Source organism: Arvicola amphibius, chromosome 10 (genome assembly GCF_903992535.2).
Source record: "Arvicola amphibius chromosome 10, mArvAmp1.2, whole genome shotgun sequence".
NCBI classification, from domain to species: Eukaryota; Metazoa; Chordata; class Mammalia; order Rodentia; family Cricetidae; genus Arvicola; species Arvicola amphibius.
The window spans coordinates 45,095,485-45,312,485 of record NC_052056.1 but is presented as its reverse complement, the minus strand read 5'-3'; the positions used below and the strand labels follow the sequence as shown (position 1 = coordinate 45,312,485).

General features: G+C 42.8%; 4 protein-coding genes and 1 non-coding gene across 12 annotated transcripts; 4 read left to right on the top strand and 1 right to left on the bottom strand.

Moving 5' to 3' along the window:
* The first annotated feature begins 14,831 nt into the window (after positions 1-14,831).
* Positions 14,832-99,790, top strand: Gramd1c (GRAM domain containing 1C). 3 transcript variants are annotated; one of them, XM_038345920.2, is made up of 18 exons: positions 14,832-14,993; positions 19,296-19,445; positions 34,414-34,498; positions 47,805-47,908; positions 48,444-48,539; positions 50,042-50,122; positions 64,226-64,344; positions 70,752-70,884; positions 74,138-74,300; positions 82,306-82,443; positions 88,350-88,468; positions 89,544-89,686; positions 90,632-90,735; positions 92,066-92,242; positions 93,388-93,445; positions 96,162-96,272; positions 96,543-96,648; positions 97,965-99,790. In XM_038345920.2, exons 1-18 carry the CDS (start codon positions 14,967-14,969, stop codon positions 98,043-98,045), a joined length of 1,995 nt encoding a protein of 664 aa, XP_038201848.1. In that variant the 5' UTR covers positions 14,832-14,966; the 3' UTR covers positions 98,046-99,790. The 3 variants fall into 3 exon arrangements, with proteins under 3 accessions (XP_038201848.1, XP_038201849.1, XP_038201850.1); XM_038345921.2 differs by lacking the exon at positions 14,832-14,993 and adding an exon at positions 33,772-33,883 and having other exon boundaries at positions 19,308-19,445; XM_038345922.2 differs by lacking the exons at positions 14,832-14,993; positions 19,296-19,445; positions 34,414-34,498; ... (1 more) ...; positions 48,444-48,539; positions 50,042-50,122 and adding an exon at positions 60,280-60,612.
* Positions 99,791-100,365: 575 nt separating this feature from the next.
* Positions 100,366-113,713, top strand: Zdhhc23 (zinc finger DHHC-type palmitoyltransferase 23). Of its 2 annotated transcripts, none has more exons than XM_038345771.1 (5): positions 100,366-100,490; positions 100,932-101,194; positions 106,525-107,235; positions 109,037-109,204; positions 111,450-113,713. In XM_038345771.1, the coding sequence occupies exons 2-5, from the start codon at positions 101,052-101,054 to the stop codon at positions 111,715-111,717; spliced, it is 1,290 nt and encodes a 429-aa protein (XP_038201699.1). In that variant the 5' UTR covers positions 100,366-100,490; positions 100,932-101,051; the 3' UTR covers positions 111,718-113,713. The 2 variants fall into 2 exon arrangements, with proteins under 2 accessions (XP_038201699.1, XP_038201698.1); XM_038345770.1 differs by lacking the exon at positions 100,366-100,490 and adding an exon at positions 100,525-100,651.
* A 4,042-nt stretch (positions 113,714-117,755) lies between these two features.
* Positions 117,756-184,547, bottom strand: Ccdc191 (coiled-coil domain containing 191). Its single transcript, XM_038344392.2, has 17 exons — positions 184,296-184,547; positions 182,150-182,188; positions 175,167-175,308; positions 169,939-170,076; positions 168,486-168,664; positions 166,933-167,156; positions 162,030-162,177; positions 149,179-149,369; positions 140,936-141,185; positions 136,540-137,000; positions 135,738-135,841; positions 133,652-133,734; positions 132,880-132,981; positions 123,605-123,748; positions 121,299-121,451; positions 120,484-120,629; positions 117,756-118,187 (listed from the first exon to the last, which is right to left on the bottom strand). Exons 1-17 carry the CDS (start codon positions 184,545-184,547, stop codon positions 118,043-118,045), a joined length of 2,901 nt encoding a protein of 966 aa, XP_038200320.2. The 3' UTR covers positions 117,756-118,042.
* A 94-nt stretch (positions 184,548-184,641) lies between these two features.
* Qtrt2 (queuine tRNA-ribosyltransferase accessory subunit 2) lies at positions 184,642-212,328 on the top strand. Of its 5 annotated transcripts, XM_038345342.1 has the most exons (10): positions 184,679-184,759; positions 189,047-189,216; positions 194,301-194,521; positions 194,977-195,032; positions 198,182-198,258; positions 199,689-199,901; positions 204,306-204,505; positions 206,995-207,146; positions 208,647-208,764; positions 210,434-212,328. In XM_038345342.1, exons 3-10 carry the CDS (start codon positions 194,322-194,324, stop codon positions 210,663-210,665), a joined length of 1,248 nt encoding a protein of 415 aa, XP_038201270.1. In that variant the 5' UTR covers positions 184,679-184,759; positions 189,047-189,216; positions 194,301-194,321; the 3' UTR covers positions 210,666-212,328. The 5 variants fall into 5 exon arrangements, with proteins under 5 accessions (XP_038201269.1, XP_038201270.1, XP_038201272.1 ...); XM_038345341.1 differs by lacking the exon at positions 189,047-189,216 and having other exon boundaries at positions 184,642-184,759; XM_038345344.1 differs by lacking the exons at positions 184,679-184,759; positions 189,047-189,216 and adding an exon at positions 184,884-184,996.
* Positions 188,039-188,171, top strand: LOC119825840. Its single transcript, XR_005287305.1, has one exon. It is a non-coding gene; the product is annotated as a small nucleolar RNA SNORA84 (small nucleolar RNA).
* Positions 212,329-217,001: the final 4,673 nt, after the last annotated feature.

Below are 217,001 nucleotides of genomic sequence, written 5' to 3'. Positions count from 1 at the left end.
ATAGTCTAAAAATGACTGTCATACTGGATATACCTAGAATATGGTAGCTGCTCAGTCCACAGTCTGTTGCTGAAGGTCCAGATGATTGCTCAAGAGCTAGCTACTAGTCCTCAGTCACGTTGGAAGCCAAGGAGACTGAATTCTGATGTCAGTTAAGAATGGTAGCCACGCCGGGCGGTGGTGGCGCACGCCTTTAATCCCAGCACTCGGGAGGCAGAGGCAGGCGGATCTCTGTGAGTTCGAGGCCAGCCTGGTCTACAAGAGCTAGTTCCAGGACAGGCTCTAAAAAAAGCTGCAGAGAAACCCTGTCTCGAAAAAACAAAAACAAACAAAAACAAGAATGGTAGCCACAGTAGCGGTGGCAGCAGCAGAGTAGATGAATTTACCTGCACAACATGAATGTTTTAATTTATAGATTACTTGCATGGAAAAAAGGCAAACATCTTTTTTCCCTTGGGCCTCCTCATTCCTGGGTCAACACTGGAAGGTACTGCCCAGATCAGTTCATATAATACAGAAAATCTCTCATTGAGTGTGTTCAGATACCTGACTCTTGTTGATCCACGATCTAGTTAGACTGGTAACCAAGGTTAACCATCCGTGAAGGTGTTAATGAGTTCTCTAGAGAAACAACTGATAGCATATATATGTGGGACTTGCAGGCTCTGGTCCAGCTATTCCAACAGTGGCTCTCCCAATGGAAAGTCCAATGGAAAGTCCAAGAATCCAGCAGTTTGTTCAGTCCACGAGGCTGGGTGTTTCAGCTGGTGTTAAGTCTACACCAGAGTCCCAAAGAAGTAGGCTCTACTACCAGTGAAGGAGTGAACCTGAGACTGAGCAAGCAGGCAAAGAGCAAGGACTTCCTTCAACTATGCCCTTTCAGTAGGCTGCCACCAGAAGGTAGCCCTGAAAGGAGATAAGTCTTAACACCTCAAATGATCAAATCAAGAAAAATCTGCCACAGGTGTACCCAGCCACTTAGGTTTTGGTTAATTCCAGATGTAGTCAAGTTGATAACTAAGAATAGCCATCATGTTAGGATATATTTTATTTCTTGAACACAGTAGTTTTTAACAATTTCCAAAGGAATGAAGCAACATGGGTTGGCTAACATGGAATTGCTACTGATTGCCATGTTTACAAAGAGAAATGCTTAGAAATTCATGGGCAGACTTCATTCGAATGGGCTATTTTTAGCCTGCTAGGTAATATCTCAGTGTCTTTGGTGTATTGACTCAATATGTTGCAACAATTACAAGCGTACAAATGAGGGAGCCAGTTTTCTCAGGAGTGCTGAAATGATACTGAAGTTGGCCTGAGAGTTAGTTTCCCTTGCAAGTTGGCTCTGAAACAAGTGTTTGAGTTAAGCTTCTCCAGGAAACACCAGTAGGGGGTGGGCCCTAAATGAGGACAGAATTGGAAAGAAACCGATAAAAATCATTGTCAAGCAAGTTAACAAACCTCAGCCTATACGGACACAGTGCTGCTAGGAAATTCTGGGAACTAGAGGAGGATACACATCCCGGGTATCCACCAAGTGTGCAAGGAGGCAGGTGACGGCCAGCCCCTGCCAGTTCTACTGAAAGTTGTCCCCACAAAGACAAACGCTGCCTAGAACATGCACTTGTGTATAATCAAGCAGTGAGACTGGACACGACAGGATGGTTCTCACAACCATGGTATTTAAAGACGCCAAGCCAAAAAAAAAAGTACCCAATTTATGTAAAATCTAAAACTAAATTTGAAGTCAGGATAGCAGCTGCACATCCTGAGAAAAGAGGGAAATAGCAGAAATGTCTCCAAGAGGGTTTCAGGGTATTAGTGGTATCAGGGTCCTGCCAGCATATGTGTGTTAACTTAGTAAATACTCATGTATTGCATGTGCCGAGACTTAGCAGGGTACCCCATTTCTGTGGATAGTTTTTATGATTAAATATCATTGACATACATACAAATAACATTATAGACAGACTGAGCAGGTTGTATTTATGTAGTTAGGAATATATATGTATATACATATATGTATGGAATAATTAATAAAGAGGCCATAAATTTGAAATGGCAAGAAGGGGGCATTTAAAGGGATGAAAGGGAAGGGAGAAATGATGTAATTATAACCTCAAAAAATAATTTTAAAAACATTTTTAAAAACTGATGTGACTCAAGTCTTCATGTATGTATATTATATATACTTCAGTAAGTTTGCTTTTATAAGTCATAACCAAAGAATTTCAAATATTTAAATTTATTTTGGCCTGTGAAAAATGGTTTAAAATATTTATTAGATGGCTTAGCAGTTAAGAGTACCTTTTGCTCTGGCAGAGGGCATTGATACCCAGCATTCACATAGTAAGTCGTGACCATCTGCAATTCCAGTTCCAGAGAATCCAGTACTCTCTTCTGACAATCTGGATTTGATCCAGAGTCACATAAAGGTGGAAAGACAACTGACTTCATAAAACTGCTGACCTCATACACTCAATGTAGCATGCCCACACCTACACACACTGACAATAAAGACTAATAATTTTAAAATATTATTGTTTACCTAATAAAATGGTTTTATTTTTGTTTGGCCTTTTACTTTGCTCTTTTCCACCAGAAGTAGAATTTAATTTTATTAGATTTGAAGTATTTACTTATGTGGGTGGCGGGGATGAAACTTGGTGCCTTGGCACATTGGGAAGTGCTCTGTCGCCAGGCTGCCCTCTAGACCCCAAACGTCTCCATTTAGGAATCTTCTGTTTTCTTTCCAACCGGTAGCTTGTTTCGTCAGGTAGCTGTTCAGACTTTGAGAATTTATTCGTGGGACAGAGTGAAGCCGGCCAGACCACGCAGCTGTGGCGTGCTAAGTTATCTTATCTGCAGTAGTACAGGCAATTGTGTTCAAGTTGCTTATGAATGTGTCCTTAGTACTCAAAGTAACAATGGATTGTTAAAAACAGGGTTAGTGTCTTAAGTATATGCTCTCATTAGATGTGTTCCTAGTCGTCCAAAGATAAGAGGCATATAGTATTGCATTAACAACCTAGGCCTTACTCTAAACCAGCTGGGCCGGGGGTGTCTTTCAGCTCCAGAAGGAATAGAAGAATCTATCTTAATACACCTCCCTGGTAATTCTTACAGGGGGGCAAGTCTGGGGAGGATGCGTAGCTTCAATACTTAGCTATAAAGGCGAACACAAGAGACTTAAATGGAAATAAATATGCTCTCAAATGTTCGCTAGTTTTAACACAGTCTCAGTATCGTACAATTTTTGCCATTTATCTTGACATTCGTTGGTACGCGCGCCCAACAGTTCTGTGCTGAGTCACATGGGTTGGCTCAGATACAAAACAGTCTGGCAATGGGACAGAGCTTTCCTAAATCATGAAAGTTGAGCAGTGTTGTTATACCTATGGATTTCAAATGATTCCGTGATTGTTTCGGGAATACACTTATGGACGAGCAGTTCCTCTTCTGCACACGTCTCTAGAAGCAGGAGATTTTAAAAGCGATCAAAGGATGCAATTCTGAAGGCTTAGTTCATGAATATAATTACACGGGGTATAATTTAATCCCATTTTAAAAATTTGTCCGGGATTTAAAATTCCTTTTTTTTACTCTATCGTGATGATTTTTAGTTCAGATTTTAACCATCATCTGAATCGCTCTTCTGTTTTTATGGGTCCCAAATAACTAGTACATTTAGCATTTACTTGATGACTTAAAATTGCACTAAGAGTTTTGGGACACCTTGTGTAAAAGCTCTAAATTGCCTTCAATCACATAAAACCATACTCACAGCCTTTATTTTCAAATTGTGCACTTTATTTTAAAGTCGTTATGGACCCCCTTTGTTGCAGTCCCTTAAAAAGTGATTTAGTGCTGTGTTTCCCACGCGTTACATTGCAGGCTGGCTCTTTGGTGCAAATACTAAAATGGAAATTGGGGTACAAGTTGCTCAATTGGAATCAACAATTCAGAAAGGAAGGGGCGCGGAGGCAGGATGAGAAGAGAACTCTGCGAGCATTAGCAGCCTGACTAAACTGTGGCTGGTTTCCGTGGCAGCTCTGGGGTAAAATATTGCCAGAGTGGGAGGTTCATCCTGAAGTGGCCAGCTCTGTTTTTTCCGTATCTCTTACTTCCCAGATCACGGAAATCATAAGAGAATAAATAGGCCCAGAGTCGTGAAAGGAGGCCACAAACAGGAATTAAAGCAACAGTACGTGTAAACTAAAAGCCAGACTAACTACATCAGCATCAGTTAAGATATAAGATAGCACTGAGTAGGAATTTAAAAGACTGTCAGGTGAATACTGACCCGAGTTTCAGATGTGGCATTGGAGAAATGTCTTAACAGTTAAGAGCCCTTGCTGCTCTTGCAGACCAGAATTTGGTTCCAAGCACCCAGGTCCAACAGCTCACAATAGCCTGTGTCTCCAGCTCCAGGGATCCAGTGCCCTCTTCTGGCTTCTGTAGGAACAGTGTGTGCATACACACACAAATAAAAATCTTAAAAACTACAGATGTAGCTATGTCCTGGCTAGTTTTATGTCAACTTGACACGAGCTAGAGTAACCCGAAAGAAGGGAGCCTCAATTGAGAAAATGTCTTCACAAGATCCTGCTATAAGGCCCTTTCTTAATCACTGATCGATATGGGGCGAGTTCAGCCCATTGTGGGTGGTGCCAAACCTTGACTGGTGGCTCTGGATTCTATAGGACAGCAGGCTAAGCAGGCCATGGGAAGCAAGCCAGTAAGCAGCGCCCTTGCATGGTCTCTGCATCAATTCCTGTTTCCAGGTTCCTGACCTGTTTGAGTTCCTGTCCTGACTTCCATGATGGACTACAATGTGGATGTGCAAGCCCAATAAACCCTGTGTCCCCAACTTGCTTTTGGGTCATGGTGTTTCTCTGTAGCAATTGTAACCCTCAGACAGGGTACTTCAAAGCTAAGGTTGTCTTTCTTGGTATTTGAATCATGTGATTGTTAGTCAAAGTGATAAAATTTTATCACTAAGTAAGCGTTGAGCATCATTCACAGTCTCAGGAAAATTTTAAATTAGGATTGAACAGATCCCCAGAATGTAGAGGTCCTTAGTAGAAACTAACAAATGCAGCTACAAACGCACCCCTGCCCCAGCTGCTCCTGCTCTGCCCAAAAGAAGTATGACATGAACCCTATTGCCTGAATTAAGTCGTACTCACTCCAGATTCAGTGACAGTCTACTTGAACTCTTGTGTCATGTCGGTTATCCCCGCACTTGGGAGTGAAGGCAGAAGGTGATATTCAACATTCTACTAAGCTATAGAAGTAGTTCAAGTCAGCCTGCACAATCTGAGACCCTTTCACGCACAAAAAGGAATACTAATCCCTAGTTGGTAGAACTGCATGGGAAGGATTAGGGTGTGTGGCCTTTTGGAGATGTGTTACCAGGGGCAGTTTTGAGGTTTCAAAAGTCCTTGCCATTCCCAGTTAGCTCTCTCTGCCTAGTGACGTAGAATTAGGATGTAAGCACTCAGCTAGTGCCCCTGCACCATGCTCACCTGCCTGCTGCCATGTCCGCTACCATGGTGATCATGGATTGCCACCCTCAAAACTTGAGTCCCAATAAACATTTGCACTTATAAGTTGCTTTGGTCATGATGTCATCACAGCAAGAAATGCTTGCACATTTACATATTTAATTACATATCTCATAACACTTTTCTATTTGAGCTAAATGTTACCTTTTATTTATAAAACATGTGCCCTAATTGTCAGTTTTATTTCTGGATAATAAAGAGGAAAATGATCAAGCTGGTTGTGGTGGCACATGTTGGTAATCCCCACACTCTGGAGGCTGAGAAAGGAGAATCACAAGTTCAAGAGCAGTCTTGCTCCTTGGTAAGTCTGTCTAAAAATAACAACAACCAAAATCTACAGATATTTAACAAATCAGGTGTTGGAGTGCTGTGGGAACTTCTTCAGCCAATAGCCTTTAAGATACTGGCTGCTTTGGGCGTGGTCTCATGTATTATAATGCAGATGAAAAGCGTGTGGGCCTCTTGGCTGCTAGATTCAGTTCAGTTCCCAATGCACGCAGAGGACTGTGTATTGCTACCCTTTCTGTGAGTTCAACCCCAATTAAATACACCTTTATTATACTCCGTTCTGGGCTAGTGTGGGACCATTTTATTTTAAACTGAAACATTAGAGGGCTGGGGATTTAGTTCATTCTCAGAGTTCCTGGTCACTTTGTAAGAGGACCTGGGTTCCATCCTACACACATACAGATGCACACACACAGAGAGACATATACACAAACGGATACACATTAACACACAACACACAGAAACACATGCACACATGCATAGACATAAACCCACACATACATATACACAAATAGGCAAATAGGGACATACACAGAGAGAGACAAACATGCACACACACACACACACACACACACACACACACACAAACACTGCCGTCATTGAGTAGCATGTCCGGGAGTTCCATTTGATATGCAATAAAATCATAGTGTGAAGGGGAGAATGAATATTTAAGGGTCACCCATTCTCCCTTCTATGCTGTTACATGGCAAGTTCATGGTTGTCTAGTGCTACAGAGTAAGAACATACCTCAAAATGAAGCAGACATGAGGATACCCTGAACAGAGTTCCAGGGCCTATGGGACAGCTAATGCCCCACAACCAAGTTAATGAGCCCTGAATAGATTTTGTCTCCACACACACTTTACAGAAAAGCCCTGTTAGCAAAAACACCTACAAACTGTACATACATTGAAAACATTTGCTTACTTTTATTGAAAATAGTTTAATCTTTTAATTTTGCTTTTGAGAAGTATTTTAAATAGCAATGACCCAAGATTCTAAATAAAGAGACATTTAAATAATCAGAAGTCGGGTTTATTTTTAATTTATTAATGAATAGTATTAAAAATAGTTGAGTCAAAATATAAACCCAAGTAAATGGTAAAGAGTTAGGGCAAAAGGAAAGAGAGAAACCAACCCACAAAATATGATGGGCAGTAGTCTCTGTTGGAGAGCTAGCCTTGGCCCCTCACTGGGCCAGCTGGAAGTGGACAGCTAGAGACTCACAACACTGAAGTGGGCCCTTGGCCCATGGGAGCCACCACACTGGGCAATAAGAGGAAGCCTCTGTGCCTCCAGGATACCAACCCTCCTGCCTCAGGGTGACAGCTTGTGGTGGTCTTCAGGCTCCAGACCTCCCGTGGGATCCGGCTGAGGCTTAACTTTGGGTATGCCACTATTCTCTCTTGTGTCCCCTGAGCAGGCTCTTCCTGATGTCACTTCACAGCCCTTTCTGTTGGAGGCCCGGCTCTGGCTGACAAAACTGAGGCTGCTCTGTCCCCCATAGATATTGTCGCTGTAAGGTCGCCCAGTTCTGTGGCCTGGGGTCAGAACTTTCCCCTTCAGTTTAAATTTATGTGTGGGGGCATCTTCCTTGCATGCATGTCTGTGCACCACATAAGTGCAGGCCTTGCAGAGGCCAAAGAGGGCATTGGACCCTCCCTCCCGGAACTGAAGATACAGATGGTTGTGAGCCACACTTTGAGTGATGGGATTTGAACCTAGTCCTCTTTTGATAATGAAGGTTTCTCTGTCCCACCCCGCCCCGCAGCTGCTTTTAAATAATTACAGAATGTTTCACCTATAGTTCAGGCTTATTACTAACTAGCTCTTAGATTTAAATAAACCCATTTCTATTAATCTATGTATTGCCTCATGGCCAAAGCTTTACCAGTCTGTTAGCATCTTGTTTCTTGGGGGTTTCCCTCCCCGCCCCCCACTCTGCCCTTCTTTCACTCTGTATCTTCAGTTTGGCTTGCCTGCCTGACTTTATTCTGCCTGGCTATATGCCAAAGCACCTTCTACATTAACCCATGAGAGGAATACATAGTCACAGCATACAAAAGGATTATCCCACAGCACTCTCTCTTTTTTTTTTTTTGTTTTTCTGAGACAAGATTTCTATGTAGTTCTGGCTGTCCTGGAACTCACTCTGTAGACCAGGCTGGCCTCAGACACACAGAGATCTGCCTGCCTCTGCCTCCTGAGTGCTGAGATTAAAGGTGTGCACCACCAGGCCCAGCTAATCATTTTTCTATCCAATGCTATCCAGTTTCTATTCTGTTCTAGAATTTAACTCACAGGTAGATTCTGTTTTCTAGGTTGTGTTTATTTTTAGATGTACCCAAGTAAGATTCTCATAGGCATTTGTATTCTCTTCTCCCTTTTTGACAAACATAGCTACCCTAAATTAACATGATTTCATATTTAATGTTTCAGCACAGGTTTACAATCATACTGAATACAATTTCTCTCTCATGTGTTTTTGTGAGTGAGTTTGTGGGGGGGTATATGTGTGTGTGTGTGTCTGTTTCTATGTGTGAGTGTGTATGTGTGTGTGCATGTGTGGGTGTCTCTGTAGATGTATGTGTCTGTTTCTATGTGTAAGTGTGTATGTGTGTGTGCATGTGTGGGTGTGTCTGTGGGTGTGTGTCTGTTTCTATGTGTGTTTGTGCGTGTGTGTGCATTGTGGGGGTGTGCATGTGTGGGTGTGTCTGTGGGTGTATGTGTCTGTGTCTATGTGTGAGTGTGTATGTGTGTGTGGGATGCATGTATGGGTGTGTCTGTGGGTTCATGTGTCTGTTTCTATGTGTATGTGGGGGGTATGTGCATGTGTGGGTGTGTCTGTTTCTATGTGTAAGTGTGTATGTGTGTGTGTCTCTGTGGATGTATGTGTCTGTTTTTATGTGTAAGTGTGTATGTGTATGCATGTGTGGGTGTGTCTGTTTCTATGTGTGAGTGTGTAGGTGTGTCTGTGGGTGCATGTGTCTATGCATGAGGCTATGGAGGACAGAGCTGTTAACACCAGCTATCTTCCTCCGTTATTCTCCATCTTAATTGTTGAGCCAGGATCTTCCAAGGGACTGAAGCTCACTCACTCAGCTGGACCTGCTAAGCGGCAAGCCCGAAGCTCTTCCTGTTCCATCCCTGTGCTGGGACTCCAGGCAGGTATTGCTGCATCTTAGGTGGGTTTAGGTCCTCAAGTTTGTACAACAAGCACTTTACCCACAAAGCCATCTTCCTACTCTTGTGGACACAATTTCCATTCTTCCTTAGGCAGAATTAGCATTTACCCATGAATTAACTGCTAAATTGCTAATGGTCTCTCTAGAGATTTTTACTAAGTACTACCCATTAGAGCCAATGAAATAGATCGCATAGCTTCTGAAGATGGCTACTCTCTAGGAAGAGTGTCGAATAAAGGAGTTATTTGCAGCTGCTGGCTGCTGGAGAAGGAAGAGTCACTTTCCTTTGGGGATGTGGCCACTGGTTGGTTCCCCACAGCCCAGTGGATGAGCCCACACCCATGTGAATATAGGCAGCACTAATTGTACTCAGTGAGCTGAAATAAATAGGACATGAAGTTAGAAGGGGGATGTGATGGGTAGGGGGAAGGGCATCCTGGAGGACACTGGAAGCTGGAAGGAGGGGTGGATATGCTCAAGATACATTGTACACATGTATGAAATTTTCAAAGAATAAATAAAATTAGAAAAAAACATTATCAACACTGTAATTATACCATTGATAGTTTATCGGGAAACATTATATCTTTGCAATAGTAAAGCAGTTCTTAAAAGCTTCATCGAAACCTCTGAGGCGATAGGATCGGAGAGAGCTGGAAGAAGCGGCGGGTCAAGTCAGCTGCGCCTGTGTATTTAGTAGCAGATGTCATAGTGTGGCATTAGATAGCATAAGGCATCTCAGTTTAGAAACTGGCTCGGGATGGGTTTAAATAATTCACAGTTTAATGAAACTTAGATCGAGGAACCTGGAGCAAGTGACCTAGGAACTCTACGGCTTGCGTTTGTTTGTTTGTTTGTTTGTTTCTTTGTTTTTTCCTTTCTCTTCTTATTCGAATGCTAACTTGGGCTTCACGCCACCTTATCTCAGCATTCTAAATTCTGTCCAGTGGTGCTGACGCCTCTGCCCCAGGAAAACTTGCTTCATTGTCTACCCAACCTCTCTCAAACCTCCTTTCTTCCTTGGCCCTTTCCTATCAGGTTATGAATAAGTTCTGGCTAATTCCATTTTACAAAATCTATCCAAATCATAATAAAACTTTGTCAGTCGACATCCAACAAGCACTGTCTAGCCCAAGGATGATGGTGCACTCCTTTAGTTCTAGCACTTGGGAGACAGAGGTCTGTGAATCACAATTGGAAGACAGCTTGGTCTACATAGAAAGTTTTAGGCCAGTCAGAGCTACATGGTGAAACTCTGCCTCAAAACAAATGAACAAAAAGAAAACAAAACAGCTCTAAGCAATATTTAAATTGAAAGACCATTGCTTTTGTTGTTTACTTTATTTAATATATGATATATATCATGCAAAGTAGAAAAAATATGATATTTACACAAATATTTTTTTAAAAAACAGCATAGGAACCCATTACTCAGTTTGAGAAATAGAACATTGGTATAACAATTGTTTCCTATCCAATTGCTTTTGTTTTCTTTCCCCAAAATATAAACATCACTTTTGTATTAGTCAGTAGTTGTGTTAAAGCTATATCATCCACACATATACCTCTAAATATACTCATGTTTAAAAAAAGGAAAAGAACGATATAGCGAGCACCAATATTACTGTCTAAAAAAGGCGGATGTCACCACTATCATAGAAAGGTTTTCAAAGAAAATACAAGACCCAGTGCCTGAGGGTCGGATTTAACTTCAGTTGCTTGAGGGTTCGTGAGTGTCTTTCCAAGAAAGTCTGATGTGGGATGCCCCTCTGTATGCTGTGAATCTGTTTTATTACCATTGGCCTGTGGGCAGCATAGAATATAGTTCAGTGGGAAATCCAAGACAAGAGACAGGGAGAAAGAAGGCAGAGTTGGGGAGATGCCAGTAGCCACTGGACATGTAAGCATTACCAGTAAGCCACATGGCACATGGTGATACACAGATCACTAGAAATCGATCGCTTTATATGTAAAGCTAGCCAGTAAGAAGCCCAAGCCATCAGCCAGGCAATTATAATTAATATTAAGCCTCAGAATGATTATTTAAGAAGTGGCTGAGGAGACCAGCGGGCAGGAGAGAAACTGGTCCAGTGGGTTTGGGTGAGACAAAGAACAGCTTCCAGCTACAAACGTCAGTGTGAAGGGCCCGAGGTTGTCCTGGAAGGCCCAAGGTCCTGGTATCATGAGACTGAGAAAAAGGTGCATATTTGGCAAAAATACGGTCCAAGGATGGACTGTCTAATGTTTGCTGCTTCTAAAGCTTATATGGCTATCTGCAGCTTTCAGGAGCAACCAAGGAAGCAATCTGTGGGGCGAAGCAGAATGTGAAAGCAATAGAAAAGAAAGGATCCCATCCTGGCTCATGGGAGAAGTCTGTCCTCTGTGAAAAGGAAGGGAAGAGACAATGGGAGCTGGGAGATCTGCTCATCTGAATTCTCTCTTGGGTGGGCCTGCTCCTGTCGGAACTGGTCACCTTCCATAACCAATCCACATTGGCCGATCTGGAAACTGGCTTCCGCATCCCCTTGGCAACTCTCTTCATCGTTCTGCCTCTATTTTCCGTTGTCTGCCTTCCACATGCTGTTTTTATTTGTTTCGGAATAAACAGTTTCTCAAGGCTTTGTTTCTCAAGGAGGGTAATTAGTGATTTAAGGAGACATTGTACATATGAAAAGTAGAGTTCACCAGGAGCCTGGAGAGAGCAGACCACCTGGGATATACTCTTCTCATTTGTCTCAAGTTTTCAAGGATGTTAGCGTAGCTGTTTCTCAGGCTTTTGAGGACTCTGGTGCAAATCAGCTGGGCCCTCTGCTTTCCCCCTGCTCAGTTTGGGACTTGGCTTTCTCAGTTGTATGGATCCATCGCTGCTTGTCTCATTGCTTCACAGCTTACAAAATCCCCTTGCTTTTTACCTTTTCTTGTCCTTCAGTTTTGGCACATTTTAGGAATAAGATTAAACAATGTACAGACTGCATTTTCTCACTTTTAAAAAGTGATTCATCTTCATGTATGTGAATGTTTTGCCCTCATGCATGTATGTGCACCACATATGTGCCTGGTGCCCTCAGAGACCAGAGGAGGGTGTCGGATGCCCTGGAATTGGGATTAGAGACCACTGGAAGCTACCACATTCATGTACTAACTTGTAAATGATCCCTCCAGCCCCATGTATTTACTCACTTTTGATGAGGTAGGTAGCAGAACTAAAAATATATGACTAAAATTATTGGTGATATTTCTTGAGAACTTTGGACCAAGCTAATCACATTGACTATTAAGGAGTTTTGAAGCCAGGTATGGTGGTGCACACCTGTAATCCCAGCGCTTGGTAGGGAGAGACAGAAAGATTTCCAGGACTTCTGGGGCCCTGTATCATAAAAACAAATAAAAAATGTAAATGTTTAAACTCCTTAAAACTAGTCACAAAATGAAATAGAAGCTAGAAAGCACACGTCAGGGAACTGTCACTTAGATTAAGAGTGAAATTACAGCGTGTAGAGTATCAGCTCGGCCAGTGGGTCTCTGGGAGACGGTAAGTGGGAAGTCTCATGATGGTGTGTGGTCCCAGCAGTGCACACATGTTCTTCCAACTCATGTCTTTACATTCCTGCTCCCAATCCCAACCTCTGTCCTTAGTGTTCTATAGAACTCAAGATGAGACAATAACACAATTCCCTTAATTCCAAGTTCTCTGTATCTCCTATGACAATTCTCTGAACTCCCTGAGCCTGGCTTTCCTCTGAGATCTTGTTCTCTCAGCAGGCCACTCAAGTTGTTTTCTCCCCGTGTCACCGAGGCAGCTGGCTCATATCCAGTCACCCTGTCACCCTGATGGTGACACGAAGCCCGACTAGAATGCAGGGCAACAACGTGCAACTTCTAAAGTTAGGTCATTGTCACTTCCACCTGTGTCTCTCAGATCATACACCCTGAGGAAAACTACAGCCACAACATGAGGACTCAAGCTGTCCTGTGGAGAAGTCCCAGCGGAGAGGAACCGAGGCTCCGGACCAATAGCCAGTACCAGGCTGCCAGTACTGTAAGGCTCTTTGGACATGAATGCCCCAAGCTCGGCCAGGCGGTCTGAGGACTGGAGTGTCACGTGATCACCTAGAGCAGTCTTGTGATAGACCATGAGCCAGAACTTTCCACTTGTGCTATTTCTATGTCTCTGACCAATGGAAGCCATGAGAGATAGTGATTGACTATTCTCGCTCTCAGAGTCTAAGGTTTTGGGTGACGTGTCATGCAGTGATAGTCTCCAGAGTAGCGCCAAAGCCATGGGAAGGGCAGTTCTCTTTCTTTCCTTCGTTCTTTCTCAAAAGCCCAGCTTTGAATTCCGTGCCTGAAAACTACCTGAGACCGCTTCTCCTGTGACAGCTGTCTTCCAGCCCACAGTTCATGTTCCTCTTTTCTTTTGCTCTTTTGAATCAGAGTTTCATGTAGCTGGACTGACCTCAAACTCATTCTGTAGCAAAGCTCAGCTGAGGCTCGCCTTGAACTCCCAATCTTGCTACCTTTACCTCCTTAGTGCTATGATTGCTGGCATGTGCCACCGTGCCTGGCTGAGACTGAAGAACTCTGGTCCCCGCTTGTGCTCCCCTCCCTCTTCGCTTCTTATTTTTCTCTTTCAGTAACTAAGACAAGACTTTCAAGTCCTGTTGGCGGAGGTTTCTGTCCCACCTGGTCTGACAATAACTACACAGAAACTATATTACTTGCAATACTGTTTGGCCAATAGCTTAAGCATATTTTTTAGCTAGCTCTTATATCCTAAACTAACCTATCTCCATTAATCTGTGTATCCCCACCTGGCTGTGGTTTTCCAGGTAAAGTTCCATCCCTGGCATCTGTCTCTGGTGGGGTTCCATGACTTCTCACTGACTCTGCCTACTCTCTTTATATCTCTTCCTGCCTGGCTATATTCTGTAAAGCCATTGGCCAAAAGCAGCTTCTTTATTAACCAATAAAAGTAACATGTATACAGAAGGACTTCCCACACCAACTTTTCATTGTTTCATTTTTTTACATTGATTTTTAAAGTGATTTTGTGTGTGTGTGTGTGTGTGTGTGCACGCACTCAGACCTATACACTTGAGTGCAGTGCTGGTAGAAGCCAGAAGATGCTATGGAGCTTGAGTTACAGGAGGCTGTGAATTGCCTGATGAGGGTTCTGGGAAATGAACTCTGATTCGCTCAAGGACTGAACTACCTTCCAACCCTCTGGTGCTTTGCATATAATGTGGCTAAGCTAGAAGTCAGGCTGTGCCACTCCACAGGGCTCAACCTATCTAGTTCTGGCTCTTCTAGTACTGATTGGTGCTTGCTTGATGCGTTTTATAAAAGAGAAACATAAAATTTTACCAGAGGCTTTTTAGTTTTTTGTTTGTTTTCTCTTCTTGTGAGGCCAGGTCTGACATGGCCTTGAACTTCAATGCAGCGCAAGCTACTCTCCAATTCATGGCCTTCCTGCCTCCCCACTGCTTGGTTGAGAGGCGTGTGTATGGTGTCCCGCTTAGAGTGTTACTTTTTTAATACAGTGATGTAGAGTACATTCATATTGGAGAACAATCATTCTATCTGCAGGACACTCTCTCCTTCCCAAACTGAAATTCCAGTCCCAACAAAGAGTAACACCCCTCTGCCGTTCACGGCAGATGCAGGAGTCTGTGCCAGGAGTTGAGGTTCATTGCTGATCCCTACTAAAGTGTGGTTGACATCCTGGCTAGCAATAACTGTTAAGGACTTCGCCAGAGGCAATAGTCACTAATTGCCACCAGAGGACGCAAAGCACTCGGACTGAAGAGCTCTAGGTGGGATTCCGAGGGCTGGAGCCGGGAGCGCGCGCCGGGCACGCGCCTAGCCGCCTCTCTCTGGGCGGGGGCTCGCAGGAACGCGCGTGCGGGTTCCGCGGGAGCGTGCGGCTATGGAAGGCGCTCTGACTGCCCGCCAGGTAAGCGGCCTCGAGGGGCAGGTTCCCGAGAGGTGGCTTTGCCGACAGTTTCCGCTGCATGGCTGTTTGAACCCACTCCGATTATGATAATTAATTCCTCTCTTTCCCTCCGCCGCCCCCCACCCCGTACTCTTTGGCGTAATTAGAAAAGTTGTTACCAAGGCAACGGTTTTCTGTGTCTCCCGCGAGCCTGTTCCCTGCTGGGCGTCGGGAGGGAACCGAGTGTTAAGAGCTTGAATTTGGTCCCCGAAATGTTCCAATCCAGATGCCTCAGCACCAGACCCTAGTGAGTCTGGTTCCATTGCGATTTTGACTTGGGATCCCTTTTGCCAACTTCCCTTCTCTATCCGCCCTCGGTTAAAACGACTCACAAAGTTCAAATCCCAGGCTCTCAGCCAACTTTTTGGTTTCGACTAGCACTGCCGTTTGTTTACTACCTTCTCTGACATATGGAAGAAGCTGATTATTGGTCTTTAAGGTGAAAGCCTTCTGTTGCAGGGTAAAATGTCCTCGGGTTGCTCGACATTGTCCTCAGAGCATTATGGGGGTTGTGTGTAAATGCTTTACTTTTAGAGAAGTATTTCAGCGCACCTAAGGGGACCGTTCACAAACATTACTATGAAATAGGACGCAGATGAACTCTGTTCTGTCAGCTGTCAGAATAAGATAGTGAACCTACTGGCCGAGTGTGGGGGGGAAGAATATGACACCTTCTGTGAAGTTAAGGAGGCAAGGTTGAGCGTGAGGGCATGAGGCCATGCTCGAGCTTTACGGGTGTGAAATGATGTGTCTATTACCGAGGTAATTGCGGTCTCTGGGGAAAGGCCTTCCCAGAACAAGGTGAAGAGTGGCTTCACTACTGAGTTGACAGAAAGGGATTGCAGCGACGGTGTCTGTAGTTGAGTAGGGGTGCTTTGTGTGACATCCCACACCCCAGGAATGGGCACAGGCCTTCTTTATCGAGTTCCATTGACGACTTGACTTGCTCAAGAGTTCAGAGTCCTATTTTGATGAGCAAAGCCTTGGGCGCGATGGGTAAATCTAGAACTCTGAAGAGGGTCAGGAGTGATTGGAGAGGCCTTGTCTTTATAGGTTTAGTATACACAGACATGTGTGTGACCTTGCTTTATACTTTGGGGATCAGTGAAACTGCTCACTCCAGAAAGGCCACACTCAGGCAATGGCCTGAGACTCTGTAAAATGTACAGATGCAGTCAGCTGCTAGCCAGAGCATTTCGGCATTAGTGTTAAGACCACTTCCTGGTCTTAGTCAGCTGGGCAAACCCTTAGGGCCTGCCCTTTATCAAGGGCCCATCTGGTTAAGGGAGGGAGCGGTAGTCCTCCACAGAGATCCAGCTCTTAGGGTAATGTTGCCTGATGCTGTTTGGATAGTGGCCTGCTGCCACCCCCTCAGTTGGACCCAAGTTATTTCTCTGGAAGACAGAAGGTCCAAGAGAGGAGTGACTTTTTCCAGTACTGTATGGCCTCTATGTGAGCAGTGAGGGCAGAGGAGGCCAGGGCCTCTTATAGTAGTTGTGCCATAACGACTAGATTTGGCTCTGTTGGATCTTGCCTTGAGAGTCTGCGTTTGATGGTTTTATGGCCAATACTGAACATCGACTTGACCAGATTTAAAATGCCAAATAGACAAGGTTCTAGGTGTGTCCGTGAACAGTTAGACTGGACGAGACCCATAAAGAATTGAAAGAAGGCGCTATTTGTTTATTCGCTGTGTGTGAGCATGCTCTTGCTATGGTGCATGCGTGGCAGAGGACAACTTGAACAGTTGCTTCTCTCCTGCCACCACATGGGCTCTGGGTATCGAACTGAAGTCCTTAGGTTTAGCAACGAAATGTCCTTACCTGCGGAACCACTCACCAGCCCAGAGCAGTGATTTTGATGACCAAAGTCAAAAGGAAGCTCGCCCAATAACCTTTGTTGTTTGTTTTGTGTTGAGTAACTCCCCAAACATCGTGAGGGAAACCTAGTTGATATTGATTAAAGGCACAAAGATTTGCCAGTGGGTGTATTTCAGTAGATGGTGAAGTTAATTCTGAACAAAGTTAATTCTGAGGCAAAAAAGTCAACCTTTTTGTCAAGTTATTTTAAGGAGAGAGCCAGAGAGATGGCTCAGTGGTTAAGAGCACTTGCTGCTCTTAGAGAGGACAGGGGTTCGATTCTCAGCACCCACACGGGGGCTAGCACACATCTGTAACCCAGTCCTAGGACATCTGAGGGCACGAGGCGTGCACACAGTGCACAGACACATGTGTGGACTAAACAAATAGATAAATTTGTTTAAATTTAAAAAAAGGAAAGAAACTGAACAAACGGAAAGTTCGGGAGAAGATGGAATCATATAAAAGCTGTTTTAATAAATACTGTATTTCTATACGTCAAATTATGGCCTTTTGTTTGTTTCTTCTCCCCGTATTTAGGTTTGTCTGTCCCTTCTCTTTGTGGCAGATGTATTTAATGTAAATGTCTCTCTTACCTTATTGTGGCTTATGAATCTCTTCCTCCAGAGAACCACAGATCAGTATCACCAGGGTGAGGGCCTTCCATGGTGACATGATAGGGTTTGAAATCCCAAGCTTAAATTGAGTTGACTTTCTCCTCTGATCCACTGTCTGGTGCCCTGTGTGCTTTTCCCCATAACCCCAAGGAACAGTCTTGTTATAGCAGAGGCAAAGATAGCAGCAAACAGTGGTGATGTTCTCGGGGCCTGGCGTGCGATGTTCACAGGGCCTGGCTTGTCACGATCTCTCTAGTGCCTGCTGACCATCATCTTTCCCACCTCCCTCTAATTGCAGCTTTTTCATGAGCAACCACCCAGCGGTGCCATTTCCTCCACAAAACATAAATCATTTCTTTGAGTCCTCTAAACTGAAGCCTCGAGCCTGCTCAAGAGACAGGATTCATTAATTTTAACATCAATTTTTTTTTATAAATCCAACTTTTCTCTAATTTCTCTATCAATGGTGATGAGGTTTCTACTCTGTTATCATTAAAGGCATCCTTGGTTTCATGTGCATATTAAGTTGCTGGGTTGTAGTCTATTCCTAAAATTAGACCCTCCTGGGCTTTACGGATATTTCTCCAAAGTTTTCTAAACTTTCATTGTCTTCTAAAACTGTTTCCTTATTGTTCCCCAGACCATGAACCTCGGGAGGCTAAGATCTTTGTTTTTCTTATTTTCCTGTTTCTAGTACCAACTAACCTACCTAGCAAATGGCAGTGGCTGGAAGATATTTGCTACATGTATGAACGATGAATGGTGGAAGCAGAACATTAGTTTCTGTCTTTGTGTGCACACATGTGTTCGTGGTGTGTGTATACGTGTAAGCATCCATGTGGCGTGTCTGCCTTGGTCACTTCCCATGTTATTTTTTTATAAAGCTCTCTCATTGAACACAGAGCTCACCAATTCAACAAGGTTTACTGGCTACTGAGCCCCATTCACCGTTGCACCCCTTCCCGGCACCAGGCACATGCCCAACTTCTATGTAGGTGCTGGGGGTTTGAGCCCGGGTCCTCATTCTTGTTCAGGAAGCACTGTGTCAACTAAGCTATCTCTTCAGCCCTGATTTCCGTCTTCTAAGTGCTTAGTATTTTTTTCTTTAGAAATTTACTTAGGGAACTGGTGGGATGATTTAGTGGGTAAAGGTGCTTACCCCCAAGCCTGGCCACGTGAGTTCAATCCCTGGGACACACATGATGGAAGCAGAGAACTGACCCTTGGGAGTTGTTTTCTAACTCGACTTGCTCTGATGGCGCACACTTACACACACACACATGCACACTTACACACACACACACACATGCATACACACATGCGCACACACACACAAATATTTTTAAACAGAGCCGGGCGGTGGTGGCGCACGCCTTTAATCCCAGCACTCGGGAGGCAGAGGCAGGCGGATCTCTGAGTTCGAGGCCAGCCTGGTCTACAAGAGCTAGCTCCAGGACAGGCTCTAGAAACTATAGGGAAACCCTGTCTCGAAAAACCAAAAAAAAAAAAAAATATTTTTAAACAGAAAGCTTAAATTAAATGAACTTTAGCTGGGCAGTGTTGGCACATACCTTTAAACACAACATTTAGGAGGCAAAGGCAGGCTGAACTCTGTGAGTTCCAGGACAGCCAGAACTGTTATGTAGAGAAATCCTATCTTGAAACAACAGCAACAACAACAAAAAATAAAATAAATAAATGAATTTTAAAAGTAACTTATGTATTTGGAACATGTTTTTCTTTCAAAATCATTTGTCAATAAATAAATTGTTGTCATTTATTTGCAGGTAGTAAATGAAGGAGATTCAAGCCTTGCCACGGAGCTACAGGAAGAGACTGAGGAAAATCCTAGCCCTGCTGTGGATGAGAATAATATAGTATCGACCAAAAAGCAGGGACCAAGCACACATAATTGGAGCGGTGACTGGAGCTTCTGGGTAGTGTCTTTAATCTTGAATACAAATTCTCTTTAATTCTCCAACAGTTTATATAATCCTTCATGATTAGCTCCTAGATCTTAGATGTTGTGACTTTAGAGACCCAAGGACATTTCTCGTTTTTTCATATGGCCACTAAAAGGCGCTGTTGCCTGATTGATGGCGTGCGATGGTTCGTTTCGGTTTCCTTGAGAAAACACTGCCACACAATTGGATTGTACTTAGTGTTATCAGCCGCATTGGCAAGAAGCTAGCATTGCATAAACTATGTTTCTAAGTCTTACTGAGAAACAAGCTATTTTCTGTAATTTTCATTTAAGGACTCAGTTCCTGTGGCAAGGCGGCTGAACAATGAGCGCTCGGCAGCGAGTAACGGCTAGAAGATGGGTTTTGAAGCTGGGGCTTCAGATCCATTTTAAGTGCAACACGTTATCTTTCCAGTTTCCCCACATAAAAAGAGACTACGACTTCCCTGCAGGCGCACTGAGACTGTAGAGTCTTCGAGAAGTACATGTCTGTCACTGTGTGGCTGCTAACATTTGTTATGGTAATGGCCCCCCTTCTAAAGCCGGCAATTCCTGTGAGGATTCTGGTATTCGATAGAAATATAATGCCTTAAAACTATAAGTTTACCAGGCGCTGCACGGCACCTGTAGTTCCAGCCTTGGTTTATCGGAAACCCGACTTCTTGGATGTTCTGTATCCTTGAGAATAGACTTAAAAAGGACATGGTGTTTTAACAGGTTCTGAAGATGGGTACACAGGCTGTCATCCTCTTTGTAATTAACGGCCAGCACATGGGTGGTGTTGACTCTTCACACAGCCAGCAAGCTGTTACTTCCTACTAAGACACTTAACAACATATGGTTATTTTTAATTTTTGTTGAGGTATAACCTAAGGAAAATATGTAATTGCTAAGAAATACACTAAAATAGCAGCAACTAAACATGTCACTTAGATCAGTTGTATCATTCTTGGTCACTTAGAAAAAACACATATCATTTAAAACCTTTTATTTACCTTTTATTTTTTTGAAGAGATAGCATCCTGTAGAGCCTAGGCTAGCCTCCTATTTACTATGCAGCGAGGGCTAGCCTTGGACGTCTGTTTTTTCCCTCCTATTTCTCTTCCCTCTTATTGAAAACGGATTTTTCTCATATACTATATCCGGATTATGGCTTCCTCTCCTTCCACTCTTTCTAGTTTCTCTCCCCTCTCCTCCCATCTGGATCCACTTCCCTTCTTTCTCTCATTAGAAAAGAGCGGCTTCTAAGGGATGATAATAAAATAGAACAAAATAAAATGTAATAGGATAAAGCAACAATGATCACAGCAATGTTGGACAAGACAACTAACAGAAGGAAAAGAGCCCAAGAGAAGGCATGAGAGTCAGAGACCCGCTTGTTCGCACACTCACGAGTCCCATAAGAACACTAAACTAGAAGCCACAATAGATACACAGAGGACCTGGTGCAGACCCACGTAGGGCCTGTGCAGCTGCTTCAGTCTCTGTGAGTTCATATGCACTTTGTTCAGGGTGATTTATGGGTCTTGTTTTCTTCTTGTGCTCCAACCCCTCTGGTTCTTACATACTTTCTGCCTTCCCTTCTTCAGGGTTCATAGCTCTCCCCTGATCTCTGAGGGGAGGAATTTGATGGAGACCTCCCAATTATTCCAAGGTCTCTCACTCTCTGTATAATGTCCACCTAAGCCTTATTTTTATGGTTTATGTTATGGATTATGTTAAGAATTCATAGCTATCTCCAGAGTTAGACAGCCATGGTGACTCTTGGATGACTTAAAGCAAGAGAAAGAATAACAATGGAATATCAAAAGAGCAACAGAATAAAAAGGGACTGAAGAGATGCCTCAGTGGTCAAGAGTACTGGTCGCTCTTCCAGAGCATCCAGGTTCATTTCCCAGCACCCACATGGTGGCTCAAAACTGTCTGGAACTCCAGTTCCAGGGGATTTGACACCCTCACACAGACTATATGCAGGCAAAACACAAATCACATGAAACAATAAATTATTTTTTAAGAAAAAGGAGTCTAGAAATAAAGGGGGAAATGTGTGCAGTGGATGCTTGCTGCTTAACCTGTGTGGAGGGACAGCAGAACAGGCACTACTGTGTGCAGAAAATGTAGCATCTTGGGTCCAATCACTGGACTGAAATCTTTATTTTCATGAGTTGTCCAGATCATTTACAGATTTAAAAGTCTGAAAAGCACAGGTTTGAAGTATTAAAGGTCTTCACTGGCTCAGGTTATGTTCTTAAGCTAATTATTCACGGTTTTAGGAATTTTTATATAAATTCTTGTAGAATGAACTTAAAGATCAAAATAACATCTTGGGGATTTTAGAGACTTTTCCAGAGATTCCTTACCTAGACACCAGAACATTCCAGAACAGAGAAACAAACATAAAAGCCCCTATCCAGGTTAACCGGAGTTTGGGTTGGCATAGCTAGGAATATGATAATTCTTCACATCTTCAGCTGAAGGTTTTTCAATGTGCTCTGGCCACATTTTAATAAGCTTGCATAAGTTGACTAGATCATTGAAGGTGTGGTAACTATTTGATAATAATATCGAGCAGCAAGGAACGCCAGCAAACACGCAAGTAGCATAGTCACTTGGTCTGCCTAATTCAAAGGCCACGGTCTGTGTAACAAATGACTCTTCAGTACTGACCCACATTCTGAGAAAAGCAATGGTAGCTGACTTCCTCACTGTGCAGCCAGCATGAAGTGACCTAACATAGACCCACATGATGTAGCGTCCTTTCCCGATCAATTATGATGCACCGTCCACAGATATGCATGCCATATCTTCATACAGCGGGCAGTTCAGCAGGCCTGTTTGCAGTAGTAGCATTGCCACAGAGAGGCGGGCAGGGTATTGCACTGTGGCATTAAGACTGCTGTAATATTACCAGGAGATGGGAATTTTTAGCTCCCTGTATTCTCATGAAACCACTGCAGTGTATATAGTCTACAAATAATCCACTCTTTTTTTGTTGTTTTTTTGAGACAGGGGTTTTTTGTAGTTTTGGAGTCTGTCCTGGAACTAGCTCTTGTAGACCAGGCTGGCCTTGAACTCACAGAGATCCTCCTGCCTCTGCCTCCCGAGTGCTGGGATTAAAGGCGTGCACCACCACCGCCCAACCCTCAAATAATCCACTCTTGAGGAAACTTGTGCAGGGCACAACTGTACCATAACCAAGAGAAAGGACGTTTAAAGAAGCCAGAAAGAAAATTTATTCCCAGCCATCTTAAATCCCTCTGTTTCTACCACGGACTCTGTCATGTTGGTTTCTTTTCTGTTCTTCATTCTGTTGAGAAAGTCAGAATTAATATAATACTGTAAGAAGGCAGAGCCCACAGAATTTAAACTCAACATGAGAAGGCCTCACAAGGCATGTGACCTGGTATTTAACCAAAATCAAGAATGTCAGGGTCATTTCAGACTCAAAGAATCCGGATCTGTGTCTTTTTACTTTACAAAAGTTACATTTGTCTCTCTTTAAAAATACACCTCTAGCCGGGCAGTGGTAGCACCTTTAATCCCAGCACTCGGGAGGCAGAGGCAGGAGGATCTCTGTGAGTTTGAGGCCAGCCCACTGGTCTACAAGAGCTAGTTCCAGGACAGGCTCCAAAGCTACAGAGAAACCCTGTCTAAAGGAAAAAAAAAGAAAACCTTTAATAAGTTTATTTTATTTATTTAATTTCTTTCAGGGATGGAAGTAAAACCTAGGTTAGGTCAGTGATCTACCACTGAGTGCCATACCTCGAACCAACAGGATTGCTTAATTAATAAAGGAATGGATGTATTGTAAAGGAACCAAACATAGGGCCGAGGAGTATGGGATAGAAAATACAAATGTATTCTGGTTTGCTATTGGCTTTCTAAGCACAGTGAACTAGTACAAGAGACTGCTCTGGAAAACACACAATGAAGGTTCAAAGATGTCTCCCCCCAGCAAGACTAGATTTTTTTTAGTCTCTTGATCCCTCCCTCATTTCCTCCTTTATTTATTTATTTATTTATTTATTTATTTATTTATTTATTTATTTATTTAGAGTGCTCTGTCTGCCTGTATATCTGCATGCCAGAAGAGGGCATCAGATCCCCATTACAGATGGTTGTGAGCCACCATGTGGTTGCTGGGAATTGAACTCAGGATCTCTGGAAGAGCAGCCAGTGCTCTTAAACACTGAGCCGTTTTCTCCAGCTCCCTCACTTCCTCCTTTTAAATCTAACCCAGGGACTTTCAAATGCTAAGTAAATGCTCTCCTGCTGTGCTACATACCCTCCCACATCCCTCCCTCAGCCTGCTCTGTGCTCTCAGTGTCCAAGACTGTACTGTGTCTCCAGCCCTGGAGAAGTGGACTGAGCCCTGCAGCAAAGCTTCCCCTCATCTACAGTTCTGATCCCACCCCTTGGGCCCACAGGGGATGCAGCACTACAGCTGATCTCCAGGGAGACAGGCTAGCTGGCATCCTTCATGCCCATGGGAGGACCTGCTTTCATTACCCTGGCAGCTCCAAGAAGGTGTCTGGTAAACAGGTCCCAAACTTCTTACAGTTTGATGTTTCAACAGCTAAGGAAAATCAGAAATATAGAATAATTCATGCAGGCGATTGTCCTACAGTACTGAACTAAGAGGGCATGTGATATATGTGTGATGTAAGATTAATTAGATTGAAAGGACATTGGAGATAGACTGTAGGTGCTCTGGGATGTAGACCTGGGATGTTGTAAACAGATATTGAGTCATAACTGACAACACCGGGGTGTCTTAGGTCAGTCGGAGGCACACAGCTAAACAGAGGGGCTAATGGTTGTCTTTTCTTGTTCCGACGCAGGGTACCAGTGTGATTAAGTCTCCATAGTCGACAGCGAGAGCCACAGCTCCAGATTTCCCACTTAACTCTAGCTATGAAAGCTAAGACTCTTATATGTATTTACTTATTTGTTCTTGGAAATCGCAATGTTTAATCCTAGAATAAGAGAAATGACTTTTATTGTTGACTTTTATACCCTATGAAACCAAAAATGATAATGAGATTGAAAATGAAGTTAATGGGCAAATAAATATTTATGCTTTTTTGTCTTTTACCTGTTAGGAAAAGGTATATGGCAAAAGAAATGAAATAGCTTTACTTTTCCTACGAACTAAAATAATGATGTATCCTATGTGGGTTAGAAATCGCAGAGGGCAAGCAGACAGATCTGCGGCAGGTCTGTTTGTTTAGTTAGCTCCTAGTGCTGTGCAGTTCTAGCCACTAGTGGGAGTAGGAAGGGGCCTCTGGGATTTTGTGCTGTGTGCTTGGGAGATGATATAACCGGTTGTTAGATACACTAGTTCTTGGATATGGTGTTGATCCTTGACCATACTTTCTTACTTTGATATTTCATTAAGTTCCTCTTTGAAAATGTTTCTCACCTGTGTATACTCATTTTCTTATTAGCTGGTCTAATTGGTGGTTTTATTTTAAAAATGAAAAAAAATATTTTCTGAAATATGTAACTAAAATTAAAGCCTATATATTTTCTTTAAACAACTGTGATTTTAATAATCCTAACTAATATACATAGAATAGAGGAGATGTAAATACTGGGTATTTGATTTAGAAAGAGAAAGGGGAAAAAGATGAAGCAGGAGAATTTAAAAAAGTGCTTAGAATTCAAATTATGTCTTTCTTTTTTGCTCTAAAACATTTAAGAATAAAAACATTTGCATCTTGAAACACTGTATTCAGATGATAACTAGCATAGAAGAAGCTTGAAAGCAGCTTCTAGGTCGCAGTCCAGTGCAGTCTTGATTGTCCCAGGAGCCAAAAGACTCAGTTCTGGCCTGCCTGACTTGTGGTTGTGCTCAGAATTTTCACAGCTAACTTCTGCTACTTAAAAGTGGGGCTGAGTCTTAGCGCAGCTCTGGTGTATTTGGCACACATAGGAGTAGCTAATGGTGTGCTACATATTTTGTCAAAAGTGGCCCCACAGGATTAATTAGTGTGTTTGTGATGTACTTTGGTGAGTTTGGGGGAAAGCTGCCCTTCAGTCACATTGTGTCCTAGGGCAAGCACAGCCCACACTCAAACCTATAAAGTCTATGCTATGTTTTACTCAATGGCCTAAACACAGAATGAAGTTGCCTATCAGTTTCATAGTTTTTAAGAAACTTAATTCTAAACCTGGTGCTGGTGGCACATGCCTTTAATCCCAGCACTGGGGAGGCAGAGACAGGTGGCTCTCAGTGAGTTCAAGGCCAGCCTGGTCTACAAAGAGAGTTCCAGAACAACCAGAGCTGTCACACAGAGAAACCCTGTCTTGAAAAACCAAAACAAGAAGAAAGGGGGGGGGGGAGAAAGTTAATTCTATTTGAAAATTTATATATATATATATATGCACACACAGAGCACTATTTTATAAATTGAGGTATCTTCTAATATTTTCACATTTAACAGGAGTTAATATTTCTTGCAATAGGAGAAGGGGGCTGTTTAACTTAAATGAACATTTTAGTAACACTGTCTAGAAATGCTGGATACAGTGTTGTAAACTGTGTGTGAACGTGTGTGTTTGGTATGTGAATATGTGTGTGGGTGTACACACTTGGTTATATAGGTATGAAGGCCATGGGTTGATGTTGGGTGGTTTCCTTAGCTGTTTTCTATGTTAGTATATGTTTTTAGATTTAAACTACATTTTTGGAGATTTATTTATTATTATTTTTTAAATGATGGTTTGAATTTTTGTTTGTTTTGTTGGTTTTGGTTTTTTTGTTTTTGTTTTTGTTTTTTGAGACAGGGTTTCACTGTAGCTTTGGAGGCTGTCCTGGAACTAGCTCTTGTAGACCAGGCTGACCTTGAGCTCACAGAGATCCACCTGACTCTGCCTCCTGAGTGCTGGGATTAAAGGTGTGCACCACCACTGCCCGGCTAAATGGTGGTTCTTTATGCATGTAAAATTATATAAATGAAAATGGCTAGGATAAAATAAAATGAGGTCTCTTGGTATGCCAATATATGGAACTGATGGCTGCGCAAGGTGAGTATACTTAATGCCACTAGACTTTTCTTTCCTCTTTTTAAAATTAAGTCTACTTATCAGCCACAGTTCCTCCTCCCTCCCTTATTTTTTTATGTGTGTGAGTGTTTTGCCTGCATGCATGTCTGTGTACCATGTTTATGCAGTGCCCGAGAGGACAGAAGAGGGCATCAGATGGAACTGGAGTTGTAGAGGGTTGTTTGTGCCACCATGAGGGTACTGGGACTCAAGCCCTGGTTCCCTAGAAAACCAGCCAGTGCTCTTAATTGCTGAGCCACCTTTCTGGCCCAGATTTAAGTTTTAAAATTTCATTTATTTTGCACATGCATACATGTATATTTGTGGGCACGTGTGCCGTAGTGTGTGTAGTCAAAGGATAACTTGCATGAGTCTCTTCTATTTTTGTGGGACTTAGGAATCAAACTCAGATCATTAGACTCAGTGGCAAGTGCTTTACCCCCGAGCCATCTTGCTGGCCCTCTACCTTATGTTTTGAGCCAGGGTCTCTCTCTCTGGACCTGGAGCTCACTATTTTTGTTAGATGGCCCCAGGACGCCCCATGACGCCCCAGGACCTGCAGTTCTCTTCCCTAACTCCCTAAGGTTGGGGTTACACGTGCGTGCTGTTGCACCTGGCTGCGTATACCCGGATGTGGGTGATCTGAAGGCCTCAAGCTTACGCAGCACACGGTCCCTCTGAGACATTTCCCTGGCCTCGTTACAACATGTTCATGTTTCTCTGGGGTTACAAAATAGAAGAAGAAGTACTGAAGGGCTAAAATAAAGAATGAAAGCATCACTAGACTTGTAGGCATGTGGGCTAGTGCCACGGCAGCCCTGAACGGTGTGCTGATCTAACGCCACGGTAGCCCCGAGCAGTGTGCTGATCTAATGGTGACGCGGGCTTGGAGATGATCCCTTGACCTTCCATCGGTGAGGTCCGAGAATGCTTCAGAAGGGCATGACACCGGAAGGAAGAGTCGTCTCTTCTGTGAAACGTTGGCAAGGAAGGAAATCTACGTCTTCAAACTGAAAACAAAGAAACTTGTCTAGCTAAGCCTGGGTGGGAGTGAGTTTCACCCAAGAGTTTGGGAATTGAATGTAATACTCCACGAGTGAGCAGAAGGAAAATTGATAAATGACGTACTGGGGTTTCAAAACTTATAGGCTACAGCTATGGAGTGGTGGAGGAGATTGTAGCTCGGTGGGGAGCATTAGATTTGCTATGCAGACCTGAAAAAAAATGAATCTCCAAGTAAGGACTTAACAGAAATAGATAAAAACATAAATGGGTAATATATTTTCAAGCACTAGTCAGATTTGAAAACCAACAAATCCGAGGGCTAGATGGAAAACACATGTTCATTGAAATAAGGATTAAATGGTGAAGTGGGAAATCGAAGCTGAAGAAAGAGTTGAACTGTGTGCATCACTCAGATTGTATCACTGACAAAGAGAGCAGCTGTAGACATTAGGGGACAATGGACATGAACTAGACATTAAAGGGAGTTTCAGAAGATGGGATGGACATGGAAGATAACAAGGGATTTGAGAATCAGGAGGCTCAACGAACCTTCCAAAGAGCAACTTAAAGAGTATGTGAGCAGAGTCGTTATGCCATGAGTGGCTAATGTACACAGCAAATGAATGACGGCAAAGATGCTCTTGTTCATTCAATCGAGTGTCTTTGATATGTATCATGCTCTAAGTGAACCAGATGGTACCCCAAGCACCCTAGAGGTTACAGTTGGAGAGCAAGATGGCTATTTTACAGATAAACAAATGCGTCATGTTATGTCAGGCAGTGATAAAGCTATGCAAACAATAAAAGAAATCAACAAACACAGAAAATCAAAGGGAAGGAGAAGTAACACTAGCTAAGAGGCCCAAGCAGCTGCACTGAGAAGGCCCTAATGGTGGAGGCAGGAGACAGTGAACAGAATCATTTGAGGAGCAAAGGGGATGGTTTTCCAGCTTCAGGAAATCCATTGGTACCTACACTTAGGTATACATACTCCTCTTCCAATAATTAAAAATAAGTTGCTAGGTGTGGTGGCTCATGCCTTTAATCCCAGTACTCAAGAGGCAGAGGCAGGCAGACTTCTGTGAGTTCGAGGCCAGCCTGGTCTACAGAGTGAGTTCCAGGACAGCCAGAGCTGGGTAGAAACCTCTTCCCTGCAAATTTAGTGGCAGAAACCTGACTGGCACACTGGCTTTTAGATTTTGGTTCTGATCTTCCAGTGTTAAATTTGACATGTAGTTGTCCAAAGAAATAAAGGACCGGGAGAGGAAAAATTCATAACTTATTAAAACCTTATCTCTTTAAGGATGCCCATGTTACCATTAAAAAATATCTTTTGAGGGCTTGGAAAGGAAAAAAAAATCAGTTGTCACCAATGGAGTGTCATTGCGCATTTCAACCACACTCCAGAGCAGGCCCTGTGCCCAGGTGTAGTCGGCCCCACAAAACTGTTGTGGAGTACCCACCAGAGAAGACTACTCAGACAGGGTTTCCTTAGGGTGTCGGGGATCCCAGTGTGTCTCCAAGCCTTCCTTAGGGTGTCGGGGATCCCAGTGTGTCTCGAGCCTTCCCTAGGGTGTCAGGGATCCCAGTGTCTCCGAGCCTTCCTTAGGGTGAGCTTCTAAGCGTAAACACCCTGTCCTGGGTTGACACACTTCAGTTAGCAAGCACAGTCAGCTAGAAGCCGACCTACAGAAGCCAGAAGGCAAGGGTAGTCATTTAGAGACTGCCCCAGAACTGTGGACTTTGGTGGATTAGGTCTTTGTTTTTATTTTGGCAGGTGGTGCTGTCTGCATGCTGAGTTTTATGGCTTGTATGACATACTTCCATCATGGAGTCAGTTATGCTAAGTAAGGTCTGGGGGTTCTGATACAAAAAAACTGACTCCGTTTTTTTGTGCTCTTTTTGTTTTATTTAGTTTCGTTTTGGTACTTGTTTGCCTGTTTTGTTTTTTGTTTCTTTGTTTGACTTTCTTTTAGGTTTGTTTGTTTTTTGAGAGAGAGAAAACATGAAGTTGGGTGAGTAGGAAAGTAGAAAGGATTAAAAAAAGAGTTGGGGAGGGGAAAGAATAAGATCAAAATAATTCTATAAAAATCTTTTGGGTAGAAACTTGGCTAATGAGAAATCATCATAAGAAAAAAGTTTACTTTGTGTAGCTATACTGAGACCATGGACAAGCTCATTTATGAAGAAGATAAAGAAAAGAGTAAGTCTCAGTTCCAGAAGCTAGCAGGGTCTGCAGGCTGAGGGTCCCCGGCCAGTGAGACCACAGTGTGGGGTCCTGCTTGTTTATCCTGTATCTGTGGCCAAGCAGAAGGACAGGGGAGCAAATGAGTTTTGTAAGAACTCAACTGTCTTGTAATTAACCCACTCAATGACAACAGTACCAGAACACTCGGGAGTGTTCTCTCTTGCACTATTGTGCTGGAGAGTGTGTGTGTGGGGGGGGGTGTTTGTTTGTTTAGTGCTGGGCATTGAACCAGGTCATTACATAAACTAAGCAAATGCTGTATCATGAAACGATATCCCCAGCCCTGGAAATTAACTTGCCTCTGTGTGTGTGTGTGTGTGTGTGTGTGTGCTCGCGCACGCACCAACACCCCAGAACACTTCGTAAAGCCTTGATGGTTTCACTGAGAAATCTTAAAATATTTAAAAATTAAGTACTAGTTCTGCATAATCTTTTCCAACATTTTAGATTTAAAAAGAACAAATCTCAATTCATTGTGTGAATCAAGTTTTTCTACCCTTACAGTGTTTTATCTCAAGTTGAGGAAGTTCCTTTGTGTTGACGCCTTGGGGTGCGTTGGCTTGTTGTAAGGACAAGCTGGCACTGGACTGTGTCACATATTAGCTCCGCATCAAGTGAAAGCCATGATGTTTTTCTTCTTTTTAGCTGATCAATACCGTGGATCACATTGATAAACTTTTGCCTATTAAGACAGTCATGGGTCCCTGGGTCATGCTGTATTACTCATTTTTTTTCATATTGCCGAAGGGTATTTGTTCACACTTTAAGGGTTTTTGCATCTTTACTCCTGAGGCTATTTTTCTATCATTTTCTGTCTTTGTAATATTTCTTATCAGTTTTGATATTAGAGTAATACTTGCTTCACACAAGGAATTGAGATTTGCTCTTTTCTAATTTAATATTTGGAAAGGATTGTGCAGAACTGGAACTGAGTTTTTAAACATTGATGATTTCTCCAGTGAAACCATCTAGGACTAGAGATTTCTGTTTTGGGAAATTTGAAATTATATATTAAATTTCCTTGTAGGTTGTGGGCCAACTTAAATGAACTATTTCATAATAAGTAAGCTGTAGTAGTTGGCATATTTTGGGGAACCAGGGAGTTCCTCCAAGGTGATATATTTATATCTTATAGGGGTATGTGGATTTCCCCTTATTTCCTTTGAGCTCTGTAGTGTCTACAGTGTTATCCTCTTTTTAATAATTAATAATTCATATATTCTCTCTCTTTGCTTTTCTTTATCAGTCTTGATAGAAGTCTGCCCACTTAGTTGGGTATATTAAAAGAATGATGTCTTTCTCATTTATATGTCCTATTGTTTTTTTGTGTGTGTGTATGTGTTTCAATAAAAAATTATTCTTTTCTTTACTATATTTTTTAACTTAAAAATGTATTTTTCCTCTTCAGAGTTCTTGAGCATGGCATTTAGATCATTCTAGGCCTTTGCTTTTCCCCCTTTCATCCTAACCTCTGTTATGTAGTCTGATTATACTAATACATAGGATACAGTTAGACTTAAAACAGATATTTTATTGTCTGTTGCTCATGTTTCATATTATATTTGCTCCTCTACGCTCCATTTTTTATTTGTTTGTCAAATATTTTATGATGGAGGATTCTTATTGGTTAATAAAGAAACTGCCTTGGCTTTTTGATAGGGCAGGATTTAGATAGGTGGCATAGACAGAACAGAATGCTGGGAAGAAGGGAAGTGAGGCAGATGCCTCAAGCAGTCGCCATGAAGCCAGCCACCAGGTCAGACATGCTGAATCTTTCCCAGTAGGACACCACCTTGTGGTGCTACACACATTACTAAATATGGGTTAAAGCAAGATGTGAGAATTAGCTAATAAGAGGCTGAAACTAATGGGCCAGGCAGTGTTTAAATGAATACAGTTTGTGTGTTGTTATTTCGGGGCATAAGCTAGTCAGGTGGTCAGGAGCCGGGTGGGAATGCAGCTCGCCTCATCACTACAACTTTAGGCTTTTATTTTAATTTTGATTTTAATTTTAAAATTACACACACACTTAAATATTTTAAGTTGTACATGTGTGTGCATGAGCATGTGTGTGTGTGTGTGTGTGTGTGTGTGTGTGTGTGTGTAAGCTTGTATGTGGAGGCCAGAGGACTATGGGACTCTGTTTTCTCCTTCCACCTTTTGGGTCCTGGATATTGAGCGCAGGTCATTAAAATTAGAGATAAGTACCTTTACCCTGCTCTTGTGTTCTGTAGCTGTGACACCACCATGACCAAAAATGGCTTTGGGACAAAAGGTTTTATTTGACTTCTACTTCCAGGTAACAGTTCATCATTGAGGTCAGGAACTCAAGCAGGAGCTCAACGCAGAAACCATGAAAAGCAGTTTGCTGCCCTGCCCACTGGCTCAGGCTCAGCTTAGCTTTCTTAAAACCACGGGGCCACCTGATTGGGAGCAGCGCTGCCCACAGTGGATTGGGCTCTCCAGCATCAATTCATAATCAAGCTAGTCCTTCACAGACAGACGTGCCCGCAGGCCAGTTTAGTCTAGGCAATACCTCAATTGAGGCTTTCATCTCAGGCGGCTCTAAACTGTCAAGTTGGCAGTTGAAGCTAGGAAAACCCCTAAATTCATCAAGCATGGTTTTCGTTAGTTCTTTGAACAGTTGGCTGATCATTTCTTTGATGTCCTAAACTCTTAAATCCAATGCCCAGAACCATCAAAGGTTGTTTTTATTGCCTGATGACTTTCTCTTTCCTGCTGCTCCTCCTGTTTTATAATCTTTATTGCCAGTTGGATAATTCTGATAGTGTTAGTGATACTGGAGATAAGAGGGTTGTCTCCAGTGGGCTCAGTTCTTGAGGCCTGCTACAAAGAATTCACCAGAGACAGGTAGATAGTAGCAAGCAAAGTAAGAAAATGGAGCAGGAGGAGGGAGAACATGAGAAAGAAAGTCAGGGCTGTGAGGAAACCTTCATCTGGCGATGGATGGAGGTAGAGACAGAGCCACACATTGGTGCATTGAACTAAGTGCCCAAGGTCCAAATGAGGAGCAGAAGGAGGGAAAACATGAGCAAGGAAGTCTAGACTGCGAGGGGTCCGCCCATCCACTGAGATGGTGGGGCTGATCTATTCGGAGCTTACCAAGCCCAGCTGGACTGGGACTGAAAAAGCATGAGATAAAACCAGTCTCCCTGAACATGGCGGACAATGAGGGCTGCTGAGAAGCCAAGGACAATGGCATGGGATTTGGACCCTACTACACATACTGGCTTTGGGGGGCCTGGCCTGTTTGGATGCTCACCTTCCTAGACCTGGATGGAGGGGGGAGGAACTTGGACTTCCCACATGGCAGGGAACCCTTACTGCTCTCTGGACAGGAGAGGGAGGGGAAGTGGAGGAGGGAGGGGGTAAATGGGAGGTGGGGAGGAGGCAGAAATTTTTACTAAATAAAAAAAAAAGAAAGAAAGAAAAATGAGCTTCAGAGGAGAAGGCAGGTTTGAAGGTGCTGTTTCACGAAAGAGCCGCGCTTTTCTGTGTATAATTTGTCCGCTGCGTGTAGTTCTACATAGAATTTCATGTGGTGTGTGTTATAATATATATGTATGTGTGTACATGTATATATGTATATACACCCACCATTTGGGGTGAGATTTAGTAGCAGTACGAGCCCTGGATTGTCTGCGGAGACTCTGGAGGCCTCTGCACTGTGCTTGTATGGGTGGCGTGAACCACTTGGGGTCCGCCTCAGCTGGGGAGCCCAGCATTCCTCTTTTCCAGAGCGCCTTTTCCACATCAGTTTTGTAAGGCTGTGTGTGAGGCCTTCCGGGCCTTGCTCTCTGCCCTATTCACCTGCCTCATAAGCATTCTGGATTCTGATTGCATTCTCCCTGCCCAAAGGCTTGTCATTGTTGATTGTATTAGTTTACTTAAGAACTCAGCGTAAACCTGGATTTGTCCGATGGTATATGGGAACGAATATCTCTGCGGTATTTATCAATGTTTTTCTTTTCTTTTTAAGGCTGACTTTCTAGGAGTCACCCTATATATTGGTCAGTGCTTACTAAATGGTGAGCTCAAATGCAAAGGTCCAGAAAGTCTTTTCTTCTACTGACAGACCCGTGTGTAATTAGGTAATGTGGCCAAAGTTCAAGCTCCTCTCAATTGTCCCAGTTTCTATGGCTTCTCATATCTCTCATGTCACTAGGCAGGAATATGTGGGCAGCTCAGGCCATCTCTGGTATCTGCTTGCTCACAGATCTGCAGCTCTGTTTGGTCAGGACAGTGTCAAGACCACATGGCCTCATTTCCTTCTAGATCTTTCCACCAAGGCCCTTGCTAATCTCCACTTGGCTCGTTCCAGTTGGGATCATATCCTCAGTCTGCCCAGATGACTTTAGGGTTTTCCCTTTTACTTCAAACACAGCTTTTCTGCTTTCTCCACGTCAGCCACACCTCCTCTGTCAACACAGCTGCCAGCTTGCATGGCCTGTCCTGCATTCACAGAACTATTGCACTGATGGCTTTGGAAATGTTTGTGTTCCTTTCATATAAGGATACAATGTTGACAGAAAGTAAACGATTTTTAAGTTTCATCTTGAATGTGTTTTCTAAGCAATTTCAAGTGGAAGTAAACAGAAATCTAATCTTTTTATTGTTTCAGATCTCGAGTTCCACCTATAAAGACAGGAATGAAGAGTACAAACAACAGTTCACACACCTGCCCGACTCCGAGAAACTGATAGCAGGTACTCAGAGTCCCCCAGATGCAGAAAAGCGCAACAAACGACAATACGGAGGGACAGCTTGGGCTTTGTGCGGGAGGGACTACCTTAAGGAAAAGTCCCACCACTACTTACAGTTTTGTAAGGAAAGCCGCGTCCTGTTTACAGTTAGACAAGCTAAGCCAAGTCTAGGTAGGGGAGCAGTGATTTCTGACCTCTGAGATACTATGTACGAAGAAGAAGTGTGCCCTTATGGTTTCTCCCGGTACTTCCATATACGACTTGTAAGGAATATTTAGATTTGATACTCATCATATAGTAACTCTGCTGAGAAAAAATATACTCTTCAACAAGTGTACTGACAGAGCGATTTAATAAGGATGTTCTAGGAATACATTTAGGAATAAGCCATTATTCATGTTATGGTTCATGTTGAGTTTTTGTATATAGTAGACTTTGGGGTAGCAAGTTTAGTCATTTCCGCTACAGAAATGCTTTATTGTTTGTATTTGTGTATGTACATACAAATATGTAAGTACATTGGCATATAGGTGTACATGTGTGTGGAAGCCAGGGCCAATGTTGAATGTCTTCAAATCAGTTCACCCTGTGTTTTGAGACTGGGTCTTTTTTTAAACCTGAAGCTCATCAGTTGATTACATTCCTTCTGTCTTCTTCCCCGTCGCTAAGATCCCAAGTACATCACCATACTCAACTTCAAATTTTAAAAATTGAACTTAACTTTATTACTTTTGTGTGTATAGGCATTTGCCTGCATGTGTATCTTGTGCTGTGCTGTGTGTGTGTGTGTGTGTGTGTGTGTGTGTGTGCACGTGCATGCCATCTGAGGCCAAAAGAGGGCATTGTATCCCTTAGAACTGGAGTTACAGATGAATATGAGTCACCATGTAGGTGCTAGGGATCGAACCTGGGTCCTCAGGAAGAGTAGCCAGTTCTCTTAACCTCAGAGCCCTTGCTCCGGACCTCACATCCAGATTTGTATGACTTCTGGGGAATGAAATCAGGTCTGAGGTACCTAGGTTGGTTTCAAACTCAGTATGTATCTGAGTATGATTTTGAATGCCACACCTTCCAAGTGCTGTGACCAAAGACAATTGTCACCACACCCAGCAGAAGAAATATATTCTTATGATAAAAAATTTAAAAACGAAATTGACAGAAAAGTGGTGGTAGGGTATGGAAGGGTTTAGAGGGAACAGAGAGGTAGTTGTCTCTTCATTATAATGGAATGTTAATTGTTAAAGACAATTTTAACTCTTTTGCTGTGTTTCCAATGTTTCCTGCTAGCCTCCCACTTAAAACCAAATGCTTTTCATAGAAATAATTCTAAAATGTGTCCTTTTCATTCTGACCTTGCTTTATTTTGTTGAGGCAGGGTGTTGCTATGTACTCCTAGTTGGCCTGGAACAGCTGGCCTTAAACTTGGAGATATCCTCCTGCCTCTACCTCCCCAGTACTAGGATTACAGGTGTGTTACCACCATGCATGGTGATTTGTACCTTTTTGAAAGATATTAATTTTATTGTGTAGTGAATACTCATTGTAAAACTGGAAAGCCACCTAGGAAAATGCAGAGAAAAAGAGTGACCCTTCTATCTGTATAATTTGGCTACTAGTGTTTTGTCTTTTATGCATTTTTTTCAGTGTGTGTTTTTTTTAAAGTTACATATTTGCATTTTTTCTGACTGGTACAATAAACATGTTTACTGTAGATATTTCAGAAACTGATACAAAGGGGAGAGTGGTTGACCCAGGAACTTTTGTGGTGTTGGGATGGTTCTGTATGGAGTTTGGGTGGTGGTTACATGAGTGTTCATGGATCACAAGGCATCAGGGTGGTGGTTACATGAGTGTTCATTGGTTACATGGTATCAGGGTGGTGGTTACATGAGTGTTCATTGGTTACATGGTATCAGGGTGGTGGTTACATGAATGTTCCTGGGTCACATCTTTGTTGAGGAACTTGGTTGCTTAACATTTTTAATAATACCAATGTATCAGGGACATGTCAGTATAGAATGCTAATCATGACGATGAAACTGAGTCTTTAATGGTGCAATGATTCCATCAAGAGGGGGTTGGCATATGTAGTTGCCTGTTGTGTGATGTTTTACTCTTTTAGCTTTTTGGGGGGCCTGCAACCCAGCTCCCAAACAAATCACATGGAGGCTTATTCTTAGTTATAAACATCTGGCTTTGGCTTGGCTTGTTTCTTGTCAGCTTTTCTTAACTTGTATTAGCCCCTCTGCCTTTTGGCTCTGGGTTTTTCCCATTCTCTTACTTCTGTAAATTTTACTCTTACTCCCAAGTATATTTAGGTAATTTCTATGCTCACTAAAAATTTAAGTTTCAGAAGGTTAGGGGCTGGAGGGATGGCTCTGTTGATGAAGCATTTGCTGAAGAAATGCAAGGACCTGAGTCTGAAACCTAGAACCCATCCACATAAAAGCCATGTGTGGTGATTGCCCTCCCTTCTGTGACCCCAGCAAGGGGGGCAGGGACAGACAAAGCAGTGAAGCTCATGGCCAGTTTTCCTAGATCAATCGATGAACCCCAGGTTCAGTGAGAGACCCTATTTCAAAAAATAAAACAGCTCAGTATTTAAGAGCATGGGCTGCTCTTTCAGAGGATCCAGGGTTCAACTTCCAGCACCCACATAGCTACTCAGAACTGTCTCCAGGACATCTGACCCCCTCCTACAGACATGCATGCAGGTAAAACACCAACGCACATACAATAAAAATAAAAAATACAGGGGCTGGAAATTAGTCATTTGGATTTGATGAAAGTCATTAGTGACTGAAGAAGAAGAAGGGGCAGCAACAGTGGCAGCAGCTATGATCTAGGGAGCCGAGTAGTAAAGTTACGGTCTACTCAGCTCTTACTCTCCATACTAATGCCAGAAGAGAGTTTTTGAAATATTTTAACTGACCCCTGATTATTGATAAAACTAACTTAGCCAACGTTATTCCCTGCCTAGCATCTAATACTGATGGGTAAAGTACTAGCGTCACCGATGAGAACATTTCCAGATGTGTACATGCTAATTAACCAACATTTGGTGTTGGACACTGGTAACCCTATTTTAAGGGCTTATGACCTGCTTTGATAGATGTAGTTCTTGTGTTTAGATTGTTAGTCTATTTATCTTAAACATAAGTGCGAGATTACAGCTATTCTAACTATCCTGTAGAAAAATCTTCCCGTCCAAGTACTAACTGGGTCCAGCCCTGCTTAGCTGTGCAATCAAGTGCATTTGTGGTGGCATGGCCATAAACTTCTTTGAAACTTTTCAAACGTCTGCATTAACATGACTTTTTTTTTTTTACTCTTCATATTCATTTGAGTCTTCTCTTTTTCTCTACTAATCTCGAGCTAAGAAATCTTTATTAAAATCTATAACTACATTTGAGCCAGTAATTCCACCTGTAGGAAAATGATACAATGAGACACATCAATACCCTTGATGCTTCCAGCTCACCATGAACATAGCTAGAGGGGGCGGGGCTAGGGTGTGGGAAAGGGAACCAGATGTTGTAGTGCACACCTTTAATCCTGGCATTTAGGAGGCAGAGGCTGGTGGATTTCTGTGAGTTTGAAGACAGCCTGGGATACACAGACCAAAAAAAGAAAATAAAAAGATAAAAGGGAATTGGGCATGTATTGGAACTTATTGAAACCTATGTTTTATGTGCATGTGTGTTTTATCTGCATGTATGTCACCATGTGTGTGCAGAGGTCAAAAAAGGGTTTCATATCTGTTTGGTGTTATACTCTTTTTTGGGGGGGTTCCCACCACCCAGCTCCCAAATAAATCACACTCAGAGGCTTATCCTTAGAATTGAATGCCTGGCCTTAGCGTGTCTTGTTTCTTGCCACTTAAATAATCCCGACTACCTCTTGCCTCTGGGCTTTTATCTTTCTGTATTTCTGAATACTTTTCTTCTTTCTCTGTGGTTTGCTGTGTAGATGGGTGACTGGCCTCTGGTGTCCTCCTCTCCCTGTTCTCTTCTTCCACCTCTTCCTTGTTTTTTATTCTATTTATATTCTCTGCCTGCCAGCCCTGCCTATCCTTGCTCCTGCCACGTTATTGGCTGTTCAGCTCTTTATTAGACCATCAGGTGTTTTAGACAGGCAAAGAATCACAGCTTCACAGAGTTAAACAAATGCAGCATAAAAGCAACACCCCTTAAAATAACATTTCCTTAAAAAATCCTCTCAAATTGGGGTTAATTGCTTTCTGGGTACTGGGAACAGAACCCAGGTCCTCTGCAAGAACAACGAGTACTCGTAACCCCTGAGCCATCTCTCCAGCCCCATGCCCCTTAGCTTTTATTAGTCAGAAGTGTATCCAGTCTGCCCACATGTTTTCACAGGTAGTTGTAGTCAACTTTGAAGTAACAGATGACCCAAATTACACATTGGAAAAACTTATTTTCTTTCTTTTCATATTTTAAAAGTTGTTTTACAATGATGACAACTTATGCTGGAGAGGTTGTGGGGAAAAGGGAACACTTCTGCATTGCTGGTGGGAATGCAAGCTGGTACAACCCCTTTGGATGTCAGTGTGGGGATTTCTCAGAAAATTAGGAAACAACCTTCCTCAAGACCGAGCAATACCACTTTTGGGTATATATCCAAAGGATGCTCAATTGTGCCACAAGGACATGTGCTCAACTATGTTCATAGCAGCATTGTTTGTCATAGCCAGAACCTGGAAACAACCTAAATGCCCCTCTATCGAAGAATGGATAAGTAAAATGTGGTACATTACACAATGGAGTACTACACAGCAGAAAAAAATAACGATAGCTTGAATTTTGCAGGAAAATGGATGGAGTTAGAAAACATTATTTTGAGTGAGGTAACCCAGACACAGAAAGACAATTATCACATGTACTCACTCATAGGTGGTTTTTAAACATAAAGCAAAGAAAGCCAGCCTAAAAACCACAATCTCAGAGAACTTAGACAACAATGTGGACTAAGAGAGACTTACATAGATCTAATCTACATGGGAAGTAGAAAGTAGAAAAAGACAAGATCTCCTGAGTAAATTGGGAGCATGGCAACCTGAGGGAGGACTGAAGGGGGGAGGGGAGAGACAGGGAGGGGAGCAGAGAAAAACATAGAGCTCAATAAATATCAATAAAATTTTTTTAAAAAAAGTTGTTTTAGCCTTGGAATGATGTGGGTCGGAGTGTCAGGATAAGGCTAGGCTGGTGTGAGGGAGACTGTACATGGGATGAATATGAACTATGTAGTCTATGGCCAAGAATGCAGGACAAGACTGAACAGTTGGAATGGTTTCCCTCTCGAGGCATCTACCCAGTTTACCCAAGAGCACGCTTGTGTGTGGGCAAGTGGAAAGAGGCATGTTGATGGACCTGTCTCACAGGTCACCCTCTAGCCAATGACAAAACACCAAGATAATCAGCTTGGAAGAGAATGGAAGAATTAGCTTTGACTCCTGGTTTCAGATGTTCCCATCTGTGGTTCACGTCGCCACTGCTTTGGGGCTTGTGTTGAAGCAGTTAATTATTGCAGGGTCTGTGTAGTGGGGTAGTGGATGAAGCCGCCACATCACAGTGACCCGATTTCATCCCAATAGACTGCTCCCCTCCCCCAGTTCACGGGTTCTGTCACCTCTAAGTAGTGCTGCAGGTCCGGAACTGAGTCTTGAACATACGGCCTTTGGATGACACCATCCTCCCATTCTTGCTTGCTGAAAGGAGACTTCTACACTGTGACACTAACACACACCAGAGGCTGCACTATTTCATGTGGCCCCAACATTTCTGTTTCTCTTATATTAAAGCTGGGGGGCTGGTGCTGCAAGGGTTTGGAGAGGAGGTGAGGGTGGCTAAGGTCTGCCTCAGGAGCCTGTCAGTTACTGCATGCCTGTCCCTGTTGCAAACTCATCTCTGTGCACGGGTAGGGAATGAGAATGCCCTCTGCTGCAGCCTTCTCTTATCCATTTTGGAGCCCAGGCTCCATTCATTTATTTTATATGAGGGTTTATTCCTTGGCATCTGCTTCCTGTCTTCTTAAACAGTACACAATCTTTGAGTCCGCTAATGTACCTCCCTACCCTACCCTCAGCCCTCCCTTAAATTTAATTGATTAAATGTCGTCTTTGTCATCTCAAAAGATGTTTGTAGAAGGGGAAGGAAATAAGCACATGTCTAGCTAATATCCCTTCCAACTTACACCACTTATATGCATTGCTTTTTTTTTTTTAAAAGAATGGTATGCATACTTTTACTCTTTAAAAGACTTGTTTGGGAGACTTCTTTTTTGTTGATGTTATTGCTCAAAATTTATCTTGAGTGCTCTGATTATCTAGGTGAACAGGACTGAGGTATAAACAGGATAATGTTGTATTGAGGACATATAATTCAGTACAAAGTCTGTTGCCAATTCAGAATACCTCTCCACAAAGGCAGGATAATACATTTTTAAAACAACAATTTGTTATTGATTAAAGATAAACTAAAATGTGAGCCAGCCATGGTGATCCATGTGTGCAAGTCTAGCATTTGGAGGCAGAGGACACCAAGTTTCAGGCTGGCCTATGACACATAATGGGTGCGCCACAAATTTGAGCCACTTAGACCCTGTCTGAAAACGACAACAAAACTCAGGAAGTGGTGTGTGTGAGATCACAGAACTGATAGTCAGGCAGATACAATTGGTTAGAAATTGCTTCCAAAGTTTAGATATAGCTGCATGCTGAAGATGCCTTCAGTGGGTAGAGTGCTCACCTCATGGGTTCTGTCCTCAGTACCAGATAAACTGGGTGTGGCCGTACCACACCAGTGATTCCAGCACTGGAGGGGTGGAGGCAGGGGATTAGGGTTCAAGGTCATCGTGAGTTTGAGGTCAGTTTAGCTAGGCTATATGAGAACCTGTGTGAAATGAAGGAAGAAAGGGAAGGAGAAAAGGAGGGAATGAGGGAGGGGGGAAAGGAGAGAGAAAAAAGAAGAAAGGATGACCAGTCCCGAAATAAACCACCATGTGTCACATTTAATTCATCTCAACTTTACCTAGTAATTAGGGAAGCCAGCAGGGACAGCGAGTGGGTAAGATCCACTGGAAGGGTAAACACACCTTCTGACGGGTGGTTTAGTGACAGGAAGCCAGTGAAGTTAGGCTCTCGGCTTCCTGGATGACTCCTGGGTCCCAGAAGAAACTTCCCCGGGCTGTGAAGCTGGCAAGAAGCCTGTTTAGCTTTTTGAAAAGATTCAAATCACCTTCAAGGATCAGGAAAAGAACTGACAAGTTATAAGAAGAAAATGGTCTAAGAAAAACCAGAGGAATGTCCATCTCCCTGTCCTCCCAGAGAGAAGCAGATTATTTTCTTTTTCAATTTATATTTATTCTTTAGATGCTACAAGTAAAAAGCCAACAAAATAAAAAAGAAGAGGTTTTTTATTGTAATTTAAATACCAAATCTAAAAGCAATCTTTAAAATTTGTTTTAAGGAATCTTTTTTTACGTCTTACTAGACTAGGTCTGCATTACTGTGTGTTTAGGGACCGTTGTGGCAAAATGGAATATTTGGAACCCTGTATTTCCTGACATTATATGTTTTTTTTGTTTGTTTTATTTTTATAACCTGGGAATTGTGGTACACTCCTTTAGTATGAACACTTAGAAGGAATAGGAAGCAGATCTCTGTGAGTTCCAGGCCAGCTTGGTCTACAGACTGAGTTTCAGGCCAGCCAGAGCTACATAGTGAGACCCTGTCTCTAAAACAAACATGCAAGAAAAAGCAAAGGAAGAATAAAAGAAAAAGAAAAGGCACATTATCCTAATTACTGCCTCTCATATGGACAGTGTGCCTAAGTTCTAAGTAGTAGGACAGAGAATACATTTAACTTATTTAAATATGTATATACTATTCAATGTATATGATAGTGACTCACTCTTGGATTCCCTTACTGCTTCATTCTATATCATTTGTTTTATTGTTGTTACTAAAATAAATCTTTAGACGTCAGAGCCACTTGACAGTGCTGTAATTGATCCTGTTACCGCTAGCAGATCGAATCTAGATGTGTCAAAGGGACCTAAGGAGCTCGGTTAATTTCTTCATCATTACTAACAGCTTTCTAGCAAACCATTTATAAAGTTACAAAGTCCCCAACAACCATCTTTGATAAGCATTATTTTCTAATTCCCTCTGAGGTGAATCCTACTGTTAACTGACCAGGTAGACCGTTACTTTCCAAAATGATGATTACTTTTATAGTAGATATTCATTTGAAAGAAACTAAGTTGGGAGTACAAAAAAAAATGTTTAATTTTTGCTTTTTAAAAGAAAAATGCTTTATCTCTTGTGTGTGATCTAATGTAATGCCTTTGCTATTCTTTATATATTTATTTTCTTTGGCACAATTTGAAGCAATTTTACTGTGGTCTCCATTTATCATGATAGCACACATTTCAGGGAAGCCACATTTAAAAGTTACTGAAAAGTCTGTCAGTGCACACCAAATATTCTTCCGTTAAAATATTTCAGGTATGTAGCTTTCATGTACTTAGTATAAATAGTGCAGGGTGATCTACAGCGCAGCAGGGCCAGCACCACCTGACAGCAGCGAGGTAATCCCCTTGACCTTGCTCCAGGCCTGTTTAAACACAGCTGTGGTGAAAGGCTGGCGCTGTGTGTTAATCACATTCAGGTATTTCTGAAGTCCAAGAACCACTGGATGATAAAAAATATCTCTGTGGTTAAGATAACAATGTCGTGAAGACAACCTTCAACCCAGTCTAACTGGGCTACACCTGCTACCGAGTGAGCAACCCAATCTGCTCAGTGATTCACTGGGAGTTTTTGTTTGGTGGCTTCTCCAGGTTTTGTTTTTGTTCCTTGTTTGTTTTTACTTTTCCCGAAGGAAGCATTATGAAAGGTTGACTACCTTGTTCAGTTTTTAGTTTTCAGTGTTTGTTTAGAATTTTAGCACAACTGAGGTTAAATAGTTTGAGAATAGTTTGAGGCTTATTCAATTTTTGTTGAATTTTGTTTGTTTTGTCTAAAGCAGAATCTCATGATGTAACCCTGGCTGTCCTGTAACTCCTTATGTTAGGCTGGCCTCGAACTCACAGAGATCCATCTGCCTCTGCCTCCTGAGTGCTAGGATTAAAGGTGTGTGCCACTGTGCCTGACAACTTTCATTTTAAAATAAAAAATTACCTTTGCAGTTTTAAAATGTAGCAGTTATCGTAATCACCTTATAGAAACTCTTCGTATCTTGTCTTGTCAGCAGTTTGGCCCTATAGTTCAAATGAGGCACGGAGCAGGATCTGAACTATAGGTGTTATCTGTGCTTGTTGGTTTTTGCCAACTCAGCATAAACTGAGTCACCTGGGAGAGGGGCCCTAGTCTCTGTCACACTGGCGTGTGGAAATGTCTATGGGCATTTTCTTGATTCATGATTGAGGTGACAGTGTTTAGCTCCCTGTGAGCGGTGCTAACCCTGGGCAGGTGGTTCTGGGTTGGCTAAGAAAGCAAACTGAGCAAACCATGGGAAGTGAGCCGGTGAAGAGTGCTCTTGCATGGTTTCTGCTCCAGGTCCCGCCGTGATGATAGCCATTGACAGGGAAGTGCAGCCAAACAAGCCCCTTCTCTTCTCCCAAGTTTCTTGGCACTATAGTGTTTATCCCAACCAGAAGCAAACTAGTCCTTGTTTCCTCTTCAGTTGCTAAGACAAAATATCCTGATGAAAGCAACCAAAGAAAAAGGATTGGTTTGAGTTCACAGTTCCGGTTGTTATCCATCATGATGAGGGAGCTGTTTACAACACATCTGTAGTCAGGACCAAGAGTGATGAATGCATGCTTGCTTTTGCTCAGTACTCTCTCTCACACACGGTCTAGTCTTCCCACCTTAATTATTAATGTAAGCAAGATATTTCTCTAAAACCTGACCACAGGCCAATCCAGTCTCTCATTGAGACTCTTAGGTAATTCTAGACTGTAAGTTGTCAATTAAAACTATCACAACTTTTTATTATTAACTTGTTTGGTAGGCAATAACATATTTTCTTCCTCCTTCTCCTCTTTCTTCTGTCTTAATGGAAGACTTGATTTTATAAGATTTTAGTGTTGATGTAGACAGGATCATCCTTGAAACTGAATTAAATTATATACAGGAGTGTGTGTGTGTGTGTGTGTGTGTGTGTGTGTGTTTTGCTGGGGATGTAATCCAGGGCTTTGTGGGTGCTAAACACACATGTTAGTATATATCTCTAGCTTCATTCAGTTTTCTGATCATTCTCTTATTCTTATCCAACTTCTAATCAATTCTATCATGAATTCCCTATTAGTACTATTTCCTAAATGTCTCTCAATCTTAATCTTTCTGGTCTGAGTCATCCTCAACTTTCCCCAAGACTTGTAGTTGATTTACCAGAATCTGGGGCAGAAGCCCAGAGTAAATGTGTGTGTTGACGTGAGCATAGCCATCTCAAGGACCCCAGTGCTTCATGAATCTCATGATTCATGAGAATGGCAAAGTCTTCCCCTGGTCCAAGAAGAGTGTTGATGAAAGATTGGCCTTTAGCTAAAACAGTGTATGCAGAAAATATCAGCCACAGCTGCTTCTTTCCCAATGACTGCTCCCCTACAGAAACCCACCAAGATTAAAAACTAGTATCCTTGTTCAGCTGCACATAATAACCCTGCCTCACAATTCAGATGCATAAAATAAAAGAGATGTTTCCAGGCTGGTGCATCTCCATCAAAGTGTGTGACCTGCCCAACCCCAACTTTTCCGTATGTGTTGTTTCTTTATTCCCTTTTACCCCAGTTAGCTCCATCTCTAAGGTTGTGCAAGGACACAGCAGAAACTCATTTTTACAGCCTGCATAGAGTGGCGCTTAAAAACATAGATTTCACAATGTTCCTTCCACCTGAAGCTCATGAGTAGCGTCTCCTGGTTCATTTTTCATTCTATAATGAATTACGAGACCTTTCAGGACCCATCTTCCCCAGATTCTTTTAGTACCCTGCCCCTCCCCCTTCCTTTCTCTTTTGAGTCAGGGTCACCTTATATATCCCTGGCTATCCCGGAACTCACAGGGATCTGTCTGTCCTGCCTTCTGAGTGCTGGGATTAAAGGTATTTGTCACCATACCTAGCTAGTCTTTCTTAGCACTTGTTGGCAGAGGCTGCTCATTCATTTCCAGCTGCTCAGAGCTGAAATAATCACACAGAAATTTGTACTAATTGCACTACTGTTTGGCCAATAGCTTAAGTGTATTTCTGGGTAACTCTTATATCTTAAACCAACCCATTTCCATTAATCTATGTATTGCCACGTGGCTGTGACTTACCAGCAATATTCCGATGAGCTCCAATGGAGGCATCTGTCTCCTGCAGGCGGCTACATGGTTTTTCTCTAACTCCATCTACTCTCTCTCTCTCTCTCTCTCTCTCTCTCTCTCTCTCTCCATACATACATAATATATATATATATATATATATATATATATTTTATATGTGTGAGTGTGTGTATATTTAACCTGGCTATATTCTGTTAAGTTATTGGCTGAAAACAGCTTATTTATTCACTAACCAAAAAAAGCAACACATATACAGAAGGACTTCCCACGCCATTTCTCCTTTGTAATGATTCAGCCACACAACATGGCTGACACTTTTGGGAGTCATGGCACCAATGAAATTACCTGGTGTGAGTGAGAAGGAAACACGGAACACGCAACAAACCCACTTAGGAGTTTGTGGTGGGGGGGGGAGCAGTGTAGAAGCCTGGTGAAGGTTGGTGAAGGTGGTGAAGCAGAGAGAGAGAGAGAGGACTGAAAATGGTGCCTCCATCTTTTAAGGGCTGCCTATCGCATGCACACAGGGGGATGGTGCGGTTATGTCATAAGCAGATGATAGAGTTCACGCATGTGTGCAAGGGCTCATGCAGCTGTGTCATACATAGATGATGCAACCATGCTGCTGCACGTGGGTCATGCGGGGTCCTTTAAGATTCCCAGGGCATTAGGCACTTCTTCCTGATGGCTTGTCTGTACATGTGAGGCCCTGGAACCTGGAAGTGTTAGCCATGTTGTGTGGCTGAATCATTATATCCATTTCTTTTTTAATAAAAAGGAAGGTTTTAATTTAATTTAGTTATTATTATTATTATTATTATTATTATTATTATTTTTTCGAGACAGGGTTTCTCTGTAGCTTTGGAGCCTGTCCTGGAACTAGCTCTTGTAGACCAGGCTGGTCACGAACCCACAGAGATCTGCCTGCCTCTGCCTCCCAGGTGCTGGGATTAAAGGCATATGCCACCACCACCCGGCTTGGATTCTTTTCTTAAGAACACTCACTTAGTGTTCTTATTTAGGGAACACTTATTTAGGGAAGTCATTCCTTATAATGTCCTTTCCGTACCTTCCCCCAATGTGCATGATTCTTGTTCTGTGTTTTTGTCATTTTCTCTGTGCTTTAGTCATTAAAGTAGTTTTTGTATTTGCTGATGGTTGATCTTCATTGTCGACCTGACTGGATTTGGAATCTCCTAGGAGGCACATCTCTGGGTAGGTTTGTGAGCGAAATTCCAGGAGCTTTAACTGGGTTGGAAAATCCTGAATGTGGATCCCACCCATGAGCTGCACCCTGTGCTAAACAAGAAGGGGGGAGAGCAGCTAGGCACTGGCATTCCCCCTTCTCTGCTTCTCCATCACTGGCCAATCTGCTCCCACCCCTGGCCTTCCCTACAGCTAGGGGCTCCCTAACATGAGGGACTGCTTTCCTGTGGCTGCTGTAAAAAGCCATGACGAAAGCAACTGGGAAGAGAACAGCTTCATTTTGACTCAAGGGTCCATGATGGTGAGGAAGTCGCTGTGGCAGGATTTGAGGTGGCTTGTTATATTGCACTAACAATCAGAAAGAGAGAGTTTTCTCCATTTTATGCAGTCTGGGACCCCAGCCCATGGAGTGGTACTGCCCACATTCATTCGGGGTGGGCCTTTCTTCTTCAGTTAATCTGACTGAGGCAATCCCTCACAGGCACACCTCACAGGACAGAGGCCTACCTCCTGGATGATTCCAGATTCTACCAGGTTGACAATATTAACCATCCCACCTACCTTTCATTACAAAGTTCCATGAGGGTAAGAAATATTTCTAGTGAGCTTAGTGCATAACAAAGTAACTAGTATAGAGCATTTGAATAAATGAATAAGTGAACGAGTGAACAGAGATGACTGTCCACAAGCAGAAGTAGTATAATGTTTATTCAGTTTTCAGATTTTTGTGAATAACCTTCTCATTTTTGTCTGTATAGATTATGCTTGTGCCCTTCAGAGGGATATTTTGCTTCAGGGACGGCTGTACCTTTCAGAAAACTGGCTGTGTTTCTATAGCAACATCTTCAGATGGGAAACTACAGTAAGATATGTTTGCATTTGATTTGTTGATAGAAATAATTGCATAGTCAGAAATACACACAGTACTCTTAAAAGTAGGATAATTCAAAAGTAAAATCATATGTATTTGTGTATCTATGTTTATGTAAGTATAATGTGTTTATACATGCGTAAATGTGTAAAGTATTTTTCTAATTTCAATACATCAGCCCCATTTGTACTTTCTACAGTTTGGCTGGAAGGAATTGACTGCCAAAATCATGGTTTCTTGACAGACTGTCTACATTGTTCTCAGAGTTTAATGTGGAGCCTGAACTCCCACTGTCTTTCACACCCAGTCCTGATGTTAGATCGTGGGTTTGATGGGCAGAATATGGAAGGGAGCATGTCTGAATGCTGACCTTGGTTTTCATAGAGAACGTGTGTGTGTGTGTGTGTGTGTGTGTGTGTGAACTCCTAAAGCAAGCCTTTCAGCCAAATATGGATTAGACTGATGTAACACTTGGTATTTGAAAATATGAATTTCAGTTTTAAAAAGTATTTTTATGTGTGTTTAGATTTCTATTGCTTTAAAGAATATAACCTTTATGACCAAGGAGAAAACTGCTCGACTCATCCCAAATGCTATCCAGATCATCACAGAGGGCGAAAAGGTGAGGGACTTCTCTATCTTTGTCACATCAATAACAGAGAGAAGCGGTCTCACACTGATAAGCACCAGGAGTTAGGTCGTCCTTGAAGCTACAGTGTCTTGTGGAGGCACGGGATGTTCAATAACAGATTCTTGTATGTTTAAACCGTTACTATTTGTGAGGAGAAAGAGGGCAGTAGGGTGTTGGAAAGGACAATGGGAGGTGACTAAGACGAAAGATGATTATAATTATGTCACAATTAAATCCATTTCTTTGTGTACTAATTAAAATAAAGAAATCCAGAAGGACCCAGTAACAGTAGTAATCATTAAGTCACAAGTTGTGTGTGCAATACTGTCTGGAGATTGTAGAATGTATCCTCTACAAAGAATATCTATCAATAACTGTGCATGGTGGCCCATGCCCATAATCCTAGCACTCTGGGGACAGAGGCAGAAGGATCTCTGAGTTCAAGGCCAGCTGGTTTACAGAGTGAGTTCTAGGACAGCCAGGACTCCCAGAGAAACCCTGTCTTGACATTCCCCTCCCCTCAAAAAAGAACATATACCGAGAAGTTTAAGCTTAATGAATTGAAAAATCTGCCTGTGAAAACATTAATTACCAAATCATTGTATGAAATTTTCTTAGTTGCTCCAGCACAGAACTAGCTTTCTTCCTCCCTGCAGATAAGCACTCTGTGGTAGGCAGGTGGTCACTGGCTGGGCCAATGGAAGGGATGACCCATGGGAGGCTCCCTTCAAGGATGCTTCTTGCTGCACTTTCTCGTTGAAGTCAACTTTAAACCTGACTTTACAAAAGATAGCTAAATGCAGAAAAATATATAGGGCTGCAAACAGACTCAGGATTACAGGTGAAGAATTCTACTGCTTTCTCTAGCATCAGAAGCCTCGGAGTTTAACTTGAGTGTTTTGTGTGCAGAGAGCCAATATTTTTGGAGTATTTTTAACACTTGAAAAAATTTCAAAACTTAAAATTCCTATCAATAATATATACATCTGAAATCCACTTATATTCTTAGTTTATATGTGACTCAATTGAGAGGAATCATATTGCAAAGTTCAGAATAAAACATGTGCATCTTTCTATACACTTATTTAGATGAGTTTGAGAAAATTATGAAGAATATAAACAGCTGCCTAGTTTAGCTCACTTCCCTAGAAAATAAGAACAATGCTGTGTTTGAAAATTATATTTGTTATATTACTGTTATACGGCAGGGCTTATAAAGAAATATCATTTATGCAGCAATTATTTATTTTCTTAACATAAAGGTAAGTGACAGTAGTGTGGTCAGCAGTTGGCTTTGGTCAGCGGGACCCCACAGACCTTCATGACAGAGCTGTGATGCAGAAGCATAAGCCAAACAAACGCTGTCCTCCCCAAGCTGCTTTGGTCATGGCTCACAATAGAAAACCTAAGACATTAAGTGTATTGTGTTTATCAAATGTGTGTGTGTCCTCTAAATTTTCAGGGTGCTTAATTTGTCTCATTTTTCTTTGTAGTTTTTCTTTACATCTTTCGGTGCCAGAGACAGAAGTTACCTAAGCATATTTAGGTTGTGGCAGAATGTATTATTAGATAAGGTAAGTGTTCATTCCAGGGGCATGCTGTAAGCAGGCATGCTAGGGCTGCTGTGCACCTAAGAAGAACTTATGCAGAGCCTTTCTTATGTGCATGAATCTAATTCTGATGACAATTCAACAATTCAAATTCAAATTCTTTTTGTTTGTTTGTTTGTTTGTTTTTTCAAGACAGGGTTTCTCTGTGTTAACAGTGCTGCTTTCCTAGTTCTGTAGTCCAGGCTGGCCTCAACTCCAAGAGATCCTCCTGCCTCTGCCTCCCAAGTGCTGGGATAAAGGGTGTGTGCCACCACTGCGTGGCTAACAATTCAAATTCTTAAGCAAAAGATCTATAGTTATTTCTTAAATTAAAATAAATAATTGAAGAGTTGGGTATGGTGGCACATACCTTTAATTCCAGCACTCAGGTGACAGAGGCAGAAAGATCTCTGTGAGTTTGAGGCCAGCCTGGTCTGTAGATCAATTTCTAGGACAGCCAGAACTACATAGTGAGACTCTATCAAAAAAATCCTATCCCTCACCCAATAAAAAGAAAAGAAAGAAAGAAGAAAATTAAAAAAAAAAATAACTTAAGGGCTGAGCATTTGCCAACAAGCCTGATCACCTGAAATTTTTTTTAAAAAGTAATAAAAATGTAAATTAACAAGTTTTTATTAAAAAGGGTTTGTGGTGAGTGCATGAATATAAACATGTGGAGATGCACATGTGTGCAGAGGCCTGAGGGAAGTCTGATGTCTTCCTTGGCTACTTTCCATCTTACCGCTTTGAGACAGAGTCTCACGGCTCTAGAAGTTCACTGTTCTGGTTAGGCTGGCTGGCCGGCAAGCCCAGGAGCTGTCTGTCTCCATCTCCCAGGGCTGGAGTTGTGCAGACATTTCTGGCATTTTATGAGGGTGTTTGGGATTCAAGCTTTGGTTCTCACACTTGTCCAGCATGTATTTTTACCTGACTTCCCAGCCCCCTAGTTGTGGTTGTTCTGGTGGCTGACTCCAGAGCCTTCTGTATGTTCCACTGAGCTCCGTCCTCACTCCGTAGTTATGTTACTGTGCTAATTATAATCTCCATGATACTAAGAAAAAAGATAGTAAAAGAAACATTAATGATAACTAGAAATAAATACATATACAACACATAAGAAGCCAATATTAGAAACATAAAGGGACACACACGTTTAATAAACAAAATGCACTTAGTATCTTAGGGTTTCTAGGGCTGTGATAAAACACCATGACCAAAACAACTTGGGGAGGAACAGGCTTATTCAGCTGTGCTTCCACATCACAATTATAAAAGAAAGTTGGAACAGGAACTCAAGCGGGGCAGGAACCTGTGCAGAACCAATGCACAGGCCATGGAGGGGTGCTGCTTACTGGCTTGCTCCACCTGCTTTCTTGTACAACCCAGGACCACCAGCTCAGGGATGGCACCACCCACAATGGGCTGGGCACTCTCCCCATTGATCACTATATAAGAAAATGCCCTACTGGCTTGTCTACAGCTGGATCTTATGGAGACATTTTTTTCCATTGAGCTCCCTCCTCTCTGATAACTCTAGCTTGTGTTAAGTGGGCATAAAATTGGTCAGTATGCTTCCTAAAATGATCTTTGACTAGATATTACAGAAATCCTCATATAACTTCTTATGTGTTATATATGTATTTATTTTCTAGTTATCATTAACGTTTCTTTTACTATCTTTTTTCTTAGTATCATGGGGATTATAATTAGCACAGTAACATAACTACAGAATGAGGACGGAGCTCAGTGGGACATACAGGAGGCTCTGGAGTCAGCCACCAGACAACCACAACTAGGGGGCTGGGAGGTCAGCTCAGTAGGTAAAAATACATGCTGGACAAGTGTGAGAACCAAATAAATGCACCAGACAGTGCAATCAAGAGCCAAAGACTGATGGAATAAGAAATATACAGTCCGGCCATATTGTATTTGAGACAGAGTAGATTCAAAGAGCAAATATCCTGGAAGTGAAACAAGGAAATCATATTACATGCAAACGGAGAGCAGTGTTGGCAAGCCATTCCTGGCAAGGTCGTCTTCAAAACTGAAATGGACAGACAAGGAGTGTACTTGTATTGGTAGACAGGCCAAGTTATCTGGAATTCATTAAGTTATAAGTCCATAAGTACCTAGTAACAGAGCCCTAAGTATATAAAGAAAAACTGAACAGAATTGAAGGGAGGGATAAAGAATTTTGCAGTATAAGCTGAGTGAATACCCCCACTTTCAGTGATGGGAACAGCTGGACAGAGTTCCACAGTAAACAGAAGAACAACACTACAAGCTAATTAGGACCAAACGATACCTATGGAAGGTTTTATCCAACGACAACAGATAGACGTTTTTCTCAAGGGCATGTGGATATTCTCTAGAACAGACCATAATACTAGATTATAAAACAAGCCTGAATACAGTCAAAAGGATTAAAGTAATGTAAAATGTATTCTCTGATCACAGTGGGATGAAATTAGGAAGCAGAGGTTCACTAGAAAGTGAAAGCTAAATAGAACATTCCTAAAGAGCCACTGGGGAAAAGAAGAAGTCACAAGGGAAATTTAAAAAGTCCGTTCACAAGCTAAATGAAAACAAAATTACACTAAATCTCAAGGGGCACAGCTAAAGCAGCGTTTAGAGGGGAGATTATAATGTAAACACTTGTTATATATTTAAAAGGCTGATCTTGGATCAACACCTTACCTTTTGGATTTAGGAAATAAGAAAAAGAAGAGCAAATAAACTTCATATAGGCAGAATCAAAGAAATATAAACACTGCAGCAGAAATGCATGAAACAGAATATAAATGGGAATCATATAGAATGAAAAGTTTTCTTGGGAAAAATTAAAAATCAACAGACTTTACCAAGATCTATCAAGAGTAAAGGAGAGGAGATGAAAAGTGGTGTGTGGCTATGATTCTGAATCTGAGGAGGCTGGAGCAGGAGATTCCAGAGTTCAAGGCCAGCCTGGGATGTGTTATGAAGACCCTGTCTCAACAAACCAAAGAAAGAGAAAGAAAGCAAAACAAAACCAGTGCTAAGACTAGAGTGACTGAACTTACAAGTGAAACACCATTTAAAAATTTAACATTGTTTATTGTGCATGTGTCTGTTTATATGTGTGTGCTTATGCAGATGTGTGTATGTATGTATGTATGTATGTATGTGTGTGTATGTGTGAATGATGACTTCTGTGTTCTTTGTTCACATGTGTGGAGGACTACCATCTTTATATAGTACCTGAGTTTGTCAAACCTTTGTCTTTAGCACTAGACACGTAATGCCATGTCAAGTAGGCATTACCTTTTGGTTAATAATAATAAGGGTCATTTCTGCTCTGTAATGAGACAAGAAACAATGTTTAAACTTATATTTTAAATATTACCTAAAAGTGTCCTAACTAAAATCTTTTTAAAATGTTATTTTAAGCATATGGGTGTTTTGCCTGCACATATGTCTGTATACCACATGCATGCCCGGTGCCCTTGGAGGCTAGCAGAGGCCATCAGATGCCCTGGAACTGGAGTTACAGATGGGTGTGAGCTGCCATGTGGGTGCTGAGAATTGACCTGGGTCCTCTGCAAGAACAGCCAATCCTCTTAACTGCTGAGCCATTTCTCTAGCAAATATGTGGGTAGGTTTTCTTGATTAAGGATTGATTTGGGAAGTCCCAGCACATAGGGGACAGTGCCATCCCTGGACAGGTGGGTCCTTGGATGTGTAAGAAAGCATACTGAGCAGGCTAGTGGGAGCAAGCCAGTGAGCAGGGTTCCTATGGTCTCTGCTTCAGGTCCTGCTTCCAGGCTCCTCTGTTAAGTTTCTTCCCTGACAGACCTCAGGGACTGTAAGATGAAATCAACTCTTTCCTTCCCAAGTTGATTTGGTCATGTTCACATTATCACAATGATAGAAACCCTAACTTAAACATTGGAACTTGCTTTCAGTTTTTTATTTTTGTTTTTGGATCGATAAAAGGCACATTAGTTAGATTTTTTTTTCTTTTAATTGACATAGAGACATACTACATAGCTTTGTCTGGCTTGGAACTCACTATATAGAACAAGTTGGCCTAGAACTCACAGAGATCCTCCTACCTCTGCCTCCCAAGTACTGATAAAGGTGTGTGCCATGACACCTGGCTCTTGATTTTTTGATCTTGTGTGATATTCTACAAAACCAAAAAGTACTAAATAAAAATTTGTAAATTTTGATTACTTCTTGAATGAGAAAACTGTAAAAGCAAATTGATTTAGAAGAAAGATTTTGTTCTTTGTTTTTGCTTTGTCTTGTTTTGAGACAGGGTCTAATACATAACCTGGCTGTCCTGGAACACACTATGTAGACCAGACTGGCCTCAAACTCACAGATATACACCTGCCTCTGCCTCATGACTGCTGGGATTAAAGGCTTGCACCACCTTACCTGACATAGAATAACATTTTTATTTGACCAAGTTATGTTTTAAGCAGTAAGCTTTTGCATTTGTTTCATTTATTTTTCCGGTCAAATCTACAGAAGAGAGAAAGAGCTAGACCCGTACTTGTGCCTTTGAAAAAGAATGCCTGTAGAGCTGAGGTGTAGCTCAGTTAGTAGTTTCCGGGTATGCACAATATACTTGAGTCACTGTAATCCCAGCACTGGGGACATATATATGGGGGCATCAGAAGTTCGTGGTCCTCCTAAGCTACATAGGAAATTCTAGGTCAACCTAGAGTACATGAGATCTCATTGAAAGATGAAAAAATGTTTTTAATAGAACTATTTCTTTTTCCAACTCAAGACTTACTACACTACTTCTGAAAGGATGGTGTATTTCCAATATTAACTCATGACAAGCATCTTCAACGTCTAGATACATGTTTATCTGTCAATCCGCTTGCCTTTGAAGTGATTTATAGCATTTTGGTTTCTACAGCCTTTGCACTTATCCCTGCTTGGCACGTCTAAACAGCACACTGAGTTTCTGGGACTCAGGGGCCAGATGATGTGAAATAGTCCTTGCTTTCTCAGGCTTTTGTCAGGACTCATGCAGCTATAGCTCGGGATAAGGCCCAGGCTCTTCTCCACTCCGTTGTCAGCTCATTTGCCTGTTTAAACCATCCCATCTCCCTTACTGGAGCCAGCGAGTCAGTCCTATCTCGTGTGCTTTTTTGGTTTGATTTTTGAGACAAAAAGCTCATGTTGGCCTTGAACTTGTAATCTTCCTGCCTTTGCCTCCCAAATGCCACTATGCCCAGTTAATTTACATTTTTAATGGCTAAACACACACACACACACACACACACACACACACACACCCTACAAAAGAATAAGACTTCTTGATACTTGTCAGTCATGTGAAATTCTGAGTTCGGTGCCCATAAATAAAGTTTTATTGGAACGCAGCCATTCTCATTTGTTTATGTTTTCACATGACACTAGCAGAGTTGAGCATTTGCAAGAGAAACCATATGGCTCACCAAGCATACATTTACTATATGGCCCTTCCCAGACAGTTTGTCCAATTCTCAACAATACTACAGCCAAAGTTGTGTTTTTAAAATACATGCCTGAGACTGGCTTGTTTCTTGTTACTTTTTATTTTATTTTATTTTGTGACAATGGGGACTTATTTTAGCTTCTTGTTTAATAACTATTGCCCAAAAAATTACTGCATAATTTGGGCCCAGTCCACCTCTCCAGCTATGGCTCCAATGTTTCAATATCTTCTCTTAAATGCTCTGCTTTTTTTGAGTGTGCAATAGTCTTCAAACCTGCTCTGCCTGCAACTTGCACTCCCTAATTTCCTATCCCTTGTCCTGGGTCTCCTAAATAAATCTGAAGTAGTCTTCATCTTTCTTTCCATTTTGTGTTTCTCCTTTATAATACCTGCTGCAATTCCAACTCTTGGATTTCATTCTTCTTGCTTGGGCTGTAAATACCTAGAGGGCAAAGGCCATGCCTATCTTGTTCTCTGTCATGTACTCAGTGACAAAGCTCAGTGTTACCACACAGCTGGTGACATCAGTCTCCACTACTGCACACAGTCTCCACCTGTCAGGCATGACGTTTTGGTCAGAGTCAATAGCAACCGCGTGTCCTTCCTGTCTATAGCTTGCCAGCTTGGGTAGGAAGCTGGATGTGACATGTATCAGATGTTCAATAAACACAGTCTAAGTGCCTCAATTTATCAGAGTTGTAAGGATTTAGTGTCTAAATAAGAAGTATCCCTAATTTATAAAATATTACAATTCCTTTTGTTCAAGGGAAAAGCCAAAGGTGGGGAAAAATTGTTTCAGAACCCCTCAGGGTTCAGCGTAAATTAAGTATGTATTTAATTCATTTCCTCCCTTTTCTTGTTGTTTAATTTTGAGATGGCACTTTAATCTCAACATTTCTCCCTTCCCTTCCCTTCCTCCCAGTCCTTCCAAGAATCCTCCCCACTCTTCTCCATAGATGGCTTCATTATTAATCAGTTGTTACTGTATACATATATGTGTTTGCATATACTTAGAAGTCCCATATAAAACCTGTTGAGTCCGTAGAGAGTATTACTTGTATGTATGCTTTCAGGGTTGACCGTCTGGCACTGGGCGACCAATGTGTTCTTCCCTTGTTCTCCCCCTCTCAGCTTTACTCAGCCGCCTGTAGCTCTTTGTGTAGGAGGCCTGATAGGCTCCCCTTCTAGCAGTTCAGCATGGCCATGGGTGTCACACGTTTGGACTGTCGTGTTAGGGAAACTTTACTGGTATGGCTTCCTATATTATCAGCAGACACCCTCTCACAACAAATGCCCTGATCCTCTAATTCTTGCAATCTTTCTGTCCCCTCTTCCGCAATGTTCCCTGAGCCTTGGGTGAGAGTGTTTTGTAGATGTAGTCATTGGGACTGGGCTCCACAGCTTTGCATGTTGGTTGGTTGTGGTTTTCTGTAGTGGTTCCCATCTATGGCAAAGAGAAGCTTTCTTGATGAAGCGTGAAGACTACACTCACAGTTTCAGAGGCTTAGCCTATCATGGTCATGGCAGGGAACATGGCGGCACAGAGGAAGGCGCGGCCCTGGTGCTGAGAACTTTACATCCTTATCTACAGGCAGCAGCGAGTTTAGTTCATTTTTAAACTACAGGAAACTTATTTTAAAATAATGTATAAAGAAACTCTATTTAAATAATTGAATTAATAAACCAGGAGCACTTATGTGTGTAAGCATACACATATGGTTCTCAGTAATAACAAGGATTAAAAATCAAAAGGTTTTGTTGTTAAAACTCAGTTGAGTTTTTATATCTTTTATACTTTGTCATTGGATTTAGGATTACTACTGGTTAGGCCGGATTCACACATAATCAAGCCTTCTTTTGTACTGTCTTTCTCAGTGTCTGTGGGCTCCAGGATGCCAGCTCTCCTTAGAATTTAAGAGTGCTTGAGCTGGAGAAAGGTATCAGTGGATAAAATGCTTTGCTCCTGCTCTTTACTGAGTACCTGAGATTGGGTCCTCAGAGCTCACCGAAGGAGGACGCAGAAGTGTCTGTCCAGAACGCAGTAGTACCAGTCTGTGATCCTACAGTGTCAATCACAGTATAAGAGATGGAGACAGGGAATTCCTGGAAGCTCGCAGGCCAGATAGCCCAGCATACACAGCAAGCAACCAGAGACCTTGCCTCAACCAGAGTATAAGGCAAGGTTTCACACCTGAGATTGTCTTCAGACCTCTACACACATGCAGTAGTACATACACACACACACTCACACACACACAACTGAGCACACACATCACACACAAGAAGATAAAAAATTCAAAAGTGCACCCTGAGAGTGGAATTTTTTTTTCCAGACAAGTTTTCTCTGTGTAACAGTCCTAGTTCTGCAGAGGTGGTCATGTGGTGCTTGAGTTACTTTCATGGTAGTCTAAATCTTATAAATGCAGCACTTAAACCTGCCTTATTAAAAAACAGCAAAATTTCAATTTTAATTATATTTGCTACATGATATAGCCTAAAGGGTAAAAACGTACATGGTGGGTTGAATAAGTATGGCCCCCATAGACTCGTGCTTTAAATTCTTGTCCCTTAGGGAGTGGGGCTATTAGAGGGGGTGGCCTTGTTGGAAGACATGTGTCACTGTGGTGGTGGGCTTTGAGGTCTCATATACTCAACATATGCCCAGTGTAGCACATAGTGTCTACTTCTGCTGCCTGTGGCTCAACATGTAGAACTCTGAGCTCCTTCTCCAACACCATGTCTGTCTGCATGCCACCATTTCCCACCATGGTGATAGTTGACTAAACCTCGGAAACTGTAAGCCACCCCCAATTAAATGTTTTCCTTTGTAAGATTTGCCATAGTAACGGTGTCTCTTTACAGCAATAGAAACCCTAACTAAGACAATATGGATTCCTATATTGTTCCCCTTTTATTATTATTATTATATTGGTCTTTTTGGTTGGCAGAACTGCTCACCTATTTTCAGCTCAGTCATCCAAACCTGAACCTTGGACAAATCCTTGTTTCTTACATCTTCTTTGCCGGTCATGTCTACTGTCATCGAAGTCCTTACCCTTCGCCCACAGGGCTTCTAACACTCTAATCTGTCCTTGGGGTTGTGGAGCGGATTTTAAAAGTGTCTTTTGGGAGCACAGCTCAAACTCCATTTCTTTTCTGCACGAAGCCATGAGGCGATGCCTCACAGTGTGGTCGTGTGGCTTAGCCTGGCGCACTGAGATCTCCATGACCTGGCTACTCCTTCAGCCTCAGAGTACACACACTTTTGTCATAGTGACCCGAGTGCCAGGCGGCACCAAGGTCGGATGCTGGCATTCACCACACATTGCTAGTCACCTGCTCATCTTACTCCTCAGCAGTGATTGGCTCCTTTGTCTACTTCACCATGAGGAAGGATGTCAGTTTTTCTGGGTTTTTCTCTTCACTCTGTTATTTCCCTGAACCTCTTTGATGTCCACGCCTCTTCTACTTACCCATTGTATCCTGGGTTTCCTTAAGCATCCAACTTTTTTGGGGGTGGGGGTGGGGGTCTATTTTTCCTTTAAGCATACTAAATTTAGTTATGTTCTATTTACCAGTAAGTTTATTTTTCTCTAAGAAGTTTTGTAGTTAGTGGAAGAGGTACACGTATATCAGTTACAGATAAACTTTCTCACAGTTATTTAGTGAGCAGAGGAAGTATGTATACCTACAGTTTCAACCAGTGAGAACCTAGGACAACACACAAGTTTCACAGTGGAAGCTGGCTCCCAGTGTCCCTCCTTCACAGAAGGGAGTGGAATTATTTTATTTTTTAGATAGGATCTTTCTGTTAAGTAGCTCTGGCTGTCCTGGAGCTCACCATATTCTATGCAGAATGGGAGAGCTACCTGCTTCTGCTTCTCGAATGCTGGAATTAAAAGCGTGTACCACCACATCAGACTCACAGCAGTGAGTGGGTAGACTGCTTTAGCGCCATCCTGGTGAAGACTTCCGTGTTCTGAAAAGCTGCTCTCTGTAGTTCATCAAGCGACATTTGGCCTGTCTGTACACTTGACTAAATTAAGGGAGTGAATTGGTAGGAATTAGGGCAAGTCATGATTTTTTATTTCAAATATTTCTTCTTGGGAGAAATTTGAATTGGTAGATGAGACTCTGTCCTATTTATTATAGACCAGAACTCTGCCAGGAGATTATTCTGAATGAACTAAAGCCAGAAATATTTTCAGGGGAAGAATTGAGTAAGCAAGAGGTCACCTGAGACTGGTCAGTGACGAAAGACAGGCTCAGTGCTCCACCCGAATAGTACTTCCTGTCCCTCCCTGACGTTCCTCCTGTGGCTCAGGAGTGTAGGGTCTGTGCTAGTTGTCAAGGCAAGAGTCTGGTGGAAATACAGGTCAGAAAGTGATATAGGAACAGATATTAATGATTTTCTAGAGTTACATCGAAAAGTGTTGTCATGGGGAAGCTGAAGTTTTAGCATAGTTTTAGCATAGCTAATATCAAGTGGGACTAAAATAACATTGCAGTAGGTTTTTCCATCAGCGCACACCTGAGATCTTTTCATTTGCAGCTGGTTCTCCAGTCTGTGTGTCGGACAGGAGAAATTAGGAACTGTCCCTTTAATAAAACACTGTTTACCTAGCCTCTTCTAGTAGGCGTGGCTTAGGAACCTGTGGAGTGAGGTGTGACTTGAGCTGACATTCCGACCAGCTCCCAGGAAAGAGGGCTGGGGCTCGCAACCGGAAGCAACAGCCGAGGCTTCCCACTGTACTCAGCTGAACTTTTCCATGGCAAAGCGCCTCCTAACAGAATAGAAAATTGAAGTAGTGATTTTGCTTAGCTGTTATCAAATTTTTGAAGCTCCACCGTGGATAAAGATTTCACAGAATACTTAGAATACAAAGCTTTCTGGGCCAGAAATTGATCTGCTGACTCTGAGTCCTATCCGATTACTGCCTGGTTCATCTTTATTTTGCTCAAGTATCTGCAGGCTGAGCCCGGAGCCGAGTTTTTGCAGGTACGTGGTCAGCTTCCGTGTAACATTTAGGTCATTTTTTCCCCCTCAAGGTTCAGCTGCTAAACACTGAAAAAGTTGCGACTATGGGGCATGTTTGAACAGTGTGATTGTCAATAGCAACGCTTCCGTGACAGCTGGACAACCTTGCGAAAACAGACCTTTTTAACAAACCAGCAAATTACAACACCCTGAATTGAATGAATCTTGTTTTGTTTTCCATTAACCAATATGTATTTACATACATACATGATGGATCTAAATGTATGTCGAAGTTATCTTGCTAATTAACTCAAACAGCATTTTGTTCTTGGCATTTTACCTGCAAGTTGCGTTTCTTTGACAATTAGGAAGCCGCGTGTTCACCATCGATTTGTTGTATGCTTTAGTTTTTATCTTTAGAAATGTCTGTTATTTCAAAAAAAGTTTTGTGACAGGTTAATAATGGAACAGAGGTGTGCTGTCTTCTTTCGGTAATATGCTAACCACCCTTTTATGATGCTCTTTCAAAGATGGTGTCTTTGGAAACTTAGTTAATTTAAAGTATGAATTATTGCTATGGAGACAGAGTCCACCCATGAATCTCTGGGGTAGAAGTCAAGTTCCTTTAGGACCAAGGACAGTAGTTCCTTAACTGTCACTCATGGGCCTTTGTCTAAGTCTTCCCTGGATATTCTGCTTCAGACGACTCCATCCAGTAAAAAGATCATTCTAGTGAATAGTCAACATTTCACATGTTCCATTTTCTGGATGTGTCATTTCAGGTAGAGTTCGCCAAACTGAGATTCCCACTCTGGCTTGATATGATCAGCTCCAAACAAAGAGGCTCGTCCTTTGGTTGCTGTTGTCTCTTAGCTCGACTCCTTTACTGTAGTTATTGGATGAATATTTCTTGACATTTCGAAATGTAGATGATGACATCTGAATGGCTATAAAGTGTTCTCGTGGCCGACTGGTCACCTGGGCTCAGCAGGCAGCAGTTGAAAGCACAGTTTTCCTCTTAAGAGCCCGCTCCATGAAATGTAATGAAGTTCAGCCAGTGAAATGGGGATGGAGGCACAGCTGCGGGCAGGTGGGAAAGGGCCGGGAAGAGGGGAAGGAAGTGGTGTTGGCTGTAGGGACTCTCTCAAGGCTGCATTCAGGGCATTTATATATTTGACCCCGTTAAATATTTTTATAATCTGCCTCCTAGCTTTAAAATGTTTCTCCAAACAGCTGACAGAGGACTTTCTGGCTTTCTAACAGACCTTACTCCCCATCTTTTCTCAGTTCTCCTTCCCCACATCCATCTTTCCTTCCTCTTACCCAGAAGCCCCCTCTCCACTGTGGAGCATCATCTGGCCACGCTGATTCTCAGTAATATTTTCTTCCTTTTCTTTTCCCTATCCCATTGAGTCTACTAGTCCATTAGCACATGAATATATGTGTCTTATTTAATAGTATGCTATATCACTTCAAATATAAGTGCTTGATGCAGAGATTCTTTTATGCCCTTAGAATCTAGTATCATAGCACACATTTCATTCCCCATAAATAGCTGTGGAATGAATGAAAGATCTTGTTGACAGTTGCTTCAAGTAGCATGCTGGCTTTCTCTTGTCTTGCTTAATCATATAATTAACTGTAATACTTCTAGAATCCAGACTGTTAGTTACTAGAATATGATGTTTTTATTTTGCTATACAGCTTAGAGATTTTTATAATTGGTGACTAAGTTTTGTTTTGTTTTGTTTTTCTTGAGACGGGGGTTCTCTGTGTAGTTCCAGCTGCCCTGGAACTCACTCTGTAGATCAGGCTGGCCTCAAACTCACAGAGATCACCTGCCTCTGCCTCTGCTGGGATTAAAGGCATATGCCACCACTGCATGGCATGATTAAGAATTTTTTTTTAGTGTGTGTGTGTGTGGGGGGGTGATGTCCATGGAGTTCAGAAGGGAGGTCAGATCCTTTGGAGTGAGAATTACAGGTGTTTTTGAGCTACCTAATTCGGAGCGAGGGTCTGAACTTTGGTCCACTGACACAGCAGTCAGCACTCTGGTCCACGAGGCCGTCTTTGCTGTATTTGGTGATGTTAACTCTGAGGTGCCATATGTATGCAAGCTGGACTTTATTAAAAGTAAATTAGTACTCTGAAGATGGTTTTCTTGCATTTTCTATTTGGAGGAAATAAAATTTAGAGCTCAGTGGTGTATAGAGTTCTAAAAATGCTTAAAATATGCAGATACAATGGTGACTTAGAAGTTTTGATTCTGAGTTGACATCTAGAACTCTGTGTGGTGATCGTAGGTTGTGTGGATTTTAGATAAGTAATTGCCAGAAGTGATAAATAGCTTAACTTTTCTAAAAAGAACACTTTCAGCACTTTAGTTCACATGGGATTAAACTACTCTATTTTCCCACCATTTTCTAAGTGGCATGTGCCCTTTAGTTCTGACTGCTTTGGAGAATAGCTTGAGCCCAAGATCAGCCTGACAACACAGTTAAACCCCATCTCGGTGTTGTAAGGAGCTGCAGGCAGGTCTGTTTTTCATCCTGCCCGGCTCCTGGCCACCTGGCTAGCTTATGCCCCGAAATAACAACACACAAACTGTATTCATTTAAACACTGCCTGGCCCATTAGTTCCAGCCTCTTATTGTCTAATTCTCACATCTTGATTAACCCATTTCTAATAATCTGTGTAGCACCACGAGGGGGGAAGATTCTAGCCTGTATCCATCTCAGAGAGGAGAGTCATGGCGACTGTCTCAGCCATCTGCCTCACTTCCTTCTTCCTGTTCTGTCTACTCCACCCACCTATGTTCTAACCTATCAGGCCAAGCAGTTTCTTTATTAATTAACCAATGAAACAGCAGATAGATAGAAACACTCCTACATCATCTCGGGAGGAACATTGCTTATCTTTGTGTATCCATTTCTTGTATCAACTCTTTACTTACTAAATTTTTGCCTCCATGTAGGCCTGTGCACCACTTGTTTGCCTGAGATGGCCAGAAGGTTCCCTGGAACTGGAGTTGTAGATGGTTGTGAGCCACCACATGGGTGCTGGGAGTCAAACCCAGGTCTTCCAGCAGAGCAACCAGTGCCCTTGTCCATGGAGCCCTCTCTCCAGCTTTCCTCTAGCAACTCTCAGCAGATGGGCAGAATTAACTTTTCTTTTCTTTCTTTCTTTCTTTCTTTCTTTCTTTCTTTCTTTCTTTCTTTCTTTCTTTCTGTTTTGAAGACAAGGTTTATCTGTTTAACAGCCCTGGCTATCCTGAAACTCACTCTGTAGACCAGGCTGGCCTTGAACTCACAGAGATCTGCCTGTCTCTGCCTCCCAGAGTGCTGGGATTAAAGGTATGCCACTCCACTGCAATTAATTTTTCCTTTGCAGCACTGGGGATTGAGCTCAGAGACTTGTGGATGCTACGCAGTTCTGTATCACTAAGTTATATGCCCAACTCTCATTAACCTATTTTTATAGAAAACAGAAAATATGGGGACAAATAGGCCAAAAATTTACCACAGCCACACTTTGAATGTTCATGTCATCCTTACTTTGACCTTTGTGCTTTAAATTACTATTATGTTATCTGTTGTATTTTCCAATATCCATGCAATGTTTCTCTTATCTTAGAGCCTGACCAGACAGGAGTTCTGGCAACTGCTCCAGCAGAACTATGGCACAGAGTTGGGCTTAAATGCTGAAGAAATGGAAAACTTGTCATTATCAATAGAAGAAAATGTGCAGCCAAGGTACAGTGAGGTGACTTAAAATGTCAAGGTGCATTATGAACCATTAAAGTGGAATTATTTTAGGTTCTTCTAATTCTGAGTTTCTATTAATTTATCATTTGGTGCAGTGTGCCTTATTGGCAGAGTTAGGTTTAAGTTGGGAGAGAGGAGAATCATTTGTTATATTGGTGAGCAAAAGTAGACACGAAGGCATTTTGATGAAGCTGTGACTTTTAGGATTGACTTAATCTTAGAAATCTTTTTTATTAAGGATCTGGAGTAGGAGCTGGTGAGGTCTTGGAGCTTCCAGGAGACACTAGAGTAGTGTGAGGGATGGGATCGTTTCATGACTTCTCCTTGAGGACTTGCTAGCATGGTGACATGTGCTTGGCACTCAGTAAACATTGACCACATTAGTGGAAGGAGCTGACGGTGCCGTGGAGACAGAGCAGTGATAATGCAGGGGCCATGTGGTGCTACAGTGTGAGAAAGAAATTAGTAGGGAAAGATCATTTTGACATATATTCATTAAGAAGTGTGAACATTATATAAACTATACAAATAAAAAAGTGCCATATCCAATGTTAATTGAGACCATAGCAAAAAGATTTAAAAAAAATAGAAAAGAAAAACCCAAGGGTAATACATTAAAATTTCATAGCAAACATTCTACTTAGTGAGAGAAGCCGAGACTGAAAGACCAGTTCTTGATGCTTTGGTTCTGAGTCTAACTGTTAACGGCTGAGCCGTGTCTCCAGCCCTCCACATCTGATAATGTAGATGTGTTGAAAGTCTTAATACATGCATAAATGCTTTCCCTCCCTGGGCGGTCTTCTCTTCTGCTGCTAGAACCTGTATCGTCTCAACTTACATCAATTTTTTATAGTCTTTTTTCACATGATTGCACATGCATATTTTATTACTTTTCCATAAAGTTCATTTTTTCCCATTGCACTGATGTCATCATAAAGTTTACTAGTCTTGGGTGTTAAAACTGTGTCGAACCAGGCGGTGGTGGTGTACCACGCCTTTAACCCCAGCACTCGGGAGGCAGAGGCAGGCGGATCTCCAAGTTCGAGGCCAGCCTGGTCTACAAGAGCTAGATCCAGGACAGGCTCTAGAAACTACAGGGAAACCCTGTCTCGAAAAACCAAAAAAAAAAAAAAGAACTGTGTCGAAAATCAGCTTATTAATGCAGAGACCTTGGATTGTAGTCGATAGGATCTGGATTGTGGTTTGTAGCTGAGATATCTCAGGCAGATCTTTGGACATTTCTGATGCTCAGTTCAATCATCTATCAGTTAGAGTCAGTGGGTTTTCAGTCTCTATCAACTTGTGAACTTTGTAGTATCTGAATCAGGAAAGAATAAGAATTTTGAGCAGGTATTTCACACACATTTGAGGTCACCAGTAAAGCTGTGTTCTCTTCTCCTGGTTTCTGTTTTCCAGGAAAACATGTAGCAGGATCCTCATGCCCAGTTCCCTCTTGCTTGCTCTTCTTCTGAAAACAGCAAGTCTGTTTCAGGCCTTTATTTCCTCAGCTCTCCATATATTTTTTTAAGTCTCATTATTTTTTTCCCTATGTTCCTTTCCTTTCTCTTTTCTTACTTTCATCCTCCTTAGATTTTTGAGATTTCTATACTCACATGGAAGGTTATTTCAAGGATCCATATTTTTTTCTCTCAATGGTGTCCCCCCATTCTGCCTATCCAGGAGTGAGCTGGTAGCAGGTCTACTAACCATTGTTTGGGCAGAATTAAATAAGGCTTGTACTGGATAGTTTTATGTAAACTTGACACAAGCTAAAGTCATCTGAGAAGAGGTATCTTAGTTAGGGTTTCTATTGCTGTGAAGAGACACCATGACCACAGCAACTTTTATAAAGAAAAACATTTAATTAGGACTAGCTTGCAGTCTCAGAGATTAAAGTCCATTATCATCAAGGTTGGGAGCATGGCATCATGCAGGCAGATGTGGTGCTGGAGCAGCTGAGAGTACTACATCTTATAGGCAACAGGAAGTTGACTGATTGTCACACTGAAGGAAACTTGAGCAAAAGAGACCTCAAAGCCTGCCCCCACAGTGACATACTTCCTCCAAGACCACACCTCCTAATAATGGCACTCCCTTTGGGAACCAATTTTTTTTTTATGTCACCACATTCCACTTCCTGGCCCCTGAAAACTTATAGCCCTATTGTCAATGCAAACATGTATTCAGTTCAACTTCAAAAGTCTCCATAGTCTATAACAGTCTCAAACTTGTTTCAAGTTCAAAGTCCAAAGACTTTTCTGAGCTGCATGGCAACCTCTTAACTGTAATCCCCTGTAAAATCTCTTTTTTATTTTAAAAGAGATCGCATACTTCCAACATATAATACACAGGACATATATTACCATCCCAAAGTGTAGGGAAAGGAGCATAGTGAGGAAATCCTGGACCATAGCAAGACTAAAAAACCAGCCGGGCAAACTCCAAACTGCATCTCCATGTCTGATGTCAAAACACTCTTCAGATCCCCAACTCTGTTTAACTTTGTTGACTGTAACATACTTCTTTCTCTTGGGCTGGTTCCACTCCCTGTTATCATCTCTCCTCGCCAGGTATCCCACACCTCTGGCATCTCTAACATCTTGGGTTCTCTAAGGCAGTCCAGACTTCAATTTCAGACTTCACGCAATGGCCTTTGTAGGCCTCCATTCAGGGACACCCCTGACACATGCCTGGCCTCAGCATCTTTACTTAAATGCAAGGGCAAATTCCATAGTCCATTTCTTCTATCCTTAATTCCAAAGCCAAAGCTGTCAAGTTCTACTGCTTACTGGGACTGGAGCATGGCCCCACGTTAAATTACATCTTCACTAGTTTTTTGTCCTTTTCTGCCTAAGCTTGGCTGTCCCAAAACTTGCTCTCTAGACCAGGCTGGCTTCAAACTCGGAGATCTGCCAATCTCTGCCTTCTCAGTGCTAGGATTAAAGGTATGTCCTCCAATACCCAGTCTTAAACTTTTCTTGAGATCTTTTTTACAAAGTTGGAAATTTTAGGTGGGTGGGATCTTGCCCTGAGGTGACTACTGCCTTTATTCCATTTCTTAATCTATTTAACTCTTTGAACACAGAATTTAGGTCTATTATACCTCCTGGTACTCTTTTTATCCCCAAAATTTTTATTACAAATCTTTATTAGTATTAACACTAGTAACCACAAAACAGAATCTATATTCTTCCTTTGCCAATGGAATTAATTCAAAATTCTTTACTTTAGCCTCAGGCAGACTTTTTGGACAAGGGCAGAAACAGCCACTTTCTTCACCAAAATATCACAAGAATGATCTCGAGGCAACATACTAAAATTCTTCTCCTCGGGGGCTGGAGAGATGGCTCAGTGGTTAAGAGCATTGCTGGCTCTTCCAAAGGTCCTGAGTTCAATTCCTGGCAACCACATGGTGGCTCACAACCATCTGTAATGAGGTCTGGTGCACTCTTCTGGCCTGTAGACATATACACAGACAGAATATTATATACATAATAAATAAATAAATAAATAAATAAATAAATATTCTTCTCCTCTGAAACCTCTTGAGTGAGCCACTCATAGTTCAAACTACTCTGAGAACTACTGTTTTCCATGTTCCTACTAGTATAGCCCATTAAATAGCGCTTAAAGCATTCCACTGCTTGATGCTGTGGAATAATCCTTCTGTACGTTGTGAATATCTATTACTCTTATTGGTTAATAAAGAACTGATGGGCTAGGAGTCAAGCACAAAGTATAGGCAGGACAGCCAAACAGAATGCTGGCAGGAGAAAGGGTAGAATGTGAAGTTGCCAGGAGACACAGGGGAAGCAAGACATGCTAGAGGACAGGTAAAGCCACGATCCACGTGATAGCACATATACTAATAGAAATGGGTTAATTTAAGTTGTAAGAGCTAGTTAGTAATATGTCTGAGCTATTGACTGATAATTTGTAATTAACATAAGCCTCTGTGTAGTTACTTGGAATTGGCAGCTGGGAAAGAAAATTCAACCTACACCAAAGTACAAGTTCCTCCAAACAAATACATGGTCAGGCCTATCACAGCAGTACCCCAGTCAAACTGGTACCAACTTCTGTCTTAGTTAGGGATTTTATTGCTGTGAAGAGACACTATGACTACGACATCTCTTATTTAAAAAAATAAAATAAAATAAAACAACAACCAAAACCATTTAATTGATGCGACTTGCTTACAGGTTCAGAGGTTCAGTCCATTTTCATCATGACAGGAAGCATGGCAGCATCAGGCAGATGTGGTGCAGGGGCAGCTGAGAGTTCTACATCTTACAGAAATAAGAAGTTGACTGTCACACTGAGGAAAACTTGAGCAAAAGAGACCTCAAAGCCTGCCCCCACAGTGACACACTTCCTCCAACAAGGCCCCTATTCCTAAAAGTGCCACTTCCTGTGGGGACCATTTTCTTTCAAACCACCACAGGAGGGAACCATAAGATAGTGCTGTAGGCAAGCTTATAGGGTATTTTCTTAATAGTGATTGATGGTGGAGGGCCCAGTGACATTGTGACCAGTACCATCCATGGATTGGTGGTACTAGGTTCTAGAAGAAAGCAGTGTGAACCACATATGGAGCCATGTGGAGTAAGCCAGTAAGCAGCACCCCTCCATGGGCTCAGTATCAGCTCCTGCCTCCAGGTTCCTGCCCCTTTTTGAGTTCCTATTTGGACTTCCTTCGGTGATAAACTATAATGTAGAAGTGTAAGCCTAATAAACCCTTGCCAAGTTGCTTTGGTCGTAAAGTTTTATCACAACAATAAAAATCCTAACTAGAACAGGAATGCCATACCTTTCCGTTTTTAAAATTTATCTCTTGGGATGACATTGCATCAGACTGATACTTTTATTTAACTCTGTGTGTACATAATAATTATTACATGGGAATGGTATTTGATGGTAGATTACAGGAAGTTAGATTCATTATGTTCCTTATATATACTAGCTGACCGTGAAAGAACAAAAGCAGCTCTTAGAACATTTGCTGTAGTCTTGGCTCTACAACCCTTGGGAAGCTGCACTTTACAACTTATTCCTGGGGTTAAGTAGCCTTGTCCGTAACAATGGGGGCATTCAGCAGCCAGTAGCCTGAGGAGCACCCCATAGTACCCTTAGGGATGTCAACTCAGGTCAAGCTGGATCCTCAACACAGAAAAGAATTTTAGGACAAACCAGAGTAAAAACAAGTTTATTAAGTAGATAAGATGATAGGAACTAGTACTTTCTTAGATTTAAGCATGGGAGTGGAGGAGGGGCAAAAAGACCTACCTTTTAGGAAAATAGAACACATCTAAAACATAGGGATGGGGCTTCTCAAGAGAGCCATGCTTAGTTTTCTTTACAGTGGCTATGCGTATTCATGGTGCTGCCATTTAAAAAGTTTTAGTGTTTAAAGGGTATAGTTCATTACAAAGCTTAAACATGAACAAAGTTTAAAAGTGAAGTTTTTGAGATATTTTACTTAATTTTCTTTTGGAATAGTATAGTATGACTTTATGTTTGTATTGTTTATATTTGGGAATGAGAGGAATCAGCCCAGTTAACTCTCGGGCCATAAACATTCTCATCCTCACTACCGTAGATGGGTTTGTTTGAGCATCCTTGTTTGAGATGTCTTTAGAACTATACTGTCTTTGCAGGGAGTGTTTTTGTTGGTATTTTGAGACAGGATTTGTGTAGCCCTGGCTGTCCTGGAATTCAGCAGTTCTGTTGACCAGACTGACCCTAAATTCATAGAGATCCTTCTTCCTCTGCCCCCTGAGCACTGGAATTAAAGGTGTGTGCCACCACACCTGGCTCTTTGCCAGTAGTTTTGATTTTGTCATTTGTATTGAAGTTTCCTGACTCTCAGCTGCAAGGAAATGCAAACTAGATCTCAGAGGGAGGGACCCATTTCCCTTCCCACATTCCTTCATTTTTTCCCCCTGACTGAAGGGCATTCTATTCAACTGTGAGCAGCTTCTGCCTCCTAGAGGGCCTGGCTACCTCCACAGAGACTCCCTCAGAAGCAAGACTTGTAAGACTGTCTTCGGGTACCAAAACCATCTTTTTTCCTAAGCCTTTGAAGCTCTGGTTTTACAACTTGACCTTAAACAAACACATGCTACTGACCAGCTAGGCTGGGGCTACTTGTACTTCATTATACTTTTAGTGGTTTCTGAATTGTATGAATTTACATAGGAGCATTTGTTTTATTTTCAAGAATAAAGTCAGCTGGTGTCTCTAAGAGGATGGCTTGTCATAACTGGAGCTGGTTACAGCGTAACAACCTATTCTTTGTTGAGTTGATTTAGGCCAGCCAGGACCTCAGGGAGAAGCACCAAGGCCTGTGTGGCTGGACATGACCTTCTGCTTCTGTAATGCTGTGTTTCCTACAGAAGTCCAGGAAGAAGCAGTGTGGATGACTCTGGGGAGAGGGATGAAAAGTTCTCCAAGGCCATCGGCTTTCCACAGGAGTCAGTTAGCCGCGTCTCAGAGACGGAGTCCCTGGATGGAAACTCGCCGAAAAGGGTCAGTATATGCTGTTCCCAAAAAACTACACCCAAGACTGATATGTGGTAATCATAACAGGAGAGCCAGTAAAACATGCAATGCATTTAAAGTGTTGGGAAGCTTGGGATGTCCGGCTGCTGCTCTATAGTAGGAAGAGTGTACGCTTCTAAGAAGCAGAGGTTATTGGGAAAGTATGCGGTGTTCTTCAAAGATGGCTAAGGCGCAGAGCACCCAGCAGGTCCCTGCCAACATAGATTAAGACAGTAGTACTGTTAAAAACATAACTAGACACAGCAATCTGTAGCCAGCAGAACTTCCCCATGGTGAAGGAGTGCTCATGGTGGAGAAAGTCTGGTTCAGATGGGGAGAGATGGACCTTTGAGCACAGTCGGGTCACAGAGAACCCTTCCTTTTTTCTTTTTAGTAGAAACTCCTTAGGTAGCACGTTGAAGATGGCAGTCCAACTAAAGACTGGGCTTCTCAGTTAGCTGGGGGCCTCATTGTTTCTCAAGTATCCCAAGTGTATTAGTTTTAAATTGTATTGAGTTTCCATCACCTGCAGTCACGATTATTACTTTGACTCTTTAAGACAGGCTCTTGCCATGTATCTTAGACTGGCATCAATCTGCGAGTCCCCTTCCTCGCTCTCTACAGAGCTAGGGCTGTAGGCACTGCCACCCCACCTGGCTCATTATTGCTCTTGTTATTGGATACTCCGTGTGGCCAGTGCCAGTGATGGCCCCTTCAGAGGGCTGCTGTCTTTTCTATATGGCCAGTAATCTCTTATGTTTTTTGTTTGTTCGTTCGTTTTCCTGGCATAACTGTATGTCCCATACACATTTGTGCGTTTTCTGCCACAGACGTTATTTATGTGATGAACCATTTACTTAGTGGAGAACATGGTGTTTAGAGACCACCTTCTAAGCGTTGAGTGCTTCAACACAGCTTTTCTTGTTTGGGCCTGCAGCTGGGTGACAGGTTTTTAGAGCAGCATTGGGGCCTCAGAGACGGCTGCTGTCACTTGCTAATGGCACAGTACTAAGTAAGCTAATTAAACTTCGCCTTTGTTGTCTCAATTATAAAGTGAGGGTAGAGACTCGTAGGATTTCTAAAATAATGATAAATGAAGCTGGGTGGTGCTGGCACTTGCCTTTTATCCCAACACCCCGGGGGCAGAGGCAGGTGGATCTCTACGAGTTCAAGGCCAGCCTGGTCTACAGAGCTAGTTCTATAACAGCCAAGGCTATACAAAGAAACCCTGTCTCGAGAACCCCCCCCAAAAGAAAAAAAATGAATTGGTAGCTACGAAGGTACTGAGAACAATTCCTAGCATTCATTAAGTAAGCCTGAATGTGGTTAGCAATGGTTCTTTTTTTTTTTTTCTCAGACCCCTTAGGGTGCACCTAGCATCTCCTCTGGGAAATTGTTGGGAAAACACTGACATAGAATTTATTCACATGGAAAGCCCCTGAGTTCTATGCTTGTTTTAGAAGACCATCCTGCATCATACATCTACATCAGCCTACTTTTATAAAACTTTTCCAGGAACAGACAGACATTCAGAGATCTGCTCATGCAAGAGGGATGCCATTCTGGGCGTTATCTTTGCATGTGAAACACTCAGTCAGGGGAGGTAACAAGCTGGGGGCTTCCTGCAGTCCCCTTAGCCATTTGTCAAAGGCCAGCTTTGAGGAGAGGGTTCTCAGGACTCTAGCCTGTCTTTCAGTCCTTCCTGCGTCCCCTGTCTTCTGTGGCTCCTCTTAGAATACTTAGCCTGCCAGTTCTTGCCTCCAGTTCTGTCCCTAAAAGAAGCTGCCTGTTCTCTTCATAGCGAACAGAACGTAGGAGTGCAATAGACTCTTGTTGATGTTCAGGACAGAGGTTTTCAAGCCCTGGAAGCCGGGTCTTTTTTCCAAGGTGCATGATGGTGAGATTCTCAGGTCTCAGAAGTCAGCAAATGTCTGCATTTCACTTTGTCTGCTGTTTTTACTTTCATACATTGAAAATAACAAAAGTCAGAAACAGCTGTTTTCCAAGTGGAAACATGCTCATTATAAAATTAACATTCCTTATAAAATACAAGAAACTATCTGGAAAGATAAAAACAATGCAAATGCCAACATTTCTTACATTTCATGCAGGTATCTATGGTCCTATAGGAGGAACTATAACTTAGCTAACAGAGGAGAAATACGTGTGTGGAGCTTCGCTCACCGTTTGAGCGGCCCTGGCTCTGCTGAGTAGCCAGATGGCTTTCTCCTGTGGAACTCCCAAACAGTCCCCTCTTGATTTTAGCTGTACTCTCTGCTTGAAGAGCCAGTTCTCTTGGTAGGGTAGTCTAACTCGTTAGTGAGTTGTGTCCTGGGTCCCAGTTGCCATGTAGCTTCCCGGATGGCCAATGAAAACCCGTATCCTCCCTGGAGCTGAGTCTGTTAAAGTAAGCATCTCCTAGTGCAGAAAGGAAAAGGGCTGGACATATGTTTTGTGTGCTCTTTCGTCTGTATACACACAGTCCAAAAAGAAATTTTTCTGTATAGTTAATACATATTCTTATTTTACTAATTATAGTTAGTTCTATTTGAGTGATAACACAATACTAGCATTTATATTGAATGTTTATCATTTAATTACTATCAAAATGACTTGTCCTTATTAAACATGCCCAGAAAGTATATGTTTCATATTTTGGTATATATTTTAATTTCTTATCTCTTAGTCTCTCAATAGTAGGACCAGTTTGTTATGAAGTCACTCGTTCCTCCCCCACCACACTCCTAGGTGACTTCTTTATCTTTTCTTTTTTCTTTTGGTTTTTCGAGACAGGGTTTCTCTGCAGCTTTAGAGCCTGTCCTGGAACTAGCTCTGTAGACCAGGCTGGCCTCGAACTCACAGAGATCCGCCTGCCTCTGCCTCCCAAGTGCTGGGATTAAAGGCGTGCGCCACCACCACCCAAAAGACCTGATTGTTCCTTATTTTTGTTCCCTTTCCCTCTGCTTCAGCCACTCAAATGCTGCCAACTTTTTCTGAATTCCTTCTATATGTTATTCTTCATAAATCTGTCATTCATTACTGCATGAGAACACTTGAGGAAGACATTTATTACTAACATGTCAAGGGTAGCAGTCAGTCTCAACAAAGTGCTGTAAATATTTTTCAAAAAGCAGCATTTCAAGCCTTTACTTTTAGTATTTAATACTAAAGTTCTTACTGTAAGACCTAATCTTCAAATAAGTTTTTTATTTTTTTTTTAACCAAATTGTTTGTCTTTTAGGGATTAGGAAAAGAAGAGCCCCAGAGTGAGAAACATTTGAAAAAAAGCCCTTCCCTAGCTTCGGGAAAGAGGTTAAGTAGAGCGCCCTCCAAATCTCTGGACTTGAATAAAAATGAGTACCTTTCTCTGGACAAAAGCAGCACTTCAGATTCTGTTGATGAAGGTAAAGAATTCAAATCTCAACAAAATTCCAGGCATGTCTTCTAATGTTTACCCTTGTGTTAGGTGTGTGCAGAGTGGGAATTTGATTGTGGCAGCCTCGCATTAAAGAGACCCAGGAAAGGAATGAGTGTGTAGAGAACACAGGAGAACCACTTGCCAGTCTGGCCCATCTTCATTTCTCTCAAAGCCTGGAATTTGAAAGTCTCCACTAGGTTGAATTATAATTCCACGCTCTCGTGACTAGCGAGTCGGAGAACAATGAGATATCTCAGTGCAAGCAATGTTGCCTTCAACCCCCAGTGTCCACAAGACAGACCCAGCTTTGGTGACCACGGTGGTGAGGGTCTGTACTCCCAACAATAAAGAGGTGGAGACAGGCAGATCTTTGGTCTCACCGCCAGAAAACCTAGCCTAATCAGCAAGCTCCGGGTCCCAGTGAGAGATGAGACCTTGTCTCAAAAAATAAAGGTGGATATCTCCTGAGGAACCACACAGAAAGTTGTCCTCTGGACCTCACAGATACTTACACACATGTGAACACACACAAACATACATGAACACACACACAATAAACTTTTATGCAGTATCAACAGTGAAAAGCAAATCTGTTAACAGAAAGTCTCTATGCCACTCCTGCAGACTGACTGGGGTGAGATGTTCCCATTGTCAGTGTGTTTAATCTACCTCTGCTTACCCACAGAGAAAGAAGGAATCGAGAGTTTTGGTTAAAACACATATAGCTAGTTAACTGCACAGAGGTTGGACTGAGGACAAGACCTTTGAGTCCTGTGTTCTTTTCACTTAACTAAAGTACTTCCAAATTTATTACTATTATAATTGTTATTGGAGAAGGTTCTCGCTGTGTAGTCTTGGGTGGCGGGCCTATAACTTATTCCTTAATGCTGCTAAAGTCAGAGATCCTCCTGCCTCTGCTACTGCTGGGCTTAAAGTCGCGAGCACTGCATCCAGGATTTCCCAAATTCTTCTTTCTCTTTCTTCTTTGTAAAAGAATACCTGCTGGATGCGGTGGTACACAACTGAATCCCAGAACTTGGGAAGTGGAGGCAGGAGAGTGTGTTTGTAGCTAGATTGGTCTACGTAATGAGTTCCAGCCACATAGTGACACTCTGCTTCAAACAAATGTACATCTTAACAAAGGCTCTGCAACCCTGACTTTATACTTCTACACACACATACACATACACAGACATACACACATGTGTATATAAAAGCAAGTAGTCATGGTGGCAGGTACATATTCTGAGATGAATATTAAATTACTGCGTGACTTCCAGTAGGAAATAAAATGTCTAGAAGCAATTATTTTTATTTAAAAGATTACTTAGATGATCATTATTTCAATTTGTATCGGTGAAATTGCATGCTTTTGACTATTGTTAAATTTTAGATTATTTTTGAGAAATATTTTAAAATAACTTTGGAGGCAGACACATGATCACATCCTCATAATTGCTTCTGAACTATCTCTGTAGAATAAATCTCCATTGAATTCTTAATTTTGTTTTGTTTTATTTTTTAAGAAAGGGTTCTCTGTGTAACCCTGGCTGTCCTGGAACTAGTTCTCTATGCCAGGCTGACCTTGAACTCACAGAGATACACTTGCCTCTGCCTCCCAAGTACTGGGATTAAAGGCTTGGGTCAACACCACAAGGTTCAAATCACTTTTAAAGAACATTCTGTAGTAGATATTTTTTAACAAAGTAAACTGCTAATAATATACTACATGGTTTTTAAAAATAACCTAATGGAGCCAGTGATGTGGCTCTGTGGGCAAAGGAACTTGTCACTAAACCAAATAAGCTGAGTTCAATCCTTGGAATCCACACAATGCAAAGAGAAAACAGGACTCCTGCAGGTTGTCCTTTGACCCTAAGGTGTGCAATGGCCCATGTGCCCTCCCACAATAAAGAAATGAAATGTGAAAAATAAGCCATTTGGTGTTAGAAGACCAGTAGATTTAGCTAGACTCTTATGATGTTCAGTAACCAGAATCTTTACTGAAAGAAAGGCCTTCTGGGTAGCAAGTGTGTTGTACTCTGGCTGTATTTTTATTGTATTCTTTAAATTGTTGCATGAGCTCAAGAAATAGCATCCTTCCTGATATTCTTACAGTAATAAAATTGGGAAAAGACACAAAGAACAAGTCAGAGAGACCATTAACACTGATGGTGGCCAAGTTAGAGGATAATCCACTTACGTGTGCCAGAGGTAACAAGGCTGCTGAACGAGCTGGAAAGGAGGATGAGGGGAGATGAGCCATGGAGCAGCAGAAGCTGCAAAGGGTACCTAGGCTTCGTAAGATAGGACAGACGTGTGCTGAGTCTGCCTGGTATGCCCCTTCCATGCTTACACATTATATTAGGCAGCATAGGCTGCCATGACAGATACTTCAGTTCCTGTGGCTCAGAGAACAATGTAATTCCTTACAGTTCTTAGGGCAAAAGTCACAGGTCAGGCCCAGCAGAGTTGCATTCTGGTGAGGCCACTCTAACTGGCTGTGGATAGCTACCTTCTTGCTCTTTCCACAGAGTATGCTCAGGAGGTGGGGCAGGAGGAAGAAGGAGGCAGGGAATAGTTGAGAATAAAATAACAACAATAAAAAGATGTTTTATGGCCGGGCGGTGGTGGCGCACGCCTTTAATCCCAGTACGCGGGAGGCAGAGGCAGGCGGATCTCTGTGAGTTCGAGACCAGCCTGGTCTACAAGAGCTAGCTCCAGGACAGGCTCTAAAGCTGCAGAGAAGCCCTGTCTTGAAAAACCAAAAAAAAAAAAAAAGATGTTTTATGGCAAACTTACCGGCAAACCACGCTCCCTACTCTACATGCTCATAACCTGTGGTGTGTCATATTATCCAGTAGTTTTTATGAGAAGTCTTTCTTGAAAATATGAAGATCTTTGTCATCAGTACAGTAGGCATGACAGGAATGATGAGTAGCATGGCCTTACTAGACCTCGTGCTACTGCGCTTTAGAATGTGTGGGCACGAATTAGTCATGCGCTGCCTGACTGAACTTGGGCCTCTAGGAAGATCTAGTCTGGCACCCAGTGGCCAAACAGGTCAGTGACACCAAAGCAAGGAATCATTTTCTCTGTCATTAAATCTGCTCTTAAGAATTGTCCTTAAAACATCGCTTTGCTATTGAGTTTCTAGAAAAACAACATTAAAACTCGAAAGCTGCGCATCCATCTAGGAATAACAGAAAGGTAATAGTGTGTGGTTACTGCACATGGGCCCTGGCCACTCTGTGCTGCTTTTGTTGACTCTTTCGAAAGTGCTTGGTTTGGCAGCGAGCGTTTCCATGGTGTTTCCCCTAAAGTGTCCTTAAGGTGTGGGGGTGAGTTTTGCCTACTAGATTATCATTAGATACTAATTTGGGGGATCCCACTATTTTCCCTAGATGGGTTTCAGATCTCAGGCTCATCAGATCTTTCAAGTGAGCCTTATGATAGCTCTATGTCTCTTTTCTCGAGGTTGTAAAATAATGAGGCATTGGCAGGAGGTGAACTAGGGAGAAGTGGGGAAGTTGAAGGAGACCAACCCAGGAGGTTGGGGCATTGATGGAGGCTGCCTGGGTGGAACTCTCTTTAAACAAACGTCAGTTAGGTTTGTTGTCATTTGTTGACATGGCCTTCTTGTGTCCTAAAACGGCTGACACGGCTGTCCTAAAACTGGTCATAGAGCCCAGGCTAGTCTGGGGCTTCCAGGACCCTCCTGCCCCATCCTGAGTGCTGGGATTATGCTTGCACCACCACGCTGGCTAAAAGGAGCACTTCGGTCTGTTTTTGGGCAGACAGAAAAATGAGAAAATCCAGCCCCGCCTTTCGTATCACATTTATGCTGTGATTTAGGGGAAAGAACGCAAGATTATTTTGGCATAGACATTCTCTCTAGAATCATCCATTCCAGACAAACCAATTAAAACAGAGCATCACGGTATTGTCTCATGGACAGAATCTGTCTGCCCTCTCCAGCTCAAACCTTACCTAGTAGGACCTGGCTATACATTCTCAAAACAGCCGGCAGTGTGTGTTGTGAGTTTCGGGTCACCATATTTCCCCAGTATTTATCTGCCTCATTCCAAATCATTTCTACTGCTACCTTCAAACTGATATTGTAAAAAAAAAATGTGTATTTGTGTTTATCTTTGTGTGCAACTGCTGGTGTCCACAGAGGTAGGGGGTCCTTGGATCTCCTGGAGCTGGTTGTGAGTTGCCCAATGTGGGTACTAGGATCAAAACTTAGATCCTCTGAAAGAGCAACCACCTCTCCAGTCCCTGCTCCTGAGTTAAGCAGTGTCTTTTCTTCATTTAAAGAACACCACCTGTCAACTTACTGTGCTACAGCAGTATTATTGGTATTGTTCTTTTGGAGGGAATTGAAATGTCAAGAATCTCATAAATGAGCCGGGCAGTGGTGGTGCACACCTTTAATCCCAGCCCTTGGGAGGCAGAGAGAGGTGGATCTATTGAGTTTGAGGCCAGCCTGGTCTACAAGAGCAAGTTCCAGGACAGGTTCCAAAGGTACAGAGAAACCCTGTCTCAAAAAAAAAAAAAGGAATCTCGTAAATGAGTAACCCAAAGCAGAAACTATTTTATGTACTTATTTCCTTGAGCAAATTTCCATGCAGAATATATTATTAATTTCTGATACTGCTATAGTACATTGTACTTTTATCAGTCATAATTCAGATCCTAAAACCTAATGTTGTTTAGGAGAAACATGAAAATACTGTATAGAAGAGTGTGCATAAGTGTAATCTTTCTGTTTTCAATCTGAATAAGAGACTCACTTTTCAAAGTTATAAAATTGGGCCCCTTAAGAGAAATGACTATTTCTAGGTGTAAAGAAAATATTAGCTGTGCATTCAACTTTAAAAACTTTGTACAGCAAAAGAAAATCGATAGAGTGATAAGACATTCATACAGAGTAGGGAGAAGTCTTTTCCATATCCAACAGTGATTAACATCCAGAAAATGTTGAAAAACTAAATAGCCAGAGAGCAAGTGATTCAGTTAATAAATGAACAAATGAACCAAAAACAACCTTTCAAATAAAAAAGTACAAATGGCCAATAAATACATGTGAAAATCTTCAATGCCTCTTGGGGAAGGCTGCATTGATGGGTTAGAGAGTGGATCTCTTTTGCCAGAGGGCTTGCCTATCACATCCCCGAAGCCCTGGATTTGGTCCCAGCATTGCACAGTGACACAGGCCTGCAGTCCCACAAATAGGGAGTCAGATGCCAAAAGGTCAGAAGTTCAAGGTCATCCTCAACCACAGTAAGTTTGAAGCCAGCTTGTGCTATATGAAACTCTGCCTCAAACAAACAAACAAACAAAAACCAGACAAACACCACCCCCACCTCAAAGCCAAGCAACCTAAAATAAGTACATTGAGATTCTGTCTCACCCCAGTTAGGATGGCTATCATCAAGCAAACAAGGAAACAACCCAGCAGATTTTAATGGGGATGTGGGCGATCTAGAAGGCTTAGGCACATAGAATTAGTCTTTTCCAGGGTATGTGCCCCTCAGATAAAAGCCAGAGCTGCTTCTAGCATCCCTTGTTATAACTGCGTTATTCACAGGAGCCAAGAACATTCACACTTTCAGTATGCTTCCAAAGCCCACTACTCTAGTGTTTCCAGGGAGGACACCAGCAAGCCCAGACTGAAGGTCATTATGTGAAGTAACCTGGCTAGTGCTCTTCCAGGGTTCAAGGACGTAGCAAAGAAGCCTAATCCTGAAAAGGCTTGATTAGAGGCTGAGATTAGAGCTGGCTAAAATAACTAAGTGCAATGTAGCATTTTGGGCTGGATCCTTGTCTAGAAGGACTCTTCTGAAGAAATCCCATTGAATTTTTGTTTGCTTCCATTGTGAATATTCGAGTTATTTTCATCATGGACACATAATACTTCTGTGTCAGCGAAAGCTCAAGAGCCTAGCAGGGAGGCTATCTTCTGGAACTTTAGCAAATTGCCTAACTTCAGGGATAATTTCTACACCCAAGGAGCTCTTTGAAATTTCAGTGAATTGTTCTGCCAATAAATAGTGTTTTTACGAGAGGAGGGTAAATTGGTATCTACATGGCGTTTGTAAATTCTTTACACACAAATCAATAGTGAGGGCGCAAACAATAGTGGTAGGGGCAGGCTTAGATGTTTTTCTGGTTTGTGCACCATGCCTTTTGTTGAACCACACTGGTTCCTGTAGGTTAATATTGACAGATTCTTCACACAGATAACCCTTGGAGCTTGATTTCTGATGTTTGGAGCTCTTGCCATGGTTTTAGATTGTGTATTGGCGGAGGGTAAGGCTTGAGATAATGACCAGTCACTGTCCTCAGAGATAATGATCAGTAAAATTTTGTGTGTGTTTCCACTATTTTCATTGTGTACCAGGCTTCGATTCCTGCTCTTTTCCTTTCCATTTTTTCCCCATTCTTTTAAAATAATTTTTTCAGTTAGACTCTCTCTGGCTATATAAAACACAGGGCACTTTTTTGTGTGCTGGAGTGGATTCAAATTTCAGAGCAGTCATTCCTGACCTTGCCATCTTGACAGCTGTCTCTCCACCACACCTTCCTCCTCCATAGAGGAAGAGGTCTTCCAGAGGACTGCATAAGGCTGAGGAGCATCCATGCTGGAAGGTGGTTGGCACAGTGTCTGACATGGACATGAACATGGGAACATTGACATAGATATGATCACATATGTGAATACTGACATAGAGATGACCACAGGAACACTGACAGAGAGATGACCACGGAACACTGACATAGAGATGACCACGGGAACACTGACATAGAGATGACCACGGAAACACTGACATAGAGATGACCACGGGAACACTGACATAGAGATGACCACGGGAACACTGATATAGAGGTGACCCCGGGAACACTGACATAGAGGTGACCACGGGAACACTGACATAGAGATGACCACGGGAACACTGACATAGAGGTGACCACGGGAACACTGACATAGAGGTGACCACGGGAACACTGACATAGAGGTGACCACGGGAACACTGACATAGAGGTGACCACGGGAAAACTGACATAGAGGTGACCACGGGAACACTGACATAGAGATGACCACGGGAACAATGACATAGAGATGACCACGGGAACACTGACTATAGTCATATAGTCATAGAGTGAGAGTCGGCTATAGGAACATCAGAAGAGGTGAACAGGCATTGCTTCATTTGCTGTAGTAATTTTCAGCAGATACTTAACTATCAAGTTCAGCTTTGGTGAATACTTTTTTAGGAGGAATTGTTATTCCCATTGTAATGTAGAGCAATGAGAATACTGTCGGGGATCAACCTCGACAAAAATATCTCTTCCTGTTGACAATAACCTTGAGAGAGCAGAACTCCTGTTCAACTACTAGGTGGGACCTTTGAGGTGGAAGCACAATAACCTTGAAGGAACTAGAGGTAAGTTCCAACTCCCTGACTTTTGCTCAACATGGAAATAGTCTCACATTTTCAAGCCTCCACAGAATACACTATGAATATAGTGATACCTGTCTGGGGCAGCCAGCAGTAAACCAAGTGAGATCATTGGACCAATGTGTTAGTGCACGCAGCAAATAGAATCACTGGCTACTTACTATTTACCGAATATATTTGGTGGTATGACTTGAAATGGCTTTGATAATTACTATTTCTTTTATCACATATTAAGCATTCATATGCATGGTATCTTATAGAAGGAGTTCAATATTATTCTAGTTAAGTATTTTGTATTTTGTATTTTAATTATTGGAGATGGTGGTCTTATTTAGTCAAGTACATATGCTTATGATATATATATATATATATATACTTCCAATTTGTAGTATTTTTATTATTCTGAAGCAGAATAATCATATCTAAAAATTTTTTGTATCAATACCAAAATAAAACAGTTCTCCCTCAAATATTGAAATTGTCTTTCCTTAATTTCTTCTCCTCTGGTTTGTTTTGTTTTTCTAGAAAATATTCCTGAGAAAGATCTTCAAGGAAGACTCTATATCGACCGCGTTTTTCACATGAGTGCCGAGAGAATGTTTGAACTGCTCTTCATGAGCTCACACTTTATGCAGAGATTCACTAATTCCAGAAATATAATAGGTCGGTCTTCTGTTCTCACCTGACAATGAGTTTGGAGGATCATCCTTAGAGGGTTGGAACTGATTTGGGGAAACATTAGATACACTTTGATTTTAAGGTGTTGATTTTATTTATTTTTAAAATAGTTTATTTTTATTTTATATGCATTGGTATTTTGCCTACATGTATATCTGTGTGAGGGTGTCGGTACCTAGGAACTGAAGTTACAGACAGTTGTAAGCTGTCATGAGGGTTCTGGGAATTGAACCCAGGTCTTCTGGTAGAGCAGTCAGTGCTCTTAACTGTTCTTAACTGCCATCTCTTCAACCCCTAAGGTGTTGATTTTATTTTTTTTTTTTTTTGATTTTTCGAGACAGGGTTTCTCTGTGGTTTTGGAGCCTGTCCTGGAACTAGCTCTTGTAGACCAGGCTGGTCTCGAACTCACAGAGATCCGCCTGCCTCTGCCTCCTGAGTGCTAGGATTAAAGGCGTGCGCCACCACCGCCCGGCAGGTGTTGATTTTAAAACTATGATTTAAATGTTTAGTTAAATTCATGCAAACAATATAATTGTTTAATTAGGTAAGTGCTACTTAAGGTTATATTTATACCCTTTAAAAATTGCAGTTATTCATCAATGTACCCATTCAGTGGAATCGGACCTTATTGGAAAGGGTTCCATTCTGTGACAACTGGATGCCTGTGGAGTATACACTGAAGCAATCACTTGGTCAAATGGCCTGTAATGTCTATTACAGCTCTTAATTACTGCACTCTGTCCTTCCATCTGAAGAATACCTTCACCAGAATTGGGTGTGTGTATTCTGACAATTACTGGGATTATGGCAACATCATTTATGATCTCAAACACCCATCAGTAATAGAGTCACAAAATTATATTAAAGTTTCCACTAAAGAATTCCATATACCATTGCAAGCAACAGTAACTCTGTCGTGAAACACCTTTTTGGGGTGACTTCTGCCGCAATCCTAGCCTCAGGATTTGTATGTTCCAGGGTAGGGGTATGAGGATTAGAAATGTTAGGTAGGGAGGAATCGAGATAAGAAAGAAACACTGAGATAGTACCAGGAGGCCAACTCAGTGGATCCTGAATGCTGAAATTTGCCTGCATTTATTTACCATACACTTTTATTCCCCAACACAGAAAGGGGAGGTAAGAAGGTAAAAGACTGCTTTAACATGGCACAAAGGACAACCAAAGTAGTTACTTGCTTTGAGACACATTTGAGACATCAGATCATTAATTCCTGAGCAAAGCATTAGGTGTTTAGGGCAGTGAAGACACCCTAGATCAAGTATCCTGCAGGCAGCCACTCCCAAGGTCAAACCTCCATTTCAAAAGAAGGAGCAGAAGCACGCTTGAATTCTCTGACCTTTGGTCAGGGTGGAGCAGATCTACCTCTGTGGGCCATCTTAATGTCCAGAACACTGAGTAACCACACCCTAGGTCAGGATATCTTGTTTTGTAGCCACACTTGTCAACAACTTTGAAAGAACTATAATAAGCTCAGACTTTTTGACCTTCAGACAAGGTAGAATAGGCTCACATTTTTGGGTTCCCACAGAACTCCCACCTACAACTGTGAGTGAGCCTCACAGATACAGTGTCAAGCAAAAGAAACTAGATGCAAAGCATGCATGATGTGTAATTTCTTGACCGAGACATGGAAGTCAGTGTGCTCATGGTTCCTGTGATGAGGGGTAGATGGGTAAAGCCTGGGAGGCTGCTTTCGCATGCAGACAAGAAGTTTCACATATTAGTTGGAGTAATAGTGTCTCTGTGTGTTTCCTATGTGAAAATGATGGAGCTGTGTCCCTTTGATCACAGCACCTATGATATAATGAAAATATATAGTTTTATAGAGCTGATAACACTCTCAGGAGAATTTCACTGCTCGTGTGATAAAAGTTCTACTTCATTAAATAGGTCAAATAAGTTTATGGTAAGTTTAAAAATGAATTTATATCAATTGTTCCAAATATTTTTTTAATGCTACAAGTCAACCACATAAAATTAGAACACCATAGCAGTAGACGTTTGTACAAGGTAAGCCATTTGACATGGTCAGTGAATCAATTCTATAACCTAAGGATTTTTGTTAACCATTAGGTTATTTGAATCTTTTACAAAAGCACAAGTACATATTCATAGGTAAGATCAATGATAGAGAATCCAGGACCAAAAATGAATGCTCTTCTCCACAGTAGAGTAGCAAAGGGATTCTGTTGATATGGAACTTTGTGATTATATCCTGCATTTCATGACTTTGAGAATATATATTCTATTTTCCATTAAAAACATGCAATGTCTTGGAGGTGTAAGTTATCCTCTGCCCAGTGGCTCATATTTAACTTAACAGTATGTAGATGGAGCGGCAGGGCTGCATCCCACCAGCCGGCTAGCTTTACACCTGAAATAATTACACGGAAACTGTATTCATTTAAACACGACCTGGCCCATTAGCTTCAGCCTCTTACTGGCTAACTCTCACATTTTGATTAACCCATATTTAGTAATGTGTGTAGCACCACGAGGGGTGGCTTACCGGGAAGATTCTAGCCTACGTCCATCTTGGGTAGTAGCTTCATTGCATCTGACTCACTTCCCTTCTTCCCAGCATTCTGTTCTGTCTACTCCACCCACCTATGTTCTGACCTATCAGGCCAAGCAGTTTTCTTTATTAATTAACCAGTGAAATCAACAGATTGATAGAAGACCCTCCTCCATCAACTGTATCTCTTTTGAATCCATTTTGTATTTTACTATTCACTTCCATTTGGAGGACTTGATACTTGCGAAGAGTCAGGAATGGTTCATCCCATAGTTGCTAAGCAATGGCTGTTGCTGGGATGCTGCCCTCTTTTTATGTCCAGGAAGCACCGCTGGTCAGTAAAGTTGGTATGGAGCAGAGTTTGCTTCTTGAAGCCCAACTGCATTTGTTGTCTAGTGTCTATCTGGCTTCATCATGGATGACTATGCCCACTCTCTGGTGTCATGAATAGCTTTGGAATCAAAGGTTTCCGGCTTCCTCAAAGACTGGCAGTTATAGGCACTCTACAGGGTAGTCCTGGAATGAGTCAAGAGGCTTTTCTCCAAAGAATAATTTTCTTGTCACTAAAATCCATAGTTATTCTTAGAATCTGCTACCTGGCAATTAAAGTTGTCTTTCTTTCTTTTTCTTCTAGTTTTTCACAATATGCATGCATATGTGTGTGTGTGTGTGTATGTGTGCTAGTGCGTGTGTGTGTATGTGTGTGTGTGTGTGTCAGAGGACAACTTGTAGGAGAGAGTTTTCTCTTTCCACCACGGGGGTTCAGAAAATCAAACTTGGGTTAGCAGGGTTGATGCCAAGTACCTTTACCTGTTATAATGGTTTGAATGAGAAATGTCCCCCACTGGCAGTTGAATACCAGGTCTCCAGTTGGTGGCGCTGTTTGCAGAGGCTGTAGAATTTTAGGGGGTGTAGTCTTCTTGCTGGAGGAAGTATGTTATTGGGGGCTTTGGGTCATGGTATTTTATCATGGTGAAAAAATAATATCTCCTGAGCCATTTCACCAGCCCCATAGATCCAATTTATTTTAATAAGAAACTTTTAAATTGGCAGTCTCTTTAATTTCTATTTACAGTTGCATAGCATCATTCTAATTAAAAAGTCAATTTAAAATATTTTTCATTTAGATAAATGTAAATCTTCAGAGAAGCTGCATGACTAGTATAATAACATCCATATTTACCTTACCTGGGTTCAGACTTTAAAGTTGTGGGGAAATGCACATGATATGAAGCTTGCTGTTTCTCAGCATACAGTTCAGAGGCGTTCCGTACATTCATTGTGTGACCATCACCAATTCAGCTCTAGACTTTTGCCGTCATTCTAAATAGAAACTCTGAACCTATAAGCAACAACTCTCGGTTTGTCCTTCCCCAGTTCCTGAGGAACCCCTGTTCCATCTTTTATATTTGTGAATTTAACTACTCAGGCTACTTCATATAAATGAAAGTTTCTAACATTTGCCTTTTACTGAGAAGTTTTACACATAACATAATGTCTTCAAATCTAACCATTCATGAGGGGACATGTAGCAGAATCCCACCTCTTTTAAAGGCAGAATTATGTTCCATATATATATATATATATGCATATATAATACCATATTCTGTGTGTTCATTCATCCATTAGTGACACTTTGTGTTTATAACTGTTAGCTACTCTGAAAGAAACACTGCTGTCGCCATTAATATGGAAATACCTACTTAAGTCCTCACTTTGAATTCTGCTCTTTGTATATTAGTTGTCTAGAGGCAGATTGTTACATCCACGGGTAACTTTATTTTTTTTTGAGGCTCAGCAGTGTTGTATTCTATAACTGTACCATTTTACAGTCCTACTGCTATGCCACAGAGTCATCAACACTCCTTACTTCTAGTATTACATGATAGCCACCCTAATGGGTGTGAAATTTCACCAATTTAAATTGTGTTTATCAAAAACAAATGATTCTTAAAGTATTCAGCAATTTCTGTCTTTTTAATTTTTACATTAGCTCCATAAAAATGACACAATGTATTCTTTTGTCTATTGCTCTTATAATTTCATTCCCTTTTTTTCAAGGCTTATTTATTCATTTATTTATTATGTATACAGTGTTCTGTCTGCATGTTTGACTGCACACCAGAAGGGGGCAACAGATCTCATCATAGGTGGTTGTGAGCCACCATGTGGTTGTTGGGAATTGAGCTCAGGACCTCTGGAAGAACTGTCAGTGCTCTTAACCTCTAAGCCATCTCTCCAGCCCAAAATTTCATTCTTGATGTTTTATCTGATAAAGAACTTTACTTCAGCATTGAGGACTATCTCTTCCAATATGATGCTAATCAGAGGATATTCTGGCAAATAATGATTCAGTAGGCATTGTTGGTAGCATGCTAAAGATCCAAGTGTAACATGCATGGGAAAACAGATCTTGATGGTTGCTTTATTTCAATAGTATGGACTTTCAATACCAGGATTCAATGATCACTGCCGACCCTATTTCTGATTAGCAGTAGATTATTTGTTTCCTTGGAATAGGCTGATATATGACCAGATAATCTGAAAAAGTTCTTTGAAATTAAGTGTACATTTTTAAAGAAGAAATGCCTTCTTTTTTTATTATTGATTTTATTTAGCTATACATTTGTCTCTGTTCCCCTCCCTTCCTCTCCCTTTCCTTTCAACAGTCTCCCATAGTCCCCATGCTCCCAATTTACTCAGGAGATGTTGTCTTTTTCTACTTCCCATGTAGATTAGATCCATGTATTTCTCTCTTAGGGTCCTCATTGTTGTCTAGGTTCTCTGGGATTGTGAATTGTAGGCTGGCTTTCTTTGCTTTAGTGTACATATGTTTTTGAATGAATGCCTAAATGTCCTGCCCAGTCCCAAGCCATTCAGTCCCAAAGAAACACACAGAGGTCTACATTAATTAAAACTGAGCCTATTAGCTCAGGCTTTTTATTAACTAATTCTTACTTCTTGTCTGTGTTAGCCATGTGGCTTGGTACCTTTTATCAGTAAGGCCTTCTCATCTTGCTTCCTCCATGTCTGGGTAACAAATGCAGATTGAGCCTTTCCTCTTCCCAGAATTCTCCTGCCCTGGTTGCCCCATCTATACTTCCTGCCTGGCTACTGGCCAATCAGCGTTTTATTAAAATAGCACAACTGACAAATCTTTACAAAGTACAAGACCATTGTCCCACAGCACCTAAACCTGTTATATTTATAGCATGTCCTGAATGACTCTTAGGTGTGTGATGCTTCCTTTTCTAATGTGGTTGTAAAACTTGGACAGATTCTGCTTGCAAACGTTTATATAATTCTCCAACTGCACCCTGGGTTCAACTTAAAGTCTCTCATTTGCTCTGATTAGATGTGGTATCTACACCCTGGACAGTTGAGTCTGGAGGCGATCAGCTGAGAACCTTGACCTACACTATAGTCCTCAGTAATCCACTTACGGGGAAATGCACTGCTGCCACAGAGAAGCAGGTAAGCAACTCTCTCAGGGTTCTGGAGGGGCTATGCCTGCAGCAGGAGGGATGTTGCCTGTCACAGGCAATAGTTTATGAGACACTTTGACCCAACACCTGGCAAGGAATGATGAACCATCACAGGTTAGAAAGGGCTTCAAAGCCTAGAAAGCACACCCTCCCACCGCTGGTCAAATAGATCACCTGCCTAGAGCTTGCTATGTAGGCCAGGCTCGCCATGAACTCACAGAGATCCACCTGCTTCCACCTCCCAAGGGCTGGGATTAAAGGCATGTGCCACCACCACTTTACCATAATAGAAGATTTTAAAACAAACACGTCTAAAATCTAATTTATAGGATCATGTCAGGGAGGAAGCCAAAGAGCTAGGTAGCTGCAGTGACACACGGGAAAACATAGGGGTTTTAAAAACTAAGTACAAGCCGGTAGTCTTCTCCAGGACTAGTACGGTACTGGCCCAGAGCAGAGCGTGTTTGGCCAATCTGAGCAGCAGGCTTGTGATATGAAGTGTATGAACTCCTGAAGGCGGGGCGCGGCTGCAGCTTTCTCCATGGGGCAAAGAGAATGTGACTTCCTATTCTTCGTGCCATTTTAAAAGATTGTCACAGATATGAAAAGATCAGTTGTTTGGCATAGGAGAATCTTCCATAGGTTTAGCAGTCAGTCCTTCCTCCTTCAAGATAGGTGGTAGAGCGGTTAAGATGAGAAAGGTTCGCCTGACAGCTGCTCCCCATGTCCAGTTCAGGGAAAGTGATGTTTGGTCTAGTTGCTCCATTTCTTTGCTTTGTCCCCCTTTGTTGACATTTGGTTCTGTTAAACTTCAGTGAATGTGGGAGTTGTGGCTCTTGCATTATTCAATTGATTTTGAATTGTCAATTTAATTTTTAACTTAAAATTCATTATAGCCAATGAACACAGAAAGACTCTGCAACTTATTTCTCCTTCAGTCCTAGCTTGTCATTAAGATTTTTGATGTCTTTCGTATTTGTGAGAAGGAACTTCAGTATATTTGTTCTAAATAGCTGAGAATATAAAAAATATTGAAAATATGCATTTGCATCTTATTTCGGCAGACACTGTATAAGGAAAGCCGGGAAGCACAATTTTATTTAGTAGATTCAGAAGTCCTGACACATGATGTTCCCTACCACGACTACTTCTATACCCTGAATAGATACTGTATCGTCCGATCTGCAAAGCAGAGATGCAGGCTAAGGTGAGTAATCGCAAGTATATGTTTTAAAGTAGTCCACAGTATGCTGCATTAACATTAGCCTTGAATTCTTAGTCAAGCACAACAAAACTTTGCTTCTTACCTAATTTACATGTCCATCAGTGATCAGAAGTGTAGACGTCCTCACTAAGACTGAAACTGATAAAGGCTTTGAGATTCTGGGGCTACACAGTCTAGAACAAGAGTTCTTCAGTTGCCACAAGAAGAAACAAGTTACATGACCGAGTCTAAGGGTCGCAGGGGCCAGGAGTTCCACAGGAAGCGTGGTGAGCAGTAAGAGACTCAGCTGCAGTGGACAGTAAAGAATGCCGCAGCCTTCACAGGCCTTGGCCATCATAGGCTTTGCTCGCAGTTAAGGAATAGAACTACTTCCGACTAATGTGTGATCACTAGAGATCTGACTAATGTGTGATCTGATGCCCCCTCCCCAGGCATTTAGAAATTTATTTAATTCTCTCTCCCTCCCCCTTCTCCTCTCTCTCCCTCTCTTTCTCTCTCTCTCTCTCTCCCTCTCTCCTTCCTTCCTTTTTGTGTTTCAAGGCAGGGTTTCTCTGTGTAGCCCTGGCTGTCCTAGAACTTGCTCTGTAGACCTAGCTGGTCTCAAACTCATAGAGATCCACCTGCCTCTGCCTCTCAAGTGCTGGGATTAAAGGCATATGCTATTACTGCCAACTTAATTTCCTAGTATTTATTGAAGCCTTCATTGCTATTTCTGTGAGGGTAGAATATTATAATTTGATGAGGTTAGTAGCAGCTCACAATGGTTTTAAAAGAAGAACAAATTTTTGTTTTATAATAGTAATGACATTTCATTCTTTTGGCTTTCCACAGAATGTAACCTTACGTTTTGTTGCAGTAGGATAGCTAAAGTAGTCTATGGCCATACTCCCCTGAACTCACCTGGTCTGTCTCTTCTCATCCTATTAGAGTTTCCACAGACGTGAGGTACAGGAAACAACCATGGGGCATTATCAAGTCTTTAATTGAGAAGAATTCCTGGAGTTCACTGGAGAGCTACTTCAAACAGCTTGGTCTGTAAAGTTTTGCTGCATCTCTTTGCATCCAGGTTGCATTTACTAGCAAATGTGTTGTCCTTCCTTAGGACATGTAGAGGCCAGGTGACGAGGCTGGAGTGATGCTCACGGAAGTGCCTTCTGCTCCTCGCCTGCTCTGTCAATTGTGGGGTTTTAAAATCTCAGTTATTGTTGCTAAGGATGCTTATTTAATGCTTATGTCATGTCCATCACAGAATTAAAATGTATATCATAGTGTGAACATTTCATACTCACAACAGCCCTGGGAAGTGTAGCTGTGATTGATGTTTCCCATTTGACAACAGAGGAAATCAAAGTATGGTTAAGTGACTTGTCCGAGATCACACACTGCTTGTCTTTGCAAGGAGGCGGGAGGCTGACCACAGTTTGGGATTACAAAATTGGTTATGGAGTCACTCACCCTCTCTCACGTCTGCAGAGCCCTGGGCCCACAGCTGCCTTCTTGACCGCAGCTTTCCTAGGCTTATGTAGGCCCACTTGGCAATGGCACTATTTATATGGATTTAGTGGAGGGGGTACTGGTAGATGACCATGAGAAGCGATGTGGCTGTTGTGCTGGGATATTCTTAATAAATCCATGGGGGAACACCGCACAAATGTGAACATAATTTTACTGAAGGAAAAGCTGAGGCCAATCAGCTTGAGCAACTTAGGCTGCATGGTTTATTTTGTTGGTCATTTGTCCTCCAGCTCTTCTCCCTTTGACTGTTTCATTATTAAACTTCTCATCAGCAACAGAAATAATGAAGCTTAAACATGAGCTTGGCTATTGGATAATGAGATTTGGATGAAAAACTGAGAAAGGAAAGGGTTGAAATAAATGACAAAAAATATGGGATTTTTAGGTTGTTTGAAGATTCCCCTTGCCAGAATGTTCCTTTGCAAACCTTAGAAGGTCTACATGTTTCTCTTCGCTTTAGGGTTAGGAAACACTGGGCTCTATTTTGGAACGCTTTCTAATGACCTCATGGAAGTATGTGGAGCTGTTGTTTCCATAACTGAAGCCCTTATGTTAATATTTAATATAGTACGTAGCGAATTTCCACTGATGATCCCATCATTTATTGATAAACATTCTTCCTAGAATAATGAAGCCTCATTATAGGGTCATTGTAGTCTCCAAAGCTTTTAATTAAGAATAAAGTTTGAATCTAGTCTGTAAAACCTAACAAATGATTAGAAACGATTATCAAGGCTCAAACAAGCAAACCTGTGCATGCACACATGCGTGGACACACACACGGCCTAGGTCTTATAGCTGAGAAGGCTTCCTCCTTATCCTATTGTTTTAAAATTTTTACCTTAGAATCAGATTTATTAATGGAAGAGTCTGTGTTAAGTCAATCCATTGAAGACCCTGGAAAACTCAGTAGCCTACGGCGGAGAAGGCGGACCTTGAATCGAACGGCAGAAACAGTTCCTAAGCTGCCTGCCCAGCGCTCTTCTATAGATGTGGGCTTCGAGGCCAAAGGGGATGTTACAGGTATCTGTTTCTGTTAAACAGACAAACGATTTTAGCCTTAGGATGCACGAGGTGCCTCTTGTTCATGAAGAATGTCATTTAATGAAGTCTACCTTCCTCTCCTTTTGGATAATATTTAATATGCTCTGAGTTTCTTAATGACGGCTACATAGAAGCCTAAAGGAAGAGTTGGGACATGGCAGGCATGTGGCCAGTAGAGTATTTTGTTTGGTTCACAGAGCATTTAAAAGTTTCAGGCTGACTGTACTGGTACACGCCTTTAGTTCCAGCACTCAGATGGAGGCAGGCAGAGCTCGGTGAGTGTGAGGCCAGCTGGTCTACCTCGTGAGTTCCAGGGCAGCCAGAATTACATACTGAAATGCTGCCTCAAAAAGGAAAAAAAAAAGGATATTTAAATAAAATCTCAAGTCTGATGGCACCGTACCAAATCCCTTCATAACAGCAGTTGGTTGGGGCTGCTTAGAGCTGTCCCTCCAGCTGTCTGTGCTGTCCAGCTGGCTACTGTCACCAATGAGTCACTAAATCCAAGCTCTGGGCAGCTTACTTATTTCCTGCTTGACATGTATAGATACCTGATGTTTAGCTCTGAGTGTGCTGTCGGGGCTAGCCTAGGCAAACTGCAGAGGTGGAACGTGACTTTTGGTTTCACAGACTCTTTCCTATACTGACATTCCTTCTGCAGCTCTAACGCTGTCAACCCCTCTTGTCCCCTTATATTACCATGTCCCCATTAGACTTTTAACTTTGTGTAACTATGTCTAACCACTGATTAAGATCAATAGCTTTTTAATTTTGAAACATAAATTTTTGGGTCACAGTGATTGGTCATTTTTTTAAGGAGAATAACGTTATATATTAGATAAGCTCAATGTTCTTAGCATTACATCATGTGCTATGTATTATTTAATTTCATAGTAAATTAATTTGTAACATGTCTCAAATTTGAAGAACTGCCATGGCTTATCTCCTTTTAGGTTTGTTTCACATTTTACCTAGGGTATCACGAGTCTTAAAAAATAAAAAAGTGCAGAGACTTCACCCTAAATCATTTTGTCTTTACAAATGACATATTTTTTCCGGTTAATTTGGGATGATTGTTAACTCTCAGCAGTGGTCACGGTCCTCACTGTCACTTTCACCTACAGGGAAGAGAAAGACCGTGGACAGCTGTGACACCGCTCTGATTGTGGTGATGAGCGTTTTGTGAGTATGCATTGCACTTACTTAGTTTTAATTTTTTTTATTATATATACAGTGTTCTGCCTGCATGCATGTCTGCAGGCCAGAAGAGGGCACCAGATCTCATTACAGATGGTTGTGAGCCACCATGTGGTTGCTGGGAATTGACCTCTGGATGAGCAGCCAGTGCTCTTACCTCTGAGCCATCGCTCCAGCCCATTACTTGGTTTATATCTTTTGTTTTTAAACAGTTCCTGAAAGAATTGGAAGACATTTGTTTCTCTCTCTCTCTCTCTCTCTCTCTCTCTCTCTCTCTCTCTCTCTCTCTCTCTCTCGGATTTATTCTTATTTCATGTCTATTAGTGTTTTCCCTCTGTGTCTCTGTGTGCAGTGCCTTTGGAGGACAGAAGAGGGCATGGATCCCTTGGAACTGGAGCTACAGACGGTTGTGAGCTGTTCTGTGGGTGCTGGGAACCAAAGCCTGGTGCTCCACAGAGCAGTCAGTGTCCTTAGGCACTGTGTCATCTCGACAGCTCCTGCATTTGTGTTTTACTGGGTAGAAATGGTCACTATTGACTGTTGCTGACTCATAAAAACAGTCTTACAGGTTTTGGTGTGATAGTTTTTGATGTATCATTTTTCAGAATTGTAAAATTTAAGGGACTATAAAATATACACTAAGCATTTTAAAAAAAACAATTTGACTCATTTCTATGAACTCTGTGGGTTTTTATGGGAAGTTCCATGAATTTAAAGGAAATACATGTTGGTCATATTCCCATAAAATCCTCTACTTTGCTTAAATAGGTCAGTGGTTCCCATGTTTATGTGAATAGGAATTAGTTAGGAGTGGGCTAAAATGCAGATTTTCAGCCCTAATTTCAAAGGTCAATTTAGTAGACTTTGAATAGTGATCAGGAGTTTTTTTTAAAAACATTTAACATTTTTTTTAAATTTATGTTTATGTGTATGGGTGTTTGCCTGTGTGTCCTTCTGTGCATCACGTGCATGCCTGGTGACTAAGGAGGCCAGAAGAGGGTGCTGGATCCCCTGGGCCTGGAGTTACAGAGAATTGTGAGCAGCCATGTGGGTGCTAGACACCAAACCCCTGGACGAGCAGCTGATGATGAATCTTAAAGCACACACCCTAGATATAAATGATCTCAGCATCACAGCATGAAAAATATTAGGCAATTAGTCTGGACTTTGGAGTACACTATAGGAGCCTACCCATGAAGTCACACCTAAGATCTCTAACTGAACATGGCTGCGTGGGGACCTTGGGGGAACCCCTGATGGTGTAAATGGTTCTGACTCACTGACAGACTGGGTAATAACTTTTGGAATGAGGCTCTTAGCTATTTTCCTTACTACAGATCTCAGAGCAAGCAGGAAATACTTTGTTATCCTCATTAGTGTGTTTTTTGTTACTATGAAGTCTAGGCTACCCTTGAACTATCTCGTGATCGTCCTGCCTCAGCCTCCTTTGTGCTGGGATAGCCTGCATACACCCCTGCTCTCCGATTTCCTTTTGAGTTTTAGGAAAGGTTTTCAGATTCTAATTAAATCAGTTTATTTTTGAATGACACATACTATTATATTACTTTGTAGAAAAATGTATTTATATTCAAATCTGGAAATATGTATGTATGTGTGTCCACATCCATCACTTCATTGCCATGATAATTTCACAGATTTGATTCTCCTGTTACTTTTAGGTTTTCACTCATCATATGTATCTATATACTTTTTAATTTTCTGTGCTCCCTGAAATAAAACCCAGGGTTCTGTTCGTGCTACATAAGGACTCTACCACTGAGCTATACCCTCAGACCCTATATGTCCAATTTGAGGCATGTAAATCTTTTAACAAAACAAAATAAGTAAGGACATATGATACTACTTGGCAGTTTATATACACGTGTAATGAGGTCTGTATTAATTTGAAAGTCTTCTGTTAAAAACAAAATATTACATTTGCATATGAAATTTTATATTTATCATTATTAATATATATTAGGATTTATCTGGTACTTTCTTTATTCAAGATTAACAAGAAGTAAGTCTTACTGGATATACATATATATATACACATATATACTTGCTGAATATACATATATATTCAGCACATACACATATATGTATATATACATATATATGCACATTTTTGCTTCTACTGGGAATAAAAGATAACATTGTGATGTCCCTAAAATCAGCAGCATATTGATCTTCATTTCACTTCTAAAATGCAGTATTATGGGTGTGTAATTGCTTAAGCCAACATAACCCAAAAATAGACCCTAAAAGCTTACCTGGTAGATTCTAAACCCATAGCTGCGCAGCACTGGCTGGGTTCCAGCAGAGAAGAGAGATCGGGGGTCAGAGGCGACCTGTGAGCTGGGATTCCTGAAGGGCTGTTCTCATCACTCCAGTCATTTCCCATCACTCTCTTTGATATCCATGTAATACTTGAAGATAATTATTTTATATAACGAAATGGGGACAGTTTATTTAAATAACTAGAAAGTCGCCTAGGTCATGTATATTGGCATACACATTGTTTGTTTTCTTCATTTGGGGAGGTGGAGTAGAAGGCGGGGTCTGGCTTTGTAGCCCAGGTTGTCTTGTGGTCCTGAATCACAGTAGAACCTCCTGCCTCTACCACCTGGGTGCCCGGCCACCCCTGCAGCCTGCAGTGCCGCTCAGTGCGGGTTAACGAGCTGTCATTTGTTCTGCACAGTTTGCTGTTGCTAGTTCTGCTGAATGTGACGCTGTTTCTGAAGTTGTCAAAGATAGAACACGCCGCTCAGTCCTTCTACCGGCTTCACCTCCACGAGGAGAGATCTTTAAAGTACGTTCCCCACCCCAGCCCTGCCTGTTGTCGCCACCTGTTTCTTTGTCACCGGAAATTTAATTTTAGAAATTCTGGTCTGCTCTATCTTATAGTCATACATGCTTAGTTTTGTTTTACTTTTTTTTGCAGTAAAATAAAAGTTACTTTTATTTTTTGTGGTGGTGGCAGGGTTTGATGTGCTTTGTTTGCAATCCATGGGACACAATAATTTCTATAAATAAAGTCAGCAGCTATTTTCATGATTTTTAGAATTTTTTTCTCTTCCAGTTTAGTCTCTGATAGGTTCTCAAGAACAGAAAATATTCAAAAGAACAAAGATCAGGCTCACCGTTTAAAAGGAGTGCTCCAAGATTCCATAGTGATGTTGGAACAGGTAGGCCAGTCTGTTCCTCAGGGGTGTGAATGGGCAGGTCCTCAGCTGGGCTGTCTTTAGATGGACCTTCGCACGGTTGCTTAGTAACTCTCCCCTCATCATTCTCACTTCTTCTCATGCTTTCCTCTCTGGATGACCGTGCCTTGTAAAAATGAGAAATCTTCCCTCTTTCTCCAATAACCCCATCTATAAATCGTGCTATGCTGGAACCCCTGTGCTCTTCGTGGCTAGGTCTAGGAACATTTTGACTCAGCATTGTGCACTCCACACTTAGCATTGTGTCCAGCATGAAACATATGCCGGGTTTGTTGAATGACCACATGGGCGAATACAGTAAGGAATAAGATATGTTTCTTGGTCTCATGTTGCTTTCAATTTTATCAGAGAAGTCAATTGTCCAATAGGTTTTCAAATCTGTTTTTAAAAGTAGGATAGAAATCTGAGGTAGGATAGTGATCCCGGAGTTCAGAGACAGGGTCTTCGGGAAACTTCTATGGGGTCGGTGGTATAGGGAAGTTTTAGGACTGTGGAGAGGATGCTAGATGGCTTAGCCGCAGGGCTCGAGGTGTTCAGGGGAGTGTGAAGAGACCACTGAGCCTTGAGAAACCTCTAAGAAACCAAGGCGTTCCCTTTAGATAGTAAGACAGACTTTCTGGAAAGTACTGCCCTCTTGTTATGGAAAATTATTTTAAGGTGTGTTTCTTTTGTTTATGATGCATTTGTTTGACTCTGTGAAGCTCTGATTCTTCGCCTGTCTAAAACACCTGATGGTTTAATAAAGAGATGAATGGCCGATAGTGAGGCAGGAGAAAGGGTAGGCGGGGTTGGCAGGCAGAGAATAAATAGGAGGAGACACCTGGGAAGAAAGAAGGCACAACAAGAGCACAAGGAGTAGGAGGAGGACATCAGGGGCCAGTCACCCAGCCATACAGGCAGCCATGCAGTAAGAGTGAAAATTAAGATACACAGAAGAAAAGGAAAAAGGCCAGAGGCAAAACGTAGCCTGGGATAATTTAAGAAAAACTGGTAAGAAACAAGTCAAGCGAAGGCCAGGCACTCAAAACTAGGACTAAGCCTCTGTGTGGGATTTATTTGGGAGCTGGGTGGTGGGACCCCCCCAAAAGTCAGACCAAAAAGAGCCAAAAGAGTAAGAGCAAATACACCCAATGAGACCCTCTGGCACCTGTTCATACAGCAGAATCAGGTACTGGATAGTCAATGTTCTTTCTATTTGGGCATCAACATAAAGAAAAAAACCTTTGGAGTAAAGCAGCCAGTAAAAATTGCAGTCTGATTTTTGGTCATGTTGTTTGCAGCTGAAGAGCTCACTCGTTTTGCTTCAGAAGACCTTCGATTTACTAAACAAGAACAAGACTGGGGCGGCTGTAGAGAGCTAGCGCCTAGCTGTGGAAGTCGGACACCTGGACCTAGAGACAACAGCTGGAAGGGCGCCGAGGATGGAGACTGTCACTGTCACAAGCACATTTCTGATATTTTTATTTCTGGATTTCTACTAGGAAAGCCTTATTTAAATAACATTTACCAAGTGATTGCTCTCCAATAGCCTTAAGACTCTATCTTTTCACTTCTTAGAGATATTTTTAAGCTGTGAATTTCTCCAGTGAACCATGAAATATATTTTGGAATTGAAATTCTGTGACACAAGAGGGAAGGGAGACACCCTGGGCACGGTGGCATCTTCTCTATGCTGCAGCTTGGAACTTGACCTTTTAAATTTATCTCTTAGCACAGAAGCCCTGTGTGCCCAGTGGCCTGTGTTTTGTATTCATCACTGAGTTTAAGAGCCCAAAAAGCTACAGAAGAAACCCCTCCATCGTTTCTTTCCTTAAAGAAACATTTTTTTAGGCACAAACATTCCAAGTTTGTATCTTTAAATGCTACACTCTCTTCATTGATTTGGCATGCAGGGTCAGTGGTCAAACCCTTTGAAACTCTGTGTTGTCTGAAAGATTCATGGGCCATGTTGTATCTTAATGAAGGAACACACACACACACACACACACACACACACACACACACACACACACAATCTTTTATGTACCTGAGGTGAGGTGTAAGGTACCTCACCTCAGAGTGAGCTATTTTTAGTTTTAGAAGCCAGAAGATTATAAAATCTGGGCATTTCATGAAAGAGCAAATGGATCCATGAACTATGCTTGGATTCAGCCTAGCAAGGCCTCATGATGGAAGTGACCCACCTGGTTGAAAATAATCCATCCTTTTTCAGTAGCTGCTATATAGTTTCATTCTCTACACACGTGTGTAGGTTGTGTCGTTGGCAAGTTACATGCTGGGCTACAATAAAGACTGTGGGGTCCTTGCACACTGGCTGAAGAGGCACAAACTCGGGATTTCAGGAAAGCTGCGCAGGCATTTGCCTCAGCACAAGGGGTTTGTGAAAATTAGGGCGTTGTGACCTGGCATCAGCTCCGACCCCCAGGATTTAGGAAAAGTCTAGGACATAATTGTTTTGTTCTCTAGAGGCCTTTTTTGGAACAAGCACACACAGTACATATATATTCTTTCTTTTTTTTATTAAAAGGCAGGGCTTCTCAACAGCTCTGGTTGTCCTAGAACTCACTATTGTAGACCAGGCTGGCCTCGAACTCACAGAGATCTACCTGCCTTTACCTCCCAAGTACTGGGATTAAAGGTGTGAGCCTCCACTGCTGGGCATATATTCTTATTATTGAACAACCATTACCTTTAGTGCAATATGTCACCAAGTCAAATGGCATTGCTGACAACAATTTTTGAGATGCCTGTAAAAAAAGAAGATACTGACTGGAGGGAAGTGGGTTTCTCTGGATGAACCCCAACAAATCTACCTGGAGGGGGTGCAGAGTAGTAACTCCCGTTCGTTTTGTTCGCTTTTGTTAAGAACATATAAAGCTTCTCGCTGAGAGCAGAAGTGACTGGATTAGAAATCTGAAATGGTTAAATTTAGAAAAATGTTAACCGTCGAAGTGAATGTTTTTTTGTCGTTTCTCTCAAACTACTTTATAATATACCTCAAAAGATTACCAACGTTGCTTTGTAGATAAAAGACTAAATATGTATGCAGACTTAATAAAATCTGAATGTTATGTAGTCTGACTTCAATAAAATCCCAAATATCTAAGTTGTAATTTTTTCCTCTGCTTCTGCTTAAAAACCAAACCTAGAAAGCCTGAGGTAGGCCCACAGTTCTTACTGATTTGTGCAGCTATAAAACCCAGAGAGGACTCTCTAGGCAATTTCATTGCAAATATGTACACTACTGAAGCAAAAGTACCAGAGAGGCCTGACTGGAATGCAGACCCAACCTCCAGGACTCAAGAGCCTGAGCAAGTTGGATAAGGCGGGACTTGGGAGCAGCAGCTAGCCTAAAGGGAAGGTGGGCGACTAGTGGGGTGACACCCCAGAACACGGCTGCGGCGATCGAACCCAACGCCTGTTGCGGGCGCAGGAGGACGGCTGGTGGCCGGCCAACTCCCGCAGCGCGCAAATGTCTGGGTCCCATCCCTGAGCCCGGCAGCACCCCGAGGGCCCGGCGCAGGTGCGGGTGGCCCGGAGCGCGGCGGGGGAGGGGCCTCGTGGGCAGGCGGCGCACGTGCGGGCGGCGGGATCCCGGCGCCGGGGGCGGGGCACCCGGAAGCGCGCCGACCTGCGGAGCGGCGGCCGGGGGCGACAGGATCGCTAGGCAGGCGTGCGCACACCGGCAGTGCAGACAGGTGGGCGACTCCGCCCTGCACGCCCGAGCCGGCGGAGCTGGGTCCCAGACGCAGCCGCGCCCAGAAGAGCCGGTCCTCCTCCCGGTCCCCGCCTCCGTCGGAGGGCAGGTAACTTCTCAGCCAAGGTCATTCTCCAGGCCCGCCCACGCCCTCGGAGCGGCTGGCTCAGAGTGGGCTGGACGGAGACCTCGGGGCTGCCGGGGACTCCTGGCAGCCCGGGGCGGGTGGATGGTTGAAGCGCCGGGGCGTCGCTGCCAGCACCTGCGAGGGTGAGTTTCCACTGCACGCAGCCTCGGGGTGGGGACCGCCCGGCTCTACCCAGCCGGCACCCGCAGGTGAACTGGGCCGCCCTAGCCCTGCTGTCCCGGGCCGCGTGGTCGGCTGTCGCCATGGGAACGGTTGGTACCCAGATGCTTCTAGGCTGGGAAGGGAGGTAGAGATACTCTGAGCCCCACGAGTCAAGGAGCCCCCTTTCAGGCCACGCGGAGCCGGGAAACCCTGATGGAAACAGGACCCCTCCCCCCTTTCTTTTCATTTTTTATTGCTCAGGCGTTGGCGTTAATCACAAGCGAGGATGTGTTTACAGGATGTGAGTTGAGTTGTTGCCACCTTTGCCTTCTGAGAGCTTCTGATGCCTCATGGTGACAGGTGCAAACACTGAAGGGCAATATGAAGCCAGTAAAAAAAAAGAAAAGCGAAGAACCTGAGTTGGAGCCCCTGTGCTGCTGTGAGTATATAGATCGAAATGGGGAAAAGAACCACGTGGCTGCTTGTTTGTGTGATTGTCAAGACCTCGATGAAGGCTGTGACAGGTAAGCGTACAGTTTTCAGATGCTGACCCAACTGCTGCTGTTGATACGTACCGTATATTCTTTCAGGTTTGCCTTCCAGAGTGCTAGAATTTGCTCTTGGTTCTATTCCAAAGGATCTAAAATAGAGAATTGTTTTTGATGTCGTGTGAGGATTTTGTAAAAATGAGGTAGGTAGCCGTCTACGGCTGTCCAGTTCAGTTCTTGAGGACTTGAACAGTTTTCTTCTTACAGGATGAGCATGGGGAGAACACGCAGAACAAGGGATAGTAGGCAAACTAAATGTGTTAAATAAAGAGCACAAACCAGCTCAAACTGCAAGTTTAAATGAACGATCCAGGAAGTTGTTACATTTCCAGTGATCTTAATGGAGCCCATGAAAGGCATCGTTCCCACTAGGTCACATGGGTCTTGGAGGTTGAAAGATGGTTTTCTGCTCTTGGCTCACCCCTTGTTTCCAGGGAGAAAGGTCATGTATGCCCCACAGAGAGGACTGTTTTATGTAAGCAACAATACCATCTTGACTGTACTATTGTCTTATCTTTGGCCTTTACTTTCACCAGGATCTCAACGATGGAACTTGCTATCCAGAGGGAGACTTTTTAGCATTAGTGAAAACCATTTTGTATCAAGCGACAATGAACTGGTTTTCCCCATCTTTTTCTAAATCTGTATTTTTAAACATCTACTTATGGAAAGCATGATATGCGAGGAAGAGGGGTGTTGGGGACACGCTTTTCCCAGAAGCAGCCCCTTTTGGTTACAGAGTCACTGTAGGTTATTAGTCTAGCCATGAAAACACTCTCCCAGGGGACCACTGCACTCTCCTGTCAAGATTCACTCTTAAGCCCATAACCTCTTTATAATTGTTCCTTGTCTTTTTCTATAGTCTTTTTTAATAGGTAGCCTTAAATATAGCTTCTTTCGACTTAGTCTGAAATCCATACTGAGAAAATAGAGCACTTTGCACTAATGACTGGAGAGACTGTGCTGTTTCCATAATGGCTGTCACTCAGGACCGCGGCTTCTCCATTAACTTTGCCGACTCTTCGCCTCTCCTGGCCCTCGAGGCCTGGAGACAGGCTTCCCGCATCCCCCCTGACCCTGCTGCTCTGTGACTCCAGGCCATCGTCTCCCACTCACTTTACGGTTTAGACCTGCTCAAAAGAACTGTCTAAAGTTATTTTTCTGTAACCTACCTTAACGTTCTTGCCTGTCTTAGTCCACTTAGGCTGCTGCGACCAAATCCTCCAGAGTGGGTACAGAGTGGTAGAAGTGGAAGCCTACAGTTCTGGAGGTGGAGAAATCCAAAGTCAGAGGTGCTGGCAGATTTAGTATCTGGTGTGAACCCTCTTCCTCATAGATGGCATCATCTTGCTACATCCCCACATGGCAAAAGGGTGGATGACCCTCCTGCCTTGATCTTTTTTTGTGTGGATGTTAATCTCATTCATGCTCCACCCTGTTGACTTCATCACTTCCTAAAAGCCCTACCTCTTAATAAGCTCGTATAATAAGATGTGGATTAGGTTTGAACTAAATGAACTTTAGTGGGCCACAAATATTTAAATCTTAGCAGTCTACCTCTGGTCCCACCAATGAGTATCTTCACAATCAAAATACGTTCCTTACATCCCAACAACCTCACTTATTTAAGTTAAGTCTGGACAGTGGTCTGAGTGGCACTGTCTAGCTCATACAGTGTCCTTCAGCTTCGGGCCTGTGGATAACAGGCTGTGGGCAGAAGGGAGGCAAAGAGCACTTCCTGCTGCTGAAAGGACCAAGGTTCAGTTCCCACTATCCACATGACAGCTTACAGCTGCCTGTAATTCCCAAGGGATCCAACACCACCCACCCCCTCTGACCTCAGTAGTCAAGAGGCACACATGATACACATATATACATGCAGGCAAAACACACGTACACATAGCAAACAGAGAAGAGATAACAGTTGTGTACTTTGAAAACACAATAGTGAGACATTCATTGAAAAGACATTCCCATGGCAAAAAAAAAAAAAAAAATGAGAAATGGGAAATGGGAAAGAAAAAGGGGAGGACAGGTCCCATTCCCACAGGGCAAATGACAAGTCTTTTTCGTTTTTTGGAGACAGGGTTTTTCTGTGTAACAACGCAAGTCTTAACTATATGCCTACCTTCCAGACACACTGAGCTGGAAGTTGGGCTCCTGAGGGTGCAGCTCACGACGCAGCTCTCATGGGTCAGAGTCTTGTTCCTGCACAGGGGCGGTGTGCTGCTAGGTCCACCATGCCGGGGTCTTGGTCAGTTATTGCCCTGCAGCTTTACCAGGCATTGCCCATGAGTACACAAGACAACACCCTAGTGAGGACTCTGTGGGGTGACTCAACTCTACAGCACTTCTTAGCCTTGGCCTTGATGTTCTCTGGAACATTCTTTGACACGTGCATATAACCATGTCCCCCCAACTCCTGTATTCTGTGGGGCTGTAGAATTGGGAACATACGATGCCACCCAAGTTTACTATTGATGTCCTTGAGTGTAGTGGCCCCTGCAATCTCCACTGTACCTGGCTTTTCAGGAACCACACTATACCAGACTGTAGGAAGCAGAGACTTGATGTGGTACTAGCAGTGAGCCCTGAGATTTCAGGGGTGTTCTGAGCCACTTCCTCTCAAACCATGGTGCCATTCAGGCCCAAGCATTCTAAGCTTGTGATAGGAATGCAGCCGCAGTCTCCGAACTGCTTTAAGGGTCATCCTCCCATTGTCTTGATTCATAGCACAGGGCTGAGCCGTTGTCATCTGATGATGGACTCTTTCACACAGGCTTTCCCAGTTGTTATTGTGAGCTGCCATGTGGGTGCTGGGAACTGAACCAGGGTCCTCCAGAAGAACATTCAGTGTTCCTAACCACTGAGCCATCTTTCCAGCCCCCACAGTTGTTATTGTGTAAACAAGCTAAGAAGTCTGAGAACTTTCCAGATCTTGAGGTGCTGTTTCCCCTTTGGTTTTACATATGTCTTTTGCTTTGGTTTTGTCTGTCTGTTGGTTTTCCGAGACATTTCCAAGGCAGTGTCTCTCTGTGTAGCCTTGGCTGTCTTGGAACTTGCTCTGTAGATCAGGCTGGCCTCGAACTCACAGAGATCATCCTGCCTCTGCATGTGCCACTACTGCCTGGTTGTATACATTATGTTTTTAAGGTCAGTGTATGTGTGTCATATGTGATGTATGTGTATGTACACGTGTGGGCTCCTTGTGGACAGTGGTTGGTATTATGTGTCTTTCTGAGTTGTTTTTTTCTGCCGTATGTTTTCAGACAGTGCCTCTCACTGAGCCAAGGCTTCCTCAGTTGGCCAGACTAGCTGACCAGTAATCTTCAGGAATCTCCTGTCTGCGGCTGCCTGCCCTGCAGCACTAGGAATATAAGCTCACACCACCATGCCTCTCTGTTTTTATAATGCATGTGCCTGTATATCCATGTATGTCCCATGGTTTTTATGCATAGGTCAAAGGACAACCTGCCAGAGTTGGTTCTCTCCTTCTACCCTGTGGAACCTTGTAGTATGGAGGTCGCTAGTGTTTTTCCCGGCTGCCCAGATTCCCAAAATAATTTCATAGAAACTGTATTAATTAAATCACTATTTGGCCTATTAGATCTAACTTCTTATTGGCTAGCTTCTACATCTTAATTTAACCCATTTCCATTATTTTATATTTTACCACAATGCTTGTGGCTTACCGGCAAGGTTCCACCAGCATGTCTGTCTCTGGCAGTGGCTCCATGGCCTCTTTCAACTCTGCCTTCCTTCTCCCAGCATTCAGTTTAGTTTCCCCTGCCTAGCTCTGCTCTACCCTATCACAGGCCCCAAACCAATGGTATTCACAGCATACAGAGGAGGATCCCACATCAGACCCTGAGAATGAACTCAAGTCATCAGCCGTGATGGCAGGCACCCTTATCTTCTGAGTCATCTTGCTAACCCCTGTCCAGATTTTCACATGGGTGTTGGGGATCCAGCTCAACCCTCTTGCTGTTGTGCAAATACTTTGTCAACTGACCCATCATCCTAGCCCCTAAAGTCACCATTATTATTATTAATTATTGTTTGTGTATGTATTTATGTGTAGCTGAAAGGGGTGTCAGATGTCTTATGCTATAAATCCACCACCCTAATTTTTGAAACAAGTTCTCTTCACTGAATCTGGAGTTCACTGACTGGTAGAGTGTGTAGCCAGTCAGCTCTGGCGGTCCACCTCCTTAGTGCTGGGGTTACAAATGCATACCATCACGCCTGTTTTTTTACATGGGTACCGGGAATCTAAACTCGTGTCCTCAAGTTTGTACGGCACGTGCTTTGCCTACTGAGTCACCTCCCAGCCTCTCATGCAAACATAAGCATCCAAGAGAAACTGTGCAGAAACCCTGGACACTTTGATTAGAGGCTTCTATCAATATTCAGTCCCATTACCCTTCCACAAAACACTAGGACATGAAGCCATCTGCTTCATACATGGTGCTTTCCTGTCACGTCTTCATGTGGTGAAATTAATAGGCTCCTTTGGCCTCTTTTATAATGGGTCTAACCCCATTCATGAGGACTCCTGTCATGACCAAATCACCTCTTACAAGACCACCCCCCTGAAGGTCTCACCGTATTGTTGACTATGACCTTAAGTTGCTGGGATCAGTAATCCTCCTGCCTCAGGCCTTCATGCAGCTGTAAATAGGTGAGTGCCACCATGCTCACCAGCCTTATTACCTCATGCTCATGTGTGAGGATTAGGTTTTCAAACTGGAGCACTTACACAGCAGCCCGTCTCGCTGTGCAGAGTCAGCAGACACTGTTCTTTTTAGTCCCTGCTTGTGTGGACGCCTGTCTATCACAGCCTGGCTCACTCCTCTGGAGCTGTACCCGTTTCTCTTGGCTGCAACACCGCCTGCCTTCTTCACCAGCTGACCAGGCTAAGTACAGACCACACTGTTCTGCTAAGCCCCTTTGGTGTCCGTCCCCTGAGCTTTTCCGAGTTCATTGGAAGAGCACTGCCACTTATGTAATACTTTTTGAATTTTCACTGCCAACTTTTACAAAAAGATTCATTTGAGTGTCTACCCACCCATTCGGGTCTAGACATTTGTATGGAATATGTGCATATACCTGTGTATTTAAGGAAGAAAGCTGATTGTTACAGTTATAAACATTATCTTCCTGTTCTAAAAAAAATGATAGTTGAATCTGAAAAGCTTGGTTTTGCAGCGAGGGAATGAAATGTTGGCTTTTGTTGTCCTATCATTTATGCTGCTGTTTGACATCTGGGGCCCTGTGAAGCACATTGTTCTGCTCTTTCTAAATAGATGGCTTACCTGTAAATCAATGCGGCCAGAGACTTGCGAAAGAATCACAGATACAATTTCTGATCGCCTCCGGATTCCTTGGCTTCGAGGAGCCAGAAAAGTTAATATTAGCATCGTCCCTCCACTCGTGCTTTTGCCAGTTTTCCTTCACGTGGCTTCCTGGCATTTCCTGCTGGGGGTAGTGGTTCTGACCTCCCTTCCCGTGCTGGCACTCTGGTACTACTACCTCACTCACAGAAGGAAAGAACAGACGCTGTTTTTCCTCAGCCTTGGACTGTTCTCACTGGGTTACATGTACTATGTGTTCCTGCGGGAAGTGGTCCCCAGAGGGCAGGTAGGGCCCACCCAGCTGGCTCTCCTTACCTTCGGGTTATTCCTGATACTCTTAGCCTTGTACCGAGCCAAGAAGGATCCAGGCTACCTCAGCAATCCAGCTTGCAGTGACAAATGCCCCAGCAACAGCCAAATCGAATGCCCGATCAAAAAAGGGCAAGAGAAGACCAAAGGGTTCCCTGGAACAGATCCCTCAGGGAGCCTCAACAACCGCACGATGAAGGATGATATTAAGGGCTCCTCCAGGGTGGCACTTGACAGCCCTGCCAAGGTGAAGGAGGACTGGTGTGCCAAGTGCCAGCTAGTACGGCCTGCCCGGGCATGGCATTGCCGGATATGTGGCATCTGTGTAAGGAGAATGGATCATCATTGTGTCTGGTATGTTGGAAAAATCTGGAAGCCCAGAAAATAAGTTCATAGGCTACCCATATTTGCTTTTCCTCTGTGCTGTCCTGAAACGTCTCTTTCCCCAGTTTTACACCTTGTAGATATTTGTAGGCTGTGAGGATGTTCCCGCTTAGTCACCAGGTTCCCGGGTTTCACAGATTTAGTCCCTTCAATTTCCTGAAGGAGATGAGCAGAAAAACTTTGGGAGAGGCTCCCTGCCCCCCTTTTCCTTCCAGTTTTTCTTTGGTGGGTTGAAAAAAAGAAGAATAATTTATCAGGGACTGTGGAGATGGCTAAGTTGGTAGAATCCTTGCTATGCAAGCATGAGGACCCGGGGTCCCTCAGCATCTGTATACAAAGCCCACGTGCTTTTGATCCCAGCACTGGGAAGGCAGAGGCAGGAAGACCACTGGGGCTTGCTAGCCATCCCATCTAGCTGGATTAGCAAGTTGTTGGTTCCATGAGAGACCCTGACTCAAAAAATATGGTGGAGAATATTCTCTGTTCCCACATGCAAATGTACACACGTGCATGCTTGCCTACGAGCACACGTGGTTCCTGTTTCCAGGTGACTACTGTTTTCTGGCTGTACATCCTTAATCATTTTATGTAAACAGGGATTTCCACACACCATTGTAGTTGAGGTCTTATCAGATATCCCTTAATTGGTTTTCTGCCCGGAGATAGACTTTGTTTTGTACCTTCAAGCTGGCTGGTGGCAGCATCCCCTCACATCCAAGTGCGGCAGCTAAAATTCTGCTGGGTGATGCTGAGCTGAAGGGAGCGAGCAGGACTCGGCTCTGAATGCTGTCAGCAGCAGGTGTGCCTGAGCTTCTCTCAGGGGCTCTGTCTAAGGAACTACACCTTAGGCCTGCAGAGAACGGATAGAGTGAGTGCAGGAAATGCGCGTGGGGGGGCAGTTGAAATGGCCAAGTGCATGGCCCTAGGATAGGGACACCTCTTTTCTGGGACTTGTCTTTAGGTGTAAAGGGTTGTTTTTAGTTTAACGCATGCACTTTTCATTTATCCCCAATGGGTGCTTGTGCATGCAAGTGTGTTGGCCCATTTCTGGATCCTTGTTTGTAGAATCTGATAGTTTGTCCTGTAGGAAACCTCTGGCCACTGAGCACCCTGGGATGATTGGGCAGAAGAGAGCTGACCTGTGTACCCTGCCTTCACAGAGGCCATTTTTTTAACCTGACCTGCTTCCTAATATCTTGTTCTCTACGCTGCACTACAGTTTTAACTGCACTGAGTCCATTTGTTGCTCTCATGCACAGCGAACATATTTTCCAATTTTGTGCAGTATTTCTGACTGTACTTTTAAAGTTTTCATACTGCTTAATTTCAACTTTCCTCATAGCTGGATGAGGGACTTATTAATATTTAGGATCAGGGCTTAAGGGGTTTAGCCCAATGGTAGAATGTTTGCATAACATGCACAGTGAACCAGGTTCAACACCCAGTACTACATAAAAGCCCATATGTGCCTATGTATGTATGTTTATGTATGTATAAGCTCTATATTTAGATGGGTAGATTTGCCAGCTGGGTTCTGCTTTTTTGATTAGTCATGGCTTCAAACTAAGGGATAATGGTTCTACTTTTCCGTAGAGAATATAAGACTTTGTCACACAGTAGACAGGGTTTTGTTTCCCTAAAACTGAAACCTAAGATGACTTAGGGTTTCATAACTGAACGTCCTACTGTCTCTATTTTAAAGGCTTTCTTGTATATCGTGTGGGTTATATGAGACATTTTCAAATGTGTTTTCCCCCTCTGCTGTTTTGAGGATAAACAGCTGCGTTGGAGAATCAAATCATCAAGCATTTATACTTGCCCTTTTGATCTTCTTGCTCACTTCGGTGTACGGGATATCGCTGACCTTGAACACCATTTGTAGGGACAGAAGCCTCTTCACAGCCCTCTTCTACTGTCCTGGAGTTTACACAAATTACAGGTAAGTTATGGAGCCCTCTGTTAAGAGAGCCAGTGAGGAAGAAATAATTGTTGCCAGAAACAGACCGTTATATGCTCTTAAGTTAGCTGTTTTCAGTCAAGCATAGGGCAGGCTTTGGAGATGCTGGACATCCCTAAAATTGCCAACAAAGCTGTGCGGTGGTGATGGGTGTGTTCTAGGGTGATATTCACAAAGCTGTGCAGTGGTGTTGGGCGTGTTCTAGGATGATATCCACAAAGCTGTGTGGTGGTGTTGGGTGTGTTCTAGGTGATCAACAAAGCTGTGCAGTGGTGTTGGGTGTGTTCTAAGATGATATCCACAAAGCCGTGCAGTGGTGTTGGGTGTATTCTAGGGTGATCAACAAAGCTGTGCAGTGGTGATGGGTGTGTTCTAGGGTGATATCGACAAAGCTGTGCAGTGGTGTTGGGTGTGTTCTAGGGTGATCAGAAAAGCTGTGCAGTGGTGATGGGTATGTTCTGGGATGATGTCAGAAGCATCATTGATGGCACACACCTTTAATCCGAGCACTTGGGGGTGCTGAAGCAGGTGCATATCTCAGAGTTTTGTTTTACAAATCACATTCCAAGACAGCCAGGGCTACATAGAGAGACCCTGTCTCAACAGGCAAACAAATAGGCTTTGGCTTTACCAGGAACTCCTGCGGCTGAGACGTTCCTATGTGCCTGAGGTCGCAGTGGGATCCTTTTGAGAGTTGCTCATATCTCTGTAACCTTTCTTTTCTCTCTAACCTCTCATGGTTTGTTCTGCTCTAATTTTTTTTAATTTCACCACTCATGATTACTGTGTTATCTAGGTCAAGAGTCCTCAGGCATCATTAGGTGGGAACCCATTTATAAACTGTACAGATTTCCGTGCAGTGGTGTAATTGGGATTCTCATGTGTGTCCTGCTCCTCGCACCCCTACAGATGAAGGGTGCTCTTGTCCCCCCCACACACACCAAGAATGCTCTTGTCACTCCCACCCCCACACACCAAGGGTGCTCCTTGCCCATACTGTTTGTCCCTTCCCCCTTCCCTCAGCATGGGTGCTCCGTGGCCTCTGGTTTGGTTCTTTTCTTTCTCCCTACTCCTTGTTCTCAGAGCAGCTTCTGCTTCTGCTACCCTGACACCCTGTGTGTTGTTAGTTCTTGTTAGTCTCTGCAGAGCTCCGAGCTCCGAGCTCCCCTACTCTAGGTTTGGACATTGCAGGTATTTTAGAGAGATTATTGACCCTCTCTTCTTGTGGTAACTGTCTACTTTAGACATATGGATAGTCACTGTGACATTCCTGGCCAGCACGGGTGACAAGAGTAATGCAAAGTGTCTGTGTGCTTCGTGGGGTGAGGGGGGCCCAGTCCCACCATTACGTCTCACCCCACTTTATGTGGTGATTGCTGTCACCTCAGCTGATGGTGGAGTTTTGGATTTGTAATCTGTGAGGTCCTGTTTAACTTCACACATGAAGAGTCTGTGTGGTTTCTTCCCAGCTAACTCTTCACCGTGCATGTGTAAATGAACATGGCCTGATCTTTGATTATTCTAAGAGACAGCCCCAGCCCATAGTTCATGAATGAGCCTTGAAGATGTTTTCCTGCCCTGCCCCTGTGTGATTTAGTTTGAAATACTACGTTCCTACAGCTCTTTTTTTATTTTTGAAATTTTTTATTTAATTTACATATGCCAAGTGTGTGTGGCTGCTTACACAGGCCCGAAGGGGGCGTCCGAGTCCCTGGAACCAGAGTCACAGGTGGTTGTGAGCTAACTTACTAGGGTGCTGGGAACTGATCTCATGTTTTGTGGAAGCGCAGCAAGCACCCTGAAACCCTGTGCCATTGCTCCAGCCTGGCTCCTACATATACATAAAGGGCTGTTAATGTGGAGAGTTGTCCTTGTAGTACTCAGTTAGCACTAGACTGTAGACAGAACATAGCCCTGTTCTTAGATTTTTGTCTTCAACTTCCTAGAGCACGGCAGTAATGACCTCCTGGAACCTCTGTTTCCTCCTGAGTTAGACACAGCTTAGGAATTGCTCATTTATTCAACAGGTGCTACGAAGTATAATGAAACAGCCTTTGCTAAATATAACATGCTGGGAAACTATGTACTGAGAATCCAAAGGAAAATTTAAAACCATTTGGACATTGACATTCTGAAGCTACTGTGATATCCTCTAATCAGGGGAGAGGATGCTCAGGTCCTTACTAAAGAGTACAAATGTTCAGAAAGGTTCCTTTCTCCAACACAGCTCGGCTCTGTCCTTCACCTGTGTGTGGTACTCCGTGATCATCACCGCGGGCATGGCCTACATCTTCCTCATCCAGTTGATAAACATCAGCTACAATGTGACCGAGAGGGAAGTCCAGCAGGCCCTTAGGCAGAAGACGGGCCGCCGGCTCCTCTGTGGGCTCATCGTGGACACGGGCCAGTACAACAGGGGCTTCCTGCGCAATTGGCATCAGTTCTCCACCCTGGGCACACACACTGCCCACGCCCCTGCTGAGGACATTGTCTGAAGTGCCTTCCGTGCAGCTCAGAGGGACACTCCTTTCTCTGTCCTGTCCATTTCACACTTCGGTATCCACGAAGGGTTCATCTTCATCACCGTCTTCTCAGAGGTGTAGGGCCATGCTCAGGTTTGAAGACAGGACCGAAGAAAAGGTCATTTTCCTTCTGCTGTCATAACTTAAGGGATTTTGATACTAAAGCTGCAGGCATAGAGCCATTCCTTTCCAGTCACCTTGCTGACTCAGTCACCAGAAGCTGCCAGGGATGTGCGTTACACAGGCATAGGCCAGTAGGAGTTTCTGCCCGTTCATCTGAGGAGGAGTGTTAATAGGATAGTTCCTAGTCCTCCTTTCAGTTCTTAAGAGCCATATGACCCCTTGGTAGAGTGGCTTTCCCGAGTCTCAGGTTCATCTGCGTGGGGGCCTCTGCTGCCTAGCTACCTCATGGAGCAGCCATGAGGGCCATCTGAGGAAGGACGTGGAAAGTACTCTGGTCCAACTCAAGCGCTCGGCGGGATCCCTAGGACTGAAGCAGCCTGCAGACCAGAACATCGAAGCCAATATTATTAAGACAATCGGTGTGTACAGTTATAGAAGTTCTTAGTGACAGACCTTGTCCTCACGGACCCGAGGTGACAAGAGGCTTGATGCTGGCCATCTCGTCTTGAGATGCTGTGTGCAGTGGGCAGTAATTTAAGTGGCGAGTGTTTGCTGATGGATCATTTTAGATTTACTCTAATGCTAACAAACATTAATTTCTTTCCTCCTTCCCAGTTCACGTGGTGAGGTGCTAGCACACTGGTGGGTGATGGTGGCTGGACAGGAGGAGACTGTCCTGGGAGAACATTCCACCACCTCCTGCCTAGGGAGGCTGATTAATATCAAGGGCTTGATTTTTTTTTTTATTATTGTTCGTGTATCTAGTGCTGTAGGTTTATAGAACACAATGGGAACATGCGCCTGGCATGAGCTCTCGGGGTGACTGACAGCTTCCCACATTCACATTGCTGCTTGCTCCCCCTTCCCTACTGAAAGTCTCTAGGAGAGAAGAACTGGGTATGTATGCTTTTCAACAGTGGACACCTGACTGCTCTTCCTAACTCTCGATGCTGAGCTGCTCCATTGTGTCCCAGAGCTGGAATGTAGGAAAGACTGTGTGTTCCTGCAGAATGCACCATCTTTCTGTTCCTTTTTGACGTGTTTGGTTTTTACACATGTACTTTTCTGGAATCCCAGATCAAAGATAATTTTTGAGACCTTAAATTTGCCTTGGCCTTGTTACTCAGAGATGGGAAACAGTGCTGCATTTTCCCTTTTGTGCCTGCTTGTAAGCTTTGAGAGGAAATACCACCGCCTCTGAATCAGCCCTGTCCATTGCAGCAGGGGCACCCTTAGACTCGCCACTAACCAGGGCTCTCCTGAAGACAGGCGCCACATTTTCATCCAGGGCTGTCATTGCTCTCCCCAGAGATCTATTGTTTAACAAACACTAGACTCCATATTCTACTGGGGTTCGCTAGAGAGAGCCTGGGGGTGTTTGCAGTTTCTTCAGCGATGCCTGTCCCTGGCATAGAGTCAGACACTCATTTAGAATGAAAGTTGGCTTGGATACAACTAATTTCTGTGTGGGTTTTAGGTAAGAGAGATGGTAGTAATGTCAGACAGTGTATGTGGGCAGAAATTGGTAGTTTTCATGTCTCTTGAATGCCAGGTATATAGCCAACTCTGAATGTCTGGCTGCTGCCAGCATTTATAGAAATCATATAGTCAGTATTTGTAGCCTGCCTCGTCTCCAGCAGCTGTGCAGATGTGATGTGATGGTGAGCGCTGCAGCAAGACCCGTCACTGGGAGAATGAGGGATGACCACTGCCTTCCTCAGAGTTTGCCATTAAGGGTCAGTTCTCCTCCCGCCATTGGGAGGACTCATTCTCGGCTCTGCAGCTCACTGGAATGAAACGAAGACGCTTAGGTTTCTTTTCTTTTTAGATTTTCTTTGTGTGTGTGTGTGTGTGTGTGTGTGTATGAAGGCCAGAAGAGCTCTCTTGGAGCTGGAGTTACAGGCATCTGTGAGCTACCTGCTGTGGGTGCTGAGAACTAAACTTGGGTCCTCCGGAAGAGCAGCCTGTGCTCCTAACTGCTGAGTCATCTCTCTAGCCCCGGAGTTTAAGTTCCTAGAGAACTGATGGGAGGGTTTCAGAAAGTCAAACCTGTGAGAAGATCCTTGTTTTGTGGATCTTTCAGCCTTCCCATTCACTCTTCCCCACTGAAAGTGTCTAGGAGAGAAGAACCGGTATGTACGCTTTCCAACAGTGGACACCTGACTGCTCTTCCTAACTCTCGATGCTGAGCTGCTCCATTGCGTCCCAGAGCTGGAACAGGAAAGACTGTGTGTTCCTGCAGAATGTGCCGTCTTTCTGCCACAGAGATGGGAGAGTAATATGAGGAAAACTCCCTCTTGAGGTGTTTGGTTTTTACACATGTACTGTTTTGGGATCCCAAAGATCAAAGGTCATTTGTGAGACCTTAAATTTGCCTTGGCCTTGTTGCTTCATAGAGGGGAAGTGGGAAATAAATACTCAGCCTCCTGAAGGGCTTGTTTCTAGGAGACAGTAAACCAGGGGCTGTCCACAAGCAGCCTCCGCTAGGCCCCAGGGTAGCTTTGGCATATATTCCTAGACTTTTGAGCTTTCTTATGATGGTCACATGTTGGTGGGATTCTGTTGTAGGCCTTGGTATTCTCCAGGTGGTAAAAAAATTTAACTGGCCGGTTGTGGTGGCGCACGCCGGTAGGATTTGCTGAAGGAGGCAGAGGCAGGAGGATCACGAGTTCGAGGCCAGCCTGGGCTACACATTTAAAAAGAAAAAAAAAATTTAACTGGAGCTTTTAAAAGGTCAAGGCCTTGCTGGTGGTAGTGGTGTGGCACGCCTTTAATCCCAAGCACTCTGGAGGCAGAGGCAGGTGGATCTCTGCGTTCAAGGCCAGCCAAGACTACACAGAGAAACCCTGTCTTAAAGAAAACCAAAAACAAACAACCCCCTCCCAAAAAACAACCAAAAGCCAACCACTAACAACAAAGAGCCAGGCCTTTCTCAAACATCCAGTGTGGGTAAGTCCCAGTCCCTTGGCTGTGGAGCCTTTCTCAAACATCCAATGTGGGTAAGTCCCAGTCCCTTGGCTGTGGAGCAAGTGCTCCCAGAGATGTGCCTCCAGACAGCAATTCTCTCTTGGCCTGCATCTGAGCTTCATAAAGACCCCTGATGTTTCTATCGCACCATCATGCACATTCCCAGCAAAGAGCAGTGGGCCTGCTTGAAAGAGAAGATCAAGACTGAAGGAAGGAGAACCCCTTCGCTGGTAGACATATTTCTTAGGAACTTGCAACGTGCTGTGTGGTCGTCCTCACAGCCTTTTGGCAGGCTACTCTGAACACCACTAAAATGAAGCCCTAGATGTATTTTAGGGACAGTGCTGTCTGTTTCTTCAGCCACGTGGCTGTCTAGGAGATTGTAAACCTCTGCTGTCCGAGTGGCGCTTTCCTTTGGTGAACGCATTGCTTGCCGTCTACTGTACCATCTGCCTAGAAGGAAGATGGCTGAAAACTTCTCTTATGCAATAGTCCTCAATACTTCTAATATTTTTAGCAAGAGAAAACTTTGTATATCAGAACCTTCCACTGCCAGAAAACACAACGCCAGTAAGATCCTGTGTAATGCTGATATCTGCTCAACAGGCTTATTTCCTTTGGTAGGACATCTGCTTTTTATAGAAAGGTCAACTGACAGAAGCAAAAAACTGTAGACACACAGCTTCACCCTCAAAGTTTAGGAAGAATGTTCTGTGCACTCGCCCCTCTCTTTAAACTAGCTGAGTGGGCTTCTATGACTTCACTCTCTGTTAGCCATATTTTGGTACCCTGCTTTTTAAAAATGAGACTTTCTTCCAGACAAGTAGAGGATGTGACTTGCGCTGGAGGCACCTGCTTGGAATCTGGTTTGCTTAGCAGCAGTTTAAACATGCAGAGGTCATGTGGGCAAGAATGAAAACCATGTTAACTGAGCACCACATGGAACTCACGATGAGTCCTGCTGCTGGTGGACCGCCATCTACACTGGAGCTGCTCTGAGCATCCACTGTGGGGACAGTGGGGAATGGTGAGCGAAGCAACCTTGCTCCACGCTGGGCTTGAGCCTTCCTGGGGCACTGTTCACCTTTAGAAATTCTTATTTAAAAGGCAAAGCTTTAAAACCAGAGATGGTTTGTTTCTAATGATACAAGTAGAACTTGGATTAGTTTCAGGCAAAGCCACTGACAGGACGCCATGTAAGAGCAGCAAGCTCCATTCATGGTGCCAGGGTCTGGGTGATTCGATGATTTTTTAGGGCTCAGGGACCTTTGCATCTGATCTAATTTCAGGATCTGGTGTTAAGACTAACAGAAACCCAGGAGTGAATTTAACGTTAAATTCAATATTTAATATGGATGGCCCATCAACAGGAAGTGGGATTCCTCAAGCCAGGCCGGAGGCTGAGGGGACAGTTGCACTTCTGTGTCTGTGCCCACATCCTGCCACCTCAGCTCAGAAGCAAGGCCTTTTAAATGGAGATTTTACAAAACACTGCCATTTGTGCAAAACAAAGTCCTGTGACAAGTTGTTTAAAAGGAAATAAAGTGCTTTCTTTACAGAAACAGTTGGTGATTCTTGGTGTGTCCTGAAATGGTTTGCCTTAAGAAAACCCCGTGACCTCCTGACAACTTGGTCCCCGCCAGTGGTCCTTCGCTGACCCTGAACTTCACCTTCCTCTTTTCCTCCCTGGTTTTGTAGATCAGATACTGTTTATAAAGGCACCAGTTAGCAGTCATGTTTCAGACCATATCTTTACCATGGCCCATCAGGAGTCTGATCCTTGCAGAAGGGTCTATAAGCTGGTACTGTGGCCCTAGTCAAAATATGTGTCCCAGAGAAGCAATTTCTGATTGGTGCTTGGGGTGAAGCAAGATAAAGTTTAAGATAGAAAACTTAATTTTATATGACTTATTTAGGACATGTTTATTGAAGGAACTCACCCTTTTCTGCAGGCTTGTCACTAAATTAATATTTGTGTGTGGTTTTGATTTGTTTTTAGTTGTTACTGGCCAATATTTTCATGATTGTGCTATAATTATAAACAGTGGTTTAGATGGAATGAGATTAAATATGACTTTAGTCCCATTTTTCTTGTGGCCATTGGTCTTCAAAGCACGCGTGTTTTTGGATGATGGCCATATGGTGATGTTAAAGAAGAAGGTGTGTGGCTGGGTTGCAGTTCTGCCGTTCTGTTGTCTCAGCCCACCCTCCACATCTTCCATGACAAAAGGACCAGAGTCTGCACTGCGCGAGTACGGCTAGGTGGCTTCAGGACGATGCTGAATCAAGCACGCTCACTAGTCTACCAGTTCAGATGTCCTGGGCACCACCATCTTTCTCATTTTACTGTGTGCATTTGTAGACTGTTTGAATTTGTCATAATAAAGATATGTTTTATAATGGGAAAAATTCCTAGCAGATGATTCTGTGTAAAAGTTCACAGAAGGGAACATTTGATCAATCTTTATAGAATCCTAAGTATTAGAACATTCTTTGAATTCAGTATAAGTTGCCAGGCCAAGCAGACAAAGCAGATGGATTACTTAGAAGCTGCAGTTGGGAGCATGGCTAGGCATTTTGATGAGGGCTGGGTGGTCCTCGCTGGAGCTGTTATTAGCTTTTGGAGTTTCCGTCATGCTCCGCAAGGTGCTTGGGCGTCCTAGATGCTCTGAAATCAGGATGGGCCGCTGTCCTGTGCTGCAGCTGTGTAGAATGCCTTTTAACTGTGCTTGCCATTGGGTAGGATGGGCCCTGTTGGGCACATGTCCCTCATGCTGTGGTCATAGGACGTAGGCTGCCCCTCCATTCTTTTCTAGGTACTCACTGCTGTCTGTTTCCACCCAGTCTCACACTTGACCAGCATCTCACGGGAAGTGGTAAGGATACATCTCTCTTCACAAGTCCAGGCAGGCAAACCCTCGTCCTTTTTAAACTTTATTATGCTAAAAATATATAAAATACACAGAACAGTGGTGCTCTAGACTGCTCCCTTGGATGACCCCACTGTGATAGACAGCTGCCTAACCACCCAGGAAAGATCAAGAAGGAAGAAAGAACAAATTCCCAAGGTAATCAATCCCACTGGCTTGTACATTCTAGAAAGTAAACCAGGTTCAGGTAGGTGTGTGGGTGCGTGGAGATAACCTTCATGGATCCCGGCACCAAAGACTTCCTTGAGGACAAGCACGCAGCTACTGGTGCGCAGCTGTCACAATGGTGTCAGCATCTGGAAGTCCGGAAGGATGTCAGCGACCTTCCGACGAAGTTGGTCTCGCCGTTCCTCTTTCACCCTTTCTTCTTTTGTAAATTTTACAAATGCCTTCCATGTCTGAAGCGTGACACTGAGAAGCTTCCTTTAAGGAGAAAAGGGGAGAGGTGGAAATCAATGGGAATTCCAGTAGTACACAGTGTATTAAAGGGGAGAGGTGGAAATCAATGGGAATTCCAACAGTACACAGTGTATTAAAGGAGAATGGACGGGGATAACTGTGATCAGTTGCCGTTTGCACAGACAACCCCGTGCTGACAGTACAGGCTTTGGGACTTCTTGGTTCATCTGCTCACAGCCTGTCACTGACCAACCCGGACCAGGAGTTGTGATGGGTGGGCAGACAGCCATCAAGGTAAAAATTATATCTGGAAGAGCTAACTTAGGGCACTGAGGCCTAATTTAAAGCTTGACTGGTAAGCGCACCCCCATCTACAACAGAAAGCATCTCTAATTCAGTTGAGAAAAAATATGCTAAATACCAAGTATGGGAAGATGGTGATGGGGGGGGGCACATGCTGAAACAGTGCTGTCCTTGGGAAGCGTGTGTGCCTTTTGGGGACTGACCAGTGCCCACACCAGCTCTGCACTGGGCATGCTGGGGTGAGGCCTAATGTCTGCCCACTTAAGCAGCTAGCCTATCAGAGTCAGCGCTGTGGGGAGGGACAGTGAGGGAGGAACACCGGAGGTGTTGAAAGGCACTGCCTCTGAACTGGAGAGGGCAGGCCCTGAGTGAAGGCGAGGAGTCGCACACTTACAGTTGGAACACAGGCAAGGGTTGCCGAGGCGGTTTGTAAAGCTTGAGGCAGTGATATTTGCTCTGGTCTCTTGGCCAGCTAACGAAGCCCCAGAATGGACCTCAGTCATTAATTCTATGGCTGTTGGTTGGCTGATATTTTAGATAATGTTGGCTTTTGTTGGCAAAAACATTACTTTTAAAACGAGGAGGTCCCAATGAGCAGATCTGCTTCCCTGCATTCAATTTCTACCTACTCAGCCCACTGGAGAGATTCCTGGGCTGGACTTGACCCCACCTCCCTCCCTCCCTCACCTGCTGTTTACAGCTCCTCTCCCTAACTGCACTCCGGGGTTTCTGACTCTTAGACTTTGTCTCTTCCTATTCTACTCTCCTGAAGTCTCCTTTTCAGGGTCTGGCATGTGAAGACTATGCAGTCAACAGGAAATGAAGCTCGCCTGCTATGACTGTGTCTCTTTCCCACTTTGTTCCTTGTTCCTGGCTCCTCTGTTTCTGCCCCACTGGCCGCTTACTCTGCCCCTCAGAGGCACAAGCCCACCTCTGCCCAGCAGCCCGCCTCAGCATGTCTACCATTTCTGTGCTCTGTTTATTTCCCTAGAGCAAGCAGAGACTTCAGGAGAGTAGAATAGGAAGAGACAAAGTCTAAGAGTCAGAAACCCCGGAGTGCAGTTAGGGAGAGGAGCTGTAAACAGCAGGTGAGGGAGGGAGACGGCGACTCCACACCTCACAAGCCTCCATGTCGCAGAGGGGCTGCTGCAAATGCCCACTGCACTAACTGCTTCCCAGGAGTGACCCTTGACCATCAGAAAGGGTTTTCCTGTCCAATCTCAGAACATTTCTGTACAAATGCCCAGGGAAGTTCTAGTCAGAGAACACATACACACTTGTTTATATTTGTGTGGATTACATTATTTCTCCACAAATAAGACTTAATTGTATTTTAAACATTAACTAATAATACATTTACACACAGAATTCAAAACAAGGAGAAGCTACCCTGTTAGAGTCGAAGGCTACATGCGAAGGAAGGGAACAAATCTGTCACTGTACAAAAGTCCTTAGCTGTAGCAGGGACTTGTGAGGAGGAGGGGCCTGTGGGACAGTGATGTTCGACTCTGACCTCAGTTGTGACACGGGTGTCTGGTAATTACTGCCTTTGTATGGATTACACACTTAAATTTGTGCTGTATTTCAGTGTTTAAAAGGTCAAACTAAAATACAAAACTCTGTTAAGGGTACTTGTTGCTCTTGTAGAGGGCCCGAACTTGGTTTCTAGCACCCACATGTTGGCTCATAACACTCTAGATCCGATGCCCTCTTCTGACCTCCGTGGCCACCATGCATGCATGTGGTACTCACACATTTGTATCATACACATTAAAACAATCCCTAGAAAATGAAACTGTGTGACTAATAAGGAACACATTTACTCAGATACGTCCCATGAAGCTCACATTCGATCCCTGCCAGCCCTGGGCGGCTAGGACAGGCGTCCTCGTAATTTTATGGTTGATTTCCAGTGCTGCTCTTGCCTGTGAGCAGCCCCCACCTCAGCTTTTCACGGCAGCAGCAGGACATGGGAGAGGCGGCTGCAGAGTCGGGGAGCGCAAGTGCCAAGCCTTACCTGTCACAATGTTCGGCTGCCATCTCAAGTTTCCTCTGGGATTTGATCTTCAGATCCCTGACCATGGTCAACCAGGCCCTGAAAACCTTCTTCTGCAGTAAGTGGGCACAGAGTTTTCTTACTTCTTTCTCCAGATCAGTGACATACTAGTGGGTGAAGACACAATTAAAAATGAGAGGAATATAATATCAGTGGACGAGTAGAGTAAGTAAAAAAACAAATGGGAGAGAACCAAAACAACATACAAAGCAAAATTTAAAAAAAGATGCAGAAGGCTGAAAGATAATAAGGCAGCCAAAATAATATCTTCTGCAACGTACTATAGCAACAGCAGCAATTCAGGAGTACAAACAGGTGTAAGATTGATTGGAGGTTTCAAAATCAACCTAAGTACTGTGTGACCAAAACAAAACAAACAAACAACCCAAGGACTATAAAACACAAAAGATGAAGTAAGGATTCATTATAATATAAACACATAGACTTTATGGGAAAAGCATCGTGTGCTTGGGATTTAATACTAACCAAAGTTGACAACATTTTAAAGGAATGAACTGGATTCATGACTCTTTTTGAAAATCCAAAGTGACTGGCATTATGAAGGCGATTTAGTTTTTTTTATTGGGGAATTGAGCAGGGAGATGTATTTACTTAGTTTTGGTTTTCTGAGGCAAGGTCTTACTATATACTCTAGACTAAGCCCTGAATTAATGGCGGTCCTCCTGCCTCAGCTTCCCAAGTGCTGAGATCATAAGCATGTATCATCTGACATGGCTCAAGGAGATGCATTTAAAGTTCTTTCCCTGTGTCCGTACCTGGAACCAGCTTCGGAGGACTCTTCTACACAGTAGGTGGGAATACAGCTGATCAGCCTGGGCTGTTCTCACAGCCAGAGCTTCCTGGCTATACCGGAACCAAGTGAGCAGGCATTTTCTTTGAAGAGCCAAAGAGTAATGTTCTTCTGCTACCTGGAAAATGTTTGAATGAAAAGAGGAACACCATTCCTTAAATTTTAAATCACTTAAGGGAACATACACAGCTAAGGAAATGATAGTACATAGCAGGTTTAGATAGTTATGTGGATTATATACAAGAATCTTGAGTTGCCTATAGTCTGTGTCCAGAAAGACACTGGCTATTGGCCTTGTTCTGTGGAGGTCACAGATTCACATGGTGTTGACTCTCTGGAGGTCGCAGGCATTCGCTGGTTATGGAAATAGAATAAGCAGCTTCCACGACATCATTCCAAGTCCACTAACGCTGGCCTGGGGGCTGGCAGTGCTCTTAGTTTGCTCTCCTGGAACCTGGACAGCAATTCCACAACAAACGGCTCTTTATTATGTACTTAACCATGTCTAATTGAGGAAATGCCAATGCTTTCAATTAGTTTTATAGAATGAACTGTCACCATGATTGAAATTTAGACATTATCAATAAACCACAAACCATTGATTCAAAAATAACATGATGAATATTTTAATGTCTTACCAATTTAAGTGGCCGGGAGTATCATCCCAAATAAATACAACTTAGCTTTTATGTGTAAAAGAGAGACTGTTATGTTCCCTTGACAGGAGAAAAGACCTCTCTAGACAGCGACACATTTCCCAGGTTTCATCTAGTTACCCAGCACTGTGAACCTGTTTCATCCAAGCAGATCTCCTCGAAGTCGTATTTACTGGCCAGAACGGTCATCACAGGGGACTCTATATGACACATGCAACCCTGGCAGCCAAGTGCAGACTAACATTCCATCTGTTTTGAACTTCTTGATCACTGACTTGAATGCCCTGTTCTAAGTACTGGGCAGATTTGTCAGGGGAATTTGAGACATTTCATTGGTGTTGGATTTCAAGGATCCCTGTGGCAGAGAAGATTGCTGTTCTCTGTAATAGCATTATGTACTCTTTGCAATGTAATTTTACAGAACCTCCCAATGGAGTAGATGGAGCTTCGTTCCTTCTTAGTGACCTTGAGCCTGGTTGTGTGATTGTGCTCTGTTCAATGAAATCCTAGCGGGCAGTGTTAGGTAGCTAGTTAAATTAGCAGCCTGGAGGACACAGGGAATGAACCTTCACGTCATAATGAGCAGTTTATAAATCCATGGCCTAGAGCTATGGGGCTGATTATCACTCAAAAGAATGAAGAATGGGACCTGAACATATCTTCTGCCCTGGAAAGAGACATGACATTCCAAATGAGCAGACTGTCACTCATAAAAAAGTTATCTATTATTTATTTTATTTTCATTATGTATCTGTGTATTTGGGTATTTTTTTTACAGCCTTAGAAATCGAATACCTGCCTTAAACTGTGAACTGGGACAGTGTGGCCTCAGGTCACTGTAGACCGCCACCCCTGGGAGGGTGTCCTCTATTTTATTCTGCAATAAATTTTACTCATGATCGACTGTATAGTCTGTATTCAGTCATGATGGAGGTCACGAGGACCTTGAAAGCAAGGACTCCAGAGCAAAGTCCTGGTGATGGACAGCAGGGGTTCACAACAGGGCTTGGTCCATCTGCTAGTTAATTGCTAGGCGGAAAGCACAACCCAGGTAGCTCCATATCCAGTGCGCAGGACTAGGGAGAGACTAGGACCGAAGCTATACTGGCCTGCAGACTCCTGAGAAAGGAGCATGAATTGTAACCGACTTGAGATTTCGGGGTTGTCTATGGACTTTATCATAGGGATCCAGCCACTTCCCACTTTCTGCTGTAAACCATGCTAAAACTGAGTCGCCTCTATTCCTCCTGCAGTGGTGATCTCTAATAAAACCACTCTAGTTTCTAAAACCCCTTAAATTACAAGTATTTAGATAACCAAATCTAAACTCTTACTCAAACCAGTTATCTTTCTGCTTTTTGTTTCGTTTTGTTTTTGTGAGACAGGGTTTCTCTGTGGAGCTTTGGAGCCTGTCCTGGAAATCGCTCTGTAGATGAGGCTGGCCTCAAATTCACAGAGATTGGCCTGTTTCTGCCTCCTAATGCTGGGACTAAAGGTGCACCACCCACCACCTGGCATTTTTCTGGCTTTTTAAAAGCACTAAACACTCTCTAAGCTAAAGCATGTATCCGCGAAAGGCCTACTTTCTAATCTGGGGTTTGATATGATGGCATACCTCAATGCTTTCCTTGCTTTGCATTCTCAGTCTCTTCCAGGGCTCCAGACCTTTCTTCCTTAGCAAGACTTTTTCATAATGATCTTTGGCTACTGCTTCCAACTCTTGATTTCTCTTCATTCTCTTCAGTTTCTCTAGTTCTTTCTGGGGGGAAAAAAAGAAGCGAAAAATTCCATGAGTAAAAAAACCTGAAGAATTTCATTTAAATAAAAAGCCAATGAGTTTAACACATAACCACTAATAAAATAGTGTGCTGGTTATTATAATAGAACTCTGGAACACACACACACACATGCATGGGTGCACGCACGTGCGCGTGCCCAAACACACACACACACACACACACACACACACACACACAAAGAACATTGCTAAAAGAGTTAGAAAAAGTTGGTTGTGCCCTCTATCTCAATCTAAGCTATGTATTCTTAGGTTTATTCAATAATGTTCATAGAAATGAGCTTTACTCCCCTCATTACTAAAAAGTCAAGAGAAAAATCAGGAACTTTCCCTTATTACTACAGAAAACCCAGCAATGTACACCTTTACTAGAGTTATGACGTAGAGCCTTGTATATAAATAATGACGGTCAAATGACAACCCCACTGGAAGTCTAGAAGAATATTCTTAGCACCGAGTTGTTTTTCCTTCCTAAGCGAACAGTAAGTCCAGATATAAGCTAAAGTATTTCTCCTCATCAAACAGCCTTCTGTCCTGAGTAGACAGATTAACTACCCATGCTGGTTCCGAGACAAAAGACACCGTGTGCTTCTCACAGAAGGCTACACTTGTGAGTGGTGTGCCGGAGAAGGATGACAGGAATGCAATGGTCTACCCTACAGACACCATTGTCTATTTATTTCCTCTGAGTAAAAGCAGTCTGAGGTGGAGGCGGAAGAGAAAAGTGGACTGAGCTGTACATGGCAGAGCTCTGCGGGCAGACTGCAGACGGCTCTCAGAGCCGTCCCTCGTGGGGCAGAAACACGACAGCATTCGGGTTCCTTTTTCATTCTCTGACTTCATGTCATGAAAAGGACAGTGGTAAAAAGGTTGATTCAACAAGCTACTTTGTGTGCCTGAGCCTTCTACAAGAAGCAGCAGGGAGGGAAGGGGAAGAGGGAGGGAAAGAGAGAAACAGAATCAGAATATTTCTAAGAGGGAACGGGGAGTGTTCTCATCTTCCAATTCAGTCACACATCTGCAAGCTCCTGAAAACAAAATGTCCACATTCTTTAGGACATTACATCAAAATAACCTTTATAGTCTTTATTTCAGACACTCAAGATCCTTCTTGAATGGAAGGCAGATATCAAAGCCATAGACAAGCATGTCTTCATGAGTAGTAAAAGGAGGTAAAGAATAAACGAGGAGACAGAAATGGGGTGTTTCCACATGGAGGGAGCTGTCCCTACACCAATGGTGGCTTGCAGACAGACACCAGAGCCGGATTCTCACCCTCTGGAGAAGCGCTCGGGCTCAGGCTAAAGAGCCCACTTGCACGCACTCACATTTATTTTCCACCTCTTTGTACAGGAAGTGAATGGCAGCTGTATGCACTCTGCTGAGACACTGACATGGTACAATTCTGCTTTGAGAAAGCATTTATATTGGGGATCTACACAGAAGGGTTTTAAAGAGCACATAGTTCCCTCGGGTTAAGAAGCAATATTAAATACAAGTTTCTCTCTGATTTAAATTATATTTTGCATAAATACCAATGACGCGCAAAAACAATGTCTCATCTAAATGTTTATCTGTATCATCCACTATGTCTTGAGAGAAAGATCAAAGATCACAAGTATGGTACAGGAAGTATAGGGCGCTCAACACCGCTCTCACACTAATTTCTTCACACTGGATCATGGAAATCAAAATAGAAACATGCTGAATTATGCCAATTTAAATAAAAGCAAATAGAACCAAAATATAAGCACTAACAAAAGTCCCTTTGACCCATGGGATTCAATGCATCCTCTATTCCTCACCTCGCCTCACTTCACTGGAAAAGCCCAAGTCCCCCAGAGGCACTCTTGTCCAGGCCATGAACGATGCCTGTGTTTCCAAATTAAAGAGTTACTTGTCTCCTTCAGAACTGCGCTCAGTCACACTTCATTGGGTCCCCTACTCCTCCCCTAACCCAAACACATCTCTCACTGTTGTGACTGTAGATTCTCCTGGGTTCTCTGGAAAAATATTCACACATCCTAGGCTGTGGCCCTGAGCTTTCATCTCTGTCCAGACAATGTCCCTGCCAGGTTGATTCTAGTCACTTCCAGAGTGTTAAAAACACTGACATACTTAAAATTTCTAGATTCCATATTCTCATCCTGATGGTCAAGCTTCTCTGTCAGCTGTGTGTGCCTAACAGGTATCTGGCATGCATTCGTGTGTCTTGCGGAGGCCTCCTCTGTATCCAGCAGCTCAAATACCATCTGCTCAGAAGAGTTTTCCCATCTTGTTTCCCGCACGACTCTCCCCTGCCTACTTCTTTAGGTGTTGACCCCATTACCTCTTTTCCAAATGGGAATAGGTGGTTTCTAAAGGCAGGGATGATGTCTGTCCTTACTGCTCTGTTCCAACACCCAGAACAAAGACTAGCACATAAGAAGATATTTCACAGGTACTTCACTTTATCATGGTCTTTTCCCTGAAGACTTCCCTTGTCCTAAAGCTTAACATTACATGTTGTCTTGATCAGTCTTTTGCCACCTTGACACTAGCTAGAGATATCTGGGAAGAGGACCCTCAGCTGAGAAAACGTCTTGGTCAGATTGTCTGTAGGCAAGTCAATGGCGCATTGTCTTGAATAGAGGTGCGAGAGTACCAGGCTTTTTCTTTTCGGTCACCAACCAGCTCCCAAATCATGACACAATGCTCGGCCTTCGCTTAGCTCTCATCTGGCTAGTTCTTTTAACTTAAATTAACCCATTTCTCTTTCTGTCTTGCTTTCACTGCTGCTGGCATCTGCTGGCTGTGGATGCCTGGCTTCTTGCCCTGGGGAGTTCCTTTGTTCTCTCTTCCTCCTCTCATTTCTCTTTTTCTTTCTAGATTTCTCTTCCTATTTACTCTCTCTGCCCACCAGCCTCACCTATCCCTCTTCTGCGTAGCTATTGTCATTCAGCTCTTTATTAGACCAATCAGGTGCCTTAGGCAGTCAAGGTGAAACAAATGCAGCGTAAATAAAAGTAACACACCTTTATACAGTTAAAGTAATATTTTGCAGAATAAACAAATGTAACACAGATTTGCCTAGTTAAAAATAATATTCCACAACATGGGAGGGCCCAGCTCACTGTGGGCAGTGCCACCCCTGGGCAAGTGGTCCTGGGTGCTACATAAGAAAGCAGGGTGAGCATGCCATGAGGAGCAAGTCAGTGAGCGGCAATCCTCCATTATCTCTGCTCTGGTTCCTGCCTTGGCTTCCCTAGTAATGGTCTGTAACCCATGAGTCAAACAAACTCTTCTTCCCCAAGCTGCTTTTGGTTATGTTCTTTATCATAGCAATACAAAACCAAACTAAGGCACATGTCCTTTCCACACACAGAACTGGGTTTATCTTATAGTCTGTATGCAGAGAAATATATGTGACTGTCCCTGAAACAATCTGTCATAGCAATAGTAGGACTGCTCATCTTACTAGAAAATATGGTACCTCTGCCGGACAGTCTGCTGATGAATTCAGTGAGCAGAAAAACCCTGCCAACTAAAAGAAGTTAAACCAGATTTCCCTCAAGGACAGCCAGCCACATGCAACTGACAGAGAAGTCACAGCAGGTACTGGTTCAGGAATGCCACCACGTTTTTGTTGCCCACAGGAATAGCATCACCATGGCTTTGGAGGCTGTGTATCTGGGTCAGCTATAGGAAGTCTACAAGGAAGCCAGGAGCTGTTGTGCAGAAGATGATGCCTCAAAAGCAGTAAGACCATGTGACAAACAAGTGGAAAAGCACACTGTGCACAGCATGCTCACACAGAAGGCAAAGGAGACACCGGACACATGCACTCTAGAGCTGAAATCACTCTCACGTCGATCACAGCCACTCTGCGAATGCACCGATCTCAGATTTAGGTGGTTCCGGAGTGAATGGAAGCTGGTCTACATGAAAAGGCTTTGTGTCTGTTGCTATGGGCTGGCATTTCTAAAAAGGAAAGGTTTGGGCTTGGTAGAGTGAGATAAAACACTCTTCTGGCTAGTAAATTTTTTTTCGACCATTTTTTCATCTGTTCAAGCATTTTGCTTCCAACAAAAATAAAGCTGGACAGAGAACAGAGCTAATGCCTTTTTGTGAATTGATCTCAGGCATGTAATTGTCCCCCAATGGAGGGACAGTCACTGTTAAGGAGACATCGAAGCGTCTGCTTACCTGAGAATGCAGAAACTACCAGGTATTGAGTTGCTAGAGTTGAAATTTTGGTGAAGTGCTTGGTTTGAGGGTGAGCACTGTGCAAAGGGTAATGCTCCTGAGAGTGGTCCCACTCTTCTGTACACTTTTCCCCTCTGAACCCCAAATGCTTTCACATTTCACATAGTCTGGCTGGGAGAGAGGAGAGAGGAGCAACAGGCCAAAATCTGCCAGAGCATTCTTTGTTTTTTACTTTATTTATTTTTATTTTTATGTGCATTGGTGTTTTGCCTGCAAGTGAGGGCGCTGGATTTCCTGGAACTGAAGTTACAGACAGTTGTGAGCTGCCATGTGGATGCTGGAATTGAACCCTGGGTCCTCTGGAAGAGCAGTCAGTGATTTTTACTGCACAGCAGCCCAGAGCATTCTTCCTCTGAGAATGAAACTCTATCTGTAGGGAGCACCTGAGAACAGTGGGGAGCCTACACTGTGGCTAGGGAGGGCACTTTGGGAAGGTTGCCAGATGAGATCCCTTCCCACCAACCAACTGCTGCCTCTGCTGGGGAAGGGGGAAGGGCTTCAGTCACAGAGCAAGGAGGGAAGTGAGGTGACAACAACAGCTCAACCTGTACAGCAGAGAGGTCCTGCCTCCCCCACCCCACCTCATCACCTACTTACAAACACTATGTTAGGAAACGGGAGGACCTGGAAAGGACATGGCCTCTGCAGAGCAGCACCAAGTGAAGACCAAAAATCAAAGTCACTGAAAAAGTGAAGCCTCTGGTGTCCATAGCAACAACAAAAGCCAATGGTAGTAACCACAGCAACAATAAACATCAAACAAAGCCCGATTCCTGCCTAGATGAACACAGATCTCCACAATAAAGCCCTACATACTTCAATTTCTGTTGCTCTAAGCAAATGTCTGGCTTTCAACAACAATATGCTAAAAGATGAGAATAATTTCTGTAAAGATAAAACAATCACCAGAACAAGACACGGATATGACAAAGACGATGATGCGATCAAAATTTTAAATAACGCGTGAAGTGTTAGAGACGCCAGTGGAAAGGGTGGACATCATTCAGAGTCAGACAGGAAGGTGCAGTAGACATGAAAACCATAAGCCTCAAAACAAAAGTTAACAACGAGGTAACAGAAATGAAGAGGGCCTTTGGTGTAGCGATTACTGGAAGAAATAGCTGAAGAAAAAACCAGGCGACCTGAAACCAAGAGCAAGGAAGTCAGAGGAACTGCAAAGTCGCAAAGTGAAAAACTGGTACAGCTGAAAAATCCACTTGCATGACTTGGAATCCGGAAGGAGAATCAAGAGAGGCAGCTGGAGTAACTGGAAGAACAATGGGTAAAAGCATTTTTAAATTTTTTGAGAAAACACAAAACTATATCGAAGAAGTTTAAAACTACTAAGCAAGGCTGAAACCCTAATTCTAATGCGCCAGTCCATGACCTAGGCCAGTTGATGAGTTATGTAAGAAGCAGGGAGGAGTAGATAACCCGACAGGAAAAGTGTCCTCCTAAGATACTCCAGAGAGCTTTCTGCTCTCTCCTCATGAGCCTGCACCAGAGAAAAGGTCCTGTAAGGACACAGGACTGGGGCTCTCGGAAAGGATGGAGGCAGGTTAGACGCTGAAGGACTCTGCCGCCAGAAGCCCTGCCCCACAGAACTTTTACAGTTCATAAATATATGACAGAGATTAAGAATTTAGATCTGTACAAAGAAATAAAGAACACTAGACATGGAAAGCAAAACCCAACAGTCCTATTACTAATACCACAAAGAGACAAGTGTGTAAGTCAGTTCAGCAAGGCACTAGTATCAGCAGAATACTAGAAAATACGACACATACGACAGCAGTAACCTGGCGGGAGAAACACCATGAAATCCAAGGATGTCTCGGATGATACGGGAAGCACGTGATTTGCAGGTGGATGGAGATTATTAAACTCTAGATAACACTAAAAATAATCTTAAAAGGAAAGTAAGTCCCTCAGTAGAGGAGATAAGGTAGGATCATAAAGATGCTTATTAAAATCAGAGAAGAAAGGAAAAGAGAGAAAGGGAGGACAAGTACCACAGTTGGAGACAGAATATTTTAATTCAATTATGCCAATGTCACTCTTATGTTAATAGCTTTAAAATAACAAAAATGTTTGCTAGCAGACAGATTCCACACCGGATACTTATAGTTTGCTTTCTGTTCTGATAAACACCATGACCAACTTTCTTCCAGAATGCTGAAGAGGAAAAAACACTTTCAAACTCATTTTGTGAGGCCAGCCTTAGTCTAAACCAAATCAAAGGTGATGCAAGAGCAGAAAATATTGTCAAAATTCCCAATGAATATCACCTTTAAATCTCCAACGAAACAGTAGCGGACCAAGTTCAAGGGAGCATCATGTACCACAGCCAAGGAACATTCACTCCAGGGGCGGAAGGACAGGTCAGTCTGTACACATCAGCAATTATTATTACTAGTATTCCATGATCATCTCAATGGATGGACAACAATTAGATAAAATTCAACATCCTCTTATAGTAAAAATCCTCAGAGAACTGAATATATAAGGAAGACTCAAGGATGACAGCATATAATGAGCCACAGGAAACACAACACCCACAGCTTAAAGGTCCCAAATGAATGAATAGACCTGAAACAGATTTTGAGACAGAGTTTAGGCTAACCCTGAACTCATTATAACGAATCATATACATTTGAACAGACTGGAGTTAAGGTTCAAATTGTCAGCGAGGACATTTGCAAGCAAACAAGATGGATGGCTATAATAAACCCTCTGGTCCTGGATTAGAGCTGGAGACATCTGTATGAGTTCACTTTAATTATATATGAGGGAATGGTTATAGTCAGTTGTATATGCATGGCATTATGTATGTATGTATGTATGTATGTATGTATGTATGTATGTATGTATGCATGCATGCATGCATTATGTATATCATCTGTCCCTGTCTTCCAACATTCCAGAATCAGGAACATTCCAGGAGTAACTTAGTGCTCAGTACCCAGACCTTCTTTTCCAGATACCATATAGAACTAAGGCATCTTAGAAAAAAATGTCTGATTCTAGGGCTTAACAGTGAAAATATGAGAGGAAAAGAGAGTAAGGTATCCAGAAAGCACAGAGGAATGGAGGCATACCTAACCAGGAGGCAGCCTCAAAGAGCTCCCAAAGCCAATCAAACCATAATTTAAACAATAAAGTTAATAACAGTATTTTTCATCATCCAAAGTACAAAATAAATATACATGAATCCATAGTTATATACATGATGACTGAATAAATAAATGAAGGAAGCAGCTAGTTTTATTTACAGAGTTCCTAGTACTCGCTGTAGGTTCTCCTCTAGGGAGCAGATGGAACTGAACTGTTCCCTCTCTCTGCCTTTAACAAATCTCTTTCAGAGGACAGAGTGGGAAGAGGAACAACTGGGAACTCAGTGTTGAAACCTGTCGGGCACTGGCTAACTCAAGTCATTAAGTAGCCATCAGAAGATATGCATCATCTGGGTCTCGTGTACAACACTGCCACATGTTTAAGAAGGACCATGTGTCACCACAGAAAGCCACTAGTGAAGAGTAATTGTCAGAAAAACACCATACACACATGGAGGGACGTTTCTGAAATCTTCAGAAAAATCAGGACAAATGAGGAAAGACAGAAACTGTCACAGCCCAGAGCACACTAAGGGGACAAGACAGGGATGTGGCATCCCAAAGTAGTTCTTGAATACTCTTGGAAAAGCAATGTCTGCAGTAATGTGTTCACTCTGACTGCTAATGAGTGCCTCATGGTGATATTGGGTAGCATTAGACAAGAGAGACATACAACACTATACTATCCTTACAATTCTTCTGTAAATCTGCATTAATCCAAAATAAAGATTTTTAAAAGAACATCATTGTATAAATTAGGAAGCCCCAAAGATTTCTGAATATATTTATGGTAGAGTCTAAAGAAGAAAAAGCTATCTAATACCTACAGGCAGACAATGATCAGTCTATTAACAGAGATGCACACAGAAAAAGGCCCAGTGTAGAGATGCCAAGATGCTAAAATAAAGAGGAGTAAATTCTTAGTGCTGAGCTCAGATATTTTTTCTCTTCTTTGTATTTCTCAGGTTTTCCACAGTGAGCAGCTATGAGAGACACATTTGTTACACAGTATGGTTTTTTACAGTTATTTTGTTGTTTTACAGTCGTATGGCCTCAAATTGTTTCACGGTATGTTACAGGGTGCTTTATAAAAAGTGGTCTGTAGTCAGATATGTATATTGACTTTGGCATATTGTGTCTCTTTTCTGGAGACTCATGTCTGGTAGGATGTCAAAAGTTTTAGGAAGTCAACTAATTAAGGAACTTTGTTTATCTTAAACAGCATTTTCCAAAACCATTTGACTACTTTCTCAGTGCGGCTTGCTATTTCAGGAGCGACTGGGGTGACATGGAGTATGACATGTTGGGGAATGTGTTTTAGAATAGCTCACCAGTTTTTAAGGGAAGAAACAGCTGCTTTTAGAGATTTCTTATGTTGATTTAGCAAGGAATGAAAATGCTTCTACTGTCTCAAAAATCTCTGTGGAGTTTGCCTCATGTGCCTTCTTGACTCTTTTTGTTCTGTGTACCGCCCAACACAGCAAATACTCTGCTGTGTTTCCTCCAGTGGGTAAGGTCACGTCTTCTCAGCTAGCATTTAACAACTTGCTTTCCAAGTCCCCTGAAGCACATTTTCTTCTAATCGCTCATTGCTCTATTCTCTCACCACATCTACTGAGCGCATCCTATGCCTAGGTACCCCGATGGCCAGCACAAGTGAGGAGACGGAGCCACCAGGTCACTAGCAGTCAGCCCCAACAGAGGCAGCTGTCTACAGACTCCAGAAAGACTACTAACCATCTTCTTCAGCCTCTTTTCCTCTCGTTTTCTCTCCAGCTGAGCTTGCTTTTCTTCTGCATCCTTCTTCTGGCGTTCTTCTTCTTGGGCCTTTAACTGAGCCTGAATGAGATAAGAAAACCGAGAACCCTTCCTCTGAGTGGGAAAGGAAATCTGTGGGGAGGCAGTCAAGTACCTACCAGGAGCCAGGCCTGCCCCTGGACTATGCGTTTGTGGCAGGAGGGGAATACTTAATATGCCCTGTAACTTAGGGGTCTCTCTAAAAGGGACCTTCTGCCTGGGAAGGGGACACTGCACATGAATACGGCCACTCTGCTTTCAGGATATAATGACTATTTTCAGTTCTTACTTTCACTTGTGAAACAGAAGTACGGTGTGGTGACGTATGCTTAGCCCACTCAAAACAGAATTGTTAAGTTTTTCTTGTAGATGCAGACTTTCCTTCCGACAGCAGGTCAGACTTCGGAAGATACTGTTTTTCACAAAGTCAGTGGGTCAGACATCTATCTATCTACAGTGTACTAATTGTGGTTATCTGTGACCCTCCCAGTCTGGTAGCTGTCATTCACCTTTGTAACATTTCCGTTCTGTTCTGCTAAGGATGCTGAGTACAACCTCCATGGTTTTCTAACACTGAATTCAGAGGGGCAGGCCTTCAGCCTCCTGAAGTTCTAACACTACTATCTTAGGAGGTGTGGACAAGCAAGGTCCCAGTTTTTGAAATCTGAACAAATCACTTTTCTTGCCTCAGTTTGCATCCTGAATTTATTACCAATTTGTCTTCTTCTTGTTTTTTCTTCTTTTCTGCCAAGATCCGCCTACGTTCAGCTCGTTGAATTGCTCTCTCTTCCATGGCTGAAAAATAGTAACATCGTCCCAGTATAAAAAAATTATGAAGCACTCTGTAAAATGTCTCCATATTCTAGTCCCATTCAGAGTTATCATTGGAGCTTTCTTGTAATTGAACATCTTGACATATGGAGCTGATTTAACTCAACAGGTTAGAGATCTAACATCAGCAATGATGAACAAGTCACACATTCATTACATTTTTGTTTTCATATTTCTTTAGAATATATTTCTATTGGTTGAAATAAGACAATATCCCTGGATGGTGGACTTTTAGTATATGAAACTCAGAAGTCATAATTTTAATATCTCACTGATGAACAAAGAAAAATGTAACTACAGCTAACAAGTACTTAGAGAGTTGAGAAATCCCTTAACTCTCACTTGAAGTGAGGCTCGCATTGTTCTGAAGCCGCTGTGTATGTGTGTGCACAATAACAAGAAAACCTAAAGTTGGGGTCAGGGCGAATACATTTCAGTGTAGTTTTAAGACCCAGGCACCCAGATGGGCCGGAAATGGAAGTGAACCAGGCATTTGGAGAACTGGCATCAGAATGAATTTGAGTGTCAGACTCCTGTTCTTGACAGTTTATTAAATATCGATCCAAAAGAAACAAATGTGCAAGATGGTCTGATAATATGACTATAATCAGCCGGGGCTGGCGCAGGCGGGGGCATGGGCAGCAGGAGCACTGAGTTCTGCACGCAAAGCCAGCCAATGGTTACTTCCAGTTCCTTGGGCCGTGTTACAGAGAAGAAAATTTAAGCCAAGTTTTAAGAATTAATAAACAAAAACTCACCAAGCTATTTCTTACGGATATTAAGTGTCTGCTTTGCCACAAAGGACTAATGGTGGTGGCACAGATGGCGGAGTGAGACTGTCCTTAAGGAGGCAGAAATAGACTGGAGGATTAAAGTAAAGAGCCGAGAAGCAGCGTCTCGGCAGTACATCGCCCCCATCTTTTCTAGATTGAATCATTAAAGTCTACTTGAAAAACAGACTGGGATTCTAAAATAGCTAAGTCATTGATCAAACAATAATTTCAAAAACGTATCACAATGAACTGGACATCTCCAGATCAGGCTTAGTAGTGGGCAGCCAGCAACATCTGTTGCCCTGCAGACAGATAGCTGATATGCCGCCAGCCAGTCTCTTCACTGACAGGAACTGACTACTACGTTTCTCAGATGCCGTTACTTCTTGCTAGTGTGGCAATTTTGCCATAGCTTTAAAAAACTCAATGTAATTGTCAAAATACTCCCCACTTTGTGTGTGTGTGTGTGTGTATGTGTGTGTGTGTGTGTGTGTGTGAGAGAGAGAGAGAGAGAGAGAGAGAGAGAGAGAGAGAGAAAGAGAGAGAGAGAGAAGTGCAGCTATGTGACAAATCAATTAGCAGAACTACTAGGTGGGTCCTGAGGAATGCCTCTACTCCCAAAGCACTATTTAGTTTTTAAACAAAGAGTTCCATGTGCACCTAAAATGCTATCAAATTAAACTATCTGGTTTATATATCTCATTACCAAAATGCTACCATTAAGATAATGCACCATAAAATGACAGCATAACTTGACTTGAATTGCTATGAACTCTTCAGTATTTTGGCACTGATGGAGTGTAATGGCAGATGAACTTTATTGATGTTTAGCCTTAGTTGCTGCTCAGAGTTTTCAATTGAGTAATCCCCCCCATTTTCCACAATACAAATCTCAAATTAGAGAAAAATGGTGTGCCTTCCATAACTCTGTGCGTATGTTTATGTGTGTGAGCACGTGCGCGTGCACACACACATGCATGTGTTAGCTGGGGAAGCCACCAGGGTTGGCAAAAGGAAAAGGGAGGAGAGTAGTGGAGGCTCCTTGTGCATTCCATTTCTCCCATGTGATAGAGCTTAGGTTTTCGGAAGGCTTTACCACATCTCAAAGCCTATGAGCTGGAGGCTTGCAGTCCCAGACAAATGCTACTCCAGCGGAAAAGGCCACCATCGTGAAAACCACCAGGACTGCCTTGCCTTTCAGTAAGGGATGGGGTGCCGTCAGGTTCCTTTTGGATGCAAAAAGAGAATTTCTGGAATCAGTCCTACTGTCTTCACACCTTGGGGAGAGAACAGATGAACTGGAAGAAAATATGGAAAAAAAGAAAAGAAAAACAATTTAAATCGATAATTGGCTTCCTTCAAAGTCTTTGCACCCAAGGACCCCAAAGCGCTATACAAAGTTCACCTGAACTCTGACTTAAGGATGAATTGATATACCCAGACTAGAGTCGGCATAAGAAAGACCCCACCCTCATCTTCTGATGGTTTCTAACGACCTTCATCACACACCAAGTATGTCTCAGGCACATCTGAAATTGTCTAAAGAGACTTTGAGGCAATGTAGAACTCCTATTCCAAGCCTGGAAATACAAAATTTTACTTCGAACAAGCGAGGAAATTATCCAGCTTTGTGGCTGGTCCATGGGGTCCATGTTGTCTGCCCTGGCTTCTCAGCACTAAACATAATCAGAAACTCAATAATCTAGTTAGAACAAGCATTTTTCTCTTTCCCCACACAATTACAAAGTTCCTCTCCCAAAGGCAGCTACTTCCCAGTGCTCACTATACAGTGGTCTCCATCTAGGCAGCCTGCTTTAAATACCTATGGACACCTCACACGGCAAGTCAGAATCCATGAGGCTTCTTGGCTTTCTGAGTGGACAGACCACATACAGATATAGGAGAGTAAGAGCCAAGCAAAGATATTCAGCAGCCTCTCTTTCTCAAAGGAAACCCCTCCAACAAGTTCAGGGGTGCTCTGAGACTGCCGACCTACTTCAGAAGCTTCTGGCAGGTTCCTGGCGGCTCCTCCGCTCCTCTGGGACAGGACAGAAGGCGACTCTGTGCTTCTGTGATTGCTGCGGCACGCTCAGCTGCCCACTGGGCCTCGGCCAACCGCTGGTCTTCCTTCAGCTGTTGAATGAGCTTCTTCTGCTCCTTGAGTTTCTTCTTTTGCTTCTCAATCAGCTGTTGCTGGTAGACATGGCGACGGTGGGAAGGCCCCTCACAAACAGGCTCCGCTTCCTGGCTAGTGGTCCCAGGCTTTTCATGGCTACTGGGCTGTTTAGCGGTCTTAGCATTTGGAGTCTTGGGCTGCTGTGTGCCAGGTGTGCTCCCACAGACATCTGGGAGGGGACCCTGAATATCACCCTCTGTTGTTCTTCCTGGGGAATGGTTCAGCATACAACCACTGCTCACCACGGGTGGCTTTTCCCACCAAGTGGGCATGATGGTGACCTGAGGAGAACAGTAATATTCTAACTCAGTACTGATGAGCTGAGATCCTGGCTTGGTCTCATGAGTGTTGTTCTGTTCAATGGCACAAGTGTGCTACACCTCAGGTAAAGATGCCCTGCTCTCTATTTCCAGGTATCTCAGACACCACAAGCTCAGTGCTATAAGCCACTGAGAATGTACGCTGGGCTCCCCAATCACTAGTGGAATGTGGGCAGAGCTGTGGGAGCTGTTGTCATGGGCCAAGACATCTGCAATGAGCTGGAAGGACTGCTTTTATGAGAGAGTACTTCGCGTAGCTCAGGCTGGCCTTGAGCTAATGAGCCTCTTGCTAAAGTGCTTTACTATATGGGCATGCTCCGCCATGCCCAACCTCCTCTTAGGATTTTTCTCAACTTCATTTTGTAACTAGACAAGTTTATTTCTTACAATATATAACTTTTTAAATGTAAAATTGACACTAAAATTTACAGAAATCTGACCTTTTTGTGGCACAGGATATATTTTTTCCTCAAGTGTTTGAAAACTTTCTTTTTCACTTCAGATCCTTAGAGGCTTTCTCTTAGGTCTAAACATGTTTGTATATATGTATGTATGTCGTAAGTCTAAACATATGTATGTATGTATATATGTATGTCTTAATTCTAAATTTATGTATGTAAGTCTATTATATTGCAATTTTTTTGTTTTGCACAGAAAAAATACTTTTTGCTGACCCTTTTCATTTAAAGGTAATAACAGTAAGAACTTGGTAAGAAAAAAAGGTTACTTTCAGTTAGTTCTTAAGATGCAACAGATCTGTTCTTTCAAGGCCTGTTCCATCTCTACTAAATTCATCCTTAAATAGAGTACAAATTTCAACCCCAGTTCTGATTTTGAGGCTAATCTCCAGCTCTTTCTCAACTATCTGTTTGGGGGAGGTTTGTGGAAAGCCAGGGCTAAGCAAATATCTGCTCTACATAAGAACAGCTTTATCTAAATACCTTGTATTAGCATATAACGTAATACCTTTCAAAGATGTAAACTTCATTTATAGACAGGATTCATGCTCAATGACATTATCCAGGGGGAAGGAAAGAATCATTCCTAACAGCAAAACTTATTCTGGCCAAAATTCATGTCAAGTTAGAATGTTTGAGTCCGTGATGTGATCAGCTACTCATTATGCCATGCGCAATGGCAGGGAAAGCCATGGGCTGTCCCATGTTAGAAGCCTTCAGCACTAACGGGTACCGTCCTCAGGGACTCAGAATCACTGCTCGTGATGATGGAAATGCTCTCTACGACTTAGCTGACGTGAGAGATGTGATCCATGGAAACCCTGACATGCTAAACACTTTTAAAAATAACCTTTTATTTTAGAAATGTCAGCGGACATTTATTCATGAGAACCCTGCTTATGTAATTTAGCATCAAGCAGGGTAGATGTTTTAGGTGCTTTTAAACCTTGTGGTAATGACCCCTCATTAGCCCAGCAAGACTGCATAAAAGCCTTGAGCACAGCAACAAAGCTTCTTTTGGATCATGGTAACTTCTGAAGGTAACAACAGGAGAATGAGACAAAAGCCTAATGGTACAGTTTGTACCTCCTGGAGAAGAACTGCACAGCCCGGTCTGCTCAGAGGAAATCACCTACCAGCTAACAGATAGTTTCGAAATCTTTTAAGGCATTTAATTTGCTCGTGTTTTACTGTACATCCCAGAAAAAAATGGAGTTTATTTCGTGAACTATAAGGCCTATTTTAGTCCCTTGTTTTCTTTTGTTCTATTTTTTTCCACAAAATTATTTGCTTGATAAAACTTTTCCTTCTTTAGTTTGGAACTTGGAGGCTTTTTCTGAAATATATATATATGCACATATATATTTACTTATATAGAAATATATGTATATTATACAGCATTTTTTTTTGTTTTACACAGGAAAGGTATTTTTTGCTGACTTTTTTTCATTTAAAGTTACCAACAGTAGAACTTGGTAAGAAAAAAAGGTTCCATTCAGCTATTTCTTAAGATATAAATCTTTTCTGGGTCTCAACAGAGATGAAATTATCTAGCTAATGTGAAGGTAGACAAAATAAAATGCCTGGGGGAAGGGCCCAGAATGTTACATAAGCCCCAATAAGCATTCTTGGGCTCTTTCTTTGCGGAGAGTACCTTAAATGGAAGCCATCCTGCTTGCTCAGAGTAATCAGGGTACAAAGCAAGGCTGAGACCCTCAGGTGCCCAATTTAATTATATGTGCCCGAGTTAAGCACTTAGCAGCACTCGGCGCAGGGTGGAGGCAGAGGAGCCTCTCCTAAGGCTTTCTAACAAGGCAAGTGCAACAGAGGAAGACAAACTGCCAGGAGTGACCGCATGAGAAATGAACAGCTGGGCACAGCACCAAACCCGAACCAAACCAGAAAGGCACATGACCAGAACAACCGTCTGCAGCACACATAATAACCAAAGTATCAATATTCCTAAAAGTTTAAAGAACTCCTATGAATAAAGAGATACGTACACTAGTAGAAAAAGGAACAAAGGTGATTTACTTATGCCTATCTGTCTATATCCATATCTTTCTGTATATATGGCAATATAAAAATGCTTAACTTCACTAGCAATAAAAATGCAAATGATAAAAAAACATAAGATAAAAATAGAACATACATTCTGTCTTAAAATACTTACCCTAAGTAAAGCATTATGTATATATGTAAAGACTAGTTACTAACGGGATGTTCAGTGAAACACTGTTTGAAACAACGACAAACTGAAAACAAGTTAAATTTCAGTCACCCACGAGTTAAACTACTTCTAGCTTAGGTTCCCCATAGAATGTCATGTATGCATTACAAAATGATGGCAGAGAGCTGCAGTCCATAACCAGGGTAGGTACTAAGTTCACCTGCAGAACTGAAATTACTGGTGCCCCATTCCCAGAAATTCAGATTAGTAGGTCTAGATCTGAGAGCTACTTTTAAAGAAGAACTACGGCTAAGATATATTTAGTAATATAAAATGTCCATGTTCTATTTAGCAAAGTCAAAAGATGTTTATAAGAAAATAAAATAGTTACATTCATATTAAAAACCAAACCAAATAAATCCCACAGAACAATCTTGCATAATACCAACACTTGGGAAGCAGAGGTAGGATCAGGAGTTCAAGGCCAACATTTGCTGAGTGCATTTTAGGCTAGTCTATACTATATGAGACCAGGTCTCACAAACAAACAAAAACAACAAGCCTTCCTTTTCCCAATTATGGCAGGCTAGATTTCTTCAGTGACCTAGTTGAGGGAAATTTAAAGCTAAATAAAATATTAACAATAAGAAATTTATATATGCCTCAATAGAGAAAAGAATAGATAACTGTACTTCCTGTTACCTCCAGATAATGGAATAATAGACGTAGTTGTTTATTGAGACTGGCCTTGAACTCACTATACAGCCCAGACTGACTTGGAGATTGCAGTCACAGGTACATACCATCACCACTTGATTTTAGAAAAATAAAATTCTTGGTGATTTTTCTCCTACAAAATTGTCACAATTAGTATGAACAACTTTCTTATTAGAAAAACAAAAGTTAAGAATACATTATAGCACAAGCTTATCCGAAAGGGAAATGTGTGAAGATCAAATGGGGGTCAAGAGTTGTCAGCGAGCTTTACCCCTCTTTCCAAAGGCCTTTCATTCAGCTGTTCCGAATTCCTTCTCTATCGTGTCCTCAGCAACTTCCGGCTAGCCCAACATTGACGTATGACTATTAAAAAAATATTCCGGTCAAGAAAATAATCACAGCCTGCATGGCTGTGCATAAGCTTTGTGCACGGTAGCAGCCCTAACCTCTGCATAGCTCAGACAGGGCACTCTCATGCCAGCTGCCATGAGAGTGCAAAGCTCAGATGCAAATCCAACAAACGTGAAGCCCAAACAAAGGGAACAATGTACCTCTCCACTTCCCACTGGCAGGTCCACCTCGGCTATTGTCTCTGCAAGACGATGGATACCCGATGACCCATTGGAACTGAGCTTCCCGAGGGAGGCTGCCTTCAGCAGCTCATCCATTTTCTTCCTAGTTTGTTCCTTGGCTAGCGCCAGCTCCCTCTTTATAACTTCTGAACCATGCCAACGCTGCCATTCAGCAAAGCAGTATCGAAGAAGTTGTTTCCGGTTAAACTCGGTAGCCCGCTGCTGTTTTCTAAGAGACAAAGTACGTCCGTTAAAAAAAAAAAAAGAAGAATAAGAAGCCATGTATAGTGTTAGCTGGTAATACAAATGAAACATAAGACCAAAGAAGTTCCTGAAATGCTCCATCTTGTCATGTTATAGTAAACTAAATGGAATTACTTTACATTCCTCAGAGCAGACTCTAATCAAAGGCATCAATAGCTCAGCATATATATTTAAGAAGAAAAAGTGGTTGTACTATTTATTCCAACTTCCCAATAAGACATACTGCTTTATATTATATATACATGTAACCTGAAAAGAAGGATGCATTAGGGAAACGGATGTTCAGACAGGTGGAAATCTAAGGAGGTAGGTTAGGAGAAAACTCAGTAGACTAGTCATATCACTTAATGAGGTCAATAATTAGAATTTATCACTGGGCGTGGTGGTGCATGTCTTTAATCCTAATACTTGGAAGGCAGAGGGAGGTGGATCTCTGTGAGTTTGAGGCTAGCCAGGTATACAGAACAAGTTCCAGGACAGCCAGGGAAAAAAAACCAAAAAAAAAAAAAAAAACCCAACCAAATAAACAAACAGCAGAAAAGACTTATCAAAGTCTATGTCAAACCCTGAAGATGATCTTGTTAAGGACCTGCACGGGGAGAGAATCACGGCCAAGCTCGCATTCGCCAAAGCCCTGAAGCACTAGCCGCATGTGAGGGCACAAGCCAGGCTCCAGCTCTCAGGGAGCTCATTCATCACCTAAGAAAGATTTCCTTTGGGCTCCTGTGACCTTTGTAAACATTAGTGACCCTGGCTGGTTGGGTTGGGAGTAGACATTATTGATTTCGCCATGGGAGTCAATCCCAGGAGACATCATGGTGGAAGTTGGTCAAGAGTTCAAGTCTAGGGGCTGAGGAGAAGGCTTGGCAGGTAAAGCATTGGCTACACAAGTGTGTGGACAGGAGTTCAGGTCCCCAGAGGCCGTGCAGACACCAGATAGGTGCGGCGGCCTGTCTGTAATCTTAAAACACAAGAAATGGAAAAGCGGAATCCTTAGAGCAAACCGGTGAGCCAGACTAGAAGAGTGCCAGCTTCAGAAAGAGACCCTGACTTCATACAGAAGACACTGAAGCAACCTTGGGCCTCCATCTGCACACATGTAAACACCACATCTGCATGTACAACACACACACACATGCACGCGGGACTCAAGCCTAGAGATTTCTTGTATTGATGTATTGGGAGATGGGCATCACTGTGACTTTAGAACTTATTATATGATTGATTATGTGGCATCAAGTGTCCATTTGGAGACTTAAAATCCAATATTGCTTATTTGCCTTATTGATTTTAGCTTGTAAACATAACTGAGTTCTCCATAGCACTGTTTGCATAGCTCTTTCTATTAAACATTATATATACACTCTGGAGTCCTATCAAGAAAATCATAATGATTTAAGTCCGTGCATGAGGAGAACATTTCTAGATTTCTAGAGATAAAAAAATAAGACTTGTTTACTTCTGTTTTTACTTTTTACTTTTTTTTTATTATTTATTTTTTATTTTTTTGATTTTCGAGACAGGGTTTCTCTGTAGTTTTTGGTGCCTGTCCTGGAACTAGCTCTTGTAGACCAGGCTGGCCTCGAACTTACAGAGATCCGCCTGCCTCTGGCTCCCGAGTGCTGGGATTAAAGATGTGTGCCACCACTTCCCGGCAATGACTTGTTTACTTTTGTATATGACTGTTTTGTCTGCATGTAAATACATATTTGGACCATATGCATGCATGCAGTACCCACAGATGCCAGAAGAGGGTGTCAGATCCCTCTGGAACTGTAGTTAGAGAAGGATGTGACCCCCGCCCCTCACACGAGGGTACCTCAAACTGAATCCAGGTCCTTTGCAAGAGCATTAAGTACTTTTAACTGCTGAGTCATCTCTCCAGCCCCATTTCTATAGTTTTTAAAAATGTTTATATGACCTTCTTTGGTTACCTACAGTGAAAAATGTTACACTGTAACAATATTGAAATTTATATGTAAACTCAAATGAAATACACACACACACACACACACACACACACACACACACATATTGTTTCTGATTATCTATATCGGAAACAAAGTTTCTCCAAATAGTATTCCCCTTGCGACCAGAAATGCATGGCTATTTCTATTCTAAACCAGCCCTGAGATACAAGCACCTCAGCTGCTATGGTTTCAACACACCTAAGAATGTGGAGTCTGAACTCCTACTTTAACAACAGGAAGAGGCGGGCCCTTGGAAAGTTAACTAAGGAGCTGGGGGCCGTAGCCCAGTGCTCTAGTGTTCTACCAGTCACAACCTGAAAACCACCCATCAGGTCACAAAGCCTGTGCCCCTAGGAGCAGACTGATGCTGTTGTTATGGAGACGGGTTACCAATGAAAAGGGCGAAACCCCCACCTCCTGCCTGTCCAGTGTGTGCTTGCTTGCCCTTGTCATGCCAGTACTGTGTGTGCTCTGAGCTTCTAAGTCCCCAGAACTAGGAACCAAATAAACTTCTATAGTTCTGAAGTTATTCGGCCTATGTTACTCTGCAGCAGCAGGAGAGTGCCCAGGACATTTTCCGACAGCATATATCATTATATTTAATTGATCTTTATAATGGCTAACTATTAAGTTGATGATGGCTGACAAATACTTGGTGACTGGCAGATAGTTTCTATAATAAAAGCATATTATAAGTCATAATAAATATGTATGCATTTTACTATAATGGAAATAAATTAAGTCTCTAACAAGACTGACTTGAAACAATTTTTAGAAGAGGCAGTAAGCTAAATTGCAGGGAAAGCTGCAAAGACTAAGTAGGGAGAAAAACACAAACCTATAGCTTTCTCCAGGGAGTAAAATTCATAATTTTTAGGGCAGGAGATGCTTGCTGCTGAGGCTGACTTACATCAATCTTCTCAAGAAGCATGGGTGTGAGAGGCACCTGGTGTGCTAACATTATTTTTACAGTAGAAACAGCCCAAAGCAGCACTGGGCCCTTGGCTGTCAGTTCAATTCTTTAGATACTACAAAAGCCACAGGGAAACCATCGCTAGAACTCCACCGAGACCAAGAAGGTGGGAAAGCGAGAAGAAAGGCACGCTTGTTCCCGTGCTGAGAGCCGTCTATGATGGCTGCACAGGAGATCTGGCGTGCGGCAGGACTTCCGTATTTGTCAGCTAAGGTGGAAGGGCAGAAAACAGATACGGAAACCAGAGAGTTTGTTTCCACGCCTGCTGCTCTGCACTTCATTCTGGCATAGTGACAATGTCCCATATGAACCGACTTCCATATTTTTTTAAAAGATTGCACTAAAAATATAGCTAGTTCTGAAAGGGAGGTGGTCGCCTCCCTTTCTTATGAAATCACCTTGTTTTCCCAAAACCGTAGTGAGACGCAATCGCTTAGGTAAATGTACCTGAAGAAAAGGCTTGAGACACAGTTCCCAGGAACGATAAGGAAGGACAGAGTGCCTTACGGAAAACAGCCTGTCCCAATATGCTCATGAGCTAAATCAGAACATTTCTAGCAAGAACATATAAATTGATCATCATAATTACATAACTGCCTGCAAAGAAAGGCTGTCTCTGCAGGCCCTAAGAGCACAAAACAGGAACGATTTAAATAGGAATTCAAGTGTGAACCGTGTTGCTCAGGATCAGCACCTCTAATAGTGCTTTTAGTGAGAGGCGTGTAACATAGAACCTCAAAGTCGGGAGAACTTCAAGCAGACCTGGGATAGTGGGCAAGTGTTGATGGTCTCTGAGCTGCCGATTCGTCCTCAGGAATGGCGCTGAGAACACTGCCCTGCCTACCTCTTCAAATGTGTTTTTCTTTTGTTACCTTAAATAAATAAAACATAGAATGAAGTCCATAGATAAGAGTAATAATGCTTTCTCACAGCAAGACTACTGGATATCTAAACTGTGTCTTAATGTTTGCATTCTTTTCTTGCTGGGGGTTCCACAGTGAGCGTGTGGAGGTCAGAGGAAAACTCAGCAGGAGTCAGTTCTCCTTCCATCGTGTGGGTTCTGGGGATGGACCTCAGGTCACCAGGCTGGATGGCAAGTGCCTTTACTGCCCGGGCCATTTCCGTGGTCCCATGTCTTGAATTTTTCAAAAGGGAATGGGAGAGGATAAATAACCGCACGCCAGTGATCTAAGTGCCGAGACCTGATGCGGAACATAACAGCAGTGACAGGAGCCGCTGCATTTGGGATGAGCAGCTTCAGCAGGAACAGGCAAGAGCACGCTAATGCATTCAATAATGCACTAGGTGGCCCCCAGAGAAACGGGATAGAAGACAATTTGGTTTAAGGGAGTTTTTCAAGTGAGCCAGGCAGTGCAAGTCTGGTCCTCTGACAGATCCTGTTAGGGGCTTCCCCAGATACAGATGCCATTCACCAGGGAACCCGGGCAAGCACAGAGGGGAAGGTGACTGAACACGATTGACAGAACTGCTCTGTATAGGACTGCCCACAGAAGGCTGAACTCAGAAATGAAGACTTGCGGATGATCAAGGGCTATAGGAGAAAAGAAGTGGGGGCTTGAGAGCTGACAGGAGAGATTAAGGCTGTGAAGATGGCAGCCCAGGACACGTGGACGGTGGCTGGGACAGCCTCAGGCAGGCAGTGCTTCCTAGGAAAGTCCAGAGAGCGCAGCAGAACAGGACCGAAGAGCTAGCAGACAACACCGAACTCAAACCCTGCTTATTCCCCTTTTCCTGTAGAGCTGCCTGGAAATTCCAGGAAGAAGGGAGAGGAGTAGTGAACGTGGGAACCAACCTGTAAAAGTGCAGATGCTACGGAAATTGACACTGTTAAAATGTCGCTGCCACCACATCAAAGGTGTCTCTAATGGAGTTCTATGGCATTGCCTAGCAAATGAGTCCAGAAATGTTTGTGATGCTGAAACTATCGGTATTGTATGGAAATTCAGTGAAACTATTGGTCACAATAATCTTTTTTCTTTCATTTTATTGTTTTTTTTTTTGGGGGGGGGGACTAGGTCTCATGTAACCCAGGTTGGCCTCAAACTGGCTCTATGCTAAGGGCGACTTCCAACTCCACATCACCCTCCCTTCCCCCCCCCCAAATGCTAGGATTACAGGCATGTACCATCACACCCAACACCATCACTACTTCTGAAAGAAAAGATGGAGATAGAAATAGAAAGACCACAATTCCTATTAGGAAAAGCAAGATGCATTTGTAGGCTAAGTGGATGAACCCTTAGAGTGGAGGTGAGATTGTGCATAGGCTTAGGAAGATGGAGGTTACTAAATTATGAATGAGAACAGAGGGATTTGCTGTTACTTTAGAGAGGAGTGGGAAGAACAGAAGAAAGCCTGGGTCCTGCAGGGGAGCAGACCATGAGGAGAAACCTCAGGGAACAAAACCACTGTGGGTGCAGAAACCAGGGATGGGGATTCGGCTCACATGGGAATACCAGACAAGTGCTTTCAACAGCATCCTGCAAGGAGCCAAAGCATCACGTGTCCCGTCCCACGTGAGTAACCACTCTACCGCTGGCTCTCACCTATCCATGCGGCTCACCGGAGCGTGAAGACTCCCTCCAGTTGCAGGAAAGTAAGCAACCGAGCCGCCCTTCACTAACTGGCTCATTCATTATTGGAGTCGGTGTCTGCCGAGGCATGTGGAGAAACCTCGCTGGGCACGATGAAGATAGTCCACGGTCTAAATTTCCTAAAACAGTTTCTAGGGCAGTATTCACCACGCAGAGTGCTGGGGCCTCAGGACGGTCTGCAGGAGCAGCTCCTGTCTCACTCCTTTCTGCCATTTGCTAAGCGCCACTCCTAGTTTTCACACCACAATCCACAATAAATCGCAACACAGCAGAAACTCATGGCTAGCCCGGCAAGCCACAACTAAGATGCCGTTTGTCTTAACCGGGAGGCAGTACTGTCTGGCGAAGGCATCCGAGACAGGACCCCAGGGGCAAGGCTCTCGTCCCACACTCGCTCCACCTGGCTCTGTGGCCGTCACTTCTACTCTCAGGGCTTTCTTTTCCTCATTCACGAAATGAGGGCTGGATCAGACGATCCTAAGGTGTCATCCTGCCCTAGGATATGTTTTTTTCTAAAGCTTTATAGTAAAAAAAAGTATTGTAAGTTAAATATTTTCTAACTTCAGCAGTGAAACAAATTTTAGTACCCATTCTGAACATTTAAAAATAGATACCTGAAAATAATTCAGATACCAGACTAAAGGTTCTGAGATCTTAAAAAAAGGCACATTATACTATTATAAAATATCCATTTAGTGTCTTTCTATTTGAACTGTTTAACTGGAATGGAATCCTGCGTTCTCCAGATTTTTCTTCTGGCATATAAGTCTTACCGGCGGCTTTAACTTTAACACTGCGCTCCACCCTGTGCCTCACACGGTCTCCAGTTTGCATTCTTTACCCAGCAAACCCCCATCATTCGTTTCCCAGTCGGCTGTCATCCCAGCTCCTTACACCAAGCACGAGGCCCTGGGAGTCTGGAAACATTAAAGCGGAGTCTTCTCCACTGGCCCTTTCACTGGAGATTCACCCCACTGTATGATCCAAACGGGTCATCCTCCTGCTTGAAAAGCTTAGAAATTCACCTTACAACCAACTAACACTTAAACTCCTTGTGCCAGCATATAAAGCTTTTCATGGGGACAAGAGGGGGTCAGAGATAAGAGCACTTGCTGCCCTTTCAGAGGGTCCAAGTTCAGTTCCCAGAACTGGCATGGAGGCTCACAATCATCTGTAGCTCCAGTTGCAGGGGATCTGAAGGCCTCTTATGACTTCTACGGCTTCTGCATACATGTGCCACATGTGTACTCCTGTGGGCTCACACACAAGCACACAGAGTAAAAACAAAGGACTATGGAGAGAGAACAAGCACGTAAGCAAGCAAGGTCCAGATGGTTCCACTTCCATCCTGACGAAGCCTGATCTACACAATCTGAGGCATCTACCCGGACAGCAACATTTCGCTCTGTTGCATTCCTCTCAGCAGAAGGGAACACATTCCTCGCTGTACAGTATGCTGAAAACCTGCACTGTCTTTAGATGCTGCTTTTCTCACATAGCTGAGCTCTCTGAGGACAGCGGACCATGTGCTAGATGCCTGTATGCCCTCCCAGGGTCTGATACCACCTATCAGCGGGTGGCACAGCTATGCTTTCAATGGAACAACTCTTCCACAAACCATTCACTGAAGTTCTCATCCTTGAATGAATGACAGAGTTGTCAGTAATGATTACACATAAGAACATAACGGTTCCTTCTACTCAGTGACATTGATTCTAGAACAAAAAGGAGATGGGCTGAGGGTGTGGAGCCCAGTAGAAAAATATGCAAAGCCCTGGGTTCACCAGCCAGCATTACCAAGCAACAACAAAACCAAAATAACACACACACACACACACACACACACACCATGCACGGTTAAACCTGGAAGTGAAACAGAAAATGTATTTAATTTTAAGATAATAAAATTAAAAAAGCTTTGACAATGAAGTCTGTGTGACACAGCACCAGCAAAGAGGGACTTGATATAAAAGCGCCAGAAACCTCTAAATAAGGTGTGGAACAAAAGGCAGCACTGTGGGAGGAATCACTCTTGGCAGGTTAGCCCTCCCAGATGGATGTTCCCTGCGTCCTTAATTAGCACTCTACGCGCAGACAGCAACTCTATCAATGAGGATTATTGGCATATAAACCCACTCCCGCCTCAGAACTGTGAGGTGGAACAAGGTGCAGTGCTGTTCCTCAGCAATGGAAGCCCAGTCTTTCCTCTATGAAAGTGCATTTGCATCCCACACCTGCTCTGCTTCTAATTCTCAGTGAAGTCTTTCCAGCTGAGGTAGCACGGGAGAACAGATCACTGTATCATAGCTGGTTCTTGTGGGCAGCCTTTCTGGAGTTGGCTTCCAGGCTCTTCTGAGGGAAGATGCCCTAGGTAAGCACGCCAGGGTCTATATAATGTACCTGTTCTCTTCCCTAAGGTCATTTTCCAAGGCTTGCGTCTCCCGCTTCAGCTTCTGAGATCGCGCATGGTCTCTCCAGGCTCGCAGGACCTTCAGTTGAAGCTTCCAGTCAGACAGGGTCCCAGCTTTCCCCAGCTTTATCCTATGATCCAGAATCAGCTTGTGCCAGGCAGAGAAATACCGTTTTTGACACTGAAGTGGAAACATTTGGAAAACCACCACCAATCAGCTTTTGTGTTCCAAATATGCAACATTGACAGCCCTGTCCTCAGATTTTCCCACCACACTTCTTTGAACAAATCTGCTACCTGTGATTCGGGTGGAACGGAACAAAGCTCAGCTTTTTCTTGCTTAAAGGAATGATAATATCTAAGCAGGCATCAGAGGCACCCGAAGCTTCATGACTTAACTAAATACTTAATTCTCACTACAAGGCACTAGTCCTGTGGTAAACTGGATAGCAGGTCAGATCTTAGACATGAACTAGAGGCCTTGAGGAACTTGACAGAGCTGATTCCAACATGACCTGCCCCACTAGGATGTCTTGGAGCTTCAAATAGTAAGTCAGCCTTTAGTTCACTCCTGTCTTGAGCGCCAATCACATCCTTCCTGAGTTCTCAGTGGAACAGATTGGGGCCTCTGTTCCTTGAAAACAAGACAGCTAAAAATGACAACCCTACCTGGGCTACCCCTAATCATGTGATTGGAGTTTTGAGGAGAAGGCCTAGAGATGCCCAGGCTACCATGTACCTATGCAGCCAATAGCAAATTATGCCCTAACCAAGTCCCCAGGGCATACTTTACTCGTGATCCAGGTCTAAGGAGAAAACCACTGCACTCAGTCCTTGTATACTCTATCTTCATAAAAACATTCTGTTCTTTCCAGGTCAGTCTCCTGCCACCTCGCAGTCTCAGTATGAACCACACTGTCCTCTGTCCACTTTAGTACTTACTTCCCAGAGACAGTCCTATGGCTAACTCTAGGTGCTCCTCCCACTGTATCCCAGGCAAACTTTGCATTCTTCCACCAAGGCGCTCACTACAGGTTATCAGAATCTCAAGTTTACCTATTCCCACAAGACGGTGGCACTCCCGAGAGAAGGGAACAGTACCCCTACCTGGGAACGACAAACCTGACAGGAGACCTAAGCGTGAGATCAAACAGAAAGCAACATCACAGGATGTGGCTTTTATGAGAAGGATGGATTTCAAAGACTTTAGCCTAACTCATTGCTTCCTTATTTGTAAAAATACTCAAGGGATACTATTTCAACATTTACTAAACACCTGCCACTGTGTTTCAGTTGGGAACTCTAAACAAAGTTGTTGAAGAAACAATCTCTACTTTTGGAAGGTTATAGGGAAACAGGAAACAGAAGTAAAAGCCTGGGGCTAGTGAGATGCCTCAGCTGGTTGTCCTTGCACAAGCTTGACAACCTGAGTCCCTCTAGAACCCCCAGAGGAGAGAACTGACTTCACGAGATTGTTTGCAGTGCTAGTTTGTTCTCTGTTGCTGTGACAGATGCCAAGACTGAAAGCAGCTTAGGGGAAGGAAGGGCTTATTTGGTTTACGAGTTACAGTCCATCCCTGAGGGAAGCCAGCGCAGGAACTTAATGCAGGATCCTGGAGGTAGAACTGAAGCAGAGAATACGGAGGGATGCTACCCACTGGCTTCCATCCAGATTCCCACCCAGCTGCCTTTCTTATACCACCCAGGCACACTTACCTAGGGATGGTACCACCCATAGTAGGGTGGGCCTTCCTACATCTGTCAGCAATCAAGAAAACGTCTCAGAGACATGCCCACAGGCCGTGTGATGGAGGCAATTCTTCAACTGTGCCAGACTGACAGCAAGCTAAACAGGACTTTTACATGTATGCCCACCTAAATATATCACGTACACACACAATAACTAAAAAGTTTTAAAGACCAATAAAAATATAAAGAAACATATGCTAGACTTCTTGGAAATATGCTACTTGGCCAGAACCATTTTTTCTATATAGGATATAGTTACATTCCCATTTAGATGAACATATAGTATTATAATATTTCATCAAGAGAAACCACAAACAACCTACACAAAGCCCTTAGTCCCTTTTTTATCACTTCAAATGAGGGCACATTTTGTAGAATCTCAACTCAAATACACTGGGGAGGCACAAGATGAGGAAAGAAAGGAGGCAGAAGAGGGAAAGGAGGGGCTTGCTGGATACAAGATTCGCCTTCGCCTGTGATGGGGTGCACTGAGCTGCCAGGATGGGGGGTTGCTTTTCTTTTTCCCATTGTCATTTCCTTCTCTAGCTTACAGAGTACAGCATCTTAAAATGCCTTTCTAAATTTATTTATTCAATTTTTCTGTTTATGAGTGTTTTGCCTGCATGTATGTATGTGCATAACGAGGGTGCCTGGTGTGCACAGAGCTCAGAAGTAGAACATGGATTCCCTGGAACAGGATTTAAGGATCATGGAGAGCCATCATGTGGATACTGGGAACAAATGCGGATCCTCTGAAAGTACAAGTTCAATGTGCGTGGATGTTTTGCCTGTGTACCCCTTGAGTGCCTGGTGTCCTTGGAGGCCAGAGGGGGGTACTGGACCTCCTGGAACTGGAGTTACAGATGGTTGTGAGCCACCATGTGGGTGCTACAGTCTAACCTGGGTCCTGTGGAAGAGCAGCCCGTGCTCTTAACTGCTGACCATCTCTCCAGCTCGTGTCCTTGCATTTTTATCTCTCTTATCATAAAGTTCACAGTAACTTCTGTGTATCATCACACTTTTAACTGTTCATCTACTCATTTATTTTTTGACTCTGTGCACATAAGCAAACGATATACAACTAGGCTGCACTACTAGTCCTTTATTGTTCTACACATTATATTTATTAATTCTTAGATTATCATAAAATCAAAATTGTAAGTATTCTTATGAGTCACCTCATCAAATTAAAACCTTAAGTAGACTAATGCTGGATGATTAAATTCACAATGTAAAGCATTAGTGTTAATTCTAAGGCCAAAACTCAAACATTCTGCATCCTGGTGACTCTAATCTATTAGGTAATTAGTCTGGCCCAACAGTGGAAGGCACATTGTCTGCTTTGAATTGAAAGCAAGCAACACATAGCTTACACAGTACAACAGCATTTGTTAGAAACTTACCTGAATCTAGGAGAGCAAAGCTGGAGTTTATAGACTCTACAGTCAGTATGCTCCTTTAAAGTCCCAGGGTTAAGACCCCAGGAGCAAAGGGTGGGTTTTAAGGGTCTGGAGTGGGCCAGATTATGCAGAAGTTAACAATAGCCCGGTGACAGACTCCTGGAACACTGCTTTATTGAAATAAATTTGCTGCTGGGTTTTTTCCCCTGCTTGCTCAAAAGCAATCTCATTAAAATTTAGATTAAAAATAAAGAATGAATTGGGGATAGCTGTTTAGTTATTCTTGATCCATAGCAAACATTATTTAGGTAAACATGAGTCTGACAAACCTGCAGGAAGAAAACCCTGGTACTCTCATCTGACTTGGAAGGACAAGTGGCACACTCCCGCAGACACATCTATTTGTTCCCTTCACTCTGATGTTAGTCACTTTTCTTATTGCTGTGACGATATTCTTGGCAAAAGCAATTTAAGAGAGGGTTCATTTGGGCCCTGGGTCCGAGGGCACATCTATCATGGCGGGAAAAGGACGACAGCTACAGTGGTCAAGCAGTACGTGCAGTTTGGGGCATCCAGCCACACTGTGCCCACAGTCAAGAGGCAGGGAGGAATGAATGCTGTCTAAGCTGGCTTTCTCATTTTGATTTGCTTGGGACAATCCACGGATGGCGCTTCCCTCTCCCTTAAACCTCACCGAGCACTTTCACCTAGGTGTGTCTCCTAGGTGATTCTAAATCCAGGCAAGGTGACAATGAGGATTAAAGATCACCTCTGTAGCCCCAGGAAATTTGCCTGCTTCTCCTGATCAGTTCACAGTCTAGAAGAGTGGGTCTCAAGCTTCCTAATTCTGTGACCCTTCAATACAGAACTTCATGTTGTGGTGAGCCCCAACCATAAAATTATTTTTAAAATAATAACTGTAATTTGCCACTGTTATGGACTGTAATGTAAATATCTGATGCCACCCTCAAAGGGGTTGTGACCCACAGGTTGAGAACCGAGGGTTAGTACTACAATGGTGCCGTAGCCCTTTGCTCTTTGTAACGAGAGCTATTTAAAAGCACATTCGAGTTGGAAGAGGAGTGCATAGTGCATTCTGTTTAAGCCAGGAGAATTCAAGCTTAACTAGCCATGTAACCAACCAACGTGGCCCCTCTTTATTTCCTTCTTACTGCACTCGTTTCTGTATCTGACTTTTCTTGCCGATGGATTCCAAATATAATCCCACACTCTCCCCTAGCTCCTACCATCTTTATCAAGCTGCAGTGATAGGCTTGGTATGGTAAATGAAGCAGGGAAAATCACTGTGGGGATGAGCTGTACCTAAGTATGCATCTGTAATGATTTTTCAAATACAATGCTACGATGTGAGAGGAAGTTTTAAAGCACAATGCTGTCTTCCCCTTAAAATCTTCCACAAGACAGCATTTGGTTTCTGAGGACTCCACTCAAGAGAAGAAATGACAGCCCACCCTGCTAAATCTATTACCTGCACTGCAGCTGCCCTCGCTCTGTTGGCAAGAAAAGCTCTTCCCCGAAGTGTAATCACACTGCTGTCACTGCAGATGATTGACACTAGGTGGAACAGCAATTTGCTATCTAATCTTCATTGTAATTCTAACCCTGTCACCAGAGATGCTTGTTCTGATTAATGAAGTGGGTAACTCATCAAAATTCTTCAGCTATTCCCCTTTTGTCAGAAAGCTCGGTGATAATTGCATCAAAATTCTCTGTCATGGAAAAATAAACAATGAATTGTAAAGAGGACGAAAATGTCAACAAGTTTACAATTTATTGTTGCTGAATGGAACTGACTGTGCTGCGGCCAGTCGGCCAGCCAGCTGTCTGGGGCCCTGGCCGAGGTCGAATGTCAGGAAGAAGGCTGCCCGCCCATGATCGCCCTAGGGACTCCTTTCTGCTCCCACTGTGAAAGGAACAGGCATTCCACTCTGCAACTGGAAGAAATCTTCCAGGCCTTCTTTTCCTTCAGGGATGATTGTTTGTAGGAAAAGGCACACAGGAGGCACAAAGAACCTGGGGCTTGGAAAAGGATCTTTAAGGCAGCGACATCAGTCTGCAGTGGGCAGGAACAGCATTGACTCCTGGGATGGAAAAGGAAATGCTGATGACCTACTCCTGTCTCATCACCCTTCCCCCCCACCCTTCAGAGAAGAGCAAGCTGTCAGGTGCCATGGAAAACTCCAGAGGCCTGAAGTCGGAACACCTCTACCCGGAGACATTTCTATATTCAATTTCATCCTTTCTTCTCTTAAACTTATTTTCAGAAATGTAACAAGCATATCAACAAGCACAGTGGAAGAATAAACCTTCACTCAGCTTTACAACTTATCAACATTATTGCCAACCAAGGGCTCCGTCTGTCTTCCTGCACCTTTTCCCCACCTGCAGAGTTTAAACATAAATGCCAGACATCAGACACTGAGCATTTTACCTATAAATGTGTCAGAATGTATAGGTGACATATGGCTGTTTGGTAAATTCTTCATACTGTTAAGAAGTCCAATCAACAATACTGTACTTACTGAGCTGTTATTTCCCAGCAGAGCTTGGACTACATCTCAGAATCCCACCACATCTTTAGGAGAGACCAGTCACCCCTCCTCATGGCCTTCTCTTTTCCTTTGAGATGCTCTCATCCCTACATCAGCCTCTTCTTTCTGCTTCAAGTCCCCCAGACCTGCCGCTCACATACGTAAACGATGCTAAGAACACATCTTATCTCAGAGTATATCAGACAAATGCTTGTTTCAGTTCCAGGATGGCCCAACAATAAGATGAGAGACGTCATTGTCCTCACCCACAGGAGATTTTTATAAATATTCACCAGAAATGCCTAGTGTTTAAAAAAAATTATTCTACTCTGTAAATTTTTAGAGACTGGCCTGGACTTATGGCATAGGTTTTCTCTTTATTTTTTTCACATTTTTATCAAAAAATTTACTTTTCATTTTTCATACCAACCCCAGTTCTACCTCCCTCTACTTCTCCCACCCCCTCCCTTTTCTATCCCCCATCCACTCCTCAGAGAAGATAAGGCCTTTCTTGGGGAGTCAACAAGGTCTGGGATACGAACTTGAGGCAGCACCAAGCCTGATGTGGGAGAATCTTCTGTTTGTGTTGATTTCATTTGTTAATAAAGAAACTGCCTTGGCCCATTTAATAGGCCAGCCCTTAGGTGGGTGGAGTAGCCAGAACAGGAAGAAGGAAGTGAGGTAGATGGCTCAGACAATCGTCATGCCTCTCCTCTCTGGGTCAGATGTGATGAAGCTCCGGCCCAAGATGGACTTACGCTAGAATCTTCCCGGTAGGCCACCACCTCGTGGTGCTACATAGATTATTAGATATGGGTTAAAGCAAGATATGTGAGAATTAGCTAATAAGAGGCTGAAACTAATGGGCCAGGCAGTGTTTAAATGAATACAGTTTGTGTGTTGTTATTTCACGTGTAAAGCTAGGCGTGTAGGATCCGGGCGGGATGAAAAACAGGCCTGCTTGCCTCCACACTACACAAGCCCCTCCCCCCTGTATCAAGACTGAGCAAGGGATCTCACCATAGGAAACGGGTTCTAAAAAGCCAGTTCATGCACCTAAGATAGGTCCTGGTGAGACTGCCAGGGCCCCCCTCAACAGATCAGGCCACATGACTGTCACCCACATTCACAGGGTCTAGTTCAGTCCCATGTAGGTTCCCCGGCTGTCAGTCCATAGTGTGTAAGCTCCCACTAGCTCAGGCCAGCTGTCTCTGTGGTTTTCCCATCATGCTCTTGACCCTTTGCTCATATGATCTCTCCTCCCTCTGTTCAACTGAACTCCAGGAGCTCAGCCCAGTGCTCAGCTGTGGATCTCTACATCTGCTTCCGTCAGATACTGGATATAGGTTCTAATTAATATATTCTTTCCAAAAAATAAAACAAGCAACAACAAAATCAAACATATTGAAGGACAGGTATTGCTAGAGTACCTGCCGAGACTGCATGAGGCCTTGGTTCAAGATCTATCTAGCATTGGGAACAAACATTGCTGAAGAACCTCTGGGCCTATAGCACTTTTAAGGGCCAAATACTGGCTCTATGCTCCAGTCCCCTCATGAGAATGGGCAGCTGGGTTGCTTGTGGGGTGAGATGAGGAAAAAATGACAAGAAAACTCTGTGTCAAAACTGATAAAATTTTAGTGGGAAATTTTCTGTAAAGTTCACTATATAAAAGTAATGCATACATGTCTCAAACACCTTAGAAAATGTATCCCACACAGTGCCTTTGGCAATAAGTCTGGGGGCAGGGTTTCACCAATCTCCACATGCTTCATGTAAGTTTTGGCATCTCTCTTTCTCTACAGCTGAAATGCAAAAAGGCCCCCTCCCCTGACACTGCAGAGGACAGTGGCTGTCTTGTGCTCTGAGGGCATTCTGATAACAGTAAGATCTTTGGAAAGGAACGGTGCTGCACATATGAGGTTCTGCTTAACTACAGTTTCCAGCATCCTGCCAGGAAAAAAAATGCAGGGTCTCCTACCCCCACATTACCATGTCTTCTTGGTCTAGTTTAGGGGGGATTTTTGGAAGGGTCTACACCACAGGCATAATATTAAAAACAATTCCTGTGGGTCATTACTATCTTACCCTCTAGCAGAAAAACCTAACCAAATACGCACATCAAAACCTTCTCCCCAGAGAACACAGATTTAGGCTAATATCACCCTATGTTCCATTGTTCTCTGCCACCTTCCCGAGCAGAAAGGATCACAGAGTTGCTAATCATATTAAACAAAAATGTATTTCAGAATAGAGAATTAAGAAGGCACTTTCCAAACAGTGTTAAGAATTTCATAGTTAATCCCATGTTGTTTCTGCTAATTAGCTATGACACATGAATTGCTGAATCTCCCTAAGAGATTTTGCTGCCAGATCAAAGAGAAAATAGGATTGAGTCTACTGGAAAGTCGCTATCCAAAAACAAGCTCCTGATAGAATGAGGGGGAAGCTGAGGAGACTGGCAGGTGTGGTGTATGAGGGCCGCCGTACCTGACTGTATGCACCGAGACGGGAGGCCAGAGTCTCGCACAAGTCTATCGGTTTTCTGGCCCACCAGCCCCAGGACAGCCAAGGCAAGTGGGCTGCTTTGGGTCTGAGCCCAGCTTGGGTTATATAGTGAGCTGCCAGTCAGAAAAAAAAGAAAAAAAAAAAGACTAACTAACTAAATGGCTTAGATGAAATGTTAAGAATTCAGAGGTACAACTAAAATCCAGAATCAAAGCATAAACTGATGGAGACCTAAACTGGAGCGACTCTTAGAAAGAGATTCCTTCAAGTTTTCTCAATAATATTCTTTTTTAAAAAAAAATAACTTATTTAAATTTATTTTATGTGCATTGGAGTGAGAGTGTCAGATCCCCTGGAACTACAGACAGTTGTGAGCTGTCATGTGGGTGCTGGAAATTGAACCCAGATCCTCTGGAAGAGCAGCCAGTGTTCTTAATAGCTAAGTTATCTCTGCACCCTCCAATAATATTCTATATGAATATTTCTATCAGGTCTGTGTTGTGAAATACGCTGAGCACACAGGCTGTTATCTTGCCCTGATGCAAGTCAGAGGACATTTCCTCTTGTTCATCTCGCGGCTGGTGAAGGCAGCTTTGGGCTCCTTTAAACCAGACCTGTCCTGGAATTTAACAAAAAGCTATCCTATTTCCAGCCACATCTATGTAAAAGTATGAGGAGTCAGGATGGTAGACTATGTTTACTGTGTTTCAGAACACACTGCAGAAATACCAAGTTAGAGGTTCAAGACCCTTATCATTATAAATAATGCAGCCATACAGAGGGGAAGAGAAGAACTTAAACAATATTGGGAAAAAAGTATTTTGACTGAAAACTGTAAGGCTAAAAGTAAAAAATACACAAATATTGTATTGTAGTTAGATTTGCTCCTATAATTGTTTAGGAGACAGTTTACATAGTCCAGGCTGGCCTCTAACATAGTACATATCAGAAAACAGCCTTAACTTCCTGATTCTCCTACTTTGCCTTCCTAGTGCTGAGAACCTATGTGTGCCCCATAACACCCAGCTCTTGGATTAGCAATGCTCAAACTACATTATAGCAAAGTAGGACAGAACGACAAGTCAATAGACCATATATAATGAGCCAGCTTTCATACTGTCAGGGGAAAGTGTACCATGTGGGGAAGGGGCCTGGGCTACACTGAAAATATCACTATGAATTCACAATGATCAATACAATTTAGACAGCCCAGATGTAAATTACAAATAAGGGAAGGAGGAGGAATAACATAACTCTCATCCCGATATTGTTGTATTGAGGTATTGGATTAGGTATTTAATACATAAAGAGACATAAAGAGAAAGGAGAGTGTGTACAGGTTAGTAGCCATAGATATATTTCCTACTTCTATATGCTAAGAAAGGACATAAATACCCTCCTCAAGTGTGCAGCAGGAGTGGCTTATAAGGATTATTCTCTCATGAAAAGGAACCAGGATTCAATGTACAAGTGTTGATTTCAGCACTACGGCAGAAAAATTTATGATAAAGCTGGAGTATCTGGCGGTGCCATTAAAAACTCTGAGAAAGGACGGAAGTGTGCCGAAAGGACAGAGATGGGAACCTGAAGTTACCTGAAAGGCCAAAGGTCGCTACTTTAAGGCACAAAATAAACAATAGCATAACCAAGAAAACATTGTTGAGCTTACACTGCATAAAATCAGCAATTGCATACAGCATGTGGGTGATGTTCTAACAGGGTCTCTCTCAGGGGAAACTCTCTTTCTAACTGACCACTAGATTTGTGCAACACTGGAAAGGTCTGGTAGTGGGGATTCAAACTATCTAGGTAATTTGTGTAACTTTTCTATACACCAAAATCAGCCTTCAATACAGAACCTTAAACAATAATATATGAGAAAAAAAAATCTGTGGCAAAACAAAGACCATTCATTCAAATGTTGTCACTTTTACCTTTTAAATACACTGACGCATCCTTTTAAACAAAGCAATCAGATTAAGTGGGCCATTAGTTTTGTTGTTAACTCTCTAGTTCCATCTAAAACATTTATTATCTCTACAACACATAGAATTTTTTTTTTGAGACAGGGTTTCTCTGTGTAATAGCCCTGGCTCATTCTGTAGACCAAGTTTCCTGAACTCACAGAGATCTACCTGCCTCTGCCTCCCAAGGGCTGGGATTAAAGGCGTGTGCCACCACCACCTGCCAGGATATTTTTTTAAACTGTAGAATAGAATCCACTGTAAATTTTAAATTAATTTTTTAAGAAACACTTATCTTATGATGGCATGCCTTCCTTGTGCCATCTCAAGATGCCCCTGAATATCAGTTCTTTTCCTATTTTCTTTTATTATTTTATGGTATGAGTATATAACTATACAACACTGTGCCTGTGGAGGCCAGAAGAGGGTATGGGATCCCCGGAAACTGGAGTTACAGACAATTGTGGGCCACCATGTGGGTACTGAGACTAAAGCTGGGTCCTATGGTAGGGTAGTCTATGCTCTTAAACACTGGGCCATCTCTCCAGACCTCTCTTCGTGTGTGTGTGTGTGTGTGTGTGTGTGTGTGTGTGTGTGTGTAGCCCTGACTGTCAATATGTACATGAGGCTGGCTTTACACTCAGGATGCCCTTGCTTCCCAAGTGCTGGGACAGGCGTGAGGCACTGTGCTTAGCCCATTTCCCACTTTTTCTTAGCAATCTTTACTGTTGTTCTAGAAGCATACACTAATCACACCTTCTCTTGAAGGACACAGAACCTAAGAGTCCCTGTCAGTCTTTTTCACATGCTAGTCCTAACTCTCAACATTTCCTTCTACTTCTGAAATTAAAACTTTGATTAAATTTTAAATATTGGAATAATGATAACTTCCTTCCCATCAATCAAGGATGTCACCATAAAATATGTTCATCTTTTAATAACTCATGTTGACTACCTTCTTCCTTTTATCTTAGTTATCCACATCACAAATTCTTTTATTGATTTTAAGGACCTTATTAAGTCTGTTCCTACATTTGTCAAGCTCCCTCAGCATCTTCCTACTCTCTTTCCTCTTGTTAAATCCACTCATTTATGTATTCATTCTATTAACTTTCATGAATTTTAGCAATGCCTGGAGCCCTAATGTAGGTGTTGTGAGGCTAGAAAATATACATATTTATCTTTTTTCATCCAACCATCTCATTTACAAATCTGCCAAGTAATTCATTGTATATGAAATGCTATAATTCCTAATTCATAGTTTGATCAATTGCCCTTCATTGAAAAAGCTGCTTAAATAACCTGAGAAGCTGTTACAGTTTGAATCTGATGCCCCCGGAGGCTCATATTCTGAATGTTTGGTCCACAGCTGGTGGCGCTATTTTGGGAGGTTCTGGAAATTTTGGAAGTGGGGCCCTAGATGGAGAAGTAAGTCAGTAGGGCAAGATATTGAGGGCACAGCTCTAGCCGTTTTCAGGCTGGCTGTTTCCTGTCTTCTGTGATGCACATAGCTGTCCTCTACCAAATGCTCCTGCTGTCATGATGCTCTACTTGAATGCCTGGGATCATGAACTGAGCCCTCTGAAACCATCACCCAAAGCGAAGCTTTTCTTCTTCACATCCTTTTTCCTGTCAGGTATTTTGGTCACATGATTCTAAAGTGACTGATATAGAACATACGTATTTGTCAATATAAAGTTAGTTATAGGTGCAAAGGACATAGGCCTCGTTAAGTTGAACTAAGTAACCTTTCTTGAAAAGATTATTCAACCATCCACTTACTATACTAGCTCTTTGGAAATAAAAATGTAAAAGCTTTGAAAAATCATTAGTTTTTGTTTCAATAAAAATTCTTCTAAAGAAAATAAAACAAAGGAAAAATAAAAAGTAGATTGGTCATTAGTGAGAGAAAGGACACAAGTTATCATCACATTTGGATTTCAGATACTAAAGGGCAAGTGACAATGTTCTTGTGATATCTGCTTAATGCAGACATAAATGTCCCTAAGACTGTCAAAGCAGAAACCCATTGCTCAAAAAGAGCCAAAGGGCACTAGTTCAAAGCTATTCCTGTGTGCCTTTAATCCCAGCACTCGGGTCTCTGGGAGCTCGAGGCCAGCTTGGTCTACAAAGTGAGTTTCAGGACAGCCAGGCTGTTACACAGAGAAACCCAGTCTCAAAATCAAGAAAGGAAAAATAAAGTTATTCCAAAGATGTTGTTCAGAAGGAATCCTAAGTATAGCTCTCAGTTGCCTGGGATGTCACCCAACACCTCTAGAGCTTAGAAGAACATCTCACAATAGGGACCTGATGCACTGACCAGTGGGCCAGGTCAGCAGGCAGAAGCGAACAAATGGTGGGGCTGGCTTAGGTATTTAAGATAAATCTCAAGGACTTTGTCTGTTTATCCATCCATCCATCCATCCATCCATCCATCCATCCATCCATCTATCTATCCATCTATCTATCTCTTTTGAGATACGGTCTCACCATGGAGCTCCAACTATACTTGAATTCACTATGTAGCCCAAGCTGGCCTAGAACGTGCAGCAATCCTTCTGCCTCAGCCTCACAAGAGATGGGATGACAGGCATGACTCACCATCTCTGAGGGAGCATCCTGTTGTTCATGTTCTGGGCCACTGAAGGAGAGGCGCAGTAAGTCTCACCTGGAGATTTTCTTTGAAAGTCCGGATAAGGATCTCTCTCATCTTTCTTTTTCTTTCTTTTGCAACTTCTTCATCCAGATGAACGTGAGCACTTTCCACCAATTTTTCTTCTGGATCCCGCTGAGAATCTTCTTGTCTTTTTTTTTCTCTATTAGTAATAATTTTTAAAATAGTTATTACAGTTAATAATGAGTAGTTATAGCCTACTGTACCGGAATGAATGCATACTGAATATTCCAGAGTAAGGTGACTCAAAAAAATCTTAGTTTGTTATTTTGCAATATATAAACAAAATAAACTTATAAAGTACTTTGACAAACAGCCCAGTAGATGCTTTAATGAGGCATTTTTATTGACATTACTACTGATCTATACAATGATCAGTTTGTCAGTACCTATACAGTACTCTGTAATGTAGATAGAAGTTTTCTTTTTCCTTCTAAAAAACTTAGTGTGTGTGTGTGTGTGTGTGTGTGTGAAAGAGAGAGAGACAGAGACACAGAGACACACAGAGAGAGACAGAGGGAGGTGGGGGATCAGAAAACAACTTTGGGGGAGCTGGTTCTCCTCCACTGTGTTTTGAGGCAGAGTCTCTCTCGTTCCTGCCACTGCAATTCCTATTCAGGGTATCTGTCCTGTCTTTGCTACTCATCTTGCTGTAGGAGTGCTGGGATTAGAAATATCAAGTATGAGTCCTTTCTATCAAATACGATCAAACTTTTGTTTAGGACAAGGAATTAAAATAAAATCTTTTTATCTCTCCCCCTCCCCCCAACACCTTGTAAATATATACAAATGTTTTATCCTCCCTATCCAGTAAACCTTTGCTTTACACTGGTAGGAATTTGCTGGCCTGAAGCAGTGGCCCTTCCTCCAGTGAGCAGCAGCTCCTCTCCCTCTCCTCTCTTTAGACTAGCCGGTTGAATACAATTGTGAGGCGGGACCCTGGTCAATGGGGGAAATACACAGCCACCACCTGAGTTAGAATAAAATCCAAATGTGCTTCCTGTTCAGTGTGTCCACTTTTCCAAGCAGACAAACCCCTTTCTTGATCAAAATTAAAGAGTCTTGCCTAGACACTTCAGTTGGAGTGGTGGTCTCTTTCTATGGGATCCAGAACAACTTCTAACAGCACTGGGGTCTTTAGTCGGTTTTTGGGGATTAAACTCAAGTTGGCAGGCTTGTGAAATGTACTTTTCCCCCAAAGCCATCTCCCAGCCCCATCTCTTCTTATTAGAGGGCTAAATGGATCCTTAAGTAAAAAAGAAAAGAGATTCCTATAATGGGCTTTTTTGGGTTTCCTAGGCAGAAACATTAATAGAATTGAAATTACTAAGAAGAGAACAGAATCTAGAGAATCTCTGGCCTCCATCCTCTTTCCTCCCACAGGCTATTTTCCTTCTACCTACCAACTCAAGTGTGCTTGGAGTCTTGTTTTTTTTTTTTTTTTTTTTTGAGACTGTTTCGCGTTAGCCCAGGCTGTCCTTGAACTCCTGATCCTCCTGCCTCCAAATGGGAAGTGACAGGCATGAGCCATTACTTTTATGCAGAACTGGGGATCAAACCAGGGCTTTGTGCATGTTAGATAAGCATTCTACCAACTGAGCAAACCCCAGCTCCCAATATTATCTTTTATTGGAGCCCATTACAGATTATACACATAAAGCAGGCACCATTAATGGTGTGGAGCAAATGGTAAGGAATCCCAGATCAGCTAGGAAAACTCAGGTAATCACTTAGACTTTCAGGAATTTTACAGTTGTAGAAATTCAAATTGAGAAGAATCCAAGAATCCTGACACTATATTGTTCATTCTCACATATCATATAGGGGCACATAATATTATATCTTATTGCTAATACCAGCCTGTTTCACTGATTATCTAGAGTTGATTATCTAGTGTAAGGCTATTGTTTTTGTTACCTTCACAATTATTTTTATTTATGTATCTGTATGAGTGTATGCCACATGTGTGCAGGTGCCCTCAAAGGCCTCATGGAGGCACCAGCTCCTCTGGCTATGAAGCACTTTAATGTGGGTACTGGGAACTGAATTCCAGTCTTCTGCAAGACCAAGACATACACTTAACTGCTGAGCCATCTCTTTATCACCAAAGCTATTGTTTGTTCCTTTTGTAATTAATAAATCGTTCAAGGAGATACTTTATGCAGTAAAGAAGATTCAGGATAACTTAAAAAAAGAAAAACACCTATCAACAATAAAATTTTACTGAATCTTCCCAAAATACTAGTTCTGTAATAATGTTCTGTTGGATGGGTCTAGTCTGTCATGGAGCACATTAGAGAGATGCAGTTCTAGGACTTGGGATGGAGTGGCAGATTGCAAAGGCAAGGCCTTTGGTGAGACTGCAAATACCACAAGTCAATAAATAAACACACAATAGGGTTTCAGAACAGGGGTCTGAATTTTAAAATAACATCAGGATATATATCTATCATGAAAATCGTATCTGCTTAATTGTGAAAACTGGAGAGGTAGATGAGTCATTCATATTTCCACCCAGAAATAAACAAGAACATGTCAATCCAGCTTCACTGTAGAATCATTATCTAATAATTTTAAAGCATTTGTTTATAAATAATGCTGTTTCAGTTATTGCAGCATAAAAATCTTCACATTTCTGGTCAGTTCTCAAGGCAGTTTCCCTAGAGCTGGAAGTCCCAGGTCAAAGAGAAATACCACTTGATGACTCTTGTTATTTATTGCCAAATTGCTATCTGGAAAGTTCAAGTCAATCCATCCGCCTAGGAGCAGAGTACATTGGCTGTGTCACTACAACCACGGGTAGGACTTAGCTCCCACAGGAACTGACTGGCCAGTGAACAGTGCCGAGAGCCCACTGTGAACGGGACAGAGGATCCCGCTACCATCAAATGGGGCTTGTTTTCACGATTTATTTTAGGTCAGCCTGTTTTTCCAAGGCTCGGGAGCAATCTGAAGAGCAGGGTTGACCTCAGTGAGAGCGCACTAAAACACCCGTGATTGCTTTCTGCAGAGAGCAGAGAGCAGCGTTTGGAGGAGGCCTGAGCCCGGCACTTGAGGGGGTGGAGCACACGTCCACTGCTGAGCTGCTTGAAACTGGGCAGAATAAGAGCAATCAAGAACACGGGGGTGGGGATGGGGGTGGGGGGTGCGGGCTGATGAGGGGGGCAGATTACCTAATAGGCCTTTCTGGCTCGGTCTGAGGAGTCAGACACTTGAGTCACGCTCCTGGAAGGTTTCTGCAGTTTGTGCATCAGTGCTATTTCTCAGAATAAATATGTCAGTTACTTCACCTGTGAAGCCCATTTTCTGCATGAGGATGGATAACATACTACCTCCTGTGAGGGCTATTGTCATTGTCCTCTTATGTCAGATAGTCTTCTTTATCAGTAAGCCAATGTCTTGCTACATGATCATCAGAAAATAAGACCCTAGCGTAATTCACAGTAGCATTGGGGGGCAATTACTAACCACACAAAAGGAATAAGGAAATATGTTTCACCTTTAAAATCTTATGCAATCAGAGAAGAATAAACCAGTTACAAGGTTGCCTATTAAGCATGGAAAAAGATACTTCCCAGTACAGAGAAGAGTGTGGTACAACTAACTTTCAAAATAATTTGGCAATGTTTCAAGATATCTATATGATTTTTTTATTTTATTATTTATTTATTTATTTATTTATTTATTTTGGTTTTTTGTGACAGGGTTTCTCTGCAGCTTTAGAGCCTGTCCTGGAGCTAGCTCTTGTAGACCAGGCTGGTCTCGAACTCACAGAGATCCGCCTGCCTCTGCCTCCCGGGTGCTGGGATTAAAGGCGTGCGCCACCACCGCCCGGCCTAGAGATCTATATGATTTAATCCACTAATTACACTCATAAGAATTTATCCTAGGGGCTGGAGATATGGCTCAGAGGTTAAAAGCACTGCCTGCTCTTCCAAAGGTCCTGAGTTCAATCCCCAGCAACCACATGGTGGCTCACAACCGTCTGTAATAGGGCCTGGTGCCCTCTTCTGGCCTACAGGTATGCACACAGACAGAATATTGTATACATAATAAATAAATATTTTTTTAAAAAAGAATTTATCCTGAAAAAATATAATTCAAGCCAGGCAGTCGTGGTGCAAACCTTTAATCCCAGCACTTGGGAGGCAGAGGCAGATGAATCAGCATGAGTTAGAGGCCAGCCTGGCCTATACAGCAAGTTCCAGGACAGCCAAGGCTACATAGAGAAACCACGCTTTGAAAAATAAAACAATATATATATAATATATATATTATATATGTAATTCAAAGGAAGACAATGCTCTAGAAATAAAGATGCTCATTACATTATTATATTGGTAAATTTTTAAAATGATTTATTTTGTTTTTAATAATGTGTATGTGTGTGAGTCTGTGTGTGGATTTATGAATGAGTGCAGGACTTGTGGAGGCCAGAAGAGGGCATCAGATTCCCTGGAGCAAATGTCAACAGTTCTAGAAGGAGAACTCAGTTTTTCCAGAAAAACATTAAGTGCTCCTAACTACTGAGCCATCTCTCAAGCTCTGTTGGCAACACATTTTATATAGCTAAAGTGTTTAGCAATATAGGACAGGGCCATCATATGTTATGGTACAGCAATACAGGGGGATAGTACATACATTCAGGACTCCAGGCCTGTGTGGTACAGCAAAATAACAAATTAAATGTACTTAATGATTGTAATTAAATATGTAAGATCAAAACCAAGAGAAAACATGGAAAAATGAAAGTGATTTGTTATGATGGTGGAGCAGGAGGTGCTCTCCTCTTTTGTGTGCAGTGTTTGCAATGTTAGAACATCTTTAACACTTGAGAGTACTTCTGATATGGCTGCTTAAATAGACATCCTCTGCAATGCTCATGACACGGGCTTACGCTTTCCACGCGTCCTCCACCGTGCGCCTCCTCTCCAGGATCTCCCTGCGCAGCTTTACCATCTCTCTCTGGACCCCTTCCTTCTCTTTCTTGGCCAGCAGAGCCTTCCTTCTCTTCTCTTCCTGCACTAGACACTGAGCCTCCAGGAAGGCTGCTTTCTTCACGGCATTTTCCCTTCTCTGCAACTCCAGCTGCTTCTCGTGCCGTAAGCGATTTTCTTTTACCTTAGAAAAACCACAAGTAGAATGGACAGATTTTGAAGTTCAGAATACAACCAGTGTGCAACATTCTCACCCAGAACCCCACTGTTTATTTGCTTCCTGGGTGAAAACCAATACAAAGTTCTACAAACAGATGAAGAGGACTCTCAGCATCCGGGTGACCTGTGTGACGAAAAGCTGAGCACAATAGAGGGGTCGGAGCTCAAGCTTTGGAGTCTTATTTAGAAATGATGTCCCGTTCTCAAGTTTGTCCTGTGTATATATAAGATTTTGTACTTTAACAATCTTTTAGGAGAGAACAATGATACATTATGGTAGTTACACTCTGCGGGACAGAACAGTAATCCATTGCCCTAAAGAGCACTGCAGGGCTCTACCCATTTCTGTCTTTATTTAAGTATGTCACATTTGAAAGTCAAAAGCAAGACCTTTGTGGATAATTCTAAGCAAGCACATTCATCCTTTTCAACACTAATTCTTCAGCTCCTGGCTCCCGCCGTAACTTTACCCCCTCTAACCCTCTAGTTTTCTAAGGCTTACAGGCAATAGGCATATGCGCTACTGAACCTTCTCTCCTCCCTTCTGTCAAACCAGAATCCCACTTCTCCTATTTTTCCAACATTCCCAAACTTTAATGCTTCAAAACAGTGAATTTTCAAAATGTGTAATCAGAAATCTAGTTACGTAAAAAGACAGCCCACACATCTATAGGTAATAGTGCCAATTCAGTCTCGGTCTTGGTCACATGGCAAAGACAGGGTCATTCTGAGTTCCCAAAACTCCTTTGCAAGGCATGGAGATCGCCTTTTCCTCTATTACCTACTATTCCTTTGAGAGGAAGGAAAGTTCCCATATGCCTTTCCAATTCAAAACAGCTGAACTAGATTTAATTCAGATCTGTCCTCCTTTTCAAATTATAATCACAAAATGAGTGAATTTTAGTTGTCTAGAAAAGAATTATCCTTATAATATCCAGCAGAATATTCATGATAATATATTAATGTCACCATTCAAAGACCAAATTGGAGCAAATGCAATCTACATATTTATAATCGGAGTGCCACATTCACACTAATAAAGTTTAGTTCAACACTCAACTGGTCAAAATCAATTACTCTAATTTTGGTTATTTCTTAAATAAATTGTTTCCTACTCTCAGTTTATGAGAATTATTTTTCTTCTGAAGTTCTTATATTTTATTTTTATTCTTCCTTACCAAACCACAGATGGCACCCTTTTCATAATAAAGCCTAAGTCTTTATTTAAGCTTATTAAATGTGTTACACAAAGACTGCTTCCTGTTATCCATTTTAATTTTGTTTTCCCTCCCACCTGCTTATGTCTCATCTCCATGGTAAGACGAGGGTCCTTCTGCCGCCTCTTGCCTTGGTTTTCCTCCCTTCCAAGCTCTTCCACCATCTCAGAATCCACCACCTCTTTATGGAGCAGATGCTCTATAAATTTCTGAACAGTGGCGCTCTCCTCTTCTTCCTCCAAATAGCCACATAAGTCTAGGAGTAAAAAACAGCAAAAGGGGAATTAAAAAATGATATTCGTATTTACATAAAAATTCCGAAAAATACAAAGTTGTATTGACAAGTAGGAAGTAGCAATGCCAGTTGACGAGTGCGGCCCTCAGCACGCACCTTCAGGTAAAAGGGCAAAGCTCCATTCACCAGGAAATGCCTCAGCCAAGTCACTAAGAACCTCTTCACAGTCAGATCTAAAATCTAAACAACCTCAAAACTCTCCTGCTTAAAATCAACCCTCATCTGACCCCAGGATATAGCTCAGTGGTATAGCTCTTACCCAAGCATGTGGTAGCTTTTAGGCCTGGTTTTTATCCATTTTCTTCGACTAGCTGCAGTAGAATGGCTATACTGTGGGTACAGGTTATGATGTGTACACACTAAACTTTTAAAGAAATTATCAAACTGCCATCCAAAGTGGAATGCAAGTCTACATCCCACCAGTCCTGTGACAGTGTCCCAGTTCCCCCACACCCTTACCCAGGCTTGGCATGGCCATCTTAACTTTAAGCCATTTGAACAGTAGTGAAGTAGTAGGGTTAGTGTGTGTTTGCCTACTGACTACAGACACTGACCAGTTAGACGAGGTGAAATTAAAGTATTCTTCTAGCTTTCCGAGCTCATGACCATGATTTCCTAGCTGGGATTTTTATAGAGTCCTAACAAGAGCAATGCCACCAGCTTGTTTCAGCAAGGCTCTGAATCAGGAGTGGAAAGTTGTCCTCCACAAATCCATCCTCATAGGAAAACAAAAATAAAAATCAAAAAAACCCTAAACCTTAAGGTACAATAGAGAACCCATTATAAGTTTGTTATTTCATTTGTCTGACAACTTGTACAAAAGAAGAAAAGAAAGGAAAAATCCTGAGAAGAGAAATAGCCTCTTTTATATGTGAAAATGAATCAAAACATAAGTAGCATTTTTATAATTATAAAATGATATGTGAATATTTAAGTGTGTTCTCTGACAAAGTAAATAGTTATCTAATGATATATGGGCAAGAGACACTTTTAATTGCTATATAAATTCATAGACAAAATTATAAATAATGGAATATTTTAATTTTAAAAAGCAATAGGAACTTACTAGGGATATAGCGAAGAAGATTTATACCCAATCAAGAAAAATTAAATTCACAAAGATAAACCAAACATACATGAGCCAAATGTATTATTTATTATTTAAAACAATAAAAAACATTTCTTAGGAACATTCATTAGATGTTAAAGCTTAGAAGAACCAGATAAGTTCTTACCATCAAACTTGTCATACTTCAGATGGCCATGGGCATCGGGCACAGGAGGGCTGCTTGGCACAGTGTTCTCCCCTTCTCCATCACTTGCTAATTCTTGTTTAAGTTTATTGTCTAACCAGTCATTGACGAGCTCCTGGGCTATCAATAGAACAAAAACATCTTTTAGTATTTCAGTGACTTACAGGTTCCTCTATTGCTGTTTCCATTTATTCATCCATTCCCTCATTATCACCTCAACATCCATTACGTGACAAGGCATTAGGAATAGAATGAGAAACAAAACGGGAAAAAGAAATGTCACCAACATGAAGCCAACAGTCTAATCAAGGGTAATGTCACCAACATGAAGCCAACAGTCTGATCAGGGGTAATGACACCAACATGAAGCCAACAGTCTGATCAGGGGAAATGACAAAACAAACAAGATAAAGACAACGTAAGGAACCAAGAGATGGAGACTGGTTGCTATAGTTTTAAGTTGGGGGGCCAAAAAGACGATACCCGAGCAAAGGAGGGAGTGAGCCATGCTGATATATAAGGGAATATTGCACCATGCAGGGGGAGAGCACGGTCAAAGGTCCTACTTCATGAGTGTCTAGAGGGCTGGAAAAGTCACTAGCAGGGCAGTGTGGCTGGAGAAATGAGGGCTGAACAGATGAGATGGAAGAGGTGATCACTGTGCTGAGCGCAGCGCTGATCAGCGAGGGTGATCTTAACCCTCATCTGAAACACAGTCATTTCTGGTTGTCACAAAGAGGGCAAGTGGCAACAGTATCCAGTGTGTCGAGACTAGGATGCTGCTAAATACCCTGCTCACAAGATAGCGTCCACACAGCAAAAATACTCTGGCCCCCAATGTCAGAAGTCCTGAAGCTGAAACCCTTCTGTTTAGAGTCCTGACACCATTCTAGGTACTGTCTGCTACTCTAAAGCATGAGAAGCTGCAGGAGGGTTGGGAGTAAAAAGCACCCCTCTCCCCTTTTGAGACAGGACCTCACTGTGTAGCTCTGGCTGACCTGAAATTCACTATTTAGACCATGCTGACCTTGAACTCACAGAGACCCACCTGCCTCTGCCTCTGAAGTACTAGGATTAAAGGTGTGTGCTACCATGCCTGATTTTTGTTTTGTTTTTTAATCTATTTATTTTTAAATTTTCTTTATTTTATTTTTATGTATGGGGGTTTTGCCGGCATGTGTGGTTGTGCACTGTGTAGTGCCCGATGCTTGCAGAGATGAGAAGAGGGCATCAGGCGCTCTGGAGCTGGAGCTACAGACGGTTCTCAGCTGTCATCCGGGTGCTGGGAATCTTTCCAGGGCAAGAAGTGATGTATTTTAAGAGGATCACTTTGACTTCTCTGCTAAAACAGACTACATGGGGTAAGCAAAGAAGATGTTAGCTAGGAGATGAATACTAGAGACTGTAAAGAGGTGACAATGGTTTGGTCTCAGGGTCGAGCAATTAAACATGGCCACAGTCTAGAAAATATTGAGATGAAGTTGACATGATTTGCTGATAAACAGGGAATGAAGGAAGCGAAATCTTCAGAGTGCTTAGCTTAACTGGAAGAATAGAGATGCATTCACTGAGAAGCGTGAAGGACAAAGAAGCAGCAGGTTTGGGGGAAGCCTTAGTGATATCGGGTATGAGGTGTTCATGAGATAACCAAATTGGGAGGTCAAGCTGATCCTTGTGGCAATACTTGAGATTTCATGGGATGGGGCCAAACTGAAGAAGCGAATGAGAGTTGTTAGCATACAGATGGTGTCTGAAGTCTCAGGACAGGAAGATATTACCAGATGAAGAAAGCAGATAGAGAAGAGCTAAAAAAGCTGAAAACCCAGGAAATCAACGTTTCAGAAGTTGATGAGGTAAGGCACAAGCAGGGAAGCTGAACAGCGAGGAGAGACCCCGAGCTCAAAGGAAAGTCAGAGTGTCGTGTGTTGAAAGCCAGCTCCCACTTCAGTGGCATTATGAAACTCTTCGCAGGGGGCTGCAGAGATGGCTCAGTGGTCATGAGAACTTGCTGCTGTCACAGAGGACCTGGGTCAGTTCTCAGGACTACATGCCAGCTCGCAGCCATCCAGACCCGGCCTCTGCTGGTAGTCACATGCCGTGTGGTACTCATAAACTCATGCAAGAATAAAAAAACAAAAATAAATGAAAGAAAGAAAATTACATGTAGATGCAGGAGAAAATGTTCACACTATATTACATTATCTTTATCATTTTTATCATTATCAGAAAGCTCTTCCCCAGTCTAAGGCATGGGAAGGCATGGGCATTTCAAAGGAGGAACACGTCTCCCTTAGTGTTACCTCCACCGCTGTTACTATTATCTCATAGTTCTGATGTAATTAGGCATTCCTATATAATAACGGATGTAAAAATGTTTAGTATAGATAAAACAGAAGAAAACAAATGATAATAGTGGCCCTTTATCTGTAGTTCCATTTTCCAGTTTAGTTACCTAAGTCCACTAAAGTCCACAAACATCACACGGAAAATCCAGAAATAATTCCTAAGTTCTGAATTGCACTTAGTTTACTAGTGCAGTAAAATAAGTTCTGTCTGTGCCATTCCACCTGGGATGTGAGTCGTTCCTTTGTCCGGCATCCACACCAGTCATACCCTCTGCCGTCAGTTAAACTGACGTCAGTTAAAACAGATTAGTTGTCATCTCGTTTGTTAGACTGATTGCCTGTGGCAATAATGTAGTGACAGTGTCCACGGAGCCCTCAAATAAGAGCCCAGTGCTTCGGTCATTCACCTCACCTCATCACCCGCTCAGGTACCATGTCAGCACACCATCACAGCAACAGTGGGGAGTACAGTATAAGAAGATGCTTGAAGAGAGATGATGTGCACAGACTCTAGTGCTTATTATAATTGTTTGGTTTTATTATTTTATTATCAATCTCTTGTTGTGATTAATTTATGAAGTAAATTTTACCATGACTATGTAAGTATATGAAACAACTCTAGGGCTTGGCATTATCTACAATCTCAGGCATCCACTAAGGGTCCTGGAAGGTACCCGGGAGGACGACAGTAGAAACAAAGTATAACAAATATGCTAGAAGAAGGCAGAGAAAGGGAGCTGACAATTATTAACCCATGTACAACAAGTTGCACTTTATTGCATAATTAGAATGTAAAACAATTGTATCTACTAATGCCACTTACTGTAATGAGCACTTCCTTTGGACGTTATACTATACAGTTCCTTAAGCTGGTTGGGAAGGGTGAGAAGAAAAGCAGAGGTTTTCACAGTATGCTCCCCACAGCACTACTTATGGGAGAATATTAATAGAGCTGATGAGAAGAGAACAAAAACAAACCTTTGTAAAGCATACTCAGCCCATGAAACAGCACAGGCTGGCATGGACTAGTAGCTTCTTGAGACAGCAGGTGTTATAGGGATAAAATACCTCTCCCCACCAAAAAACATCCAAGGGCTAGAAAGCTTGGGGAATGGAGTAAGACAACATTTCCTTCAACTGTAAGGTTTCTGAGGGCTCTTAAAGTGTATCGTGTATGGTTACTGGGTGGAAGGTGGGGTGAGCAAGACTATTAGAGCATAGATCTCCTTTACTGCTGGAATTACTAACTACTTGAGACTAGTCATTATCACTTTTTGTAAATGGAGGTTTCTCGCCTGCCTGACAGTTTCCAAATAAACACTCAAAGGCTTATATTAGTTGTAAAAGTTGGGCCGATAGCTCAGGCTTATTCCTAGCTAGCTCTTACATTTAAATTAACCCATATTTCTTATCTGTGCTTTGCCATGTAGCTTGTCACTTGTTACCTCATTTTCTATGTGTCTTGCTTCCTCAGCAGCTGGCTGGCAGCATCTCCCAGACTCTGTCCTTCTTCTCTATCTCTGCTTGGATTTCTATCTACCCCTATCCTGCCTTGCTATAGGCCAAAGCAGCTTTATTTATCAAGCAATGAGAGAAGCACATATTCACAGCATACAGGAGGACATTCCACATCACCTTTTCACCCAAACCCCTCCAACAGCTTCCCTATATTTAAATCACCGGCCCCTTATACTTCTGCCCCATCCTATTATAATCAGAATAAAATCTAAGTTCTTTCCAAGACCTATCATGACCTATGTGATGTGTCTCCTGCTCATTCCTTTATGCTCATGTCTACTAGAAGCACCAGCCTCAAGGGCTTTCCTTCAGCTCCTCATGTACTCCAAGCTTGTCTGTACTTAAAGCTCTTGACACCCCTTTGCCCTCTATCTGGGATGCTTTGAACAGACTACTACTTGATAATTTGCTTTTAATTCTCTTCATTCCTACACTAGAGTGCTTACTCCATGAAAGCACAGCTTTACTTTCCTTGTTCATAATCAAAACTTCTAGTGCCTATTATAGTGGAGCAAGACTTCAATATGCATGCATCGAATAAATGAAGAGATCAATGAAATAATTGGGGATGTAAATCCAAACAGAAGCTGGCTTGCAGGGCACAGAACTTTGACATCCCCCTTCCCTGGAGACTCTCCTTCCAGTCTCCTTTGCAGGTTCCACCCAGTCCCTTGAATTCCTAGGTGGTACTTAGTTCTTCAGTAACTCAGCAATCAAAATGCTGAAGTTCCCTTCCCCAAACGAAGGGAAGTTTGAGGTGACAAGAAAGTTAAAATGGTTTTAGAGCCTCTTTACAAGGAATTAAATTGGTTTATAAACTTGATGTCTATTCACCAGTAGAAAACCAGATTAAATTAACATGCTACCATCTGTGCCATAGGACCAACACCTTACACCACTCACAGGTTAGCTAGCATATTAAACTGCCTCTGCCAGTGGCTGCTTCAGATTTAGGAAATAAAGTGGGCTTTAAATACAGCCTGGTGGGGCTGGGGAGATGGCTAAGAGAAGTACACATTGCTCTTGCAAGGGACCCAAGCTCAGTTCCTAGCACCCATACCGGGCAGCTCACAACCACCTGGGTCTCCAGCTCCAGGGAACCTGATGCCTCTGGCTTCCTCTGGCATCTTCATAAACATGCAGACACCAGTATGTGGGCAGACAGACAGACACATAGTCTTACATGTAGTAATGGAGCTAACTCCAGAATCAGCTTCAGGGCAGTAGAGAAACAAAGGTTAGGAGCTAAGAATGCAGTGAGAGCAGCTTTCACTCCATGTTTTTCAGTGAGTGCTGAGCTATGCTTTAAGAATTGCTAATGTCACACCAGCAAATGCATCCCCTCACCTTCTTCATAGATGTCATCATGATACTCTGTTTGCTCACATGTTCCCAGATCTACTGTGTGTCGCCAAAGCATTCCAGGTAAATCTGCATTTCTGGTAAAATATTCATTTGAAATGGCAAATTCCGATGCTTTCTCCACTCTCTTAAAAATAACAGGAAAAAAAGGAAAGAAATAAATCCATTAAATGATAGTAACCTTGTTTAGGGTTAAAGAATTTGAGAAGCTGCTTTTCTAGCAGCTAGTATGATTCTTTAATTTTCCCACTGTTGTTGGAACACTAGGCAGTATTTTAGTTTTGTCTAGAATGTTGACTTAAATGCAGCAGTTCATCAAGTTCTAGCCAGCATTCCTGGTGTTTACAAGAATGTCGTTCAGGCTTAGGTAAGTGGAAAACAGGGCTGATGAGAGGTGCAGGCAACAACCTGAGCTTCATCCCCAGGCCCCACAAGGTGGCAGGAGAGAACCGACCTTCACACATGTACCATTGCATGTGTATACCTGCACACACACGTACATCTGCCTGCACACACACACACACACACACACATGTGCACAATAAATAAATCTTATTTTTATTAGCATGTATTAATTGTATAAAATAGTGGTTTCATTATGACACATTTATACATATGTAACACACTTTGATCACATTCCTTTTACCTCTTTGGTCCCCTTTGGGTAACTTTTGTTTAAGGCATAGGCAATGGGATCCTGAAAACTGAATACTTAGTTCCGAGCAAACATCTGATATCAATTTCTGTGCCACTGGGACTTGTAAACAGGAACCACAGGCTGAAGCCTCAGATTACTACAGCTAGAAGGGGCCGCCACTGTGTATTAGGCAAGGCCCAGGTTCACTAAAACTGAGGCAGACAGGCACCGCTGTAGTCATCTAGACTGTTCTAACTCAACAAGGGTTTAATAAAAGCATGACCAGATTCATGGGATCGGGTAAGGGAATGAGGAGCTGAGCAAAGCATCGTGACTTTGGACAGAGCAGGGAACATTTTACTTCATAGGCGAAGCCCGGCATCTGTGTCCTCACAGAGCTGCATCCCACGTTCTCCCTGAGCGCAAACTCTTCAGACTGGCACTGGCAAATGACAACTCAAGATCAGTTCTTCAGGTGAAAACTCTGGAGTCTTCCTTAACCTGAAGTCAGTCTCTCTGCCTCTCTTTCTCTTTCTCTCTCTTCATCTCTCTGTCCATTTCTCTCTCTCTTCCTTGCTCTTCCCCTCTCCTTCCTTCCCTCCCTCCTCATACATGTTTGAAATGTTTTCACATTTACAAACTGCCCCTTCACAGCATCTCCACAGCGATCAGCTCCATCGAGGAGTGACAGTTCCCTAACGGCTGTTCTGCAAGAGCCTTTACAGCAGCAACTGGTCGCTTTCACATGAAAGCCACATCCCAAAACACTTCTATATTTCCATTAGCATTAGGACAAGTCCTTACAGGTGCTTCAACGTCCCGAGCCCCTACCCCTTTGTGGGCTCTGCATCTCACCAGCTCACCTTTCTGTCAACCACACTGACCCCTTTGTAGGTCCACTCTCAAATACTATACTGCAGAGGTGTCACACGTCAGGCCTTGGAAATGACCACCTCTCAGTCTGCACCCCCTCCCACCAATCCCCACATCCCCGCAGTATTTGCTCCTGAGGCACCTTCTCCGCGGCTTCTCCTCCCCTCTGACTCTGAGTCTTTTATTTCTTTACAGTTCTCTCTCTCTCTCTCTCTCTCTCTCTCTCTCTCTCTCTCTCTCTCTCTCTCTCTCTCTCTCTCTCTCTCTCTCTCTTTCTCTCTCTCTAGTTCCCTCTTCACACGGAAGGCCTAGCAACCAGAGTCTTGCTGGGACTCGGTCAGTGTCCAGTAAATACTTAGTAAAGGAAGAGGTGGCTTAGAAATTTACTCAAAGATGCTGCGCTACTGTGTTTATAGTGCTCCTGACCTATTTTGGAAATGACTTTGCCTCGTGCCCTTGGTAGAAAGCTTGGCGACAACTTTGCAAAAACTTGCTATAGGATGAGCTGTCTAATTCTCGTGTTGCCTGTGTCAGGTTCTGGATGTCAGAATATACTTCTCTAAGTAAAGTTTAAAAGTCAAAGATAAAATCTGGGCACGGGAAGTGGGAACAGGAGTGCTATAAGACAGAAAAACATGATCTCATGATCTCATCAGAGCTGAATTGGGAAACACCAGGCCACACTATAGAGACTGCTCCCCCCATGTTAATTCTCAGAGGCCATGGGTTATCTGGATTTATGTTATGGCATTGATTATGATTACATTGACATAGGCCTACCCTTAACTTCTAAGAAAAATGACTTTTTTTGAGACAGGGTTTCTCAGGAGCTATGGAGCCAGTCCTGGAACTTGCTCTGTAGACCAGGCTGGCCTTGAACTCACAAAGATCCACCTGCCTCTGCCTCCCAAGTGCTGGGATTAAAGGTGTGCACCACCACGGCTTGGCAGAAAAATGATTTAATATATACTGTTTATGCTTGTATATACACTCATACAAAGAAACACAGATAAAGTTATTAACGTTAATTTTTAAACAAACAATAAAACAAAATAAAAGAAAAAGAAACGAGATTTGTAGACTTGATTTAATTCTCTAGACTATGAATCCAAGAGATAACCAAATGACATACCATTTCATTGAAATTTGCAAAGCTTTTTGAGAAAACTTTATTACATACATTTCATTTTTATTTATGTGTGGATGGATGGCAAAGGACCACTTGCACAAGTCAGTTCTCACAATGGGGTCCCAGGAATCAAACTCAGGTGGTTAGGGCTTGGCGGCAAGTGCCTTCACCCCATGAGTCATCTCTCCAGGTTCTTATTAGAAGATAGTAGTGAGTTTGGGAAATAGGAGAAAAACCAGTCTTGATACTTCAAAAGGGGTCTGGAAATGGCAACTGAGTAAAAAGAAATGTTTTAAAGAAGCATTTAAAATACTAGATAACACTAAGGATTAGAATAGTGTTTTAAGTACTTTGTCTTAAATATTATCTTTTTACCCCAGAATGAATGCATAAGAGCTAAGAGGGGTCTGGAGCGCATTTCATTCGTTTGTGTCCTCTTACTCCTGCCTTTTCGGTATGTCCTGGCAGGAGACTAGCTCGGTCCCCAGCGACCCAGTCAATGCTAAGGGAGACAGACACAAACAGTTCGTTCTTAGAAAGTTCAAGTAAGACAGAGTGATCTGAAAATAGCCTCTCGGTGTGTGTGTGTATGTGTGTGTGTGTGTGTGTGTGAGAGAGAGAGAGAGAGAGAGAGAGAGAGAGAGAGAGAGAGAGAGAGAGAGAGAGTAGGTGTGTGTGCACCTATGTGTGTAGGACGGAGGACAACCTTGGGTACTGTTCTTCTTTACTGGATTGGAGCCACCAGTTAGGCTCTGCTGGATGGCCAGAGGGCCCCTGGTATCCACCTGTCTCTGTGTCTCTACTTCCCTAGCTGGAATTACACCACCACCACGTCTGGTCTTTTACATGGATTCTGGCAACCTAACTCAGGGTCCCATGCTTATAAGACAAATGCTTAAATGACTGAGCCACCTTTCCAGCCCCCAAAAGAAGCTTATTAGTTAAAAGCTATGTTCCACAAAAGTTCCTTTACAAAATACTATTTCATTTCCTTAAGACCAGATGATACAAACAGGAGTTTAACATATCCTCATCTGCCTATGTTTTATATAGCTTTGAAAGTGCCAGTTCTTTTAAAAGTCACTCTTTATAAAATCAAGTATTTTATGTTTTATTAATAAATGTGTACATAACATAATTCTAAAGGAAACTATTCGAGGATGGGGTTAGCATGTGGGGCAACGGAATCTGAGTTGTACAAAGAGGATCTAGATCATGTCTCAGAGGTAACAAACATTCCAGGCAGAGGCATCAGCAAATAACAAAGCAGAGGGAGGACCTGCTTGATGGAGGGGAAGGAGAAAGACCTGGGGGAGAGGAAGGATGCAGAGTGCTAGTACATGGGCTGTTTCGGATAAACTGATACAGTCTGACCGACAGAGGACCTCAGATGCCCACCTGGAGGAGACAGTATCTGACAGCACACAGAACGCATGTTTAGGAAGGTTAGTCAAGCAGGAAAATATACTGGAGTAAGATGAGCCAGACAGGCTAAAGATGAATTATAAATCATAGAGTACCACCACATTCAGTGCTAGCCAAGCACCTGCCCAATTCCATGTGATTTCTCCATCTCTGTGGATGCTCATCAACATCTCAGCATCAAGGTCTGCTGGACCACAGCACTTCCCACAATTCTGCTTTGTCAGCCCACTTAACCTGAACCATGCTGACAGGATGTTTCATTACTGAACCAAACAAACGCTGTTAACCACCCCTCCAACACTGTCACCCCATTTCCATGTTTCATTCCCAATCAAGTCTTCCATTCTCTCCTCCATACACAAGGCCTTCAAGAAGGACCGTCTTTCCTTCCTACTCATGGGGACATTCAGCTACTGTCTTATTCCCAAATCCCAGCCCTTCACTTTCGCAGCGGTGATTCCATTTAATCTCCATTTTTCTTTGTATCATAAAAAAATTATGGTTGCTTACATCAGCTAAATCCATGATACAACTGGGAAACCTTCCTTTGCTGTTCTAAAGAAAGGCCTTTCTCTATCTTCGCCATCTTTCCCCTGAACATATTCTCGGCTGTGCTGGAAAAGGTGTGGATTTGCGGGGTTTAGGAGGAAAGACTGCAACTATCCAGAGTCTATCCAGAGTTGTGTTATATTATGGAGTAAAATCAGAAAGAAAAAAAAGGTAAAACAGAGAGGCAAAAGAGAATCAAGAGAAAACAGTCCAATGGACAAAGAGAGTGGACTAGAGGGTGTCTAAAACAGATGCCACAGCTACCAAATTAAACTAGAGACATTTGACGGCTGTCAACAATGACTGGATTTGGTCAGGAAGTCATTTCTGGTAGTAGTTTGTAAAATGGAAAGTGAAGTAAATGGATTGTGCGTGTGTGTGTGTGTGTGTGTGTGTGTGTGTGTTTTATTGCTGGCTGAATAAGAAACAGAGACTAAGCAATAATAATTATGACAGGAGAGAATAATGAAAATATAAAAGCCAAGAGCTCACACTATATATCCGTAGATACTGGATAAGAAAATAAAAACATTCTACAATCAGAAAAGACTGCAGGGTCAAATAAGAACTTACTGATTTTTCAAGATGGGAGATTTGAAGGCAGGATGGAGGAAAAGCCATTGCAGAAGATTTAGGGAAATGATAAAAATCTGAATCCAGATTGCTGACAGCCATATGAAAGAGAAAAATCATAGAAACAAGACAAAATGGAATGTTATCCTTGAGTTCTCATTAAATCTTCCCTTCTGAAAGAGGTGGTAAGTAGGCGTGTGATTGAGCCCTGCGGGAACTCAGTACTGGGACTCTGGACACTGACGGGCAAGCTAGGTTTCCTAGAGGTTAAGTGGTCTCCCAGAGGTTGGCACTCAGGATGTAATCATTTTAGCTGTCTTCTGAGACAGAGCTTCTGCAGTGGGCAGGAAGTCTTCCCTAGCCCCATAGACATTAATGTCTCCCACCACATGCTTCCCTTATATCGTTAGGTCTCTCACCAGCTCTAAGTAGGTTTTTCAGGTACCACTGGGCTATAGACTCTGGTCTGTGTCTCATTTTAGCGCTGGTACTCAACACACTGAGCTTGTATTTGGTAGGCACTTAACAAATAGTAACAAAATGAATAAATAGCTAAACGCAAATACAGGTAACCTGGGATCTATCTCGCCTAATGCCCACAATGCCTGTCAACTAAGACAGAATATTCTCTGGAAAATATTACATGATTTTGAACCATGTGCTACACAAATAAATTGATTACAGCAAACTGCTAGGCTGGCACTCAGGGGTGCGCCCCTTAAGTGTTTTAAAGGCACTGTCAATTCAAATAGCACCAAAATGAAAAACAAACATCTCATGACTGGAGGATGTCATAGGTCAGGAAGTCATGGATAATACCAGTTTCTATGGGAGTTATCTAAACCAACTCCCTCTCAATGGATGCTCAAACATATTCTTTATTAGCTGAACATTACGTGAAATTTTAGAGTTTACTCCAATGTAGCATGAATAATAACAAGCTGGAGTGAGATATTGGGGTTCAACCCAAAAACCGGAAAAGCAAAGCAGCCAAGCCCCCAGAGAAATCCTACCTCTAGCAAGGCTGTGCGACTGCAGACTAAGCAGACGAAACCTCTCCCTCCTCTCATTTTATATTCCCTCTGGTCTTTTGTTTTTGTTTTTGTTTTTGTTTTTGCAAGACAGGGTTTCTCTGTGTAGCTTTGGAGTCTGTCCTGGAACTTGCTTTGTAGACCAGGCTGGCCTCAGAATCACAGAGATCCACCTGCCTCTGCCTCCTGAGTGCTGGGATTAAAGGTATGTGTCACCATCGCATGGCCTCTACTGGCTTTAGCTTTGCCTCTGATCTTCAGGCAAGGTGTATTTTATTAAAATACAACAATACAGCACTGTACTTCGATACTCCAGTGATGGAGAACACGCCTCCTTGTGAAAACTCTCTCTCCACTTTTGGATTGCTCTAGGCATTAGAGAATTCTGGTGATACCCATCTTGCTCTCGCCAATGGGTCCCCATATTAAAGTAACTACAGAATAGTCTTCCTTGTGTCTGAAGAAGGCTACAGCATTCTCTCCCACGGCCTCTCTTTTCTTACTCCTTTGGCCTCTTTATGAGATAGGCATGCCAGATGAAAGGCAAATCTATGTGTTTTCTCGTCATTTATACTTAAGCCCTCTCATGAAAACCCACGGAATAATAAAAGATGTTAAAAATATAAAATTGGGGTAACATACATAATCATGTGGGAATAACAACAGCCATGCACATGCACACTGGAGATCTGTCCTTATGTCCTTATGTCCGACTCTCACCTCTTTCTGTTCTGATTGTGAAAAGCCTTACCTTAACCCAGTGTTCCACATTGTCAGTGTCAAATTCAGACTGTAGAAAATAGAAACAAAGTATTAATGCACAGCAACCGCTTTGTCAGCATCCTTCCCACTAGCACAGGTGGAAACATATCCTTCATCCCTTCCTCCAAACTTTGCGTTGGCAAGTTCAGCACCAGCTAGCAATGAGAGCACACTGAACCAAGGCAGAAGAGACAGGAAGATTGTCCAGGACATCTGTGCTACTTCTGTGTAATCTACCTTGAACTGTAATGTAACTGATCAGCAGTCTAAGCATCAGCATTGTATTTTTAAGTTCTCCAATGCTAAGAGTCAAGATGCAGAAATGCTAGATGTTAACACTCCTCGTGAAACCCATACTAACGCTGGTTAATTCACCTCTCTGTATAATTTTCTGCTTAAAGACTGTGGTCCTTTCTTTCCTGTTTGCACAAGTAGCCAGATGCCTTCCTGTCCTTCCTACACCTGAGATAATATTTGGTCTAAAAAGAGTGGGTGTAGAACACAATTATATCACTCAACTTGTATACTTGCACCAACCATATAATGAAGAAAATGATCTCTACCCAGATGAGATATTAACTTGAAACAAGAAATCAGGCCTCGTGGATCCTCCTCTGTATTCTCTGTGACTCCCAGAAGCTTACAGAACTCTCTCTCTCTCTCTCTCTCTCTCTCTCTCTCTCTCTCTCTCTCTCTCTCTCTCTCTCCCTCTAATAATCATTGAGCAAACAGAGATATTTGCTTTGAGGGAAAAAAATCAGGTATTTGAAAATAAAAATGACGGGAGAGCAAAGTAACGGGCACGTGGAAGTTGGTGGGAAAGACATGACGGTCGCCTTCATTTCTCTAACACTCCGCCTTCAGCTCCCCTTACACACACTAAAGCAGCTGCTCTGCTGCGTAACCTGCCACTGCAACAAAGAGCGAGCCGAGCCTATTCAAACACAGCTGAATTTCAAGGCGCTCTTGTGTTTTTACTTTCTTTATCCTCTAGACAGTAATGAGCACTATCAGCAAAAAAAAAAGAGAGAGAGAGAGAGAAATTCCTCTTTTTGTAGTTCCAAGTTGTCCCAAATTTTTTACCTTTCATCATCAAATCTATGTTCAGAAGCTATTTTGGGCCCATTATTATGCAACTGCTACTTTGCAGGTGAAGCGGCCTCAGTTCCCACTCTCGAATGCTCTGGCCTCCGCCCTCTAGCATCAGGAACATGATTTTCACTAAGTGGAAGGTGCCCTGTGTACATTGTTTCTATATTTAGAAAAGAACCCACAAGAATGGCTGCCCCGGCCCCCCACAAAAGCCACACGTCTCGAGGATTGTCTTTCTTCTTACAGGAAACCGTAAGCGAGGGGTGAAAACAGCTGGTGGAGCTGCTCTGCAGCTGGAAGTAGACGCCCATCCGTCTCGATGTTCTCTCACTTACATCGAAAGCGTTTATTTTTGTGACTGTTAACAAGGTCACATTCTGGAAAGCGCACTTGGTATGACTGTGACTTTGCACGTCACTTTTGTCTGTTCCGAGTTTAAAACGGCACTGTCGGGTTCTGAGTGTGTGTGTGTCTTTGGCAGCTAGTGTACAGAAGAGGTAACAGATAAAGGCAGGATCTATCGCTGAGCGCTGGTGGAATTTAGAAATAACCATATGGATAAAGAATTGAGATAAAACCACTTGGAATTCTGGGTTCATTTTAGATGTCTGATGTAAAACTGGAAGGGGGGGATATAAGGGATAACAGCAGAGAACTTAATGTGATTTGTTTTCTTCCTTTCAAAATTCCCTTACCTAAGATTTGAAAGGGAGAGGAAGAAATGTGCCGAAAGTTTCCTAAAACTGCTATTGGAGGTAAGGATGAGGGGCAAATTTCCCTCACCCTAATGGGCACTAGTAGACCTCTCCGCTTAGATGGGAACAATCCTTACAGGTTTTTGTCCACCAGAGTGGTGAGTACACAGACCCTAAGGCTCCTAGAACCACATTCTCAGAGCTGTGCGGGCTCCAGGTCAGCCAAGGCCAGGTAAGGATGCCCCCGGGGGAAGAGTGAGGAACCGCAGGGAGGGAAGCGGCAGGCTTTCAGGACAGTGTGACGCCTAGGGCCGGCCCGTGTTTCTCAAAGCTTCCGATTGGGATCACCTTGGCATTCAGCTTCCTTGAAAACCGTTTCCAGCGACTCAGCTCCATTCTGTTCTTTGAAGACCTTTCCTGGGACGCCAGCAGTATTTCAAGTTCTGGCCTAGACTTAGGCCACAACAGTGACAATTGCTCCTTGTCACAGGCTGCATTTGGGTAATGCTGGGAGTTGTAGTTCCACCACCTACCAGTTAGACAGGGGTCGGACATTCTGGAACTACTCCTCCCAGGAAGCATTGCGCGGGCAGCTCTCATTGCCCAGTTACCATGGCATCGGTGGGTCTCGCTGGGTTTGCTTTAGCAGGGCCTTTGCCTATGTCTGGCGCTTGGTGATGACATAGAACATCCTGATTGGTTCTGCGGCAGAGGCGGTGGTTCTGTGGACCGCTAGCTCTGCGAGCGGAACACGTGTTATCTCCTGCTAGTAGTTTAAGGGTCCTGGCGGTACGGAGTGTTGTAATCTACGGGTGAGTGTCTCTTTTCCTTAATGAGAGAGTGTGAGTCGCACCACTTCCTTGCTTGCATTTCCGTCTTACTCCCACCTTGTTATTTCCTGATTTCCTGTTGGTCGAGGCTTCCGCCCGCTCAGAGTCCCCTCAGTGAGATTGCCGGACACATACATCTTAGAGAGAAAGGGGCCTCTTTTCTCCCGGTCCCTGTCCGAGGGTGAGCTGCTCAGCCGGAAGTTTTTCTAAATTTACCAGGTACTTGAGAAGGCATAAAAACAGTAAGGTCTAAAGCTCCAGGGATGGCTAACGGGACTAAGAGAAAACTGAACCTCAAAAGCCAAGCCTGGATGTTGTGAAGAACAGTTCACTGAAGGTGTATGTACTTTCAAGGCGGGGCAGAAATTTAGAACTGGAGACTTGGACCCAGCTACTTGTTGGCAATTGAGTTTACTGCTTACAAAAATGGAACTGTATCTGTTATGCCCAGATCACGGAGCCCCCCCCCCCCCCGCAAAGCCAACCAGGAGACTGAGTCCTGTATGTAAAAACAAAGAGCCTTTATTCTCACACAAGTTTGCAAACTCGGTCTCTCCGTGTGTCCAACGTATTGCAGTGATCGGAGAGCCCCAAGCTCAGTAGTTAAAGTTGGGTTTTTATAGTGGTAAGGGGTGAGGGATTTTTAACGTTTAGACCCCTGCCTGATATTCTGACATTTGTCTAGCAGTGTCTTGGTGAAAAGCAATGGGTATGTTCCAGTAGATGCTGGAACTTTAGGAATTCTTTGGATGGTCTGTTCCTGGGTGGTGCCTGGGTAGATTTAGTTTGTGGTCTTTATCGGAACCAGGTATTGCCTCAGGGTAAGCTACTGAGACTCAGACCGCTATAGAGCTTGTCATGGCTGGGTCCTATAGTACCTACACCCTGGGAGTATGATAATGATTGAAAAATCGGTGTATGCAAACATTGTACCAGGAAATGTAAACCAAACTTTAAATTGGAAATATGCTAAGGAAGGCCGTGCCCCCATAGTCCTAGCTCCTGTCCTCTAACTTGAGTATGGACGGAAAGAAGGTGGCTGAACAGGTTGTGTTACATGGAGACCTTACTCTGTCACAACAGTAGATCATTTGGAAGAGTTAGTTTCATGTCTGTTCTTTGGGAGAGGTGCCCATTTTTTCCTGAAAGAAATGCAGAGTTCAGAGAGGTGACCATAATATAGTATGTGTCTATTTAGAAAGGCTGTAGAGCAGTGTGGTTCTCAACCTTCCTAATGCTGAGACCCTTTACACAGTTCCCCATGTTGTGATGACCCCCAATTATCAAATTATTTTTGTTGCTACTTCGTAACTAATTTTGTAACTTCAATGAATCGTAATGTAAAATCTGTGTTTTCTGATGGTCTTAGGCAACCCCTGTGAAAGAGTCATTTATGCCCTCCCCCCCCCCCCCCCCCCCGCAAGGGGTCACAACCCACAGGTTGAGATCCATTGCTATAGAGACTGGGATAATGGATTAGAGGTGGAGGAGGGAGATAGGAAAAAGCAATAACACTGTAGCAAAATGGGTAATATCGCAGTTAAGATGGAAACATTTCATGTGCTGCTTGACAAATTGAGTTTCTCCTAAGCCACCGGCCTATGTTATGGTCTCTAAAAGTAGACTTCTGTAGTTTCAGGACCATCTCTGGTAACCGCCTTCGTCAGTGTTCTATTGCTGTGAAGAGACACCATAACCAAAGCAACTTTTACAAAAGAAAGCCTTTAGTTGGGGGCTTGCCTACAGTTTGAGAGTTTTAGACCTAGCAGGAAGCATGTTGGCGTGCAGGCAGACGCTGCAGCAGTAGCTGAGAGCTGCATCTTCATCTGTAGGCTTGGGCTTTTGGAACCTCAGAGCACACCCCCAGTGACGTACTTCCTCCAACCAGACCCCGCCTCATTCCCAATCCTTCCAGAAAGGAAGCATTCAAATATGTGAGCCTATAGGGGCCATTCTTATTCAAACCATGACAGTGTCTTTGTTAACATCACTTTACTAATTTATAGGATGCAGGAGAGTATAGGCTCTGTTGTATTTGGTATGAGGGTTAATGCAGTTAATGTATAAAGCACAACAGTAAATACCCAATAAATGTAGCTACTGCCGTTGTTAGGCCTTTCGATGGATGATATTAGTCTAGCTTTGTTGTGATCAATAACATTCAGACTTGCTTGATCATCATTTGCATTTCCTTTTCCGAGACAGTGTCTCATTATGTATCCCTGTCTGGCCTGAAACTCGCAGAGATTTGCTAACCTCTCTGTCTCTCAGGTGCTGGGATTAAAGACAGTGCCACCACTTTCTGCTGGATATTTTTTTCCTTTTCTTTTTTAAAGAGTTACTTTTATTTTCTATATGTGACTATTTTTGCCTGCACGCATGTATGTGCATCACAAGCATGCATGGCACCCTCAAATGACAAAAGGAAACCCAGCTGGAACTGCATTAACAGGCTTATGAGCGGCATTGGGTGCTAGGGACCAGACCTGGGTCCTCTGCACAGATAGCAAGTGCTCCTAACCACTGAACCGATGCCCCAGCCCCGCATTTCCTATTTTTGATATGCTTTTTTTTTAACCTTCATGGGATAATTGAAATTTTCTTTAAACTTCTTGATTCCTTTCAAACACCTTTGCATATTGTATATTCTGTCATTCGTTTCCTTAATGACTATTTCCAGACTTAACACGTGTACCTAATAAAGTTTAGAATTGTCAGTATATTTCTCCCCCTACCAAATAGTGTAAGAATTTTGAAGTATTTAGAATATTATAGCATCCATCATTTGTGAGTCAGCGCAGTACATCGTGTTGTTCAGAAGTTCTTCGTAGTTTGTTTCTGTATGTATGAGAAGATGGAGGAACTATTCCCCCGCCCCCCAGAGTCTGATCATCTGGGCTTGCTGCATTCAGTTACCAAATTTGGGACATCTTTCCATAAAGACAATCTATCCAAGAGGTGTTTAAAAATTCTTTCTCTCCCGACAGATGCGGGAGAATGGCACTAGCAGTGTTAGGGCAGGATGTTGTCAGTTTCCCCTACAGGCTCAGGGTTCCTCCTAAAGACCTCCAAAAGCTGTATCTGTGGGAGTGAGAGGGAAAAGACAAAACCGGCACAGAAGAGATTCACCGAGAGTGCAGAGGGAGGGGATGGTGATGAAAGCCAGTAGAACCGTTTGGTGTCATGGAGACATTGGTCTGCATCGTGAACTTTGCGTGGGTTAGTGATTATGTCACTCCCAAGTTGTGTTTTAAAAACTATACCCTGTGGTTGCTGGAGGCTGTTGTGTAGGTACAGCTTTCTTATGGCTACAATGGGCCAGAGAAATCCTGTGATTTATGCATGGGAGCTCTTACTTCTCAGCAGCTGCCATAGCCCGGTCATTGGTACATTATTTAAGACAAACAAAAAAAGGTCAAAAATCATAACCTATATACGACAGTGCATATTTATTATGTCTATATTGTATGCATTAATTCATAATAAAGACTTGTATATAAAAATGTTACAAAAGTCAATCTCTGCATCTAAGAACTGGTGGCTGTCTTCAGAGGGCCAGTGTTTTAAACTGCATCTCAATGCCATATAGGTTTACCCAGATGAGGGGGAGGTGATGTGGGAGGAGCCTTGCTGGTAAGCCACAGCCACATGGCGATATCCAGATTAATTTTTTAAAAAGGGTTAATTTAAGATGTAAGAACTAGCCAATAAAAAGAGCTAATAGGCCAAGCAGTGATTTACTTAATACAGTTTCTGTGTGGTTATTTCGAGTCTGAGTGGCCTCCAACTACAGGGAGGGTCCAGGTGAAAATTTGCAACAATAAAGTGTTCTGAATGTATAGCAATCGTATGAATGTGTAGCAATCATGAATTTAAAACACCAAGCAAATAATCCAAGGTGTGTCTGGTGGCACTCACCTGTATTGCAGTCTGGGGCTTCACTGCAGCCTTGGTCCAGCTAGACTGTATGTATCGCTGCACCATGTGACTCCCCCCCTCCAAAAAAACCCCAAAACTGTACTGAACACCTCAGCTGAGGTTCAAGACTGTTGTGTCTTTTATACAAAGCTTTCTGCCCTTATAGGAAAAGCATTTATGATTATAAAATCAAAATTTTAATCAACTCTGAAAAATATTCAAGGTGCATCGTTTTTAATGTCAAATATTAAGCCAACCTTTAATTCTTTATTAAAAAAATAAACAAGTACATTCATTTCATTAGGATGCCGATTTGTGTTAACCTGCTTCTGTTTGTGTGTACACATGCAGGTGGAGGCCTGGGGCTGGCATCGGGAGTCCTCATCCTTCTACCTTATTCACAGAGGCGGGCTCTCAGCCAGACCTAGAGCTCACTAGTACAGCTGGTTTCTTCTGTAGCTTTCTTTCTATAGCTTGCTCTGGGGATTCCCTTTCTCTGCCTTCTGAGGCTGGAATTCAAGGTAGGCTGTCATACCCACCTGGCATTTACATGGGTTCTGGGAATCAAAACTCTTGTCCTCCCACTCAACACAAGTGCTTTAACCATTGAGCCATCTCCCCAGTCCCTTCGTCTTTAATAAATGGTAAAATTAGATTTGTACCAGGGATGTATATTTTCTTTATGGCTTGTTATCAGTGAATTTTTTTGTGCTTATTTCATGTCCATAGGTTTTATGACCATTTGACAAAAAGAGGCTGTGAATAGAGACTGTGAGCAGCTGTCCTCCATGTTACCCAGGGCTTGCTGCGCGGCTCTGCCTGAGAGTGAACGAAGCTGCGTTCTCTTCAGTCCCAGCAGGTTGGGAAGGGTGATGGAAAGTGCACTCAGGATTGAGTTAGTTATGCTCCAGGCTCTCCTGGCAAATGATGGGGCCTCTCAGACCATGCTCACTCTTCCCTCTTATGGATCTGGGCTTTCCCCGGGGGATGACTGAGTCAGGGCTTCCAGGTTTAATGCCTCTGCACTCTTTAAAAACAGTGGCTGGTCTGACCTTGGAGAATGAGCTGCTTTATATTGAGAGAATTTGTGATAGTTGCCCTTATGAATATATTTGTTACTTATTTTAGTTCTCTTTGTAGCCAGTATTATATTTAGCTTCCTGTTTGAGCCTTCTGTAGGGCAAAAGCACTTACTGACCCATTTTTCCTTTATCTGATTTTGTTTAGTCTCCAATTTTAAAAATTGCTTTTGGAGTTACTGACTTGCTTTGTTCTTAAAAAAAAAAAATCACTAAGTTTTGCATTAGATTAAGTTTTCTGTGCATTTTGGCTTGGGATTAGAACCAAATTTCCAGCTATTTCTGCAATGGATCTATGCATGCCTTTGGCATTTGGTTCTATGTATTTGTACAAAGCAACCTCCTTTAATTCTAGTTTATTTATTTATTATGTGCACAGTGTTTTGTCTACATGTACGCCTACAGGCTAGAAGAGGGCACCAGACCTCATTACAGATGGTTGTGAACCATCATGTGGGTGCTGGGAATTGAACTCAGGACCTCCAGATGAGCAGTCAGTGCTCTTAACCACTGAGCCATCTCTCCAGCCCTAATTCTAATTTCTATACACGAGTGAAGAACCTGTGACACTTGTCTTTCTGTGTCTTATTTTATATAACAATGATCCCATTTCCTTGAAGGTGACGTTACATAGTTTTCCCTTGTGGTCGATAATAATTCTTTGTCCATTCTTAAGCTTTACTTTTTACACACTAATTCAGATATTGCTCTGTGAAGGCTCTTACTACCTTTCTCTGAATTTAGTTTAAAAATACAGCTCGTGTACATTTAAACTCTTTACATCCCTTAAACAGCTCAAACAAGACATTTTCTGAAGGGGAAGAACAGCAGGCTCTGGTTTCTAGAACTTTCTTAACCAGCTCCTTACGGAAGCTGCTTCTTTTCTCAGGTGTTCACTGCTCTCGGCTTTGCTACAGCATGGCTTCCAAGCGCTGCTGGTTTACAGTAGTTACGCATGTAAAAGAGTTGAAGCCAATAAGTGAGGAATAGAATTCCGGTGTAAAATTTTCTAGATTAAAGTCTTATTGGCCTATAGTTAGGTTTTTTTCTTATAATGTTGCAGGATTTTCACCATTTAATCATTTAAATAACTATCAACAAGGTTTTTGCTTTTGAAAAGAAGCTTTTATACTATTCACTGTTAAAATAATTAATTTTCCCTTAACATTTACTCCTAATAGCTATAATTTTGTGATGTAACTAATTTAAGTGTTTATTGATAGATGAGAAACTAGATGGAGTTAAGGTAACTAAACATGAAGTTGAGATTGAGTTTAGGAAAATTAGAAAATGTTTTCTAGCCTTTCTTTTTAAAGTAATATTTTAAGTCTTTGAGAATTTCGTACAGTATATCTTAATCATATTCATAGACCTTCCCCTTCTCCCCCTCCCAGGTTCCTTCTTCCTCTCCTCCCCCACTTTTTGTCTTTTCTCCACCTTAGTTTTTAAGGCAGGGTCTTTCTCTGAATATAGAATTCACTGTTTGTCTAGGCTGGCCGGCCAATGAGCTCCAAGCCTCTGCCAGTCCTCCTTGTTTGGCCGCACCTCCATCCTATCTGCAGCTCTAGGGTTATGGGTCCTCGCTGATGTGCCTGGCTTTTACAGAGGTCCTGGGGATCTGAACTCAGGTCTTCATGCTACGTGGCAAGCATTTGGTGTATAAAGTATCTTTCCAACCCCCTTATAACAGTAATTTTTATGTTTATTCATTTGTGTCAACTTGAAATGATGTTCTGGTCAAAGGAAATTGACTTTTTACAAATATTTGTGTTATGTTTTATAATTTATGATTTATATGAAGTTTTGTTAGAATATACATAAGATAGTTATTCTGGTGTCTAATATTCTTATGACTGTAATATTTAAATATAAGAACTTAGTTCTTAAATCATAATATTTGTGTTTCTGAATTCTTTTTTTGCCTAATGTAACTGCTTGTTTGTTTGATCATGTGTTTGTGTATATGGAGGGTGGAGTGGGTGGGGTACATATGTGCATACTAATGGAGGTCAGAGGACAATGTCTAGTGTCTTCATGCCTGGACCACAGTTTTTTGAGTCAGGCTTTCTCATTGGTCTGGGTCTACAGATTAGGCTAGGCTGGCCACCTAGCCCACGGGCATCTGTTTGTCTCTACCTCCTCAGACCTAGGATTACAAGCATGTACCCTATTCACAGGCCCAGCCTTTTAAAAATGTCGATGTGGTGATTCAACTCAGGTCCTTGTACTTGCAAGGCAATCCCTTTACCTACTGAGCTATCTCTCCAGCTCTGTTGGGTTGTCTTAAGCAATGATTGTCTGGAAGTAATGCTTTAGAAGATAGGCTCTGTTTATGACAGCGGTTTCTGTCCCGCCTGGTCCTGTAGCCGTTAAGTCCCCGAAAAACACACAAGAGGCCTACATTAATTATAAACCGGTTGGCCTATTAGCTCAGACGTCTTATTAACTCTTACATCCTACATCAACCCATAATTCTTCTCTGTGTTAGCCACGTGGCTTGGCACCTTTTATCAACGAGGCGTTCTTATTTTGCTTCCTCTGTCTGGATGACGACTGCAGACTGAGTCTTTCCTCTTCCCAGAATTCTCTTGTCTGGTTGCCTATACTTCCTACCTGGCCACTGGCCAATCAGCATTTTATTAAACCAGTACAACTGGCAAACATTTACAGGGTATAAGACCATTGTCCCACAGCAGAAGTTTATCACATAACTAATAAATCTTTTACTGATAAAGTCTGGGTCAGGGCTAAGGGGATGAATCAGTGTGTGTTTGCTCTACAAGCACGAGGACCTGGGTTTGGGTCCCCAGCACCCATGACATGGCCGTTGTGCACCTGTATGTATCTCCCCACTGGGGTGCTGAACAGGTGGATCCTGGGGAGTTGGGGTTCCTTGCTGGCCTCATACAGTCACATGTACACAACCTTGGCCTGGTCCAACTGACAAGTAGTGATGTAATGTAGTATTTATAAAATGTTGATATGTCCAGTAACATTTAAATTTTAAAAAGTCTGTGCTTGTCTGTGTGTAGGTGCTGTGACACATGTGGAGGTCAAAGGTCAACTGCAGAATAAGTTCTGTTCTTCCCTTTTACAAGGGAAATTAAACATAGGTTGGCAAACTTGGCAGAAAGCTCCTTTATCCACTGAGCCATCTCCCTAGCCCTCCTGTACATCTTAAAAGCTCATAACTTTTCACACTGGGTACTAATTATTTAACAGCATGCTATAAATAATGTTTTCTGTTGTTTTTTTTTTTTTCAAATCCTCTTAGTGTATCTATAGAAGTTAGAAAGAGTATCTGTATTTTTTTTTCTTAAAAAGTTTTACCTTTCCCATTATGAAATCACTCATAGATCACTTATATGCTCAAATAGTTTCTCATCTCGATGTGAATGAACTGGAATACAGTCCCACTATGCAGATAATCCGTTACTTTATGCTGGGCAGTCTATGATGTATATATATTCATTATACTGTTTTGGAATCTTTATTGAACAACGCTATTAGAAGGGAAAAATATTGCTTACTATTTTCTCAAGTTGGAGAAAGAAATGTGGTTCAAATTAGTAAGTAACACATGCTCTAAACGTTGTGATCCTCCCCGGCATGTTTTCAAGGCAGAGTGACCTCATGGGCCATTCTTTGACAATTAACCTTTCTTTTTCTTTTCTTTTGTCTGTTTGGTTTTGGTTTTTCGAGACAGGGTTTCTCTGTAGCTCTGGAGCTAGTCCTGGAACTAGCTCTGTAGACCAGGCTGGCCTCGAATTCACAGAGATCCGCCTGCCTCTGCCTCCTGAGTGCCTGGATTAAAGGAATGCATCACCACCGCCCACCTAATTTCTATTTCAGTCCTTTCATTTGCTTTGTTTTCATCAGCTTCTACAAAAGCACGGGCACATGTGCAAGCACACACACACACACACACACACACACACACACACACACACTCATAGACGGTTAATAAGATGAAGCATGATTAATAAAAACTCCGATAGATATTGGAGTTCAACCTGAAGACCAGAAAAAAAAGCAGCCAGTCACTGGCTCTTACCTCTACCTCAGTCTAAAATGGCGATCCTGCCTCCAGGAGTCTCAAAATGAGACTGAGGCTGAGAGCTGTCTCTTCCCGTTTTGTACTGGGCTTAAAGGCATGCACTGCCCATGCACTATGGCTGCTAGTGTGGCTACTGGGATTAAAGGTGTGTACTTCCACTGCCTAGTCTGTAAGGCTGACCAGCAGGGCTATTTTACTTCCTGATCTTCAGGCAAGCTTTATTTATTAACATACAAATGAAATGTTAATGCATGTCAAAGTGATTGTTATCATTTTGTTATGGGACTTTGGAGAAAGAATCCTGGTCTTTTTTTACACCTTGTCCTGATCCTGATCCCCCCAGAAAGATGTGAGCTGGAGGTAATAGACATGCAGCCATTCATTTATGTGCATATTGCTTTCTTTGCAAAGTACTTAGCCTTTCGATGCCAAGAATTGCCTTCTAAATTTAATGCTATTTTCTTCTCAGAACCTGGAAGAATCCCTAAAGATGAAGCTGAGTCTCATCAAAGTCGTTAATGGCTGTCGTCTAGGAAGAATACAAAACCTGGGCAAAGCGGGGGACTGCACAGTGGACATTCCAGGCTGTCTTCTCTACACCAGGACTGGCTCTGCCCCACACCTGACGCATCACACCCTGCATAATGTCCATGGGGTCCCAGCCATGGTCCAGCTCACACTGTCAACCTTGTGAGTGCTGAACCTAATCATTCAGGTATCCAGCCCTTAGACGCAGCAGAGAGGAAGGTTTCTTTTCTTCTTTTTTCTCACATGCATAATTTATAGATTTTAAAGATGAAATCAGAAAAACTCTTTAATTGAAACTGTTGTATGTCAAGTGATTGAGTTATTGTGTTAATAGTGATTTTAAAAGGACAAGAAAAAGGAAGGAAATCCAGGTGTTCTGAAGCAGTTGTTTTGCTGTGTGTCTTTTGCACCACTGGCAAATTGTATACCTTCATTTTAACTAATGAGCCCAGCCCTGCTGGTTGCACATCTTGAAAAGCGATGTGTTTTGTTGTTGAGGGCGGCATTCACTGTCGTGTGGTTTATTTGGGTGAGAAGGGTTTCTGGTGCTGTGCAGAGAAGCTAAAGAGTGATCCATTTCCATTGCTATGCCATGCCTTTTTCTGTTTTTCTTACAGAGCAGAACATCATGAGGTCTTGGCAGAGTATAAAAAAGGAGTTGGAAGCTTTATAGGTAACGACTATTTAAATTATGTGTATATTTGTGATGTGGCAGTTTGGAGTTTGTTGGTCCTGCTGACTTAACTGTGACTCATACATTTATTTCTTCTTTTTAAATAATTGTCTTTGGGGCATCTAAGAACGAAGCATTGGGGATTGAAGGTTCAATGAGAAACACATGATTCTTACTGCTTTGTAGAGTCAGGGTTATAAACTTATATCATGACAGACCACAGGGGGCATATAACCTGCTCTGGATACATAAGAAAGGGGTCAGAATAAAGAATTCTTGAAGAAGATTAGGGGGTGTCTGGTTGGATTAGGGGCGAACAGGTGTTGCCAGGTCAGGGTGGAAACAGTGGTTACAGTAAACGGGTGGGGCCAACGCTCCAAAGACTAGAGCATAGACCATGGGATACATACACTCCAGAGCTCATGCATGAGCTCATTCATGTGTTCTGATGGGTTAGTGTTACCTTTTGTTCCAGAAGTAGACCTTTATGTGCAGATGTGTGTGCCCATTTATTTAGTTGGAGGAAAACCTTAGTTGTAGCAGCTGTGGAACCAGGTCTTCTGTGGACCACATTCTCCTCAATTGCCCCAACATCTAGGCTTTGTTAAGTAAATGGCTTCTGTGTCCTTGGTCATCCATCTTCACTTTAGAAGGAAACTTCATGATGTCTTGCTCGTTCAGAAGAGGGCATTCTGAAATTTCAATCTCCATAAGCTGAGAACAATTGCAATCACCAGCTTTTGTTTAACTCTGTGAAGCTGTGATTATTTGCCTGTCTAAAACACCTGATGGTCTAATAAAGAGCTGAGTGGCCAACAGTGAAACAGGAGAAAGGATAGGCAGGGCTGGCAGGCAGAGAATAAATAGGAACAATCTGGAAGAAGGAGCAGCAAGAGAATAAGGAGAGAAAAATGTCAGTACCCAGCCAGCCAGCTAGCCAGCCAGCCAGCCAGCCATGGAGTAGGAGTGAAAGTAAGGTGTATAGAAGTAGAGAAAGATAAAAGCCCAGAGACAAAAGATAGATAGGATAATTTAAGATATAAGAGAAGCTTGTTAGAAACAAGCCAAGCAAAGGCTGGGCATTTGTAAGTAAGAATAAGACTTTGTGTGTGATTATTTGGGAGCTGGGTGACAGGCCCCCTAAAAGAGCCAGGAATAAAGAGCAAAAACAATAGCAAGCTTCAAAGTCTCCTGCTCATGGCTAGCATGCACTTGCCAGAGATCATTGTAATGACTGAAATTTAGCAAATAAGGTAGAACACTGCCGGGGCTTTTAACTTTTTAAATTTGTTGTCTTCTCCTTTTTAAAGTGAAATCCTATGGGAAATGTGGAGTACAATATGAATTTAAGTATCTATGGTTTACTAATCATTTTTTGAAATATTTTATGTGTCTGGATGTTTTGTCGGCATGTATGTGTGTGCACCATGTACATGCTTGCTGCCCTTAGAAGTTAGAAGACCGTGTTAGATCCTGGAAACTGAGTTATAGGTGGCTGTTGTATGAGGCTACTTGTGTGTTCCTGGCCACCCAGACTTCCAAAATAACCACACAGAAACTGTATTAATTAATTACTGCTTGGCCAATTACTTAAACATATTGCTAGCTAGCTCTTACATCTATAATTAACCCATCTCCATTTTATATTTTACCATGAGGATCGTGGCCTACCAGGAAGGTTTCAGCATGTCTGTCTCTGTCGGCGGCTTCATGGCTTCCCCCGACTCTGCCTCCTTTCTTCCAACATTCAGTTTAGTTTTCCCTGCTCTGTTCTACCTATCACAGGCCTAAGACAGGTTCTTTATCAACCAGTGGTATTCATAGCACACAGAGGGGAATCCCACATCAGGTGGCTATGCAGCCCAGCACACACAGCTTATTTAATAGGCTAGGCTAGTTCCATCTCACAGGTCTGCTGTCCTTGTCAGAGGTCTCACAGTCCTGGCATCTCCATTGTACTGGGCTCTCCACAAGCGGCACCTTCACCAATGCACCAATGGCTTGGCTTCTCTTCAAGGACTCCAACTGCCCCGTGGTACCAGTCCTGAGCTTCTCTTCCTAACCCTAAAGTCCTGGGGTTTCTACACAGTTGAGCCTTCACCGTCACCAGGAGTCTTTCCTGGGCTCTCATAGTGCCAAGCCTCAGCTGCTCTCCATGACCTCTTCATGCCTTCAAAACCAGTGCCATGTGGGAAAATCTTATAAAGTTGAGGTGCTAGCATAAGCTGCTGTCTTGACCCTCTCTAGACCACTGCACCTCTGATGCTGATCTCTTCTTAATCACTGCCAGTTTTTCAGTTCCCGCTAACCAGCATAGATTGTCCCAGTAAAGCAAAGGTTTCTCTTGAGTGGCTCACACTTCAGCTCCAGCTGATCAGAACCGTAGATTCTCAATTCAAAATGTCATAAGAATGTCCCTGATAGTCTTCGTGGGACTTCACAGACCAGGCCTGCAACTGTCTGCATCGGTCCAGCGTTTTCTCCCAGGCTCCCACAGCTCAGTAAGCTCCAAGCACTCAATAGAACCCAAAGTTCCAAAGTCTTTCTTTCCACAGGGCTGCCCCAAATAACCTGGTCATCACAGTAGTTTCCCCTGAACCGGACACCAATTTCTGTGTTAGTGTTTCTACTGCTCTGATAGAGATATTGTGACCGAAAGCAACTTGGGGTGGGAAGGGTTTATTTAGAGACTTAATGACAAAAACTGAAGCAGAGGCCCCAGACGAGCACTGCTTGCTTGCTTGCTCTGCATGACTCGTTTAGCCTGCTTTAGTATAAAACGCTGGACCACCAGCCCAGGAATGGCGCTGCCACAGTGAGTTGGGTCCTCCAACATCAGTCAGTGATCAGGAAAATGCCCCACAGGCTTGTCCACATTCCAGTGTCATGGAAGCCATTCTCAATTGAATTCCCTCTTCTCATGTATGTCTAGGTTTGTGTCATGTTTGTATTGTGTGAATCTTTACATTTAATTCTTTTGGGCTGGAAGGTCTCAAATAATTTTCTTCCTTTCACAGGCCGTCTGTAAATCCAAGATGAGGTTCCAGCTGTTCGCTGAGATTAGAGTTGCTTCATCTACCAGCGCGTGCTGGCATGCCGGAAAGCGTTTTCCCATAGCACTCTGAACAGTTATTTTTGTGTCTACACAGGCATGCCAGAATCGCTCTTCTACTGCTCCCTGCATGATCCAGTCAGTCCCGGCCCGTCTGGTTATGTAACAAATAAGGTACATTCTCAGCCTGGTCCCCGGGACCCACGGATGCTGCACGATCCCTTCATGCCCTGTTGTGGTCAGGATTTAACCGCGTGTGAGGGTCTAGAAGACTGAGGAGGGCGCTTGAGGGTGAGCTAAGTTGGGCAACGGATCCTCAGCATGTCTGTGCTGGGAACACTGAGAGCAGCGGATCCTCAGCCCACAGCGGTCGCATATCAGAGATCTGCATTACGATTTGTAACAGTAGCAAAGTTATACTTACAAAGTAGCAACAAAAATAATTTTATGGTTGGAGGACACTATTACCATGAGGAACTGTATAAAAGGATTACAGCATTAGGAAGGTTGAGAACCACTGGCTTAGAGAGTAGAAGAGAAGGTCAAGTATCTGCCAAATAGGAAATTGCTGAGATGAGAGTAAATGCAGCCTTTGGATGTGGCGTTGTGCGTGTGATTCCTTCACTCCGGGGAGAGTAGGAGAGTTGCCGATGAGTTATGAAGGTGTACCCTGTAGCGTGGAGCCTACAGTCCTGCTGCTGGTACATCGGGATTGAAAGGCTGGGTCTCTAGTCAAAGGATGTAGTGAGTGAAGAATGGTATCGGAAGCTCTGTTAAAAGTTTCACCTGAGCCAGGCTCTGTTTGCCCCACCCCTTAGGTCAGCATCGGGCAGGGCTCAGTGCTCAGTCACTTCCCCTGATGTATTTTCTTTTTCAAGGCTGGCTTTTGGTGTGGTTTGTTTTTTGTTTATGTTTTCTTTCGGAGACAGGGTTTCTCTGAATCTTAGGCTGTGTATTTACCAGGCTGGCCTTGAACTCACAGAGATCTATTGTGTGATAGTTTGATTGTTTTCTGACACATAAAACTTGCTTAGAGTCAGAGGGTGGAGCCAGCCACTAGCTGACCCTAGCGGTTTGGAGAACTGTAGAGAGAGACAGGATGAGAAACAAGAGGTAGGAAGCAGCTGGTGGCTGTTCATCTGCTTCTCTGATCCTTGAGGTTTTTATCCCGATTTCTGACTCCTGGTTTTTATTGATAAGATTAATTAAATTAATGCTTCAGAGATCTGCCTGCTTCTGCCCTCCAAGTACGGAGGTTAAAGTGTGTTGCCACTACCTCTTGGCATGAATACTGTTTTCAGTTGAGCTTCTGATTTTTAGTTAGAACTTGTTAAAAATGGTATGCTTTATTCGTATAGATATGAATTGTGTCCAGGATATCTAAAGTGAGTGCCTTAGCGGAGGTAGTATTCCCTCGAGGATGCATCCATAGTATCTTAGCGAGACAAGGAGGTAGGAGGAAAGTGTGGTGAATCTCACTCACCTGTCCAGCGTCCTGAGTTGTCACGTCTCTGCAGCTGTTAGGAATCGCCATGTCCAGCTTTACTAGTTCCTTTTTATGTTCATGTTACTCTTGGTAATTCCTCATCTCTCGCTCCACGCAGTCTGTGTCTGTGTGGGGTTTTGGAGGTCGAGTGGAAATGACCGTTTCCAAGTTCATGGCAATTCAGGAGGCCCTTCAGCCGGACTGGTTCCAGTGCCTCTCAGATGGGGAGGCATCTTGTGCAGAAGCAACTTCCATAAAAAGGGCCAGGAAGTCTGTGGACCGGTCCCTTCTGTTCCTGGACAGCTGTTTGCGACTACAGGAAGAGTCTGAGGTGAGGCCACCCGCTAGCCGCTCTGGAAACGCTCACCTCCCTTCCGCATCTTTGCGCCTTAGCTGTTCTCTACCTACTTCCCTGCTCACTTCTTTGTCTCCACCTGTTCCTGTTTTCCTTTGCTGATCCTGGGACGTTCCTCCTCCAGGATTCCATCGTAGGTTCTTTTCACTGTGCCCTGCCTTGTCCCCAAACTGCCTTCCCTTGGTTTCCATTATTTGGTGAACAGTTTTGAAAATGTATATACTGTCAATTTCCTTCTGTTCGCCGTGAGAGTTATAACTCCATACATCCTGGACTGTAGCTGGGTTGTGGCATTAGAATGTTCAGGTCCGGGCAGCTGGACTCCTGGTCTCGTTTCCTCAAGCCTAGTCACCCTCAGTACTTAGCCTTGGCCTACGGCATTCACCAAGTTCCTTGGCCCAGGAGTTTACACTTAAGATTTACTGATGGTGCACATTGCTGGCCGGTTGTCTACTCTCCTTCCTCCCGTCTGTCTAAACGCGCCTCAGTGGTGACATTCTGCCCAGCATCTACTGAATTAGTCAAGGTTTTTTTTTTTTTTTTTTTTTGATTGGGAGACTTTTTTTTTTAATAACTGTTTCTATTTCCTTAGGAGTTATATGTAGTGTTGGGAGTGGCGGGCTGCATTCCTGCCCTGTTCCCGTGGCACCCGACTAGCTTTACCCGAAATAACAACACACAAATTGTATTCTTTTAAACACTGCCTGGCCCATTAATTCCAGCCTCTTATTAGCTAATTCTCACATCTCTTGCTTTAACCCATATCTAATAATCTATGTAACACCACGAGTGGTGTCTTACCGGGAAAGATTCAGCATGTCTGACCTGGTGGCTGGCTTCATCGCATCTCTTTCCCTGAGGAGAGGCATGGCAGTCTGACTAACTTAGGAGAGGCGTGGCATCTGACTGAGCCATCTACCTCACTTCCTTCTTCCTGTTCTGTCTACTCCACCCACCTAAGGGCTGGCCAAGGCAGTTTGTTTATTAGCCAATGAGAATCCTCCATCAGTTATAGGTCTATTTAAATTGTTTATCTGGTCTTAATTTAATTTTGGTATGTGGTATCCAGAAAATTGTCCAATTTTGTAGAGTAACAGGGTTTTGAAGTATGACCTAATGATTCTCTGGATTTCCACAATGTCTGTTATGTCCCCATTTTCATTTCTGATTTTGTTTTGTTTTGTTAATTTGGATATTCTCTGCCTTTTTGTTAGTTTGCACAAGGGTTTGTCTGTCTTGGTGATTTTTCTCAAAGGACTAACTCTTTGTTTTATTGATTCTTTGTATTGTTCTTTGTTTCTATTTTAATTGATTTCTGCCCTCAGTTTGTTTCCTGTTGTCTGCTCCTCCTGGGTGAGTCTGCTTCTTTTTGTTCTAGAGCTTTCAGGTGGCTGCTAACCAGATAGTGTGAGATTTCTCCAGCTTCTTTATGTGGCACTTAGTGCTATGAGCTTCCTTCTTAACACTGCTTTCATAGTGTCCCATAAATTTGGGTATGTTATGCTTTTATTTTTGTTGATTCTGGGAAGTCTTTGATTTCTTTCTTTATTTCTTCCTTGACCCAGTGCTGATTCAATTGAACGTTTTTCAGTTTCCATGAGTTGTTGGGGTTTCTGTCCTTCCCAGTTCCCATAGCCAGTTTGCCCCAAAGAAATTACACAGAGGTCTATATAAGTTATAAACTGATTGGTCCATTAGCTCAGGCTTCTTATTAGCTCTTATAACTTATATTAACCCATTATTCTTATCTATGTTAGCCACATGGCTCAGTACCTTTTTCAGTGGGGCAGGTCACATCCTGGTTCTTCAGTGTCTGGACAGGACTGGGGAAAAAAGGGCTTCCTCCTTCCCAGAATTCTCCTGTTCTCACTGCCTCGCCTCTACTTCCTGTCTGGTTGTCCCGCCTAAACTTCCTGCCTGGCTACTGGCCAAACAGCGTTTATTTAAAACATAATTGACAGAATACAGAATTGTCCCGCACCACACAAGTTTGTAGGCTTTCTGCAGTTAATGTTGCTGTTGAATTCTAACTTTAAGCCTTGGTGATCCAATAAAATACAGGGGATTATTTTCTATTTGTTGAGATTTGCTTTGTGACCGACTCTGTGGTTAATTTTAGAGACGGTTCCATGAAGTGTTGTATATTCTTTTGTGTTTGGGCAAAGTGGTCTATAGATGTCTGTTAAGTCCATTTGAGTCATAACGTCCATTAGATCCCTTATTTCTCTGTTAATTTTCTGTCTGGCAGGATCTTATTTTCTCCATCTGTGGTGACTGGAAGTTTTGCTGGCTGTAGTAGTCTGGAATGGCATCTGTGGTCTCTTAGTGTCTGCAAGACATCTCTCTGGCTTTCAGTCTCCATTGAGAAGTCGGGTCTAATTCTGATGGGTCTGTGTTTATATGTTACTTGGCATTTTTCCTTTATAGCTCTTAGTATTCTTTCTTTATTCTGCATGTTTAGTATTTTGATTATTCTGTGGCGAGGGGACTTTTTTGTCGTTGTTCAGTCTATTTGGTGTTCTGTAAGCTTCTTGTATCTTTATAGGCATGTCCTTTAGGTTGGGAAAGTTTTCTCCTATGATTTGTTGAATATATTTTCTGTGTCTTTGAGCTGGAATTTGTCTCCTTCTTCTATCCCTATTATTAGGTTTGTTCTTTTCATGGTGTCCCAGGTTTATGTTAATAATTTGTTGAATTTAACATTTTCTCTCGCCTATGAATCTGTTTTCTCTATTGTATCTTCAACCCTGAGTTCCTCTCTTCCACTTGTATTCTGTTGGTTATGCTTGCATCTCTAGGTCCTGTTCTCTTACTCAGATTTTCCATTTCCAGAATTCCCTCGGTTTGTGTTTTCTTTATTGCCTCTATTCAAATTTCAAGTCTTGAACTGCTTCCGTCACCTGTTTGTTTTTTTTGTTTGTTTGTTTTCTGGGTTTTTTTTTTGCTTTTTTAAGGGATTTGCCGATTTCAATTTTTTTTTGTCTTTTCCTCCACTTCTTTAAGGGAATTTTTCACTTCCTTTTTAAGGGCCTTTATCATCTCATAAAACTATTTTTAAGGTCGTTTCCTGCTTCATCTGCATTGGGATATTCAGGTCCTGCTGTTATAGAAGCGCTAGGTTCTGATGGTGCCCTGTTGCTCTTGATGTTGTTGAATGTATTCTTACACTGCTGTTTACCCATCTGGGTTTGGGATGATTATAAATACGGTTGTTGATTCTTGTGATGTCTTTATTGGATGGGTCTTTTGTTCTTTTTTTTTTTTTCTTTTTTCTTTTTTTGGTTTTTTAAGACAGGGTTTCTCTGCAGCTTTTTTAGAGCCTGTCCTGGAACTAGCTCTTGTAGACCAGACTGGCCTCGAACTCACAGAGATCCGCCTGCCTCTGCCTCCCGAGTGCTGGGATTAAAGGCGTGTATTGTGTGTTTCCTTTATTGTCTTTTTACTGAATGGCCGTGGGTTGTGGTAATTGGCTAAATGTCCGATTGAGTAGGGTTGTTTCAGCTGAGGTTTGTGAGGGTTTGGATGCCTAGTTATAGCATATATTTCAGTTCTTCTGGCTAGTGTGGGCTTTACTTGTGCCTATGGGGTCTGTTCTTCCAACTGGTGTGGGTTTTGCCTGTGCCTGTTCTATCTGGTGTGGGTGGCGCATGTGCCAATAGGGTCTGCTGATGTTGCTGGAGAGGGCTGTTTGCAGGAAGACTGCTTTTCTTCAATTGATATGGGTGGTACTTATGCCTTTAGGGGCTGCTGATCTTGGTGGGTGTTGGGACTAATGAGTCCTGGCCTTCAGCTGCTCTTCCCTGCTAGAACTTTCTAATTGAAGTTACTAGAAGCTGTGCCTATCTTAGAGGATCAGAGGATGGGATTTTCACCTGTTGGCCATTGACTGTATTGTATTTAAGCCTCCATGGTGCTATTAAAGGGGGCTTTGGTATCAGTTTTCAAAGGTCTGTGTGTCGTCTGTCTCTGCGTGTGTATTCTCAACCTCCAGCCCCTTGCCCAAAGCTCGTGAGCTGGGGTTTAGCGCATAGAGCGCAGACCAGGCCCCCCCCCCGCAGTGCACAGCAGGTGGGGGGTGATTGGCCAGGGGGAGGATGATGGGCTCGGTGGGCAGCGGAGTGGGTTTTATAGGTTATAGTGTCCAATGGGTGGCGGCAGTGGTGAAGCGGCCTTCCCACAGGACTCTTAGCTGTTGCCTGGCTGCTAGGCAAAACCTCTTTTTACACTGTGTTCTTTAGAGCCCTAAAGGTTCTTAGGGTGCACATCTATAGGACCTTCAAAGACCTTTTCTTCTGTCTGTTGGACTTCGATGAAAAGTTTTGCAAACAGGTCTTGGGTATTTGTAATGGTTAAAGGCGTTCAATTCTTTCTTCTCATCAGGTCCTTCAGAAAAGTGTGATCATTGGAGTGATCGAAGGTGGAGACGTGATGGAAGAGAGGTTGAGGTCTGCACGAGAGACAGCCAAGCGGCCCGTGGGGGGCTTCCTTCTGGACGGCTTTCAAGGGAATCCAGCAGTCACAGAAACCAGGCTGCACTTGCTGTCGTCAGTCACCGCAGAGCTGCCAGAGGACAAACCAAGGCCAGTGCTGGGTTGGGATGCAGGCCAACCTCGTGAGAGGTGGCAGGGGTGCTGGTGACGGTGTGAGCGGTCTACACAGGGTGCTTTCCTCCCTTGGTTCTTCCTGTCTTATTCTCGGCCAGCTGCGCGCAGTTTCCATTGAGGCTGCTCTCCTGATTTCTCAATGTAGAGGGGAGAATTGGCACGAGAGGAGTTTCATTCTCATAACCGAGGACAAATGTGTCTCTCATTCTGTGTCCTCTCATCCTTGAGGCAAATGCAGACACTCCTTTTAATTTGTTGTGACATGGTACCTGGAGACAACTGTAAAGTCATGTGCCATTCTCATTTAAATCAAGGCATGTTGAAGTCCGCGGTGCTTAGTCGCCTGAGGATATGCTCTGTTAGTAAGGACCTTCAAGAAGTTTCTGCTTTTGTGACAAGCAGTGAGTGGTGGCGGTCTGTTTTTTGAATTAATGAAGTTCGTAGGGTTGGTTCTGCAGTGGTAACAGAGATGAGAGGCTAGTCTGGATTTCAGAGCAGCTGATGCCATACTAGTACCTAAATTTTCTTAATGTATTTATTTTTACTTCTGTGGAATCCTGTGTAGTCCAGGCTGGCCTCAGACTTGCTACATATCTTCTGACCTTTGCCTCCCGAGTGCTGGGATTACAGATGTGTGCCATTGCTCTGGTGCTGGGGATGGAGCCTAGAGCTTAGCCAAGCACTTGACCAGCTGAGCTATAGCCTGCATTTTCTTGCTTTATTAAATACACAGAAGCCAAAACAAAAAACCGTAGGTGACCCTAAAGGTCATGACATTGGATGAAATAAAGCAAGCCCAGAAAGAGGGCGCCTGTGTGTGACCTCACTCTTGTGGGGTCTGAAAATGTCCCTCTCCTTGAAGTTGAGCTAGAATGGCCCTGAGGGGCGAGCAGGAGCAAGGAGGTGGGGAAGGTGCTGCTCAAAGGTTGTGTACTTCCAGCTAAATTAGAGGAGTAAATGCCGTGGGTTTGTTGTATAGTCTGATGATAATATTTATTGAAAACTGAGCAGAATGGGAATTAAGTATTGTCACCAAAAAAAAAAAAAAAACGGTAATTTTATGAGATTTGTTATTTGGCTAGATTGACCCATTTCATGATGTCTACAAATTCCAAAATACATTGTTTGTGAAAAATACATACAATTTTATATGCCATTTTAAAAAGTTTTTTGTTTAGTCTTGTATCCTTAATGTAAATATTCTTGCCTTTTAACCAGTGATATATTGGGAAATTTGGCTCTGAGATGCTATTTAATTTTCAAGGGCTATTAAACAGGACGTGTGTAATCTTAGTACTTTTTGAGAGCCAAATATAATTGCGTGCCTGCATCTTAGAGACAGCTTAGTGACTCATACCTGTGTACTTGGGTGTGAAGATTCCCTAGAATAGGTTCTCGCAGCCATCGTGTGCATACACAGACACACACACATGCACGCATGCACACATTCACGTTCAGGCACACACACATGCACCAGTTTTTAACATCACCCCCTTCCCTGTACAGATGAATAGCTCAGCATGAGCTTTTCTAGTCATTTTCTGGACTTTTTTGTGCTAAGTGTTCACAGATGTCTCTTTCTGAATTTGAAAGCTGGGATTGTTTTTCTGTAAGTGTGTAAAATGCCAGCTTCAGTTGGAGTGGAGTTGTAAAGCCTCACAGGACTGGAAGGAGGCTGTAGTCAGGAAAGCTGGCATACACAGAAGGGTTCTGCTTGCGTAGTATTACATAAACGCATTGTCAAAACCCTTCTAAGAAATCAGAGTTTGAAAGCTTTTCTGCTCTGATTCATGGAGAGGGCTGTGGGCAGAAAAACAAACTTTAACAAGAGGAGTAGTTGCAGCTAGCCAGTCCTGATCTCACGCTTCTCCGAGCCTTGCCTTCCTGTCCAAAGCCTCTTAAAAATTATTCATGCTCCCAAACTGCCTTAGCTCTTCCCTTGGAAGATACCATTTCATTTCCCAGTGCGGACTTTTCATTAGCAAAGAAAATACGAAGAAAGTCTTCGATCCTGGAGCGAGTGCTGAAATTCTTAGAACAAGAGGAGCTGTTAAATGAATCTGTAAAATACACTCAAAAATGGAGAAATAAAGCAAATTATATTCTTTTAAAAGTATCTATGCAGTGTTTAGATGGGGTGTAAAGTTCAGTCTGTGGCCAGGGAGGTGGACCAGAAAGACGGGAATGGAGTTAGAAATGATACTGTTTGCTTTTCCACTGCCTCCTTGGGCCTCATGATGGTTCCGTGGAGCTCTTTCTAATTAAGAGCCAGAGAAGAGGGTGTAAAGGAACTGCCTAAAGCAACACAGCCATTAAATAGCCGGTGGAACTGGGTGTCAGCACATGTCCCTGCCACCCTGAGCTTGAGTTTGGCTGCTGTTTTTCATACGCCCCGTTGATGTGGTAGCATTCTCTGATTTCTTCGTGGCCATTGACTTACGTCGCTGTCCCCACTGTCTTTCCAGGCTCATCTGTGGAGTCAGCCGGCCCGACGAAGTGCTCGAGTGTATTGAAAGAGGAGTGGACCTGTTTGAGAGTTTTTTCCCATATCAAGTGACTGAGCGGGGTTGTGCCCTGACTTTCACCTTTGATTGCCAGCTGAATCCTGAAGAGACAGGTGGGTCTTCGACGTTCGCCTCACTCTTAGCTTGCAGTTTCTCCCATTCCCAAGTCACAAATATGTACACGTAGCACCAGCCTTTCATAAAGGTCCATCTTGATTTTTTTTTTCCTTTTGTTCCCTGGGATATTGGCACCTAGGGCAAGGCACTTAATACTATACATGTAGATCATCAATATAGATGTGACTTTTGTGGTGAGCAAAAACAAGACCTCCTTTGTTCACAGCTCGGAAAAAAAAATTCATAGTAAATCGTAATGAAAATCTAAGAAAAGGAAACCTTTGAGCAGCTTAGTAAAAGTTAATTTATTTATTTATTTTTTTTTATCCACAAAAGATTTCTTGTCTCCCTCTTGCAAGCCCCATGCAATTAACTGCCAGGGATCTCACTGTCACTGGCTCCTCGTGTCACCTTTGCTTTTGTGAGATCTGAAAGCTGCTTCTGCTCATATTACTTTGAAGTGCTGCCATTTTCTTTTATTGTTATTTCAAAGTCAAGACAAGCAATTTCAGATCCTGACGCACATGGTAGGGAAGAGGACCCACCCGGTCACAGGCCATGGGCTGCTCCCTTGCAGCCTGTCTTCAGGGATGAGTGGCCTGCACAGCCCCCTCCGGCTTGTCGGGGAGGCTTTCTTTTCTCCCTCTTACTTTATTTTCAACCCTTTAATCCTATTTGTGTCTGCGTGTACTATAAAATCTGTGGAATTGTACCAAGCAAGGAGTTCAAAGAAAGTTGCCAGCTCTTCCCCTAAGTGACAAGGGTTTTCCAAAATGGCAGAGCTTTATTGTGTCCCATCTCAGCACACAGTTTGTGTGCACACAATGTCAGAGCTTTATTGTGTCCCATCTCAGCACACAGTTTGTGTGAACAATCCCATAGCATTTTTGTGCTCCGTGCTCCTGTTGGTTTACTAAAATTATTCTAGAACCATCTGGCTGTCTGGACCCTCACAAGTTGCTTTCATTACTTTCCTGCTTACCTCTTCTCTACTTCCTGTGTTGGAGCGAGCTGGATTTCTGTTGAGTAGCTGGTCTTTCTCTTGAAGTTGAAGGACATGTTCCTCCATTAAGCAAGGAGCTCAAGGGTACTGTGGGTTCCTTGGAAGGCCAGAGGCCCAGACAGAAGACGTAAACTAAAGCCGTGTGCTACGTTAATTTGCTTGGACTGTGTGCTGTCACAAATCCATCGTGATAAGTCATAGGGATACCCCACACACACCGTTTTTCTCTTTAAAATCATTCCTTTATGACAAGATTATATATCACATACTTGGATCCATGATTAGCTTGGACTTTGCAGATCTTCTCAGTTGTCTTGATGGTGTAGATAATAGTCTTTGGCCATCCAGGAATGTACTGCTATTTGTCTTTTCTTAGGTGATTCTAAGAATGGAGTTATAGGGTCAAAGGTTGTAAAATTATAACTAGATTAAAATTTTTCCAGTGTGCACTTCTTATCTGATCGTTCAAGACTTTTTATTGGTTTCCCTTCAGTGTTGCAGCAAAATGGAATCCAAGAAGAAATAAAATGCTTGGATCAAATAAAGAAAATTGAAGCAGCTGGGTGCAACCAAGAAATGACATCATTTGAAATTAATCTGAAAGAGAAAAGGTAAGATTTTTTGAAGTTTAGGTTTTGATTTCTGACTTTTTAATTTCAGTCAGTCTTAAGTTTATGTAACTGTTCCCTTTTCAGTTTATGACTTCGTAAAATATTTATAGTTGGACATTACTTAGGCCTTCTCAAATACGGTTCCAGAAAACCTTTTTTCCTCTGCAGATGATTTTGGGTACTTTGTCTTGTCAGAACACTAAGCTAGATAACTATTGCTTTAGAAAAGCTGTCTGAAAGAGGCTGAATCCATTGCTTGATTTTTTTTTTCTTATTCTGATTGCTTTAAGTAACAGCAGAGCAAAATAAGGATCGCAGAGTCAGACACGGTGTAGCTTGTACATTGGAAAGAGCTCAAGTCCCCTTGACTATATACAGGTTCTAAATCAGCTATCAATGAAGAATGAACTGACTGGGGTCATGGTGGGTTCAACCCACCTCTAATCTAGCACGTTGGAAGAGGCAGATATGGAGCTCTAAGTTTGAGACCAGCCTTGATCTGTTGAGCAGATTCTGGGCCAGCTGGAGCTACGTAAGAAATCTTGTCTTAAAAACAAAAGGAATGAATTGAGATTGAGTTGTCTTGTAACTTTACATTTGACCAAAAGTGGTAGTCGCCAGCGTCAGAACGTGGTTTCTCTGTGAGCATAGCACTGGTGTGTTTGGTTTATATATGAAGATGTTTTAGGAGCTCTGACTTTACATGGTTATCTAATAACCGTATAGACCTGAGAATTTATGAACGATTGTAAAATTCGTACTTCCTGTTTATATCCTATTTCTTGATTGGGGGTCTGAAGTGATAACATCTCTTTCTTTTAATATTTTCTTTAAAGTAGCCAAGACTATTGTCTTCTTTCATATAAATGTTAGGGTGATATATATGCTTATTCTCGGGGCTAGGTTAATATATGTGCTTATTCTCGGGGCTAGGTTAATATATGTGCTTGTTCTCGGTGCTAGCTTAATATATGTGCTTATTCTCAGTGCTAGGGTAAAGTTTTGGGGACAGATACCTACTACTGCATTTGATTATATTATCTTGGAAAATTCATGTACCTTAGTAAGGCGATGAAAGGTAACACAAGTATAATATTTAGTGTTACCTAAGTATAATATTTAGGTAACACAAGTGTAATATCAGGGTTAGATCCTTTTTGCTGTATTAGCTCCTTTAATAACCTCACAGTTCAGGAGGTGGACTGTTAGTATCTTTGGCTAATGAATGAGAAACAGGTGCATAGCTGGATAGTAAGCAGCATGCCCAGACTCAAGCCCTCCTAAATACGCAGCAGTCGTCAACATCTATAAAAGGGTAGTCAGAATGGCCATTGCCAAGAGAAGATGCAGAGACTGGCTAAAGCGGCAGATGTGTGGTGTCTGCTGACACTAGTGCTCCTGAGTGGAAGAAGAGAGTCCTCTGCCTGAGCACCACGTGCCTTTGCGCTGGCTCTGGTGATGCTTGTGGTGGGTGAGTGACCATTGAGACTTCTTCCATTAGCCATCTCTCCAGTGGAGTAAGTAGCCTGGGTTGTAGATTTCCTTTTTTTTTTTTTTTTTTTTTGTTCGTTTGTTTTTTAGAGACACATTTTCTCTGTGTATCCCTGGCTGCCCAGACCTTAGTTGTCAGTTTTAGTCTCTTCACTTCTGGATTCTTTGTCTTTCTCAGGTACCAGGAAGACTTCAGCCCGCTCGTGAGCGGGTGCTCCTGTTACTGCTGTAAGAATCACACTCGCGCATACATCCACCATCTGCTGGTGACCAATGAGCTCCTGGCCGGTGTCCTGCTCATGATGCACAACTTTGAACACTACTTCAGATTTTTCTGCTCCATCCGGGAAGCACTGAAAAGTGACACTCTGGCACAGTTGAAAGAACTCATCCGCAGACAAATGTCTTGAGAATGGGAAAAGAGAGTAAAGAATCCAAGACCTGAGCTTTCAGTGTTGATGGCGGGTATGAAGAGCACCTGCCTTGGACTGCCCATGGCGATGCAAAGTCCTCAATGGACCAGAGTGATATGAACCATGACTTTAAAACTTTCTAGGCTTATTCCATGAGTAGATAGAGATTCGTTCAGTTGAAGACAAAGCATTAGATGTGAGAGAGTTTTGAAAGGATGTTGAGGGTCTAAGAACTGCTGAGATGGGTGAGGGAGAGGACTTGAGTAGCTTGTCATATGGAGGCACAGCTGGGGCCTGGAGAAAAAACCTGACTGATTTCAAACAGGGGGGTTTGTTTGTTTCTCCTCATGCTCTCAGGGACTTTTGGGCAAATGCAGACACGGTTTTAGGGAGAATCTCTAGAATCTTCTTTTTAGAGTTCAATTTAACTTCAGCATGTTTTGATTTAGTAAAGCAGAATGTCTCCTCCAGGGTCAACTTTTCCTTGTTAAAAAACATGGCAAGACATTCTGGTTGTAAATCATCAGAGTCAAACAATCCAGGCAGACTTTGTCTTGAACATGATCTCCGTATGGAATTCTTCATGACTTTGAGGACCAGCACTGGTTTCAAAAACATTGAAAGTAGCCTTCGTTCTGCATGTAGCTTAGGTATTTCTGAGGAAATGGAAGGATATCACGAAAGGAATTTTCCAGATCCAGTCCTGTCCGTCTCTGGAGAAGCTGTAATTTGAATTCTTACTGTGATCCTTGACCATACCCCCTCCAGAATTCAGCAGAGTACACAGAGCCTCTCTTCTTGTTCTCAGTTGACTGTTTCACATTGACTTTCTAGTCTTCTCTCCCAGAGTGATTTCTCCTACAGATGGGACCAGTTTTGCTTAGTCCTCCTCCTGGACAACAATGATGCTCATTTCCAAATACTTGCTCTTTTTCCCAGATGAAATCTTTCCTTAGGCTGGTGATGTGGTGTTCAAACCCCTGGGCCCAAGGCGTGCTGGGTGGGAGGTGGCCGGCGTTTTTTTTTTTTTTTTTTTTTTTTGCATCAGGAAGTTTGTTCTGTGGTTTGCAGAGTTGGTGGTTGACATCTGTAGGACCTGAGTCTCGTCCTTCCTGGGTTCTCTTGATTCTATAGTTTTGTTGGTATCATGATTGGGTATTTTTGTTTGTTTGCTTGCTGTTTGTTGTTGTGTGTGTGTGCTTTTCTATATTTATCAGTTTTTCTATGGAATACTCAAAACATGTATATACATGTAATTTTTATAAAAATAACAATTTAAAATCTTTTTTTGAAGGTACAAGAAATGTATTTCTTATATTTTATTGGCTTCAATTTATAATGGGTATTACTGAACATTGTATATAACAATTATGTAGTTAATTGTATTTATGTCTTAGAAACTCAACTTTGTTCTTCCATTTAGTGGTATGATGACTTCTCATGAATGCAAAGGATACTATGGAGACAGTTTGTGTTCTCAATGATCTCTATTGAATGTATTTTGTACTTGTTTATGTGTTTGTATTCTTGGTCAATACCAAACCCATTATTGAAGGATTACTAGTAAATATCCAAGAATCCATATAAATTTATGAGTTTTATTTATGCCCAAAACACTGAAAATTCTGTTAAACATTGTTCAGGTCCCTGGGTCTTTTTCTTATTAGCACATTTGAAAAAATTCTTTTATGTTTTAAATATATTAAGGGTAATAGCCAATAAACATTTTTAATTAAAAAAAACAACAAAAAGCCTCCACTGTGTTGATTTTTTTGTTAGTGGGAATAAATTTACTAAAGTATTAAATTTCCATGGTGCAAGGACTGTCCTAAAGTTTTCTCGTGGGAAAAAACTTGCTCCAGATTTATCATTTAGTATCTAAAGAAATTTCCATTTTGGATTTGAAGGAATGTTACTCAATATACTTTACCGGCCTCTCTATGTTACATGACTAGTGGCTCTCGGGCCATGCTAGTGCACACAGTAACAGGATGTTGAGCACAATCTCTGGAGCAGTTGTCAGTACCTGCCTGTGTGTGTGTTTACAAATATGTCCTAACTCGTGTGGCAGAGGACAGCTTTCAGGCGCTCTCTCCTTCCACCATGTAGGTTCTAGGACTCAGACTTGGTTGTCAGACTTGGGCACGGTGCCTTTACTCCCTGAGTCACCGTAGTGGCCCCCTTTGGAGCATTGTGTAGCTCAGTGACCCTAGAAGTATGGCTGTTCTCCCCATGTTATAAACCGAGGTTCAGTAGAAGGGTGATTTGGGCTTGCCTGAAAGCCTTCCAGAAATTGTCGCTTCTCAAGTGCTGGGTTAAAGTCTTGCTTCCCTGAGTAAAGCACAACTGTTCACCTTTGTAGCAAATTCTTAGTTCTGAGTACTGGCACCTGCTGTGAGTCCAGCACTTCCGAGACAGGAAAAGAAGACTGTGAGTTCAAGACCAGCCTGACCCACATAGCAAGACTCTTGTCTCAATATCTTTCTTCTCCATCCCTCCATTTTATTTTGACTGGTTTTGGAGTTGAGGATACAGAGCGAGTCAACAACTGAGGCGATGGAACTATCCCAGTGGGAGAGGTGGCCTGGCCGGTCCCACAGCCCTGCACAGCTTGAGACTAGTCACAGCCTGATATGTGATGGCTGGAAGGGTCTGAAGCTGTGGACTGCTCAGATTAATGCAGTGCTGTGCTGGCTGGACTTCTGTCAACCAACACGAGTTATCTGCAAGAAGGGAACCTTAATTGAGAAAATGCATCCATAAGATCTGGCTGTAAGTCATTGTCTTAATGACTTACTGATTGGGGAGAGCTCGGCCTATTGTCAGCCCATTGTGGGTGGGGCCGCGCCTGGCCTGGTGGTCCTGGGTTCTATAAGAAAGCAGGCTAAGCAAGCCAGCAAATGGCACCCTACCATGGCCTGTGCGTCAGCTCTTGCCTCTAGGATTCTCCCATTTGAGTTTTCCTGCCCTGACTTCCTTCAGTGGTGAGCAGTGCTTTGGAAGTGTTAGCCTAATAAACCTTTTCCTCCCCAACTTGCTTTTTGGTCAGGTGTTTCATCACAGCAACAGTAACCGTGACTAAGGCAAGTGATCAATAGGAGCTGAGGTTTCTTATACATTTGGGGAGGGGACAGGGATATTTTGTTATTTTCTAGCTAAGTAAAGAGAAAACATTTTAAAGCCGATACTATATATAATTAAAAACATTTAATAAAAAGTTCAAAGACCATCAAAGGCTCTAGGCTAGAATGTGAAGCAACTGTCTTATTGGGGATTCCCCCGCATGGAGGCAACATGAAGCTAACTGAGAAATGCATTTGAGTGTCCATTCTGTGCTTCCCTGATTAGAAACAGGTCGTTCTCTGCAGTTTGATTAGTCGTGCTTGTCACTATGGGCTTCCAGCTTATTAAAACTGGCAGTGCTGCGTGTGTCCCTGACCTATACATAGGGAGCCTAGAAGGTCACATTTAACACGGAGCAGCTCTGAGTGAGGCACGCTATACTTCATAGGTTTGGTGGAATTGGTGTTCATTTCATTTAGTTATTTTAATTTGGGTGTGTGCTGCACATACACAGACCCACACAGTGGGAGTGTGCAGGTCACAGGGAACAGCTAGTGGAGTTGGCTCGCTGCTTCCACCACATGGGTTCCAGGGCTCAAACTTGGATCATCAGATTTGGGAGCAAGCCTCTGCAGCCCCCAGCCATCTCACCAGCACCGGCCCTGCACATCTGCAGCCCCTGAGCCACCTCACCAACCTGCACATCTGCGGCCCCCAGCCATCTCACCAGCCCCGCAGCTTATTTGAAATATTTTTTTGGAATAGCGTTGGTTTCTTTTCAACCTTCAGTTCCTCATTTTTTATGTCTCTTCATGAGGCTACCAGATTTTAAGAGACAAATCCTAAATACAAGGGCACAAAGAAAGATGAAGCAAGTGACAGGGAAGTAAAATGTCCTTGTTGGACACAACAGCCCTGGTTTATGCCTGTGGTCCGGGTAATTACTAATGGCACCTCCTTCACCCTCAGAAGTGCCCTATTTGGACAAGTTATATGCTCACCCAAATGAGAGTGGTAGAGGTGACCAAGCTGGGGAGCAGGTGTCCATCTAAGCAGCGCAGCTGCTACCCACTTCTTGCTAATTGCTGCTGAGTCCAGTGCTGCCACATATTCCAGTCTTTCAAGAGAAGCCAAAAAATCTGGGTCCTCACAGTTTAAATGTTGCAGCAATTAAAAAAAAAATAGTTTGCTCTTTGAACTTAATTTGGGAGTGCCTAATTTGCAAGCCATGGCTTAAAACCTACAAGAGTTGCTTTGGTATCTGCATGTGAGTGTGTGCATGTGTGCATGTGTGTGTGTGTGTACATGCGTGTGTGTGCGTGTGTGTGTGTGTGTGTGTGTGTGTGTGTGTGTGTGCATGGCACATAAATCTGACAAAACACTTACTGGTTTCACTTGCTGCACAAAGCTTGGCATCCGAAATTCAATTCCCAGAACTCACGTAAAGTTGGAAGGAGAGACCCAACCCCACAAAGTTGCCCTTCAGTCTCTACACACTAGCATTCTCATACCCAACAATGCACAAAAAGCACACACACACACACACACACACACGTGCGCTTTAAAAAAGAGATTAACCTTTATATGAGGGGCTGGAGATGTTCACTTAATAGAGTGTTTGCCTAGCACGCATGAGGCCCTGACCCCAGCACCATGAAAAGCGGGGCATGGTGGCATACTCCTGTAATTCCAGTATTTGAAAGGTGAAAATGAGTATCAGTAGTTCAAGGTCATCTTTAGCTACGTGATGAATTCTAGGCCAGTCTGAAGTACATGAAACCCTGTCTTCTCAGAGTGCAGAAGGGCACTCACGGGACCCTCAGGCAATGATCTCCACCAGAAAGGTATAAATCACCTTGCTCAACTGATTTTGTGGGATGGTAAATATTAGGATTTAGGATGAAAATCTTAAAGGTGTGGTGGCGCACGCCTTTGATCCCAGCACTCGGGAGGCAGAGGCAGGCGGATCTATGTGAATTCAAGGCCAGCCTGGTCTACAACAGCTAGTTCTAGAACAGGCTCCATAGCTACAGAGAAACCCTGTCTCGGAAAAAAAAAAAGGAAAAAAGAAAGAAAGAAAGAAAGAAAGAAAGAAAGAAAGAAAGAAAGAAAGAAAGGAAGGAAGGAAGGAAGGAAGGAAGGAAGGAAGGAAGAAAGAAAGAAAGAAAGAAAGAAAGAAAGAAAGAAAGAAAGAAAGAAAGAAAGAAAGAAAAAGAGAGGAAAGAAAGAAAAGAAAATCTAGCTGGTGTTCTTTCCTTTTAAGCAGCTTCGTCTACTCTGGTAGCTATAACAAAGAACCAGAGACAGTTGCTTATACGCAAATTTCTTTCTTGTGGTCCAGAGGCCCGAAGTCTTTGAGATCAGTGAGGCAACATAGTTGGCTCTGATGAGGATTCTCCTCTGGATTCCAAAGGGATTGTCTTATGTCTTCATAGACTAGAGGAAAGACTAGAAAGCTCTCTAGGGCCTCTTTTCCAAGAGCGCGAATCCCATTCCTTGAGACTGCACCGTTGTGTCCTCATGACCTAAATGACCTCCAGGGCACGTCCACAGGGGTGATTCAGGTGTCCCGCCCCTGAGGACTGAAGAGGGCATGCATTCATTCTAGTTATCATGTGGGCTTTCTTGCATCAGAACTCCTGGTTTGGGTTGGGCCTGTGCCCTTCTAGGCAAGCATCCATTTCCAGCGATCCTTTCTGGCCTTACAAAACCAGCTGGTCCAAGAACATTAGGCATCCAGCTACACCTTCCCGACATCACAAAGTGGCCCAGCAGGCACACTGAGAACCAATTACTATTTATCAAGGGAGCAAACATCCTCAGGATAGTCGAGGCCTTCTCTTGAGAGTTTAGCCCGCTACACTGCTTAGGAGTAACTTGCCGCAGTGGTAGTTTTCTCTCACTTTATGCTAGCCAAGCTCCCGGTGACCTGGCACATTATTATTTTTTTCTGCTCCTCAGTTCTACTTCCTATCATTACCACCTTTTAGAGCTGACCTCAAAGCAATTTCCCCGGCTCTGGCAAGAGGGGTGCACAGTGAACTTTTCTTTTGTTCTCCTTCCTCACGGATCCACTTTTGAGGCCCGGCTGAAGTTGCCAAGGAGTTCAAATGGCCCCCGTGCTCCCGCCAGTAGGATTCAGAGGGATTAACCATTCTTCCTGCACCCCTTCCAGAGGCTCGCCTCTTTCCCCCGAGCTCTTCTCCCCTGCTGTCTGTTCCTTTGTCTGTGAAACACATTTTCTCCTATTATCACCTTGTTCCCTGCCTG

Bases quoted from the DNA above. Each gene is read 5' to 3' on its own strand.
- Qtrt2 (XM_038345341.1), top strand. From the start codon at position 194,322: ATGAAGCTGAGTCTCATCAAAGTCGTTAATGGCTGTCGTCTAGGAAGA. The intron at 194,522-194,976 runs GTGAGTGCTGAA...TTTTTCTTACAG, and splicing joins CAGCTCACACTGTCAACCTT to AGCAGAACATCATGAGGTCT. The intron at 195,033-198,181 runs GTAACGACTATT...GTGTCTACACAG, and splicing joins AGGAGTTGGAAGCTTTATAG to GCATGCCAGAATCGCTCTTC.
- Zdhhc23 (XM_038345771.1), top strand. From the start codon at position 101,052: ATGAAGCCAGTAAAAAAAAAGAAAAGCGAAGAACCTGAGTTGGAGCCC. The intron at 101,195-106,524 runs GTAAGCGTACAG...CTTTCTAAATAG, and splicing joins CTCGATGAAGGCTGTGACAG to ATGGCTTACCTGTAAATCAA. The intron at 107,236-109,036 runs GTATGTTGGAAA...TGCTGTTTTGAG, and splicing joins ATGGATCATCATTGTGTCTG to GATAAACAGCTGCGTTGGAG.
- Ccdc191 (XM_038344392.2), bottom strand. From the start codon at position 184,547: ATGAGAGCTGCCCGCGCAATGCTTCCTGGGAGGAGTAGTTCCAGAATG. The intron at 175,309-182,149 runs GTAAGGCTTTTC...GTTATTTTTAAG, and splicing joins ATGTGGAACACTGGGTTAAG to AGAGTGGAGAAAGCATCGGA. The intron at 135,842-136,539 runs GTAGGTCGGCAG...ATTTTCTTCCAG, and splicing joins ACCTGCCAGAAGCTTCTGAA to TTCATCTGTTCTCTCCCCAA.
- Gramd1c (XM_038345920.2), top strand. From the start codon at position 14,967: ATGGAAGGCGCTCTGACTGCCCGCCAG. The intron at 19,446-34,413 runs GTAGTGTCTTTA...TTATTGTTTCAG, and splicing joins GCGGTGACTGGAGCTTCTGG to ATCTCGAGTTCCACCTATAA. The intron at 34,499-47,804 runs GTACTCAGAGTC...TTGTCTGTATAG, and splicing joins CTCCGAGAAACTGATAGCAG to ATTATGCTTGTGCCCTTCAG.